Source organism: Netta rufina (assembly GCF_964035555.1).
Source record: "Netta rufina genome assembly, chromosome: 3".
In the NCBI taxonomy this organism is placed as follows: domain Eukaryota; kingdom Metazoa; phylum Chordata; class Aves; order Anseriformes; family Anatidae; genus Netta; species Netta rufina.
In genome coordinates, this window is record NC_140125.1 from 48,746,115 (window position 1) to 49,009,529 (window position 263,415).

At 39.7% G+C, this 263,415-nt stretch overlaps 1 protein-coding gene across 4 annotated transcripts; it reads right to left on the bottom strand.

Moving 5' to 3' along the window:
* Window positions 1–86,385: 86,385 nt before the first annotated feature.
* Window positions 86,386–243,228, bottom strand: QKI (QKI, KH domain containing RNA binding). Of its 4 annotated transcripts, none has more exons than XM_084284191.1 (8): window positions 242,296–243,228; window positions 205,516–205,658; window positions 180,675–180,791; window positions 137,226–137,369; window positions 103,276–103,363; window positions 100,726–101,022; window positions 98,011–98,085; window positions 86,386–93,380 (listed from the first exon to the last, which is right to left on the bottom strand). In XM_084284191.1, the coding sequence occupies exons 1-8, from the start codon at window positions 242,435–242,437 to the stop codon at window positions 93,364–93,366; spliced, it is 1,023 nt and encodes a 340-aa protein (XP_084140317.1). In that variant the 5' UTR covers window positions 242,438–243,228; the 3' UTR covers window positions 86,386–93,363. The 4 variants fall into 4 exon arrangements, with proteins under 4 accessions (XP_084140317.1, XP_084140314.1, XP_084140316.1 ...); XM_084284188.1 differs by having other exon boundaries at window positions 100,726–100,998; window positions 242,296–243,199; XM_084284190.1 differs by lacking the exon at window positions 98,011–98,085 and having other exon boundaries at window positions 242,296–243,199.
* Window positions 243,229–263,415: the final 20,187 nt, after the last annotated feature.

The following is a 263,415-nucleotide window of genomic DNA, read 5'->3' on the forward strand; positions in this document are numbered from 1 at the left end:
TGTGCGGTGTCAAGAGTTGGACTTGATGATCCTTAAGGGTCCCTTCCAACTCAGGATATTCTATGATTCTATGATTCTATGAACTAAGTTAAAACTGTCAGATAATGCCTGATTTACAGGGTGCTGGGGTGGAAGCATCTGCACAGAATGGTTGCAAAGAGTCTCTTGGAACCAGGGAAAATTTACTGCACTTTTTACATGAAACTTAATCACCCTGATAGACATTTTTGTAGAAGAAGCACATTTACGTCCAATCAATATGGAAAAGTCTTGAGGAATAAATAAGACATCTCACTAGCTCAAACCACTAATAACATTGAGACTTTTAGGTGTTGATAGACAAGACCTTCCTCTAGAAGTTTACTGTATAGTCACTACCCAATCTTTTACTCTCCTGAAAGTTTTCACACTGACATTAGAGGCAAGAGGATAAAACACATGCCCATACCTAAAATGCATCAAAGCACACTTCTTGCCTAAAGTAATTTAAGTCAATGGTTTAAATCAAAACTCTTGTCTACAAACAGCAGGGTTATCATTTCCATTCCAATGAGCTAAATACTACTGCAGTTACAGGCACCGTTCTTGGCAGCCTCAAAAACACTGGCCTTGCCTGCCTGGTCTCCCTTTGAACTTACCCTTTTAAAATCCTTCCTCACAGAAAACATGGTCTGGGGCAAGGAAGCTTGTGCTGCTCTTCACCTGCCCTGAGAGTCAGCTTCAGTTCAGTCAGAGCATGGGTAGCTGCCACTGAGGTGGTTTTAGCTTGGCCAGGTTGAAAAAAGCTGAAGTTTGTACACTGCAACTCCGATGCTGTTGACAGTGACCCACTGTGATGAAAGCCAGCTCAGGTAGACTGCTCGGATCGCAGTCATCCTCATGACTGCCATCACGCAGGCATCTGCAAAGGCTCCTGAGGCCTTCCACATGCATTAAATTTCCTTTATACTCATTTTGGCAGGAAAATACCTTGTGTCTAGAGGGTTGCAGTTGAGAAATGTGCCCACTATCAAGATAACTCAGGTGTCTTCCAAAGGCCCATGCAGTAATTTCATTTTCTGTCTTCCTGCAGTAAGAGCATCCCTGCAATGCTGGAAAACAGAATTAGGAGAACTAGAGAATTTTTCCCACAAAAATCACGAGCACAGCATTATATTGGATCCTTTGTGTGAGACTTTTCCCTGGATGGCTATGTCCTACTTTCTCCACAAGACAGCAGTGAGCACACCACGTAAATATACGACACTGAAAGAATAAAGTCATGTTTGGTTCATCAGCCACCCGTCCGCACTGCACTAGCCCTTTCTAGTCCTTTTGTATCACTTCCTGATCTGCAATATTTATCTTATTCCTTTTTCCTCCTTCAATAAAATTGTTTTATTTGCACTTTTCATCATCTATAAGCAATTCAAGAACTATTCAGTGTTTCTGGCACCCAGAATAACAGAAAAGTCAGTAGCCTTGGCATATAAGAGTAGATATATAGTGTCTGAAGGGAATAAAACACAGATCCACATACAAAACCAGGAAATAAATTTCCTATCAGGGAGAATTTATTCCCACTTTTAATCGGGGTATACTAAATTATACAAGCTCACAGTGCCCAGCAAGTGATAAAGTGATTAGTCCATCCTCTGCTACACCTCCGCATTTAGTCCCTGTGGAACATAATTAATGGGCAGTTTACACTTCTCTCACAAAACATTAATAAACACCATAAACAAAATCTAACATAACGCTGCCCAGCACCACCTCACTTGGGCACCTCCCAGGATTCAATATTTTGCTGCAAACCACCTCAATTTATTCATACTCTCTCCATGCATAAGACAACGCTTATACCCAAGCTACTAGGAAATAATTGTTCAGAATTAGAGGCATTGTATCAAATTCTTTAATAACAGACTGTACTTCAGTCATGCCATCGTTACCGTTGGCTACAAATATGGTAATTTAAAAAATAATTTTAAAAAATCAATCCAGTATGTCAGAGATTATTTGATATATATTTATAAAGTTGTTATTGTTCATCAGCTGCCAGGTAACTGCAGATATTTTTCCCTTAACGTTTGCTTCATTACTTTATTAATGAAAACTGGGCTTAACAAGTGCAGTTCATATTACAGCTCCCCAGGCTTTCTTATTTTTACTTTTCATAATTTTCAAAAATTACAAAACATCACATCTACTTTCCAGTCTCTGCCTCAGATTTCTAGAATCACAGCAGTTATTTTCAGCTATTTGAAAGTAGTTTACAAATTCATTGGCTAATTTAAAGTACATTGCAGAAAATCTATTAGGGCATCTTACCATGTAGTGCAGTTTCAAACAGTAATGATTCAGCATTGAACTTTAATAGCCAAAACCCTAAGAATCAAGTGGAGGAAGCATTACATATAATATAGCATATACTTAGATTAAATGTGAAACCTAATTTGTATTAAAGGAAGTATTAGTTACAAAAAAAATTAACAATATAACTAACATTATGGAAAAAAATAATGATGTTTTAAAATATAGTACTGAAACAGTAAACATAAGGTTATTCTTCCAGGTTTAGCCTTCCATTTAATTACTTTCTCACGTCGATTTCTTGGTCCCAGATTTGTATTACAAATTAAAAGTCAGGTATGCAGGCAGTCTCTTTGGGTTTACTTTGTGGGTTTTTTTTTTTGTTTGTTTGTTTGTTTTGTTTTTGTTGTTGTTGTTGTGTTTTTTTTTTGAAAATAAGGTGTTTTTTTTCATTTTGTTTTTTTTTTCTTTTTAATATGACATTAGGGATAACTATGGAGTAAAGTTAACTTTTCTTTCAGCACAGAAAAATATGAATGCTGGAATTATTTGGGTTTGTATCTACCCATGAGAATCTTGTTTACCCAAGAAAATATATATCTTCAAATATAATTGGCAACTTTTGTATATATACAAAAAATGCTTATTTATTATTCTATCTACTTGGCTACTATACTCTTTGAATCTTTTTGGATCTTCCATATTTGTCAGAATTCAGGTGACTCACATTCCTATTAACCTTTAATAATCGCCATTTTTTCCTCATAGAGTAAATCATTTTCTGACTAGGTATGATTGTTAAATATCTTTCATCTCTCAGTGAGCTTTTCCTTCCTGTTTAGCAATCTGCTTACATCATGCCTTCTGTCTTGAAAAGTACTTACAAAACGGTACTGTGAGGTCCCAGGTTTACAGTCTTTTAATCTCAAATGCTCTGTGTTCACAAGGAAAAATCTTCTAATTCATGGTCCTACCTGGCCTCTGACAATGAAACTATGTCCTTTCCATTTCAATTATTGTGAGAAACAAACTGCATCCTATCAAATAAATGAAGCTTTTGTCTATGCCTGTCCACAAGTCCTGTTTTCATTGGGCTAGCATATGTGCAATTGATTTGAAATTACCAACCCCTCTTTGTAAGGAGTATTCAATACCTTACTGAAGTCTCAGCTGCTGAGGCTGTAATGCTCAACAGTGAAAAATCTAGCTTGTTAGCTCTTAGCTATACCCGATGCTTAGCTATGTAGCCTCTTCAGGGCTAACAAGAGTAAAAAGCAGTCAAGACTTATTTCTGCCATAAAGTCGAAGATCTGACTGAATGTAGACAAGTAGCAGTCACGCTGAGGAAGAAGTTACCATTATTACAAAGCCACTCTTCTGCGTAAAGCTACGCTATAAAATACGTCTATCCATCTGTCAGCCTTTAAGAGTTTGTTGAAATGGATGAGCTTGGGTTTGGCTTACATTTTGTTAAGGAAACGAACAGCAAATGTTTAAATAATACCTTTGCATGTGAAACAGAAAAGAATTACCAAAAATAACTTAAAACCAACACTCATTACGGTTCTCCCAAACACAAAACCACGTGATTTGTTATGAAATTCAGCCTATGTATTAAGCAGCTTGAAACAGGACTGTTTTTTTTTGTCTACTTTAAGTATTGTGCTGCAACTATTCATAGCAACTGAAAAGGCCACTTAGAGGAACCAGATCTAAAAATAAACAGCGATCACTTTTTAATCAGAGCCATACTTGATCTGCCATGATTCTGCAAACGGCTTCGTGACCCGTTGCTCACGGCAAGGAGGAGGCAGCTCCTCCGGCAGAGCGCGCGTTTCCCTTGCAGAGGCTGGCGGGCACACAGGAACTGCCTCTCATTGTTCTGCACTGATGCCTCTTCCAGTCTTGCCTTCCGCAGAGGAAAAGCCACGGAGGGAAGTCCGTACGAGACAATTTTCAATATGAACTGGTTGAAAGCTCCAGCAGTTTAGCACAGTAAATATTTTTTTCTCCCGCTTTCCTTAGTGGCAGAAATCAATACAGTTGACTAATAGCAAGTCTCTCCTTCTCCCAAATGTTCCGCCATAGGAATTTCAGGGAACTAAAGCAACCGTCAGATCGCCGCTTCTTTGCATTTCTTCTATTTTATTTATCTTTACAAGAACTGAAGGCAGTTCATGTCACTGTTCTTGTTTTTATAAGGGATTGGCAACCTCCCTTCTTCAGCCTGCATGCCTTGGAAAAAAATGTAATCTGAAGTCATTGTAAGACCATTAGCAAATGTTTGTGTATTAGAAGAGCAACTCTCAAAAGAAATGCAGATGTGCACGTACAAAAGTAAGAGCCTTGAAAGGCCACAAGCTCCCACAAAGCTGTTCAAAGTAACTGAAAAAGGGCAAGTCTCAAAACTTACAGGTATTGACTTCTGAATCCTTCTCCTCATAAAAGTTGTAAACTAAATATAAAGTTCTGTTTTTCTTAGAAAAGAGCTTTATATATATATATTTTTTTTCTAAACAGGCAGAGAGCCCGGCTTTAGCTGCTTGCTTTCTGAAATCCCTGTCGGAGTATGAAATGTAGGTGGTATACATTATCCTTTTTGCTAAAATGAAAATAAAAACTTCCCTGATTGGTGGCTGAAGCTAATGGGAATTGATAAATTACTTTCCATCCCAGTGGACATGAAATCTCCAAAGTTTTAGATTTCAATTGAATGAGAAATTACTTCTGCAACTCAGTCAGCAGGATCGAATATAACTGTGTTTTTTTAATCTTATCAGAGTGTGACAAAAATCAGAAAATTCATAGCTTTGCGACTGCAATATGTGAAGGCACAAGTTAGAGGCACCCTGTTTAGAGAAGCGTAATTTATGAATGCCACCTCCGCATTCTCAACGCTCGCTTAAAATTTAGGGATTCTTGGGATGCTGAGAGGCAGCTCCTCCACTCCCATTGACGGCACTGCCTCGAGGGCTGGGAGGGAACATGCAGAAAGGGTTACTCCTGGCAAGTAAGACCTGCTTTCACACCTCCCCAGCACGCCTTCCTCTCAAGGGCAATGTGAGCACTCAGACTCAGCAGTTGGTTAAAATACCCTTCCGAGCACGAAGCCGTTGGCTGGAGCTGGGACTTCTCTCCTTCCTTTTTCTGTGTCTTTATTTGGCAACTTCAGCAATAAACACTTCCAAATAGCATTTTAGAGAAATGTGTTGCTGATGTACTCACTTTACGCCAGGAGGCGGGGGGAGCATGGCTAGAGCTGGTGCACCAGCGTGCTCCCGCTTGGGCCCCAGCTTTAGCAGACAAATGAGGTCTTTCTATCAAAGGGAGAGTCCAGATCTGCACCCAGCAGAGCTGAGACAAACTGCCCTCTCCACATAGGCATGTGCCCTTCAAACAGCTCGAGCTGGCTGCTCGCAGGCTCTGCGTGGTTACACTCCATCTCCCCCAGCTATAAATAGCAGCGCCAGCCAGACGTGCCTTCGGCCAGCCAAGAGCTTGCACCCATTCCTCCCGAGCTGCAACCATCTGCACTTTTGTCACCTCTAGGCCACACGCCACAACCCTTTGCTTGGGGAAGACACCACAATACTTGCGGGCAACGTGACAGACGGCAAATCCCAGCCAGTATGGTCAGCAGCAGGCTTCAGATCCGTGCTGTGCGCTGCCTCCTCTCACCTTTGCCCTCTCCCAGCTGTGAGGTGGCGATGCTCAGCCAGGGACCTCACCATGGACCCTGTGCCCGCAGACCCCGAGGAAGCCTTTGTCCCCAGTGGCATGGCCTGGCGAGGTTTCTCCTGGAGCAAGGCTTGTGCCGGGAATGAGCTAATTTAGGACCGTGGCAGAGAGTTCAGATGCTTATCCAGAGTTTAAAGAGCAGATGAACTTTTTATCCTGCAAAATTTGGCTATGTTTCACAGTCCTTATTCAGGCAAAACTACAGCTGGCTTTAATGGAAGCTTTGGCGGAGGGGAAAAACTTAACTGAAAGCTGCAAGATTTAGCTTCTCCCTGGAATTCTCATGAGATATCTGCTTGGTTTTGTTCAGACTACAGGAGCAATTTCAACACACATTCACCCTTCAGCTTCCAGTCACAACCTGGAGCCTCAAACGTTGAGCTAAGTGTCAGTGAAAAATAACTGAGAGAAACCTGAAGTGATAAAGAAAACAGAAAAAGATCTCCCGCACTGGACAAACATGACAAAAACTGATTTTATTCCTGGACTTGCAGTGGAAAACTAAAGCATGCTGTCTTATTCTTCACTAAGATAGCGTCCATATTTAAAATGTGTATGTAAGCATGACATGCGCACCACCATACGCATAGAAAGTTCTCTTCGGTTGTGGCCTATAAATGCATTTGGCCTGAAATATGTATGACCAGCAATGGCTCCTGGTGCTGTACATCCACCCAGACATGACAGAGAGGGAGTGCTGCCGCAGTGCACATGTACTTTGTTATTTGTGAAGGCTCCGTATGAGAAAGCCGGTCATTTCCTCTCCTACAATAACAAGCTCGATAGCTATCTAATCGTGTATGGTAGGAGTGTAACTGCCTACTTCCCACTATAGCCACAAGATACCATTTTATTTCTGGCTCATCTAGCTGTTCGGTCTGTTGTGTCCCTGAGGATAATTAGTCCTGAACTCAGGGAAACTATTTATCTTACACCGGGGATATTCTATCAAATACCTCTTCACACAAAAACTCATTTAAAAGGATAAAAACCATTCCCTGAGGAACTGAATGCATTTGTAGGCTTCTAGTCATTTCCAGCAGGTGACATATCTGAAATCACAGAGCCTCCCTTTCGGTGACTAGGTGGGAGCCAATTAGCATCATTTTGAACTGTGAAAGCTGCATCACCACAGCCTCCAAGGAGCAAATCCTATTTGTTGTAAACAAATCTGATTTGCTCAGTTTCGCCTCCCCACAAACATTGCACAACAGTCACAGAGAAAGTTGTTTTACAGGGCAAGCCCCCATTGTCACTGAAAACAGGCAGTGTTTTTTTTCTCCCCAGGAGAAGAAAAATAGATGTGACAGTTCACAGCTACCACAGGTAATGGCTGCAAACTAGACTCTCTCACCAGAATTTCTCCCCAAGGCTCCTTTAAATATTCCATGACTAGCTATGTCCAAATGTATTTCCCAAAGGATCAAAGTACATTTTTCTTCCACTTGACAGAAGTCACCGAGTTGTTGCTATCAGTTTGCCCTTGCAGTCCTTTTGCATCACCCGCTTGCAGAAATAAACATTCCTCGAGATTTTTCCTGATGCAGTAACTGTCCATGCCACCAGGGCTTTATTTTGGCCAGAGATGCCTGCGGTGTTTTTGACGGAGCACAAGCATCTTGTTTAGATCCCATGAAAAGAGAGAGCTTGGCTCTTACAGAAGCTTGGTAAGTCTCTGACTGCAGCTAGAGGTCCAGTAGAAAGAAAAATTATTAGGACTTGGTATATGAAGCAGATGAACCAATCTAGAGGTAAGTCCTGGTATGTCCTAAGGCTTAAATAGCAATGCACACATGCCCTGATTTCCCCATTCAGAGAACCAAAGTACCTCTAAAATGTTTTTAAAGTAAAGGAGTTAAAGAACCAGCACAACTACATCTGCCTGGGCCCTCTCCTGCATGCAGACGCAGCCCTCGTGTACTGATGCATGTGAAATTTGAGCAAAGCCCCTTAGGGGTCCTAGCTGAAGACTACCCCCCTGAAGCGTGCACAGGAGGCACGTGCTCTTTATGAGCAACAAAAGGTGAGTCTGAAAACCTTGCAGTGTCACAGTTCAGTCTTTACTAAGGAAAAATTCCCTGTTTAAGGACTGAATAATGGTGTGGAGCAAGGCCATGTTTTCACCAATCCATCAGGCTAACTGGCCATGATACACTGTCTGGATAATAAATGCCATTCAGTCCTCATTGCCGAGTCTTTTATTAAAAGCTATATGGGGAAGGCAGAAATAAAAATTACAAGAAACTGTGCATCAAGCTAACTCCACACACTGACACCATGGTGTACAGGGTGTGACATGCTTGCTCCTTGGGAGATTGCCTTTGCTTTGCTGGGGCAATAAGGATTTCCAAACTTATGCAGCAAGTCAAGCGCAGGACCCCACATCACAGCCTGCTGAGCTGCTAAGCAGAAAGTTGTAACCAGCTAGAGAACAAAATGATTTTAGTATTCGTGTTGACCTAATATGGACAGATCTGCATTCATGCTGCCTAGGTTGAGAGCCTTCTGTTTTCTTCTATCCTGAACTCCCATTAATCTCCACTGAAATTATTCTGAAATATGATTTCTTCACTGGCAAAACTGGTTAATAAGGTTCTTGCCCTCTCTTTGATCTCAGGCAATAATTCCTATTCCTCTCTGTCGCCTGTTTCTGAAGTCATGGTTTAAGGAGGTCACGCAAGAAATACAGATTTAAAAAAATAAATAAATCAAAGAAATTTGGAAAGGGATGCTTGTTTTGTTTAACCCTTACCAAACATTTATTCACCTTAGGGCAAAAGGTTGTCTCCTCCTCTAAACGCACAGCAAGGAGCACATGCTTTGTTTGAAAGGACTATCACCCTGTCACTGTGCACAAAGTCCTGCTTTTGCTTCCATCTTTAACAAGAAAAAAAAAAGTCCCATTTGTATCAAGTCTTTAAGATGGGGCTAGGACATATTCTCAGCAACACATTGCTTCTGACCTACTTTCAAGAAGGCCCCACAAACAACACAATTTATGTGACTGAGGGAAGGGACAAACTGCAGGCAGAGCTGTGGAAAGGGACAAACTTTTTCAAATGGGTTTGCCCCTGGGGAAATCATAACGCAAAACCGGGCTGCTAGGTACTTGAGCACCTGAGAAGATCTAGGCTTACTATTTCTGTACCTCAATTTCACCCTTTTCCAGTGTTGTAATGGGCCCTGCCTGCCTAAAAACAAATTCACAGAACTTCATTAACTGAGGCCCATGAAATGCTTTATGGATGACAAATATCACATAAAGTTGCCAAGTATACTTACACATGTGCAAAGCTATAAGCGACCAAGATACAAAGACTGAAAGATATGGCAGAAGTGTGCTGAACTTATGTTGTTGTAGGCCAAAGCGATGTAGACACCACACTCTGCAAGCCATGTCTCCATAGCAGCAAGAATAGGATTGCATTAAACGTCATATTTATCTAGACTTCATTGTGAACTTAATCACAGTGAAGGAGAAAGAGATCCACAAAGAAACAACAAAGTCTTGAACAATTATGATATATTAAATCCCTCAGCAATATTGAAACCTCTCATACTAAAATTTTTCTACATTTTATTTAATTCTCTTTATCCTCCTGGGGATCTGAGTTCAGGAAAACAAAAGGTAAAAGCATCTACCTTCTGCAGCATGCATGTGAATATAAGGAAAAATATTGTCAGATGCACTTGACAGCTGTAAAAATAACAGATTATCTTTAATCATTTCCCAGATAAGAAAAAGGTGTCAGCTATCCCTGGGTCACAGGCAAGGAAGAAAGGATGTTTTCAGAAATTCCTCTGAAATGAATTTTGGCAGATACCGCTTTCATAAGTGAGGTGAATTTTTCTGTTTTCCACTGGAAATTGAGGACACGACAACGCAAAAAAATAGACCTTCTTAAAACAAAACATGTATACATAGGTATTAGCAACCTGCTGGTGAAACATGCTGAAGGAAGAATAGGACTGGAGGAGCCTGGGATTGATTCTGCAGAAATGGCATATGTGTTTGGAGATTGTCAGAAGTAGGAGACACAGTCTCAGGAGTTTATTAGTGGAGACTGCCATATTTTATTTATTTTGTTTAAAAATACTCCAGAATAGTTGTCCGGGGTCCCACATCAACTAAAGCTATCCCTTTCTGGGAGACAAGTCATATATAGTTACATATGACTAGATATATATATATACACACACACACATATATAAACACATTTTTATATAAAGCACTTAAGTACCTTATAGTACTTTAAGTACCTTAAAGACTTGTTTTCAAACGTGTCTAGTCTAGCCATAGCACTACTAAAATTTTTATACCAGTCTGTCCTAACCCAAGTACATGCTTTTTTGAAGTGCATGCAACTCTCATAAGATCACAGTAATTTAAAGTATCTTATCACATTTTCTTCTGGCTCCTTATCATTACCAGCAATGAGAACTTAGCAAAGATGAACAAGGTGAAAGCTCTGCTGATTACACACAGATAAAGATTTTGTAGCATATTTAATAATAGTTTTAAAAGAGCAAATAAATGCACTGCTATATCTTTGAGTGTGTGTGCCTAAAGCAAAGTACATTCAAGGAAAAGCTGTTGAATAGGAAAATGATGCTTTTCATATTTTGTTCTGACTTAATTAAAGCTTAAATTTCCCCTTCAATTTTCATGAGGAGAATATATTTTTAATTACTGTATGTGACCTTTTTATATTTCAGCTTGAGTATGAAACATCCAGATCAATGAAAAGTAATTTAAAGCAACCTGAACAAATACATGCTTGTCTGAAAGAGGAGGAATGTGAAACTTGCACTCAAATTTCAGCAGCTCTTGATCCTAGCATCTCACGTGGATGGTTCAGCGAGCTTAGGAGGCCTCAGGGGAGGATCTGAACTTGCACAACGAACAGGGTTGTACCCTGCTCTAACCAATAGCACCGCATGTCATATACACGCTTTCTTCTGAAGGTTTTTTCCCCTGCTGTACTTCCCCTTCCCCTTTCTTAAATTAAATTAATGCTTTTCACGGGGAGCTGAAGCCTGAGGCACGTGGGAAATGAGAGATTTGTGTACCACAGGACCCTATACAGGAATTTCCACCAACTTTCACGAGAATTTTCTTTCTTCCTGTCCCAATCTGTACCCACTACAATTTAAAAAAAAAAAAAAAAAAAAATCCTATTTTTCCCCTAGTAATCAATGGTGTGGACCCAGAAGTGTTGCTGAGATAAACAGGATCACATTTACAAATAATACTAAATTAGAAGGATCTGTTGACTTCATAGAGGATAGAGAGGTCTTGCACAGAGTTCCCGATAGATTACAGTGCTGGGCAGTCACCAGTTGTGTGAAGTTCAACAAGGCCAAGTGCCAAATTCCATACCTGAGACTGGACAACCCTGGATATACATACAGACTAGGGGAAGAGAGGCTGGAGCCCCATGGGAAGGGATCTGGGGCTTGGGTTGACAGTGAATTGAATGTGAGCCAGCAGCACGCCCTAGCAGCCAGAATGGCCGACCATACCCTGGGGTGCACCAGGCACGGCACTGCTAGCCAGTCCAGGGAAGGGACTGGCTCCGCTGTAGTGCAGCCTCACTTCGCATACTGTGAGCAGTTTGGGCAGCACAGTATAAGGACATAAAACTATTAGTGAATGTCCAAAGAAGGGCTACCAAGACAGTGAAGGGTCTAGAGGAGAAGTCATCTGAGCAGTGGCTGAGGTCCCTTGGTTTCTTCAGCAGGGGAGGCTGAGGGGAGGCTGAGGGGAGGCTGAGGGGAGGCCTCATGGCGGCCTGCAGCTCCCTCAGGAGGGGAGCGGAGGGGCAGGCGCTGAGCTCTGTTCTCTGGGGACAGCGACAGGACCCAAGGGAACGGCATGGAGCTGGGGCAGGCTGGGTGTTAGGAAAAGGTTCTTCACCCGGAGTGTGGTTGGGCACTGGGACAGGCTTCCCAGGGCAGTGGTCACAGCACTGAGCCTGCTGCAGTGCAAGAAGTGTTTGGACAATGCTCTTACAGGGTCTGTTTTTGGGGTGGTCCTGTGTGGAGACGGGAGTTGGAATCAATGATCCTTGTGGGTCCCTCCCTACTCAGGATATTCTATGATTGTCAAGCATCTGTTCTCTTGCTTCTGTTAATCTCCAAAAGTCAATTAATAGAATCAAGAAAATACAAGAAGGTAAAACAGCTTATCAGAAGCGTATCTCACCCTCCAGTCACAGCACAAACTCTTCCCTCCTTTCATTCTGCACTGAAGGAGGAATGTAACCACCTGGTTACGATTACATGACCTTAGGTAATAAAAGTCTATCATCATAAAAGTGAAAAGCACATCTTAGATTAGTATCGTTGAAACAGATTAATTTACTGGAGAATTGTTTATTAAAAATAACAGTAAACCAGAAGTAGGTAAACGTTTTCCACCAAGAGTAGAAAATAAATTTTAGAATAGCAACTGCAGAAACAGCATAGAAATGTTCAAGGTAATACACAGTCAAAGCCTTGTGTTTTAAAGAATGAGCCCCTAAAAATTTCATTGAGTATCATCATCAAGAATAATGTAGTTCTCATAGCATGATGGAGCACAGGGTGGGGAAGAACATGATTACACCATGCTATACAACCTCTATTTTTCAGGCATCACAGAATTTTTCAGGGTTGACTCATTAGACAAATTAACTCTTTGTAATCAATATTACATTGTAAATTTACACCTTCTCTGGAGATTTAAAATTTAGTTAGAATTTCATTTTTTTTAATTGCTTCTGTCTGGCATTTTCATCTCATTAGTCTTATCTAGGACTTTAATTGTGACTTTGTAATCTATAAATGATAAAGCCTGAGTCATGGAAGCCATATGGAAGCATAAAGGTTACTTAAAATAGAAAAAGAAAAGAAAAAAACACTATTTCCCAAATCTTGCTGAAGGAATCTCATTAAATAGAGGGAAAAATAGGTAATCCTATATTAGAAAGTATTTCATTAGATGTTAACATGTCCGCAGATTTCTGTTGAATGATGAAATTTTGTTGAAGGAAGACATACTGCTTTTATATATGTGTCTATATATATACACATATGCACTTATATGTGCATATACATGTGACAGTATTAAGATACTTTTAATAGGTATATAAAGGAAAACAAATGTTGACATACTGTGTTAGTTTAGACGGCTCAGGTGCCCAGCCAGTCTCTCAGCGTGCACTGCCTACCAGTGACTAATGCTGCCCATAGTCTTCAGCATCTGTATCACTTAACTATTGAAATAAAACAGGAGACAACTTCTCTAATACATGTTTTCACAAAGACACAGAATAAGGAATCTTTAATTGCTCTTTGAGTATGGAAGACCTTTCTTCAGTGACTGTTCCTCTCTGCCCCCCATCATGCTTCTTCCTGGTCCTTACAAGGCACTGACAGAACTGAACTTGGTCAGGAATGCAAAGAATAACAAGAAGGGGTTCTGGAGGTACATTGGCCACAAAAGAAAGACTAAGGAGAACAAACTGCTTCTGACAAATGAAGATGGAGAGTTCATACAACAGACATAGAGAAGGCAGTGTTACTTAACTTCTTTGTCTCAGTCTTCACTGGTGAATAGGCTCATCACATTGCCAAACCTCTAGGCAGGGCCTGGGGAGGCAGAGTCCTTCCCACTGTGAGTAAAGAGCAAGTTCGGGACCTCCTGATACAACTTAACTACAAGTCTATGGGGCCTGATGACATGCGTCCCAGGGTCCTGAGTGAATTGGCTGATGGAGTCACCAGGCCACTCTCCATCCCATTTGAAAAATCATGGCAGTCAGGTCAAGTCCCAAGTGACTGGAAAAAGGGAAGAGTCACTCCCATTTTTGAAAAGGGTAGAAAGGAGACCCAGGGAATTACAGACCGCTGAGCCTCACCTCTGTGCCTGGCAAAACCATGGAACAGATCCAGACAAGGGTGCTGCACCTGGGTCGGGGCAATCCTGGACAAGAGTACAGACTGGGAGAAGAACTCATTGAGAACAGCCCTGTGGAAAGAGACTTGAGTGTTGTTCTAGTGAATAAAAGGCATGACATGAGCCAGCAGTGTGCTCTTACAGCCCAGAAAGCCAATTGCATCCTGGGCTGCATCACAAGAAGCATGGCCAGAAGGTGGAGGGAGGTGATTGACTTCCCCCCCTCTACTCTGCCCTCATGAGGCCCCACCTGGAGTGCTGCATCCAGGTTTGGGGCTCCCAGCACAAGAAAGATATGGACCTGTTAGAGCAAGTCCAGAGGAGGGCCGCAAAGGTAATCAGAGGGATGGAGCACCTCTCCTATGAAGAAAGGCCGAGAGAGGTGTGACATTCAGCCTGGAGAAGAGAAGGCTCCAGATCTCATTGCAGCACTTCAGTACTTAAAGGGGTCTTATAAAAAAGGGTGGAGGGGAACCTTTTACTCAGGTAGATAAAGACAGGACAACAGAAAATGTTCTTAAACTAAAATAGATGTCTAATTAGATTAGACATTAGGAAGAAGCGTATCTTCACTGTAAGGGTAGTGAGTGACTGGAACAGGTTGCCCAGAGAAGCTGTGGATGCCCCATTTGTGGAGGTGTTCGAGGCCAGGCTGGATAGGGCCTTGGCCAGCTTCATCTGGCTTCATTGCTGCCTATGGCAGGGGGGTTGGAACTAAATGATCTTTAACGTCCCTTCCAACCCAAGCCATTCTTTGATTCCTCTCCCACAAAACCTAGCTCAGTGTTGCTTGCACTGGTGGTTTTGTCAGGCCAGTTGCCAATCCAACATAAATAGCCAGATTAACAGCAACAAACAAGCAAGGTGATCTTTAGCTGGAGTAGTCCCTTGGTTTCCCTGGCTGGTATCCACAAAAAAAAGTGGGGAAATTAGAAGTGCTTAACTTCGTACTGTTCTTAAAAAAAAATGTTCGTGAAATTATGTCATGACACACAGCAGAAGGGGTGTCATAACCCATGGCCGCACATAAAAGTGTGAGCAACTTTGATATCATGGCAAGTAGATGCATGAGGTCAGTGTTCACTGAAACTTTCCACTATTATCGGTTTAAAAACTTAGAATCACTAGGTTGCTATCACACATTCCCAAACCACTTGTAGTACGCAAACACCTTAACTATCTATAACAAGATCTACTGGACTGACATGAATCTAGCATGTAAAACCCATCTCACAGAGAATCTGAACCTAGTCGGATAGCATATTACCTAAAATATCCTTAATCCCCAAATAATATACCCACAGGTAAAGGCTTCACTTGCATCCTGCACCAAGGACGGAAAGATCTTTTGACTCCAAAGGAAAGATCCATGGCTGATAGGATACCACTTGTATTTTCCACACCTAGGGACAAGCTGCAATTCAGCTGAATTAAAGCCTTCTTGACAAATAACTCATGGTCCAGGCATGTGGAAATATGGTAATTGAGGTGTGCTGGAGGAGAGGAATAAATAGGGTGAAATATTTAGAATGATATGTCAATAATCCAAATTAGAATGAACCTGAAAATCCAATGTGATGGATTTAGAGAAGCTAGGATGTTTTTTATTATTATTATTTTTAGCGTATAAATCTTGGTATTGGGATTCAGGTGATTGATCCTAATCCCATCACTGCTTCAGAATGAGAACATGGGCAAGTCACTTTACTAATTTTATTTTGCATTAGAGATGATAAATACTGCTCCCTTCAGCAGAAGGCTTAATGATGTTGAGAGGAAAGATACTAATATTTTTATTTACCTGTCTTATTCATTCACATAGACTGTGTTGCAATGGAAGACCAAAGGGATTTACTAAAGTTGACCTTTTGGGTCAGAGATAGCCTAGTGTGAAGGGGACAAATTATTTTAGAGGAAGTCTATTCTAGATAGTCTCACAAGGGTGTTAGTCACACCGATGACTCAGAAAAGGTAACTCTGATTAAAGCTGTTGGCAACAAAACAATGTATGAGTAAGGCCAGTTTCTGAGCACTTTAGAACATAGCATTGCTAATAGCTTTTATTTTAAATTAAAAGCTACTACTCAGTGAAATTGGAGGCACTTGAAACAGTATCAGAAAGTCTTTTTAGCAATCACCAACCTAACAGTAATATTGTGTTGCACGCATAATATCTAACATGGATTTAGCTACCTCTCCTAATAGCTGAGATAACTCTCCCAATATCAAGCTAATACAAATGACATGGTGTAACTTGACAGGCCTGAACAATTGACAGGCCTACAGATTATAACTGTCAATGAGATATTTTTAGTTCAAGGTAATACAGCTGCTGTCTCAGCCTCTTCAGTCACAAGCTGCAGAAAATCATGAAACATGTTACCTGTATTCTCCAGGCAGCCTTGTCTAAGACCAAGTATTTCCTCCACTCTCTATTTTGGCCTGTTACCCACATGCTAGAGCACCACTGCTCCTGACTTTAAACCAAAAGTAAAGGGCAGCACACCTGTTATTGGTGTGTCTCATTAATACTCATATCAAGAAAGACAGGTTTATCTGCTTAGCTGAAGAAAGTGTTATCAGGTGCCTTGCAAAAACCCATTTCAATCACTTTGTCCTATCTTCCTCATCTATGTCTTGCTCTCTTTAGAGAAGGAATGGGATGGGGCTGAGGAAAGAGGGCTGGAATGAACAACAAGATGGAGATCGCAAGGCAGTACTAGTACAGACTTTTTCCAGAATTACCTTTAATCCTTGACATTAGGTTGCAGGCTTTGTTCTTGTGTAGAAATGAGATCATGTCAGCTTGGTGATGTCCTGGCAATGGGAGAGTAATAACAAGGCTACACATATTCTCTCAAATTTGTCAGAAATGCCAAATGTCATTCTACTAGAAAGGTCTGCTGACATCCAGGGGCTGTGGCAGAGCAGAGAAGCACTACCAAAGTGGCTTACTGACTTTCTGGAGAGATGCAAACTGGAGCACAACAAGGAGTACTGAGCATGGCGTACCCTCCACTGTGTGAGAGCAGTATGGAGCTGTTAGTATCGAGGCAGTGGCCAGACAGAGGTAAAAAACACTGACTGCCAGAACCAGCTCATCTCTTTTTCCTGATTTTTTTTTTTGAAAATGGAAACCAATGGCAAAGTTGTCTCATTCCTTGCAAGATTTAACTTTTGTTGCTTGCTCATTTAAAGGTGTAGTCTTTTGGGATAAATCCTTTTGATGCCTTAGTTTTATAAGCTGCAAAGTGTCAGACATCAATGGGCAGGGCAGATCCAACCAGTGCAGAAAAGAAGGAAATACAGGTTCATGGTATTGCCAACAGCATCATTAAGATCATTTAAATGCTGTTTCAATGCATTTTTAAAGCCACTGTGCATGAAGTGAAAAATTGACAAGCATATTGAAGTTATGTTGAAGATTTAAATATGTCAGTACCCACCAATGAACTCCATTTCACAAGATATATTGGACACATGTCCAGGATGCGTGAGAACTGTGATTTTAGTGCACTTCAGACAGGCAGGCCCAGAAAAAGTGCTTGAGAACTGACTGGAGGATAATCCCTAAAAGATGTCAGCACGGCAGTCTAGAGGCATCAAACATGGTGGTCTTAACCACTGGATGAGTCTGAAAGTGGTGGAACTATTTAACTTCCTGACGTAATGAGGGGTAGAACAAGCCTGGCTCAAATGTAAGCTATAAGCTCACAGGTGAGCACATGACAAAAGAAACAAGCAATTGTAAGAAAAGCAAGTCACTGGGCATTACTTGGAAGCATGGCTTGTGGAAGAGAAGAAAGAAATCTTAGCCCAGAACACTGCCCAGCTGCAATAAAAATAAGATAGGGAGAGGTCAGGGCCTCCAATATCATTCAAGTGTTTTTAGTAATGAAGTGAATGCAGTCAGACAGATCTCTGCTATGCCTGTGTTGTCCCCAAGCAGTCAAGCTAAAGCCCAAAGGTCTCTGAGTCCAGGTGTAAGCATTGTACCTGGGTTTTAGCCCCTATCCACGCAAAGGCATAATTAATTTGTTGGTGTCGGTGTGAAATACTGCCCTTAGGTAGGAGTCGGTGGCTGGGGGTGGCTGGCTGGGCCGCTTCGCTGCATGAAGGGCCAGGCACAGAGGTGAAATAGCTCTGGTGTGTGGCTTGGGCCCACAGTGCAGTGCTGCTATGGATAAAAGCCAAATGTTGTGGGATGAACGGGCAGGCCGTGCCAGTAAGAAGTGAGAAACGGTCTGTCTCCTCCCTGCAGTTGTCCTCTCCAAAGAAACCCCGGGTCCACTTCTAGGCACTGAGCCTCAATAAGGCTGTGTACTTAGTAAAGAAAGCTGTGAGGAGGATAGGGTGTACTGTCAGACATCTAGACATGATGGCACATGAGAAGAAAGAGTGGCTGTTTAGTCCAGGGAACAGACAACCAAGGGAGGACACGATAACACTTTTCTAAAAGGTAAGTGCAAAGAACAAGCAACTAAACGTTCTTCATCTCCACTGAGGGCAGGATAAGAAGTAATGAGCTCAGGCTGCAGCAAGAGAGACGTAGTTTAGACATTAGAAAAACTTTCTAGTGATAAAGGGAGCTAAGCACTGGAACAGGTTATCTAGACAGGCTGCATGCTCTGTCATGGGAGGATTTTTAAGGCCGGTTTCGACAAACAAATGACACTGGAATCCTGTCTCAGAAAGGGGGGTGAGACAGCTGATATTAACAGGCCTTTTCCAGACCTGCTTTTTGCTGATTCTCTATCTTAAACATAAAACCCAGCTGTGACTCTTTGGAGCAGCTCACGTGAAGTACAGAATGGTTTAGATGTTTCCTAAATGAGTTTTCTAAAAACAAAACAAACCAAAATCTTTGTGCTGCAAGCTCTTACAGCTTTTTCTTCAGTCTCACCGTCCTTGACCCATTTCTTAAAACTCTGGCTCCTGGAGTCAAGCAGACTCATGAAAGCTAAGCTTAAATAAGCAAAAAATGGTCTAAATTTATGGAGCAGGATAAAATGAAATAAAACAGATTACAAGCATGACAGAGAAGTACTTCCAGCAGTTATAAATCCACAAAAGAAGCAAAATATGTTATTTAACTTCAAAATCAAAAAGCAGTTGATTAAAAAAAAAAAAAAAAAAAGTCTTATGATTGGGACTGGCTCCATTTTTCAGGGTTCATATTTAGTGTTTAATGTTTTTAATGGTCATCTTCTACGTTAAGTTTAGGCCTGAAGTCAGCAAGAAAAGGGAATTGTGTTGCTAAATGACCGATTCAGAAACCAAAGGTCCTTCACAGTGAGAGGCATAGAGGTAGGGAGCTCGGTGTCCCCTTTCCAGCCCAAGAGAGGGGACACCCAATGAAACCAGCAGGGAATTAAAAAGAAAAAAAAAAAGTGGAGTGGGTGGGGTAGGAAGAGCAAATGTGTTCCATTGTAAAAAACACAGCTAAGAAAGTGCAACTCTTGGCCTAGGATGCTTTGGCTCCTACATGTGTTCCTGGGGGTGCTCTCAGCATGCCTACATATGTTGGCCTCCAGATCAAGAACTGAGCTCAAATGGTTGATGTCTGGGAGAATATCTGGGGAAGCACTGTCCTGTGTTTCCTCATCTTTCATGGTCTACTCTCAGGCAGCTGTTATAGGTCACTGTTGGAGACGGGATACCATGGAAACCTTTCAGTCTGACCTCAGAAAGCTGCTCTCACGTTCTCCTTCTCATGTTGTGGTCCTGAAGAGTTTGAGGCACACAGGCAGGGCCTCATGAGGAAATTTTGTATCTATTCTCTGAATATCAGGCTTTTATTTCCAAGGCTGTCAATCACACCTTACCAATAAATTTGCTAAATAAAAACTTCTAAAATAAATAAAACCTACAAATAAAACTGATAGTGCAGAATTAGTTGAGTGCATGAATATAATGATACTTATCATAAAAATCTGTGCAGTGTGAGTTTTCATCTGACCCCATCATCACTCTGCAATCTTTTTCATTATCATAAATCAAAAAGCATTGTTTGCTTTAAATCGCTTGCTGCTAAAAGATGAATCACCTTTGATTTCCTGAGTTTTGCTTACGGCAAAAAGAAAAAAAAATAATAAAAGCTTTCAAAACTGCAACAGTAAAAATTCCTGGTCTTACTTTGCATATAAAAAAAAATAAATCAGAGAGCTCTAAAATTTAATCTAGCAAGCAATATAAAAATGGAACAGAACTGTGATTTAGGAAAAAAAATATTTCTCCATCTGTGGAGCTATTAATCTACGGTTTGGTCCAGAGAGTGCATATACAGCACTCTGTGAAGAGGGACCCCAAGCTCTAATGGCTTGAAGAAATAGGTCCTCAAATGTTTAATCTAACTACAGGTGCATATCTAAGCTTCTCTGTAACATCTGTCCCTGTGGATAAGAAACCACTAAGCATCCTACACCGGATTGTGCAGCTACCAGCTATGTCGCTTAAAGCGTATCCTGTGTGCTGATGACTGATGTGCAAATCACCCAAGGCTCCTCAAGAGGCTTGTCCACCCAGCTCTTCCTATCTGGAGAAGCAGAGCCCTCCCATCCCACAGACCTGACGTTGCACCCCGTGCCCACAAGTGCAATTAGATTCTTGCCACTTTTTCTGAAGTCAGAAAAAATCGGCCCATTTAAGAAGTCAGTTGAACAAACTGATGAGCCCAACGGGCTGGAACAGCAAAACAGATCACAACTTGGCGTAAGTCATCCCCAGGGGGGAAACACAGAAGAAATATGTTGCATGCAGTTGTATCTAGGTTTGTTCTGTGACAAAAACGCTCACAAGGAAAGAAACAAGCAAAAATAAAACAGGCTTCATTCTTTATGTCTCCCATTAGCTAGAACCCTCATGGCAATTCCCATCAATTTAACTTTTGGATGTCTGGATACTAGCCAGGGAGCACTCAGCTTCCATATGCTCGGCAAAGAGAGCAACAGCAACGATGCAATGCTGTTGTCAGGCGAGGCAGGTAAATCACTGCATATTTCTCCACAAGCCCAATTTTTCTGAAACTTGCCACCCAACTTTAGGAATTAGCAGGGTTTGGTAAGGAGCCTTGGATGTCCCACGAGCGACTCTAAATCTCTTAACCCGCCTGATGAAGCTGGTTGTGTTTGTTCATTTAGCCGTATTTGTTGACCCTCTTTTATGCCTATGAAGGGAAATGGCTTCCTGCATGGAGACTAATTGTTCTTTGTCCCTGGGAGGCAGTATAATTTGAGGGGGGCTGGAGCTGGGTGCATGTATGTTGTAATCTCAGTTCTGTTGATAACTGTCCGCAGGGAACTCAGTTCATCTCAGCCTCACCTTCCCTTCTCCCTGGAAAACAGAGACCTTACGCACAACTGTGGGGAAAGTGTGCAATTTATTAAATGTATGAAGCAGTAAAAGAGCAATTCATCTTGCTAACTTTAGCTGTCTGTAAGTTAGTATCTGGTCTAACTAGGCTCCCTCTACAGCCCAGGGACAGAGAGAGGTTGGATAAATCACCTCCTTTTCCTCCACCGATTGTAGAAGAAAGCCAGACATCTGGCTTTTAAATGTCTGTGTTTAGGCAAAATTAATTCCATCTTAAATGTCCAGAGTCATAGTAAAGCCCAGGAATCTTCTGCTCTTGGCATGTCCCAGCCTCCTCTATTAGAAAGCTGAAGGATGCGCTCATGGTGAGCAGGCTCCTGCATTTTTCTTTCCAGAAACTGCACACATTCAGCAGCATTCTTTTCCTTTACTTAGTCCTTGATTATTTATTTGAGATATTAGGAGAACATCATTCCCTGGCTTTGATCTACCACTGCTGCTAGGCTGCCAGCTTGCTCCCTTCTGGCAGCACACCAACACCTATGAAGTACACAGGTAGGCTTTTGTATGTGAGCATCTCATATCAGACACGAAATAAGATTATAGTGGTAACATGCCCACACATGCACACTATTAACAAATATTCCTGTCACTGTACAGGCAACCAATACAGACCCCACTCCTCACCATTTTTAACCAAAAGTTACATTTGCCTTTTGGAAGAACAGTGAGGGAGAGGGAAACAGCATGCTGGGCTGTAGAAGCCCACTGAGTCTCTACAGGACAGAAGACCCCCAAATCCTGCACATCTACAGCTATATTGCAGAACTCCCTCAAATCTTATATATGCTGAGCAGACATCAAAGAAGAAGGGCTTGTGGTCACTACTGCCTGATATTGAATTCACATGCAAGTCACAAGGGGCTTGTACTAGGTTTTGAAGTCTGACCCATGCAGTCACAGGATTGTATGCTTTGCTTCTCTCTTGGGTGATATCTTTCCCTTACAGCTGAAAGTCCTCTGTCTGTGCATCTCTTCATTGTATGGATTAACAGCCGGTACTTCAAAAACAGCTGCTGGTGAATCTGGGGTGCCTTTTGCCCTCCAAATCCCTTGGCTGAGCTAAAATTTTCTAATGTAATATGTTACTTCCATTAATGGTAATAAGCGAGCATTTCTAAAGCAATTTCCATAATCAAAGTTCTCCACTCAAGAGCTCCTCTGGAACTATCAGCTGACTTTGCAGAGAGGAAACCAAGGCAAAAGAATTATGCAAAATGCTCAAAGCCACAAAGTGAGTCAGACTCCAAGGCACAAAAAAAAAAAAAAAAAACCTCACCCTTTAGTTCTCCTATCTGTGCTTACGCCCAAAGGCAATCCCTGTCTTTCACAGCCAGGGACTAATTCGGATACCAGTTACACAAAGACAGTTCCACTGACACTTTCAGAGTTAGCCCTGATTTACTGCACCATCTGTAAGATCAGCATGCGGCACAAGATACTCTTATGACTGGGAAATACTTTAGTGACAAGGAAAATATATATACATATGCCTTCCTGCTCTCTATTGCTAATCTTTAATGGCCACCTTTCTACGAACACTTTCAATCAAATTCTGACTGAATCAGGAATTTTTCAAATTTAAATAGCCTGGATAATTGGGTTGGGTATGTTGCATCATCCTGGACAGGCAGCTCTTCAGCATGCAGCTTGATCTTGTCAAAGAACTTGTCCTTGTCTTCTGCACTTGATTGTATTCCCTGCTTTTTGGTAATACAACCATCATCCAGATTTTGCCACTCGCATTATATTTCCCCTCTTCTCAGCAGTAATAGCTACCTATCTATTGAAAAAAAGACAAAAACAACCTGCAAACAAAACCCTGTATCCTCTGCCTACTCGTTGATTACAGGAAAGTCCCAAATTTTACCTGGAGAATTTTAATGAAGCACTGATGCCTCACTGAACCGTTGAGGCTCCTATGTTTATGCAGACATAAGGCTGAATGCTTTGAGCCTGAAATAAAATGTTTACTAACACAAATAAACAGAATCGGTCTGCAACTATCACATATTTCAAATTCTTCTCCATCTTCATCCTGTCTTTTTTAAGGCATACGTGCAAAGTCATTAAGAGAAGGGCTACCTGATCCATGTTAAAAAATGTGAAACAAAACACTAAGGTGAAATTACTACAAGGGCTTGGTGAAAGATTCAGTTGCACAGGGAAGTCTGCTTACTAAGTTTCAGTTTAGACAAATTCCCTGTATCTCTGGCTGTCAAAATTTCAGAGCTATTTCTGTTTCTTCCCTACTCTGGGTGGGTACCTGACTGGGAAGATGTCCCCATCTCTGATCTTTACCATGTTACAGATTCTAATGTACATGGACAAAAAGTCCAAAGGAGAAAAAAAAAAAAACAAACAAAAAACTACCACCTGCTTTGTTGTAACAGGCTGTGTCCTTCCTCCCTCCTCCTCCCCCCCTGCTTTTCAGAGAACAAAGGTAGTAAAATATGAGTGATTTCACTCGTGCTTTCCCTTGAGTTTCTGAGGTAGCTTTGCAATGGAGAACAGTCTCTGTGTCCCGTTCAGGTTGCTGCCTGGGCCCCCAGCACAGGAAGACCAGATTTGTTTGCTCCTCTGAGGGCTGAGCAATGACAGCTGTTGTGTTGGGGCTGCCAGTGCTGCCAATGGAGGCGGCACAGGTGCTGTCACCACAACTGAAACATCTGGGTCTGAGACCCAAAGCATCTGTGTTGTCTTCCTGGCTACCAACATCAGTATCTGAAATGTAAATTAAAAATACATACCTATGGGTATTTGTAGGTGTAACACGTGTCATTTGTTCTCATGAGCATGTATCATGTGGAACACATGAAAAAATACTAATTCTCATTTTAGATCTTATCACTAAAAGGATGGTGCTCAAGAATATTAATTTGGATAATAATTCCAGGGCAGTTGCTCAGACTTCTCTGCTGAGAACTGGTAGTGAAAACTGGTTTCTAAAGAGTGCGATGCATTATGCTATACTAAGGATGTCTTTTTCCAGAGAAATTTCAGTTATGTTTTGCTCTGCATCTCCTGTCTCAAACATGGCTTCAGTGGAACCAGGTTGGTAAACAATGTTCTTCTCTCAGTTTATTTGGGCAGTTGATCAATTCTTGATGGCACCTGGATTTTTTTTTTATTATTATTTTTTACTGAGTATGGAATTATCAGCTGATGTATAACAAAAGATTATACAGTGTAGGGCTCCTTACCTTGAAAAAGGAGGTACATGATTGAAGAAAATCATGAAGGATGTCAAGAATGATTATCAAAAGTGCTTTTTAAAAACTCAGCAGGGAGTATCACTCACTATTCTTTGCAATGCAAAAGGTGGGGGTTGTCATAGAAATCATCAGGCTACAGGGTAAAAACAAACAAAAAAAAAACGTGAAAGTAAAGAAAAGTAAAAGAAAATATACTTAGGTACATTTTTTACAGAACACAAAGTTAAACCATGGAACTCATTGCCAATGGATCTTGTAAAGCACAAGGAGATTCAGGTGCTAATCATAAAAAAAATCATGGGAAAGAGTCAGAAATTGAGGCTAAACATGAAGGTGTGGTCTAACCTTATGTTCAAGAAATTTGTAAGTTTTCAGGTTGCTGGGAGTATATCCAGGGAGAAGGACAGGCATGGCCACCGAGCAGACATCCACTTACATCTGCTAACGATGCCTATGTCCTTGTAGAATTATCAAAACATTCAGTTTGGAAAAGACTTACAAGATAATCTAGTCCAACTTTCTCATGGCATATGGCTGGTGTGAACTGGTCAGGGCCAGAGATAGGCAGCAAAAGAGAAGAGCCTTGACTGGGTCTCATTTTAGCTCTGGGTGCATTTAATGCTCATTCAGGTAAGCAACTAGAAACCTGAACAAATGATTAATTGGCAAAAATTCCCAATTCTAAATCTACAGTCTGCTTTGGCAGCCTTGGCTAATCTCCCCACTGGGAAAACAAGAACTAGAAAACTTTCATCTCAGACGTGTTTTGAGGACTAACCACATCAGGCCCCGGAAGTGTTTCTAATTCTAGCAGCGGTATCACCAACCCACTTAACACTACTCTGCCACCTCTGGCCTCCGTCTTTGGAGCTTCAACTAATAACAGTAGCTTCATAAACCACACGTGGCCACTCTTGGCCAGGATCACCATACACCCTTCTGCTTTATCACCTCACAGATATAAGAGGTGGCAAAAGAGCTATTTCCATCAGCAATGTCCCATTTTGCATGAATGGAGAAAGTCAAATGTTGTCTTGGAATTAGGAAGGGGGGGGCAGGAGGGAGACAGATGACAACCACAAATGAAATGCCCACCACACATATGAGACGTTACTGTAGGTAGAAGAAGTATAAACTCTCTGGGGCTAATTATAAAGGAAATCTGAACCCATACCAAAGCATTATCTCTAATTGCTGCCATTAGTTGAATCAAGCTCTGTCTTTGTGGGGGAGAACACTAGAAAGAATGCTAGAAAGTTCATCTCCTGCTTCCACCTCCTCTCTCTGCTGCCCACCACCCTGTCCTGGTCACATACGCAGACCGCAGGAAGTAACTGAGCTCATCTCCCAGCTTACGCAGCCCTGACAACCTACTGCATCACAGCTGCATACCTAGCAGTATCCTGTGTATATCTATGTGCTCCTCTGCGTAGACATAGTCCCTAGGCTGGTATCACAGTTTCTGCAGAGGTCTGCAGCAGAAAGCTCATTCAGTGTTTAGGGAGAGGCCAGAAACACCCAAGTGCAAACATTTTTCCAGGAATACCAACCCCCATACACGATCCCTACTCACCAGGTCTGGTGTGAGCATCCCAGTCTTGGTTCCCCCCTTTGTTGGAGCACAGGAGAGGAAGGCAGCACCAGCTCCTTCAGGCAAATCCCTTGCAGCTGGGACACTCATTTAACAGCTACTCCACACCCACAAACACTAACTCCCATTGCCCATTCCACTCTGCCAGCCCCACCACGGGGAAAGAAAGGGAAGCCCCACGGTCCAAGAGCTTTGAAATCCCTCGTGCAGCCCTGGCACCTCTCTGGTGTGGGTACTGGGCAGAAAGGGGGGCACCAATGCATCCATCCACCAGCAGTACACACAGCACGTCCTTTTCCCTGCTGTTTTGCTTTGCGTTTTGAGATAAGACTAATTCTTACTAGAGGCCTACATATAATGCTTAGTGACAGGACATAACTGTTGTACCTGAAGGTTACTCTATATCAGTGGCTGTAAAACCAGGTCTTCTGTGTGCAACTCCACAAAAGAGAACATACAGCTGTGCAAGGCATAATAGTAAAATTTAGATTGAGACTGTTTTATGGACGATGTCTTTTTTATGCTAGATGCTGTATGAAAGGAGGTGAATGTCACCTGGACAAGGACAGTCACATCAGTTAAAAAGGGAATTTTTTGATCCAAGTTTACTACATCTCCATCAGGCTTACTGCTGTCCAGGTCAATATTGTTTCTCCACTTATGAACAAGTTTCCCCTTTTACAGACATGTAATTAAAAGACTGCATTGACCTAACCAGGGCAGATAAATCAAGAAGTACGTTGTTACAATGCTCTGCCTGTCTCAAAACACTCTGGCATATCACACATGAGCTGACATTCACTTTCAACTTTAAAGTTGCTGGGACTTGATGGTAGTCACAAATATTTTTTAGCAGGATCCAGCATTCTTCAATATGCCCACCCAGAGACCTGATCTGTTAGGAAGTGAGATCTGAGCACCCTTATGCTTTTCATTCAGCACAAGACAAAGGTCTTGTCTTGTCCCTTAGGACAGTCTCAATGTGTAAAGCCAGCAAAGAGGCAAGTACATCTGACTGCATTTTCCAATTTTCATTCTTCCCTTGTCATCCCATCAGGTTTACATCAGAGCTGGCACACAGCTGAGCTCCCCACTGTCCCAGACTGTGTCATTATGCCCTTCAATGCACAAAAGTTTGGTGCATTTTCCACTCTTCAGTAAGAGGTGCAAGGGCTGGAAAAACTGGCAGCAGAACATATATGTTCCCCCTACCCCAGCAATTCCCTGTGTGACTGCATTTACTGTCTCACACGGACGCAGGATGTTAACTAAACTGACAAGGACTAGACAGCAGAGAGAGGAAGGAAGGAAAACATCTGCCTTTCCAATCCAGTGACTGCAAATAAAGTTCGTCTACTTTTAGGAGTCTCTCAAGCACAGCATACAGAGGGCTTGGAGAAGCTGGGGACTCCTGATGAAAGTGCTGTGCTGTTATTTTCAGTGCCACAGCCAGGCTGGGATTGTGTTTGGTCTTCTGAGAACAGGGAGCTGGTTACCATGTCTACTTGTGCTCTTCCTTAAGACTCTCAGAGCAACTTTACCGTAGAGAATCACTGAGCATTCACAAAGAGGGCTTTACAAAGGAGGACTGCTGCTGCCTAAAACAGTTTCTATCGCCTCCTGCACAATTCATCCAGACATAAAATCCCAAGCAGCACACATCCTATCCTTTCCAGTGCCAACCAACAGATAAAGATATTTTATTTAAACTGTAAAACCAGGTTCTTTGTTTAAAACTGTGAAAAGAAGCATGTAGCAGGGGCCTGCTGTTAGCATGACATACAGTAATGAATCAGTTAGCAAGGAGTCTGGTGGAAGGGCTGATTCACGACATGAAAAACAAGAACTGGTTCCTTTGCTGTACCTCCCTGATGTACCAGCACACCTGCCCTCTCCCAGCACCTTTTGAAGCCGTTCCCGCAGAACTATTCATCCACCTCAGGCTTCAGCAGCAGGTTGAGCACATCCTCCCTTTGCAGATTGCAGGGGAGCTGCACACACAAGTGACTTCAGTTGCTGGTCGGAAGTCCCCTGAAATTGAAGGACTTGTGCTCAGGAAGAATTTGTTCCATATTTCTTCCTTCTCGCTGAAGGCTGGATGTGCAAATTCATCATGTCTCCACTTGACTCCACGCTGCAGAGACACACGCTGTGACACAGGGGTATTTTGGCAGTAGAAAAGAAAAAGCTTCAAAAACACTTCACTGAGCCCTGAAACATGCCAAAACACACCAGGCGCCAAGCACAAGAACCTGCCGAGGAGAAGTGTTTCTCCGTCAGAGGAGGCTGATCTCCCTGGAGAGGGCAAGGCAGGCTGCGCTCCGAGCACTCACTCCCACCCCGCTCAGCAGAGTAGGCCACAAGCATGCAGCAGAGGTCAGCCGGGGAAGAACAGCAGGATCTGCCATCCCCTGGTCCCACCACCCAGCTCTCCTCCTGCCTGGTGGCCCAGTACCAGCGCCAGGGCAGCATGCAGCCCTCGAGGCTGAGGCCCTGCAGAGCGCTGCTGGTGCCATGCGGAGCTGAGGGGCAGCCAGCAGACTCTGTGTAGGGTGGAAGAGAGAAGATCTTTGCTCCTTCTGTGTTAATGTATAGTTGTGGCAGGTTTGCTATCACACTACCTGATCTTTATGAATGGTTTTCATTATTCCTCTGTGTCGTGTCCCATACCTGCCCTCTTCTATTCACCTAGAGGAAACACTAAAGATTTTCACTGCATGCTTTGCCTTGTCTATATGACTGGTCAGACAGCCTCCCAGACCTTGTCTTCATTTCCTTCATTGCCCTTTGCTCATTCCCCATGTCCTGGACACAGCTTTCTTTTTTCCCAGTCTGTACACTAATGCTGGGGGTATTTTTTGCACTATTACAAGCCTTTATGTCCTGGCTTCCCAAAAACACCAATCTGGTATTAAGACCATCTTCTGCTCTTTCAAATGCAAACTCATCCTTTAGAAAAAGTGACAGACACTCTACAACATGCCAAAGCTGGGCAGTGCTTTGGGGCTTGTGGATGGGCATGGAGCATATTGGAGCTGGGCACAGCTGTGCATTGCCTGGTGCAATCCCTCCTCCCCCGAGGCTGTGGTGCAAATGGCCCCTCAGCACATTTTGTAACCAAGCTCCAGTGAGGGCATGAAGCCACCGGGTTGGACTTCGGAGGAGGTGGCAGGAAGGAGGACAGCAGCTATAGCTCCTATGGGGAAGGCCGGGGAATAATGGAGGCCCTGATCTGGATGTGGCCCTGGGCAACCTGCTGTAGGTGGGCCTGCCTGAGCAGAGGGGTTGGACCAGGGTCCCTTCAACCTGAACCAGTCTGTGGTTCTGTGACCTGGATCGATGGGTCCAGGAGTAGCCCCCCATGCCCAGAGCCACCACCCCGCACACATGGCCTCAGGTAACTTCTGTAGGCCTGGGCACTTAAAGCAACTCTTTTACTGATGGTACTTCAAGCACTGCACCTCAAATAGTCTTTGGGCTAGAAGGGCAATTAAGATTAAGTAGGAAAGCCTTTATAGGTTAATTAAATACCAATTGCTAAAGCATAGCCTACCAGTCATTATCTGTGTTTTGATATGGACTTATTACATAATTGTTAAACTTGGTATTTAGCAGATAACTTCCTTATTAGAAAGATTAAACATCTACTTGTGAGACTTCATTTTTTAAATGTCACCATTTCAGTTTACTAGACTTCTTGCTGTGCTTAACACAAACACTGGGTATTTAAAGTAATAACAAATAAGCTGTCAGCTGGGAGCACTCAGCAGCAGGCAGGACCTGCCCCGTGACAGCCATTGCAGCTGCTGCTGGGGGGGATGTCCCAGGGAGGGTCATGGCCCCCCCAGGTCTCCCCCACCTCACTGCAAATCTGGGGGCTGATGGGGAGAAATGTCAGCATGCCTTTAAAGAAGCCGCTTCCCAGCTCCAGCAGCATCAGCTTAATTCTTCGCAACCATCTTTTTCTGCTCCCTGGCAGCATTTTGTGGAGGGTGCAATGGAGCAGGATCCACCAAATAGTGGGGCTGTATCCTTGCCACCAGCCCCATGGCTCCTGCGTGCCATGAACATCAGCTGCCGTGGGATGAAATATGCACATGCACAAGAACAGAAACCATGCCCAACTGCTTTTCAACCAAGCATCTGCAAAAATTATCCAGGCAGAGGTGGTTTTTTTTCTGCCCAATTTCTGCTTTTGTAATTCTCTTGTTAACAGATCAGAAACAATTAAATGACAACCTGTGCAATGAGTGGTTTGGGTGAGGAGTGAGGAAGGGGAAAACCATGGGCAGCAGCCCACCCTGGGGTCAGAGGAGAGGATCTTGGTGGGAACATGCAATGGGATGCTTGCCAGTGCACAGGATGGGAAGCACCTGTGGTGTAGCTGACCCACCTGCAGCAGGGACAGTAAAGCAACGACACGATGGAGGACAGCTGCAGGGGTGATGCAGCAGCTGGCTTTGAGACACAAATCCACTTTTCCTCTAGGTCTTGGCTCCAATGCTAGTATCTCTGGAAAGCAACATTTCAGATCCACGCTTGGTCTCGTGCTGGTACACACACAGGGTGCAGTGCTGGTATCAGGGTACCACAGCCATGGAGACTTATGGCCAAACTACATCCCCCTTCGTTCAAATTTTGGTAGAACTGCTGTTATCACTTTCAGAAAAAGGGATCTCCAGTTCCTCCAGCAAGCCCTCAGGAGGAGCAGCAGGGTCCATGCTGGCCATCACATTGGCACGTGTTGGCTTGCGCCTTCAGCCAGAACCGGCAGTGAAGAGGTTAAGCACCAGTGAGCCTAAAAGGCTGCATTTTGAGGGGTGGGTTTGGGGTAACCTGAGCTAAGGAAGCGATGTTAACAATATAAGAAGAGGAAGTGCTGGCCGTTCGTTTGTTTGTTTATTGTTTCAGCAGTTTGTACTGTGTGTCTCGTGTGCTATCTTCATCCCTCAGTCTCCCAGCCGGTTCATTATACACGGGAAGCGGCGCTTCCTGCCAGCGACCTCCTGGGTCCCCTCCCATTGTTAGCAGAGCTGACACAGAGCGCTGGAGGCAGCAGAAAGGGCTGCTCGCTTGTGCGCCTGTGAGAAACTCTCCAGAGACCTCCGTTAGTTAATAAAACAGATGGTTTTATTGGCATAGGCAAATTTCAGCACTAGTGATGCGTTTAATAGGGTTCATCCAAAGAAAATCCCAATAAAAATAAAGCGAGGAGTTTAGATCATTGGGGCCAGGGGGATAAATATAGGAGAGACAAGAGAATGATCCGTACCTCTGGCATCACCAGCAGCTCTTCTGTGTCTCCATAGCCTTTAGCAAGGAGGGTTACTCAACCTCTCCTTCTCTACTAAGACTGGTTAGTCAGAAGGAGAGAAGGTCCTTGTCTCCAACAGCCAGGCTCAGCTGGCCTAAATCTCACCACAATCCCTGTGCCAAGCAAGATCTTTAAGTTCCCTGACTTAGGGCACCTGGATGGTCTTCAAAGCCTTGGTATTCTCCCTTCACCTGGTACAGGGACTTATGTGGAAATGAGTCTGACTCTGAGAACCCTAAAACCATCAAAACCTTATTTTCTGAAGCCCCAGTGCCCTCTGCACCCCCAAATTTTTCCATTTTGTGCTTCTGCAGTGATCACTCTCTAACACCTTGCAAAAGGAGTGTGCTTCCCTCAGATGCTGTAAGAACACTTCAGTATTTATTTATTTTTTAAAGAACACTTTGTACAATCCCTAAGCGAGGCCTGAAGCAACGCAAACAATAACAAACAACAATGGCTCAAGCTGCAGAGCTGGGATCCAGATGTGCGCCTGAACTTCCCTAAAGTTTGAGGGTGTTTTGAGCCTGGTGTGGGTCAATCACTGTGGAAAACTGAAGATGAAGTGGGAGAAAAGGGGGGGGGGGGAAGTAGAACATAGTTAACAAAACATATGGGGGGTACGTCGGCATCTGTGTGCTTGGTAACTCCAGTCTCTTGAAGGTGTGTCCCCAGCCTCTGAAGAGCCAGGAGCTGTCATTAGCTGGGAACAAAAGGATTTTTGTTCACTGGCATCAGTAAAGGTAAAGCAATCTGTTTTGAAGCACAGCTTTAAAGCATGTATTGCCACTTTGTTTATAAAGATCCTAGGGGAAAGTGAGCTTTGCTTTAAGTCACATACTTTTTTTCACTTTGTCACTATATTTTTACTTCCACGTGTCCTATGTAACTCCACTGAAAACACCTTAAAAATCTCCTTGGAAGTTGTGTACCATTCATGCCACTACCATGGCATCTAGAGGCCAAAATTCACTCATCTGGGGTTTTAGAGAAAAATTAAATTGCAGTTCCTGGGCTTTCTCTTCAGAGAGAGACGCCATTTCCAGGGTAGGGCTGATGCCTTGCCTGTGGGACAGGAAGCGGCCAGAGGAGTGCTGTCATCGCTGAAAGTTTTCTTTCATGAGGAAATATTATTTACACATGCCACGTCCAAATGACAACAGCGGCAAGGAGGACTGGCAATCGATCCTGCTTTAAATAACTGTTTTCTAAGGCAGGGAGGAGCATTTTTGCGGCCATTTCCGTAACAAAATGTTCCACTCACTTCTGGCCTAGCTATGCAGCATCTTGCTTGTGCATTCCTAACAGCAGCCTTCCCTTCCCTTCCCTGCCCGCCTTTTGTCAACAAATCTGTAAGAAAAGAATTTCACCATGTCAGGAATTTTATGCTTTTGAAATAGAGCTCACACACTTGACACGACCCAGCCCCAGGACAGCGCTGAGCTGTTGCCCAGATGGGAGGTCAGTCATGATTTTTTACAGATGTTTTGGAACAAATCGTAGTGCTTAAAAGAAAATATATATTTATATCTCCAGACAGTTCAGAGCCATGATAAATAATTTAGAGAGTGATTAGACAAATCATGCGAAAGAGCTTTAAGACTGGATCTTTTGGCTCCCTGATGAGGATACATTTAAATTAAACAGCCAGTAAATAACAAGCCAAAGACTATCATGCCACTGGATAGCAAAAGTAGTTAAGGAGCTGGATTGAAATGATGAGTGGATATTGAGTGCCTGCTGTCATTTCCCTTTCCGTCTTTTGGTGGTGAGGAAGAAAAAACAGTAAAGAATGAGCAGGCTCCCAGCGTTGTTCATCTCCTCTTTCCTTGCAAAGAAGCTATCAGAGATGAAGAAAAAGAAGGAAAGCAGAAATTATTCACTTCCCTCTCCTCCTTCCCCAGGAGAAAGAGGGAGTAAGACACACAGATAGGATGCAAGTCTTTGCTTTGGGGAATACAGAGCTGGTCCTGGACTGTTGGAGTAAAAACCTGCAAGAGCAGAGAAACAGCAGAGGGATACCCCCCTATAAATGATGTCTTTTGCCTTGTTTCTGTTAGCTTTCATTTTAAAATATTTTAAATAATTACAAAAAGCTGTGATACCAACTCTTCCAAATGTATTGTGGCAAGTGAATTACTTAATGAGCTGATTCTTCTCCAGAGTTCCTTTGGAAATTAATTGGAAATTAATTTCTGCCGCAATTTTCAAATACTCCCCTTCCAAGTCAAGCCCGGAGGGAGAAGAGGCCACCCATCTGCCAAAAGACTAAGGGAAGTCGTGCACTAGTTTAGGTAGAGCAAACTAAAAGCTCAAAGTAACCTGGACCTAATGGATGGGAAGGCTAACCAGCAAACAGTCTGGATTCAATATCAGCTGGCAGAATTCCTACATTTCTACTCTGCACCATGAAGCAAGCCCACTGCTTAAATCAGTGCATCATTAAGGATGTTGGATTAGGCTCAACATATTAGAAGTTTCCAGCTGCCACTGCAAAGGTGAACACACAACTGAGGCAATGCTCAATATCCTGGAAAAACTCTCTGCAACTATATAAAAGCTACCAAGTGACGTCTGACTTACAAGGGCTTATGCTTAGGACACCAGCTGCGTCCTGGTGACTACAGCTAATTTCAGGCAATGGGACAGGGGAGCAGAGTGTCTATGGAATTTGAGGCAGGATATAGATTGTAAACATTGTTTCCCCGAGATCTTGCTGTGCATTGCTCAAAATTGTTTTCAAAGGCAGCTCAAATTAACCCTCCACCCACCTCCTCCAAGGCTGGATCCAGCAATGTTTAACATAAAAATAACAAAGTCTTCTCTGACCGGAGACCAGAGCCCATGCTCCTTCTCTCCCTTTCTCTAAGATATTTCCTTAACAGTACAACTATGTTGGTGCCTTTCCCGAGCCAAAGTGTAATAACCATCCCTTTATAATGCCCATTGGCTGTGTACGCATGCCACACAGGACAGAGCCTGGTTAATTAAGAAATTCTCTCGGACTGCCTGCTATACCAGGTGAGCAGTCAGCCAATAAAGAAAAGCAATGTCCATTCAGCCCCTGCCAGCTTACATGCTCCCAACTTCGATTGCCTGTGATTGCTTTGGGGGCTAGGAAGGGAACATGTCAGATCTCTGCCAATAGCGAGCCTGAGTTATCTGTGGACAGAAAGCTGTAATTTCTCGCCTTTGGTAACAAGTGGTAACACCAGCAAGAACAGAAGCAGTCAAACTTTGTTTCCTACAACCAGTGTTTCTGGCTGAGCTCCCATGGGGGGTCTCCAGCAAAGAGCGATCTTGAAGCCTCCTTCTCACTGGAAGCAGGAGGAAGAGCTCACGCCAGAGACTCCCTCAGAGCTTGTAGGATTTGCTGTCCTCATGGGGACAGCTTGGAAGGGCCTGGCACACCTACCCACACACACAGCAATGGGATGAGCCTTGTTTCACGGGAAATCTGGTCCACATTCAGATGACCTTCTTCTTGCTGAGGTTAATTTCAAGACTGGGGGATTCAAACCATGGATTCTGGCAAGAACTACAGAGGCCAGGAAACCTCAGCACCTTTTCCTGTCTCATTAGCATATGTCCCCCCAGTGGCATTTCACTTCAGGAAATTACACCTGTTTTAGAGACAGGGAAACTGAGGCACAGCTTTTCCAAGAGACTCGTCAGAGGTCAGTCACGGCCCCAAATGAAACCACTGCAGCTGTGCTCCTGTCCCGGGACATCGGGGCAGGCTGGCTGGGTGAAGGTCTCCCTTTCAGCCATTGCAGGGACCCAATGCATGGGGCCAGCAGCAAGAAGCCTTCTGCTTGGGTGGGCTCCCTCCCCCTCCCCTGCCTCCCTCCCCTGCCCGTGTGAGCCACGCAGAACACATGATGCTGAAACAATTGCTTCTGTGGTGCTGGAGTTAGCTCTGTCTGAAAGGGTACTGCCGCGCGGAGCGAGGAGTGTCATTACGCTGCCGGCTGGGCACTGGAAGATGGATGTGTTGTTCATTTTTGTGCAGGCAGTTAACAGCACAGCTATTTGGTTACATGAATTTACAAGCTTAGCTGCTGAATAAGGGAGACCACAGGTTAACAGCAAGGGGTGAAGGTGCTTGTACAGGTGCAAGCTGAGCCCTGAACCAAGGCGATTACAGCTCACTGGGAGCTCCTGAAGCCCATTAGTGCCAGAGCAAGGAGCTGTCAAGATCCACAGATGAGCAGTTAAGTTTGCAAGCTCGGAGGTGACCGTGTGCAGGGAAGGGAATTTGCTTTGCTCTCACATAGTCTCTCCTTTTCTCTCTCCCTCACCAAACAGCCTCCTGCACATCAGCCCCAAGCCTCACCCGGCAGGGACAAGCCTCCCAGCCTGTCCTCCCCTCAAACACTGTGCTCCTACCTCCACCCCTGCAGCTCCCCAGCTCTGCAAGCAACATCCCCATAAGTGCCAGCACCACCAAGAAGCACTCTCACCAGAAAGTGATGCTGCCCCCCCAATCTGGACTGAGCCCCACAGCTGTGCAGAATCACTGCACGCTTTGGAAAGTCATAGAAAATAGTTTTCCCCAACAGGCATCTTATTTCCTCACTCTGTCCTCTCCCCCAAAATAAATAAAGGTACTTCAAGGTGTCAGACAAACAGTTGCACTTTAATTTCTCCCTTTGGCAAGCCCAGCCACTAATTCAGTCTTGTTATGGTTTTCCCACTAGGGACAAAATATATACTGAGCTTTGAAAACCTATTGTGTAGCAGCAATTGTTGCTGTAAGCCAGTGGCTGTTTTGCTTTGTTCAGCACTGTGTGCTTGTGTCTCCTGTGAGATATTGTTTTGTTAAGACCTGTTATTGATTAACAGGGAGAGGAATTGAATTCCAGATGGGAGCAGCTGAAACACTCTAAAATGCTGCATAAAAAATGCGAACATTTAAAATCATCTTAAAGACAGCTACCTCTCCTAAACCAGATCCGTATTTCCCTCGAGCTGTACCAACTGCAGCATCTCACCTAAGGGCAGTCTTGCAATTCAGCTTCAGGATAAGGGTCTTATCTTCACGCAGAGCTTTGGGGCTGATGACCTGTCATTGTGCAGTTCCAGCGGCTGATTCACCCCTGATGCATAAGTGCTGCAGCCAGGGGTGAACATTAAGCTCCAGGGAACTCCATATGGAACAGCTCTGGGCATTTCTCCTGTCTCCTACTGCTGCCTCAGGGCCACCACAGTCCTCAGTGTGGATGCAGTAATAGATGAATAGGCATAAAGTTGTCCTAGACCCCTATGGCTTCCACTTCTACCCCATACAAAGGGACTGATTTCCCTGGTTGAGCATAAAATCGTTTATCTTCATCTACAGCAGAGGATTTTTGTTGCTGTAACTGCAGAGCTCCATCAGAGTAGCAAAACAGGGGCTGCTCCATCTGAGCTGCCAGCACTGAGCTGGTGCCCAAGCCATGGGTAACCGCCCCAAAGTGTCCTGACCCCTCTTGGTGGCACCAGCTGAACTCTGAGCTGCAGCACTGGGCTTAGGGTGTTTTTGCAGTCTCCTGCTCCAGGCATTTGTCCTTGCGTTATTTAAGCCATGTTGTGTAAAAACCCACAGGAATGAGGAGATGCTGTGACACTGCTTTTCATCTGTCTGAACTAAACTTATTTCACCAACCTTTAAAGTAATTTGTGGAAGGGAACTGAGGAGAGATAGGGTTTCTAAATCCTCTTCAACCAGTTTTAGCATTTGCACTAGAATAATTGTAGGGTTGCAACATCCTTTGCCCAACCTGCTAGGGGCAGTGGATCTACCACCTGGGAAAGCTTGGTGTCATTTAATAAAAGGGTAATGCAAGACTGTGCTGTAGGAGTTAGCCAGAGAGATTTAGATAGGGAATGGTATAATTCCTCTTCTGACCATCCCATGGAAATTATAAAGATCAGAACCCATATCAGGTTCACTGTAGGATTTAATAGAAAACAGAGGCTATTATTACAGCTGACATGCAGTCTGCTGCTGACAGTCTTCAATCACAAGAAGCCCGCTTATGCCACTGTGCTGGAGGCTACTTATCAGAAGGCACAACTGCAGAGGCAGCTAGGAGGAACCAGCTCCTTCTTCCAGCCTGCTGCTGGAAGAATGGCCTCAACCAACTGCACCTGAGAAGCGCAAGTAACCACAGCTTGCGCCTCCACCACTGACTACGTTACCAATTAGCATTTGCCATCAAGCATTTCAGCTCATTTTGTACATTTCCATGTCAACATGAGCGACAGTAGTAGTACATGTGAAAGGACTCAGACTTCTTGATATTCACTAAGCCCAGCAATAAAACTCCTATAGAAGAATAAGGAGCTAAAGAATTGCCCCAAAGCAGGTGGTATAGAGGATGTGCTCCTACAGGTGAGATCCTGGCACTGCTCTTGCCATGAGCAGCACCTTCCCAAGCAAGCTGTGCTCAGCCATGGAGCTCTCCCAGAGCCACCACTCCTGAGAGACACAAGCTCTGTGCCCTGAGCAGCACTATTGCATGCACGGTCTTACATTCCTGTGTGAAATAGAAATGCACCTGGCAAAAATAGAACAGTGGTTACAAAATACAGGCCCACTAGTTTTAAATTGTAATTGGAGCTGTTTCTGGTAAAAGGAGCTATGTCTACAGGGGACGCTTCTGCGTTTCAGCTGGAGGAGCACCAGCAGTGATGCCCCCCGCAGTGATGCTCAGCAGTGTTTGTGGAAATGAGGGTACAGGGTGGATCAAGAGCTCCCACCGATGACAACAGCCTCCGCCCAGCATACATCCCTGGCCTGGGCCCAGGCTGCCACGTCACCATGCCCTGGACAGGGATCAAAGGGTTCAGCATGAGCACAGGAGGTCGCATGGGGAGGAGGGAGTGGCGATCTCCAGCCTCCAGCCTGCTCTTTGTTCAGTTCATCCTGAGTCTCTTGGTAATGTTTGAGCTCCCATCTCACTCCAGCCAGTGCAGCCACTGCCAGCGGTTTCAGGGAGAAGAGCATTCAACCTTGACTCACATTAACTTCATCTGAATTACATTCATGTTCTTTCCAGAAGAGCATTTGAAAGCTTTTTGTTCAAGAGAGGGTGTAGACAGGAGGAAAAAAAAAGCGAATAAGAGAGTGCATACATGGGGGAGGGAATTAGATTTAAAAGAGCCTTTTGGAGTTATTTCAATTAATCTGGGTACCAGGAACCTCTGGAGAAAGGCTCCTCTTAGAGCTACTGAAGTAGAACAGAGCATTTCAGGGTCTCACTTTCACATTAAAATAGCAGCAGCACAGCAAAAGCGCTTTTCCTCCCAGTCCATTTATCTTCACAAATGCACAGCGCTGCACTCGATGCCGTGCAGCTCTCCGCATGCAGCAGCTCGCCCCCGGACAGTTTAGCTGAGGTGCTGCCATGCCCTGGTGGAGGGGACGCCATTTTGAGCCCTCAGGCGTGGGAAGCAGCACGTGGGTGACAGGGTCAGCGTGTGCGGGCAGAGCTTTCCTAAGATGGTTTCTGGATGAAGGAAGCCCATTTACCATGCTGCAGAAGCAGGTCTTGCTGTATCAGTGGCAGGAATAAGCGAATCCAAAGTAGGCAGGCTCAGCTATAAATTTCCCAGGCTTTCATCCATCTTTTATAATGCCAAGAAGATCCCTAAAAGTCATCAGACCCAGAGAAACTCACTTAAGAAGACTCTTGTCATCTCTGTCTCAGGCAGTTCAATCATTTTTGCAGGAGAAACTGATTGTGTACATTAGCCTAAGTATGTGCAGCAATATTTATTCACAAGAGAAACATGAAGCAGAGCAGTAAGAGGAGCAAGACTGGAGGGGCTGCCCAGAATTTCACAGAAGAGGTCATAGAGGTAATTCTTCAAACGTGCCTGGGCCTATCTATTTTTTTGCAAGCTAACAGAACAGGTTTCTCAAGCAGAAGCCCCTAATTGACAAGAGTATGTCCTGGAGGCTGGAGACAGATTGATGGCTGACACTGAATAAAAGCCTATTTCCTTTTGGCTCACAGGGTTTTGGCACTGTTGCTGATACCACAAATGTCTGAGCCCAGTATCAGCGAGTATGTAGCAGAGTGAATATTTGCTGGAAACAGAGCCTAAATTATTCATGGAAGGCTTTACAATCTTGAATCTGTTAATTCCTTCATGTCTCTAGTACCAAAGAAAACATCAGTGTTCCCTACTTACAGATTTTGTAAAGCAAAATTGGCCAGAAAACAGGTGAAACAAAAAATAAAATTTAAGTATCAGTTACTGTATCTCCCCTGCTAAAATTAATAGAGCTGCTGCTTGAAACAAAAGCTGAGATAGAGCTCTCAAGAAAGCATTGGACATGTTTATTAGTAGGTAATTTATAATCCTCCATTCCAGCAATATTTGCAACTTCCTCCAAATACTCAGTGCTACTATAGACACAATTCAAGGCCAGATGGGCCACAGGTTGGATCTAGTTACTTGGCAGTTCCCATCAATGCATGTTTGTTTTCCAGCTGTTCCTTCCAGAAAAGGAAATCTGAGAAAAATACTTGTTGCCACTAGAAAAAAATAAAGGAAGATTTGACTCCAAATTAAAATTAAAATGCTTTACAATTACCAAATGAGCACAGATCCTGCAGCCCATGAGTTTTCAACGGGAGCTCTCAGAAATCATTAGCTGTTAGAATGAGCTTTCTCGTGGGCAGGATAAATCACCAATGGGCTCCTGGAGTTATCCTTTACCTTCTCAAAGGGTACTGTGGGAGCTTTCAGCTGGACAGTATTGGCAAATGTAGGAGAGAAATCTTAGTTAGGACAGAAATACCTTCCACCTGGAAACCCTTATCTCATCTTTCTTTAGAAGGCAACGGGCTATGGGAGGAAAATATGTCCTTTGTCAAGAGCAACATCCATGGCCGAATCTTACTGCTGATTTTTACATGTTATTTCTCATTCCTCTGTTTAGAAGAGCGTCTCTAAGACCCCAAGGGGGAACTGACTGCCTGGTACAGTTAGGCCATGAAAATGCACTATATGAGATGTTACCCAGTACACCAAGTAAAACAAGGGAAGATGGAAAAATTTCTCCACTGACAAGAAATCTTGTGTGTTACTTGTGACAATGGGGAACAAACAATACTCAGCAGAAAGGTGATTTTTTTTCAAGGTGACAGAACTGTTTTCAAGCTTGATGCCTGGTCGAAGCACATTGTGAGTGCTTGTGAGGCCTTTTTACGTGTAGCAGAACAGACCAGACCAGACAGTCTGGCAGTCTCACAAAGGTATAACGAGCAGGAATACTCTCTCTCTCTGTATACACACACACACTCTACAATCTTTCACAGCAACACGCCAAAGCAAACACCAAATTGCCTGCAATATTTCAGAGAGATGGCCAAAGCTCTCAGATACTTTCCATTCTGCCCCGTGGAACAATCCTGTGTTTTCATTAGCACAAAGGTGGAAATATGCATAGTGGAGAGAAAAGAGATTAGTTTCAGAAGGGAATATAAACAGAAACAGGTTCTGGTTTGGTCAGGATCCACTGATCCCAGCAGAATCAATGCCAAGGCTGAGCACTAGGGTGCAGGATCAGGCCCACTTCATGCAAGGCACGTTTTGTTTCCAGAAGTTAGGTGCCAGTTGCAACTCCTCAAAACCCCATACTCTTTGGTACAGACAGATTTTCTTCAAAGTGGCCAATACATTCCCACCTTTCTGCTCAGGTGCAATCTCTGGTTATAAAATAGCAGCAAGATTAAGACAATCAGACAGAGGACATCAGCTGGGCTAGTCTGTCTAAGTGCAGCTGATGTAAATCAGCAGCAGTACCTGAAGAACCACAAGGTCCCGTCCAGAATGGCTCATGAAACACCAATCATCTTGTAGGCTTAAAATGAATCTCTGTGCCCAGGAACATTGTGAGATGGGGCCATTTAACAAATGGTTAGACTGCAACCCCAAAAAGGTCAAAAGAGCACAAGTGAAGTAGAGTGCATCAGAGTTCAGTTCAGTTTTCTTGCTATTCGCATGGGGATCACGAAAACTGACTCCAAAGCTCCAGCCTGAGAAGCATGTCTTTGAAGCCTGGCACCAGCCGAAGCACTCCCTGCCATTTTTTCCAACTACTGCACTACACTGCAGTTGCACCACAAGAGGAATCAAATTAAGACACGTAAAAACAAACAAAAATAAGATTGTTAGGAGAACCAGTTCAGGTCGAAAGCAATTTGCTGTGTAGCCACACCAGGCTTTGCTGTCACCACTGAGGAAACAATGCAGGAGTGCAAGGCTATCACTGCTGCAAGAGAAACGCTCTTCAAATTGCATCCTAAGGGAAGCAAGGCTCTTGTCAGTGGGCTGCTGTGGTGCACTTTCCACATGGGATGGGAAAACATCAGTCAGCTCATTCTGTGGTTTCGTCCATCTAATCCATTCAGCTCACTGAAACTAGTGATATTCAAGCTAAGTCAAGGACTTGAGCATCTGGCTGCTGCTAGGCTCCCCCCCAGGCATGTCTTCTCCAAGATGAACAAGCCCAGGTCCCTAAGCCTCCCCTCACAGGCCAAGTGCTCCAGCTCCAACCATCTGTGAAGGACCTCAAGATATCCCAATTAAAGTTTTATTTACTGGTCTAAACTCTCACTTAAGAACCTGCATTCACAAGACTCTCATACCATTATAAAGTGAAAGTCAGGATAAGTTTCCCAGAAGACTTGTGACTCTCACATGAAACCACTACAAAGAAAATTTAATGGTTGTTGCAATAGGAATCTTATGCAACAAAGATAACTGCACCAGGCTCAGCCTCAAGCTCAGCCTCCTAAGGTCATGGATGGGGTTTCACATGAAGGTCATGAGAAGCTTCAAACATTTTAAAGTTTAAAAAGAGATGCTGAAATAGACAAACAAAAGAAGAGATATCTTGCATTTGCCTGCTAACGTAAAGGAATCTGACTTATATGTATGGGATTCATTCAGCAAAAGCAAAGCTTGCACAGCTTATCTTTGGAGGTCCCTCCACACAGCATGCACCACACTTTCACAGGGGTGAAAGCAAGGAAAACTGGGAAACAGAAGAGGGTTGGATAGCCTTCTACTCTTGCTTTCCCAAAGTTAGTTCAAGTAATTAATTCAATATCGTTTATCTCCACCAACAGCTGACAATCTGGGCTGACTAGCAAGCCCCAGTCAGCCAGAGAGATTCAGTGCAAGTCACTTTCTCCCAAAAGGAAATAAAATACAGGATAGTGATTTCAATTTAAAATTAATATAGGTAGAGAAGTGCATACTATACCCTGTTAGCATCACTCAACTTTATCTGTGCCTAATTTATTTATCACTGTGTAGTCTCCATTTACTTTTGGTATTTCTCCCTACGTGAATATTAAAGATCAGACGTGTCATTTAAGTTTCTCTTTTTACTTCCTGATTTTGAGAGATAAATCAAATATGGCACACAGAAATTTGTACTTCTCTATATTCAGTGGAGAAAGACTGCAGAAACTATTGAAAGTACTGACAACAGCCACCCATAGCAAAAGTAAAACTTTACAAATGCTATCTTCTCCAGGCTTAAGTGCTGTAACTTCTTTGTTGCATATATGGCAGGGAGAAGATTTCTTTGTTTAATAAATTTGTCTATTACTTTATTTTCATATTACTTTTTTTTTTTGAGGGGGATGAGAAGGAGTCATATTTAGTCTATAGACTTTCCATTTTTATATTTAAAATGAAATGTAAGATAAATTCTAGACCTAACATTCCTGCAGCTCCTTAGTTTTCAGAAATCCTTCTTATATCCATGTCTTCAGAATTACATGACACACATTGCTTATAAGCTATGTCATAAGTATAGATCACTGAACACCTGAAAAAAGGAAGAAATAATAGAATCAGAAAAGCCTACTGTATGGAATTCTGGTCACTCCAGAAAGCATGCAATAACACGAGAAAGGGAACAGATACCAAGGTGACAAGGCTGGCCAGAGGAATGGGTCAGCTTCAGGAAAGGACAAACTAAATAAGCCTTGGAAAAGGAGGAGACAGCAGAGCAGGATGAGGCAGAGATTTCTACATCTATGAAGCAGAAAAAGTGAACAGCTAACAATTATTCATTGCTTTTCTTAACACAAGAGCAAAAAAAAAAAAAAAAAAAAAAAAAAAGGTGCTAAAAGAAATCACCAGGCAGAAAGTTTAAAAAAAAGAACAAAAAAGTACTATTCTACAAGGCCACATGACAGTCTTGTACAACACACCACCACAGGATGCTTTGAAGCCCAAGCCTGCCCAAAGGTTCAAGAAGTGATCAAACAAAATAATGGAAGAAAGGTTCCTTCAGGGCTGTTAGGTATAGAAAATCACACACATACCCCACCTCTGAGAACATCCTGAAAGCAAAGATTGCAAGAAGCAGAGAGGGTTATAATTTGGGCAGCACTGTTGTACGTTTACCCTGTTTCCTGTTCTCCTTCACTAAGTGCTTGCTGAAGGCCACAGTTAGACACAGGAAAGAGAAGGTACGGGGGAGCTGAAAGGCCCTGCTCTTGTGTTCTCCCTTTAGGATTAGTCCGCTTGAGCTGGCACGCTCTGTCACTTAGCCAGGCTTCAGAGGTGACAGCATCAAGCAGGCTGAGAAGAAGCACCACAACATCACAAAATGTTTCCAAGAAAAATGATCCCTCTTTCTTTCTTATGCTTGTCATATAATAGCAATAATCATGATTGCTTTGTAATATGCTTAGAGCGGCTTTGGAGATTGATTAAATGCTTCAGCTTTCCTTTAGCCTTAATCAAACCCAGCAGCTGTTTATCACTCAGAATAGTTTAGATCAATAGAGCTTATGACTTACATATACCTTTAAAATCGCGTGCTCTATACCAGCTCCCTTGAAACTGCAAGCAGCAATTACAATAAGTGATCATCCTCTGTAGTGTTAAAAGCAAGTAGCTGTTATAAAAATGATAAAATCACCACAGCCAGTAGCATAAGGCACTTTTGAAAGGCAGCCTTCCTAGTTGCAAATTTGTCCCAAGTTCTTTGATAAAGAATGGACTGAAAAGGTTGTAGGCAAAATGTGCTCAGCCGTGTGCTCATCAACTTGAACATACAGACCACTAGACAAAGCAGGACACCTGCCCCACCATCAGTTGGCCTCTCCTCCAAGAGCCCAGCAGCAGAGGAAAATCCAAGGACAAGGTTGCAACAAATCCCAGACACAAATTAGAATACCTCAGCTTGGGTCAGTGTGGGTAATGACTTCAAATATCTATTTTATTCATTCTGTGAGATACACTTATGTCTTGTAGCTGAGTTCAGACAGCAGTTTCAGAGGTGTTACATCAATAAAGTTGAGACTGTATTTTGATTACATGAAAATAAGCAAAATCCCCCAGAAGACAGTATGAAAGCTTCTACTGACTTACATGAATCCAGGACTTCACTCACCGTGTTAATCATGGCGAGTTAAGTGAATGAAAGTTGAACTCCAGGCTTAAAATCATCAAGTGCAATCAAATGAAACATACTGGAACAGTCCATTTCATCATTCTGCCAGACAAGACAAGACAAACTCTTGGCTGGTGCCTTGAAAAGACAAATATTTGGATAGGAAAAGAAAGAGCGGGTAAAGTCATAGCTTCTAAAATGATATGTTATGGAAAATCATTGCATCACTTTACTAGCAGTTCACAGCTACTCATTAATTTTGCAAAATTGCAGCAGCTCCTACTCTCTGAGGTCTTCTGGAGCAGCAGTTTCTTGTCTGCTCACAAGGGACAAAAAGCTATGCCCAAGAGCACTGCCACATGAAAAATAGTGTTTATGTGGAAGGTGACAAGATTTGGTTCATTCTATACACAGCTGGGACATGAGTTTGAAAGATCTGACATTAAGACTGCTTTTTCCAGCTACATACCCACAAAAATGCAGGTCATCTTCCCCAGCAAGAAAGACCGTGAAGTAGTATTAACGTCATGTTGTGTCAACAAAGATAGAGCAGACAGCAGCCAACAGGATTTAGGAGCAATTTAGGTGGGCCAGCCTTCAAAACCTCACCTGATCCTGGCACTCAAAGGGAGAGTGAGGAAACTGGCAAATCGCTTAAAGAAGTACTGCAGAAATGCCACATACCACGTTTGCTCTGTTAGAGATTGAGGCACATTAAGGTAAAGATCATTAAAATCCAATTAAGAAGGGGGGAAGTGTGGGAGAACATTTTGGAGTGCTCAGAAGACCCCAACCTTTCAGTAGACCAGGAGGAGAAAATGGATAATATGAGATCAAAGCAGACTGCTGCTGTCATTGCCATCCAGAAGAGGAGGAACGCTGGATAACGTAGAGCTTTTCACTTTATTTTGTTTTGCTGCTTTTCTCAGACCTGTCTAGGACTTCAGCTGTTAAAAAAAAAGGAGGGAGGTGAGGGAAGACAGGCTCTTCAAGTTGTTTTATGAGCCCAGCTAACGCTTCGCACGTTTCAATTTCTGCCACTGTGTGTTCCTTTACACACTGCTAACCACTTCAAAGCATCTTGCAGGGGAAAAGCTACCAGACAAAATAGTTTTGGATGCTCCTTGTTTATTATATGCAGATCAAGCAGTTCTTATTAGCTCAGTTTCAGTTCTTCCTTCATAGGTAGCAGTGCTGTGATATTATTTGCAAGCAGCCAAGGTAATTACCATCCAGCAGGGTCCAATTGTTTTCAATTAAAAGCTTGACTGAAGTCTTTAGTTTTTAATACCATTGTGACCATCTGCTTTCACTGAAGTTCATCAGCAAAGGCACAGGCCTCGTTCTAATGCTGCTTAATTATATAGAGGAAGGTGTTTTCTTTTTTTTTTTTTTTTTTTTTTTTTTTCGGTCAGAGATTCATTTTTCCCTGCTAAAGAAATGGGCAGCAAAGGGGCCACGTGACTTCACTAATAGCCTGCAGCAAGACAGAGCATCCGGGAAGATCATTACCTTCCTGGGAGATCCAGCTGTTACCGCACTGACAAGAAGATCCAGGGGACCAACAGGAGAAAGCAGTTAACCTTCGCTGCCCTGCTCTCTATTCAGTCACTTGCCTCCTTTTTCTTCCAGAGAACCTGAAGAGACCAGAAGGAAGAGCTCATCCAAAGCCACTCAGTCCAACCCTCCCCTGCTGATCGCACTTTCGGACCGTGTCGCGGGCTGGGAATGCACACAGGCTGCTCTCCTGTGCGGGCATGCGTGCACTCCCTCCTCCTTGCGCGTGTGGCTAATGTTTTGCAGTCCTGTATCATCTCAGATCTGAGGATCTCCAAATCCCCTACAGGCATTCATTAAGCCCTGCACAATCCCCAGGAGAAGTAAGTAAATATAATTTTCCAGATGGGGAAATCAGGACGGCAAGAGGTTAAGTGACTAGCCTGAGGCCAAACAATAAATAAGTGGCAGAATCAGCATGAGGATCTGCCAAGTTCCGAGTTTAACACAAGTCTCCTGAGTGTTCATCTCCAGAAAAGGAAAAACAACACCCTCACCCTCAAACCCTCAAAACACTTAACTGCAGTCCTGTGTCATACATGCCAGTGCTAATAAGAGTGGCTCTTCACATCACAGACTGTGCTGTGTAGAGGAAGGCATTTTGTAGATTCAGCGCAGGAGCCGCTGTCTCCAGGCAGGGAGGGAAGCACGCAGGTCTTGCTCCACGCCATCAAACCAGGCAGGCACACAGCTTCCTGAGGGGAGCCTGCTGCCACTTATGCTACACACAGCTCTTTCCAGGGATCAGCCCCCTGAGATGCGGGTACTTTGCCAAGTGTCAGTTAGAGAGGAAGAATACGTGGCACTACACTGTAAGGCAGCAGTCAGGGCTGGGGAGATGAACAACGCTGCTTCAGTGGCAGTCTGAAGTGCTGAGAAAAGAAGCTCCTTCCCATCTTCTTGGCCAGCCATACAGGCACACCCTTCTCTCCGGTAAATCCCACAGCTGTTCATCCCAAACTTAAATCCCTGCTCCTCACTAATTCTTGGGAAGATGAATGTTGGGTTTTACCCTCACTACCTGGGGAGTCTGTCACCTTGGTACACGTCTTCATCTGTGTGTTTGACACACGTAATGGTCCCTCCCAAAGGCCAGCCATCCTGCTCTGAGCTGCTACATCAGGCAGGAGCACTAAATCTATGTCAAGGTTCTCCTACAGCCAAGCCACAGTCTGCTATGCTGTAAAGGCATTGAGACCTTTACAGCTCCTATACAGCAAAGGCATTGAAATAAGAATCTGAGGTTTGGGAGATAATTACTCCAGAAAATGGTCTAAATGACTTCAGTATTTTGAAAGGCTTCAGGTGCTGCTGTTCAACTACATTCAGGTATTGCAAATGTAATGCAATTTGTTTCCATACAGATTTCTTTTAAAGCTGCATGTAGTATGTGGCCTAAATACATAATTACACACTGGAGTATAATGGCTCATTCAGGTTTAGTTTGTAACCACTATGCATTTTAAAAGCAAGTTGTGAAGGAGTATGCAACAAACACACAGCACACATTCCAGAAGACAGTTTTCTCACGCTTCACTCTAAAGAAGCTCCCCAAGGTCTATTCCTGCCAGAGAAACAGACAAGAAGAAGTGGGAAGAAATAAACCCTTTCTTCAAGAATTACCTTGAAAGAAGCATAATGACCATGTTCAGAAACTAGTCCAGTAAACACATTTTTGGCATGAGCATCCTGTGAATTGGATGGCCTAGCAAATTGGTAGTAAGATTTTGCAGTTTTTCTTTCTGATTGAAACTGGTCTGTACTCATAGCACGTCAGTACAGCAATTCCAAATAGTTTTTTCATCACCTATGCAAAATCACTTGGCAGTGGCCATTTAGGCAACTCTTACTGAGTTGTGTGTGCACGGCAAGAATTACAGAAAAACTTGTGTTATTTTCAAAAATGCTCCCTATGATCCCCCAAGAAGCTGGTCTCTGGTGAAAAGTCCTACGATGACAGGAACAATAACACATCAGTGCATCCAGGTAAAAGATTTAAACAGCACTAGAACTGATGGGAGTCACCTCGGGTTGCTCTCAGAGTATTTCAGGCAGCCACTCTCACTTAAGCTATTAGTGAGGCGCTGCTTTATCCACTAGTCCTAGCCAAAACACTTTTTTTTTTTTTTTTTTTATTCTATGAGTTGCTCTGACACAAGGAGCTGCCTTTTGACAGGCATAAATAACCAGCAGCGCCTTTCCTCACTTCTCCCCAGCAAGCTCCTGACCCTGTGCAGAACACCAGGCTCATCCTTCTTAACTGGAAGCATTTAAAATTGAGGTGCTGAAATCAGGTAGCACCTGCATCAGGAAACAGGCACGTCCAAAGGGCACCAAAGACCTAAAACCTCCCCTCAGAAGTGCTTCTCTTTCCCCATCAACTACAGAGGCAATTTAGCACAAACAGGCTCCTGATTCTTACACCTCAGTTAATCGCTTAAAGGAAAATACAAATTAATCAGTTCTGCCTCTTTCAAACTGCCTATTTAGCTGTATTTAAGCAGAGGAGCTGTGGGTGTGAGAAGATCCCTGTTTTGAAGACGAAAGGGAGAGAAATGCCTTGCCTTCCTCCTTATGGCCATCATGTGTTTGATTAAGTGAGGCAAAGCAAGGTATCTGGGGAACTTCTGAGATTTTAGATTTTAAAGGCAGCTATATTTTTATAGCCTTAATCACAAGCCTGGACCCTGGTGAGCCACTGGTGTAGTCTGTGGGAATCCAATTAGGCAAGGAGGTAGGTCCAGGCAAGAAACGGGGTCTTTGTGTGAAGGACAAACTCTAGGTCTGCTTTAGTGTCTGCCAATGGCTCTATGGCATCCTCTACAGCAATAAATAAGTTATCCCACACTGCCATGCAGGGAGGTCTTGCTGTATTTGTAGGTGGACTGCAACAAGCATGCAGAAGGCTACCCAGATTTAGAAAAGGAAGGAGGAAAAGCCTGAAGTGCATTCTGGCCAAATAGGAGACTTCATTACCAAACTTCACTTGCCAAGTACGCAGCTCATCCCAGTCACTCTCTTTTTGTGGGACTGTAGCCCATGCACCTGTACTGTGCAGAAATGTCGTTTCATACCTGCATGGCAACCCCATGCACCACTGAGAAGACAAGGCCTGCATGTAAATGTCCATGACATTCAGCAATAGATTTCTCAGTGTGTTCCTGGAATCGCAAGTACATGTAAGTCAGAGGGCAGCTGACAAGGAAAGAGACAAGTCTTCGGATCAAAAGTAAAAATTTCTTCCATATCGAGTGAGATAATCCTGTTTCCACTACTATTTTTCAATCTAATGTAATTAAAGTCAAAACTCCAAATGCCAGTTTTCTGTCTCTTTGCTCTTTCAATAAGTTGAAGAAAAATACTAGAGCATTTCTATGTGAAAGTATATGAAAAATCACTCATGGCTATGGGATTTGTCCAGAAGGTCTACAGCACCTCCCTGCTGGAGCTCCAGAACAAGAAAAGATTTATTTATTTGCCTCTCTGCAAGTTTCACATCCACTGAATTCACATGGGATCTCACTGTGTATGCATTTGAGGTCAAAGAGCTGCAATGTGAGCGTCCGGATTTTACCACACATTTTCAGACCTGAGGAAAAGATTTCCAACCATAACTACATCACAATATCTCTGTTGTATCTTACAGTGTTGGTTTAATAACCTTGCAGTTAAAGTCAGAGGCAGCTGAGGCTGATGAGATGGATCAGTGCAAAAGGACCCTTCGGCCTCTCCTCCTCATAGGAGGCCAGAGGCGTGCCCCACCAGTCAGTGCTAAGGGGAAGGAAGATTGCTCTTTTAGGTCTTTCCAGATGATCTCCATGTGCTGGTTTGCTGACTTCTACCTCATCCCCCCAAGTCAGGCTCCCATAAACCCTTCTTTAGAAACGCATGTAGTGTTCAGACGCATGTATGCCTCAGACTCAGCTGAGGGCGGAGGGGAAGGCTGACACTTTGAATATTTTCTTCTTCATAAAAAAAAAAAAAAAAAAAAAAAAAACTCCTTCCTTTATCCCTTCTTAAAGCACCCAGAAGCTTAAAGGCATAGACATGGAGTCTGAGTATCAAGAATCTGAGAAAAACAATATTATCAGAGGATCACTCTGAAAAAGTGTTTCAGTGAGCTTTGTGCCATCTCCTGAATAACACCCTCAGATCTCATGTACTGTCTTATAATTACAAAAAATATAACTTGCTATAGCATGCACTATGTCAGCTTTGATTATGCCAGCCGAGAAAGACATGGGATACAGAGAGAGAATAAAGGAAGAATGATGGCTGTCTACTGGCTTATCAATTTACATCTCTCTACAGTAAATCTAAGTCCTTTGTGCTGTCAGTCACGCACTCCTATAGCAGTGATTGCTGGAATATGAAAATCACAGCTTTGAGATCCATTTGTACATTCACATATTTGTATAGCCTGTCTGGGTTTATTGCTTCAGTGGCTGCAGTGTCTCCCGTTGGCATGGGACCTGGCATTTGAAGCTCGGTGTTTTCCCCTACTACGCAGCTTGCGTGCAACAGTTCATACCAGCACTCTCTGAATCACCACCTTTCCAGTTCAAATTACTAAGGAAAACGGAAAAAACCCTCAGGAAACTGTAAAGGTAACAAATAGTCATGTGTTACATGGAATATTTCAGGTCTATAAATCCCAATAACATCTTCTGATTACAGCTAAAAATAACACACCTCCTCATCAAATATTTACTGTGACAGAAATAGCCATCTAACCAACTTCATGCTTTTGGACACCTTAACGGTAACTGCGCATTTGCAGCTGAAATGACACACTGGAAATTAATGAAGGCAAGAAGACACGAACAAAAACCAGTCTCACTGCTGCAGGCGCCTCTGTAGCAACTGTCAGCAGCAAAGAGCAGCTTCCTGGAAATTTCGGAGGCGTGCCGTTCAGAAAACAAAATCATACTTGTTACCAGCACAGCACGTGGCTATGCTCACGCACGCAGCAGCCAGACTTCCTATGAGCTGAGCAGTAATTTAGTGCTTCGCCATCCCCTTCCCAACCTGTCTCCCAGCAGAATCCACAGCTGGGAGGGGGGTCAGTGAGATTTTTGCTATTGTAAAATACAGTGATAAAATAGCTTTTTTTTTCTTCAAATTTTTGCACACTCATTGAGGACAAACACTCCACCATGAGAAATTTCCCACAGGTGACCAGCAAAGAGAAAAAGAAGAATTGAAAACCTTCTCTGCCCTACGACCTGCCCTCAACTCTTCCACTAACACAGCTAAGCACTGAAATCCACAGCACCGCACAACCCTCGTCCAGATACTTGAGCACAATTTGCCTCTGTCAAGTTAAGGATCGCAATGCAAGGAAAACAAAAGCCACCAGAAAATAAGGCAGGATAATAAATTGCTGCTAATTTCCCAAACTTACATAAGTTGATCAGAATCTCTTAGAAAACTCTTCAAGCAATGTTTCAGTCTTAAAATTCTCTGCATTAAAAACAAAAAACTGTCATTTTCATGCACTCAGCTTTTGAGCTGCATCCCGTAAAGCAAGTACAATTCTTCCAGATCAGCAAATCTGTACAATATGGCAGTGTTTGGTTCCCACACTGAATAAAACACAGTCTGTCCTATCCAATCCATTTATTAGACTCGGCATTATTTTCTCGCTATAAACATTCCTAATAGCTTTGGACCGTTTTCATCGTGAAGTAACGAGAAGAACACGGAATCGCTACTGTCTTTAAAATAAACACACATGTTATGCTTTGTTTTGTTTTTCCCTTACGTGTTGAGACTGAAGTTTCCTAATGCTTTGTACTCTAAGTGGCTTCTACTGCAGGAGGTTACATCCTTCTTGCTGTCTCTTAAAATCATAACAGTCCTGTACTTGGGACAAAAGGCTATTATAAGCAAAGAAATGACAATGGAGACAGCAGAAAGCTACCATTTTCATAATTTTCCCTTATTTATTGCTGGAAAAGATGTTTGAATCCTGCAGTTTGACTTGAACCAGGAAGGATCATTATCGGAGCATCAGAAAGTTACCAACAAACCCCACCATTTTATGGCATTTGTTATTAGTAATAAATAACCCCAAACAATATTTGTTATTGTTGTAGCTCCTTAGACAGCCCTGTTAGCTCTACTTGAAGCCAATCACCCATGTGGCAAGACCATCAGCTTCTGCATCATCTGGAGGAACAATGCTGGGGCTAATGTAAAGTCCATCAAAGCTGCTGCCTGTTCCTGACAGCAGCCAGCTGAGGATGCCCAGGAAGTAGTAAAAACAGCAAAGAAAGCCCACAGTGAGCCACAGGTACATTCCTGCATTTCCCTTCTATGTCCATTTGCTATTTGAACCTGCCTGAATTTTCATTTTAATCTGCTGCTTGCTAAAAGGGTCTTAGTGAGTCAAAAATGGAGCTCAGACCATAGGGCAGTGAATGCTGCCTTGTGCTTTAACCACCAGGTCCTAACAGCCTTGCCAAAAACCCGAAGATGTATCTATGCCCACAACACCAGAGAATCCATTAAAATGTTATTCAGCCTTTCACCTACTCCCTGTTCTTTCACCTTTGAGACACGTTTTTGCATGAGAAGTACTTGGATGACAGCCCTAACAGCAGCCTATCACACTAGAATAATAAAGGATTAATTACCTCCATCATCAGCACTCTATTATTATTTGTAGCATCAAGCTCTTGCTCTTTTCTTGCAAGCTACAAATGCCTGGGAACACAGAAAAGAAGACACTGTACATTAATTCAACAAGTCTTCCAGCCTGCACCTGTGTTTAATTAGTTACTCTCAAACCAGACCTGCAGAGCCAGAAGCTACAAGTGAGAGCACCGCTGACTGCTGGCCTGGCTGGGCTGCCGGCGTAATTAATTGCATTCTTACCGCAGCTCGGCTCTCTGCTCAAACAGAAGTTAATCATTTACTGGGAAAGCCTGAGCCATCCCAGCCAGGGCGCAGAGCATTTCAGTGATGGCACTCCCCTTCCCGCTTGCTTCTCGCCTCCCAAAAATGCCGTGCTGACCACCTCAGTGCTGCCAGAGGCAGGGGGTGCAGAGAGAACAAGGAGGAGAAAATCTCAACTAGAGAAGTGCTGAAAACAGCAAAGCGCCATGCAGCAGCTGTCCCAAAAACAAAAGCTTGCTCGGGCAGAGGTTTGGCAAGGTGTCAGCTAATAACCTAGCTGTGTTGGTATTTCTCTAGCCCTCAACATTGCAGTAAGCTTCAAGCGATTCATACATATTAATGACTGTAACCGTAAAGCACTTTTTTAGGGAGAGGAAAGTGTCATTATTGCTATGTAATACACGACAAACAGAGTGGCTAAGCCTGAAGTTTCCACAGAAATCAGCAGAAAAGCGAAGTCTGCTGCACCTTGGTGTGATGGCAGCATTTCAGACCAGCCCTCCTTGCTAGGAGCTCGGGGGACCACAGGCTACACCTCTGCGGGATGGCACAGAGGCAGTGCAGAAACAGGGCACAGAGCTGGTGTAACCACAGGGAGCCATGCCCATGGAGCCTGTGTGGTCAAGGGGATGAGCAGGAGCCTGCAAAGGGCTGGCTGGGTTACAGCTCACAGCCCCCAGCTTCTGCACCTTCCTGCAAGGAGGGTCAGCGCCGTGCCCGAGTGGTGTCAGTGAGGCTGGAGGGAGAGGGCTGGCTGGGCTCAGCGAGCCTGGGAATAAGGAGAAGTTTCCTTTCCCTGCGTGCTGGAATATCATCCCTCTGGGATGATGTGAACTTTCTTCCATATGGATGAACTGCAGAGGGACTGTTTGCTTGTGAAAGGGAGAGAGGGACTCCTCTGACAGCCTTCAAAGTTTCTGGAACAAGCCGTTTAGAAATTATGGACTTTTTTTTTTTAATCTTTTTATTTCAGTTTCTGAGAGCAGCCTGGTATATCTCTTTTTAAAATTAATGGCATATACTTGATCAAAAATGCTAAAACGCTGGTTCCAGCAAATTACACAGATAATTAAGCCTAATTTCAATAATGCTCTGCAACACTACTAATAAATCTTGGGGCTCTTGCATTCCTTTAACATACACAAGCTACTTCAAGAGCACCAAATTCCACCCTCGCAGCTCCTTCTCTATCGAGCTTTGGCAACCCCGAGCTAAATTCTGCTGTCAGCTATATCCCTGCAAGTCTGGAGCAATTCCTTGTCCTGGGTGGCATAACTCAAGATTACAGCTGTGTAAATGAGCACAGAATGCAGCTTGAAATGTTGTAAATCTGACCTTCAGCTCGCTTCCATGAAAGGGGAAAAGCCAGGAACTTGTTTTCACGTCCAGTAAGCCTCTTGAAAAACTACCCTGCATAAATATTATGATTTCAGTCAGGGATATATATCCGTATTAAAATGGAGTTAAAAATTCCCAGTATCTAGGTCTACCGGGAGGGTGTGAGATGCTGAGTGCTGTATTTATGGGCTACCACAAGCAACTCTTGTTTTTTAATCACAGACGTGCACTCCAGCCCCCCTGCCATGGCAGCGCATCCAGACCTTCAACTTTTTCTTAGTAGATCTCTGTCTGGCCTCAAGACACTGAGGCACTGCCCTGTCACCAGTGCTTGTGTCTTGGTCCGACCTCCACAGGCAGACCGTCTCTATTATTTCAGGAGGCTCAGAGGGTGTATGCCTTCCAGGCCACTGTTCGGAGAGCATGAGGTTTTTGATACAGTTCTTACATGGTTGCCATTTGCAGTTGTGAGGGAGTATCTTAGTTATAGACACTTCTGAAGCATTAACTAGATTCAGGATAGGAAAAAAAAAAAAAAAAAAAAAAAACACAACACCAAAATGCAGCACAAGAAGTGCTCCCATACATATTGATTCTGATCAGACTATCCAAATCTCTTTGCCCTGTCCTCATATGTTTATGCAACATTCAGAAATCCGTACGAGGCTGCTAAGAATTACAAATAGCTGGCCTATACATTCAGGACTTCTATCAGCCCAAATAATAAAAGGACTGCCCTGTACTACTGCACACAGCTGGACAAAGCCGGACAAAGATGTGCATATCTGTGGCAGCAATGATATTTATCAACAGAAGAAAAGCTTGCAGAGGATATGCCAGCATTTTATTTGCTTTTAGACTACATTATCAATCACTGGCATTACCCAAAATTAAAAGGCACTGCACTTATGCAAAATACTTTAAAACAAGCAGCATCTCTTGTCTTCATTTCTAACTTTTTATAGCATAATTTGATTCATTACCATAAATGAATGAAAGAACCATGAAATCTCATCAAAATGCAAAGGGAGACTGGATCCAAGTGCAAAGGCCTGCAATTCACCTGCCATTGTGGGGCTGCGTTTTTAAAAAATGGACCAAACTCCCTTTGTGCTGATTGCTATTTTAACCACTTTAAATATTTAAAAATAACGTTTCTATTTTTCTTCCTGTATTAAGAAGTGAATGCACTTTCCATTTTAATTCCCAAATTGAAGAAGCAATAGAACAGCATTCAAAGAAGCAGTTTCACATATCAGCACGTACATGTGCATGGAGATAAAAGGGGGGACCTTCACTACCACCACCACCAGAGCAACAGACCACTGGGATGGTCTGTCAGTGAAGGACCTACATCAATGATGAGAAATAGGAGGAATTTCTCTTTCCTGAACAGTGAAAACAGTTTCCATAGTAAAACCTTCCTAGTACCGGGTTTGTTCTGGAAATTCTGCGGAATCTGCAAATCCTTCTATCTGGATATTTCTACAGATGCAGAAGAAAATTACCCACAGCTATTTAAACTACAAGCCATTAATAAAATTAACTAGACTTAATTTATATTTACTTTTTTTTTCCTGCTTTCCACTAGCTTATCACTTCTTCAGAGTTTGTCTTCAGCTAAATGTCACTGCAAACTGATGTGCTGGGTGCAGAATAATAAATTTCATCCAAGACCTTTTGAGTTACGGGTCATTTAATATAGTAACTGTGGGCAAGCTGGGCCCCCATTGTGCTCCCACTAATGTCAATGAGTATTTCTTGCCAGCGAGTTCAGAAGTGGATACCATCCCTGGCTGTGACAGATTACTCCTAATCTAAATTTGTCACACACCGCCACTGGCCATACCTCATTTTCTGGGTGCCCATCTTCAGGCGTCCAAAGATTAATTTGCAGAGTAGCCAGGTGGTGCTGGGAAGATGATCTCTGCTTTGAGCACGGAGACTCCTGCCACTCGGATGCAGTCGCTGCCCTTCACGCACAACCTTTGGGAAGGACTCAGCCCAGCTTCCATCCTAAATGCAAGCACATAAATGCAGGTGTAAAGTGGAGAGCTTATCTGGTTATTGCTTTGTGTCTGCAGCAGAATGGCGATAGTAGGAAGGAAAAAAAAAAAAAAAAAAAACATACAAAGGTGAAACAAAAACAGGGAGTTTATACCCAGCAAAGAAAAAAAGGAAAAAAAACAGTGCTGGCAGAAATCTGGGTGCAAAGTCACTCGCTCTTTGATTCTGTCAAAGATTTTTATGTTTTTGTAAATAAGCCTATCCAGTATTAAAAAAAAAAAAAAAAAACAACTCCTTTCAGTAAAAACTAACCATGATCTCTTGTATCTGGCTATCTTACCAGGTGGAAAAGATTAACATCACGAAGCACCAAGCAATTTCAACAAAAACAAGGTCCTCAAGTTTCCTATAGGGACTTGCCCAGTTAGTTGACCCTCTTTTTGATTTTCCTCTCTACCAAGTTTTTCAGGAAAAAAAAAAAATAAGAGCACTTCAATGCACCCAGTCAGCTGTGAATATGCAGAGGATGAAGATGCTCTGCTGAGAATACCACAGGGAGAAAATGACTGATCCTCTGCAGAGAGTAGGAAGCCTGAAACCCCCTACTGAATAGTGAAAGTGAAAAATAAAGAGATAAAATGAACCCAAGCCAACCACGAAGGATATTTATTCCATCAGCGAACACCATCCATCCATAGCCCAATATTTCACTTCACAATCCTGATATGTTTTAATACAGTTTTTATGAGATATATAATATATCATTCATTAGATACATGCATATATATTAGTCCTAAAAAATATGAACATTTTCCCTTGCCAGCTTTTCCATATCAGATTTTCCCATGTTTATAATGCCTTTCTCTCTGCTGCTGAGAGACAGACCTATTCAAACACACACACACAAAAAAAGAAAATCAATTCCTGCTCGACTGTGTGGGGAAACACTGACCCTGAGTAACCATTACATGCAAGTGGTGTGGGCAGCCTGGATTTCACTCCTTTAACCTGTTCAGCTCCTGGAAGGTGAAAAACAGCTCAGTATTTTTGCAATAGGACTTTGATTTTTCAACAGACTGTCTCCTGAGGTCTTCACATCTCTATTGGAGGGCATGAGTTGCTGGCTGAACCCAAGGAGAGCCCTAGCACACAGCATGTCAGTGAAACAGGGACTCATGTGTGCATTTAAGCACATGAGGAGCAGGTGAAACCTTGGCCCAGATGACATCCATGGCAGTTTTGCTTTCAACATCAATGAGAACACGATTTTATCCAGTGTGATTAATTTATGAGATTAATGTAAAGGATCAGGGCCCAGATTGTTCTTTAACCACCAAAAATGAATAATATGAAGTTTGAAGTAATACCAGCTAACCAAATCATATATGCAAATAAAACACGTTATGAAGGGCTGCAGCAGTGCAAGTGAAAACTATTATTCACTTTCCAGGAGAAAAGAAATAGTTTTTAAATGAACCTTTAATTTAATCCATCCCTTTAGCATATTAGCTTAAGAGAAAAACTTATTACCCTTTAGGAAATATACCCATAATGGAGGCTTACCAGGTAGCTCTCACGCAAACACTCAAAATAGATGTGGACGTACACTCTATGTTTCCATAAATGTCAGCATTTATTTCTGGGAAACATTGTCCCTTGCTTTGTCTCTGTCAGTGGTATCCCCTCAGACCAATAAATCTCTGCTGGACTCCATGCCTTCTTATTACTCTCATTAGATTAGCAATGATTACAAGTGACCGCTACATAGATGCACTGGATGGAGTCCGACTGCTCCCCATGGGACACCAGCCCCCCAGGAGAGATTTCCCTCAAGAGGAGAGATTTCCCTGCTCTTAAGAGGTATGGTCTCTCCTGGGGAATCAGGGAAATGCATGCTATGCCCCTAGTCTCCAGTCAAAGTGACCACTGAGCATTTGTTAATGAGGAGCTGTCACGTAGCCAGGAGGACCACCTTAACATCTCACGTGGCTTTGCTACACGCACCCATCCAGTTTATGTGCACTGACCACACACAATAATCATAAAGATAGAAGGTCATGATAACTTAACGTGTTTTTCTTCAGCATGCCCCTAGGAGGCATGGAAGAATCATCATGCCCATTTCTCAGGTGAGAAACAGTCTGCGTGTAGCAATATGGGCCTAGAAGCAGGCCTTTAGCTACAAGTATGGCATACAGTGACCAAGAAGTGGGACCACGGGAAGAAAAGATTATGATAAAAAAAAAAAAAAGAAGGGACTCAATTCACCAGTGGACTGATGGTGATGATGGGAACATACAAACTGTCCGTTCTTTCCCCAGGAGTAAATTGTCCCTGGGTTGCACCAGGTATGAAGTCACCTTGGTTTAAGGCTCCTTTGAACCAAGGCCAAGGGCTGAAGGGAAGGCAAGAGGCAGAGATGAAAACAGGACCAATTCAGCAGGATTGCAGAGAACGGCCTTTAGCTAAAGGCAACAACAACAAAAAGGAAACGGAACCCACTGGTCATGAACTCCAGTGCCCCTGAACGAAAGCCCATCCCTACCCCAGGACCCTGCGAAATCCAGCTGTGAAAAAGAAGCCGTGGCAACATGCAGCAGTCAGAGTCACTGACCTTTTCTTTCACTGACCACAAGCACAAAACACTCAAGGGAACCCAAGGAAAATGTATCTTATGCTGCTGGTGAAAAACAAATAATTGTTCTATGGCAAAGAAGTAACCTGGAAACAAAGGAGAGACTTTTTAGCCACTGTGGTAACTGAGCCTAAACAGCAATTTCAGTGAAATGTCTGGGAACCCTGCCTCATTGCAAGTAACAATATGCTCAGTGCTCCTGAAGCTGTTCTCAAAACATGCTCTAACAACGACGCATTTGCACTCCTTCAAATTTGTGCTGAAGACAGTTAATTCATATAGATGGAGGAGGCTTGACCTTGGAACTTGGCCTGGAAGGTATTCTTAGCCTCAGCAAGAAAAGCACTGTTCATTTTGCATAGCAAAGCCTAAGAGGGCATGAGAAACCTAGGGATACACCAGTGACCTACTTGGGTTTTCTGTTCACTTAAGGCCACCTCAAACTTCAAATTGAGTCATTTCCCCACTTCCAAAAAAAAGCAATCCCAAAGCCCCATAAGGGCATGAAACCTAATGCATTTTCCAACAAGCTGCTGCACATACCAAGAAGTCAGCAATGAAGGAATGAGCTTCAGGTCAAACCTTCCCAGGACTGGTGGTGAGCAAGGCCAGGCCTTGCACAATGTGTAGCCTTCCATGGGGAAGTGGTCCCCCCACCCCAAGACCCTTTCACCTTCAGTAAAGCTCAAAGGCAGAAAGAAGAACCTGCCCCAAAAGCCAGCCAGACCGGCTCAGTCCTTCCCACAGGGTGGAGCATTTCCCACAACGTGGCTCCTGTGTCCGCAGACCACAGCTGGTTTGTCTTCTGAGCAGTGGGAGGTTGCAGTCCCCTAGGTTGCTGCTACTGGAGCTGCTGTCCTGTGAGCTGGTGTTGACATGGAAGATATCAATGAGCAGTGATCCCTCTAACCTTCCAACCTGTGTGCTGGCTTGCTCTGCTGAATAACCTGCTTCAGTCTGAACTCAAGCAACACCTGAGTCACCAAGTAGCTTCACTGCAGTTAGCTGCATCTACATGCCGCCTTAAAACCCTTCTTAAACCCACATAACTCCCCCCTCCCCCCCAAACATGACCTGTTTTGTTTTTTTTTTTTCCTTCCTTGTAAGCAGTACTTTAAATGCTGGAGTGTGGCCCCTGGGTTGGGGGCCCAGCTTGTATTACAGAGAGGCTTCAGGGTAAATCCCCATCTGGTTCCAGATGCCAGAAGGATGACCAAGCTCTTCAAAATGAAATGGGAAATAGCCACAAGGCACCCCGGGGTACTGCAGCACAGAAGTTGTCACGAGAAGCCCCAGCAGACTCCCGGGGAGTGCAGCACCGTGGTTCTGGTGTGGCAGCTCTCACAGGGGCTAGCCTCTGCTACCAAGGCCCACCCTGCCCAAGGGCAGCACAGTCCTGTCTGCTGGGGACCCACCTCCTCATGGGACTGCTCCTGCTGTCTGCCAAGGCATGAGCAGTGGGTCCTACGTCTGGGGTGACTCCCAGAGGACAGAGACTTGGTGCCTTAAGAGGAAAACCACCGGAGTGGGAGCTCAGCTGACCTCATGTTCATTCCAAGCAAGAGCCCTGTGGCCTGCTGAGTAGTGACACACTGGAAAATGTGGGAACCTTCTCGTCCACCTTCCCCCACCCCAGTCTAGCATGAATCATACCAGAAGGCAGAAGAAGTTGAAGCCAGTTAGCTTTTTCCCCCTCACTCACTCATCCATCCCTCTGCAGATGAGAAGCAGAGTCTCTGAAACACCCAGAGTGCTGACACTCAGGTTGTCCAGCCAGGTTGGAAGATGAAGGTCCTGATGCAGGTGGCATGAAATCTGCTCTTGTGAGAGCCTCATTTTGCAAGTGCAGAGAGCTCAAGACATGGTTTCAATTTGGCAGCTTAGAGGGGCTAAGCTGCCTACTGTTTCTTTGGCACAACAGTGAGCTGGGACATGTCCCAGCTGGGGTCAGGGATCAGTTCTCCTCAACATGAGGCTCCGGAAACAAAGTGACAGAGCCTGGAAGCTGCTTAAGGCCTCCTCCTGAAATCATTGAAAGTGTGTGGGGGAAAACAAAAGAAAACAAAAAAACAAACACCACAACTCACTGAAAATATAAGCCAGAGTATGCTTCTCAGAATTTCCATACTCAGTACAGTGCAATACACTTTCTGCAAATGCATTTTAACATCTCTGTTGATCCTGCCTTGTGCCCACTCTATCTTGTATTTAACTTTCCACAGCAGCCCATACTCAGCTCTTGGCACAATAAAACAAATAGCTTTCTTGCATTGCTTCCTTTTTATTTGTGCACATCGTTAAAATTAAACACATGATGTTGCAATGACAATGGAATTGATGGCTTAATGGGATGAATTTTAATTTAAGTAATATTTCCATTAATCTAAAAGCTCTCCCTTAAAAGTCTGCAGAATTTATTTATTGGAAAAATTCCAGCATAATTCTAGTGAAAATTCTCCTCTGAATGATATGTCAGACTTTTAAGGCTCTCTTTGGCAGGTTTTCTTTTTGCCTTTGAATGCTACTGACATAAGAATACATCTCTCACAAGTCTTCTGTGTAATGAAGGAAAAAAGAAGGAGGACTGCTGAAGAAACCACGGTAGGTACAAAATGCCACAGCCCCAGATCTGTCCCCTTGGCTGGAGAATCGCATCCCAGATTTGTTACTGGTTTATTTTAGGTTATGGAAAATGCAGAGGATTAAAGAGGCAGAAGGAAGCAGATGCCGTGCAGACAGAGGCAGATAAAAGCCGATCTCCATCTGAGAGCACAGAGGCACTGCACCCAGCACAAGAATGTGTTTTGAGGCGAAGCTGAGCTGTGGCAGCTGGGGCAGGGAGATGCAGCTGCCTCAGAGCAGGCGGCATTCCCACCCCCAGAAAACAGCAAAATCCACCATGCAAACCAAATAAAAGCTGGCCCATGTTTGTGCTCACCACCTGCAGAACAGACGGGTGGTCAGAAACCCACCACAGAAAGGGGACGGGGCAGAGCTGTCACCAAACCCAGCCCCAGAGAAGGGCTGCTTTGAGGTTTGCCCCTCTCCAGCTCCACACAAAAGGCATGGTTCTCATTTCGCCTCATCTAAGCGTGCATCCTCAAGGGGACATGCACCCATGCCTTCACATGTCTTTCTGTAAGAGACAAAACCCAGACTCTCCGTCCAGACTGCTCCTTCTGGGGAGAAGAGGAAGGATCAGTGGCATGTGGTGGCTGGCATCACACTGCTTCATGCCTGCTGGAAGACACACTCAGTTTCCAGTAGTGACCACAGCGGAAAGCACACAGCAGCACTCCAGGGAGCACAGCCCCCTGGTTTGGAAACCACGGCTCAGTCCAGCCATGCTTGTCCAGCCTGGAAATGGGGCAGCTGCATGGGCATGGACATGGGATTCTACAGGGGCATAAGGATGCTCCCCTCTCTCCTAAATGTCAGCAGGCTCCCTGCCAGATGTCCAGGGCAGGCATTGTGAACCCATGCAGGCAAAGACATCCTGCTCAGGCAGACCTGCTGGGTTCCCTCTTCCCATGCCATCTCCAAAATCAGCTGGCCAGGAGGCACAGATGGGGCTTTGCATGCAAGAAGAGAGACACAGCAGCCCAGCACCATGTGAGTGCAACCACATCCTCCACCCTGCTGCAGCTGCTCTGAGGAACATGGACACAAGCCAGGCACACAGAGGAGCCATCCCATCTGTACAGGTGGATGTCCCCAAGTCCTTGCCTCCCTGGGCTGTGATGCGGTAGATTCACAGAAGCTCTGAATGCCAGACAGGGCCCTGCAGACCCTGAAGGCATCCGAAGTAGGGCTGGCAGGCAGCACTGCTCTCCTTCCTCCCCACTGAAGGCCACAAGTCAGGTCTGGTCCAGGACACAGCACCTCACTCCCTTCCTTTCACCACCCACCACCAAAACACCCTTAGCTGTATCAAACGACCCTGCACTGAGCCTCAGCCCACTGCCTGCTTATCTTCATTTTGGATATTCTGTCAATAGGAGGTTAGAAATGAACCATATGAAGCCGCAACGCCCCAGCACAGCAGAAACCACTTACATTTTGGAAGCGCTTCCATCCCACAAGAGCTGGTCTCCACACATGGGTGGTACCTCAGAAATGGGCTTGCTTCTTGAGTATAGGAGATGGACCTGCTCCAGCAGCTGGTTTCTGGCAGCCAGACTTCTCACCTTTTTCTCTGTCCCTACATGACTACCTGGCTCAGCAGTAGGAATGCAGCATCCCCAGCAATTCATTATGGGGCCAAAGAAAATCTACTTGTCTTCCTTGCTAACAGATTTCTTCTGGAAGATGACACTGATTGCATAGTTTCATGGTGCTCACACATAGGTGTGAGAGGAAGAGAATATGTTCCCTTCTAAGGTTTGTCTTTCTCCACAATCACGGAGAGTCAACAAGTGCAGCCCTTGTGTGTGTGAGCCTGCTCAGCATCCCCCACTCCTCATCACTCAGCTGTGCCTCAAGTCCATACTGCCTCTAGCCATAGCTCCTTCTTTCTCTCTCCTCCTCCCCCACCCTGCTCCTCTTTGCATAGGCCAAAGTTGTGATACATCCAAAGGAAAAGAGTAATTATACATTAATATTAATTCCTGCCTCGACGATAAAAAATGCCCCCAGTTTGCTCACCCAAAGGAGCTAAGTAAATCCACCTGCTTTCTCCTACACCCAGCATCCTAACGCTGAATACCTCTCTACTGTTTTGAGCTAGGAGACACATCACTGAGATGCAGCCATGCCAAGTACCTGATAAGGAATGCATTAAAGGAAGCTTATTCATAGTCTTTCACTTAGTGGTCACAAGGCCTCCGGAGACAGATGAGGACTTCGCTTTCACGTGTCTCATTCTTCTCTTCCATGCAGCTTCCTCTTCTCTTGTCTGCTCATGCCCATTCTTAGATTCAGCCATGGCCTGGTGGATCGGGCTCTAGGCTGACGGGCAGCTGTTATAAGTGAGGAGCCAATTCACACTCCTGCATTTGGCCTGCTGGGAGGCTCAGCCCAGACCAATGAAGCACTCAGCAGCTTGTTTTGCCCACCTGTAACATGGAGAGTAGTTATGCTTATGTACTTTGGGAAAGACATTATTTTCACTTAACATACCTAAGAATTGCATAGTTATCATTAAACTGGAAATATAAGGTGAGACAGTATGCCCATGGAGTGCTTTGCACAACCTCCCACAGCTTCAGGAGAGCCATCTAAGATCTGCATCCTCTGGGGCTGAACTAAAAAAAGCAGCATCAAGATGGCATCTGGAGGAGCCCATTCATCTCCCTCCCAGCAGGGCATTAAGCAGATAGACTAACAGCACTTGACAGTGGGAGAGTTAATGGGTGTGTGCATTAACCTACATATGCATGTTTAAGGCAGGAGAGTTATGCAGAAATCAAATGGGTTAAATTTCCAGTCCTTCTGTTCCAGAGATCATAAAACCACCTCTAAGAGCTCAAGTTGTGTCTTAAGATAGCAATAAAGCAACTTCTTGATCACTTCTTTTCACTTCAGACCCACGAGTGCGAACCTGCATGTCTGTCTGCACAGGCATGTGTCTGTGTATACCACTTGAACCCTTTTTTTTTTAAATTTCTCCCTACTACCTACATAAACATAAATCTATTAAACATGTGATAATAGAGGGGGTTTGTTTTGTTTTGTTTTGTTTTGTTTTGTTTTGTTTTGTTTTGTTTTTACTTGAAAAATTTAAAACCTACAAGTACCCCTGCTGTGTTCACTGACCCAGGCAAGAGTCAGCAGGCTGTTCACTGTGGCTTGGCATGAGCCCAGCAACAGCCACCTAATAGATTTGTGCTGTAGCACCGAAGGGTTACGGTGGAATTTTATCTCCTCAGCACAAGCAATAGACATTCCTGTTGGGCTTAGCAGCAGATGCAGAGCCTCAAAGTAAATATTTCATGCTAAACAAGAAAGCTGTGTAAACACTGAGTACAGATATATAATTGATGATGGATGCACTTGGGACTGGATCAAGATCTCAAGCACTTGGCTTTAGACACAGCAACCAAAGGAGCTACTTCTTCCTCCAGGTCTGACCTCTGACATGTCCTCTAGGGCCTCCTTGTTCAGCTCAGATGTACCTAGGAGCACGATCTGCCCTAGAAAGCTTGAGCCACACAGGCTGGGAAGAGGGAGAGAAAACGGGAACAAAGCCAGGCTTGGTGAGTGGAAAATCTCTCCCATAAAAGCTTGCTAGACCTTTAAGGCTCATTGTAATGGCTTTTTGTTGTTGCAGTCACAGGGATCATTTTTTAAAACAAAGAGATAACATTGGTTCATTTCTTTCATTTTGGAAAAGGGCAGTTCCTAAGCCCTTATCATTAAGAAGTAAGAACAGTGTTACATGTTCAAACAATTTATGTCAGGATCCTGCCGTTTATTATGGGAACAGCAAGTACAACAGCAAGTCCATTATCATCCCTCCCTGCCTCTGCATGCACAGTGCAAGCAAGTGAGGAAGATTAGGGGTAAGAGCAATGGAGCCTGCAAAGTCAGTGACAAATATTCAGTACTTAAAACCCATTCTGAAGCTTCCTACACTGAAGGGAGACTTTGATTTAGTCAGTGGCCAGGCAAGGACCCACTGATCCTTCTTGGGTTTACTCAAAGTCCCAAAAATCAGCAGCCTCTTCTCATGCCCTGGCAGCTGAGGAGCAAGTGACCCAAGGCCACTGCAGCGCTCTCCGGGTGCCCCAGTGAGCGATGGTGGTGGGGAGTGGGTGGCAGAACGGACACGGATAAGTTACCCGCGTTGGAGGGAGTTTCTGGACACTTGCCCACATTAGAACCTGCCAGCTTTATCTGCCTTTTTACTTAAGAAATAAAACAAAATGAAATCGCAGAGCAGCAGCATTACATTCTGATCCTGCTTCCAAGCCCACGCTTCCTCCGACCTCCACTCCCCCTATCCTCACCTCCTGCCGGCGGCTCCTCTCTCCCCGCCTCCCCTCGCTCCTCTCCTCTTTCTGCAGACAACACATCCGTGCTGCCGCAAGCCCACTGCCGCCAACAGACCATTCCTTAACATCAAGCTCCCCTGGCTGCGCAGCATGCCATGACCTTCCCACCTCAGTGACCTGTCAGGGACTTTTTTGGGGGTGATTTCCAAGGGAAAGCACCCATAAGTGGGTTACCGTAGCTGTTTGGCCTAATTCAGCCCCAGCACCTACGAAGCCTTCCCCTGACTTTGAATGGGAAACAGATTCATGGCCTCTGCCGACATGATTCATTTCATCGGAAATTTGAGAGCGAGCTGCTTGTAAAAGTCCGTGTAAAACAACAAAAGAAAAATGGCAGAGGGACAGGGCCGCTAGATATTGACAGTTACAGATGTCTTTATCTGCCTAAAACAGAAGAGCTGCATGAGATACTCAAGCCACCTGCAGCAGCAACAGGGAAAGAAAAAAAAATTAAAAAGGCAGAGCTGAAGGATGAATGGACCCCTAGGCTTGCAGAAACCTGTCTGTGCCCACACCTGAGCTGAACCAAGGCCTGCAAGTCCATGCAGCCACCCCTAGGCAGAGCAAGCCTCTGGTGAGGGGCCAGCAAGGACACAGCTCTGAGCCTGCAGTGCTATGTGGACACCTTTGAAGAAATTAAGATGTGATAGAAAGTACCAAAGCTGTGGGAATGGCAACTTTGCTCCCTTCTGGCTCGTCTGTTGGAGCCTCAGATGTTTTGGACAGTGATCAATGGGGGGGAAAAAAACAGCATTTTCCATCTGTATGTTCTGAACTGACACACTGGTATGAGCAGCTGTTTCAGCCAGGGCATCCCACTGGCATTTTCTGCCCATGAATCCATGGCTGGAGCATGATGACTCCTGCTACAGAGGCTTGGAAAATGCACCACTTTACAGAATAAAAGGTTTTGTATCAGTGAGAGAAGAATCTAAGCAATGCTCCCAGGAAACAGTGCGATTAGTATCAAAACTCTGGTGTCAGAGCACCAAGTGAAGGCTGCCAAAGAGCACAGCCAAATACACTGAAGCAGTGAGACACCGAGGAGTTGGTGGCTGCACCTCCAGAACATTTCTGGCACCCCGACATGTAGCAGGATTCAAGGCCAGACTCCTGGAGGGTCCAAAAGCCTTGGCTCTTGGGGCTGAAAGATACAAATCTCAAACTGAAGCTTTCAAAGCTTTTTGTAACAAAAGAGACAATGCAGAGGAGGACAAAAAATCCCCTTATGGGAGCAAGCAGCAAATGAAGACTTTGAACCAGAGATAAAAATGTAGACATGAGCACCTTGGGAATGGAGGTACTGTGAGATAGGAGAGCTCGGAAGAAGACACATGGTTGAACCTCCTATCCCAGATGGTCCTGCAGAGCCACATCTCAGTAGCACGGACAGTACTGGCAACCCTGCAGATAAAGAAGAGCCTAACTTTAGGCAGTGCTGAGCTCCTAGCAGGTTCCCACTGAAAATTCAGTCTGTATTTCAGTCCTCAATAAGTGCCTAATATACTCATCTTAAACAGATACTCATCTTAGGCAGCTCTTCCAAGCACAGTGGGCCTGATAACCCCTTCTGAAGACTTTATATTGGAGGCTGTGGCTTTAATTGCATGACACAGCTTAGGAAGGGCCCCTGCTCTACCAGACAGCAGGCCCCACTGCCCCCACACAGCCCTCTTGGTCACCATCCAAGGCCCCTGTATTTCTACAGGTCCAAAGCAGAGCAGAAGAGAAAAACAGCAATGCTTTTTTTTCTGCAGACCCAGAAAATTGTGGAGGGCTGGGGGCATGAGGAGGAATTCACTGGTTCTGTGCTGTTAAAACACTTGCAGGCCTTTTGCTTTGCTCTCATAATGTAAATCTGTCTGTATAGAACAAGTTGTTCATGAGAGGTGACCCACTGCTGTCAGGAGCCATGTTAGCTCACTCCAACTATAAGCCAGGGCAGAGAGCGCTCCTGCCCCAACAGGTATGAGAAGATGGCACCAGCCTGCTGTCACCTCAAGTGCTCACAGCTGGAAGTTTCTGAACTGCCCCCTCAGGAGCTGCATCTCCAAGTCCATGTGCAGGCGTGTGCCCAGAGCCCATACTCATGCTCAACCTCTCCTAAACCTGTACTCATGGTCCCTGCACACAGCACCCTCTCCTGTCACATCTTTACTCCCCTTTACACCCTTTGCTGCCCTGACAGCACAGGAATCACTGGGACACTGCTGAGGGCAGTGGGCAGCTGTGCCCTTTCCTCCCAGGTGCTACTCAAACCAAGGATGGGGAATCCCTCACTGTTCTGGTTCTTGACCAACCCAGACTTCCACTCCCTTTCTAGTTTATGGTCCCCATGGATGGCAGATCTCTGACCACAGGGACACAAACAAATCAGCTAGTTGAGTGCCCTGACAGCACCGAGAAGAAAACACAGAAAACTTTGGCACTGTCCCTGTGGACAAGAATCCAGTTCTCCTTTGTCTCTTACCACATCCTGCCCCAAAATCCCTCATGCAGAACTTAATGTACATAATTCTAAATTCTGGAAAGGCAGATCAGCAAACTTCGGCAGAAATGTGTCAGAAGCATCACGAAAGCACCTCTCTAACAATTCCCTGTAATTCCCCACTTTCTGTAACTGACTCCTGTAACTGAATGGATGGAAACATCGGCAGAATTTTCTATCGCTTGTGGCTACAGAAAACAAAAGACTTAAAATTTAACCTGAGTGACTTCAGAGGGTTCAAAAACATAGAACCGGTAAAATGCATGCCAGAGGACACATTTGTGTTTTCATGAACATTATTTCAGCTAGTCACCCAATGTAAGGGATGGTGAGATCTGACTCATGATTTTGAAACATTTGGGAATGGCAGCAAAAGATATCCCATGTGTGTTTGTACCTTTCTGGCTCTTTAACAACACTCATCAAGAGGTGTGTCAGTGCTCTTGTGGATAAAGCACCTGGACAAGAGATGTACAATGGAGTTGTGGTGTGTACTATGTTTTGTAGAGTAGGATGCTGTTTCACTGACGGGCAGACCTGAACAGGCAGGTTGGTCTCCTTTTGTCCTTGTAATTTCCTGAGATTCTGTGATGTCAGACAAAGTTTATGGATAACATGAAGAAAATGTTACAATATCCAGCATATTCTTGCATCCACCACACAGCAGAGCTGTAAATATGTGAGATTTATTTCTGCAAGATTCACCTTCACCTCTCTGTTCTAGTCAGCAGCATCCTTTTGCACAGCTCAGGTCAATTTCCATACTGAGTGAGAGAGTTCACCAAATGAACAGATTATGATACAAGTTATTCTTTAAGTCACTAAAATCCCTACTTACTGTTTCTCTGTTTCCAAACAGTCATGGGACATGTAGATGGGCAAACCTGCAAAAGAAAAACAAGAAAAAACTCATGCACATGTATTATAACAGCAAGACTGTCTATAAAATGAAAGCTCCCTCCTTGCTTTTCCTAAAACAAAGCAACAAACATGTATTTGAAATCACGATCACATAAAGAAGGATTTGTATCTATTATCATAGCAAGCAGGATGCAGCACATACTACTGAAAGGTTCACAACTACTCAGCTCTACAGGGGTTTATGTCAGAAACACTGCAAAAACAAACAGGGAGCTTTACAAATCCGGGGTGGTTTGCCATGTCTCAGTCTTATTATCCAAGTTAATGATCCTGCCATGTGACAGCTGCACCCCCATGCCAGCCGGCTCTCCAGCAGTGCTGCTGAGCACCCGTGGAGCTGAGTCAGGCTCCATGGGGCTGCGGCAGGCAGCGGGGCAGGTGCCCCTGCTTGCCTGGGGAGCTCTGACTAGGGGAGAGAAGGTTTATGAAGAAGGATAAGTGTGAGGAGCACTGGGAAGGGCAGATCTTTCTTCTCAGTCCTTCCTGATAGAAGCATCCCACCCCAAGTCTCCCCTGTGTCCTTTGACAGCTCTACCTGGCTTGGCTTTTCAGGGCTATAGGATGGGCAAAGCAAATGATGAGGGCATCACCCATTTTCCCATCTCCTTCCTGGCTCCTGTGCCTGATGGCCGAGTGGGAGAGTCAAGACGAGCTCACGGCCAGAGCTCAGGACCTGGGTGCAGCAGATGAGCACAGGACAAGATGTGGCTTGCCACTGCTTTCAGTGTGTGCCCATGTTGCACAAGTTCAACAAAATCACGGAAGCATAAGGCTAGTGTCGTGCCACAATGAATCAGACCACTGACATCCAGATGAAAGTTTCAGAGCATCATGTACACATTTCTTCTGCTGTAAGGACTGCAGCTAAGAAAGGCTGTTCTGCATGAGATTCAGAGAGGCTCAGTCCTCTCATTCTCTAAAGAATACCCAAAAGCAAAAAGCGATACCAGGATTGCACTGGTATATTGGCTGATGGGTACAAAATCTTCTGACAAGTCGTTTGCTAGGCCCTGATTGGAAAATATCTTTAATTAAAACACCACATCAGAATCCTGAACCAATTTCATCCCAGCTCCACTAAGTGCTTTGTACAAAACATTAACTCTAAAATCTCATTACACATTAGCAATCCCTGTGACAAACATAAATGATAATTTAGCTCTAATGCATTCTGGAGCAAGCCATTTTTAAGAGAGGCGCATGATATCAGCTTGCTAGGAGAAGAGCTGAATTTATCTGTCTCTTTATTTTTTAAACAAATGGCTGTAGCTGGTTCAGCAATGGGCTATACAAATCATTGTAGTGCGTAGCTTTGACGGTGCACAGCAGCTGTTTAGCCAGAACCTGGCACCCCTGCCTGGGCTGGGTTTTGAAATCCCACCAGCAGTGCCGAGTTCCGAGGTCTTTAAGCAGTCAGGGAAGGGAAAAGGCAATGGGGAAGGTGGGCATGTTTGTTGATTTTACAGGACAGCAGGGAGGAAGAATTATCTGGAGATCCCTGGTAATCTGAGCTTGCTCGAAACCACAGGCAGAGTCAGGGAGGGGGGGAAAGGCAGGAGGCTGACTGCCTACAGTCATTTCAGCTGGCTTCACAGGCAGAGAGAGCAGAAAAAAAGGCAAGGTGTACAGTGGTGTGGGGATCCCTAGCACTGGAGGAAATTCTGCCCTCCTCACCACTGCAAAACCCAGCCAGGATGTCAGAGGACACTGCAGAGGATATTTATGTTAAGTGCAAGAAATGTCTTAACAGCACTTCTAGGCTGGCAGAACTAATATCATTTGCATTGTTTATTGTCAGAAAGAGGTTGGATATCCCTTCTTTGATTAACAGCAACACCCTCAATCTCTCCCCACTCTTGAAGTGACCTTTCTAAACTCCACAAGCTTTCTGAATCCCAACTGCACCTGGATCAATTTTTCTGTGTGTGCAAGAGGGCATACGGGCATTTAACTTTGTGAAATGGGAAAATTATGGCTATTTAATATGGGATTAGGAAGTACATACATGAAAAATATCACACGTGGATTTTAAAGCCAGGCAAACCCAAACAGCCTATCTTCCCACACATTTCCTCCAGTATCACCTGCTAGATTTGACCTTTGTCCTGAAATCCAGGGCTGGAACCAGGCTTTGTGCTGGCTGATGTGAAGTTTTCAGTGAAGGGAGGGTTTTTCCCTCCTCTGCTGTTTTCTGGCTGTACTAGATATTAGCCAGAATATTTCTGATCAAATTTTGTTTGGCGGAGGTGGGAGGAAAGACATTACCTGCGTTCATTTGACCTGAACACTGAAGCAGAAACACAGCCCTGTGGCTTTATGCACGTGGCAACATTTCCAGGGGAGAGAGGTCCAAGACAGAGCCTTGCATCTGGACAGAAAAAGACACAAATCAAATCAAAACAAAACAAAACAAAACAAAACAAAACAAACAAACAAACAAAAACACTTGACTTTGCCAATACCCTTCTCTTTCCCATAGAAATATTTGAAAACATGTATGTTCATTCCAGGAAGGAACAAGCCCCCTAAACTCAGCAGAACATGGGTGCAATCTTCACCAGCTCTGCTTTCAGCAGCAGCTGTGCTTTAACCCTACCGCACAGAACTCATGAGGTATTTACCACCGGCTGCACTGGGGATCAAGGTAGGTTAGTTCCAACTGCTTTTAAACTCCTTTCTTTGTACTCCTTTCTTTGTATGTCACAAGAAGGAAAATTACTACGTTAGACTAAAAGAACGGCTTCATTTTTCCTTCCAAATGAAGTGCCCCAGAGCTCCGCAGCAGGTGGGAAGCCTGGAAGTCTCCATGTAGAGATCCACTAAGTACACATAGCTTTACTTACATCTCCATTCCAAAACATCTAAAAACTATCACACAGACCAGACAATAAATCTCTTCTTGCGATTCAGGAAATAATGAGAAACACCATGAGAGACTTTTGTGAAAAGGCAATGAACCTTTCTGTAGGGAGGCCAACTGCATTCACATGGCAGGGGGGGATCTGGTTACCTCAAGCACAACAGTTCCTCAATTTTAACTGCTTGAGGGTGGCAGCTTGGATGGCAACTCTCCCTCTCTCTTAGTCTGCAGTGAAGACCAATGTCCTCAGATCATTTAGCTTCATTCATCACTCTCCAGGGAGACCTTTCCTTCCAGGATTCTGCTTTTCTGCCCTGGTCACTCAATGGATCCACCGGTTTTCTCAAAAGCTTCTCTGACTCGTATTTTCTGGTTATCTACTCTTACCTCTTCAACTGTTAGGTCTTGCAAAGAGGGGAGGTGACCGACATTTTACCTTCTGTAGTTATTTTTCCTTTCTCTTAGCTTTACTTAGCTTTACTTTACTTTACTTGGATTCCTCTTTTCTGAAACAGATAGAAGATGGGCTTAAACAGGGTATTGAATTTTGCCACTTTATTATGTTGGTTTTTTCCTCCTTGCCTTGCTGCTTAGTGCTGCAAATGCATCCTCTGCTTTACATTCAGACCAGACCACTTGGAGCCTTTCTGGTGAATGTACGGATCTTCATTTCTTCACTTACAATAAAGCTTTTCTGAATTACTTGATTTCTTCTGGAGGATTTGTCTTCCAAGTCACCCTGTCACGCTTCTGGATCTCAGCATAATTTCCCTTCCTCTCTCCTCACCACGCTTGCCTCAGATACTGAATACTTAGATTGCATTCTTTAAAAAAAATCTTATTTAGTACAATTTTCAGTAACAAGCAGTATGACATGAAGGTAACTCTGCTGCTGTCCCTGCACCAATATTAGGCGGCTGCACTGTTTCTGTCTTTAAGACCAGTGCATCACATTTCAAACCCCGTTAAGGCAAAAACCACTGCATGTTGCCTGTGCAAGGGGTGGGAGTAATTTGGGCTAATACTGTGTGTTCCTCATCTGCAAATGGAGTTGTGTTTACATTCGTTTTCAGCAGGGAAGACCAGCAGTACAGAGTCATGTCTCATTAGCAGTGTGAAGAACTGGACAATGCTGTTTAATGCTGTTTCATAATTTTACATCCTTCTGCCTCACTGCTGCTAATTTGTACCCTGACCTGGGTCCATGTAACTCCACTCATAACGTGATCCTTCTGTGGTATGTCCAACAAAGAGTCATTAAGGCCTTTGAGCACACTTGACGTGCTTCGCATCTCTGCCCACATCACCACACCTGCCCGGCCCTAACCACCCTTGTGCAAAGGTGGCAACTCAGCCAAGTTAGCTTAACAAAAAATGGGGTTCAACTTGCCCTGCTGCATAGTTCAGCTCAACCCTGCACAAAGTCAGTCAGTACACTTCATGCCAATCACATGTTCAGAAACTACTCTCTATCCACATCAAGAGGAATTCCCTTCTCAACACCACTCCAGCAGAAAGGAGTGAGCTTTGCTCTCTGTGGAACATGCTGCATCACTCCAAACACAGGCTGATGCTTCTTCAGCTTGTTTGAGGAAAATACAGCTACCCACTGAAAAGAAAATCTATATATCCAGGCAGTAAGCATGCCAGAGCAAGGCTGAAGGCACACTAGCTCCTAGGAGGCAACAGGGTGCAAAGCAGCATCAGGAGGGGCAGCTGAAAATAAAGCAGGATGGGAAGCCTGGGGAATGGGAGGCAACGGCTGTGGTGAAGGACGAGAGCGTACGCTCTCAGACACCATGGGTCAGATACGCCTGGATGTGAACCAGTCAGATGGGAGGGTCAAACACAAATAAGCCCACATTTGTAAGCGATGAGGTAAGTCTCCACTGACAGTGCTACTGCAAGGATTGCACAAGGACTATTTCAGGCCTGCAGCTCTCTGTGCTGCTGGCTGTGGCTCACCTGCAGCCTCCTTGCAGCAGAAGGAAGGCTCCCCAGGGCACTTGCTGCCCTCTCCCAGCAAGGTCCCCAATGCCGTGTGGGTTGGCTTCCATAGACTTCTCTGGCTGTGCCCACACCGGGGCCTGCTTCTCCACATCGCCCCTGTGGAAAACACCAGCCTTGGGATGTCTGCCCTTGGTTCTTTGGTCTTCCCTTGGTCGCTCAGATGCAGTTCCCTGCCAGCAACAATTCTGGAGGGATTTCGTGGTGGGACACCCACCAGTGCTGCTGGAAGTGGCTGGGAGGTGAGAAGCAGAAAGCAGTGGCACTGTATCTGCCCTTACACAGAGCAGTGCCCCGTTCAGGAGGGGCCTGCTGGGGCCATCTTCCAACCCTGCAGCCCCTGCGATTTCGGTAGCACCCCCTGCACAGCCTGCTGCTGGCTCTGCTGTGGAGAAGAAACTCCCCATCCCATCCCACCAGCTGTGCCCAGGCTGCTCCTATCCTAAGGAGCAGCTGCCCCAGCTCATGCAGGTGGTCAGGCTGCCCTCCTCCTTGGTGCCTGTAATCACAGTGACCCATAGCTGCATACAGAGCTGCCACCCGTGCCTGCTGGTGTCAGGGCTCCCCCAGGAAAGCCCCTTGCTGTGATGTGGACCTGGTCAGAGGTGCTGGGATAAAGGCACTGCAGGCTCTGCTGCAGGCGAGGCCTCTCAGAGCAGAAAGCAAGGCCCTACAGGAGAGGCTGGCCTGCAGGGGAGCAGCTGGGGTGGCCCAGAGGTCCTGTGGGCAAGTTCCACAGAGTCTTGCTTCAGTGTCGCCCTACACAGCACATTAAGGCAGAGCCACGACCACCCAAACAAATGCAGTGTGGCAGCATGAGCTGGGAGGATGACAAACACAAGGAGGAGGATCAGGGTGCGTAGCTGCTGCTGGTGGGATCAGAAGCAGTGCTTCTTTCGCATAGGTTTTGCGTAGCATAAAGGCTCCTCTGATGTTTCATGACCATCAAAGGCTTTGAAATTCACAGGAATTTCAAGGAAGGCAGAAGTTCATCTGAAATGAGAGAAAGATTATATTTTCCCTCCCACTGTATTTCCAGCTTCCTGAGAATTTTCCTTTGAAGGTTTCACTGCTCCCAGAAATGTCTTTATGATGTTTCTCAAGTTATTTCCCATACAGGAACATCACTGCACAGCACAAGCAAACAGTAGAGGTTCCGAAAGCAAAGTATGGGGTTAAGAAGTGAAGCTGTTGGAGAGCTTTGGCTTCTAAAAAAAACCACCAAAACATCCTGCGATGTGGTAGCACAGTTAGGAGGCAAGCATACCAGATTTTTGATTTTGGAGAGATGATTTCCAAGGGGTGAGTTTGACAGAGCAGCATCTAAATTTTTGCTGACTAGAGGAGTAATACAGGTATCTGTGCTAAGGGAGAAGTTCCAATTTTTCAAACATTTTTCTCAAGTCTCTGTGTGGGCAACTCCACCTGGGAAAGCAAGCACCAGCAGAGCTCCTGTAGCGGGGAGGAAGGGAGAGAGGTATCATGGTGAGGCATTTTGCTTTGCAGCCTGTGGAAAGGGGACTCCACGAACTGCTCTGCACTGATGTGTGGCCACCAGGGAGTAGATAAGCATGGGGCAGCCTGCAGAAACTGTGAGATGAAACTGCGAGATGAAACTGCTCTTTTCCCTTTGATAAGAGGGAGCTGGTGTTGAACCTATTACTCAGATTATGGTGGATCTGAATTCGTTTCCCCTTGAGCAGCAGCTACAGAGACAGATTGGTTGGATTAAGTTTCATTTTCCTATGTAAAATGACTTAACTGGGTAGATAAAACTTAATATATTTGTGAAGCCTCATGTGTTTCCCTGAGACTTGATCACAATAATGTCTTATGAATGCCTTGCTGATTGTTTAACGAGTTATTTTTCTCCCTCTCAGACTGTTAATAATAAATTATAAGGAATGTACTGACTGCTTGAAATGATTCCACTAATACGAGTTCAGCTGCACAACTTGCTCTGTTTTGCCTCCTGCTACCTCTGAGCACATGCTTTTTCATGAGGATTTTGGGGCAGGGCAGTTCCCCCTGTTCTCGTGAGATAGGAAACCCACAGGCCCTGAAAGGCAGTGAGTATCAGGGGTGGTCAGCCTTACAAACACATAAGGTTTCAGTGGAAACCAGCTAACTTTGCTGTTTATCAGTTCACACAGTTGTTTATCTTCCAGACTTCTGCTCATTAAAGCAGAGTCAGGAGGGGCAGAGGAGTTTCTGAGACAGCTGAGGAGGGATGCTCTTGTTTCAAGGCTATGGGACAGATCTAGGACCTCGTTGTGTACCATGCCTGACACGGCTTTGCGCAAGGTCCAGTGTGAGTCGCCTTCATCTCACATAGACTTCGCTGGCTCAAGGCCTTGTGTCCAGTCTAACTACACAGGGAGCTTGGGCAGGTAACAAAGAAGGGAGAATGGTTCTTCCCATTTGTTTTAGATTATTTACCTGACCTAGGATGAGCTGCCGTAAGAGCTGCCCATGTGTTGCAGCTGACAAGGGAGGAAAGTTAGCCAACAAGCCCAGACCAAGTACTAGGGTCAGGCTCTCCACCCATTATGGGTCTCTTTTGAAAGCTTTTAACTATAAGAGAGTTTCTGTGTGTATTTTTAATAGCTGTGAGCTGTAAGAGCCCAAAGTTCCTAACACCTGAAACTATTTTCAATACAGCCCATAGTGGATGAAAGCACAGCTGGCTGTGGATGCCTCATGGATCATTTCACTTGCAGGGTTAGAAGAGCAGCCTGTGCTATAACTGTAGGCATGTAAATGGATCAAACTCTGCTTTCCCAGCTACTCAGCAGCATTATGCTTACAGGGGGAAACAGCAGAGAATTAAAAGAGAAAGAAGGCGAGCAAGGAGAGTAAATGAACGATGGCAAGAAAGACACGAGGTGCTAGATGTCACTGGCATTTATAAACTTCCATTATTAGCCTTCACTTTCATCCTCTTCACGTCCAAATCAAAGTGCTTTCTCTTTGGGTAGAGTGCCGCGCATGCAGAGGAAGCAGCTGGCAGCACACAGCAGTGCAGCTTTCCACAAGCAGCCAGCCCAGCTCATGTCCTGCATTCAGACCAGAGGCAAACCACATTCGTAACCCTGACATGCAGGTACCACAGGTGGAGCATAAAGCCAGGCCAGGATGTGCAGGACATCGCACTGAAGGGAGTGGGAGGGTGGCACACGGCCTGTGAGGTGGTGGGATGAGCGCTGTCCCACCTTGCAGCCTGGGCACAGGGAGGGCTGCCCTGCCTCATGCCACCCAGAGGAATGCAAGGCCATGGGTTTCCCTGCAGGATGTCCATGCCCTCTGCCTGGTTGCCACATAGCAGCCCAGCCAGGCCTGTGTGCACAGGAGGAAGAGAGAGAGGGACCTGCAGCTGAAGTCCTGGTGGTGAGGGGTAGGTAGGGCAAGAGAGGGTTATGCAAATAAAAAACAATTCTGCAGCTTTGGAGGAAAACACCAAGTATGCAAAAGAGAAATGGGGAACTTCCTAAGTACTTGCACTGCGTGTTTGTGGGTTCATACATACTGCAAAAGTGTTTCTTCCATTAGCAAGACTTGCTTTAAAAGTACTGTCCCAGCGTCTCCTCTGCCTACACTGTGGCACTGAGGCACACCAAGGCCGCAGGTTGACTTGGAGTCTCAAGTGAAGAAAGCAGGAGACGGGGAGGTCAATGCTTTTGGTGTTGCTCTTTAGGCTGACTCACAGCTGGGTTACAAAACCAGGTAGATGAGGATTACTCACTGTTTTTTTTTTCAGCAGATCAGAGCTCAGCTTTTTCCAACACCAGAGTTGGCAATTGTCATCTTTGCAAGCTAAGGAAGGGCTGCACCTGCAGGTGGACTCATTACCACTGTTAGGACACGTACAAGTCATCCTACGTGGTGAGACACCACAATGTGAGACTCTGTGAGATACCACAGGCTGCAGGAGGGCCAGGAGAGATGTACTGGCTTTTCCGCTCTCTTTGTAGGTACCTTTGTACCTTTAAAATTCGGGGTGTGCATTCCTCACATGTTGACACCCAGCTCTCAGAAATGGTACGTGCTGAATGACAACTGGGTGGCAGAGGCTGAGAAATGTTCTGCTCTGCTCCAAATATTACAAAGAGGGCACTTGGATTTCTCTAGTGCCTCTTTCTCTGCTTTAATAATACGTGCTTTAACCTTCTCTCGTCTCCTCCACCTCTCAAGTCTATATGGAACTGTCACTTTAAAAGGCACTGGTTTGGGCACTGCAGTGCTGACTTCTGCACTTGGGCAAAATTGCTCCAGAAATCAGAACCCACTGGCAGATCAATATTCAATAAACTCGTATTAAACTGTACGGTCGCTATTGTCCTTGTGCCTCTCTATGTTCTTGGCAGTCACTACAAACTCTCTTAAAAATACCTACTCATGACTATACTTTCACCACACTGACTTACTAAAATAGCTCCCATATGGCAAACACTTTCATGATTGCTTCCCTCTCTCCAGCCGCATTGCTCGTACAGCAGCTGCTCCTTTGGTTGTCAGACCATCACGGCACCACACCACCAAACTCTCCTATGTCAGGCAGGGAGCTAGGAAGCATTTGCATGTTTCCACACAATGGAAACATCATTATCTTTAGTATTTTGGATGTTAGAGAATAGGTAGAGAAAGGAAAGGACATTTCTGCCAAAAATACACGCTACAGTTCTTAAAAGAACTTCATGTTTCAAGCATTAATTCAGCCTCTAATTATTAGGGAGAAGGGCAAGATAACCCTAGAAGTCATGGGCATTGCAGCTGCCAGTTGGAAGACCTTTGGGCCTGCCTGCAACAAACCACGACAAAACCTCTGGTGGTTGGAAGTGTATCTTGTTTAAAAGAATGGCTTAAGCAAAACTAGTAGGAGAGGCAGAGAAGAGGAGAAAACGTCTGATCAGAAATTGTACTTAATCTATGGAGGAGCAGTTGATGACTTAAGAGATCCAAGAATGCTGTTTTTCAAGTCATAAGAATAACACCAAACACAGCAGATCTGCATTCGGGCCACCAAAAGAGAAACCTTGTGAAGCAAGCAGGTGGGATTGATTTCAATGCAAGGATGACGTGTTTCTCTTAAGTTACCCACTTTCTTTTCAAAAAGACTCTTGCAGCAGGCAGGGATCAAGTAATTACTCTGCCCCTGTTCACAAGATATCTCAGAATAGTAACAGACCACACACCCAGGAGATGATTAAAGGAAGTCAGAGGTCAGGAACACAGAAAAGCTTGTGATACAGAAGAGAAGATTTGCATGGCCATTAATATTTCATGACTTAGCAGCCATGTCGCTCAGAACAAGTATCTGCACAATAAAGGAGGATTGTCTGCCGTCAGGTTGCATATTTCAAGACATACCTGAGTCATAAAGGCATTATTTATGTGCCTTTACCCATGGGCGGAATGCAAAAGCCTCCTGGTTCTTGTACCTCTCTGAGGGCAACCTGGGAGCCCTGGCTGAGGGCTCAGCAGGGGCTGATGTGGGGCTCTGCCCCATCCCACACTTCACTGGGTGAGCTTCAGCCTAAAGCCAAAGCATATGAGGTATTTTTTTGACTGCAGGCATATTAGTCCTGATACAAAGGAGGAGGTGCTGCGCTACTGGTACATCTCTTCAGCCATTATCCCAACCCATGAAACAAAAGTGCTATTTATATGCAAGTGTATAGGTAGCAGTACAGGCAGAAGACTTTGTATTTGCTGCCCATTATAGGCACATCAAAGCTGGTAATTAAACCTGGAAAAGAAAGAAGAAAAAAAAAATAAGAAAGAAAGAAAGAAACCATAAATTACTACTTTTCCCTCAGTGAAAAGAGCAAGATGTGTCATGGATTAAAAACAGAAGCATTTCATCCCAGTGTTTCAGCAATTATCCTTCATGAGATTTTATTCTGAGCAAACCGAGCCTGCAGTAGCAGCAAAGCAGGTCCTCTCCTCTCACAAAATCAAACAAAGCTAGGAATTTTCCCTGCCCTGCCTGCACATGCTTGTATGTGGCTGGAATAAGCACAGGGAGCATGTGGTAGGGCTGACTCACCGGCACAACCAGACTCTCCTGTTGCCGCCAGCCCCTGATGTAACTTTTTCCCTGCCTTTGCGAGTGGGTTCTCCCTTCCCAAACCTGCCAGCAGCAAGGCAGCTTTGTGCAGAAGGAACTTGGGGAGCCAAAGACATGTTGCCAAGAGGTCCAAGAGGGGTCCCTCAGGAGGACAAGGCACATTTGCATTGCTCGTCAGAGCTGCTGCTGCTCTAATTCTTGTAGTGTGTGTGTGTTGGGGGGAGGTGAAAAAAGAGGTGACAGAAAAGGAGGAAAGGCTAAAAAATAAAAATAATAAAAAAAAAATCACAGCACCAGAATTGCACTCCAGTGTTTTACTGACAAGATGTGTAAGTCCTTTCCCAGATAATTTAAAGCTGAAATGAGACTTAATTGTGCCAGTCCTGATGGCCCAGTCTGCGTGCATTGCAAATTACTCACATGAGCAGCCCCACTGACTCCACCTGAAGTATTCTCAGACATGCACAGTCTGGCTCACAGTGACTAGTGACAGCAAGCTGTAAGGGGAGAAGGGATGACAAGGGTGAAATTGCTCTGAGGCAACGTTATTTACTACTTCCCTCTCTCCTGAAATATCAGAAGTTTAACTATTTCATTCACTGTTTTCACTTCTGTTTTAAACCAGACATTTGCAAGAGTGGCAACCATTTCTTTCAAAGTTTCCTGACACAGGGAAATCAAGATGACAAATCTAGAGTAGGATAAAGTCCTACTTCATTGCTATGATTTATTATCACTGTGATGTACATGACAACTAACATAACACAGGTGTTTACTTCAACAAGATAAAATCTTGAAAGACAACTGAGGAACTAAATCCCCGCTTCTCACCTTCCACTGTACTGGGGCTGGCCAACAGAAAGCATTTGGTTGCCAGCTGACTTGTGGTTGAGCATGACCAAGGATAAATCAGCTAATATTGGGCTTTGTTGGGACTAGTGGCATGACTGCTTAGATGATTTTGATTTTACTTTATACCGATCATCTGCTAATGAGAGCTCTTGCTTGAGAAATCCAAAGTCTTGTCTCTCACAAACAGCATTTACCTTTTTACTTTAAAGGCAAAATTTCTTTCACTGCAAAATTGGCATCCCAAATCTAGCTGTTCACAGCTACAAGCCTGAGGCTACAAGCATTGTTGTTCTTACAATTTAAGGCACTTCAGTTTCAAAAATCATACAGTAGTCTGAGAACTGAACAGCCAGAACCTCAGGTGATTGCATAAGAAGCCTGGTGTTTTTATGCTGACTTTTTTTTCCAAACACAACCAAGGATGAGCGATCCTAACAAAGTAAAATGCAGCATCCAGGACACAGACAAGGATTTTTTAAGAGTTACCTGATATTTAACATCTCATTTCAAATGGAGATGTTGTATTTCACAAGTACCTTCTCCTACATCCAGTAACACATGCGCACCTTCGTTGAACAGGAATGCAGAACGCTGCCAGACTGCATCCTTTCCAGCCCCTTGAGTTTAGCGTGTATTTTAATAGATCTGTATTTGTAAAGGGCATCATGTATTAAACCATCACTGTGCTGTAACTGTATTGGGATACCTCTAGTTGGTCAAAAGCTCAAAACAGTGCAACCTGAGCGCACAAACATCACTGAGAGTACCCACATGCTAGAGTCTTCAGCACACTCTGTGAACACCTACAAAAACTCGGGGCAGCCACGCATTTTCCTGAAAAGCAGCAGAGAATTTAAGCAATCTTGGTATTTTGCCATCAGATGATACCAACCCAACAGGTAAAATGTGATGCATTAGATACTCTTGTACTATTATCACATCTGTCTCATCTCCCACATCATACCAGCAAATTTCAACTCCCACCAATGCAATCCAGCTTTGCCTACTCGGCAGGCCCTCACAAGCACAGCGGCTATCCCCACTTTTACATTCCACTGGCTAAGAGACAAAGAAATGCTGCTGGTGCCTGTAGCTGCACCTGTGTCCTTTTGGCTCTCCTCAACCACACCGGCAGTGGGAACCTGTAGCGCAGCTCAGTCCATCCACAGAGCCTGCAGCACGGAGAAAGCAATGAACACAAATCAAGCCAAAGCAAGCGACGGCCATCTCTGGTGCTGCTGATACCCACCAAGCTGATTTGGTCTGAGAGCACGACTTGGCTGGTTGAGAAGATTGTGCGAAGTTTTTATTCTGTGGGCCTGACTAAGTAAGAAGTCAAAGTTATTTTGTTTTGCTTACATCCTTTATTTTTAAGTACATTCAAGATCGTAAGACACTCAGATACCGTGTAAGAGCGCTCGGCTCTGTTCTGCCTGAGCATTTCAGTCTTGAATGCAGTTACCCACATCTGCTGGTGCTAGGGTGTTCCTACCAACCTCATTTCACAGACAGGGAGCTGAGGTACACAGGTTCAGAACAGGAGTCACAAAGGCACATGGGTGAAACAGCGCTGAGCTTCTGCATGGAGAGCTGGGAGGGGAGTTCAAGAGTGAAGCTGAGCAAGGCCCACAGGTGCTCTACCTGTGTAGCGTGACCAGGGACATACCCAAGCAGCTCAGCCATTGAAGGGGTGACTGTGGGTGTGCTGAGTGACTGGGACTTATTGACTAGCATGTCCTGCTCTGCTCTCGAACAAACACGTTGTCTGCATGTACCACCAATTTTCTTTCCACTGCTGTTAACTTGGACAAAATAAGGTAAGGTGATTGTGCTTTCTCTTATGGAATAACATAACATGACTTTGCTATTGAAAACCTAGGTAATCACACTTGCCCTACTTCAATATCTGGACAATGCTTAATTCCTGTTCCAGGCGACTATGTTTTACTGGATGTGGCTGCGAGGCTCCTGCCCAAAGTTGCACAAATCACAAGTGATGGAAGAAACATCTAAAACCCAGGTGTTCCAAGTGTTCGATTTGTGTCCTTGTCACTGAGACATTCCTCTTCCTTCTGCTTGGACTGAGTCATGCATATTGAAAAAGGCTTTCTAAAAAGTGTCACATTTTGCAAATTCTGATTTAGACCTGAAGTCTTGGTTGCAGTCTTTCTATAAGTGAACCATACCACTTGGCCATCCTAATGAAGGTAAACTTTGCCTATGAAGTGTAAGACAGCACAGGGGAGGCAGGGCAGAACCTCAGAAGAAAATAATGTGAAATTCAAATTAGGCTGAAGAAGGGAAATATTTCCAATAGAGAAAGAGATAACAGGGAGATATGGCAAATCAACTCTTCAAGGGCTGAGATAATTTCAATTTTCTTCACTTAAAATTTGAATCTATAGTCTCTGATGAACTTCTTGTCAACATAGGCTGGGCTTCTTGACAGCGCTGCTTTTCTTTACATTTGTCTTCTCCTCCTGGCTCATACGAAGTCCAAATTAACTTTATTAAATCTGTTCAGGACAGCATTCAAAGCTCTGACATGATTGTATTCTTTATCTTCTTTCAATCCACATAGGTATACATTTCCTATTTTCTCTCAGAAACAAAGCTGAATTCCACAGAAGATCTGCTTCATTCATTGCCTTTCAGGGAAAGAATCAAAATGGTCTCATCACTAAGGTTATATGGGAAACATCATCCAAGAGCATGCAAGTAATGGCCCTGTGGCCTCCTTTGCCTTGTAGTACTGGATCCACTCTATCAAATGATCCAGAGATGTACTAGAGTATTATGCATGTGAAAGTCTTCAGACTGCAATCATGTTAAAAATAAGACATGGATTTTGCCATGCTAATTAACATATAATAATATCTCAGAATTGGTAAAATGTTTATACTTTTGGAGATTAACAGGTAGGCTAACAAAGAAACTATGTTCCCTGTGCCCCAATTTTACCATGTATTACTACTCAATGTCTGAGGCCAAGGCCTTAAAACATTCCTTTAAAAAAGTCTGTGCTCGAGGAAGAGGCATATTTATAACTGATTTGCAGTATCTTCTCATTTCACAATCGGAACTGTACAAGGTAGTCTCAGTCACACGAAAACTACCTTGTCCATTGCTACAAATTATCCAGCAAGAGATCCTGGAAATCATAGCTCAAAAAGTGCACATAACTAGTAAGATAAATATTACACTAGTATTAAATTGTGCATTTCTACTGCATGCAATTACTTTGAGACTCCAAAATAGCTACACTAGTACCTTTATTACACAGCAACACATTTCCCATAATAGTTTTGCTTACTCGACCTGCCTTTTTACTGTATTAGCTTCAATTTAAAAAATACTCCTTTAAAACACTGCCCTACAAAGCAGAGACTGATTGATCTTCAAAAGACTATGAAAGCAAACCACAAGTATCACCAAGTCAAATCAATTGCTTCATTGACTGACCTATGGCAAGAGGACCTGGGACCTTCTTAGTTTCAGGTAGTAGAGGTACCACCTGTTTAAGAAAGACCACACTCATTGTACTGAAAGTCAACAGAATTCACTCAGAAAAGGTCCCAATAACAAAAGACCCTTCTCTGCTTAGCCTTTTGTCTTCATAAGTGATTGACAAATATATAAAATTTATTTTTATTAATTTAATTGGCATTTCGTTTAGAAAAATTTAATTTAATTTACTGATGAGCTGCTGAAATGATGCAACATTGAGAGATATGCCATTGGTATCTTTTCTTGAACCTCGCCTCTGAGTTTATTCAGTTTACTATTCAAAGGAGTCAACCTTGCTGGATAGAAACACTAAAAATGGAGTGGCAGAAACACAAAAAAGCTAGTGTACTACCATACTATTTTATAACAAAGACTTTAAAAGGTATCATTTGGGGAATTACCATTTTATCATGGTTAATTTTTAGGAGAGAGAAACTCAACATGAACTAGCTGTCAGTTGCCTAGTTTTCGACTGCAAACTTGTTAGAGATACTAGGAAAACAATTAGTTGATATTACTACTTTTACTGGTAGACCTGAATGGCAAAATGAAAGGCATCATTTCAGACACTGCGTGTTATACTCTTCAGCAATAAAACACACTCGGTATTTTGACACTGCCAGTCATTAAGTTTGTATTTTCTCAATGAAACTACAGTAGCTATAGTAAAAACATTCAGGGAAAATATAGCAGAGTTAGGCCATCAGCCACAAACATACCAAAACACCTATGCAGACAACACTGGTAGATGAATGGTAAAGTCTGGTGGTAGAAGTACTCCAGCCATTAAATTCCACATCTGACGTGAATTCATAGACCAATAAATGCAATTGCTAGCACAAATATGGTCATAGATAGGTACTACTGACTAAATTCTCACGGTGCAAGAGACAAGGAATATCACCGTAATTCTGTTTTCTATGGATCTGGATGGAGTACGGATGGGTTTGCACAGTGTGTGTGCTAGATAGCCAAAGGCAGCACAGAAAGTGAAGGCATGCCCACACTTCAGTAAACCAGGACTGCAGAGTACAGGCAAACTTGGGTGTGTATCCAGAGTAACAGCAAGGACATTGAGGGATGCTTTACCTCCTCGAGCAGCACACACCTCATGCTCTTACTGCAGTGAACTACCGGGATTAAAGCTAGTTCAGATCCAATTGTATGCCACCAGTATGTTGAGACTCATGATGGAAGAAATCTTTGAATGCTAATTTTGACAAATTTTTCATCCCTCCTGGAACAGTGTGGGACAGGACTTGTACCCAAATGTTAGTATTTAGCCTCCCCTGCCCTAATTCTACCAGACTCCTACAGATGTCACATTTAGCTTTACCTATTGTATGCATACTTCTAGAACACACAAAATAAACAGAGTAAGGTAGGAGGATTATTATTTTTTTAAGCAAATAGCTTTGGTAAATAAATAACATCTGGTTGTATTTTGAGGTAATCACATACATATTAATGAAAATATTAAAACACAATTTCTGCTCCAGAGTTATGTTTCTCACTAGATCCATACTATCTGGGATGACAAATTATTATTGTCATTTTCTATAGTAACCAGAATAAACTAAAAAGCTTTAGTACAAACTACTTCTTCTCTTCCTTATTAGCTCTAACACTTGCTACAGAGATGCTTACAGAACTATAACATCATCATCATCACTTGGTCATCTCCAAGAAATGAATAAAATTGATGCATCCATAAATCTATCATGCAAATGTGTATTGTGTGTTTATAGTAAGTAATGCATACTTCCTTCATTTAGTTACAGACAACACAGCATATCCATTAAGCAAATGTAAAGCAAAACAAAACAACAACAAAAATATCCTGTTAATCAGATGATCATGAAAATTTGTCTCTTCAACAAATAACACCTCTCATAACAGTGCTAAAAGCATTAATGAAAATTGAAGTGTGAAAAATGTACATTCTTTATTCTGTTGTTTAGATACAGAATAAAATTTAACTTTTTCAGAAAATAATACTATAGCTACAGCTTTGAGAGCTGTCAATTTGCTTTTGAGGATAAAGTACATGCACTTTTTTCCAGTTATTTTATTGCACATAATGTACAGTCATAATTGGTGTTTTATTTACATGTGTTTTGGCAATGTCCATGTTTTTTTCCCCTCAGAATACATTATTTTGCACAAACAAAACCTTAAATGTTTCACACAAACTGCCATAATACAAGTAGAAGCATATATGTATATATGTATTTCTTTTTAAATTAATTCTTTGAAGAGTTTCAGATCTCAGCTAATCTTTGCCTCGGGAGTCGAGATTCCTCCCAGTTAGCCTGTTGTCAGAGACGGACATCCGGACTGCTGGCATCGAGAAATGGACACTGCAAGGACCCCCCCCGCTGCACCTCCCTCCCGCTCCTATGCAGAACCATACCACCTGCAATTAGTGCGCAGGCACATAGAAGGAAGAGCACCGTACTTTTGTTAACCAGTTTGATTCAACATTGATCACCATGTGTTAATGTTATGGCTTGTGTTATTAGAACAGTATTCCATTAATAGGGTTTTAGAAAAATATATCAAGTATATTAAAAACAATTTCCAGTAACAATTCTGTACTTTCCCTAGGAATGTGTTATTCAGATTTCATTCTGTACAACATGCTATTTATGATGACTGCGATTGTTACCCAGATACAAAGAATTAAATTTCATATACTCGTGAGTATGTTTCTCCCAAGTTACAGTGATATCCTAATGGGCAGCAACACGCTTCAATGCTTCCCTGCATTATCAGGGCAGAAAACTTTTTAGTGGTCCCCCTCGGAGAGTCCATCTTGGAATAAACTGTTATGTGCAGATTTATTTTTTTACATGCTTTTTAAAGATCTGTTCAAATAAAATACCAAAATCATCAGTATACACTGAGCATATGTTCATTAAAAATCTTTGAAAGATATCCCTGAAGACTCTTTATGAAGTATTTTCTAGATTGGTAGCACAGGAAAAAAATATTGGATAAGTAAAATTTGTTGTAATTTAGTTCAACAGTTCACTTAAGAAATCAATAGCATTGCTGAGATTTCATTTTAAAAGGTTCTGTGGTGTTTTTGTTTACATTCTGAGCTACTTAAAAAAAAAAAAAAAAAAAAAAAAAGGTTTATCCTAAGATTAATCCACTTTATTTGATGGACCAGCAACTCTCTACTTAACTTGAATGTATGATCTTTCAAATGTAAAGACAGTTTAACCCCAGAATAGAAACAAAGGAAAAAAACAACCTAACTCCAGTGCTGTAGCAATATTGAAACCATCTTCAAATTCGGTTATAAAAATAGCCTGCGTCTTTCCTCTAAGCAGGCAAAGTATAAAATAGTTAAATTTTCAGACAGGCACTTAGGTAAACTGAGAAATGCATTTGGTGGTCAACAGCAATTAGCATAAAATTTTGATTTTTTTCCCTTTCCTTCAACTTTAAAGTACTTCAAAATTTAAGGCAATTTTCTCTACAGAATGAGATGAAAATGCACTGTGAACAATGTATGACAGTAGTTCATATCTAATAAAAATAGAAAATGCTAAAAACATTGCAGAAAAGTAGTAGTTTTAGGAGTAGAACTATTTTTCAATATAAAACGTTATTAGTTTGCCATATTTGAATAGTTTCACTTACACCAGAGAATACTTCAGAGTTTAAATGTGTGCCTCTGATGAAATATTTTAATAATATAAACTACCGGATCTGAAATGACACCTGTGCCATTACCTAATCAAAAGGTCTTGATATTACCTTTTTTTTTTTTTTCCCCACCATCTAACTGTGACTGACTTTTAGGATAACACTATATTCACGATCTGTTTATATTTCTGTACAAGTGAAACTATTCTAAATGCATTGATATTCTAGCTGTACCTAAACACTTTTGTAAAACAAGCTAAAAAGTACACACTATTCTAACACAAATGTCTTCATCATAGCTAACCTATTTTTCCTCCATAAAATAGATACATTCTATTTTAATTATTACATAGAAGAACTTTTTAAGTTTTCTATCACATAGGTTTCAAGACGTGTAGTTGAAACATCATAAATTAAAGGTTCTGAACAAATGCAAAGCCTCATTGCCTCATTGTCTGATTTTTTTTACTATCTACATAAAAAAAAAAAAAGGGGGGTTCACAAAAACTGCTGGTATCTGAAGAGTGATCTACATCAATGATCTCCCTTGACATTAGCTGTAACTGTCCCCTTAAGATTACAAATCCAGGCGGACTACCCAGGCTACGTAAAGGAGCCTCAGACAACAGAAGTTTTAAGAGAGAGAAATGTTTCTGTAAAAATAATCTGCATAGAGGTACAATCAAAACAGCATCTTCGTCATTTCAATTCCCTGCATTCGTGTTGCTACAGTCATCCACAGGGACAAAGATTACATAAAGGCAGCCCTGGAATTTGAAATGGCTCTTGCTTGGTAATTTAGTGAAAGGTGTGTTTTTGTACTTTCTGCAGTCATTACGAAATGATCCAGTCTGACCTTTGGCTTACAGAAATTGTACTCCCCTGAGCTATGCAATACTGATAGACTATTGCAGAAGTACAAAAAAATTACATAAAAAATAGCATGGCATGAAGAAAATAAGGCACTTTTGGCAAGGAAAAAAAAGAATATTTTGTATTTCAATGCATGGTAATTACATCTAGATGTATTTTGTGCTTGGAAATATCCCACAATGCAACAGGTGCCAAAACCAACACATCCCAAATTGCTGTGAGATTAACTGCAACCTCTGAATGGTTCAACAAAGAATCAAACTGGTTTCTGTACACCACCATGATTTACCAATACATTGGCATCTTTGCTCTTTTGCTGTGAGCTGAGAGTAATTATTTTAGAGAAAGAAAAAGAAAGTGTGGAATTAGTAATGCAGATGCTGAAAGGCAAGTGGCAAGACTCTACAAGAAGAATGCCTCAAAAAAAAAAAAAATGCTACTTTGTTCCCATATCTACTGGCACCTATTCCCCAAGGTAAAAGGCCAGGATGACCAAAGCCAACTTAATAGTAGTGTGCAGAATGTCAGCCGACAAACAACATAAAAACAAGTCACGTTGTGTTATCTGTGGTCACGTTCTTCAGGGTTAGTCCAGTAACTCAAGACTTTACATTCTTCCGTCTTTATTTGTTTACTTTAATTAAACATGTAATGGTTAATAAACAGACATAGTCCAGAGTTAGTAGGTTGGTATTATAACATTTATTAAAATAATGCTATGGGTTAATAGAAACAGCAAAGAACCAAAGAATTAAAATGCAAGCTATGTAAAAACCCAACTAAAACCCAAATATGTCTAATGTATTCATCCAGTAGCTAACTAAAAGCCCAAGAAAGACAACACTCCCAATATAATAAAGTACTGCAAAACAATTGGCAATTTTTCAGTTATCAAAATTGTGGGTTTTGCATTTTGTATCCTTTTTTTTTTTTTTCTCAATCAGGAAAAAAATTCTTTTGAATGTTATATAACATACATATAAAACAAGATAGAAAAATACATTATAAACTTGTAACAATGGCTGTAAATACATTATCTTACATGTTTCTCATAGGCAATAGGTTGGTTATGGTACATACATAGCATGAAACTACTAAGATAATAAAGAATAGACAAATACATGTCATCTGTACGGTTACATACAAGCGACACTCCCATCTACCCACTCTAAAAAAAATTACATAATACTGTCAGAAAGAAGTCTTAAAACTACTTATTTTAATAAAGAAAAAGTCATTAAAGAATGATAATACTGAGAACCAAGGCATTCAGAGATTTCAAAAGTCATGCTTTTTTTTTTTTTTTAAGTTGATCCAAAATGTTGTCAACTAAGTTTTCAGAAGTTTGTTCAGAGCAAACATTACTTTCACATGTCACACATCTGTTTCATACACTTCCCCCCCATCCCCAATAAAAGAACTTTGATAAACATCTAAAAATGTCCAGGTTTTATCATAGTTGAGATGAAACTGGATCAAATACTGGTATTGTTTTAGCAAATCTCTCTTCAAATGTTCGAGTGTCGCAAGTTTATTTAACCAACCAACCAAAAAAAAATCAAAATGGCACAGCATATACTGTAAGTAAAATCAACACAACTGTATGTGTAACAGGAAGACAAAGCCAGTGGCACAATAAACAAAAAGCTAGCTGAATACGAAAGGATGAATGTCTATTGCATAGTAAATAAACTGATAATTATTTCCAGGTGAGACAAGATGTTAGATGAGGTCACCATGCAGGTGCTTAAAATGTAAGCCCTCTTAGCTTACTGTTGACCTTTCATTTGGAAGCTGTGAAGATTTGCAGGAGGAGAATAAGTTGACAAGAAGGGGAGTAAAGTTATCACCTGATATTTGCCAAGTTCAGTTCTGAGCCCCACACAAAGTAATACTTAATGTTTTTAGACTTAAATAATGTGCGTTCAACAGCTTCAACTCCTGTGATTGCCCAGCTACAGAAATCTCATGTGGAAGCGAGGGTTAAAAATACAGTATAGCTGGGCTTCAAACAACTAAGTGATGTCCTTCTCCTGCTTATCTTACAAAGGAAAGCCGGTAGGCAGATCTAACATTAATCAAAGAGAAGCTTAAAAATAAGTAACTTGCATACTGTTTGACACTGCAGGAGCTGCTTACCAAAACTGGGGACATGCTCAGACCGTAACTGAGGACTAGCTAAGCACTTTCATTATCTGCAGAACACCAGTTTTTCTGGATGACTCTGAAGTCTGCTATGTCTGATGCATATTTATTCCAACCAAAAAAATCAGGAAAACTCATCTCCATCCCTGAACAAAAATGAAATACTTCCAGCTCTACAAACATTTCTCAGCTAATAGTCTAATTTAGAATGAGACTGTCTGTAACACAGAACCCTTTGGTTTACATTGCACAAGTACTGTATTAGCTCTGGTTTGAGAAGTAGAGTTGTGGAAATAAAAATGATGGGCTGGATTGACAAAACCTTAGCAAATAGTTTCCATAACACGTTTTTGGCAAAGTCACATCACACTAATATGGCAAAAATCAGGTAATTAATATGGTCAACTCATCATTTGTCTTTCCTCACAGCTTCTTTTCACATACTGGGCGACTGAGTGGCATGCAGTAACTTGTCTGAGGGAGAAGCTGATTATACAAGACATTTGACTAAATGACCATGAAGAAAATAAGGCACTTCCTTTTCTTTAGACTTATTCCAATACTTAAAAAATAAAAAAGAAAGACTAAAAGGCTCTTTTGGTCTTTTGTTTCTTGACAACCACCAGAAAAAATCATTTAATGAAATAAAGGGTTTCTTTGTTCTTTTTTTCTTTTTTTATAACACTTGAAAGTATAAAATGCTACATTTCCAAAAATATATTTTTTTCTGCACCAGCACCCTTGTATAGTAAAAGTATCTACTTTTTTTGTTCATTTTGTTTCAATGCACTACACTTTATCTACAATTTCGTTACATGTATACAGCAAATAGGCAAGCATGGCTTTTACATCCTTAATGAATTTTTTTCTATACAGGGAGGTTTAAAAAAAATATTTGAACAGTTTGCCCAGTAATGTGACACATAATGCATGTACCTTGTTCTCATGTAATCTTCTGAGGAGATTAAAGTATGGTTAAAATAATTTAAACTCGGATTCGCTTTCATAGTGTTGCTGTTTTGTTCTCTGCATTAACATAGTTCTGAAAATTCATTGTGATCTGTATCTCATGGCACGCTTTCTTTTAAAACATCCAATTTGGCAGGCAATAGAAAAAAGGCTGCAACTTCGGCCCTTTGAGGGCACTGGTAGTGACTAAACAGCACGTCAAATTTTGAATACTTTTTGGAATCCCTTCACCAATGACATCCCTGACCAAAGGTTCATGCATGATGCATCATCACACAGTACATTCAGAGAGAGCTCGGACTTCTTTTTTGAGAAGAAAAATATTCCTAGAAGTCTCTCACAGTAACTGCCTCTGTCATCGGTAGTTAAGGGACATCTGTCTCCATCTCGCGCGAGGCCTCCTTACCGTTCGCTTGGGGCGGGACGCTAGAGGATGATCAGTGCGGAGGGATGAATTGGACCTTATTGCTTTACTACTATTCAGTGCAGGTTCTAGAACCACTTTCACCCAGACAGGAGAACACAAAAAAGCGGAGTTGGAGGACAACAATTTCTTTGTCTGTTTTGTTAGATGGTAAGACGAACGGACAAGTGCCCCAGCTCGCTGCACTGAAGACAGGCAAGCAAAGGCGATTACCAGTTAACTGATCAGCAGGCAGGCATGGTCAGGTCATCATTGGGTGAAGAGTTCAGAGGTCAGAAGGTCATAGGTTAGTTGCCGGTGGCGGCTGGGTGGTTAGGAACAAAAAAAAAAACAAAACAAAAAAAGAAAGAAAAGATAGAGAAGAGATTAGTTCCAGCTAGTGACGGCTTAATGACAACATGAAAACTAATCACAACTAATAAAAAACAAGCATGTTTAATTCTGACATACTGATCGACACCATCTACGGAATGCCATAAAATCATGACAGCCCTCCATCATGATTTGGACACGGGAAGGAGAAGCCCGCTCCCACAAAACCGGTTAACAGGAGAAATAGAGATAAAATACGACTAACGACTAATGGTTAGTAGCAGTCGATGAAGGAAATTGGAAAACAACGAACGATGAACAGTTCTGGAACTCGGTCGGAAGAATTTGGAAACAACAGTCAGTGCACGGCATCAGTATCTGACTGCTATTAAGCATTAGTACCTCCCCAGGTGCAAGCATTAAGCAACTATTAATGATGGATGTGATTATTAATAACTGGTTGTTAAGAGAAATGGATCTGAGGGGTTCTCAACTTACAGAAACAATTTGGTTCAACAAACTAGGGGCCAAACAAGGGTTTTTTGTTCAATAAATTTTTTATTGCCTTTCATTTATTCTATTTACAAACAACATGGAATTTCTTGGCCTCATGATACAAAGCAGTACTAAACTGTAGTCTAGCAACGTAGGCATCATCATGGGAACCAGGAAACGCTAAGCCTACTACTTTAGCCAGCATCTTCCCGTTCCAAATACTACTATTTTACACATATAGGACACTTATAAAATGCACTTGCATGTAAACACTGTAAAAGTCCTGCCATTTTAAATTCTATACTTAAAAAGCTCTAAGTACATCAAAAAATAGAGAAAATATCTAATCGATACTAATAAGGCATTTTAAAACTACAAACAGCTCTCTTTATTCATTTTCAAAGCTAATACTCTGCAAATACAATAAAATCTGACATTTCATATACATTCCTGCTTTATATTTTTATATTTTAAAAGAAGCCACCTGTAAATACTATTTTCTTTTGCAAAAAACAACAAAACAAAAACAAAAAAACAAAACCCAAAAACACAAACAAATTACAGTAAAACATAAAAAAGTTCTCAAGTGGAAAGTTATCATTCCCAATGTTCTTGAGCTGTTCCTTCTTTAATCATTCTCTCACATTCTCCTTCACCAAACTTGGTCCACTTAACAGTAGTATGTTTTTTTTTCATTTTTATTTTTTAAGACTCATTCAACAGCTTAATCATAGCTAATAAATTCTGAGGTTGATAAAGTTTTTGTACTGTTGCCATTTTGACTAAGGCAGAGGAGATGAAAGTGAGAAAGGTATTCAGTGCAAAGTCAGATTTGTGCCATTCATAAAATGAAGTCCAGTAGGTGTAATATTCACAGATAGCATCGATTTAGCAATCTTTCTCGTGGGTTGATTTACCTTCACATAACAAAAATGGCCTATCATTTACGATACAGTTCATAAACACTAAAAAAAATTACTACTGTAACATAAATGAGACCACATGCTCCCTGAATTTTTTCAGAATTAGGCTAGGTGGGATTTGTTTAAATTAAACGGCTGTTTCAAAAAATAAGCAAAAACAAAAATAAATATTCATGTGGCACAATCTCACCACTTTACAGGTATACTAGAAACAAAGACTCTTAAAGCATTTTGATACTGATTATAATTTTGATTAAATTGTATTAAAATTTATATATAAATTATGTGACAGTTGGTTTGGATAAAACATTCAAGAATATTCTCAGCATTATTATTTCTTGTGGAGTTTATAATCAAAGCAAGCTACCTTTTAAAAATACCAGTACACCTGTGATACATCCTCTGCCAAGTCTCTGGCCTTCTACAGTACACACAGGTTTGTCAACTGTGCAACACCATTTACAGTTTATTACAATTAAATCAGTCAGTCTCTCTGTTATATGCAAATTCAATTTTGTATTATTTATAAACTGGGGTTTTATTCTTAGTTAAAATGAGCTATATTTTTCAACCCTTCACCAATTCTAAATGCTTAGTTGTAAGAGAAAAACATTTACACGTTTGGGGATTCTTGCTTTAAATGCAGTGCTTATCTCTAAAAAAAGAACTACGCAAAGAATAAAAACCTACTTAAAAAGTGAATGCAGTAGTACTACAAAGTCATCTGAAAATCAATTTCGAATTGAAATAACCAACTTTAGACCCAATGAATGCAAATATAATTTTAGCAACATTTAACTATATAAAAGTTTCTGCATTGAAAAAAAAATATTTCGGTTTGCTGACATTGTTTTTTCACTTCTATAGCTATAGAAGTATATCAGTGACAGAACAACCCAATAAGTGAGATGGTAAATATTGATAGTAGATTAATTCTGCAACACGATTTTAACGCAATAAAGAATCTGTTTTACTGCTGAACAATTCTCTTCAAATCCTTTAGTAAAACTTAACCCTGTGCAGTGATAACCTAGGATTTCAGATTCAAAATAAAAAAAGTACAGTTGTAAAATTAACTTTGTGTAAGGTCCTCAGTACACACGGTTATTATTTAGATGTGACTAAAATAATATTCACCTGAAATAACAGCATGGTTCTCATGCAGAACGGTAGAGGTATGCATAACTTATTCCATGGGAGATATGCCATCTGTATTTATTTTTTTAAATACAATGGACTTTCAATATGGTTAGAGATGAACACTATATTATCAGAAAATGGCTATATTTTAAAAGAAGGTGAAATGAAACCAATACTTTTTTTCAGTGACTTGTAAGTGGCAACCCCAGACAAAATATCTAAGCCCTTCACAATATATTTAAAATATGGTGACTCAATACTACAATGATGAAAGCAAAATAAAAAATGGTCTATGTTTCCCCCAATCTGTTCTTTACCCAGGTGTCTACTAGGTGTCTCAGTCAAATATCTAACTAACCAATTAAGTAGTTTTTACACTGAAGCTACCGCTGAAGATCAAGAACGACCTTTAGCAAAAACTGATTTTGAAACATCAAATTAAACTATTAAAGAGAACTAAATCCTCAGCATCATTGCTCTTGTCAGAAGATGGGTTATAATCTCTCATATATATATATATTTTTTTTCTTTTTTGTCAACATGGGACCTTATTCTGATTATGCCCTGTTGCCCATTGAGGAGTTTTCAAGAAGTGAGAATGAGCCAATGGGCTGTAAATAGTGTGAGGTTCAAGAAGAAGCGATCTTCTGGAAAACTTTAGTAGTGTCTTGTTATCACAGCTTTACATTTTTTTGTAAAGCAATGATTCGTACATATGAAAGATAAAAGTGTTACATAAACATAACAAGTATCCAGGAGGGCCCTTTTCACTGTATTGACTGAAATCTGTGTCGTTCCTTGTAGTCAATTTACAGGAAGTTGCAAGAAGTGAAGTGTAGTCAGTGTTAGATGTCAGATCTGTCACCTGCATTTGGCTTTTGAGTATTACAACAGCATGTAAGCCTGCACAGCACTGATTTTGATGAGAGCAGAATAATAATACTTGGCATATAACGCTTTGTGTCCTCAAAGCCCTGTACAAACAAGAACCCCCACAACACCCCTGTGAGGTAGGGAAGTATTATTATCCTTATTTTACAGATGGGAAAATAACACAGAAATTAAATGACTTGCTGAAACCCAAACTGAGTCAGCATCAGGGATGGGATAAGAATTCAGGAGTGCCTGTGCTCAGCCCACACTGCTTCCTAGCCAATGTCAATAAACCGAAAATATCACTTTTCTCAATAAGCTTAAATACTTCATTCAGGGGTCCAAAGGCATTGTGTTTGAGGAACAGGAGAAAAATGAAGATTTACTTTCCATTCAACAGTTAAAGAGAGATGCCCAAATATTGGATGTCATCTCACCAACAGGACTTCAAAAGTTGTTTCTCCTTCAGGTTACACGTTTTAGCAGCAAAAGGCAAATACCAGGAAATAGATTTTGGTAAAAACAAAAACAAAAACAAAAACAAAACAAAACACCCTCCACTCCTCCACCTTTATTAATTCGAACTGAAACAACTTTTGAAGTATTATCTTCACAGCCCTTACCTTTCTGAATTCAGTCAGGTATCTGAGAACATGCATCCTCCTCATAATATACAGTACAGTGGCTCAAAAGTTTATTGGAAAATAGGAATCTAAATCTTCAGATTTCTCCAGACACAGACAGGAGGCATTTATTCCTTTACTTCTTTCTCATTAAGCAACCATCCATTCATTTTATTTTGCAACACCAATCTGATATTTCCACACCAATTAAAAGAACAAATGGGGTGGGGGGGGGCTGGCACAAAGTAATCATTGCAGCACTGAATTGATAGTGTTTCCTGATGCAGACGGATCTTTAAATAGTTTTAAAAAGGGAATCTGTTATAACATTTATATTAAATATATGACAAGGTTTACATATTTAATTGAGCTAGGAAAGCCAGGTTTACAACATTTTTTAAAAAACCACAAGCATTCCCAAAGCTCTAAAATATTAACTATTCAGTTTTTTGAGGAAAAAATAATGAATGGGTCAAAACATGGTATTTGGTTAACCAGCTGTGGTGTTGCAAATCTCATGTACACTCAAAGCACTTCTTACGAACGAGAACTGCAGAACTAAACTAACCTCGGTCTGCGGTCACAATCCTTTGGTAAGGATGGACACGCATATCGTGCCTTCGAACTTTAGTAGCCACCGCACCTAGTTAAATTGCAATTACCAAGACAAAGTTAGAAAACATTCAAAGAAAACATTAACAGCAGGTTTATCAAAATGGATTTAAATGATCATTAACTACAAAAGTTCATTTTAAGAAAAGCAACAAGTTAAGGCACAGTAGTTTCAAATCTTAACCTTAAGAAGTTTATCTGTGCAGATTAATATTGCATTTATTTTAAACATCCTGGCCTTAACCTGTTTAATCCATTCATTTACAATCCCAAAATTACAGTATTTCATGAAATCTATTAGACCCAAGCACATTTAAGCTTTACTAGTCACATATTCACTGAAGTGCCTTTCTTGCAGCAGGACTATTTTAAATAATGCCATCTTTTAATACTGACAATTATTTGCTAACCTTAAGATCACTTCCAGTTCTACCACAAAAAGAAAAGTTTTAAAGCAATTCTTCAAGCCTACAGATTGTGATTTTAAACTTTAAGTCAATAAGTATGAACTGCAATGAATTAGGTGATTAGTAAAGCAAACACTATATAGAACACTTAGCAGTCAGTATACTACTATACACTCATAAATTACAGCTACTCTGTAATAATAGGGGCTAATCCAAATTAATAGCACTATTTTATTTTAAATCTATGTGCAAAAAAAGTGCAAGTAAGTCACTGACTGCTAGGCCAAGCTTTTTTCAAGGCTGCTGAAACTAAGCATTTGTTAAAATTCAGATCTGATGAAGGATCAGTTTAAGACCGTTCTTGAATTCTTAGCCTTTCGTTGGGAAAGCCATACCTAAAGATAAAAGGAAGGGAATTAAAAGTTAGTCACCAACTAAAATTTGCTCCCAACATCAATATCCCCCAAAATACTAATAGGGACACATTTCTCTGTCATTTTTAACAGAACTATTTTAAGACATCTTAGAAGTCCACAAGAAAATGGACAAAATCTAGCGTATTATTCATGAGCGTGAGTGTACTCCGAGGTAGAACTCAACCAAAACCTCATTTAATTCAATGCAATTGCTCAGATTATAGAGCAGATGTATTTAGTCATTGATTCTGTGCTACATAAACAGGGGTGTGGTGATTTTTTCCCCCTCTTTTCCCTTTTTTTAGTTAAGTTTATTTAGAGAGATCTATTTTAGCTTCAGCTACCCTTTCAGGAGTAATTCTCCCCTCCTCCCTTTTTTATATAGAATGCTGTGAGAAATCAATGAAACTTCTCTGCATCATATTAATTTATTACAACGGAATGACATATTTCTTTATTTGATATTAACCAAATTCAAGAGAGGGGACTGCCACTAACTAACCAGCAACTGATAGCTACTGTGACGATGATGCCTGTAACTGCAACATTACTGCAGGAGATACTGCAAGTGCCAGTAAGGACTCACAGATTGGGGGTGGGGGAGCCGGGGAGAGCATGTACATGCTTGTGGGAAATAAAAGAACGATGACATTATCATATGGTCCCTGGATGTTGGCTATGGGATAATGGAAAACAACTAGAAGTTGCTCAAAGACAGACCTGCTACATACTTCAGCCCTACTAAAATTTTGTTAGTGGCTCACTAATTCTGACAGGTAGAAGTCTGAAGTACATTTTCTTTTTTACTGTATAATGCACACATACAGAAAACACAACTATTCATTGTTTAAGTGAAACACTGATTTTCTGCAATACTTTCAACAAAATATTGACTTTGAACCTTATTGTCCAGTGTTCATTAGAGATGTTTAGAATCTGCGTAAATCAATAACTGCCACTGAACGAACTAAGATCAAAGTACTATAAAATCAACATCATGCAGCACCAAGGTCATATGCAGTTCAGAACAAACTAAAGAGAAAAGATTATTTATATTCTGCAGAGCGTAGGGAAAGAAGAAACTATTGGAACTGCTTGTTCCATATTGACCAGTTAACTGAATTGTCACGGCTGCTTTATCATCCTCTCCTTCATACAGCAAGCCAATGGCCTGAAATGTTAGGAATGATGGACATTTCAATCCCACACATATAAAATAAGCCATCAGTAGTGTTGCTGATTGTACCATCCTTTGCTCAGAACTTAAAGTTTCCTTTATATATTTATTCTCTGATATTATTTTCTGCTTACAAAATCATTAACAGCTTTCCAACACTGAGGAGAGCTTGATCAGATGTGTTCTAAATGTAGAAGCAAAAACCTAAGCAAACTGAAAAAAAACACCCTTCAATTCTCTCCAGTTTGGCTACTAAAAAAATACAGCAAGATAGGAAGTTCTCTCTTCCAAAGATTACTGGAAATTAATTTATGCTGAAGACAACACAAGCAAGTCTGGTATTTTACTGGAGAACAAATTACATACAATAGATGTCAATGTCCGTTTTTTTTTCTTGGCTATGTATCCACCATCTAGTGTCACACAAACATTACGATTTTGTTTTCAATAATCTTACTAATACACTAAACACGTTTCACAATGCAAAACATGTTAAAATGTTTGAGTTACACCATTGGAATAATTTTCCTAGGCAATTTTGGTGTCTCTGAGGTAGGAATATAGCTTCTTTTTTTTTTTTTTTTTTCCTTTGAGACCCATGACCTCTATATGCAAATATCATGAAAGCATATGCAATGTATTCTCCAGTCATGTGCAGATAAGAGTCTTACCTAATACACCACTAGGTTCAATAGGATACTCAAGGATTGATGTAGCTGGTGCCAGCGTGTAGGGGTATTCGTACGGGGTGTAAATTAAACCAGCTTCGGGTCCTGGTGGCACTATTGCAGCGGTGGGATGAGGAGTTCCGTTTGGCATGACAGCGGTTTGTATTTGTCTGATCAAAGGCATTATGGTAGGGCCAGCTGGCGTAGGAGTACGCAGGGCAGCTGGTGGGAGAACAGGCGCAGGCCCAGTAATGATCCTTGGAGCCTGGGCTGTTGCTGCAAGAGAAAAGGCAAGGGCTGCTACAGTAAGCAAAGAAATTCAGAGGAAAGTATGGAGATAGCAGTACAAAACGTGGAAAGAATGGGAAAAAAGGGGAAAAGTAGGAAAGAAGAAAAATAAAAGGAAATCATTAGTACATGCGCTGATCACACAGTGCCAAAGCACACCATTCAAATGCAAACAGCTTTCCATTTTCCAGTGTGATTAAGTATGAACATGCAAAATAAAAAAGCCATTGTAAAACAGTGAGGTAGATTTCTCAAACAGGTTACACAGCACAAAAGCTCCATTTAGACCACATTTCTTCATTTTTGCTATAAAGACTGCATGAGACTGAGATGCATGCAGGAGATACAAGGAAAATACTGTCATAATCAAATACAGAGTACAAAATGTAGTGCAACTATAGAGTCCACAGATACTCAGTTATGCAGAGCTACTGTATGAGTTCTACAGTTTTGTATCTCTTAAATTGTATTTAAACATATATACAATTCCAGTTTCCAGGATCAGTGAAATTAAAGAGGATCTGGAAAAACAATGCATCTCCATTCCTACTGTAGCATGAATAACATACTCAAAATGTTTTCCACATCAATTTTCCCCAAATATAACATGTTCTTTGTTACAGAAGATTACTACAGTCTTGCTTTTTTGTTTTGTCTTGCACAGTGCTTGCATATTTAATTATTTGAAGCCTGTCGGCATACAATAGGAACAATTTCTTAAACACTTACACAGATCAGCTGGAAAGAGTCAACGTTAAACTGTTCTATTCTATTGGTTAGGACAAAGATTTATATGCACTACTGCTGATCTACACTGATTTAATTAACTTACAGGTGGTCTGGGAAGAGAAATGCATGTGAAAGATTTTCGTATTTGAGAGGGTGAGTTTTGTGGATTTATTTCAAAAGTGCTCAGGCAATGCAGAATTAAAAAAACACCAAAATTTTTGTTTCTGTTTTTACACTAAAATAAACCACTATGGATTCCACATCCTCTGTTTTCAGTAAAGTCAAAAACATAAACTATGAAAATGTCTTACTACCAAAATGTGAATATTAATGTGGAAATCTCTAGTCAGAGAATGAAAAAAATCCATCATCCCACTTATACTGTTAAAATAGACCAATGGGAATAGATCAGACAAAGAAATCGCTCAAATTAATATAAAGATTTCCATGCAACAGTTTGCATCAATTTATTCTGAAAGCTATTTCACTCATAAATTTGCAATAGATTGGGGCTTCAAATAGGTTTAAAACTGAGCTAGCTCTAGATATTATAACGTTCATTAGGGGTGAAGATTTACCACCACCATTGTGGTGGTAAAAGCCCTCGCTTACGTATCTTTTTGAATCAGAAAAATTACACTGGTGTAAGCACTCTCAAATTGGCCTAACCACATTCCAACCTTTAAACATATTCAATGCTGAAATGGAGCCTGTGTGGGGAAACAAATTTGCAAATATCAGTAGGCCCTTAGTGAAAAGACTGATTTATCCGTGCTTACATTTGACATCTGTATCATAGCTACAGCAAAAGTTTACTTTGGAACAGTATCAGAAACTACACTTGCAGAAGCAGAAATTAGATTTTAATATAGAAAAATAGTTTGTATCACACATAGCAGGTATATGCTGTCTTTAGTAGGTGTATATAATTAATTTTCAAGTGTAAATCTGCACATACTTGCGTTTGCAAAAGCATCTCACACAAATCTAATGGAAGAAATTGTAAAAATGGCTCATAACATCACTGATCCCTGTGAACTCAGCAGTGAAATCAGATGATGAATTCTTGGAAAAAACATAACACTAGGGGAACACATGCAAGGCAAGATGAAAGGAAGGAATATAATACAGAAAAATGTATTCACAGTATCCTGAACATCTGTAACACTTTCAAACTGAATCTTTAAAAGTATAATTGAAAAGGAGTACACTGCCCTTTATATTTATTAAGGAAAAAAATTAATTGTAAAATAGAAAAATCTGGCTTAAGAGTTGAATTTTGTTTGAACTATATATTTGTAAGTATTTCAGCCCAGACATGCTGTTCTTAAAGAAAAACAACAACAAAAACCAGCAACAACAGCAAAACACAAAACATAAAAAACTTGCAAAACTTATCTATAGAAGATCATCTGCAATGGCTACCTACTGTTTTCCTACACAGTTGTTATTGTCCATTTACCTGAAAGTAGCTTTAAGAATCAAAACCTGCAAATACTAATGTTGCACTGACCCTCAAGATTATAACATGCTTACGTGATTTGATGTTGGCGTCTCTGTAGGTGCCATTCAGAATTGCAAGCTCCATCAGCTGCATCTTTTTAAGGCTGTCTTCTCCTTCTGCCTGTAAATAAAAAGATGGAAAGAAAGTAATTATTATTAGTTGTCAGGATTATTAATTTACTAGTGCATAAGATCTAAGGGACGTAGAATAAGCTACAAGTTTTAACCAAGGAAGGTATCTGCTTACCCATTACTGACAAAACCATTATGTTTTGTTAACGTTTCTTTAAAATTAAGTACAAGTTGTTCGTTTCCTATCATTAACTGGTACTGATACATATCTTACAGGGTTTTAGAAAAGTCTCATACCATAAACTGAAAAAAAAAGTGAAATAAAATAAAAAACTGGGTTAATTTTAAGTCGATGCTTGACAGAAATTATTTAGGGAAAAAATTCTCAAGCTTTAGTAAAAAAAAAAAATTACATACTATTAAACTGGTATTAAAAAAAAATAATCCACTATTGGACCAGAAGAAGAATAGAAACCCAAAGTTTTATGTAAACTTTGATTTACAGTTCCACTGTTAGTGAAACTAACTATTCCTGGAAAAATAAAAATCTTTGAGCAGCTTTTCAAATACCAACCAAAGCTATATTACAGAATTAATGATTTTGGAACATGTAGATGTTGTCTGATGAGGATATAACTACTGTTTATACAGTATATATTTTCCTTAATTTTTTGTTTCAATATAGATGTCTTGGCTGAAGTTATCAATTCCTTTGGTGTCCTGCAATTTGCATAAATATGCAGTATTCAGTTAAAAAAAAAAAAAAAGGCAAAAAACCATCACTACCACAGGAAAAAAAAAAAACTTTTTCTGTTACTAACAAAAATATAATTATTACAGTTCTGAAAACCAGACATTTTCTGATCTGTTTTTCCAGAAATACTATCATTTGTTTAGTCTACCTCCTATCAATCAGAAAACAAGATAATGACATAGGAAATCGAGGAGAGGCAGTTATATACTTTAATGTTGAGTTACCACCTTGCTTCTCACATTGTCTACCATTGCTGAGAAGTCTCTTGGCAAAAAGGGTGCAGCTGAAGCGTGAGCTGCATTTCTTAAACTGGTTTCTTAATTTTTTAGTTTTTATTTTAACTGATCTTGTCTATTCACATATTTCCTGTATATTTGGAACAGGATTTTTACATGTAATGACAACCTGGATCATGAGATACTGAAAACCTAACAAAGATTTCAGAGATAGTTGTTCACCTGTCTTAAACAACAACTCCAGCAGATGGTTTGAATTAGGAATTTCAAAAGGACTAGTGATTATGAAAAATACAATTAAAAAGCCACAAAGAATAGTGATTGCCACCAACAACCAAAAGAAGCCTACTAAATAACTTTGTGTCCATTACAGCACTGCAATACTGAAACGTCTCCCAAATAAGTTACGAGTTGATAGGAATATCCACATGCAGTGGTTCCAAAGCGAACAGAAACATTTTCAAACTAGTTTGAAGCAAAATATTGTTATACATACTTCACTGCCAAAATATTGATGAAGTAACTTACTAAATTGCAAAACAAAAAAAAAAAAGAGTAAGTCTTAAAATTGCATTTAAGCAAATAAACTACTAGTCAACACAGTAAGATGGGTCAAGACTTCAAGACTAAATCACTTCCAGATGCCAGAAATGAAAGTCCTAACTGTAATACTGAGGATTTACCTAAACAGATTAAAAACTAACAATTGACATTGTTGTTAAACATACAGAATATACTCGAAGAGTTAGACATTATTTTCTTTATCTATTAAATACTGTATGACAGACCAAACTAACCCTAATAGTGAAAAAGTAAATGCACATTCAATTAGCATTTTAACTACAAATTAACTGTGCAGTTAAATACTGTTCTGTCCAGATACCTCAGATTCCACAATCATTAAAATTAGACTCTCTGGAATACAAAATGTACTGATTATAGCATGCTTAATATGACAGTCTCAGAACAGAGTTGGAATTTATATGCAGAGGATTTATTTATTCATTTTAAAGAATTTCTTATTCCACTGCATCATCACTGGTAAATTATCTGTACTGTGTTGTCAACTATGATGCAATAAAAGCAATTCCAAATCTATTTTTCTATCCAGAACTTAAAGACTTTTGTCATTCTGGATATAACTTCATTTCTCCTAATTTATTTTAGCAATAAAGATTTTTAATACATTGATTCCACTTTTCCCCTCCACCCCTAATGGTTACTAATGGTTATTCTTTGCTATTGGCTTTTTACTTGTGTTTATTTATTTAACAGAAAGCATGTAACCATAAAAAAAAAAAGCCCTCCTCTCAATGTCACCTGCATCTCCCATATAGTTCCATCAGTGTTACTAAAATTGCATACTTCCTCCAAATAAGAGTTCGGGTGATTGATCTGAGACACTATTAATGAGTCTCAGTAAATGCTGAATCTTACATTCCACTTGCTAGGATAATTTTAGTAACTCTGTTATCCCAGATTTTAGACCATGGTAAATGTTTTCCAAATGTAATTATTTATAGGAAAAACTTTAAGATAGAAAACATTTTTTTCCCTTCTGGCATCTCCGAAGGAAAGAGTTACAGCAATTTAAAAGCAATAAAAGACAAAGTAATCATTCTTATAATTCCTATTTTGGATGTTTAATTTTCCTATAGGTCACTATGCTTTCTATGAGAAAACATGTGGCAATTATTTAGATTTTACAAAGTATGTTTACAAAAACAATAGTGGTCCTGAGAGTACAAAAAAGACTGAGCCCTTAACTTTAATTTTGGCGATTTAATTCTCTGGAGTACTGCTCAGCAGTTGATAAAATTTTTATTCTTTTAAACGGACTCCAAAGCATAGCTTTAAACATTTCTTTTAAGACGGTATCAGTGATAGTTCAGAGAGTCAAGATGTGGACTTGCACTGCCAGACATTAGCGCTGCCTTTCAACTTCTGGCATTTGTTTTTTCCAAACGCCTATCGCAGCAAGCAAGCAAACCAACACAAACACACGAACACCCCCACCGCTCAAAAACTTGTTCCTCGCTGACCACAGGGCATCTTGCCGGCTCCTCCCAGAAGATGGCACTGTTTGTTGCTCGATGCCACCACCTCCAGCCATGGTGCTCAGCACCCTGCCGGCCCCGCTCCTCCTCCTGCAGCCCCTCGCACCCTGAGGCCGCCGCCTCCCCTCAGGGCGCTGGCCACAGAGGTGTTAGGAGCCCTTCAGATACCTCGGCATGGCCTTCGACATCTCGTTAGGAGCCCTTCAGATACCAGGGCATGGCCTTCGACCTCTCGCACCAAGCTCTCTACTTGAACGTCATCCACCCATAGTCAAAAACTCAAGTTTCCATGAGATGGGATAGCGAAACGGGCCCGCGTTTCCCTGTGGCCTATCCTCTCTTCACTGCTGGCAGATGATCAAATGAGGCCCGTCGATGCAATCCATCTTAGCTGCAGGCATTTCTGCAGGCTCTCGCTGTTACAGCAAAGAGAGGTTGCAGCTGGGATACAAAGGCAATCTCTAAAGGGACAGTACATTACCTGTACAATAGCTACAACAAAGCTCAGCCATTTGTACCAAAAGGAAGCTACTTTGAGCAAACATCAATAAGGTCACTTAAAGCCAGATTTGCATTACTAAGTTGAAGCTCAAGTGATTGACTCAATCCTCTCATCCTCTTAAATCTTCAGTGCTTTCCCTCGATTTCTCATGTGCAATATAACATGCTGATTAAGAAAAAAAAAAATGCTATCTTGAAACCTAATTCTTTAAATGCAAGCACTTGCAGCTGCTCTCTGAATACGCACACTGAAGAGATGCAGTAAATCCTAACAAAGCCAACTACGTGCAGACAAGGGTGGCGGCAGCCCTGTCAACACCGGGCCAGCTCAGCTCGCCGCTCCTCACAGCAGCTTGGCCCTACTTGCGCCAGCAGTAAAAAGACCAAATGCCTGTGAGCACCGTCATTTTGAGCACCTGGTTTCCTAATCTTTATCAGAGTAGGACTAATGGTCACAAGGTTTAAAATGCTAGTAACTACTAGTGTCACCTACACCAAGCCTCTCTGCTGTACTTGTAATATTTACCTGGTATTAAAACCAATGGAGATATTTTTTTTTATTGACACTGTTTACAATTACCCTGTTGCTTTTTTCATTCTTACAAAAATTCACAATGAAATATTAAAAACCATCATGACTTTGCTCCGTTCTAGAAACACAAAGGGGTAGTGTCACCTTGCTGAGGTGAAAAAGGGACAGGTATACAGACATCTACATCTGAAAGGGGGTTTGAGGCCCATGCTGGAGATCCCACAAGAATGTGTGGAACACTTCCCAAAACATAAGAATCCCAAACAAAATATGCAACGCTCATTATATTGATGCCCACCTACAGCAACAATTCTCCTACATTGGGTAACGCTGGCTGTTTAGAAGAAAATTGAGGAGCATCATTATGTAATAAAACGCTGTCACTGAGAGCTTGTTTCACATCATGAAACAGAGTCGGGAGAGAACACTATTGCCTTCTTACTTTTTTAATGACTTCATTTTATTTTCTATGTCCAAGCTTTAGTTCAACCCTATTGAACCTCTGGTATCTCAAGATCCTCAGAGAAATTATTTTGTTTAACTAATACTTCTGAAATCATTATATTTTAGGCACTTAAATCCCTCAGATTCTCATATGCATACAGTGTGTGCTTCAGAGTACCGTACATTTTAACTTTTTATTCATACACCAAACACACAGATATTGATAGGGAGGCCCAGGATCAGGCTGGAAGACAGACGAGCATGCAGTGCATTCCCTTCACTGTATTTCAGCAGTATATTCCAATACACTGCTGAGCAGAGATCCACAAGGGGCACGCTGCAGAGTACCCACACTGAGCCACATGAAGCTCCTTCGGTGCCTGCCGCTGAATTAATTCACCAACCAAACAATCCTCTCAGTGATAGCAGAGATTCCTCATCCTGATAGAGCTGCTTGAGCCTCACGGTTCTTACCAGCTAAGTCTCAAAACGTATCCTGATTCTCATTACTAATGCTGGCAGGGAAAGCTCTGAGTCTTTCTGTATAAAGGACACGTGCACTTTCCCCTTAAAATGTGCATTCTTCTCTTAAAGTAACTATGTTGGAAAATACAACAAATATTTTTTCCTACATTCATAGAAATATGCTTATTTAGGTGATGTTAGTGACTTTTGTGGACAGTCTGGCTTCCAAATGTCACACATTTTGGAAGATGCTTCTGCATGCTGCAGAAGTGTATGCCTGCACTTCAGCTGGATTCTCAACTGACCTGAGCTCAGCCCTAGTAAAGGTGCAGCCAGTGCTGGCTTTGCTTAAGGCTGCAGGCCTTAATCAGTTGTTTCAGGGCCATCCCTTCAGGATCAGACAAGGAGCAGCAGGTAGAAAGTGATGGTGAAACAAAGTGATGCGTAAATCAACTGCAGATGCAAAGACAAGAAATCAGTCAATCTTCCCCAGCCAACTGTGGTGGGTGCCTGTCCCGCCAGGCTGATGGAAAGAATAACCAAGCAGCCCCAGCAAGGCAAGAGCACCAAAGAGCAGCATTCACCTTTCAAGTACCTCAGCAACTTCTCGCACAGACTATACCTTCCCTGTCTGCCCCATACCACCTCTGGTTAAGCAGAAATACTCAGTGGTGGTTCGGCACCTTTCTTGCCACCCACAAAGAGGGAGCAGCTATGTCTTCCAGCTGATACCTTTTGTCCAAGTCCCCGTGCTTCTCTCCACATCACTTCATGTTAAGAGGTTTGCCAACAGCACAGTATATTTTTATGTACACAGTTAAGGAGTTAAATAATTTTATACACTCTAATTATAATGGCAGAGAACTTGGCAGCTTTGAAAAGACACTATAATAACGAACAAGAATACATATATAAAACCCTTCCTCAAATAGAAAAGTCACTTGGAGTTGGCACATACAGTAAACATCTTTTCTCCCACCATACCTCTGGAAAGACACATACATTAAATATGAAGACTTGTATTAACCTGTGTATCTGTATCAGACAAACGACCTGCAACTCATTAATTTAATATAAATTTTGGTAGCACCACAAGTAGTTTTCTGTCACTGATCGTGCCTCTCACAGCACGGGAGCCCCGCAGGGGTCTGTCACCCTGCCTTCCCACATCCCCAGCTGCTGGGGCAGGGTAGCAGCTGCAGCTTCCTCCCCAGCGCTCCGACACTCACTTTGACTCAACGCGCTGTGGAATGCTTTTATCTAGCTGACAAAGAAAAATGTTCCACTGCAATTCACTTGTAGATCAGTAAGTATTCCAAACATACCATGCGCCAGTCAAACAGCCTTTACACATGAATGTCTCCATTCAGGGACAAAAACCTTCCATTCATAATTGATAAACAAAAAAACTCACAAACAATATACTACAAATTCCTAGACATACACGTATTAGAACAAAAAACAGATATCAGGCATCAATATATTACAAAATATGTTATAAAAGACCACAGGGAAATGCATCGGAAACCCTGAAGGTAAACACACTGAATTTACTGTTTGGAAGGGTTTTGTGGTTTTTTTTTTTGTTTTTTTTTTTCCCCAGTATCTATGGTGTCAAAAGACCAATGTACCTACTGTGATGAAATCCTAGTCAAGATGAAAAGTAACCACATATAAAACACAAAATAAAAGGGCTTTTTAAAAGAATATGAATTTGAGTGCCTAAACTGCCCATCAATTACTTCTGTAAAACACCAGATTTCCCTTTTGTAAAGGCTAACTTTTACTTCTGGCAAGCTACTCTGTTACTCAGAGTTAAGGAATAAACATCCTGTAATCCCTTCCCCTCAAGAAACTTGACAAAGGCTTTTAAGTTTCCCATGTCTAGAACATAAATATGGATAGTTAGAAGCTGTTGGTAAAAATTTGCCATTTAGACTTTCTCATCCCTGTTTGTATACTTCTGATGGTGACGGAGCAGAGGCCTACAACATCACTTTGTTGGTACTAAGGAGAATTTGCCAGAGCATTATTCTGGCATCATGCAGCAGCTACTGTTTTATCAGAGGAGGCTACTCCACATACTTTGAGACAAAGTAAAATAAATCACTACTTCAAGACCACCCATATTTCTTAGAACCCTGTATGCCATTAATGATGCTGTGGCATTGAATAGGTGGCACGCTGTAGCTCAGTTATTTCTCTATTTCCTTTTCAACACTGATACACGCTGCTGTGTCTATAAGGACAGGCAAAGATAAATTAGCATCATTATTTCTTCTGGGCAACACAGCCTGCTTATCTTCTTCAAAGCAAGCTCTCAGTTCAAATGATATGCAAAGAAGACTGTGCTGTTTCACTTGACAAATTCATTGGTCATAATGTTAAAGACACACTAGGGGGAAAAGGCAGCGTATCTTTTTACACTTCCCATCACCTTATCTGACATATCCATGTTTAATCATGATACTTGGCTTACCAGTTATATTTTCAAGAGTCCTTATGCCCCCCTCCCCCACTTTCCATTTCTGCAACAAGAAAATACAGATAAGGTGCTGAAAAATCAGCATGAAGCACATTTTATAAGCCAGACTGAAATACAGTATCACTGAAACCTAGGGGCTTTTTTCACCAAGTATCTCCCAGGTACTACTTGTTAGTGTATTGAAAAAATTTACCTGAAGCATTCTGCTTGACCTTAACGAATTTTTATGCCTGTCTCAACATTTCTCAAAGACAGACATAGCAGGATGATATTTATATCAGAGTCTGGGGGTTTCAAGGACATAACCTCCCTTGGATTAATTATACTGAATGCCCAACAGTAATTTAAGTCTAAAATTTGCTTTTTGTTTGGCTCTTTTTTATGAATTGTCTTTTCCTCAAACCCCAGCCTTTTAAGCATTAATAAAAATCAGCGACAAGAACCTACATACACCACACAGAACAGCAATTCACAAAGCTCCAGGACAGAAACACCTTTCATGATATATATACACCAACCCGCCCCAAATCCTAGAAGAAAATAACATTTATACAGTACTCTCTACAATGTTTCCAAAAAGACAGAATTGTACTGAAATACATTAAGATTTATTTATTAATATATGTATTAAGATTCAAATGAAAGAGCAATCAATAATGTGAACTACAGCATTAGATCTATTTTTAGCAATGTGAAAGCCCATTTAAAAAACTTACAGAGCTAAACACTATTTTTGGTATTTCTAATTTTGGACACCCAAAAGGTCCTCCTCAATGGTTAGTTTAATTCTGAAAAGAAGGAGCTAAACTATATGCACACTGAATGAAATGCTACCAGGCAAGCCTCTGGTATAAATTTTCCACACAGGACTCTACCAGCAACATCTTAAGTAGCTCAAACATCGCAGGAATCAGAACAGAGCAGGAATCAAACACAACCTGTATCATGCAGGTCTTTATTCCAGCTATAGCTTTTGAAACAGACTGAACCGTGCCAAAACACTTGGGATGTTGTGTTGATGCATTCCACTGACACTGGGACAAATGTTTCAACCCACCCTGTATATTAAGTATATGATAAAAATAATTTCACCAACTTATGCTTCGCAACTACCTACAATCAAGGTGGCTGTTCTAATAGGTATAGATGAGAGGCAGTTGCTAGAAAAATAAAATGGGAATAATTAAAATATGCTTATTTAAATCTAGCCTGATCTGTCACATTTATTTTTCCTTTGTTATCGCAGGAGTTTTCTATTCAAGGTTTGAGATTGTAAACTGAACAGCTCTAAGTTTCCCATAAGTACAGCAAAGACACTGAATTCGAATATCATCTCCTCCACCCTCAAAAAGAGCCCATTATTTCAAAACTAGTATTTTGTTGCAAACTGTAGACTCAAATGCCAGCTAATTCTTTCCAGCTATGCTAATGTTTTAGTACATAAACAAAGCCTTCCATTCTCAAAACGGTACTGAAATATGACCCCATGTTTTCATATGTTAAACATGTCCATTATGTTTTTAATCTGTTCCCACACAGAAATGAAAAAAGAAAGCAAGAAAAATGACATTTCTATTTCAGATCAGATTTACTAATCTAGGAATAAAGTGACAAGTTCTCTCCCTTTACAGCAACAAAAGAAAAGTAACTGCTGGTGACAACAGTGAAAAGATTGCTGCTGTGAGTTAGGGTACATCTTTCGAGTGTACCTTCTCTTACGTGTTTCATTAAGCACAGTATTCAGGGTTGCATGCTATCACATGGAAATTCAAGCTGTGGTAGTAACTTTTAAGACATTTTTATCTTCAGCTTGAGGTGTCCTAAAAAGGTAATACTGATCAATTAAAATAAACTCATCTTTTAGGATACAGAGTAAAAGCATGAATGTTTAGGCTTATCCAGTTTTAAGACACAGGGAGTAGTAGCCATCCCCAGTAGCTTCTTAGACTACCACACTGCTATAGTCACATTTTCAACAAGAATCATGATGACTAAGTGTGATGAGGAAACCAACTTAAATTTCTTCTGCATTTCACCTCCCCTCCCTTTTGTAATAGGTCTACATTTTTTGGTTTCCAAAGGAACAGGATGTGCGATGGCACGGTTCTGTTGACACTTGTTTTCTCTCTCTCGGGTGGAGTAGTCTAATGACAAATGACTATAATGAAGAACCCTGTATAAAGCTACCATTTATATATACGTATATCTAAGACGCACAAAAATACAACTGACTTAAGTCTTAAATTTCAAGATCCCCTGAGGAAACAAAGTTGAAGGGACCTATGCACTCAGTATATATTCTTAAAGTAATTCCCAACAGCTGCTAAAATGTGAATGAGTACTAAAAGTTCACAATTGCTTCCAGCTGCTTAGCAGCATAGGTGCAACCACAGATCTGTTGACTCTGAGGCATGCATGTCTTACATGGATTTTACTGCTATTCTAGTATAAATGTTACTCTAAAAATCTAAGTTAATTTTTCCATAAGCACCACAGACGCCTGTCCTACTTTCCTCACACTCCGAGAGCTGATGAGGCCCATGACCAGGCGACAGGAGTGTTCCAGCTGGCTGGGCTTCCCTCGCTTATGGCTGGCTAAAACCTGCTTTCACACAGCTTAAAAATATAGAGAAGTGAAAAAAAGACTGGTGTGCGCTCTCTTTAGGGGACAAATATGTCAATCACATGACCTTCCGTTTGAAGGCTCAAGCTGCTCGAGGCGGTGTGTTGCTAGGGAGAAGGCTTTCTTTGCTATTTATTGAGCTTTCTTTCCAGCTTTGAGACTAGCCAATGATGACTTTCCAGAGACAGCAGTGAGAGCTCAGCGCTGCCTGGCCGAGGCCGTCAACAAAGGGCCTTTGAGGAGCGCTTCCTCCTGAGCGCGTGATGTGACATGACATGACATGACCGCACGCCCGTGCAACTGAGGGACCTCCTTCCTGTTCCCCTACAGCACAGCAACCCAGTGATCCCGGGATCGCTGACTGACCGCCCCTTTGTGCCCAGGTCCTCTGGCACTGCGGCACCTCAGTGCACCAGCCAGCAAAGCGCCCGTCAGCGAGCAGCCGGGGAGGGCAGCGGGGAACCCAGGTAACCCCCAGCGCCTGCTCACGCTGTGGCCAGAGCCAAGGCGAGGCCTGAAAGTTTCTATCAGTTTGTACAGTTGTTTTAATGTTATTGCTACCTACGTTTAGCATTTTAAAAGCCTTTTAAGGCAAAGTCCCATACTTCTGAAGCATTCATCTTACAGAAAAATATGTACGGATTTTAGTTCTTCATTAATTCCATTAATCTTGGGCATCAGCACTTAATAGCTTCACTTACAAAAGATTAGTGTATTCATAGTAAATCATGAAAAATCATGTCATATATTTCAGTTTCCTGTAACTATTCCACAGAAGTGATTATCATTTTACTTCTATTAAGAAAAGCACGTTTCCAGTGTACTTCGTTTAGATTAATTAAAACATATGCAAGTCTTGTTTTAATTGTTATTTAATTACTCTTGGAGCTGGAGTAGGATGCATTGATTGTGTTAACGGAAGTAAAACCAGCCTCTTGCTTCAAGACATTCACCTTTTGGCTTTCTGTGTTTATTGCTTTAAAAGGGCCGTATTTTGTGTCCGGATTTGGACAGATAAGAACTACCTATTTTTCACGATGAAACAGCTCAAATGCTCAACTTCACAGACAAAACTTTATTCTAAAATTTATAAATCCTTTCAATTAAAATTTGGAGACATTAACAATTTTCATTATAAAGTATTACTAGAACTTTAAAATATATATATATATATATATTAAAAACAGCCTAATCAATTACAGGTAAAACACCTTTCCATTATTTTCCAATTTACACACACACAAAAAAAAATGTATCTTGGCTATTTATGTATAGGATAGTTAGAAAAGCTTTCCTAAAACGGGTTTTCTTATTAAACAGCAGTTTCCACAAAAAGTGCTTTCCGGAGACTGAGGTAACAGCCCTCCTGTCCCCAGCTTCCAAATGCCTTGTACAAATATCAGGCTCTACCACTTGTGTGCATGGGACATGTCAGAACAGTATCTGCTGCAAGCAGAGAGACACACATTTCACATACAGAAAAGAGACTACAGTATAACAAATAGAGTTTTCTATCCAGAAGAGACTTGGGATCATGAGCTGAGTATCAATGACTCACCAAAACACATGACTCCTTAAATGATTGGAAAGTCCCCAGACAAATTACTGAACAGAACATTTTCACCTTTTTCCAAATACGCTATGTTACCAGAATACAGCAGAGCAGGTGCAGAGATGGGTGGAGACCTCAGTCTGCTTACCTCTCAGAAAAGATCAGACAAAGCTCACCCTGCCACTAGCAAACCTGCAGGGCAATCAGGAATATCAGGCCAGCACAGGCCTCAAGAAACCATCCAAACGTTTCTTATGCGGCAAGAAGCTCCCACAGTACATCTGACAATCCTGGGAAGGTTCTCAAGACCGAGATGACTAAACAACAGGCTTACGGAGATTCCCTGGAGGCTAGCTGAAGGGTGAGAAATGGGATGCTTGTGGAGAAAAGGGGAAAGAATACAGATGTGATTGTTCTAGTCTTATTAAAACACAGGAAAAAAAAGTGGAGAATACTAATGTAATAAAGTAGACAGGAGTATCTGAAGTACCAGAATCATCACAGTGATATACAAAAAGCAAGCAAGAGAAAAACATGTAAGAATACAGCCTGAAATAAACGAACAGAACGAAACCAAAACAAAGTTAAGCACCAGCCACTAGATAACTTGGCTGGCCACAGGAACCTTGCTGGACTGGATGCTGACACCTGAAGAGGCAACTGCACTTCCCCTCTGCACTCCCAGCTGCTGCAGCACCCTGCTGGCTCCCTGGGCTGCTCAGCTCACCCAGCTGGCAGCAAGTGGTCCCCTGGCCCTCCTCCTGCACACAAAGGGGTAACTCTGGATGCAGTGCTTGGGAGAGCAGGATCAGCTTTGGCATTGTGAGCAGGATCAGCCCTGGCACTGAGAGAAGGGAAAAACGGAAGAACAGGTACAACTACTTTATCCTTCTCTGACTTTTAAATTCAACGTCATTGCATTTTTATCCAGTGAGTAGATGCTACCTGCGTATCCTGCCTTTGTCTCTTAGCCAAGCACTTTGCAGGCTATGCTAGTTTCTCAGTATCATCCTCTATAAAGTAATTCCAGAGGAGTCTGTGCACCAAGGTCTTCTCCGGAGAATGCCCCCTTCCCCACGGCATTATCTCCTCTATGGGCTGAAATTAATTGCTGTAAATATCACTTCTCTTCTTCCTGAAGTTGAATTTGAAGAAAGGTTTTCTGTAATGTAGGCACTAAGTATCAAGAAGCACAACATATATAAAAATAACTGCTCAGGGAGTCTCACCTTCCAAAAATGTAAAATACTGAAATACATTAAAATAAGGAATCAACTAACTAGTATCTGTTTTCTCAAACACAATTTAATGAACCTACATGATAAAACAATTAAGTTCTTTAAGTCCAATTTTCTGTCTTAGAATGAGAGAAGTATCTATCAGACCTATCTTACATAATTAATTTCCCCATCCTTCTCCACTACTCTACACACTAATTTAAAAACCTGCCTCCTCAGCAGAAACACAGACACAACATTTAAGTAACCATTTAGCCGGACTCACACTAAAAATTTGATCAAATTTCAGTGCAAGTTAAAGTTTATACTGGAACAGAAATAATCAAGTCTTTATTACATCAAAATTTCATTTAACAGTTTTCCTTTTCTGATTTTAAAACAGCTGAGTACCTGAACTGTGGCTGAAACACTCCGCAGTCACCAAGTCACCCTGGATCAGTGCTGTCACCCCATGCTCAGGGAATTGTTTGTGATAAATTACCCTACGATATTTTTAAGGGGGAGCTCCTCTGTAGCTTTCCAACTAACCTTAAATGCCAAATGCATCTTGTACCAACTTTGTGGAGAACAGGCAAAATTCTACCATTAAAATATGAAATCCAACCTAATAACGCCAAGCTGTTCAAAGGTAACTTTTCTTCCCACACACTCCGTTCCAGTGCCTGCACATCACCTCCTCCAAACTGAATTTTCAGTTTCTTCTCAGAGAGATCCCTAGATCTTCATCATATAAGTCAAAACTCCACCATTTTCCCACTTCTAGAGATCATCCTTGATTGTTTTTCACTTTTCTCCAAAAATCTGTTTTAATATTGTTCAGACTCCAGTTCTCTAAACACTTCTTGTTCTAATACAATCATTATGAGAATGCAACTCCTTCATATCCGAAATAAATCGTACAATGAAACTGTCTTTCAGAGACTGCAGAATTAACATTTCATATTCCAGTAGACAAGGTGAACACCCAGAAGTAAAAGCAGCTTAAAATGCATTCTCTACAACAGGATAAATCACCTGAGCCCTTCTTAATCTCCTGAACTGTGGAATCTCATGAATATTGCAAAATAATACCCAAATTCACATATTCTCTAACTTTATGGATTATATACTTATACACAGTACTTTGCATTAAAATCCTCCTTCCATGTGTGTAAAAGTGATTTACAGAAATAGAAAATTATATGAAAAATGGAAGATGAGCAATTAAAGCTTTCAGTTACAAGATGCAAACAAAAATCAGCTATCAACCTAAAAAGAAGTGCATGTTTTTGGACACTACGAATAAATGAAGAATATTCATTTTCTCATCACCAATGGGAAGAGAGTAAAGTACTATTCCTTAAGTCAAAGAAAACACGGATAGCAAAGGGCCAAAATAACTGAAAAGCTAGGGCAATTCTGAAATGATTCAAATAAAAATGAATTGATTTTTGTTTCTGAAATGCATAAAATTAAGCTGCACGGTTGAATTCAGTAAGCTGAGAACGGAATGGGTATTGATCATATGGAAAACTTATGGAGAATTATTTAATTTGAAACAAGTTCAGACAAGTTTACCTAAAATACAACATGTGATGCTAGAACACAAAAAAATAAAAAACTATCTTAAGACTTTCCTAGGCTATAAACTTCTGTGTGATTTGGCTGAGGCTTTATATTGCTGTCAAAGGAGTCAACTGGTTCAAAAGAGGCAAAAAACCAAAAACCCTCTCAACTGGCACTTCTGGTGTACGTTCAGCCAAAACAACTTGTGGTGGTCACAACCCTACTCTTTTCTCTCTTTTGCCCTCCTGTATCCAACACTTTATCCCTGCCTGAGCCATGTCAACTGGCTAATCTGGAAAGACTTTTTTTGGGAGATGAGGTGAGGTGGGGGGTATGAATAGTTTTCTGTCAGATTACCATGCTGAAAGAGCTCCTTGCAGGTGCAACTGAGCATCAGCATCAGGAAGGAGAAAGTGGGGGGTGCTGAGGCTTCCCCCGCGTGGACCCGTCCACTGACTCAGCTCCATGCAGAATTAGCCTTAGTCTTGGACTGGGGACCCTACAAGAGTCAATTAATTTATTGATATTGTTTTCATCTTTCTGTATTATATTCTTCTCTGGTATTCATCTTGAGATCTTGAGGTGTTGATTTCCATCAGCCCAGAATTGCATGTATTACAATACATTCAGTTTCCAGGCTTTTGCACACAATGTTAATTTTTGCACAACACCACGTAAATGCTACTCTGCTCTGGAGTTCAGATGTCAGCAGCACGCACACATAGCTTCAACTCCCGAAAGTTTACAAGATAGTGAGTAAGTAAAAAAGAACTGCACAAAGAAACAAGCTGCGGGAATCTAAAGATTTGAGGTCAATGTGGCAATGCCAAAATTAAATGAAAAATGGATAAAAATACTTTAAAAATTGCATCAGAAAAGGGGGGAGCATGCCTTGAGAAGAAACAGCTGCTACCCTACCAAATGTAGCAGAATGCACATTTCTTTGATTCCTTGGATTCCTGGACCAGCAGGAGCCAAGAACCCCATGAATGTAAGAAACTAAACACAGGGAATGAGTGCTTTTCACAGTTTTCCACTTTTTCCCACCTTTGGTATCTAGTTCCTGGATAGCCCTGTCTGCTCTGGTGCACAAAATATCGTGGGTTACTTCTCTACTGTTTAGCAAATAAAATCAGGTCATAGAAAAGCCGGACAAGTGTTATTTTGTTACATCCATCCACAAAATAAGTAACTGAAGTCTGCAGTTGGGTTCAGCAGCGAAGCAGAAAGAGGATTTTGCTTCTATATTTTGAACAGGATGACCGCATTCATGAAAACAGTCCACAGTTGGAATCACAAATTCAGACCTCAGCAGGTCCAAAGTCAGTTTTGCCTAAGACAACATACTAATTTGAGTCCTATACAGTGTTGGTTTTTTTTTTTGGTTGTTTTTTGTTTGTTTGTTTGTTTTTTTAAATGCTGTTCTTTTAGATGATAAAACCAAGGGGTTTCTCTCTGCACTGCTAAAAATTTGTCTTCTATTAGGTAACCTGACCATTGCATATCCTCATCCAGAATGAATGAAGACATTTCTGAGGTAAGTGATCGGTACTTTTCATGTTATCAAAACCCTTCTTTAAATAAAAATAATAATAATAAAAAAAAAGATTTTATGCAACATTTCTACTTTTTCCTCATTTTCTACTCAGGAAATATTATAGGAGCTCTTAGCAAAACTAAGGTAGCACTATGAAGCCCAGATTTGAGCTACAAATAATCATCAAATGTCCCTATCCCAACATCTAAATTGGGAAGAAGGAGGCAAAAAAAAAAAAAAAAAGGGAAGCCAGTTTAAGCTGCTGCTGTGATCCCACTGTCAGTTAGGTCCACCTTAGCTGTGCAAGTCTACCAGTACCAGAGGGCATGAGAGGAAGAAGGCACAAGACTCAAACAGCTATGGACCAAGAAGGCCCACCAAGCCTATGGAAACGAAATTGAGAAACACAAGAAAAATCACAGAGTATGAACTTTGAAAACTCTAGTACAGAGAAACACCAATGAGCCCTATGAACTTTTCTGACTGATTTCTTTAACAGCACCAGTTTGCAGAGCTGCTGTACAGTATTTGTACTATGTACTTAAGTGATGCTGTGAGTTCAACCCATCATCCTGTGAACTGTTCTCTGTAGCACCACATTTCCTTCACTAACTTCAAAAATATGCTGACGTCCTCTCATAGGTTAGTATCTCTCTCATGATACAGAGTGTAACTATTCATAGTTTTAGTTTCAAAAGGCACTTCACAAACACTTTGGTAGTATCATTAGATTTTGCTGCTCCTCATCTAAGAATGGTGAGGTGAAGTCTGAGAAACCAGTCTGCTGGAAGTTGAAAGGATGTACAGTTTAGAAGATAAAATTAATATAAGAAAGCTATACTTTTAAAAGTGACTTTAAACGAACAGCTAAAATTCTGAGTATCAGTAATAGTAAATGCTACTCTTGTCTTCATCTAATTTCTTTGGAGATAGTTCTGAAGTTTCACAGAAACAGTTCCCTGAGGCTACCAAGCAGCATTTCAGCTGCATCATTAGTAAAAGTTTAGGAATTTGTTAGAACTTAGCAGCTGTTCAGCTACTGAATCATCAGCACAAATTTACTATTTTCCTTTGCTAATTTACAGGATTCCTACTAGTGATGTAAGATCCTATCAAGGAGTTCTAAGCATATTTTTACTGCTTTAAACAAAAGCCTAAATTACTGCCATTACAGCACTACTGCTGTCTTTTTAATTAGTTCATCCACAATATCTTAACACTGATGAGTTAAGATTTGAGATACATACTAAAAAGGATCATAAGGAAACATTTAAGCCTAATTCTATATGCCCAACGTAAAAGCTATTTTTGAGAAAAACATTGCACGCTATCCCAAGGATGTCATATCCTAGAATATACATTTTCAAGTCTAATATCCAAGAATTCACGACTGTATAAGGTTCCCTATTTCATTCTGTGAGTTAGCAAATCTACACGGCCAGGAGAACATTAATACGTGCTTTGAAACAAATAGCGGAAAACCCTGGTCATCAGTTCTTACTACTACAGCTGACTTCTTGAGCACAACTGAAGGTTAAGCAAGCATAAGTGATGCTCATCAGTTGAGGCATTTGTGAAAGCAGCAAGTCCATCTTCTCACATTTCAATAGCATTGGTGCTGACAAAGAAGTCAGCAGGTCAAAGCCCAACTCCCTTCAGAGAGAATGCAAGCCTGAGCTGGGAAAACATTTACATGTGACCTGAAAAAAAACAGTCTGAAGGGCCACAGCACCATATTTGTTTTCAAAAGAAACCTTCACTGCCCTCCTCCCCTTCCAGAAGCAGATTTGACAAGTGTTGTAATAAATATTACATGCACAGAGGAAAGTTGAAATCAATAGCAGGTTAATGTTTATTGAAACAATACAGAGAACCATTTTTAATAGCATTACTTGAAAATAGATCTAATCTAGCAAAGGAAATTCAATTTATGTTTCGAGCAATCAGATTTTATTTTTTTACTCCAGGGATTTGTTGCAAACTCTGTCTCTGAAAATGTGCTTACTGTACTGTATTTAGCAGAAACAGTTTAGCCTTAATAAGCTGATAGTCTGCACAGGAGCATGGATCAACTTATTCTCATTAAGAATGTAAGCAGCTTTCTAACAGCCTTCTTTGCTGTTCAGCCTATGCCACAGAAAGCAGGGATCTCTCCTCTAAAACCCGTAATTTATGAGTTTATTCAAACCCGCCAAATTGCTTTAAGTAAACGCCTCTTATATTTGAAAATTCCCATGGCAACTCATTTGGTTTGGCAGGAAGGCAGACCCAAATTCAATCCTTTTATCCTCCAGCTAAACCATTACAATGGTAATTCTGCTCTGACACTCTGAAGAGACTGCTAATTACTGTACTCTGGTCCCCAGACAGATTTCCCATTCAGATTAAAATGGCTGTGCAGCGCGGAGAAGAGGAGCAACACCTTTGTGTACAGGAAGGGATGGATGTACTCTCGCACTACGGCTTTCTACAAGAGAGGTTCTGCCACTGCAAGGACAAAGCATTTTCTACTCAACCAAGTCTTGCAGAACAAAAAATAAGGAAGGCAAAACCAAAGAGCAGAACAGCAGAGATGACAGTCCAACCACCAATGTCGGCATTTTCACTACTGAAGATACGTAGCCACCTCTCAAATGAAATCAAGTTATATTCTCTTGCTGCTATTACATGCTACATACAATCGTCTAAGCTACAGATCAAGGAACTATGTAAAGTGCTACTGAATACCGTACGTTGTATCATTATACGGACTGTGCAAGTACCCACTAACTCAATGTCACTGCAATGTCTCAATTTTTAAAAAGCCACCCCTGTCCTTTTACAGCGTTAGTTTTTGAGAGTTCTTTTTTGTGTGTGTGATAACGCTCTTTTTCCCCCCACTGTCACTTTTAATCAAGAAAGTGAGAAGGAAACTAATGACTGCTCCCTTGCTCTTCTGCCCCAGCTGTTCCCACTTCCATGGAAATGCAAACACAAGTTCAATGCTGAACAGAATAAACATTTACTGTCTCTGGGCCAGTACTGGAAAAGCCTAAACCCTGGCCTGATTTCTGTCTTTTAAAAAGAACAAGGATGGTGGTCCCTCTGTCCTCCCGTAAAGTTTATTTGCTAAGTACTATGAAGAAGTAGAAGGTAACTTTTTGGCGTTTGAAAAGGAATGGGGAAGCACGGCTTCTACAAGTGTCTATGGTGACTGGAAAAATCAGCCAAGAGGAACAAATCCAGGAGATGAATCAAAAGACCAGCACCCTCCCTAAAGAGGCTACCGGCAACTTGCAACTCATTTGAAGAAATGCTCTTGGAAAAAAACCTTCTATTATGTTAGCATCTTTTCAAGTGATCGTAAAAACAAGCACTAAATCTTCAGGCAAAAATTGTGCATGCTTTCCCATATGTGACTTCCCTTCCTAAACGTGGCAAACTACCACAGCAGCTTAGCACAAATGCTGGGAACAAGAAGTTACCCAAAAGAAAGGTAGGAGGTGAGCGTGAATGCAATACATTGGTGGTTACCAACCCAAGAACCCTCAAATATTTTTTTTTCCAGTGCAGGCAATGACCCCTTCACCATGAGTTCTAGAACATGAAAATGGATGGGTGTATTTTATTCTACTTTCAAGTCTTCCACGGGTCCTTTATAGGTAACCTATCATTCCCACTGTTATGTGATTAGTTCCTAAAACACTGTTTGAACTATCTACCCTAGTTAGCTAGGGATAGACTCCATTAATGACTCTTTACTTGGTTTTGATCAGCCTGCATTTCAGGTTCCAATAATATTTTTTTCAGCTCCAGTGAAACAGCCAGGTAGCATAAGGTGAGATACTTCAATACTGCTAGACCATTTTGGCATTGAATTTGAGGATTTCTCTGAAGACAACATCCATGCCAGTGAACTTCATTTCAGAACATGTGTGGCTGGTTTGTACAAGGTTGTTCATCAACAAAAGAAGTCACGGGAATGACTATGATTAACCAAGTGCTCATTTTAAAGAATCATACACTAAATCATATATAGCCGTGGCTGCAAAATTACCAGATAACCCTTTTAAGGAAGGTAAATACTGTCCTGAAAATGGGTTTTCTGCAAATGGTGGTTTTAAGAAAGCCCCTAGACTTTCATATGAGAACCAGGCTGAGACATTTTTAGGCTATAGATACTAAATACTGACAGTGCTTCAGCAGGTTCTCAGTTCCATGTAACAGCTAGGGCTGGGAATGCATTGGCTACAAACCCAACCTCCTTCCTCCTCAATACTAGATTTAATGACTGAACTACCTTGAATTAATTTTCTTCACTTCCTTTCAGTTGTGTAACCTTAAGATTAGAGAAATTCTATTTCTAAACCTATATATAGATTCTACTTCCTCTCATGTTTGTAACCTACAGAAGAAACCCATTTATTGATAAGCCTTTGTTAAACTTCTGTAAAGCTACATATGGAAGTGACTACTTCACTTTTACCAAAAAAGAGGCTGAAGCTATTGTCATAATTTTGCTATATTGCCATAATTTAGCTAAATTGCTGTAATTTTGCTAGAAAATTTCTACAAGGTTCAGAGACACAAAAACCAATGCTCCAACCACATACTCTGCAGATCTACAGATTAAGTAAGGATAGAAACTCATTCATCATAACACATGTAAGCTGCAGATTTAAGCTGCTCTTACAATGCAGCTGAAACGCACACACAGCATAAGAAACATTTGGATGTTTATTTGGATTTTTACTTATATTTGAATGAAGACAAGTAACTTAGGAAGAGAGTATAGACTGCTTCCAAAGCATAAAAATACTATTTTATTTTAAGTCCAAAATTGCTTCCACAGAATATAAGCAAAATAGTAGTGTAAAATAAACCATTTTAAAATTATTGTTCTCTAAAGCTTCAAATTATAACAGATAAAGAACATCGTACTGGCTAGGAAGATGACAAGATGCACTGGTACAACACTGACCTAAAGCCTCTGAAGTAAACAATCATGCATCGCTCCATCACTTTATTTAAAACACAGCAGAAATATTCATAATGAGGCACACTGCTGTGCCTTTCACATGGTATAGCAAACCCAGCCCAATCCATTATCAGGGTATTACAATCAGTTGGTTCATTTAGAAATCAAACTGGTACAGTTAGGTGACCACTCTATTAGGAGATTTTTATCCCTTTTCCTGAACACTAATTATCTACTACACTTAAGTGATTTATTTCAACGTTGTGTCATTTTTTTCAATGTACACTTGACTTTCTCATTGGCTTCACTTACATGCTTATGAAGCTAAGCATTTAATTGACATTTCTAAAAAACAGGTGTTGAAAACCACCGTTGGTAAGTTTTAAAACTTAAAAAGTTGATCTTGACCTGAATAGCTTTTGTTTCCAGCCGTAGTCCATACACTTTATTTTTCTCCTTATAAATTCAATTAAAATTATGTATGAATGTGTATACATGAACAACATTTCAAATTGTGAGGAGTAAAGCACCATCTTAACTTCTTATGGCTTCTGCAGGCTTCTCACTGAGGTGGCCAATCTATCATGCAAGACACCAGCATTTGCTCTCAAGTATGACTGCCTCTTGCAATGCTCCTCACTAGAAATAGGTTTCAGACTTGTAATATGCATATAAAACTCCTACTAAGCTTTGTCTATTCAATGCTGACTATTTTTGTATTTATCTCATTCCATTCAACTATTGCAGTTGAAAAAAATGTTTTGTCAGCTTCCATTCAGAGACCTCCATTTCTTGCTATGAGCAAAGAACATTGTTTCTGTTTTTTTCTCTTTTTTTTTTTTTTTTTAAATCAAAGTGTTTTGACATTTTCACATCAGAAAGTATTGTTGTAGTGAAATGAAATATTTTCATACCACAACTACTGTATTAACTTTTAAATTCTCAGGATGCATGCATATATTTTTATTTAAAAAAAAAAGTGTTGCAATTTTGGAATGATGAGCTGAAATGAACTTTACATGCTGTTATAGAAGTATTCAATTTAGCTCTGAATGTGTAATTTCAATAGATAGCCTAATATGGCCAACATATTCTGGGCTGTATTACAGTAAAATGTATTGTTATGATCAGGTCTTTTACAAAAGGAACATTTTTGTGAGAAGCTTAAGAAAATGCAGAAGCTCTAGATCAGAACTATGTGAAAAGAGCAGCCGACCTGCCCCAATTAGAGAAGTCTACAACTTCTACAAACAGTAAAGCAAATAATAAGCCTTGTACTGTTCCATCTGACCTGCAGATGCATAATTTGCTTTAGTTTTCATGATGAGAGTAGATTATTCATTCGCTAAAAAAGTTCAAGTCAATTTTATTATCATTTGCACCTTCAGTTTTAACCCTCCTGAAAGCTTTTATTTCAACAATTTAAGACTTACATGGATAACCTAGAGAAAAGTGTAAGTCCAAAAACAACTTACAGTGTATGAAATATAATTAAGCATTGTAAGTAAGAAAGATCTTCAAATGGGGTGTTCAAGACAGTTTGTCTTTTTTAGTTTGAACCTATTTACACTCACGTGCATGTAAGGTTTCTTGCAGCTTCTTCACTACCTACTTACAAATACTGATTTCCTAGGACAGAAACGCCTGTTACAAAGAAAGCCTTTTTGAAAGCAATTTTGTGATTCACAGGACAGTGCACTGACCTAGATCTCCATTGTATTACAAAATATTAAATCGTGTACAAAATTTTACTATATGACAGTAGCAATTATAGAAAGACCCCTTGGTCTATTCCCTACCACAATCTTCTTTTTGCATACTTTACAGTACAACACATTTGATCTCAAACTCTTGCCATATATACAAAGATTTCATATGGATTGGTAAGAATTTTTATGAAATCAAGAGCTTTGTTACATAGATGTAACAGTACTGGTACATCTCATGGTAAAGGTCAAGCAGTCATTTCTGGGAAAAGTTCTCCATGGAACCATCACTGTAAAAACAACATTTGGTAGAGACGTTGCTCAAGAATCTGAATCTACTGACATTAAATGTAAACTATTTTGGAAGGTTCTCCAACCCTAATACCACTGACCATCAATGGCTCTTTTTAGCTTCTAAACGTCTGTTGAGAAACTAACAGGATAGTCATAACAACAGGTTCAGACAGATTGTATGGATATTAAAAAGGATCTTCCACTATCTAATTACACCTGATGTGAAATGATCACTGCTGTGCTTCCCAGCATATATTGCTGCAGACACCTATGAATGCCCCCAGCTCCTGGACATACGGACTGTACTCATTTGCTATCTACAGACCTGTATCATTTGATCTTGAGTTAGTTTCACCTATCAAAGGCAAAAATTATCCTCTGACCAAATAGCATCCCTTTACAAGCATTGTCCAGGATTTGCAACAGATGTGAAAACCTGCAATGTTGTCTTCTCCTTCATCAATCACTCCAAATCTGGCATCTGAGATCATCTAAGCACATAAGTGCCAAGAGACCTGGGTCTCTGAGTCACAACAGCTGCTAGTATTACTGAAAGATTCCATTTATGTTCAGTGTTAATCTGACCAGAGAAAGAAGTAGCATAGCCACCAGCGATTAGATCTGTGAATTCTGTGTGTTATTTTTCTAATTTTTGTTCTGAAATTTAGTGGAGATATCATCCCTAAACCAAGATCAACCATTTATTATCCTTACTAATACAACATATTTGAAAATAAACTGAAGCTTTGGAAATACTTCTGTAAATACGTAAGAAAGAAAAAAAAAAAGAGCAGAAAACATACCATTTCCAACAATACACAAGAAAAAATAATTTGATAAAGCCATAAATACTTCTCGTTAACCACTGTGTTCCAAGCAACGTGACCTTCCAGGAACAGTTCATCTAAGCTTTCACTTTCCGGGACAGTTTACCAGTCCCAAGTTTAAGTTAAAGTAAGCTACTAATGACTCAGTCCAACATGACTTAAGCTATTTAAGATAGCTCCAATCTCGTATATCATGGCCAACTATGTTTCTTCTGACACAGGCTCCAGAACATTCTCATATTAAAACCTTAGCCTATAAGCAACGCATTAAAGCAAATCTCATTAGTGCTCTACTGCATGCTCAAGCATTTCAGTACTGTTTAAAAAGAGACACTCAAGCTTCCTATTGAACCAGAAGTGGAAAACCCTGGCCATTTTTCCAAAGCTTAGAGTTTTCTGTGTTCTGACGTCAAAATAGCATAATGAAGAGAAGCTTGATGACTATAAATCATCAGTCAGCATTAAACCACAGATGTCTGTATGACAAGCTTTATTTTTGTATAATTAGAGATTTCAAAACTAACACTAGCAATACAGCATGCTTTAAATAGCCTGAAAATGGAAGTGCTTACTGGTTACTTTACTGTTACTTCACACAAAAATCTTTCCTCCAGAAATCACTGCCAAGAAGACTTGCGCATACAGTTATCTGACCTCTTTAATACATTCTGGTTAATATTTAGTATAAAATATGTTAGAAGAACAGGGTGACAAATTTTTTGCTCTTTATACTATGTCTCCTCAAGAACAATCCTGTAACTAGTATTTCTTCCACTTAGGTACAAGGCTGCAATTTCAAAACAGAAAACCAACTGAAAAAAAAAAATAGAACCTTTGGTACCCAAAATCAATACAATTCGACTGCAGTTAAGGTATACATACAAAGTTGGGGGAAAAAAAAAAAAAAAAAACAACAACCAACCCTCACAGAAAGTTTTCTGACAAGGAAAAAGTACAGTTATTTTGAACAGGTTTCAAGGTCAACCATATGAAGTAAAAGAGGAATCTAAAAGACCAACTAACTAGAAAAGAAGGTAAGGAAAATAATGCATGGTTAGTTCGTTGCAATTTTCTTGTCACCTTTCCCAATGCAGGCAGACAGAACAGAATCACGGCTTCAGAAGACACTCCTTGAACATGGGGATAAATACTTCATCAAGATTTTAGATAAAGAATAGCATAGTTCAGATGGAAGGGACCTGCAGAGATCATCTAATCCAACTGCCCAACCACTTTGGGGCTAACCAAAAGTTAAAGCTCATGATTAAGGGCACTGTCCAAACATGTCTTGAACACTGATGGGCACGGGGCATCAACCACCTCACCAGGAAGCCTGTTGCAGTGCTTGAACACCCTCACGGGAAATAAATTTTTCCTTATAACTAGTCTGTATCTCTGGCACAGCTCTGTATTGTTCCCACATGTCCTGTCATAAGTGACCAGGGAGAAAAGATGGGTGCCTTCCTCTGCCCATACCCTCCTCAGGAAGTTGCAGAGAGCAACAAGGTCGCCTCTCAGCCATCTCTTCTTCAGACTGGACAATCCAGGCGTCCTCAGCCCCTCCTCATATGATGTGCCCTCCAGCTTTGTTGTCCTCTGGACACTTTCAAGGACAATGACAACCTCTTTATATCACGAAGCCCAGAACTGCATGCAATATTCAAGGTGAGGCTGCACCAACAATGAAAAAATGTAGTGGGAAAATAACCTCTCTTGACTGTCTGGCTCTGCTGTGTTTAATGCATCCCCAAAATGCATTTTGCCCTTTTGGCTGCAGGGCACACTGCTGGCTCATGTTGAGCCTGCTGCCAAGCAGCACCCCTGGATCTCCCAAGCTTTAACAAGTTTTTATATGAAGATCCCAGCTTACAAATTCTATTCCAGGGTCATCAAAATGAAAAAAAAAAAAAGAACAAAGAAATGAAAGGGGAAAAAAAAAAAAAAAAAGACAGAGGAAGCACAGGAAGAATACTCATAAATAAAGTCAACAAGGAGAAAAAAAATGGGATGAAGAATAAAAAAAAGTTACAGATACCACAAAATAAATTACCGGTATACATCAATGTCATCTTTCTGTCCACAATGTCTACCAAAACCAAATAGATTAAGCACATTTTATGGAATATCAGAATAACCATGCAGAAGCTAATTAGCATCCCCAATCTATGCATAATTCTGCTTTGGCAGAGCATGTGTCTACTTATTTTTATACAACAACTTTTTCACTTCTCTTTGGGAAGGCAATTTAATAAATTTACCAGAGCCTTTTTCAGAAACACCACTCTATTGTTTCTTTACAGTTACACACTGCAACAACTTTAAAAAAGATGAATACAGAGGAGGGTGGCACACATCTCCAATGAATATTTTGAAAGAAAAGGAGAAGATGAAAAAGATAGGGTATTCAACATAAGATGTAGGTAGGCACAATTATTTTCCTGGGTTCTATAAACTATTAAAGATACCTGGGAAAAGTTTTAAAGTAACAACTGCATTAAGATGCTTAGAAATAATTGTTGGAGAAGCTTCTTTCTACTATTACTATAAGAAAAGCCTAGGGAAGACAAGAATCAGTCTGTATTGCTACCCATGAGCTAATTAAACTAGATATATTTGTGTGTGTGTGTATATATATACACATTTATGTTGGGGACTACATGTCCAAATCTGTAAAAAAATATACAATAAAATGTGCCTGCACGGGTCATCATAAATAAACTTGCGCTTACCTTTAATTATTTTCCATCTTCTTAAAAATGGAGTGCAAACTTGTAATTGTAATATAAAAAACAGGTTTTATATCCCCTTTCAGAAATTATTCTAATGAATAACATTAGTTTCTTCTTAGTACTGTGAAGATCACTTGAGAGGAGTGGAGGAATTTAAGAGGAATTTAACAGTTTAAACAAGATTTAATGTAATTAAGTTGCAAATGACCTAAATTTCTTGCAGTAAATATGGTCTCAAATAATTATTTCCATCAACAGACATTCTTCTGTTGATAATAAACTACTGGTCTAGAGAGTTTTAACCACTGTATATAATGACGGAGACAGCTACTTCACGCTTGCATCTGGCCGGAACAACTTCTTTAATAGTCAATACTAGCCAAAGCTCAAAAACTTCATACTGCAGTAACACATCAAGTAGAATACATGAACACTTCATACGTGAAATATTTTAAGAGGTTCTTGTCCTCACTTAAAAAACTCAGACTTGTACAACAGTAAAAACTTTCAGTGGAGTAAGAATGTTAAAGTGCATTCCAGAATTTATGTAAGGTCTGCTCAATTAAATCTCTTATTAACGATGTTAAGCTATTGAAATTACCAGTATGGGACTTTCCTCTTCTGTAGGATTTCTTGTTTTGTTTTCCTCTGTTCTATTCTGTTACACCACATTTCTGATTATCTTATCTGCAGGTGGACACACTTGGTCACAGTTCTGCAGAAGTTCAGATATATTTAAAGGTGGTCTACTGCAAGCCCTTTTTCCCTGGCTGTGTGTTCCCATTCTATCACTTCTGTCAGTGCTAAAACAGAACTGACCCCACAGCAAGTCAGCTAATCCAAGGTTAAGCTGTCCAGCAAATGGAGGCACTAGGCGGTCAGATGAAGGGCAGCGCTTTCTGATGTAAAACAGGAAGCAGGAACAGCAAATCATTAAGGAATGGCAGGACTGCAGCAGCCCTTGGTTCAAACTGTCATGGAAAAACTAGGTCTGCTTCATACTACTAAAAATAATACGCTATCACCTCTCCTCCACATCAGAAAGCCTACCACATGTTATTTAGCCATCACTCTCAAGAAGTTCAGCTGCTTCATTACCTTACGCACAGAGCTGCTTATTTACATGATGTGCACTGTAAGAGACTCGCTACTGAACTGACATAACAGATGTAATGCAGGAATTTCCCAAATACTTTTAAAGACAGCAGTGTCCTTTCTATGCCACTATATCACTTACTCATCTCATAACTTTAATTGAAAAAGAAACAAACAACGTATTGCACAGCGTGACCGATGTTTCAACAGGGAGACTACAGAAGGCAGCACTACATCCTCACTTGTGAAAGCGAAAATATAAAACCAGCATACCACGCAGGAGTGAGTTAGAAAGAGCTATTCAGCGAAGTCAAACTTGCATGCAGAATTCATTGTGTTTTTTCAGATGACTAAGACAAATGAAATCTTCCTAATATCATTCAAAATTTAAGCTTTTGCTCATTTTAGCTACAGGACAATAATGTAAAGCATTACTACAATATATTCCTCCCCTCCTGTCCTTTTTCCCCCCCCTCCATTTTACTAAAGCATGATCAGAATTCTTTCTGTTGTATCTGGTTTTCACTACAACATTAGCTTTTGCTGTGCAGAGTTCAGCACACAAGGACATCAGGTTAAAAATGAAGACATCCTACAGTTTATTGTAGGAAGTTGAAAATAAACCACAACTAGAATTGACAACAATATTTATAAGGGAGGTATCAGAAATCTGCTTTTTTTCCCCGCCTTTATTAGTTATTAAAGATCCCCACTTTATCATACTTGAAGACAGTCTTTGGGAAGGAAATGCTTTTAACTTAGCCATCTGAAAGCAACAACACATTCTGCCAGTACTGTTGTCCCTTGTTTTTTTCCTCTCCTGTTATATAAATAAAATGAGTTTTATATATTTAGGAGTGACTAAAAATAGAAACATCAAAGGAACATCTCTAGTAATAAGGAGTAAACAAGGAGGACCGCCAGTACTTACATACCAAGCATGACTACAAAGGATGTTCCGATTTGGTAAAAAAAAAAAAAAAAAGTGCAGTATACAACACATTAAACCAGATGAAACACTGTAATGTCACTTTCTGCTGCTGCTTTGATAACAAGTACAGCTAACATTTGGAAGAAGTAAGTCTATACGTAAAATCCTTTTATGCCGGAGCCAGACTACTGAGGAGAAGACTCACTTCAGCAAAAACAAGCCATTCAGTGTAACCATGAAAGGCTTGTCCTGTGTTTCTCTTATGTTTCTTCACAAGGTAAAGCAATAGCCATCGAAAAAGAGACTATTCCATTTAACACAGATATTTTTGTTTAGCCACTGAGTCACCAATGTTTACTTTAGCTTTGTCTGCATTAAAACTTCATACAGCGCTTTGCTGGTATTTTTGCTGGCATACTACGTTTCAAGACACTGAACGTAAGGAAGACTAGCATGCTCCCAAAGTCCATGATGCTTACTGGGAATAGTTCTTTACTTGATTTTTTTATTCAATTACTTTTTTATCAAAGCAGAGAGATGGCTAAAACTATCTTCGAGGTGAAGATCAAACCCGTCTTCCCCAGACTTCCTTCCTCTATTTCCTTTACTCTTAATTCTTTTGCCTTCTATTATACAGAAAATAACACTGTTCACAGAACAAGGGATTACTACCTGTTTTAATCTTTTCACTTAAGATTTATTTTTAAGGTTTTTCCCCGTCCTGTCCTTCACCGCAGCTTATACTGAGGACAGGCATCATCAGCATGAGCTTCTCCTGTTCTCCACGATACAGAATTCAGTTGTAACTTTGTGAGGCCATTTTTATTGCAGCAAAATTAAAATGAAGCATAAGTTCTTACACTGTTAAGTTGCTTATTTTCCTCTGAAAGCAGCTGGTATTTCATATAGTACTGCCCTGGTTAACATGTCTTCTAAGAACTCTGTTTGCTGCTCCTACTCTCACTGTTCTGGCAGTACCTCGTACTTAACCTTACCAGCCCCTCAGGCCAAAATAAATTCACCCAATAGTAAAACCTTAACTCCAGAAGATTCAATCAATCACTCTCAGCAACTGCTTCGGCCTCCTGGGCAATTTTCAGGTACTTCCACAGCTGCTCTCATTCTGATTTTTTACTACTCTATTATTTGTTAAGCATAGCTATTTTTTCTCTGTCATCTATGAAAATGTTTAGAGGACAGAGTGTATGCTTTAATTCCCTTATTTCCCAGTTTCACTAATTCATATTTATTTACCTTTCAGAACAGCTTGCTGGAAATAAACTACGGTCATGTCAGCAAATATGACATGGTTAAAGGGCAGTAACAATAATTAAATCCAATCCTCTTCAGTCCAGTTTGGTGCTTCTGCTTCCACATTTGAGGCTTTGCAGCTCTGCAAACTTTTTCTTGAAATTTGACCTGAAGACTAACAAAATTAATTTCTAACTTCAGCTCCTCTGTATGGTAAGAATTATTCAAGCTTCCCTCAATTAATTAATTTGGAATTCTTCATGAATTTACACAGTCAACATTTGTGTGGCAATAGTGTTCTGGTAACTGCTTTATTTTGCATCATTTCCCTACTCCATTTTTAATTTCCTCAGCTACAGCACAAACACTTAGTACTGCATAGGATGAAATGCTGAATATAAATAATGATACCTCTCCCCATACCATACAGCTAAATATAAAAGATATTCAAGACTGAAAAAATCTGAAATCACTATTACAGGCAAGAACGATATGCACTAACAAAAGAATAGAGTCTTCTACTGAAACATTCCTTCCCATTACAATCTTAAAATACTGTTACTGGAGTGGCAAATGATATATTCAGGCTGACAGGGAGCATTCACAAACTATTTTGCAGTTGGCTTCAGACAAGTTGGAGACAGCAACTAAGTAAAACAACAGCTGCCCCTATCAGGGAAGAGCAATACAAAGGCTTTGAAACATACTGATCCCAGATCAAATTAGAATAGATGAGTAGAAGCTGGGTGTATGATCTCCCCCTCAAAAACGAAGAATGTGGAGTCAATGGTAAAAGGGGTAAAAACCACTTGCATGAAATTTTATGCCTGCTATAGATGCATCTACAGAAGAAACAGCACAAAAGGTATATTACTAATGAGACCTGGACATCTGCATAATAAAAGGCTTATCCGGGAAACACATTCAGCTATAAGAGTTTTTTCAACACTTCTTACAACATGTATTTCTAAAGTATAGGACCTTAGCCCTACCACCCAGTATCCAAAATAGTAATTCCAAACCTTTAATAATTACCCAAGTTACTCTGATAAACTATAACATATATTAAGTCCCCTTCCATACACACTGCACTTTCTTTTATTTTCTGCAACGTACAAACCAGAATATCTTTTGTCTTTCCTTTGAAAGAGCTGCCCATCTTTACTGAACTCTTGCAAATAACAAATAAACTCTCAAAGCGGAGAGGAGAGATCAATAACCTGTAGGAATCACGTCAGAGAGAGCATAAGGACAGTACAGTTCAATGTGATCCCAGAAGCCTACTGAATGCTTTATTCTTCCTGTTTTTCTTTGGAGAAAAACATGAAAGAAGCAGCACCATAAGATCTTGCAGGTGTAGATAATGACCAATATTTCACTGAACTATGGGAAGAGGAAAAGAATTAGCTTTATAGAATTTGAAGTACAGCCAAAACAAGTTTTCTTTTCAAAGAACTGCAAAATTATTAAATATTAAAAACAAACAAAAAACAAAACAAGCACCATTTTGGACTTTCTCCTCAGGGAGAAAAATGGCTTGTTTAGCTTGTCTGCTTCAAGCCAAGTGAAAAGGGAAATTAATAAATTCACAATCACAAGGAAAAATACCACTAGGGATCCAGATTTGTAAGACAAGAAGAAACCGTCCTTACTAGTGAAATAGCCCCTGTTCTCTCAAGTACCTTCACGCATCTATTTTTAGAAATATACCTATTTGTGCACAGTTGGTATAAAATATCATTAAGTTTTTTAGTAACCTCAGTATGAAAAGAACCAATTGTGCCAAGAAATTCCTCTCATTCCCATCTTTACCACATACTTGCTTTTTTGAAGTATATTTTGGAAAATGAAATCATTGTCACTGCATGGCAAGAATAAGATAGAATTTAATCTCCTACATAATCTCAAATTTTAGTTAAGTTGGATGGAAATAAACAGATACACACCGATCGTTTTATCAATTTAAATCCTCTCACTTTTTTTTGGAAAACAGAATAGTTGCAGATATTCTATTATGTGAAAATAACTTTCCAATTTTCCATTTATACTTCTTAGAGTAACTTTGGAATCTTCCAACAGACAGAACTTCCCCCACCTTACAATTAACTAGAATTCCCTTTTTTTAAATTAAAATGCCTGTGTTTGCCCTGATTACTTAAAGGTTTCTCGTTTCTTTCATGGAAAGATTAAAAGATGAGAACTTTAAACTAAAACAGAAGTTTTCAACCCTCAAACTGTCTGAGCCTGGAATTTGATCATACAGCTATGACACTTACTGAATAGGCACAACAGGTAGTGGCAAAAAACAAGTTTGCCTATGTATCACTCCATTTGTACATACTACATATTCCTGTTTCAATTAAACATACTTTTCAGAACTGAATCAGACCTTCAACCTCTGTAGTTGGGATAAGAACCACTCAAATATCTTATGCCCAAACAAAATATATAAAGAAATTAATGAACACATTCCTGTCAAAGCATTTTCCAACAGATACTACGTTTGGACAATAGTTAGCACCAATTTGTTTTTTTCCTAAAGGGAAAAAAAAACATTTCTCTTTAGAAAGATAATTTTAAAAATTCTGCAAGAAGTACTACAGAATTCCCCCAACTGACTAAGACACTAAATAGGGGAGAGCATTTTCAAGACGAAGAGCTGGTTGACTCTACCACAACATATACCAGTTCCAGAAACCAAGTGCAACACAAACACTCAGAGTTTACACATTAGTACTTCATACACACTTTTTTTTTTTTGTGATCTACCGGATCATTTTTAACATAACCCTTCAGTCATATATTTGGCAATAAAAGGTACCCAGTAGAAGACTCAAATTTTGACAAAATTAATTCTGTATCAAAGGGAAGATTTTTTTAAAAACTTTACACACTACATACTAGTTAAAGAATGATCTTAGGAGTTTTAGTTTTGCCAATATAAAGTCTTTTTCCTGTTACTCTTTCTAACCTGATTATGAAGTCAGTCCTAACACGCTCTAGATCTCTTACGTAAATGGATAAATTCTTAATGTCTTTCTCTAGTTGTCTTTTGCTTTCAGAAATTGAAATCATGCAAAGATGTACATTGTATCTTTTTCATACTTCCTATTTAACATCCTACTATATTTTGTTAAATCAAAAAATTAAGACTTTCCCCTGATCTTTGGTAACTTCTACATGTATTCTGAATATTTTTTCTTACACAGTTTGTGTCACCACAAGCTTCCTCACAGCCAGCCTTTATTAATTTATTAACAAAACACCCAAAGTCACTAGGTTGTTTGAACACCAACTACTACTTTCCTTCACAAGATAAACTCATTTTTTTCTCATAAGGACAAGATTTCGTCCAGTGAAAAAGATGCAATTTATTTTTATGATGCTAAAATGACACAAAAATGGTGGAAAAAACAGTACAAGATGGAATTTACTTTCATGGAACATACTACACTGCCATGCTGAGTCACTTCGCTTTGAGTGAGAATACAGAGCAGATCTAAGAGAAGGGCTCGCGCAGGGTAATTCCGGTCCCTGCAAAAGTTAAAACCTTTTAAGGCTTTGAACTTTTTAAAAAAAAAAAAAAAGAAAAAAGTTCAAGTCATCTAGCTGGGCACAAGGCAGTTTGTATTATCAGGGAATAAGGAATACAACACATTTTCTAGTTCTACTATATTTATTTCTCCCCAATATAAGTGATGGCAAAGTTTTTTGATACTGCATTTCTGAAGGGTTTTGGTCTTTTTGGAAGATGCTTAATACAATGACCTGAGAAAACATGCCTTCTTCTCTGAAAGTACCAAAATCTTAAATGAACATAAAACCATGTCCAATTTCCCAAGCTTTAAAGCAGAACATCCTTGTATACTGAAAGAAGGTAAAAAAAGCTAATGTTTGTAGCAGTTCAGCACTGCTTTTTAAAGGCAGTGAGAACTTCCTGTATATATATCTGAAACAGGAATAAAATAAACCAAAAAGAATTACTCTAATCTGAGGAATAATTCAATCAGGGATGAAACATTTAAAAATCATTACATTATTAACAACTAATTCCTGAACTTCCCTTTAGGATGCTACTCTGCAGTAGTATTAATTATTTTTCATAAGCAACTCCTGAAAATGTACATCAAAGACTTGCATACAAATACTTACTGCGGGTATCAGTAACTTTTTTACTTCTTCAACAGCCCTCTTCAGTTTTATTTCTGCTCTGTTTTGAGCATCCTCCACAGTGATAAGTACATGTAAATCTTCGTTCAGGTGTTCCCAGTTGGGCTTGCCTCGGTTTTGTTCTTCCTAAAAAAATAAAACACACAGAGTATGAGCACTGCTACATCCTGTATAAAACAATCACATAAACAGTAGATAAACTCAGTTCTGTGAATAGTATCAACTGTATTTTCAGCAAAAGATGGGAAAAAAGTCTTCTGGATACTGTGGAGACAGTTTTATTTCACATCATTATTTAACAAGAGCTCAAGTTTAAAAGTATCTTTTAGAAAATGTTTGGGGGGAATTTTGTTTCTTTTCTTTAAGGATAACTACAAAACAAGTAGGCTTTCTTAGACTACCTTTCCCAACCAAAGAAGTAAGAACACAAAGTACTACAGAAATATGGTTGCTACCAATATTCTTTGGAACATTCTGCGGGTTAAACAGATAGAACACACTTGTGGTTAGGCAACCTAATGTTTTCAAAAAGTTAAACAGATGTGATACACAGAAAGCCCAGCTGAATCTCTCCAAAGGATGTGAAGAGTATGATTCTTCAGTGGCAAGAACTGCTTTTCAATACTCATGCAGAAAAGGTTCAAAAACATTGAACAGAACATCGAAAAGGAAATACACACACTGGATGAAGGGCAGAGACAAGGAGGAGATGGAAAGGCTGCTTTAATACTGTCCACAGAAGACCGCAAAACAAGACAGTCACTATTACACAGGTCCTCTGTAACATCAACGGCATTAACAATCCCAAAGATAAATCTTAGCAGCAATTTTAGAGGAAGAGAGAGCATGCTAAACAATTTTTTTTTTAATAAATACTTTGAACTGCAGATATCAATATAATTTACATATACAACTATCCATTCTTTCAGAAAGAATTAATGCAACCCAGTAGAAACTTTCCAACTCCATTTTTATTAAACAGGTAATAGAGATAGCTAAATTTAAATACAACAATATTTAAAATGTAATAAAATGTGTAAAGACTTTGGGGGGAAAAAAAACAACCAATACTATAGTAAAAAGATCAAGGTTTATTACGGCAACATCTGAATCCAAATAAATGCCCCCCTAAATAAACGGATTTATTTAAAACCACTGAATTAAAGTTAAAATACCATGAATTAAAACAAAAAAAAGTCTTCTGCTTGTAATACAAATAAATATTTGTGGCTTAACCACAATTCACATCTAAAAAAAATTAAAACCAGTGACGTTAATTGTAAACATGTCCTTTCATTAAAATTCCTCCAGGAAATCAGAAAGATTTAATACCAGAAAATACATGAAGTACTTTATATTCATAAATACCTGAAGGAGCACTGTTCTTTAGAATGTTCTATCTTTAATGCATCTGCTTTAAGTCTGAAATGTTTTGTGGAATAGACAAGAATAAAAATGGAAAATCATGAGAGGAGTATAGAAAATTTATGTAAAAAATCAGTACTTTGGAGGAAATTTCTTTTCATTATTCTCCCTGTAACACGTGTACATATACACAAGTTCCCTTTATCAGCCACTGTGATTTTTTTATTTTAAGAACTCTCTTTTTGATTATCTTAGAAATGTTATCCCAAGTAACTTTATAAACAATGGTAGCTATAAAATCTCTGAATTTCAGAAGCTGAAAAATGAGTAAGAGAAAAGTAACCCTCATTTATAAAACAGATCCTGACACAAAGTGCAGGTGAGTTATAAGTTCCTTGCTGTAATTTAATTTCTGAAGGAACTATCTACCGCTAGGCATTCAAAGCTTATTTCACTCAGTCATGAACAAAACTCCACTATTACTATTTAAACTATTCATTTAAAAAATAAAAAATCTGAAGCAGAAGTGAGTTATTTTATTTTAAAATTGTGACAAGCTATATTCATATGAGGTAGTGAAAAGTATTTTGTTAAATTAAGATTAATTAGATAAGGTTCCTAAACCAGCAGAAGGCACAGCAAAGAACATAGCACAGCAAAGAACATTCTGCTCTCTTCTTGCACGAACAGCTAGTGAGCTGACACAAAGAATGGAAAAGGTACAGGTGTACTAACATAACAAATTCATGATAACCTGCACAACCGTAACAACTCCCAATAATATTAGAGCAAGACGGACAAGTGACAAGGAGAATTATCCCCACATAAAACAGCCAGTTTTTTTCCTAAAAAAAGAGAGGATATCTAAATGCAGTTTTAGCTACCTATGGCGTGACCAATGCAATACTTGTAGACAATGGGCCAAGAAAGGGGCCTGCTGCGCTCCAATGATTTCTTTTACAATGAAAATAACACAATGCAAAGTCTCACTACCTTTCAACAAAGAAAAATAAAGCATTGTTCCAGTGCATGTATGCCTGACTTATAACTTTTAGAATAAACAAAAAATACTTCAATATATAATAGGAAGTAGACTGCCTCTCTGTGATTCGGTATTGGAGAATTTCAGACTAACAATGGCTCAAGTATTGATGCTGTACTTCAAATTATTCCATTGCAGCATAAGTAGTTTTCTGTCATCGTAGTGTTGGGTTTGTTTAGTTTTTAAGAAGTTATGTAAGATAATACACAGATTATACTGTAGGTCATGTATTCGCAAGACTTGCACACCCCATGATTTATTCTTAGGTGTAACACACTGTTTTAGGTCAATAATCACGTGCACTGTCAAGGTCAGACCTCACAACACAGTCACACAACTACCAGCAGGATGACAACTGAACACGTGCATGACTGTTACTGCTCCTTCAAAAGTGTTCTAATACACTAATGGGCGCCTTGCTGCTGGGGAGAGTACCGTTTCTGAAGTTAACTGGTGAGACGGAAGGAAAGTTTAAGGAGAATGGAAGTCTGTAGGATGTATTTTGAAAAAACAATTAGTCAAAAAAAAAAAAAAAAAAAAAAAAGGAACAGTCAGGAACAGGCTTCTAATTTCTTCTGTCTCAATACACTTGGGCTCAGAGTCCTTCTACTGCTCCAACTGTGTTCCACAAGTTGCTTCCTAGTGGGTTAATTGTTCTGCAAATGTCTGTCATTTGCTTTGTTAGGAGCCTAGTGGAAAGTTGCACAAATGGTTTGGGGGTTTCCTTGTATGTTTCCTTTAAAAACAAACAAACACCACCACTGGAAATTCAGATATACACTAAGTCATTAATTCCAACAGGAAATGAGATCCAAAATGCATTGCAAGGCTAGGCTCGTAGGAGGAGAGAGAACTTGCAGTTAAGAGGTGCAACTTTTTATGCGACCTTATTCTTCTTTTAAACCCTGAAGAGATGTTGGGAAAATATATTTTCCCTCAAGTAAAACAATTACTTAAATTAAACTAGTTGCCTTTATGCAATTAGTCTTAAAAACATCTTTTCCCAGTCCTGTAAAAAGCTGAACTCAGGTCAACTGAGTATTGTCTGGAATTCTGCTTGGAAAGTGTTCATCTTAAGACTCAAAATATGGTCTGAGACTTTAAGGGTTATTTTGAGTTTGGTTCTGAAATTGTTTTTTGGGAAAAAGTGATGCAACAGCAATCAGGAGGAAATGACTAGGAGTTGCTCACTGTGAAACTTTGTAGAAAGTGTCATGATTTTGGTTAAGATGTTTGATTTTCTTCACAGAGGAACAAAACAAAGCTGTGTGCTGTGTTTTTGAAGAAAATGGCGGTGATAACCCCCCGATGTTTCAGCTGTTGCAGAGCCGTGCTCACACAGAGCCCAGGACCCTTCTACTCCTGGCATGGCCCTGCCAGTGAGAGGCTGGGGGTGCACCAGGAGCTGGGGGGGACACAGCCAGGACAGCCTGGGCAGAGGAATGTCCCAAGTTATGAAGCACCGTGCTCAGCTGGAGCAAAGGAGGAGGAAGGGAGAACATTGGGAGTGATGGCGTCTGTCCCCCGAGGAGCCGCTCGGCGTGCTGAGCCCTGCTGGCCTGGGAGCAGCCAAACCCCTGCCTGCCGATGGGAAGCAGCGAGGGGATCCCTTGCTTGGAGTTGCTTGTGTACCCCAGATACTGCTTCACCTGGTGAACTGCCCTCCTCTCAACCCATGAGTTATTGCTCTTTTACCTTTCCAATTCTCTCCCCTATCTCTTCTGGGGACAATGACCATGGGCTGGGCAGTGCTGAGCTGCCTGACGAGGCTAAACCACAACAGAAAGAAATTGGAAATGGTGGCTACCTTGAATTGAATTGCAGCTGAGACAAACCCAATAACTTGAAGCATCAGAATGGCTGAGGTCAGAAGGGATGCCTGGCAATCACCCCGTCCAACACCCTGCTCAGGGCAGGGTCAACTAGAGCATGTTGCTAAGGGCCACATTTTGAGTGTCTCCAAGGTTGGAGACTCCACAGCCACTCCAGACAACCTGTTCCAATGTCTGACTTCTAGTCATGGTTTAAAAAAAAAAAAAAAAGCCTTTTTTTTTTTTTCTCATGTTTAAATAGAACTTCTCTGTATTTCAGTCTGTGCCCATTGCCTCTCATCCTTCAGCAGCACTACAAAGTGATTCAGCCACATTGCCAGCTCTGTCCAGAGTTAAAAACCATAAGGAGTAATAGGAATTGCCTTGAGAGTTACTTTGGGCCAAAACACATTCGTTAGCACAGCAGGACGGGAACATACATTGAAGAAAGAAATAGCACCAAGAAAACCAGAAAAACTGAATAAAAGACTGAGGGAAAATAAATTCAATTACATATATTCAAAACTGCATAACGTACACAAGAAGTAATTTACAGCATGAAGTTCTGCTGCATCCCTGAAATTGTTTATGTAAGAATTATACAGGAAAAATGGAGATAGAAAAGATGCAGGAAATTAGAGAATAAAATGATTTATGCCACAAGCTTGGGGAACAACAGTATTAGAAGAGCTTAATTACAACCAAACTATCTTGTCTGCTAAATTAAAGAACATTAAGAGTAATATAACTGGCAGATGAAATTTCACTGTGTTCCTTGTCTGGCAGAAATTTCAGTATCCTTAAATATGGCCTAATTCTGTAAACAGATTTTGTTTTCCTTCTGTTGCCTGTGAGTATACACTCATTATCCTCAGGGTACCTGTACACAATAATGGACTTAAAGAAACTGTTCAATATTTAACTTAATAGTAAGGTCACTGGGTCAAGTAGTTAAAAAGATTTTCTTTCTACGACTTGTTGAAATTTCATTCCACAAAAATCATAAAAGAGAAAAGGTTAGAGGTTTTGTTCTGGGGGAGCGGAGGAGGATTTTGTTGTTGTTATGCTTTGATTTTTTTTGTTGTTGTTGTTAAGGAGATAAAAAGCAAGCAGAGGATGCACCTGATTTGCATCTAAACAGCCAAGTTTTAATATTAAAAACGAAGTCCTTCTCCCTGTTGATTTCCATCCTGTTTTCCATAAACCTCACCTTTACAATAGTAATTCCAAGTGCCTTATTCCTCCTGGATCCCAATACTTCAAGGCCATTTATACTTGTATCTTCATATCTCATCCCAAAGCTTCCTTCTTAGTACCTCTGCTATTGATTTGACCAAAAAAAGAAGCGACCACAGATAACTAGCCAACTGTAAACTAAGCAAAACAGATGACTGAAAACTTGTCATATCCCATCCCTCAACCAGGGTTATTATCTCCTCTACCTACGCAACAGTTTTCACAGAACTTGAAACCCAAAAGAAAGAAGTGTCTGTCAAGCCTGGCTGAAATTGTTCAAGAGATTCAAAATGGTGAAAGGGCAAAATATGAGAAAGAAGGCCCCAAATCACAGAATATTTTCATTAAGCACATTTTAAAAGCTCAAACTGTTTCTCACAACAAATGCCTAAAGTATGGCCCATCAACTAAAAAGAAGTTGACTAATTAAAAAAAAAAACCCTAATGAAATAGAATCCTGTCATTTCCAGCTGTTAAAATGACATTAAAGAAAACTGAAAAACTGAAAACAAATACTTTTCCAGTATCTGTGGATCTATAAACAGGCAGGGATATATTAAACAACAACGAAAGAATGCAATGTGATCAAAACAAACAAGCAAAAAGTTTTCCACAAGGATTACTTTTCTTTCATTTTAGAAAGCTATGGCCCATAGCATTAAAAAGTACTACTCCCATCCTGTGCAGTTTTTCCAAGATAATTCACACAAATTCCAGCACTGTTGGTCATTAGAAAATCCAAACACAGCTCAGTAGCAGAGGCTTTTTAAATAAATAAAGCCACTAGCACAGGGGAATGTTGAGAATGTACCTCAGTATCCTCACTTCTCCTGAAGCAACAGATTATTGGATGGTAAAAACACAATTTAATTACAACAAGCTGCTCTCCTTACTGACTTACAAAAAAGAATATGGAAAAACTAAAGCACAACTGAAGAATGTTTGCATGCAATGTCAAATTGAACGCTAAAATTAAAAGGCATCAGAATAGCGTTATTCCTTTAAACCATGCAAGGTTTAATTCAGTGACATTCTCAGAAGTTTAATTACAATTATTCTAAGATGTAAGAGTCAGTCCAATCACTCAACCGCTTCTCACAGTTGAATAGAGGTAGTAAGATGTAGAGAGAAGTTTAGCTATCTAGTACAATTAATTACCACACCATATTTTGCCTAATAAATTATGCGATGGGCACATTACAACTGACAGTAGTTCTAGAGGAAGGTTTTTGTTCCATAATGAAAACTTTCACAAATACATGTTTTAAAAATAACTGGAAAAACAGAAAAAGAAACTGTGTGAACGTACAAAAATGTTCACATGTTGATTGAAAGCAATTTTAAAACAGAAGTTAAATTAACATAAAAGGGACAAATCAGTAAGCTCATTCATTGTGAGAGAATTCTAGTCTTGCTCCAGTTTTCGTATTTTTAAGAGTTAATATGCATTATAGCCATGCAACGTTAGGTTTAAATTAATGAGTCATTCAGCAGAGTAACACTGCTCAACCACTCTGTACCGATTACGCGTTATTTAATGAGCTTTTGTCAACACAGTCAAACTGGTAAAACCAAGCCAGAGCAATCTAAGAAGAATTTTTTCCCTAACCTACTCATTAGTCCCAACCCTTCGGGGCCACAAGACTTGTTGTTCTTATGTTGTCCAACACTGTAATATTTTTTTCTGCCAACCTCATATACAGCACTTCATTTTTGGAGCTTTTTTGAAAGAGATCATTGAAAATGAACATTCAGAAGACAGATGGTTTTTATAACATTATGCAAGAAATAAATACGTAGAAGTAAATAAGAATAAATACTTAGAAGCATCATATATGAAAGTCACTCCATGTCAGCTGATAAGTATTCATGAGAGCTCTAGCCCATGCAAAACAAAAATCATTTATATCATCTACTGTTGCCTTACGTCCTTCTGTGACCAACCTAACATCTTCAAAAGGTTCACTCCCCTTACCAGGGGGTTTCTCTTGCTCCCTCCACTGGGGCTGGCCCCAGCACCATGCCAAAGAGCCAAGCCAACATGCTCCCACTCCCCCCCCCCATTTTCTGATGGACAAGTACGTTGAGTAAGATCATTAGGAACTAGGCTACTGAGTGTCAACAGCAGGTCAGTGCTATAATTCAGGGAGGTGGAGAATGAGGGAGCATATTTTGAACAGTTAAAGTGTGACTTAAAGACGAGCTCACCATTCTGATGAATCTATTCCATGTGAAAACTCATTACTTGTAAGCCCATGTAATACTCTTACCTTTATTATCTGACATGAAGCAACTTGTTCATATACATAAAAGCAAGGTATTATATGCTAGCATGTAATAATAATTATATTTACAAACATGGAGGTCCACCTAATAGCCTTTCTCTTTCTCCTCTGATTTTGTCAGTAAATCTGAGTAAATCTTCATAGGACTGGTGAATAAAAAATACCCTGAAAAAAAAAAAAAAACAACAAAAAACAACACCCCACTCCAAACCTGTATAAAGATGTGTACTTGTACGATATACTCCTGACATTAATATTTCAGTCAAGTTGTTACTTTAGAAGATGCCTGCATCTGAAATCAGCACTTAGGTTTTCATCAGATGAAACTCCAAGCCAGCCCTGCAGAAAACCAGTTGAAAATGATGCACTAATTACAGTATCTGTTTGAACAACAGAAGTAATTTTTATAACATGAAGCATCGGAACACACTGATTGTCCTAACCCCTGCTGATAAACTGCTTTAATTGTGCAGTTACAGTCTGGCAAATTAACATAGACTTTTGCTCCTACTGAGTTTCTAATGATGGCAGTTCAAAAGCAGAAAGCTGCTGAAAAACATAATGTAACAAAAGAAATACTGAAGGAGGAACACCTGGCCAAGGAGAACAGTAACTTACTTCATGTCTAAAAATTCTGATGGAAGCTCTCTCAGAAAGAAGCAAAAGATTATTTGCTTAAATGAATGCAGTCACATACTCACTGTTAACTTGAATGGCAGACAAGTTAGTATTATTATGTCTTTTTAATTATCCATCATTCTTCTACAGTAGGCCCCCTTCAAGACAATTCTGGATTAAAAAGCGGGTATCTTCCATCTCATTAAACTAGCCAGTATCTGTCAAACACTGTTAAAGGCCATTACCTAAAAATATTCTAAGTACTTTAAAAATATCACAATGTCATGAAACAACCTAATATTTAAATGCATAGACTAGGATTCTGTCCTAGGTCTCTCTGAGCCTTGACACAGACGTGGTGTTCAACAAAATTCAAACCAAGTGCATTCCCCAAGTTCAGATCTGCTCTGCAATCAAACTGGTTCCTACATGCACAAAATACCACACTCGATCTTTTTAAAGCTGTGGCTTCATGACACAACTGAGCTGCTCCAGTAATGACTGTCTGCCGACCAGAGAGGAAGCCTTGATGACCAAGCCAGCACTCTCCAACCACTGCTGCTCTGCATCTTTCTAGCTGTACAAGAACTGCATGAGCTAGCAGAAAACTTCGTGCTCCAAAGGGTAATCTGCTGTGAAACAGGCAACAAGTGCACTCTTCAGTATATTCTTCCTCCCTGTTTGTCTCAAAAGTTGTGGTGCTGTGAAAAACAACGGCAAGGATCTGTGGAATGAGCTGTACTGTCAAGTGCAACAGAAACTCTTGATAGAACTGGAGCCTGTTACGATTTTAGGATGATTAATTATTAACATTAACTTAGGATACAATTTTGCATGACAGCTTAGCCAATCTAAAATCAAGACACCAATGAAAAAAAAAGAAGCATGAGCCTTTTCCCTTTATTTCACAGATATGAAACTACCTCCTCCAACCATTCACTTATCTTAAGGTGCTGAAATGATGGTGAGTGTCAGGCCGTAATGATACAGCCATTATAATCCAGGAAAAAGGAACAGAGGGGTCCCCTTACAATTGACTTTATTTTCTTTTCCTTATGTTTGCCCAAGTTGTTTTTTTTTCCTAGCCACTGTGAGACTGGTCACTTCCTAGACCATCGAACCATGCAGCCTCATCAAAACGGGCACTTACCAACAATAGAGAGGGTAGGTGTATGAAACAAACCCACAGACATGTTACACACAGAATCAGTGTCAAAACAGCAAACTCCAAAAACAGTGTTACAACTGGCACTTTGCATAGAAGATCTGTCTATGCCTTTGTATCCTAACTTCGACACCTCCCACATCTCTTGCAAGCAGGGTAGCAAACTGGTGAAGTAGCATACCAGTTTTATAAGCTACAGCTATCTGAAGCTGAAACACTCTTGGTTCCTTACACAGATACTATCAAGAACATATAATTCATATAAAAGTTGGAGAAAATTGCAATGGATCTGAGGATTCTACATGGAAGCTGTAGCTAATTTTACACATTTAAGTAGCAGAGTTAGTGACTCACGCAGTCCTGTCATTACAGAGGAGTCACTTGGTTCTTCACAGCTTTACAGTCTTGTTTATAGGCCTCAAAGAACACACATTATCACCCCAACAGCAGTTTAAAATTCAAAGGAGTATAGTAAACATGCAAAGTTTTTCTAATCAGTTAGGGTTAATATAGAGTGATACTCTTGGGTTTCCTTTACATACACAAGTCGTATGTAAAGGACCATTTCCTCAGCAAACAACCCAACTGGATTCAACCCAACTGAATTATTGTAAGACAACACTGCAAACACCACCAAGCCCAACTTACCCAGAAGGGACTTATGACCATAATCTTCTAGAAATATGGAATCTCCATGCCTCTCCTTATTCTGATTTTTAAGACATTGCAGCTTTCAACCTAATGTGAAATAAAGCTGATGGACAGCAACAGGCTAGTAGCAATTTTTAATAGTGCTCATTGCACTTTTGTCTCCTCTGTACTGAAAAGATGAAAAAATATAGTTTCAGCTCCTTTACCCAAATTATTTATGACCTCTCACGTCAAGCTTTTCATCCAATTTCTCCCCCCAATGGCAGACCATTTTATGTATGAGGAAAACAAGGGCAAACCCTTTCCACTTCAAAAGTGAATTAAATAACCAAATATAAAATTTTTCTTTCAACAATAATTAATTTGGGTAAGTAACGTACGTTTGCAATGTTCAATATTCAGTGATTTGGTTTTCCTTCATAAGTCATTGTGATCTGAATTCCAAAACAAGGTATTTGCCTTCAGGACTTCAAGGCACCAGCAAGTATTCCATTTTCACAGAAACATTCTCTAGCTTTTAGAGCTCAAATTTTATTTTTCTCCATAAACTGAGCTCTGTTGCATTAATAGAATTTTTGGTTTTAGGTTTTGCCCTGATTTCAAACTACTATGTTTTCTTACTTTCATCAAAAACAATAAGAGCTATATATGGAAGCAGCGATTTTAAGAATGGGCACAATTAACATTATCTTGAAATTGTGCTGAATTATTTTACATTGATTTCTCTTTTTGGGGATGAAAGTAAGAAGTTTGGAATGTATGCATATCCTCGGGGATATGGGACAATTTAGTGAGAATTTAGCATGCAAAATGCATACAGCATAAACACAGTGTTTGCGTATGTGTGTTGAAGAGAGGAATGCAATTTTTAATACTGATATTTAAAATCACCATGAAGTAGCAAACTTAACCTAGTCAGGAGTGTTTTATTCTACCAATAATTGACAGGATGTTTAAAAAAAAAAAAAAAAGACAACATACCAAAAATATTCTAGTTATGAACCAGTTATTCCCCCCTACATCCCAAGAAGTTATTTTTTAAAGTATTATCAACATATAATAATAAATATGTTTTTAAAGTATATTAAGATTCTTACAAATCACAGTTTTTACTTAATCATTCCTCTAGTTGTATTACATTTTAATCGACAATTGTATTTCTGCTCAGGAAGAAGACTAGCACACCAAGGCACACCCTTGCTATGGTGGATTTTCTGATTGGGACTATTGTTCCGTTTCTATCTTCATTTTTAAACATATCGTTTGGAGTACTATCATCACTATGTTCCTGAAAAGGCTCATTAGAAGTCCTGTACAATATAAATAAGTAAACAGTAAACTTTGATTTAGGTAGATTCAAGCATCAAACTACCACCCTAACAAAAATTTCTGCTTAACTATAATTTACATCTCTATTCTACCAGAAAACTTACCAAGGTGCCTAGAACTAAAGTGCATACTAGAAAGCAAAATTGGACTGCCATTTACAGCTACTGAATCTTCAATGGTGCAATCAATGTAGCACTACTCACTAGCCCCAGTAAAAGCGAATATATATATATACACACACACATATATATACACACAAAACAAATGATATTTTTGTATTCAATGGAGAACACGATCAGCTCTTACATTGTCAGTGTAATTTTACATTTTCAACATACGCCTTCCTCTTCTGAAGTACTATCGCGTACTTTCATTAAAAATAACTACCGCAGATTATTGTGGCATCTGTCTTTACTGAACTTCAACCATTTTTTTCTCTCTAATCCTTGTTTTATTTCCTCTCTGTCTTGCTTAGCTTTGATTGCTGATTTGCATAGCAAATCTGGTCAATGCATGAGTACTCCCCTCCTCAATAATTTGAGCTCAGTGCTAAATTGATCAGTTTCTCCATTAAGCTCATCCTCACACAAACACCCTAGAGCTCCAGCTCTTTCGTGACAGCTCCACACAGAAACAATGTTGATCAAACCATGAAGGTCAAGAAATGACAGAACAGTACTTTGCTTTTCTTCAGGTGCTACTCCTGAATAGTCAAAGCAAGAATTCCACCAATTTTTCACTCGTTCATGTCAAAAGGCTAAGAAACAGATGAAGCAACATTATTTTATGTATTTTTTAAAAGAATTAGAAATGACTGATTTTCTTCTACTTCAAACTGAATTTACAGCACTGTAAAAGAAGGAGAAAGAAATATGAAAAGAAAAAAATGTATTAGCAAATTGACCTTTTGAAGCTATGACAATAAATAGAGCTGCTTACAACCAATGTTTTAATGCTAACATGCCTACATCTCTGCTTCCATAATCTCAATTTGTCTGTCACTTCCAGAGTCCAGTGACTCAGCCTCTGCTTGAAAATCCAACCCTAAATCTAACCCATTTGTCTCTTTGGCTTCCACTGGTTCCTCAAAGATAAGACATAAAAGACACTAATTGAAAAACACTGAAAAATCTCATTCATCTCCTAATACCTACTTGTATCGCTAATATCAGTAGGGATTCCTCTGCATAAACCTTGGTGAAGGGCTTAAGGGATTATACTGTGAAGACAATGTTATAAAATGACATGACAGTCATGTCAAACCCTCATTTACTTGAGTAACAAAATAATTATGCACTTCTAGAAAAGAGAACTACTCCTACCCACATTCTCATGCTGTTAACATTTTACAATAATACCTGATTGCTAAACCTCCTTAAAAACTTTCCAGGAACTTCTTAACTTTTAGCAAGAAAAGTAAAATTTTGCTCACTCCAGATCTTTGCACAAAGGTATACAAGGATGTTGCTACAGAACATTTTTAACAGAAATTCAGACTGGGCATGTTAATTTAACCTCAGTGTGCCATGAAAATTGAAAGTACCACCTCTTAACCCTCAATATAATAGGAAAGTTTGAGATATGGTTACAAAATTGCACTGAACTACTTTCAGAACAGCCAAAATTTTTTAAAAAAATCAGAAGGAAAACTTTTCTCTTGACCTCTGTTGAAGACCATAAGAAAGTTACCTTACCTTTAAAATCAGAAGACTTATAATGAACAACTTTATACCAACACGTTGCTTGCTTTACTAATTTTAGGAGCCAAAAGAAAAGAGCTAGATACTAGTTTCCAACAGCTTTCTGAGCCATAAAGAAACTGTTCATACTCTGAAGTTTTTTAAAAAAAAATATGCAAAAATATGAAACAAACATTCCTTAATGAAAAATGGGGTACCAGTTTTGATATGATTACATCTATCATTTTTCTTATTTCTACTCTTGGGATGAATCTGCCCTGAAGAATTCCTCAAAGATGTGTAATGGAGCAGGTGGCTGAATCACTCCTGCTTCCAGCAGGGATGGCAAGAAGATTCTCAAGCATCTAGGCAGCTGAATTGTATCCTGAATAATTAGATTCAAATCACCTCTTATGCCAACAAGGAAATATGGTGCTAACCATACGCCAAACACTTTCATAAGATGTTCCTTAAATAAATATTGCAAACTTCAGATGCAGTGTCTGTGCTTATGAACTTGAACACTGATATTTTGTAGTGAAGCTGAGAAAAACTTTTCTAAATCACAACTTGTAACTATTTTTTATTATTATTTTTGTTGTTTTCTTCTGTGGAAGGGTTTCTTCCCTCTTCTTTGTACTAGGCAAAAGCTCTAAGCCCTTCCAGGGCCAGTTCAACACAGCAGCAAACTACCGCTGTCAGATTAAGTTTCTGCCTGCTTAGCAAGTTGAACTGGCTCAGTGACACATCCCAGAAGCAGCAGACTGAGCACAAAGGAGGGCACAGGAATATCCCCTTGTGGGAAGCTGCCAGCTGTCAGTCACACCTTCAAGCAGAGGCACAGCCTGCCTGCAGCAGGAGGCAGCAAGCCACTCGCAACAGGGAGAAGGATGAGGGAGCCCCATGCTCTCCCAGGCATAATACTCTCTAGATGTGCTGGGTTCAAGTATTGCTCAATGTTAAAAGCTATTTTGCATATGTTTCTACTTACGTGCCAAGTAATCTGAAAACTCAGTTTCCATTCACCTCATCTTAATCATCCAAAGCAATCAAAATTTTCATTGACAAATACTGAATCTCAGTTGCTCACCTGAGAAATTAACATCCTATTTATTTAAAAACTAAAACCATTCATGGTATAGTGATGAACTTCAAAAAAAAAAAAAAAAGTTCATTTGTACAAAAAGATCATCATAAGCAATCTTAATTCTACCATCTTTTAATTTGTGTTTACAATCCCAACATTTCTTTTAAAACGTACACAGAGAACATCAGCTGGGTTTCACTATCCCCATTTCCATACCCATCATGCAGCAGCATTAATACCACCCTATTATGTAAGACTTTTTTTAAAAAAAACTTTTGTAATCACTTAGGAGTGCTTTGTACTAACAGAATGATAATAATTAACATGCCACTCAGTTATTCATGCTCTCATTTCTTCACACAGTGATTTCTTCTGCAGTACTAAGTTCTGGAATTTTCACATTTAAAGAAACATCACGAGAATGCCTTGCATTTTGGACTAGACAGGGGTGAGACCAGAAGTGATGCTCAGAGTTAATTCTGCACTCAGCTGTCCTCATGAAACGATTGCAGACAGGCTTTATCTTAATGACAAGATACTGCTGAGCAGATTACTGGCTGTGATTCTCATCCTACTGCTTAAATAGTGGTTTGCTTTGAGGAAAGCCTGACTTCTTCAGGAAAATGGGTCTTTTGGAGAAAAACAATCAAATTGGTTGACTGACGTTACAAACTCATTTTCCATAGAATACTGCTGTTAAACAGACACTATGTTACATCCTGAATATGTTCTGTTAACAAGTGTATTGTGCTGTCCAAACAGGGTAGGAGGTTCCTTACAGTTAAAGTCAACTAAAGAGCTAAATTTCAGAGTCACTTTAACCCATTTATATACTAATTGATTTGCTCTGCATCTAAAAACTCACCCAATAATTAAAATGTTCTCAACAAAATTACTTTCACATTTAAGCTGTTTTTCTGAGTTCCTTGTTGTTTTTTAAGGAATGGGCTATGTGAGCTTTGTCTGCTTTAGACTTGTATTACAGTAATGCTGTTAAGCAGTGGATAAATACTGCATAATGCTGTTGTCCATAATTTATTGTACTTTTCATCAAGAGGGACCCACAGTCAGTTCAGTTTTGCGGTGCTAAGTGGAACAAAGCACAAAGCATTTTATATAACATTTCTAAATGCTATATAAAAAGGTACTGTACAGAAAAAGTTTAACATACTTAATATTAACTCTAAACTTGCATTTTATCATTTTTTTGCAATTTTTTTAAATTAGGAAGTTTATTCTAGAAGTAAAATAATTTAATCTTAGTGATTATACAAGTCTGTATTTAAATAACTTTGGTTCTCAGTTTACTCTCTCCTCCTGAGATAGTTCCATTCTTTTCATTAACAAATAAACAAATTTATTTGTAAACAAATAACCAGGTCAAGAAGAAAGCAAAAAAAATAATAAAATACTAATGCAAAGTAAATAAATCACAGCTAATTGCTATTAGAACAATGAAATCTCAATGTGACAAAGAAAACAGAAGACTCCCCAAATTTGTCACCGAGTGCAGAATTAACAGTAAGTATTAACTTAATGAATTAAAGTTGATTCCTCAAAATAAAATATAACTACTAGATCAAATGATCTCAACACACAAACACAGGAACTGGAGGGAGACAAGAACCTTACAGAACACCATTACAGTACGAAGCCATAAAAATAAAGGCAAATCCTTGACGAGTTAACCAAGTGCAAAGGCACTTAAAGTGAATAATTTCAATAGATTCCAGAGCATCAACAGAAACAGGCACTAATTTATTACAAAAATAAAGTAATTGCTTCTACTCTTCTGAAGTTAAGTTTCAAAAGCATCTTCTATTTTGTAAGAATATCCATTATACATGCTTACCTGCCCCCAAAGAAAAATAAGCCCAAAAGTTTAATAATTTAAATTAATACACTACTGAATGACAAAAGCCTGTAGTAAGCCAAAGGCCAGGAAGAAAAGGACATTATGTACATGCTTTTTTGTGTTCTACAAAGGTTTCATCCATCTTAGAAAATAACACAGTATAGTGTATGAATTGAGCACAAACATAACCACACACTCTGTGGTTATGTACATCCTAGAGAGTTAGAAGAAAGGTGGCTTCCCTCATTCTAAACATTTCCTCAACATCAGGAAGGCACAAGCACAATCTCTTTGATCAAAATGCAATTCAGCAACAGACAACACAATCAGATTTTCTGCCAACCAACAGGTGCTGACCTCCTACTTACTAACCACACAGCCGCATCCTTTTCCCCTTCTCTCCTTCTTCAAACTGGCACAGGTATTAATTTGACCACACTTTTGGGTCAATACAGCTTATTAAGTAGCAAAAACTACTACTAATCATTATTAATCATTATTATTTCAGTCAATTTAGGAAGCTACAATAGCTAACCAAGGTGCTGGCTAAGCACTGAAGCAATGCAAGGAAGACTTGACTATCCACACTCAGTGGCAGCAAGCTGTCAAACCAGATTAGCTCTCCCACTGAACCACACTCCCAGATTAGCAGAACAGATCTAGCTTTTCCTGTCCTCACTGTAGCCCTGTAACATGCAACAGCACATTTCCCCCCCTCACTGCTAAAGATAAATTGAGCAAAACTGCCCCAGATAGACATAATCCCCTATTGTTACGAAACCGTGCAAATTTTGTATTTTTGTTGATGAGTAAAGAAGAGTAAAGTCCAAGAAATCACTAGATTCCTAAATTTAAAGGTTTTTTACAAAGCATTCAAAGAAGTGAGCTAAAAATGAACAGTGTCAGCATGCTCCTTGTCATTAATATCTTCCATGAGACAATTGTATGCTGCCGAGAAACTCAAAACATCCTTAAGTATTAGCTATTACACTTTGATCTTTGCACTGAATTATGACTGAAGAGTTCAGACACATCAAAAATGAACTACTTCTAAATAGGAAAAAGATGCTGAGAACATTGAAAAACTCCAGCCCTTCCTCCCCTAAAACAGCACTGATATTTCAGAGAACTAAAACCCAAATGTACAACTCCACAACTTTGCCTCCCAGCTCTCTGTAAGCATCCATCTAGTATGATTCATGGTCAGAAAGTCCTGTTGTGTTTCAAACGTCTGCATCTTAAGTAACAAAACTGAACCCAGCAAAACATTTATTAGTGGTGGACAGAACACACTTCAAGCCTGTATGTTCCATGTTTGGTGTGTCCAGAAACTGATTTGGGTACCCCAGAACATTGATTATCTAAAGATATTAAGAACAACAGCTACACAACATACCAAGATGCCAGTCACGCAACTCAACTAATTCAAAAGCAATCTGAATTTGAAGACTTCACCTAGAAATATGCAGTTTCTCAATAGTTTAAGCTATTTTAAGTCAGTGCTGCTGGTCTGACCTTGACACACCCAAGTGCTTGTGATCCAGTTCATGGCACTCAAAAACAACAGGAAAAGTTCCCAGCTTTAGTATTCTGCTGGTTTAGCACCAAAGCATCTCATTATAGTCATTTACATCACCAGTAACTGTCAGAAGGGAGAAAATATTCCTAACCAGGGCTGCATGAACAGCACTGGACAGAAAGTATTGACTTAAATAATTGTTGTAAGAGCAGTACTAGGACTGCAGCCTGACATACTTGAAGGAGTCAAATTTTCTGATGAGCACTAGCACTCAGAGGCTGAGTGTTTTCTAGTATGTCAGCAATACAGCTGCATAGTTCCTTCCCGAACCTCCAATACAACTTTCAGAAAACAACAGAATACCTGCTTTAAGAGCAAGAGCAATACCTTCAGGAGACACTCAAAATAAGGTCTCAGAAATGTCCCCAGCATGGAAATAATTACAGGTTTAGACCAAGTGCATAAGAGGTTGTTGAATTTCTTTAAGTGAGAATTCTGAAGAGCTGATTTGAACGCCAGCAGTTGGAGGTAGCAATATTAGTCACTGATTATTTTTTTTCCTTTAAAGAAGAAAATCACTATGAGGAAAATTAGTGAAGGGTTTTTTCTTTGGAACCTATTATCATAAAAAGACTTAGTAATACCAACTGGTGTGTTTTTACACCAGCTAGGTATTTCATAGTATGCAACTGAAGCGAAATCTGTCAATAAGCAATAAAAGGTTAAATCTATTTTTCCTCTCACCAAGAATACAAAGCAAATTCATCATCTGGTGAAGGGAGGGTTGAGGTTCTTTATCAACCAGGGTCTCCTCACGTTGTAGTTGACTTGCACATACTTAGTGGAATGTTTACAGTAAGTAAAACATTTACTTGCCTCTACCTCCATAACTGCTGGATCATGGTTGTCTCTGCTCTTAAAGGAGACCTGAAAAGCAAAAAAAAATTGGGCATGTGCCCTATTTTGCTTCTTTACGATGTTTAATAGAGGCATGAAGGGCTGGGATTAGCGTTTTTATTTTATCCTGTGATGGATACATTTTATTCCTTCTTGTTTACACTTGAGACTGACATCCCAAGAAACCACAATAAGCTGTAAGACAACCTAGTTAAGCGAAAACAATGCAACATTCAACAGAAGTTAAGTCTCAAAAAAAAACAAACTTCAGTCTTCCCCCTTCCCGCCCCTCCCAGTCCCTTGAAATCCTACTTCATCTGAGCAACCAGTAACTCTGAAAAGGGTCTGTGTTAAATACTCCTGCACAGACACCACTGGTGATTTGCACACCATTTTTATAAACTAACATCAGTTATGCTATTAAAAAATAAGTTACTCCCCCTACAAATTCAATTGAGATACAGCTTAAATTTATAAGATAAAAAGCAATCAGGGAAAAAAAAGTTCAAGTCATTTTCAGAGCCTCTTCATGTTGTGAACAGCAAAATAAGCAAAAACACAATTTTTAGAAGTGCTTTGCAGAGACATAAAAAAACAAAGAATGAAAAAAACAAATCATGAGCCAGCTAGCCACTAAAGGTAGCCCAACACGTCTACCTCATCCACTATTAGTATGTCTGTAAAATAGAGTCTGTACATATGCTACGATATAGCTACCATAAAAACTGCAACCATTTTTCTAAAAAAAAATAAAATAAAATAAATAGTGAATTTCACCTGATAGCAAGATACTAATTTGTAAAATAGTGATTGTTATTATTATTCATGCCAGATGCAAATAAGCAAGAAGGATAACATATTCTAATACCTGTTGCTGTTGAGACAGCCATCATAGCTAAAGGTGAGAATGCAGGGAGAAGGGATTGGAGCAAGTTGAGGGACAAGCCTTTTTTGCTGTGAGCTTTGTCTACATTAACATGTATGATGTGTTACCATATTGCAGAAACGTACAGGTGTCAATACTTTTTAAAACAGATGCATCCTAACTTTTCTTAAAAGCAGCTTTTCTTAGAAATGAATATTTACATGGTTGTAGGTACTTTTACATGTTTTATTCATTGAAAAAAGAGGATCACATAAGGAGAAACAACACCACTGATTCCATTCAAAAACCAGTTTTAGCCCCTTCCATTCACTCCTCAGCTACATAATTTCAATGTTTGAAAGGGGAAAAGGCATGAAATCCAATTTTTATTTTAAATAGTGAAGTTAATAACATTGTTTATGAAAAACATGTAATCATAAAGAAGGATGCCTAAATATATGAAACATAATACATCTAAGTACATTAAAATACATACTTAAAATCCAGCTATAAATTATGCTGTCTTTAACTTATTTCAGTTTGATAAACTACCCTCAACCAATGTTGGGTAGTAGTCAATGTCTGAAGCTAAATCAAATCCGTGAACTTGCTAAAGCTCCTCATCTTGATGTACATGGAATGTGATCTTGCTGAACTGCTTTAGAATTAGTCAGCCTCATCATCTTTCTCTGACAAAAGAGTATTTTATTTTGATATACTCAGATTAGAGCACCTGGTGACAGAAGCTACAGTTCTATAAACACTGCTTTCAGGAACAGCACTGATGCACAAGATTTGCTAAGATAGCATGCGTTCCAAACCAGAGCTGGCCAAAGACCTGGGTGTCTTTACCCTAGGTCTGTTCCCCAACTTAGCTCTGTGTAATAGAAACAAAAATTATAATTCTCCAGCTGCAACAAACTGCAAGTCCCAACTGAAACAGTACAAGCATTGAATGAAATCTCTGCAGCGGAGAATTCAATATTTGTTTGTTTCTGTTTTTATTTTAACAGAAAGATGAACTATAAGCGAGGATGGAATTAAAAAAAAAATCCACCTAAATCATAAATACTTTCTAATAATTTATTTTCTGTTAAGCTGAAAGTGAGAAAATCAAGTTTGCCTCATATGAGTAGCTTAGAGCTTTACAAAGTGTAAGATTCCAGAATACACAAGATTCTTTTCTCAAGACTCAGAAGAAAAATATCCACAAAATTATACAATATCCACAAAATTATATTGTTTCCACCTCTCCATTGAACAAGAATCCTCTTCATCTAAGTCCTAATTTATTGGGTGATTTAATGGGGAAATAAACTAGAAGTTGAAGTAAAATGTAGTCACTCATGTATCTCATGTCATGGAACCTGAGGCTGAAGTTTACCTCTTCGAGTAATCTCATTACTTCACAATTAGCTCTCAATGACAAGAGCAGTCCTAACTCTGCTACTTCCCCTGTGCTGAGCCACTGCTTAAACAACTGCTCAGGGAGGCAATTCAGAAACCAGTGAACTCAGTTGCCTCTCAAGAATGTACATGAAACAGCAGGAACAAGAATCTTAAGACTTTGAATGGGAACTGACCATCAAATCAATTCCAATGCCATACCACTCATGGAAGAACTTCAGTAATTTGTGATAGCAAGAATATTGTTTCCTTGAGGACTAATAATATGAATAGCTCAGGAATTACTCTGCTTAAGAGTGTGTAACCCTCTTCAGTGTATCATTCGACAAAATTTAAGTAAAGATCATTTGAATTCAATTCTGATTCAAGGACATATGTGAGTATTTCAACATCTACTATGCAACCAACTTTAAAAAATATATGTATTGTATTCTTTTTAAGATTACCAAACAAACCAGTGACGTCAAAATATCCAACCTTTTAAAGTAATGTTTTTAATACCCCTTTTACTGTGCAACAGCTCCTACCCATGCAGCTATTTATCGCAATAACCCCCTTAAGCAACTACTGCACACAACGCATTAAACACAGAGGACTGAAAAAAATGAAAAGCTACAGGAGCTATAAGGCTACTCCCGATCGATAAAACGTCCCCAGAGCCAACTGATCCAGATGGAAGTCTAAGATCAGTTTCAACGCTCTACCTATATAGTTTTTCTCCACAGTAATCTAAAAGAAATTTCTCTTCTGCTATAACTTAGAAACAATACCTATACCACATACTCAAACTCTTGCTACAAAACCATACAGTCTCATACAGAAAAGAGCCTTTACTAAGAACATTTGGAGAAATCAGGGAAAAAAGCAGACATTTTTCCCGTTAATAGAGTATGTTTTAACCATTTAATAAACTACAGTAGCAGTCCACGAGAGTCAAAACAAAGTTTTAAGTACAATTCATGTGTTCAGCCACACGCATGTATTTCCTCCCTGTCCCACCCCCAATCCCTACCCTGCATGTAGGGCTAAGGTATCTTACTTTTGTAAACAGATCATCATCCTTCTCTTCATGTGGATGAAGAAGTCTGAAATGGCAATAAAATTTTAGCCACTAAACTGAGCATAGACAATATACAACCACTTAATACACCAGCATTCAAGCTCCAGGAAGAAATGGATATAATGCAGATATAATGTATGCCACGTAACAAGCAGGCACAGCATGTTTTCTACAAAGAAGTTGAAAGTGATGTACAGGATAAGATACACAGATAAATCAACAGATGAACAAAGAACCCACAAAAAAAGCTGTCACCTTTGAGACATCTCAAAGTAAGATGAGAAATGTTTTATGAAATGGTCAAAGTGCAGTATCATGTCCCGTAAATATAAAATTGGATCATGTTTCTAATTTGGCAATGAAGTAAGAATCAAATCAGTTAAGCCACAGAACTATTGTCATGTTATTCGAACAGCTGAAAACCAACCCTGGATTACTGTCATGTATACACACAGAACCTTACTGTGTAAAGTAAGTGTGGATTTGCAAACTGGCTGGAAAGGCTAAGAATGCTTTCCTAACTCTTGCCAGCATGAACGAACCTTGGAGGTGAGCATGAACTTACAGGGTCAATCAATGCTGCTTGTTAAAGAATCACAACAGTCAGCCAGGCATGACTTAATTTTAACAAGCCTTGAAGAAAAAGACAGAGAAAAGACTGTGTGTGTAAAAATACTGTCTAGATCTCTGTATCTCTTCAACAGCCATCCTAATATCCAAATTGCAGTTATGAGAGCACAGGAAATCCACCGGCTAGAAGAGTTGTGGCATCAACTCAAAGTATTCAGATATGCAAATAATAATTCATTGAAACAGAAAAGTGCAGAACAGCAAATACACTAGTATATTTTGATCTTTTCAAGTTGTTACATTGTAAAGTATAATTTATTGGTAAATTTGTTAAGTGATTACTTGTTAAATCATTATTTTTCTCTGCCTTTTCCTGTGAAATGTGATTTCAGTTTTATAGTACTGAAGACTTCAGGCTGCATCTCTACTTGTGTCGACAGACGGTAAGAGAACACAAGTAGCTCATCTCACAGAGATTAATCATTAGCTGTGAAATTAAGTTTTTATCTGGGCACTTATATATATATATATATATAAAAAATATAAGCTGTTTTAACAACTTTCTCTAGCATAATACAACATGTAGAACAACTTACATATTAGAGTTCTAAAACACTTCCCATTTTATATGGGAGATGGTATCTTCAGAGTTAATAACTGGAACAACAAACTAACTCTTGAATCTGATAAATGATCAGTACTTAAAAATTTTACTACACACAGATTCAAAAACACAGGCATGAAAACAGTTTTTCCCAATATACATACGTATAAGACAAAGGAACACAATTTTAACACCTTTTCCTCAAACTAAGAAATGAAGTTTGCACTGTATATATTCCCTGGGAATCCTAAGAGCAGCTGAAATAACACTGAGTAAGCACATGTGAAAGTCCAGGCACAGAAATTAACTGATACACAACTCTGTGTAAGCTTATTTGTATGATTCAAGTACTTCCCTTAGGGAATAAGGGGATAAGCATTTCTGTGGTATGTAGACATAACCACACAGTCCCCTTCACTAAGACATCCCAAGATACTGTAAATTTTGGAAGCTCTGTATGTCCTAACGTTCATCCCCACCTCCAAGTAATTACATACTCTCACCACTAGAACTACTGTGTCTTCTGACATGAAGACAGAGTGAAGAAATTGGAATTCAAAGAATTGGTAAAATATCTATTTTGATATTTATGAAAATGACTTTTCTCACTTGTGGAAAGCAAGGAACTGTTTATTATTACACAAAATGTATTTGTAAAAATTGCATATAATCAGCATTTACGGTGGAAAATATGCCTTCTGCTACCACTGTCACTATTTTGTGGAAACAACACATCGTTCTCACCTGATCTCTCAGGTCAGATAAAACTTGCTGCAGAATTTCATTTCTGATGGCTATTAGACTAGGCTTCCTTTTTGTCTTTAAAATCCATGAAGATGAATTTGTTGCACAGCTGAGTATACCTTAATTTTTTTCTTAAAACAAGCAAAAAAACTCCAAAAAACGTGTTAAGCCTACCTAAATTAAGAAGTTTTTCTGAACTAAATTCTTAAGGCCAGTAACCAGATGTGTAACAAAAGCCTAGTACTCTAATTGTTAAGGTTTGTTTTTGAATGTTGTCCTTATATTCAGGCAATAGCTGCTATAGAGGGCCTCATCCAGAATGACCAAAGCAAGACAACTTCATATACTAATATTCTACTCAATTAAAATTTTGGGTTCTCTGAGAGTACATGGAGTCACACCATACTGGAGCTCCAAAATTTTAGGTTGATTCTCACCAATAAACTCTTTTAATTTTAGCGTATCTGAGTATATGCATAAAGGGTGGGAAACTCTACAAAGCAAAGTGTAGGAAAAAAAATGAACCTAACTGTAGAATTTTTATACATTTCAGAAGTATACGCTTCCTTCATGTATAGGAAGACTAAAAGTCTCGGTGATTTATAAAAAACAATTGATAAATTAATTATTTGTTCTTCAAATAATTCAAATTGTTCTATTTGACTACTGAAATTTTATTCAGTACCTATTACAGTTATCACGCTTTTATACCTAATCTGAACTACAACTACAATTTTTTCCAATTTCAAAGTCTTTGACTAGAAAGAATCATTAGGATGATCTAATCTGGCCTCCAATACATCATAGGCCATTACTTTTCAACAGAAAAAGAACCGCTCTGACAGTAATCACTGCAAATTGGTTTAGAGCATTGCCAAGGTCATCATAACTTGACTCAGTTAATACATGTAATTAAAGTTTGTTTCTAGATGGATTCTTCACATTTTCTTGAAGGTAATTCCAAATCACCCAAAAGCCTACCTTAAAAAATCCTTAGGCTTGAGGATGTGTAATCCTTACACTTTAATTGTAATTTTTTTTTTATTTTTATAAGTTTTGAATTTTTACCCCTAAAGAAAAACATTCTTGTCTTGAGTGTTGAAATGGTTAAGAAAAGAGAATGAGAACATTAATATCATCACTATGTTACAATGTTACATAGTTGTGCCCAGAAAATCCTCAGCACAGAGAATACCTCAAATACAAGATGCATACGGGTACATTGTTATGTACCTAAAAGGTTCATGTACAAATGTAAGAGACACTCCAACCGTAAATAAATAATTGTTCACATTTTCAGTGTTTTAGTCATTGATTTTACATAGGCAGAATCCAAGCCTGTAGGAAACTATGATTCATTGGTACATTTGCAATAAAAACAAGTTTTATGACATGTTTTCTGCAGCACTGTTTTCATCAAGAAAGAAAAGGTATGTTTAGTAGTTTTATTTTGCAAACAACAAGTACCATCAATTCATGTTACAGTGGCAGGAGGAGACAAGAGGTCTGAATTTTCCTCATGTTGCACATAAATTCTGTGACCAGGATGCTTAACAAACAGTATTACTCTAGAGGGCTACTCGAAGAGGAAGCCATTTCACAGCTTTTAGATTTTTCATGTCCTGAAACTTCTTCAGAAGAAATTTTAGTTTCTTCAAAGGTTACAGAGATTTTGCTACTCAAACACAAATTTTTATCCAAGTTAAAATGAAATTCCGGAATATTGGATCGGGTGGGTACAGAAAATTATTTGTTCAATTTAGATGGCATTTTTCAAATGGAAAAAGAGTTAGCAGACTTCAAAATGAGAATTTCAATTCAGTCGTAGAAGCCTAGTGTCTGTTTCAGTTAATTCTAAGTTTAAAATTCATTGACAGCCTTCTTTGTCCAATAATGGAAACATAATCCACTAAGTTTGCATAAACAAAATTATTAGGATCCCAAAGAGAAGCAGTGTGTATAATGGACTTAAAAGCTGACAGAGAAACAGCACTCTATGACAATTAGATATACAGAAATTCCTCTCAAAAAAGACTACAAATCCTAAAAAGAATGGGAAAGCACGCTCAGGCAAAAAGGGTCTAGGAATGGCAATCATTGAAGTAAAAAAAATTTCTTTACTTTCCCCCATTTTAAAACTACAAATAATTGCAACACAGTAATTTTCCTCTCTGCAAAAAGAGATGGATATAGAGATTATAAAATAATACAGTAGATTAATGCCTATTCAAAACTGAATATAGCAACATTACTTTGGAACTCTGTAGATCGACATAGGAAATTGCACTAAAACACATGAAATACTTCCCCCCCAAAAATAAAATTCGAATGTATAATCTTAACTGCAATATAAGGAAAATGCACAGAAAATGTTGGCAAATTATTTTCAAGTGACCGAAGACAATGAAATGTAATCTGAACAATTTAAACAGAAAGATCAGATAGGCCTATTATTTTCTTTACAGCAAAGAAAAACTACAGTGTCCATTTAAGATGATTCATTCCAGAAGAACATACTCCTCAACTTTATCTGAAGTTAGGACTTGATACTACACACAAGAAGTTTAAGGAACTTTAAAGAAACTAGCTGTGATATTAGAAAGACTATCTGTGACTGGACAGTGTGGGTTGCAACACTCACCTAAAAAGTGAAACTACCTTTCAACAAGCGTATCTGATCATAGGAAGGTATCTAATCACTGCAGAACCTAATCCTACATGGATGAGCTCACTCAGTCATATTGCTGCACTGCAACACTAAGAAATAATTCCACTAATCTAAATGCATCTCAAATTCACATTCTGCTTTTTTTTTTTTTTTTTTTTTTTTTTACAGTGCAAAAAGCGGAAATTGGAAAAACAGTTAATGAAATGGTCAGAGATCATTCCACTTCAAATGTCAAGATTATAAAACACCTTATCATATTTTTCTTTAAGGCTTATCACCCTTTACTTAGTATGAAAGTGGAGTTGGGTAGAGAAGGAAAGTCTACATTTATTGACCTTATGAATTACCTGAAGAAAGTTAAATTCCATAGTCGTGAAAAAATTTGCTGTTAATTAAATGCAATTAAATAATTCCATGGATTTCATGACTTAATATAGCTAGAAACAAGCATTTCCTTCAAAAGAAAAGCAGACTACTATAAAAACATGCTATTTCTGAGATATCATCTAAGCAAAGCCATCTACTGTTTTCTTTCTGTAAACCATGATAAAATCCCCCAATTAAAACCTCTTTTGTTACCCTCCCCCAACTGACTTCTCAGTGCAGTCTGGCCATCAGATTACTGAATTCCAGTAACAAATAGAAGTTAGCTTTCTCCCCTTCAACCAGTGATTCTGTTTGGATTTTCAAGGAAACGCGAAAAACTTTCAAGTTTCCCATACTTTAAACAGCTTTTTATAAGGTGGTGGTGTACCTGTAAATCATTTGTTGCCATTTAATTCTAAGGTTGTATCTGGGTCTACGTATCAGTACTGCTAACCATTAAGTATGTCTTCTCAACAAGCTTGGTTGCCTGCAATAATTGGGCACAACTAATGAATCTGATTTATTGCAAGTTACCTTGATTCACCTAACAGTTCAAGCTCTGAAGTTCCAGTTAAATTATCATGTATTTCCATAGTCATATTCACCGAGATCTTTAAAAAAAAAAATAGTGTACACACTTTGAAGCTGTTACAGTAATTACTCCTTTTTACTTACTGTTTCACATTTTTGGCCAATTAGTCTAGCATCAGACATTCAGCCACTGATAAATTTTCCTTCCAGAACAGATCGGTTCAAGTTTGTTTCCTTATTTATTTATTTTAAGAACATAGACATTTCCAAACTTCTTAAGTATGGCAACCAAGTTGCTCCTTAAATATTTATTTTATTCATCCAGAGTAATTAAGTGTTACTGTCAGAATTCTATAAATCAACAGCCATAAGAACAGGTATTTTGAACATTTTCAATTTTACTGTATTCTTCACAGAGCATTACTACCAGAAGAAAACAAAGACGCACAAAGATTACAAGTCTCTTCTAGCTTAACACCCTTGCCTTGTTCTTCTTTTTTTTTTATTATTTCTATTTCCATATGGAAAAAAAATACTGCTAATGAGAGAATTGTATCTAAGACTGAAGGGTTCCCATCCAAAATACTGCATTCGGTTTTGTCACATACTTAAGAAATCTAAGAGAAAAACACTAAGTTGCTACAAAACCATGCAAAAATCTGATCTGAGAATTATTATTTTATATATATATATATATATATATATATATATATATATATATATAATACACCAAATATTAACAGAAGCTGAGAAAACCAGTTATATCAGAAAACATGTTCTAAACACCTGGAATAGAAAAGCTCAGACAAACTTAAAAACTTAAAAAGCACTCTCTGCCTTTTTGTGAGCAATAATGTTTCAAAAAACATGAAGAACGTAGACATTTGTGAAATAAGGACCCATGACAACAGATCTTCACAAAGATGAATGACATGGAACATGATAGAGAAAGAATCTTCCAAAGGTATCTTCCAACTCAGGACATCAAAGTTGTTTGTTTTAAAACTTGAACTATAGCCAGGATTAATGAATTGGGACATTTAAGAGTCAGAAAGAATCAAGACACTTTGTTTTCCTTTATAGTTGCTAGATTCATGGCAGGGGAAAAAAACAACACGAAACAAAAACAAGAAATCGAAAAAAAAATCCACAAAACAAAGCAGCCTCCAAACAGCTGAAAAAAATCCTGTTAATTTTTTTCACCTCACGTCTTCCCCACCAGATAAACGAGGGCATTATCACTGTTTAATACAAGTTTTAATTGAGTACTGTCACTGGTGGGAAGAAAAGTGCGGAACCACTACTTTCCATATCAAACAAAGCAGGTAATTAACAGCTATTCTGGCACAATCTCTTATCACCAAAATACACAACACTGTTAAGTTCTCTCAATGCCAATGCTTTGCTGCAACAAAGGAAAGCTGATGTTTCAGGGTCACATTCACTCTTTTAATACACAGGCATAAATTTACTGCTCAGTCAGACACCTATAATTAAACACAAGAAGAATATAATTCTAATATTCAGACAGGCTTGCATATGAGTGGGATATTTCCCCCTGTAAAGATGATTGCCTTTCATTTTTTGGTTTCAAGTAGCTACAGTTCACTTAGTTTTGATTACATAGCAATTAGATATGCAAATACAAGAGATCTAAAAAAATGCTTTTTCAAATGTCAGATTGTAAGCAATCAAGCTTATTCTTTTCTCCTGTACACACAAGCTATTCATTAAATAGCTATTGTCTTAAAAACATTCCGACAGATTACATTTATCAGGGTTTTAGAGACAAACATGGGAGTGCACAATACCCAGAATACAGCCCATCAGGGAATGAAAAAGATATTACAATTAATTTAATATATACATGATAGTGGTTAACTAGTAACTAAATACAGCATTCTTTGCATATTTTCCCAGTATCGTTATGATCAATACCTAAGCACCCTGTATCTTGAAATTTTAAAAATCAGTTTGTATAATTAATTATACTGTAGGTAATATATTTCAGAGCCCAAAATACAGAATTGTTGAATATTTTTAACATTTTCTCAACGCATTGAAAATACCTTCATACTAAGACCTTCATACCTTTCATACCATGAAACCACCCAGGTAGCAATGTTTTGGTGAGATTTTGGCCTCTCTTATTTCTGGGTTCACGGATGCATTCTGTGTGGAGTGCAGACTCTTACAATTTCATACATCTGGATCACAAAAATTAACTTGCTTTTTGCAAAACCTTTCACAGAGCCTTTAGAAGTGGCAATCTATTGGTTAAAGGTTAAGATAGCGGAAAACAGAGTCTAGCAGCACCTCTTTAGAACAAAGACTAGCAGAACTACTGCAGCATTCTGAGAAATTGTTACCTACAACTATGGTTTGCCATCGACAGTTGGAAATGCTTGCTCTTGCAAAACTCTAAAGCAGCAAGAACAGAATGGGATGGGGAAGGGAAGGAGAGGTAGCTTGGTTAATTGTTTCTTAAAACAAGCAAAAATCATCTCCAAGCTTTTTTTTTTTTTTCCTCTCTAAACAAGCCTCTGTTTCCGGTGACTCAGCTGTGAGGAAATGCAGACTAACAAAGGAAGCTGAAACACTCATCTTCCTAACGGCTTAGTTTTAAGATAACCTAAGTAAATAAAATACCTTCCTAGTTGATTTGATTGGCAACTACCCTTCAAGAGGTGTCTCACAGGAGCACAGATCCATTTTCAAGGTCAGGAGATTAGCAAAAGTTACAAGAGATGCCTAACACAGAAGCCTCTTGAAAAACCTGGGAAAAAACATCATCACAAACTCCGCAGCCCAGCACAGATACAGTGCTGTAGGCCCTGAAGTGTTCCAGAAACTCAGAGTTGTCCATGCAACATTTACATCCCTTCTGTTGCTTCTTCCCTAAGGGTCACTGTAAACAACTGAGCAGCAAATGTGACCTGAATACTTGAACTCCTATTCACTACAGCCTGACAAAGAATTGCACCGCTGACAGGGGAACCCAAATATTCCCTCCCAGCAATGCCCCTGCAAACACTCCTACAACTCTTATGTGGTTCTCCATGCAAGATGCTGGAAAAACCCTGAGGTTCTTCCTCATATCCAACTTAAACCTCCCTTGGCACAACTTTAGCCCATTCCCCCTGGTCCTGTCACCAGGCACGTGGGAGAACAGACCAACCCCCACCTCGCTACAGCCTCCTTTAAGGTACCTGTAGAGTGTGATAAGGTCACCCCTGAGCCTCCTCTTCTCCAGACTGAACCCCAGCTCCCTCAGCCGCTCCTCATAAGACTTGTTCTCCAGACCACTCAATCATCATCTTAACTATTGGGACCTATGTATTTTGAATTCTTTTTGTTGGATTTTTTTTCTTCATTTTCAAATGCTCTTCTGCATTTTAAACATTTTTATCTGTTCATTAGTGTCATGAGAAGTCTGCCATGAATTTCTTATGCTTCATCCCATCTTTCTTGCTCAAATTGCTGAATTCCCTTATTTGCAACACAAGCTTAACTCCAGTGCTTATATCATGCTGTACCTTAATGCAATTATATGTTCCTAGAAACCAAAATTCAGTCTAGTGCACTTTCACAGTATATCCTATTTTCAAAGAATAAATGAAACACCATGGAAATTACCCCTCCTTTTATTATAATGATTAATAAAGCATAAGACCAGTCAGAAGGAGGTCAGCAGGGACCAAGGCTGAAAAAGACAACCACAGAATATCTCCATAGAGAACTAAAAACTTCAAGTAAAAGCAGGGAAAGTTAAAACTCAAAAAAAAAAAAAAAAGAGAAGTTCATGAAATAAGACAAAAAAAATTATTGATGTAGTTCAAAACAAAAGGAACAGAAGCAGTAAGAGACATCCTTTTGAACCTACAAAGACTCGAGAAGGAAAATCTCCTGCAGCTCTTGCTATTAAAATATAACTGCTCCATAAATTACTTAGATTTCCATCTACACTGCTGTGCATGTATGTTCATTCCCCAGGGATATCAGTTCTTCATACAAGAAAATATCACTTCCCATAAACTGGGTAGCAAATTTATTTTATTTTTGTACCAATTAGGCACCTCTTTCCCATACCGACTCCATCTACTCTCATCAAGTTTTCTATGTGACTCTGTAACACGTTCTAGTGAAACCAAGAAGTTGATATTCCCCGTTTTCTCATAGCTGGAGGCTTCCTGTTACTGGAGCTGCCAACTATACTGTTAGGCACATAAAACCTATTGACAACTGCCTGAATCAAGTCACTGTTTTGCAGATTCTACTTTCAACGATTGAAAATAGCCTGTTTTCTTAATTTTAGCTACTGAGGTTAGAGGACAAGATCTTGGTTGTCTTGCAGGCATACAGTACTGAATTGACTTATGACCCAAATTACATTCAAGAATTACTCATGGTAATGAATTCATCAAGCAAGCATGAATACTGTTCATTGTGTCTGTTCCATAACTAGTTTATGGCACTTAATAATTAAATCAGACAATTTACACTGAATGTCAGACTCAATTAATTAAGTTAAATGGTTTTCAAGCAAGTTCAGTACTAGCCATTCTTTAGTTTTGTTGTATTCTGCTTCTGCAAGAGTTACAAGTCTTCTTTAAAGAGGATAACAGATTCGTGTACTCGGCCTTAAACCAAGTTTAAGTGAGTAAGTTCTCATCCACGCAGGTAGCCAACACTGAGTCCTTATGATTTTTAATCACATTTGTATTTTTAAGATACATGCATGGTGTGCATGCAATTCAGTGGGTACTACACCCATCAAAACATTCCCCATTTGCCCACCAAAGCAAAGTGGAAAATGTGCAGAAATTAGCAGACAAAATTTGCTAACTACTCTCAGTAAAGTCTAATAAAAACATGCAACTGTCCATCAACAGAACTAAAACACTTTTCAGATAGAGGGGAAAGACCACCCATAAAATCATGCAGCTATAGATGGAGAAACTGTTCAGTAAGGACACACTCCCTTTACACAACAATTACCACCTGCCCAGGTACCTGAACTTCATTCATATCCTTCCTAAACTTCACTGTAGAGCATGTTTAGAAAAGGGGTAACCCGTGATTAATAACATCTGTTTTAACCCAAGTCTAGTCAAGACAAAGGCTAACACAGCATTAGCAGATGTGTGAAGTTTGTTTTTAGATGGTTACAACTTTCAATAGCAAATCAACCAGGCATTTTAGGAATTACAATTGGTAGTTGTTATCACAGTCAATGATTTTTGAAGTTGGAAAGGAATTCAATGCATCTTGTCCCACTGAAACTCTACAGATTGCCTCCCTCTCTCTACCTGGAACACAAAGTAGCAGAAAGTCAAATATCTCTATCTTCTAAATGTTCAATTAGTAATTCAAGTGTTTAGTTTCAGCAATAGCGGTATCTTATTTTGTGCTCGCTCTTTTGCTGTCTGTCTCAATAAAATTGCTATATCTCACCCTGAGGAGCCATATCCAGCACAGTAAACAACCACCTGTGTTCTAAGCCTGCCTGCAGCCCAGAAGAAAATACTGAGGACCAAGAGCTGTCAAGAACTAATACACACTCGGGAAATATACAGGCATGATTTTTAATTCCCAGAATCAACAGGTTCTGCCTGCATACCTCTTCTTGGAGGACTAGGGAATTCACCCAAGCCTTAAACTAGGTGCAGTTTCTCCCAGATAAAAAATCAAGCACAGTTTAATGATACTCAGGAAAAAAGAAAAAAAAGGAAAAAAAAAAACACTCAAAGCGTAAGTCTAAATACAAATCATTTCTGGTAAGCAAGATTATAATGTCACAACATAAATTCTTAAGCAAATTAAAAAAGCAAGCCAAACATACTAAATGCAGTATCACCCACTGAAGTACAGCCCAATAGGTTACAGTTATAACCTAACAAGTCAATCCAAGTAAGGAAAAAGTTCAGTGTGCTAAAATGCTGCAAAGCAACTTCTTCATGATGATCAGTGGATTTATCACAGAGCTAACTTCATTTTAGTTTATTTTTTTTTTTAGGTAACACTCAACACTGTTGTCCCTAGAAGAAAAAATTCATGTTTTATGAACTCGTGTGATTCTACACGTAAGAATGTTCGTGCTCTGTTAAAATGGTGTCATCTAGTTCTCTGATCTTTTTTGTCGTTGTTGAAAAAGTGTTTAGTCAGTAAATGCACTTTGTTCTGTGAAAGGAGAAACTACATGTCTCTCCTTGTACCAAAAAATACATAATGAATCAATTATCAGCCACATTGTACAGCGAACAAGAAAAGCAGCAATATTTTTTAATGCAATTGTGTAACTAAAACACCAAAACACATGGGAGTTATAAATACTTCTACTTCACATCTCAAATAAAGCTTACACCTTTGCAAATGTCTACTGATTTAGCATGTGTCCTTCCAAATCAAACATCTTTGCCTTGTGTTTTTTTTTTAATTATTTAATTATATTTTTTTTATTAAAAAAGTCAACGACTTGCTATATGTAATATAATCACACACTAAAAACACTCAGTGCTAACTTCTGTATGCTGACTGGGTTTATTTTTTTTAAGAAAATAGTGTTGCAACTAAAGCCCAACATACATATAAGATGGTCCAATATCATTTAACAAATCTGACTGAAACCTAGTCAGATTATGTAGCAAAACTAAAAGGTTGGGGGTCAGTGTTTTTTAAAAAAATACACGCATACATACGTATGTACACATACAAACACATAAATATGTGTAATATTTTATATATATATACACACACACACACACAACATATATACACATGCATATAAAAGGATCAACTTATCTTTTGGCCATGGTTAACTAACTAATGTTACTGACATTCATGCTATTGACCAACCTGCAAAACTTAAGAATAATTTGAAAAGAAGTTATGTCACCAATGAAAAAGAATACGGCTAACCCTGTCAAAATAGTTTTATCATACCGCAAGATTAATAGAAAACATCAGGTTACAGTAAATTTTCATTAAGCCATTCACCTATTTCAGTTAGAGTAAAAACATATATAGATGTTTGCAGATAATTTTCTTAATACCTCAAAACAACTCAGTATGAATTGTACTCCAAACCTTTCACAATTTCTACTCAAATGCATGATATCAACAGCTGTGGGCTATAGCCTAGTCAACTTGTTATAACACAATTAACACTCACAGTGCTTCCTACCTAACAAAAGCTTAGCAATAATTTTACAGACAGTTTCTACCATGGCACAGATGAAGATGAGTCAATTGCTGTTTGAAGATGCAGAATTCTGATCTATAAAATAGAGGATTCTTTATACACAGATGTTCAGGCAACAGTTCAAGGTTCCTCTGATAAATCTTGTTTCCCATTACACATCATTCTGCTTTTTTCCAGTTTCGAGATAAACTAAGATCTCTTGTCTCTTCATCATAATGTTTTTGTTCACAAGGAACAGAGAAAAACAAATGAGAGTGACACAAATGAGAGTGACGTATAATAGGAGCTGGTTTCTGCTGGAGTAGCTTTTATCATGCTTCTTCAACACTGTTAAGTCAGTTATTTCTGTATCTAATTATTTCAATAACCAGACAGTTAACTATTTACCAGTTTAACAGAACAAAATGACATATCAATTTCCACAAATTCCACAGGAAAACATGCATCTGAATAGCGTTAAAATAGGCTCAAAGCTACAATTTCACATTAAGCATACTGCAGAAATACATCCAGTATATACTGGATATATTAAGCAGCCAATAAAAAGCAAAAGTATGTATGACATAAACCTATCTGAAAGATGCATTGCATCGGATACCTATCAGTGATATTTCCTGAAAAACTAATATTGCTTTGCAATATTTCTTAGGGCCCTCAGGCGCCTGAATTTCTGTCCTTCAAAATAAAAATCATTCTGTTCTTGAAAGTAAGAGCATTTCTCAGACTGTTAAGTAAAAAGACTTATGCACCAAATTGCCTCAAATAAGAAGCATTTGTCGAGCCTTATAGAAAACTTAAAGAAAACATTCTATTCTTGTAAAACTCACCTTCCCATAAGTAAACTAATTGTGCCTACACTGTATTCTTCACTACTGTCAATGCAAACTGAACATTTTTACTGAAAGTAAAGAGGTATGCAAGCAAGACTGCCAATAAAGATGATGCACTGTAAAGAAAATCTGGAGTACATTTAAGTCTTACAGAGTTTTGGAGTCAGCCATCAGCTGGGGGCAATTCAAAAAGTAATGTCTGTTACCTTCAAACCAGGCTTTCCTTTTGAATTTTCTGAGGGGTGGTTTCTACTAGCCACCTTTCCGCATTCAATTATCTTATGTAATTAAGTTAGTCACTTGCTAAAAGGATTATTTTTTTTTCTTACAATGACTTTTTTTTAAACACTATCAGTTAGTAGTGTACACTCTTACCTCTACACAGATGGTCACCACTTCCAGACTACCATGGATATGATTCAAGACACATATGTTGTGTGGGTGGAAAAGGGAAAAAGGCCATGCTTCAGCAATTCTTAATAAAAATAATAATTAAAAAAATCCAGCTTTACAACACTTTCCTGCATTGAAAGTAAGTGGTTACAAATGCAATAAAGGTTCTAAAATTGGAATAGAAAAACCTATTTTCTGAAGCACTCACTATTGAAAAAAATACTAACTTACAAGCAACCAAAATTATTTTCATTACAACTTATGTTTCACAATGAATCTCTCAAAAGGCAAAGTGGTATCAACAACCGCACGCCTTCTTAAACAAGTTTGGTTTCTATGCTTGAGTATTCTTCTCCAGCACAGAGCTACACAAGTTTTCATAGAGCTTAATATAGTAGATTCTTCCCTGTATATTAAAATGGCAGTTCTCACAGAATCACAGCATTTCTAGGTTGGAAGAGACCTCAAGATCATCGAGTCCAACCTCTGACCTAACACTAACAGTCCCCACTAAACCATATCCCTAAGCTCTACATCTAAACGTCTTTTAAAGACTTCCAGGGATGGTGACCACCACTTCCCTGGGCAACCTGTTCCAATGCCTAACAACCCTTTCGGTTTTGATATGCTAAATAGCTAAGTTCAGCTATTCATATATATTTATATAGCTGAATATAACCTTTTTATATATATTTTTATATATATAATGTATACACACATGTATTTTTAAAGTTAGTTTAAGAATAAAAGGTCAATTTTCACACAGGTCAAAAATGAAATATGAAGAGAGCCTCCCAAAGTTGGATAAATTAGGATAACTATGCAGACATGCATACTGATGAGAAAGTGGGTTTCTTCAGAGGAAATTTTACTGTAGGTGATACTAGATGCTGAAGTTATCAGTTAATTGTTTCTAAGGTGATACCTTCAAAACTGCATTCTGGATGCCATGTCTTTTTCTATTAACAAGAAGCAAATCAGGTTTCCTACTTATACACAGTAGATTCATGAACATGTTGTGTGAGCAAAATCTCCAACGTAACTGAGCAGTCTGCTTGTACAATAAATTTTAGTGTAGAGCCACAAAAGTTGACAGTGATGACAACTGAATGTAGCCATCAGTTTGGTACTCTGCTATTGACAAGCTGCAGCTTTCATGTGCAACAAAAGTTAACAAAGCATGATCTACAAAATTCAATATGCTAGACTGCCAGTTGACACTGCCTTAGTCGGAGAGTTTCTTGTAACCAGACATCAGTTAATTTTAGCAAAGAATACCCTCAACAACAAGTACTTAGGAGGGAGGATTCAGTTCAAAATGCAAGCATGACCTTCAGAAATCCCACTGAAATGGCCAGAAAATATTTATTTAAATACGAGGACACTAATTTTAGTCTCATATATGGGCTTGTTTTTCACTTTTATCACATGCTAATATGACCAACCCTGTGAAGCACTTAATTCCATTTTATTTCTTTTTATTCCTAGTGAATTTTATTTTTATTACTTAGTATAGGTTAGTACCCAAAAAGCATCTTTTCAGCTAGTTAGAGTGTTTGGGGTTTTGTTTGTATTTTTTAAGTGCTGCTTCAAACTATGACTGTGATTTCTTAACACGGATATATGAAATCATCAAACAGCAGCAGCATGCTTGTGTGTGGATTTCAGAGGCAAGAGGACTGAATCACTCAATTTATTCCCAGAAGACAAGAATAATGATTGCTGGTCAGCCTTTCATCCCGAAACACTGAACAACTACAGTTTGCCACAATATGTTAACTACATTTCATTTCAACAAAAATGCCAGCACCATCGCTTTATTTGTACACATAAGGCTTTTCCCAGAAGTTGAGCATCCTGTAACTAGGGTAGCACTAACAGACTTTATTTAAGATGTCATACTCTAAGTATTTATTATTTAACGTTAGTAACTTCATTTTATAACCTAAACTGATCTTAAGACATTTGATTGGAAATCAAAGTATAGTTGATGGTATTTCAGAGACTGACAAGCATGAAATACTTCAATTCTATAGGGCATGTAAACGTAGTAAAATGTCCTCATTACAGGAAAGGTAATTTTTTCAGCTTTAATCTTTTCCTTGCACTTTTGTATGGACACTAAAGGTAATTTCTAATTTATATTTAGCCTTACCGTAATAATAATAAAAAAAGCTTGTGAGTCCCAAGAAATTGACATATTATTGTGACAACACTTGCACCTGTCAAAGGTGACCTGCCAAAGGTCAAGATTGGTAATAACCAAGAGCTTGTCTTTCCTGAAACCTTACATAATTTCTGCTTGCAAGGTGAACAGAGATATGGGAACAAATACAATGTAGGTCAAGAACAACAAATCGGTTCATGAAACAATCTTACTACAGAAGAAAGAACAAGGGATTTAAAGCTGTTGCAATGGATGAAAAGCAATGTGCTCTTCAAAACTGGAACTGCATATCTGTCTGCTGCCTTCTGAGGGCAGACCTCATCACGGTCTACAACTTCCTTTTGAGGGGGAGGAGAGAGGTAGGAGCTTCTCTCTTCCCCCTGGTGACCAGCAATAGGACCTGAGGGAACAGCTTGAAGCTGTAACAGGGGAGGGTCAGGCTGGATGTTAAGAAAAGGTTCTTCACCCAGAGGGTGGTTGGGCACTGAACAGGCTCCCCAGGGAAGTAGTCAAAGCACTGAGCCTGAAGGAGTTCAAGAAGCATTTGGACAATGCTCTCAGACACAGGGTCTGATTTCAAGTGGTCCTGTGTGGAGCCAGGAGCTGGAGTGTGTGATCCTTCTGGGTCCCTTCTAACCCAAATATTCTATGATTCTTTGAAACAACCAACTGTAAATAAATAATTCTTGTATCATAACAAGATGTTTCTTGCTAAAGAAAAAACAAATATGCCCTCATACTATGTTCTGGAGGAGATATTTGACTAAACCTTTCAAGAAACAGCGAAAACAACGTAGTCAACCAAGACCGTCACACCCCGAAGCCTGTGACTGTAAGGCTTCGTATCCCCATCTATGTGAGGTAATGGCAGCCAGAGTGATAATAGAGCACAGAGCGATAAGAGAGCACAGAGCTGACTCCCAACGTGTGTGTCAGTGTCTGTTTTATGGAATGAGGGTATGATCAGTGAGAGCATTAAAATCAGTGTTTTGCTTATCCATCAACAAAAATACTTCCCATGTATTAAGCAGTATTCTTTGGTGTTAAAATTACTATTTTTCTCCACTACTAGTGTTAAAATCGGTGTTTTTCCTCACTAGTGAGAGGTGTATTTGGACTAAGCAAGCAAAATTCCTTGGTCTTAATAAAGTTACACATTCATTAGCTTTTGACGAATGTACACAACCCCTCTCCCCTCCCCAATAATCTCCTTCATGTGCCTCCAGGCTTTAATCATAATATTCTCAGTAATTAAAGTTTTGATTTTATATTTGTCTAAAGCTGCCTAGAGTGATGTTCTGATTATCAGCTGAGCCTTGGATACAAATGATTTGAGGATTTCCCTTGCTTTCTGAGGGAAATCTGTCAGCAAGTTTCAAGATCTGATGAAGTGATTTAGCCATGTGATGAAGATTTCTAATTCATTACTTCTGCTCACAAGCTCATACAGTAGAATAAAATTTTCTACAGAGCAAATCAGGATGGCTTTTTTCCAGCACTGGTTACCACTGTCTTTTCCTATTTTTCTCTTGGTTTCTGCAGCCACCAGCAAGATATGAATAGAGAATCAGATGTATAGTAATGAATTCCTTGCAATATCCAATAAGGCCTTTACTATAACTAGCACTGGGAAATCAGATTTGTAGATATGAAATACATATAGGAAATATAAATACAAATTAACCTTTATCTTTAGTTTCCTACAAATCCCAAAACAACTCAGTCAAAAACTGGAAAAATCCTGATCAGTTTTTTGTTTTTTTAAACACTGAGCCTAGATAAGCCCCTTGAGAAAATAAGGAAAGTGCAGTTAGCAATCAAAGGTATTAACTACCAAAGAATTTGGTCATCTCATGCTGCAAGTCTAAGGAGTTCACCTGTACACATAATTCATGAGGAAGAGAGGCAAGAACCAATAGCAAGAGGAGTACTTACTTGCCAGACCAGTAAGTATCACTGTTTCTTTCTTTATCCTGTTTGTGATCATGTCTTGAATTCCAGTTTTTTATTTTTAGAAGAATAACCTTATTCGCAAACAAGATGCTTCACAAACTGCATCATCAATGATTAAGAAACAATTCCTATTGCAGCAACAACAGTAGGTCACACGACATAGCAACAAAGTCCACTGTCTGAAAATGACGAACTACTAATACCAGTCACCTCAGGACAGCAACACAGTCATAAAGATCTGAAATGGGTGACATGAAAATTGATTTTGACGAACAAACTTTTTGGTACTTACTATTGTTTGGTATTCAACCAATATTATACTATCTGGTATTCAAATACTTTGCATTATTTAATATTCAACACTAACTGCAATATTATCTCATGTAATTATCAATGGTATCAAAGTATGCTGTGCTCCAAAAATATCAGACAAGGGACAAGTTACTGAAGGTAATGGGTTCCTGTTTTTTCCTGTCCAATTTGTAAATAATTACCATAAGACACTGCCCCTTACATCTCATGAATGATTCATCAATCTGAAGTGGCTTAGCACATACCATACTATGTAATGGCTTATGGACATTAAAACACTGACTTCATCAGTTCATGTTTTTTCATGTGTATGAACTTCTAGCTGACCTGCCGAGTTCTACATAACTAGTCCTTGTTGAAGACTAGAACAGCTTTCGTTTTCTTATCAATCTTAAAAACAAACAAACAAACAAACAAACATGTAAGAAGTAACTCATACTCAGAAGGTCCCGATTCCTCTAAAGCTTTTTCTCAAAAAAAAAAAAAAAAAAAAAAAAATCTAAGCAGCTCACACAACCTGTTCTATTCGGCACAGAAATTAAACACTATACATATATATCTATATACACACACACACACACACATATATATATGTGGAAAGGGTAGGGGAAATCAGTGCAAAAATACCACTTCCTCAAACAGTAAAACTGCCCAAGCTATCTAGGGAAATGACTCCCTGCAGAAAAGGATAGGTTGGATAGGTTCGAAGCCCAGAGGTAGGAGTGAGATCATGGACACTGAACATAACTTCAGGAGATGGCCCTGGGCAACCAGTTCTAGGCAACACTGCTTGAGGAGGGACGTTGGACAAGATCTCAATAGCCTAGGACACAAACAAATGGTCTCAAGTTGCACCAGGGAAGGCTTAGATTGGATATTATGGAGAACTTCTTCAAGGAAAGGGTCAAGCATTGGAACGGACTGGGCTGCACAGGGAAGCGGTTGGTTCCCATCCCTTGTGGTATTTAAGAGATTAACAGGCATTGCACTAGGTGTCATGGTTTATGATTGGACTCAGTATGCCAGATGGATGATCTTTAAGATCTTCTCTAACCGAGATGATTCTACAGTTCTTTATCAGAATATCATTGTTTAATATCCATCTTAAATATACATATGCTTACTAGTAACAGCGAGGCATTAGACCATTAAAGTTTGGAGCCTCAATTTATCATTGCAAGCTTTCTGAAGAACAGATGCCTAAATGTTTTAGCTTGCAACATTTATAAGCATAAATGAACCTGAAACAGCTCTTTTTATTAAGAAATACATAAATTCCTGATAAACTGGGGTAGTTTATAGACTTAAAATTTTCACTCCTACCACAAAGAAGGGGTATCAGTAACACATTCATTTATGGGCAGAAGTTAAGAACTGTACTATTGATAAATACATGATGCCTTTTAAAAAATACATATAAATAGGAAAAAAAAGAATGAATTATTAAGTACACGCTTTTTTGGATTACGTATCAGCATTTCTCTTTTAAGGTTGACAGCTTAGTGATTCACCCAGTCATAACTGTATTTTATTATCTTCCATATTTTGAAGATCTACTTCTTACATTCAGAAGTCTTAACTTCTAATTAATCTCCAAGCTAAAATGCAGCAACATTTAATACTCTTTTTCAAATAGTCTTCTCTTATGAAAACTAAGTGCAGTTTGCAAACTGTAAAGAGTAATGTTTTTACTGAATCTCTTGCCCCAGGATACATGTACAGATAGATACATTTACAGTGTAACTGAATATGTAAAGAATTGGCTACTATTAATAGTCACAAACAAAGTTATGGAAATAAGATTGTTCATATATAGGCAACCATATGCTTTGCTTCAAAATACAGTATCTACACCCATGCAATTTGGTATGTAAGCTGAAGCATGCTGAAATTTTAATACCGTAGAAATTTTAATGTCTCATACCGCCCTCCACTTCTAGGAAATCATAGTTCAAAATCCTTTACAAAAATAGAAATCCTGCTTATCCATTTACAGTTTTAAACCCCATAATAATAGGTCCAATTTTGTACATTAAATCTTCCCCCCAACCAAGAAGTAGAAGGAATTAAAGATGAGAACCAGAATGTTTAAATAAACAAACCCTCTTTGACTACTTCATAAATCTACCGTCACTTAAGATATCATCACCCTCTTACTTCTACAGAACCTGAACAACTAAAGATCAGAACAGATCTTTGCTCAAAAGCTGTCAATCTAAGTACTCAAAATAGCTATAGGTGGAATAACAGAAAGGAAGATAAGAGTATTACAACAGCTTATGAAAACAAGAGGCAACAAATTAAGTTTGAAAACAACACGATCATACGCTTTGGGAAGTCTAAGATTTTTAACTCAGTATTTTAATTGGTTCTATTTTAATTGGTATGTGCTACACATGTATCAGTAGAATGTATTACGTGACTAACCAGATAAGGAAAAAAAAGATTTTCTAAAGAAAGGATCAAAATAAATAATACTTATTGGAACAAAGAGCATTACAAAGTGTACATTACAAAACTGAAGTGGTAATGCTAATGCAGCTTCAGCAGTAATAACCAGAGAGGGGAAAAAAGCTAGAAAATAAGACTGCAGAAGGATATAACTTCCAGGAATTAACATCACAACAACTTAACATTCAGGATGACCCTATCCTGAAAAGTATATGCTTCCTACTCACATGGGCAGAACATACATATTACAGGTCAGGGCAAGAAACAGCCCTAATTATATCCCAACTCCACTTGAGTAAAAAACAAAATTCAGAAGCACAGTGCTTCTTGGTTCACTTCAACAATATTCACTGCCAGAAATACATTTAATGTATTTTCTGATCTCTACTACTTGCACTAATCACTCCTTTGGTATTTCAGTAAAGAAATGTTCTTAACGACACCTGTAATATTAGCGGCCCTTCCTTGGAAAAATACATTTAACCTGAATTTTTACCTTTATGTTGCGAAACACCTGACACAATTAGAAGTTCGTTATTACTGAAGAATATTTTATAATTGCTAGTTAGGCTCCCAATTGCACCATTATGGAGCACGCATATTTAACTTCTTTAAGGTAGGTTGTGTTAATCACTAAGTCTGTAAAAAGAAATAACTAGATGAAGCATACAGTAAAAACACAACAAAGGAGAATAAAAAAGACACGACCTTATCCCACGTTGGGAAAGAAAACAACACAGCTGAAACTACACTACCTTTCAAGAGCTTACCTTCTTTTTGTCCCTCATTGAGCCCTTCCCTCGGACCATTATCTTGCATCCTGTTTCTGCCTCAAGCTGTTTAGCTGTTAGTCCTCTGGGCCCAAGGATTCTTCCAACAAAGTTAAACTGGAAAAAAAAACACGACAGTATTTTTCTATAAAACATATAAAAACAAAATTGACAAAACTAATTTAAAGGTTTATTCTGCCTCTAAATCTTCATCGTCTTTAAAATCAATTTAGAACACCGCAATTTCTGGTTGCATGACCAGACACACGTACAACTTTCATGTGGTAGGACTGATGTTGTGCCAGGTGTAGGTGCAGTCTCATAATGGCACCACAGTGCCTTCAAGAAGGGCCTCTAGCCTCTACGTCTACTCTTCATTTGCTCCCTGCCTACAGCTAAGGACCATCCAGAAAGCTTTTTTTTTTTTTTTTTTTTTCCTTTCCCTATTTTTCTAGTGGGGTCTACCTGGCCAGCATGCTGCCAGTTGGCCACTCATCACCTACAGAAACACTTTGTAAAACAAACAAAAGAACCAAACATTTCATAACAGTGCCTTCAGCAAAACAAGCAATCAAAAAAAACAAAAACAAAAACAAACAAACAAACAAAAAAAAACACTGAAAAACAACATACTTAAGTTGTTTTGTTTGAATATATAACTTCAGGTTTTGTGTAGAACATTGAGAAATACATCAAATTCAGTATTTCCAACAAGGTTAATACATACATATGTGTATATACACTGTGTCAGAAGTCCACGCAGTAAGCTGTATACTTTACTCAGTTGTGCATACATATGAAGTTTTCCACATTTAGAAGGCTAACATCCATATAATGAGACAAACCCCTGCCTATACTTAGCATAGTAATACTGGCATTTAGCCATTACTAATGTGTAACACTATTTCACAGTTATTTTCCAGGTTCTTTTCCTTTCATCATTTTCTATCACAGACTCTGGAAATAATGAAATTTGAAATAAAATAAAAAAAGCACTAAGCAAAAGCAGCATTAAGAATACACGTCAAGACTCTGTGACAACTGCAGTGAGAAGATGTAGCACCAGGCTCAAGAGATACACAAACACAGACATTTCAGACTGAAGATTTAATTCAAGCACAGATATTAAAATAACAGAAACTAAACAGTAAGGACAGGAGTCTGATTATTTTAGAATCTTGCAAACAAAGCTGTTCAAAGGAATTATGAAAAAGATAGCTTTCATTTCCTCAGCTAATTAAAGTGGTTTTTAGTACTATAACTCAACATATTTGAAATCCTTATAAAACTACAAAGATCAAAAATAATTTTGGAGTGAACAGAAGTTATGAACACAAGCAAATTAAAGTTCTCCAACAAAAATATTCCTGTTTCACTGTGGCTAAACTGTTCAGAGAGAAGATATACTCCCAAAATAATTTAGTATTCCAAGCTCAAAACACAAAGAAATATCATGAAGTCTGTATCAACTGCAGAAAAAAGAGCTAAAGATTAAAAGTACTTGTGAACGCATACACAAACCGTGAACCATGGGAAATGAAGGTACATTCACTACAACTGGACAAGCAATGAGGCAGCTACAAGTGACGAAGTTGAGCCCTGAATTTTTACATTTCATGCTTCATGTATAAACAGCACCTAGCTTACTTTCTCCACACTAGATAGATATGTATCCTATTCCATAGAAAAAGCAAAAATATCATCGCAAACCTGCCCTTAAAGCACTTTTTTTTTTTTTTTTTTTTTTACTCTCCATCTCCCAAGAGAGTCAGCAGCCTCTAACATTTTATTAACTTCCAACTGTTATATTGATTGGATCATGATTAAAAGAATAATCAAATTATAAATCAGATAATTTTAATAAAAAAGAATGATCATAAGTAAAAAAACAGATTTTTTTAATTTTTATTTTTATTTTATTATTCTCAAGCTTGCAACTTTGTTTGTATCATGAGGACACCCTTTAGAATCGTGGATTCTAGCTGAGGAGTTGCTGACTTAAACCACAAAGCTTTCTGTTCAGCGTTAAGCCAGTTTCTTCTCCGGCTACTCCCAGAACATTCTCTTCTTACAAGGAGCCTTTGTAAATTGTTCCAAGTAGCTCAACCCTGTCGTTTCTTTCCAGACTATGTATTAGCACCTTGAACCTTTTTGGATAGGTAAGGTTTCTGAAACTGTTCTCATTACCTCTCTTGGACACTGATTTTTCCACTTCTTAAAGCAGGATGCCTGGACAAGGCAATACTTCAAGTGAGCCCTCAACAAAGTTATTCAAACTTCAAAGCTGAGACCTACTCAAAGTTACTCAACAAACCACATCCCTATTAACACATCCCCAGCTTCTCAATCCCTTCCCCACACCCAAATTTCAGTTCTTATACTTAGTTCAATGTTTGTTGATGCCAGATACCATTCTTCATTACCTTCACCTTGCCAACTTTCCCCAGTTTTGTATTCATATGCAACGTACGTGCTCCCCTCCAACACCACATCATTCTACGTTTGCCCAATGAACACAACATCGTTAACATTAGGCATGCTAATTATGAGGCAGTTTTTAAATTTAATTTTATCTTCAAAAGTATCTGGTATGATTTTCTTGTTTTCTAAGTGTACTTTCTATTCCACCACCAAATTATTCCCAAATATATCAGAGATCCGAGCTGAGGGAAACCACACCAGGACTCCACTCGAGGTGGCATCTTGGTTGATTCTGTCGTCACAAGTAATCATAGTTCAAGCAAGTTGTTATTTTACCAAGTAATTCCCAAGCTTTCTGTCCCAATGGATCCTGTCAGCATTCAGTTTCCCAGACTGCCATCTCAAAGCTCTAGCTGAGAACTCCGCAGGGGAATACAAAGAACAAAAACAAAAAAACACATGACTCTCTTCTGAAGGGACTGGGTAAGGGGGTAAGAGAGTCCAGCAGACCACAGTTCAGGAAACAGCGCAGACTAAGCCTTTTTGTTGGACTACGTCTGAAGTTTTACCAGACTCCAGCTGTCTGAGCACCCATTGCTTCTCTTACCCGCCTGTTGTGGTTTAACCCAGCAGGCAGCTCAGTGCCACACAGCTGCTTGCTCACTGTGCCCACCCACCATCCCCCCAGGAGCTGAATGGGGGAAGAGAACTGGAGGGAAAAAAAGAAAAAAAGGCAAAACTAATGGGATTGAGATAAAAACAGTTTAACACGACAGAAAAGAAAATGAATATAGTAATGATAAAAGAATGTATAAAGGAAGTGATGCACAAAGCAATTGCTCACAACCCACTGACGGATGCCCAGCACATCCCCAGGGACAACCCCACCCTACCCTGTATTTACCAGCCAACCCTCTCAGAACAGTGCCCCATGGTGTGGGACATCCCTCTGGCCAGGCCAGGCTGTCCTGGCCGTGTCCCCTCCAGCCCCTGGTGCACCCCCAGCCTCCTCGCTGGCCGGGCAGTGCCAGGATCAGAGTCCTGGGCTCTGTGTGAGCACGGCTCCTCAACAGTTGTAACACTGGGATGTTATTGTCACTTTTTTCATCAAGAACCCAAAACACAGCATCGTAACACTTACTAGGAAGAAAATGAACTCTACTCCACCCCAGCTAAAACCAGGACACTGCCAAGTCTAATGGTTCATCAAACTGGATTACTGGAAACAGATACGTCTGACAAATTTAAAGACCCTTATAAAATCACATTTGAAGTCAAGATTTCTCTTTTTTCCTTTGTCCCATGATCTCACCCAACTGCACTCTTTTTCATCACATTTCCATATAAACACCACAGCTGTGTTTAAGAACCCTTTTTTCTATCACTGTATGTCATTAAAGTTAGAAATACTTCTCCATGGTATCTCCTGCTTTACTTTGAATGTATACAGCTCATGCATGTATGAATGAGAGATTATGTTAAAAAGTGAAGCAGAAATGACCCACGCTAAGATTAACTGCTTCTTCATCAACAGTACACAATCAAATGTGCTGTTCTCCTTCATGAACTTATTCTGTTTTCAACAAACAATGGATTTCTATCCTGAACTTATTTTATGATTTATCGCTTTTACTCACAATATTTTATAATCATTTGTGTTTTTTTTTTTTGTTTTCAAAAGAAGAGCTGAACTAGATTTTATTTTTTTATCATGTTCTCAAATCTTCCTATAGAAACTACAGCAGTAGAACTCAAACAAGAAACTCCAGGAGAAACTTGTTTTGTGGCATGCATAAACACAAAAGCATCCTGTGTGTTACCTACAGGCATATTTAAGCAGAACCAACCATGCTACAAGAAGAGTCACTGTGCTGCTCTAAATCCTAAGGTTTGCACCTAACTCTGAGACCTTAACAGCAACTGTGCAGCAGCTGACACTCCTAAGAGCTGACCAAACTCCTATCTGGTGCCCTGCCTAACCAGTCGACTGCATCAGAAAACCTCTCATAAAAATGCGTTGTATTCCCTATGCATAGAGTAATTATTGCCCAAGCAGACCAAGTGCTTTTACAGTCCTCATATGCCTCACATGCCCCTACACCCTGAACAAAAGGGAAACAAGAACAAACTATGCTAAGACTCGAAGCTGCTGATTAACAAAAGGTTGCACAGAAGCATGTCCAATTTTTACAGTGTAGGAGAAATACAATGTTTAAGAAACTTTCCATGAAAGTTAAAACCAGAAGAACTTGAGGGAATCCAGCAGCACTGTATTTCGGAGTGTTACTGTGCCCTGTGTATTCTGTGCTTTCCCTTGACACCTGAGAGTAAGGTTTGGGAAGATATAATTCATCTGATGAAAAAAAAAAAAAAAAAACACAGAAACAAAAACATTGCCTTTACTGCTGGAGAAGAATTTGAAAAAAAACGTTTTGATTAAAATATCCAAATCTAGAAAGAGAGAGCGCATAAGCACATGCATTTGGTTAAACAATTATTTCGCTCAATTAAAAACTAATTTATTCTACAATCTTATTAGCAAGTGTTCCAATGATTTACTATACATTGCAATTGCAGAGCTAGTTACTTATAACTGGAAAAAAGCCAAAATAAGCTACTCTTGAAGTCTATTTCAATTTTAACCAAATTGAGAAATGCCTTAGAAAGCTTATTTGTTCCACAGATGTAATGCATATTTGAGTGTGAACATTTTATACACACCCTAAGCATATTTTAAGTAAAATCTCAGTAGTTCTTCATGATAACAAAGATGCTATATGTTGACTTTAACATAGAATACTTGAAGTTATAGCTTAGTTCTTCTTGAGTAGTTATTTTCATGTATGGTTTTACTGAAGAAAAGCAGATTACGCATTTAATTGAAACATATTTATATGCAAATTTGTCTCTATTGAAGTATTTCCACTTTAAAAAGTAGCTCTGTGCTGACAAAACCTGTCATAAGTGGGAGAGAAAGTCTTTTCATCAGTCAGAAGATGATGCTCTAAATCCACTGACAGCTTGCACTGACCTACCAAAATCAGCATGTTTGGATTGTATTTTTTCCAATTGTTTTCTTTTTCAAGAAATGCTCTTTCATGACACTGATGACATAGCTATTTCTGCATTAATCGAAGACAGCTTAAACTGCTTTAATTTGATTTTCAGATAGTCTTAAAAAAATTACTTGTATGTTTTAAAAAAAAAAAACTAATCAGCCACAGAATTTGAAAGGAGAAAAAAATGGTTTGAAGTACTAGAAAAGTATACTATGTTAAATCTGAAATAATTAAATTTTAAACTTTGAGTTATTTATTAAACACCAAAACTATATGAAACAAAACATCTAGCCTAACTTGTAACTTTGAAATTTCTCAGAAAATTGTAAAACATTTTATAGGACAGTAGAAATAACTTACATGTGCAATTTATCTCACACAACGTGCTTTCTAGTTATAACATTTTTCCAGTGTTTTTTCAGTTAACAAATCAGTTTAGTTTCATTTAAAATAAAAACTGTGGTGATGTATATTTTGAATATTTATACACAGTTTGAAGAGAATATATACACCTATAAAATTACATCTTTATTTAAAATGACAATGAATAAATTCAGACAGACTGTCAGTTCACATATATGTCTCTCCCCCTTCTTTTTTTCTTTCACTCGAAATATTCTACTGAAATACTTAAATACTTCAAGCTATGGACACTGTCTCATCCCATACAGGTCATACCACTACATTTTTGATACGTGGTGATCAAGGAAATTGAAAGTTTTTTCTCATGCACAGAAAGCCTCAGACACATTTCATGTCTTACTAAGTATTTCTAGTGATTTAACACCACGCTTATCACTAAAGAAAACAGCTACGCAACTCTGTGTTCCAAAGAAAGCAGTAACAAGAACTAGTACCATATTAAAAACAAGTGCATCATGTACACAGCTTACTCACTGACCACTCTGTTGATTAACTGAAAACAAAGACTGAAGAGTTTACATATACAGCCATGCCACTGGCTCACATTTGAGAAAGCAAGTAGAAGTATGTTTGAAGAATATTTTTGAAATTACAAAATCTTTCATTAATTGCATTAGCATGTATTTTGAGGATTAAATATGCTCCAGTGGAATTTCGCAAGTGTTCTGCATAGTTAAAAGAACCAGACTGTCTGATGAGATTTTACAGGGAGAGGAGGCTGACAAAGCAGATGGTATTAACATTGACAATACAGTGAACATAAGTAATAGCAGTAACATATAGAATTTAATTTTTACATACAAACTAACTTCAGGTAGTTGTTAGAATGCTGGTGAAAACAGTGAAGTTTCCTGAAATCTCTTCCGGAAACACCTACCGGTAATAGAAGATGGCCTCTGCAAACAATGAAACATTACCTTCATCCCTTTATAAAGCAATTTTTCTAAGCAATAACGAAGTAAATGGCAGAGTACATATGTAGTGAATACCAGTATGACATGTTTAATCTGCTTATGTCAGATATATCCACTTGTATCTGCTTGGTGTATCTGACATAAGCCATTCCAGTACTATCATCAAAGCTAAATGTGAACTCATCTTGTTATAGGCAAGACAAAATAAATAAATATTGCGAGAGTAAGCCAAGCTTAGTCAAGTTCAAAAGTTTCTGTAAATTACACATTTGTTAATGCAAAATTAAGCATATGAAGGTAACTGTGATATATCACTAAAATACAATAATTTTGAAGAAGGAGAACGTTAACATTCTGCGATTTGAGGTCTGTTTTATATTACAAGAAGTATCAGTAACCAGAGCCTTTTCTCTCTTGGACATCAGTAGCACAGGCTTTCATGTTTTAAGGATGTATTATTATAATGAACATTTTGTTTTGGTTGATCTTAAAAAAAGACTCATTTATTACTGCTTCTCACTAGTGAAGTTCTGATGAAAACTGTAACAGGTGTCAGAATAATTAAGACCTTTTAGAGATTTTAAATGCTGAGAAAAATCAGGGTTTTCTTTTTAATATGTAGATTTTCTTTTTTACTCAAAAGAAGTAATTATACTAGTAAAAAAAAAAAAATCACAAGGACAACATTCACCAAAGGGTAACCCCAAGCCTCTCAGGGCTAACGCAACTATGAAGTTCTCTAAGCTTGTATCTCTATGCCTGAAACACAGTATAATTTAACAAACTAAAAACTGATTGAAATTATATTCTGGAATCTAGATCAAAGTAAGACAAAATGAATAGCATACAATGCAACTTTAGATAGAAAACTGAGGTTGTTTTAATTGGGTGACAAACGTCAACAAGTATATTACTTGCTATGATAAAAACAAAATTCTTTTTTACAAAGTAGTGTAACACAATTAAAACCTCAAGACAGCACAACAACATTAAGGAGTGTAACCATCTTAAAATAAAAATATCAGTGTATTCCGTTTGAAGATGCCACAACTCAATAAGGTTAGTTTTATTGCTAGAATTGACCTGTCAATTACCAGATTATTTACATTAATTTCTAACCCAGCATATTAATAGCCGCTGTTGACCATTCAAAAAAGGCTCAGAACCTTTTTCTGATCACTGCAGCTGTAATCTAGACAAACCAGATTATCCCTGTGATTTCAACAAAATACAGTTTTTACTCAGCAGAAGGCATCTTAAATGCTTTAAATGCTTCACCAAAAAAAAAAAAAAAAAAAAAAGCAAAAAAAATGCCTTTAAAAGTATAGCTGGGATTTAGAATGAATTACTAAATCCTACAAATCCACATTGTTCACCTCTAGTAACCTCTGTGCTGAAGGCTTCAAGAGCTTATTTAACTGACAAACAGCTTTACAACCCCCCATGTAAATACAATGGATCGTTCGTTTAAAAAAAAAAAAAAAAAAAAAAATCAGGTCAGTGTTTAATAATGGCAATAGACATTCCTCTATTAGAGGAATAAATAAATAAATGTTTTTAAAAATAATCACACAACACTGAAGGATGCAACTTTTTTCTCCACATTCTTAACTTTCGTTTGTAGGGAACCTCTGAATAAGTTATCAAGTATCTAGATTAGACACTTCCATTCATTCTTTGTTCAAAGGTTATTATACTAGTCAGAAATACACCAAAACACCACTTAATTTTTAACACACAAATTCTAATGCACGTGACAGGGGAACCAAACCAGTAGCTAATCCTAGTTAACTGCCTGTGTTATAACTAGGTTGGATGGCCAACACAGTTTCCTTTGTTACCTGTTTGGAGCTTGGTATCTGTCAGGACATGTTATTGAAATGCTTCCATAAGAATTCAGAACACAAGTACGTAAGTCAAAATCTTCAAATCGGTACAACATTTATTTTGGTATCTAATGTAATTTTCATTCCCACTTTAAATCACAAAATAGAAAACATTTTTAAGTTCATCTGGCCAGCAGATATCCTCCTGGTTTTGTAAAGCAACATGTACAAGATCCCGAAGTGCGTGCATGTGTGTGTATGTTTATAAATATATAAACACACATATATAAAAGATGTTAACAGAAAGAAATTAAACTCAATTGCACTTTTTTGCTAGATTAGGAGCTAATATCATTTGTTCAAGAATTAGAATGACTTTCATATTAGCAAAATATCTAACCACATAAAAAATAAATTCCTAACTTAGTAAATTTAAAAGAATTACCCCCATCTAACTGATATTTAATTCAGTTTTCTAAGAACTCATTCATGCTAAGAAACTTATTAAGTGATTGCTATGGTTTTATTCTGTCCTAGGTTTACATGCATATTTATTTATTTTTTTTTTTTGGTAGCAAAATTATATCTGCATCATACATTGTTGGCACTAGGTAGCACACCATACAGCAGAAAGCTAGGAGACGAACCATTTTTGTTAGCCAAAAACGAAGAACTCTATTTTTGTGGAAAGGAATGTTATACTGCTGCCATGAAGACCTTCCATTATTTTGTCAACAATTCAAAAGTTCTAAAACACTGCAGAAGTTATACTGCTTAAGCTGCTTTAAACAGAAGCAGCAGAGGTCAGATAAATGGACTGGGAAGTTTGGGAGAATTAATTAAAGAATAATTCTTAAATTGCAGACCTGTAACTCAAACAACAAGAAGTACATGCTTCTCGTTTTGCTGTGCAAAATGAAATGATCACAAAGAAAAAAGCTACTGCTATAAACAACCAATGCTTGGATTAGATAAATAGAAGGAATAAAGGTAATTTCATTAAATTACTGAAAATTTTGCTTTTTACACAAAAATATCAGCACAGATATATGTCAAATATGTCAAAACTTTCAATGCAAAACTGAGATCCAGAAGGGCCGCTGCGCTAATTCAGAAGGCAATCAGCACTTCAAGAATGGTATCACATACTAATGCAAGAGAAGATTTTCAGATGACTACATAGCTCCATATCCACAAATCTCCCTGCATAGGGATATAGAAAAAAGTAAATCTGACTAAACACAGTACATCAAATTCCCTGAGCAAAGAAGCTCAAATCTCTCTAATCTCTTTTACGCAAAGCCTGAAAACCCTATCTGGTACACCATCAAGCTATGGATAGTCAAGCTGAACTTTCACATAGCTATTTTAGTACTCCCTGAAGAAAATGCAAGAAAAGACCACCTCAAATTGGTAGAAAACCACTCTGGTGGTACTATCATAACAACAAGAAGATGCTCCTACCATAAGGAAAAATAGCTCAACATTAAGACAAATGACAGTCATCTGTCACAGCTGCAGCTGTCTGAAAGCTGCCACGACGCCTGTAGTGGCTACAACACCATCTCCAACAAGCTGTAAGGGGATGCACCAGCTCCTAAGGGGATGAGATTTGCAATTTCCTGACCACTTCCTGTCCTGACGGACTGCACGGCTGGACAAGGAGCCTGTCCATACTGAAGAATAAAACAAAAAGATGGCTAGTAAAGCCCACCCCACAGAAGCAGAGCAGTGCTTCACTCTGTTCAGCCTGCGTCTTCATAGAATGGCCGAGGTTGGCAGGGACCTCTGAAGATCACCTAGTCCAACCCCCCCTGCAGGGCAGGATCACCTAGAGCATACTGCACAGGATGGCATCCAGGTGGGTTTCAATTATCTCCAGAGAAGAAGACTCCACAACCTCTTTGGGCAGCCTGTACCAGTGCTCTGTCACCCTCACAGTGAAGAAGTGCCCCCTCATATTTAGCTGGAACCTCCTGGGCTTCAGTTTGTGCCCATTGCCTCTTGTCCTCTTGCAGGGCACAACTGAAAATAGACTGGCTCCGTCCTCTCAACACCCTCTCCTGATGTATGTTAATGAGGTCTTCCCTTAGTCTCCTCTTTTCAGACCAAACAGGCCCAGTTCTCTCATCCTGTCCTCTAATCATCTTTGGGCAGAGGCCTGGCCTGCTCCCTGTCAGTGGTCCCACCCAGCAGAGGGCTGCCTCCAGGCTGCCCACCAACACTAGGACACGTCTGATCAGAAAGGGGACGCAGAGGCCTGCACATTAGTGCTTGAGCTGCTGAAGAGCCAAAAATGAGGTTTTGCTCGTCACTTCTTTGGGCCAGCTGTGCTGATAGCTGTAAGCCAGGAGAAATGACCTAGTTTGGGTTCAAGAACTGAACAAGTCCTCAACAAAAAAAACAGTGGAAAAGTGAGCAAAAACCAGCAGAAACAGATACCTCGCGGGATTAATCTTCTAATTCTAACTTCAGTGTCAGCCATCTCCAGCTTACATTCTGACTTTTACTATATGTAGAAGTAGTAGATGTACTTAGAGTTTCATATCTTTTATGCAATTAAGTGTTGAAATTTTCCAAATGTTAGCTTTCATTTCGAAAATACGTCATACAAAGAAACACATTATGATACCTTTCTACATCACTAATAAGGGGAGGGGACGGAAATTAAGATACAAGAAGGCTACACCATTGGAGAGCACTCATCTTTATATCATTTACAAAAAGAAACAGTTTTTCCAATTCAGATATTAATCTGCAAGATATCAAGTATCTAAATGTTTCCACAGAGACCCATTAAGGAGCAAGGAAGCATCAGACGAATGTTACTGTACCATCTCCTAACAAACTGCCTAAATCCAAGTATTAATTTCTTTTTGCACTCGATGAACCATGGAACGCTGAAAAGTTTTTAGATTCATTCCATAACATTATTTATATTAAAATAATAATTTATATTTTATGTAACTAATAAAAGCACTCTCAAAGTTTGTCCTTCCAAACTCTTTAACCTTCTCTGTCACTAGGGCTGACTGATAAGCCACCAGCTGTTTTTTTCTTCCTAGTGCTACAATGCATTCTCTTCCTTTTTAAGTCTAGTATACCCAAGCAGCAAACAGCAGGACTTAAGCCAGCTGCTAGAATGTCACAAACCTATATATTTAGCTCCCATCTCATTCATTGCCATCCCTCAGTGTCAACCACTTAATGTTCCTTTTGCTCCAGTCCACTGACATTCCTCACTGAGCTGACAACACTGCTGGCTGGATCAGCAGCTAGGAGTACAAGAACATACAACAACAAAGCAGAGACCTTATCAGTTATCAGAGACAAAAGCCATGCCACGTCAAACACACTCAAGGTGAAAAGAATTTTATTTTTAACTCCTAATCTCAATTCAACTGTTTATAAATTGTGCAATTGTTTATATAAATACAGTATTTATAGAAACAGCAATTTATTATTTTAACATGTGCAATTATTATTAGTCTATCATCACCTAATAGGACAGAAACCCTTCCATGCTTGTATATTAGTTTGCACTATATGCTGCATTTCTGCTTTCTCAATGCTTCCATACATACTAATACAAACTGTGCATTAACATCACATTTGCTTTCCATTTAACATTGTCTTAAATGTTAACCCTTTTCTTCATGCCACAAGCTTTTTAAAAGGAGAACACCTTAACAGTGTAGTTTCAATTTCATTTCAAGCAAGTATAAAATAATATTCCTCAAAATGAATTTTATGCTACATGTTCTGTTCATGTAAAAACACTAATCTAATTATTGTCATATTTTGGAAATAATTGGATTTTAAATTGCTTAGAATTATCAACATAAGTGAGAAAGCTGTAAAGATAGACAAATTAACAATTTCATGGTTTTAAAATAGAAATCTCTGTTATCATTAGAAGCCCATTTGCAGTGATTTAAAGGCCCACAGTACAGTTTGGTAGTTCCCTCCTTTAAGTGGTCATAAAAACCTTTAAGCAGTAATTGAAAGATTGTTAACAGAAACTCTTTCAGGAAACCAGATCCCGTGAACAATCTAATAGTAGGCATACTTAAGCAAGATAGTGAATAATCTGTTTCATCCTATTCACTAAAATGAGGTTTTGAGAACAGAGAGAAGACACCACTTTCAATAACACCAGAAGATGAGTAAAAATTGTTCAATTCCATGCTCTGCTTGGGAATTGTGACACATTTATCCAGAGAATTAACAAGTTGTGCTGTGTATAAATCAGTCTCCAAAACCTAATTGTATGTTCCAGCAGTGCCCTCTTAGCCTCACAGTTTACATCATTAAACTCATATTCCAGTAACAAAGGATCCTCAGGATATACAGTCCAACAGCTAATTTCCATAATAATACCTTTTAATTAGATGTGACTACATGTGACATTACCCAAGGCACTTAAGTTGGCAGTTTTGGTGTACACTGCTTCCTATTCTCAGTAATTATAAGTGAGAAAGATGTTTAAATTGGAGCACCAATGCAGACATAATACAGTTGTTACAAATACTTTGCAGAAATAGAAATTCTTATACTTAAGGGTCACCACTTTTCCCTCCCCCCCTTTTTTTTAAATTATGAAAGAAATAAAATCACTTTTTATTCCCCAGAAAGGAAGAGCTGACCAAGCAGAAACAGGTTGTGAAGTTATACTTAAGTCATTGCTAAGGACAGGTGCTCAGTAACCACTTCATGTTATCTTATTAGTTACTTGCATTTTAGATGTAAAGCTTTAAATCAACTTCAGGCAACACATAACATGTTAAATTATTCAATGTTTTAAAATTCTAATTTTCAAAAATAATTTTATTAGTCACCTTGAAAGGTGAAAGGAATCACAAAAATTACATGCTTCCTAATCAGAAGACCTTAACACTTTATTATATAAATAGTAACTACTATATTTTTCTTAAAGATAGCCCTCTTTCTAGCAATCAAATTTTTTAAAAAGAGATTGAACACCACACCAAGCAGAAGAGCAACCAAGCCCATGATTAAGATTTAAAGTATTGTTTTGCTGAGAAACTTAGGCATTACTAATGACAGCTGACTTGAGTTTCCATATTCAACCTAGATATCTGAAAAAAATGCATTTTATAACATGGAATTGTTTGCATTAGAAGGGACCTTAAAGATCATCTAATTCCAACCCCCCTGCCAGCCACTTCCTGAAGTGAGTGACAAATTAAAGTATTTAACCTTCCTGAACATAAACATGATTTCCATTCATGTGACTAATTATAATTACCTAATTTAGCTGACTAAATTGTAATTTATAATCACAGCCAATATGAGATAATTTTTGCTTTACTCTTTTACTTTTATACACCTTACAGTACTGGTAACACATCTGCAATCTGGTTTGTAGAAGTAAAGCTCTAATTTATATGAACTCACAGTAGGGAAAGAAAAAAAAAAAAATCAGTGTTCTTACATAGCTTGTGACAGATTAACTACTGAAGTACCTATTTATATCTTTAATTATATTGAAAAGGCTCCAGGTATTTCAACAATCGTAACTACAAAAACTCCCAATGTAAATAGAGAATGGTAATGCTTAGCTACACAAGCTTGGTACATCAGCACTATTACATTCCAAGTACATAGTTTGCACTGCATTAGATCTATTGGAGGTTGCTATACCAAACTAGGTCTAAAATTTCGTGCCATGAAAATACAACACAAGGTAATTTCAAATTATCTAATCAAGATAACTATAAAAGCAAGCCCGCTCTCAGAAATTAAAACCAAAGAATAGTAAAGCTGTATAGTTAGTAGCCTTTGGGATACTGCTACGGACTTAAACTTACTTACTTCAACTTTAACCAATGGTAAAAGGAAAAAGTCTCATAGCTTTTGATATGTTTGCTCTTTTCCAATTTGTACTCAAAAAACTCTCCCAGGACCCGTAACCGTTTTCAAAACCCAGGCCAAGAGCTGCAGAAGGTCAGGAAAGCAGAACATCTCTCAAATTATAGGCATCTGACTATTTCTTTCAGCTCACCTTCTTTCCTCAAAATGGCATCTGCTAAAAGCTGTTGTATTACTAAACATCAACTCTTTGCTTCATGTGTAAGAAGGGAATACATAGACAAAGGAGCGGAAAAGGGCCCGTAACACATTAAAAAGGCCAATCAATCAGGAGCATTTAAAGGTGCAAGTCTCACCACATCTACACCACAGAATTGCCTACTTCAGCCAGCATCAAGCAGTACAGAGCAGCAGGTAAGGCTGGCATTAGTTACAACAGCACCTCTGCATATTGTAGTATTGCAACCATTATCCCAGACATTTGCTGCTACTGAAATAGCAGTACATCAGCAACTGTTACATTTGGGATTCATTTTTAACTAGCTTTTGCCTTTTACCCAGGAGCTTTTAAAAGTAGAGAGACAAAGGGATATTCTGTGACGATGCCCATCAGTCAAAGGAGACTGATGCTGCACATGTTCATGGCAAGAGGAACTACCTCATTTACCACAGGAGAAAAAGGGATAAGCAAGACTTACCATAAAGCTCTGAGATGCATTTCAGGTTCACACACTAATTTAACTGCCTGCAATAGTGTGCATCTCTGTACTGTAAGTTGCCTTGCACACCTATTTATGCTACAAAGCCAGATTTACAGGTCTCCCTTATTCGACCTGTGCATCCACCATTTTCCTGAAAAAAATTGAAATCCTCCAGAAAGACTCACAAGCCACTGATTACAACCTTCCAGGTTTCAAGTACAACCACTTACAGTCATGGAAGTAAGGAAAAAAAAAAATTTTTAATCTTATTTTGGCCTATCTTCAAAAATCTCAGATCAAAGCCCAAGAAACACTACTAGAGTATTTGTGTTGGGTGACAGTTTTTTGCTTTCCTTTTAATACAAGTGATGTAATCAAATCCTGTCAAATGATTTCCAACTACAAAATTCAAACCAAATATGTTAAACTACATGACCCAGAAGTTTAATATGCTGATTTGAGTAAGATATTCATTATCGTCAGTATTCATTAAATGAAGACTGATTTGTTGTTTCTACTAATCATGATACTAAATTTGCTACACTAAGAGCCATTTCACGCGGCATTCACTTTCGCAGGTCATCTGCAATTTGGGGATGGGGGGGGGAGAGATAACACGACTGAGAAACTGCTACATATTTAAGACTATTTTCAGTCAACTCTACTGATCGTCTTTCCGGAGGAAGCGGTCCCTCTACCACTAACAACAAGGTAACACAAGGTAAAAAGGGTCCTTTGATACTACAGGTCATAATGCTCACACTCAGGACAAACTTGAATTTTCAGGTCAGTAAGTTTTGACTGTTTAAAAACCAAATACCTAAAATATACTGATTAAGTACGTGTCAGCACCCTACAGAAATAAAAGCCACTGGATAAAAAACAAAATATACAAAAAAGGCTGTCAACCAACCTCATCAACTTTAACCCAAATGCTGAGTGATGACCAAAGACAACTGGATGGACATCCAGCCTTCCTGGCTGGACAGGGGGTGTAATACTTTGTAAGTAAGAGACAATTAAAATGAATGTAAGCACAGTGTAAAAAGGAATTTGGTGCCATCAAACAGCATTATTTTTCTTAAATACTGCATATGGAAGAAAAACAACAGACACTTTTAAAGTAAGTTCAGGAAGTTTCAGAAGGAAATTGGAGCTTTCACAGAATTAGACTGTTATACTGTTTGGGGGGGGGGGGCGGAATGACTTGACAAAACATAAAAGGTTAGTGTACACCAATGTTATGTCAAAGTAATTGAAACAAAGTCCAACTACTGGCTTTAAAAACAGAAGAAACTAAATGAATTGAGTAGATACATACACCAAGAGATGAATACCTACTAGCCAAACAAACTGTCTCCCATGCAGGAATATCTACTGAGGTAGCATTTGATTTTTATTGTAAAGCCAAATGTTCAAAACTAACCCAGGTAAACAACAGCTCCTAGGATCCTAGGATAAAAAACAAAACAGGGAAGAAGAAAGCAAAGATCTAAATAGAAAGCTTACTCCTCAAGCTGGAATTCGTGTACAATCTTCCACCCAGTAAGAACCATGGAGAGAGGCCAACTGACCAACACTGATGAGATGCAAATACAGAAAAACACAATTATGACAAATTATGTATTGAATTCGAGTAAGAATGAATGCTCTAAATGTAACTTTACACTAAGAATTTTCCTTGACTAGTAAAATACACTTTTAAAAGTACTACCTCAATAAAAAAAAGAAAGAAAATAGTTCATGACCTTATTTAAATGACTTCTAAATTAATATGCACCCAAAAGGCTTGTGGATTTATTCTAGGAATAAGCAACAGAATTGAGTGCATCTACTAGAGATTCTGCTGCCTAAAGAGTAAATCCACGTATGTACTTTAAACACAGCTCTACCTTGTTCTTTAAAATTTGGTTTTAGCTCCTCTGAGTGTATTTCCATGTTTACTGCATTCCCCAATCCTAGTTAAAGCACACAAGATGTCAATTCACAAAATAACTACCAACAAGCTCTGCAGGTGTACACAAGCGTACCTGGCATTCACAAGAGCAAGCAAAAACATCATTCTGAAGCACTTCCTCCTCTCTGTATAAAACCTCTCTCTACTCTGATAACATCTGAAAGAACAGATGGAACAAAACCCAATGAAAAACAGTATCAATATTGCACAAATCTCCATGGCACCATAATCCACCTTTCATTATGGTCTGAACTGTCTGAAGTATTTGCACACAATTCGTGTTTTTAGTCTTGTGAGTGATACTAAATAAAAAATGTAGAAGTACTGAGGGAAAACAGTTCAGAAATAGGAACCGTATACAAACTAACAAAAGTTAAAAGCTGAAACAGATGACCAAATGAAGCAAAGCACCCAAATATTTTTGCAGTCCATGAAATAAAAATATTTATGCACATGAAGCACAGAACTCTAGAACATTCAAACAAAAGAGGGTATTAAGATGACAGCTCTGATCAAATAAATTGCCCATTGAAAGCCTAACTCCACAGAGACAATTACAATTGAGAGACCAGCCATAATGAAAGGCACTGCGCAAGCTAAAACAAGCACGATAGAAGTTGACGGCAAGGTCTTAAGTTGTTCTTCAAAAAGTTCAGTTCAAAACATCCCTTGCAACCATCATAGTTAACCGATTTGAATGAGATGGATTTATTTTTAACTAAATAACTATTTTGACTCAAGTCTAATTTTAGGCACTTAATCCACTGATAAAACAGTTGGTATGTAGGTACTGCCTGGAGTCACCTTCTAGCCTACCATCCTTTAGTATGTCATTGCCCCTCCTTCCATCCACAGTATACAGAAGGTACCCAATTTCTACTGCTAGTTGTGTCAGATTAGAGGACTCCTACCTTTGTCAGCTGGACCTGGGTAATGACTAAACGAGAAAAACAATCCACTACTTCCTAGCATAGGTGGCATATACATGCTGGACACAACTACAAGTTCAATCCTATGATGTTAATATGAAGAAGTTGCTAATACAAGCATCACTGTGACAAGAATGTACCAAACCTAAATATATTCAGTTTTATTACCGGTATCGGATGCAACTTGTTTCTTCTCCCAGGTTTCTAAATTTACTTTAAAAAATGTTAATTAGAACACTGTCCCTAACCAAAGCAGGTGCTGTTAAGTTTTCATTTGTCTTAAAGTCCCCTCCGCATCTTCCATTTCTTTTATGTAGCAGAACATCTGCAAATAGTTAATAAAATCTGAAATACTAAAATAGTAATAAGCATATTAACAGATAAATCACTGTGTAATAATTTGTCAATCGTTCACTTAATGTTCTCATAGTTGAAAGGGAAAGAAAACTCTCAGAAGGATGACATATGGACTAAGTTCATTGGTAGTGGTGAGTTGATGCTGAGCCTGGAGTATTACCATCAGAAACTACAGAAGAAAGGTGTTTTTTTTTTCCCCTTTATTTTTAAATCTTGTCTATATTCTTGAGCACCTCCAGTTGTGCAAGGGGAGGTTCAGGTTGGAAATGAGGAGACATTTCTTCTAAGAAAGAGCAGTCAAGCACTGGGACAGGTTGCCCAGGGAGGTGGTGGAGTCACCGTCCCTGGGGGTGTTCAAGGAAGGTTGGACCTGGTGCTTCAGGACATGGTTTAATGGGTGACATTGGTAGTAGGGAGATGGTTGGACCCGATGATCTTGGAGGTCTTTTCCAACCTTAATGCTTCTATGAGTCTATGATTCTATCAAGTATGTACAAAGACTTAGAAGAAAATTACCTTTCAATGGGGGAGATCAAATTGTCAGTAATGGAAACATATCCAATAAAATGTTAGGTATAGAGGGCGAAAAACCTTCATACAAATAAATACTAAGGCAGATCTCATTTTTACTGTTATCTAAACAAAGGGGACCTTCTCTCACTGAATCTATTACGTATCGCTTGCAGCTAGAGACCACAAAACCTCATAAACATGAGAAGTTCCAACTCAAAAATAACTTTTAACCCCCTTGCTATTTGTAAAGGAATATTGTTCCAAATATCTCATTCGGACTGGAAATCAGCAATCAAATTATTTTAGTTTCTTCAAATACATATGGTAGTTTTATCAGTAGTTGACCTTTTACTAAATCTTCCTCAAGCCCTGCTGGTTACTCTATAGATTAAATTTATTTAGAAAGAACAGTTATATTCCCTCTTTCTTTCCTATTGCAAGGATAACCGAGGCCAGCTTTTTTTAGCCTCCTTCCCTATTTATCATTAGGGAATGAAGAGCTTAAGTAAAAGAATCAGAACAATAAATAAAGAGGATGTTATCATTTTCCTAATCCATTATTAGGGATGCTATTAAACTCTGATATTACCAAATTGAAAAAGGATTTAAATGTTTTGTCAGTAAGTTCCCCATAGTAAAATGAATCCCTGTGTTCATGATTCTGTTGTACTAATTAAACAGTTTTAACTAAAATGGTCAGAAAGTACGCACAAGCTGTTTATCACTGCTGGCCTTTGAGCTTCAGTATACTCAAAGGACATGCTACTTCAGATGCGATAATTACTGAGTTCTTACATTTATACTGAAGAGGCACAGAAGAGTTCCAACAGAGAATTTCACATTAATCAGAGCTAACAGGGCACTTATTAATAATAAAGCCATGATTGTAATAGAAAAAAACATTTATTCAGTCCAGTATTTGTGGGTACTAATTCCAAAAACTGTTTAAATTGATATCAGGCAAAGTTTAGTCTCAGCTCTTTAGGGAAATTCAAGAAAAGGAATCATTTATCTGAAGCATAAGAAATGCTAAAGACAGTATTAACTATTTACCCACAAACAAAATGGAAGCACAACAGTGATTATGCTAAGAGCTTGATAATTTCCTTAACATTTTTCTTCTTTAAAGTTCTGACGGAATATATTTTCCCATGAATTAGAAATGCCTTCAAACTATAACAAAGAGTTAAATTAAGATACAAACTTTTAATTGTAGCTAGAACACATTTCTAACTGAAGGACAAATTATGGACAACTAACAGAATCTAATCTTCCAGGTGCATTGTACACAATTCCTCATACATTTCTGGAGCATGCAAATGGTTCAGAAAAGCTATGTAGCTCAAATCTCAAGTTTTAAAACTAAAAATTCCGTAAAGATCAAACACTTGCCAAGGATGCAAGAAAAAACAATATATACAAAATAATATATTCAGCTTCATTATTGTGGCATGCACTGAAAATAACAAGCCTCACATCAGATCACCCCAGTTACGCAACTTACCAGGCTGTTATTATATCACAGAAAACTCCTCCTCATTAACATGACATACAAAAGAAAATTAGCTATTTTTAGTAAGGTTTTTGCATGCCCTTCAAGCATTAGTACAGAAGTAAAAATGCAGAGGCATTTTAAAAATGCTGGTTGTTTCAGACTACCAAGTTTGGAAGGTTTAATTTTGCGTCAACTATGGTCTTAGACTGAAAGCTAGTTAAAAATACTCAAAAATTCGTTTTTTTGAGTGTGTATTAAGAGACTATAGAGGATCATATACCTATTTTAGCTACATAACTCAAGTTTATGTAATGCTTCCTCTGCGTACGTACTGAAACAGCTGAACAGCATCAAAGTGATAGAGGCTATGAAAATTCGCTGTTCCATCTTTTACACATACATAGTTGTAGTGGGTTTACGTGGCAAGGTTTTGGTAGCAGGGAGCCATAGGGGTGGTTTCTGTGAGAAAGATCTAGAAGCTGCCCCATGTTTGGGAAGGGCCCCATTGTTTTCCAGATCCGAGCCAATAAGCGATGTTGTTTTTCGCCTCTGTGAGAGCATATTTAAGACAGGGAAAAAACGCTGCGCCACACAGCAGCCGGGAGAGTGAGAGGAGTGAGGAACAGCCTTGCGCCAAGGTCAGTGTAGAAGGAGGGGGAGAGGTGCTCCAGGCGCCGGAGCAGAAGTCCCCTGTGGCCTGTGGTGAGGACCATGGTGAAGCAGGATGTCCCCCTGCAGCCCATGGAGTACCACGGTGGAGCAGGGTTCCACGCTGCAGCCCGTGGAGGAGACCACGGTGGAGCAGGTGGCCCTGCACCGACGGAGGCTGCCGCCTGTGGAAGACCCCTGCCGGAGCAGATTCCGGGCCGGACCTGTAGCCCGTGGAGAGGAGCCCACGCAGGAGCAGGTGACCCGGCAGGAGCTGCTGCCCGTAGGGGAGCCAGGTTGGAGCAGTTTTCTCCTGAGGGATGGACCCCGTGGTACGGACCCATATCTGGAGCAGTTCTGGAAGAGCTGCTGCCTGTGGGAAGCCCACGCCGGATCAGTTCATCAAGGACTGCATCCCGTGGGTGGGACCCCACAGCACAGGGGACGAGAGTGACCAAGAAGGAGCGGCAGAGAAGAAGTGCTGTAGACTGACCATAACCCCCATTCCCCGTTCCCCTGCGCCGCTCGGGGGGAGGAGGTGGAAGAGGGTGGATGGGGGGGGAAGGTGCTTTTGTTTTTTTTTTCCTTGTTTTCTCACTTCTCTCGCTTGTTAGTTGTAGGCAATAAATCTTACTATCTCCTTATGCCGAGTCTGTTTTGCCCGTTACAATAATTATTGCGTGATTTTCTCGTCCTTGTCTCAATCCTTGAGCCCTTTTCACATATTTTCTCCCCATTCCTCTTTGAGGAGGGGGAGTGAGAGAGCGGCTGTGGTGGAGCTCGGCTGCCCACTCGAGCGGAACCACGACAATAGTTGAATGTTTATACATACAAAATGCATACAAGATATGCACGTTTGTTTAAACTGATGACAGACCATTACTTTCATGCAACATGGTTAATTTAGGATTGTGTGTACAAAATTACACTACAGCACTTATTCAGTATCCAACTACAGACAACTAAACTAGATGCTTAAAACAAGTTAAAAATATTTACCAGAATAGAGTTTTATTAGAGCACCACAAGAGTTTACTGATGTCTATTTTTGCCTCTGTTTAAAAAAAAAAATTAAATCACTCAATTACATCAGAAACCAGTTTCTCTTTACCCTTCTAATAACCTTTAGGGTTATCCATCTTTATGTCTTGATAAGGTATAAAAGATCATCACTTCCAAGAGAATGATGGCAACAGAAAAAAATTAACTGGATTTAATCGGACAAACTCACTGATAGTCTGCACAGCATGTCTTTCCTGTATCCAATCACAACTAAAGCATTTGCTAGATATGAGTAAAGTGTAAAGTGACACTGTGCTATTACAATTGTCATCAGTGAAATTATCTTTACAAGTGAATTTCACATTCTTTAAGACAAGTTGCAATGATCATACTCCAGACCTTCTGGTCATTACTGACCTGAATGCAAAGAAGGATATTTCATTTCTAACTTGCACAAAGGATGTTAGAAAGGGGTTAACAACTGTTCTTGTACATATGGGCATATCCTAGTTGACTAACTAATTTTTGAGGCTGCTTAGATCTCATTTTGAGTAGCCAGGAACAAATATGGACAACAGGTAGATAGTCAGGAAAAAATGCTGGGCCTGACTCCCCACTCAAGTCTAAATTGCTGCGTACCACGATACTCAAAACCTACAAAAAAAAAAAAAAAAAAAAAAGCACATTCTACTCCTAAAAAGTGGAAGTGATAGGTTAATAATCCCTAATGACACCTAGCATGGCTGGGGAGAGTTTTACTCATTGATGCCACCATGTGTGAAATAAGCAGTGCTTCAACGAACAAAGAATTTCTTTCTTCAAGCACAGGATTGTCCAAAGGGTCAAATTAACCTTGACAGGTCTGTCTTCATAACCCAAAACTTACTATTCTTTTCCTGGTTTAAAGACAGAAACAAGCTCAAAAACATCAGAATATTTAAGCTAGTTTGAATATTTTTAGAGTAACAAGCCAAAAGTAGCAACAAAAGTTGCACATTTTCTACTAAACATTTCACACTATCTCACAAGAACCAACCATCTTTTTACTGCATGCCACATGTATATAGAGCACTCTCTGACTTCTTAATTTGCAAGAATTTAATGAAATACTGACAACTTCAAGGACTTTCTTCACAAAAGAATTCTTGCACACAGAATCAAGAAATCCTACACCCAAAGTTAGACAAGTGTTTTGACAGTAACTACTAACTCACTTTTCCCTGCTTATTTACTTTATATTTGGTAATTAACTGTCAGCCAAGCGTTGAGCTACTGCACCCTTGATTTCTGGAATAAATGCTTAATTATAGTTACAGAAAATAAAACCCCATTCTCTTCCTTCTACCCCATGATCCCAGTACAGAAGGCATCAAGTTCTGTAAAAACTGCAACTGATAACTAAGGTAGTTATTCACAAAGGATGAATTGTGAAGTTATTTAACAAAAAGATTTCAACAACTAACCTATGTTTTAAAAAGCCAAAAAGTAATACAACACATTACAAAAGTAATACAAGACATATACAGTTATTTAAGTAAAAAGCTGGTCAGAATATTTTACAGAACAATCACATTACACAGTTCCTCTCAAGAATTCCAAGTAGTTCCAAAAGAAATGGTGTCTTTAGCATGGGTGGGGATATGCACGTACACATACGTATATATTTAATATTGAGGAATAAAAAAAAGGGAAGGGAAGAGTGACTTTGCACTGACAATGCAAATTCTTTGAACATTTTTCCTAGTATGTGTATTTGATCTCAAAGGCAACAGAACAACTTGGAGAAGACTGAAAAGGGAAAGGAGGCATTTATCTAAACGTTAGTTCTGAGTAGTGACCTGCATTTAATTTTCTCAGTGAACTATGGCATGAGGTTTTACTTAAAGACTTGTAACATTCTAAGCAGCATTAAAATAATAACGGCCAATTTGGAGAGTTGAATCCAATAATCATACAAAGAAAGCCAAGAAATATGCAAGTGTTACCTGCATTCTTTGCTGTTCTGCTCTTTTCTTGGCTTTATTCAATTTCAATGTGCAAATGATTCATTTGAACCCTGCATTCCTCTATGATGGAGGAGTAACATAATTTCTTATCTTGTCAGTGATCAGTGGAAACGGTTGGGGTACGTTTTGATGGGACTATTTTTCCAAACTCTTTTAAGAAATCATTCAGACAGGAGAATTCCAAATACTTCTTTCTAGAACAAAACCATTCTCCCTCAAAACCATACAGGTACAAAAGAGCACTTGGACCCACTGGAGACTGTAACAGCCGAATGTAGGCAAGCTGTTTCACTTGGGGGGAGGGGGAGGGAGCACTGGGGGAAAACAAATAAACTTCTATATGCAATAGAGCTGGCTACACAGGTATGGAACAAATGGTAAGCACCATCTCTAGAAGACTTCTTATGGGTCTCTAGGCACTGCTACTACTGACTTTTAGAGATATACCAGGAGCAACGTACACTGTCCCAAAAGCTACTTTCCTCATAAAACTCACTACAGTGTGTCTCACAACTGACTGTACTGAACAAACAAGATAATTCAGACCTTAAATATATTGAATTATAACCCAGATAATCTTCAACCACTCACCTTTTTCTTTACTATGTACCAAGCCACCAAGCATTACATATACAGCTTCTCTAAGAGGTACCTTGTCAAAAGCAATACAGGGTGATCCAAGGGTGGCATCACAGGAAATTTACACAGAGACCACAAGGATCAAAATATAAATTTAGGGACTAAAAAGATATACTTACATCTGGATATTCTTTTACAGGCACATATAGTTTCTCTTGTAACTGTACAATAGGTCCCACAGCATCTGGTAATTCTGCACTTCTCTTCTCCGTACTACCATTTAATGTGTCGTTATACATGTCTTTCCGTACTCTGCTAATTTCTGTGGGGGGAAAAACGTATATTATGTATTAAATACAGTAACAGTTTATAATCTAGCATGACAATCTTAAGATATGGGAAAAATTAAAAAGACAGTTTATTCTTTTTTAATGAGCATGACTGTAACAAAAACTTTTTTTTTTTGCAGCCGCCATCTTAAGTGTTTTATCCATGTCTGTAAATTTGCTGCCTACTCATCCCTGTTTATGAAATTCAGCTATTCAAGTAAAAGTCAACTGCAGCTCCTGAAAACTCACAGAATTGTTCACGATTTTAAAAGTGTATAAAAATAGTAATTTGTATATTTGTTATTTTAAGGCCTCTGGTAAGAAAAAAGGGGGCGTGTTAGGTTGGGAGGAGAAGGAGGGCAGGAATGGTCAGAGAAAAAATGGGGCGGAGGGCAGAGAAAAAATCCTCACCCAACACTAAAAAAAAAAAAATAATAAATGCAAAAATGCAGCTATACAGTAATACTTGCTAGCTCATCCATAGCAGTTGGAAACGCAACAGCGCACATGAGCAACGAGGCATCCGCCAGCTCAAGGAAGCAGTCACTGAGCACACAACTTGACAACAAACTAGCAAGTAGTCCTACTGGCTGTCCTCGGTATGATGATGAAGAAGTGGAGAAGTATGGTATCAGAGAGCTGGGCCCATATAAGCAAACAGATAAGGACATAAAAAAAAAAAATCCTCTTTCTTCATTACAAAATAATTAAAAACTCCTCAGTGTCACTAGGGAATGTCAGAAGCAGATTTCTAAGTACTGTCTCTACCAATTGCACCTGCATTACATACGCCTACAGATATTGTGAAATACAGTAGAGCAAATATAAACAAGATTGTTAAAATAGATAATTTAGCTCAAACACTGGTTAATTTCACTGAATTTTAATTTCAGAATAGACAAAGTCTTCCCTTATTTAACCAAGTATATTTTACAACTTCGTATTTCATTTCTAGAGCTGTTAAAACTAGATTTTAAATCACCACTATAAAAGTAAAACAAAATAGTTCGTAACTAAACTACAACTAGTATAAAAATCCTCAATTGGTTTACTCCAGTATTACTGAAGGACTACTTTGCAGTGATGCACCACCCAAGTTCCAAACCAAAAGCTAACATCTAAACAGGCATTGCTCCAAAAGCAGTAAAATTAAGACATGAAAGCGGGGGCTGTAAAGTAAAACCAGACATCAATAATTCCATTCTTTTAGTCAGAATTATTACAACTGCTCACAAAATGTTCGGAATTAAAATAAAACTGAGAAAGAAAGAGAGAAATTTTGTTTTAATCTGATCACAGGAAGCCACAGAAACGAGAAGTCACTTTAAACTCTAGCAGCAAACAAAAGATTAAAGGAATTTCTGTTTCATAATCAAGTTTTTCTGCCAAGTGATTTATAGCTGAGATTCTACCACTTCAGGAGCCAGGAGAGGGGGGAGGGGGGCCTGAGAAATGACAAATGGATTTCTCATATGCCGCAGACCTAGTTCTCAACCAAATTATTCTGAATTAATTTTAACACACGTACTCGGCATATTCAAGAACAAGTTGTTTCTCCACTGGAAACTGACATACTCAATCATGTACACTGTATAATGATTTGGTGGTTAACACCTGTTTAGAATGGAGAACACAAATTTCATCATCACATAATCATAGCTCAAGGAAAAATCCACAGCTTCTTCTGCATTGGCAATTTTGGCAACAGGCGCAAAATCTTCAGAACTCCAAGCAGTATTTATACTGGCTGCAGTATATAAAGAAGTTCTTTAGCACATCTCTTTGAACAAATATTACTATCTTTTGGCAGACTTGGTTTCCTTTCCATTCTCTTCAGATTTTCCATTAACTTACACTACACTGGAACAGGCTAGGCTGTCTGCCTAAGTTTTGAAGCGTAAGAAGCAACACGGTTGTTTTTATTTATATTTGGCAGCTATGTAGTAGTTGCACTGAATATTGGTTGATGAGAAGTTTAACGTGAGCCAGCAATGTGTGCCTGCAGCCCAAAAAGCCAACCATACCCTGGGCTACATCAAAAGACGAGTGGCCAGCAGGGTGAGGGAGGTGATTGTCCCCATCTGCTTAGCTCTCTTGAAATCCCACCTGGAGCCTTGTATTCAGCTCTGGGGCCACCAGCACAAGAAAGACGTGGATATATTAGAACAAGTCCAGAAGAGGGCCACGAAGATGACCAAGGCTGGAATACCTCCCCGATGAAGAGGGGCTAAGGGTGTTGGGGTTGTTCAGCCTGGAGAAGAGAAGCCCCCAGAGAGATCTTACTGTAGCCTTCCAGTACCTAAAGGGGGCCTAGAGGAAAGCTGGGGAGGGACTCTTTGTCATGGAGTGTAGGGATAGGACAAGGGAGAATGGCTTTAATCTGTAAGAAGGCAGGTTTAGATTAGGTATTAAGAGGAAATTCTTCACTCAGAGGGTGGTGAGGCACTAGCACAGGCTGCCCAGAGAAGCTGTGGATGCCCCATCCCTGGAGGTGCTCAAGGCCAGGCTGGTGTGGTGGGAGGTGTCCCTGCCCATGGCAGGGGGTGGAACTGGGTGGCCTTCAAGGTCCCTTCCAACCCAAACCATTCTGTGATTTCACTTTAAATTAAGAACTAACATTGGATATTCTTGTCTGCACAGGAAGAACATGTATTTCAATCTTTCCCTTGCAAATTACAGCTGTGGCAGATGAGATCCAGCCATTCAGAACACACCCACGCAGTCTGCCAAACTCTGGCTTTTGTGAAAGAAACCCAACCCATCTATCATGCTTCGTGTTACATATAGCTAATATGCCTATCAACGCAGGGTCTTCAACTCCACTACAGGACCAGGCACCTGAAGTTTTCTTGTCTTTGCATAGCTAGGGTTGTCTTCTCCCCCAGCATTCAAGCCATTGCAAATACTAACAAACATCAGGACAGGGATAGCTGCAGTCAGCTGCATCAGTTCAGCATTGTCACCATAGGCTGTGGTTTCCTCTCCTTGACATTTTATCTTCACTCTTGCCTCAGATACTTTTATTAAGATTTCAGAAAGATATTCAGGAGCAATAGGTAAAATAACAAATGTTTTCCACTTTTTCTTCAACTGCTGATCAGGTCTCTGAACTGCCCTTTTGTGAAGCTGTTGTCTCGTAGCTTCCTTTCACTTATCTGCTATTTGAAAGAACTGAAGGGCTACTGCTTAAATTATAAGCTCATACTCACCCCTTCTCTCATTCTGCTGATTTCCTTCGCATCATTGGTTTTTAACTATTAACAAAATGCAATCTATTTTCCATCTAACGTGTTAGTCCAGCCTATCACAAGCACTCTCACAAATACTGAACTCTGGAGGTTATTTAGCTGCTCCACATTGCACGTGGGTTCGTCTAAACTCACACATCTTCAAGACTTCCCCCCCTTTATGACTAACAGCAGATCTATCATCTACCTGCTTCTACGTTATCGAACCTCTTATCCTAACAGCCTTCATGCCCATATTCAAAGTACAGAATTTTGATTATACGATCTTTCTTTTTCTTCATTAAACCAAATGCAAGCTTTACATAGACTTTTGACTCTCTTGCAACTTTGCCAGTCACTGTAAGCAGTTCTACTGCCAGCTTTGCTTTACTCCTGTATTTTCAGCACCTCCAACGAGAGCCTGTTGTAAGCACAGGAAGGTTCCAGAACACTTATCGGCGGCATGTCAGAAGCGCTACAAGCTCCCCTTTTGCCTCTAGTTAGTATCAGTTTCACTCTGTTCTGAAATACTTAAAAATCTGAGAACAGGAAGACTGCACAAGTAGGAAGGTCACTTCCACACAGCACTACTTCTCTTTTTTTTTTTTTTTTTTTTTTAAATCAGTTCAACAACAAATCAAAGAAAAAACTCAAGTAAAGGAACTCAAGTAAACAGCTTTTTATTTAGATTTATTTCACGTCACTTCTTACACACTACCAAACAGGTGTCTCAGCTTCTCAAAAGTTTCTTTGGCACGTGTCTCGTGGCATCACACTTTACACATTTACATGCAAGGCTTTGGCTTCTCCACGTTTACAATTCTTTACAAATTCTTGCACCAGAGTACCTCACAGGGAGCCAACTGATTCAAAAATAAGGCAGGCTTTATTTTCAAAGTCAACATCTAAGCACAATTCTAACTACTTTATCTCTATCTTAACACCGTAGTGGTAATTATGTTCTATAACACTCTAGGGATTTAAGTGAGTTAGTAAGGAGAGATACTTAATTATAACAGCAGATACGGCTAAAAAAAGCATACAGCAGCTTCACCATACCTCCAAAAACCATAAGCTCTACAAATGCACAACTACACCTCCCTTTGAAAAGATTTAAGTACCCATCTCTTCTGCAAGCAAGACCTCTGATGAAGAATTGCAAAATCCATGTTACTAACCTTTAACAAGTCTTTTTTGTACTTTTAAAGTGACTTAAGTTCAGCAGTAAATGACAGATTTGCCTTGCTCACAGCAGGACAGTAGAGGAATAGGCTCAGAAAAAGACAAACTGGTTTCACTATAATTACCTTGCTCCACTTTAATGTGGCATGACATAGTCACCTATGGTGGCAACGACACGTTTTGACCCAGAAAAAACATTTTTTCCCTATGTCCCTTAAAACTACAAGTAATCTTTTCTTTCCCTCATTTAGTGATAGCATTTTTCACTCTCTAATACCTAAGACGTGACCCAAGGCAGGACCCACTGTTTAAACCAACTCTATTTGTCTGCAGATGCATACTTGTTGGACTTCATGATACTTAATGACAAACGTTTCTTCCTGCTCTTGAGTACAGGAAGGACTGTGTACAGTTGAACGTTTGTCACCACATTAAGAGCCACCGAAAAGTTACTGCTTCTCAGCTGTCAATGAACATACCCTTTGAGTAAAAGAGACTACACGGGTGCTTAAGACTGTTGTACTGCAAAGGAAAATTGATTAATTTCAACCACTTAGCAAGCAGATTCCCAGAGAAAAATACTGAAAAGGTTCAACTTCTTCTCACATCCTTTTCTGAGTTGCAAACCACCCTTACCTGCAGTGCCTACAGCCATGGAATTTTCCATTATGAGGACTTCTGAATTATAAAGCTTTATCTTTTGGGAAAAAAATCAGACCTACGCACTGTTTTTAAACAAATTCCTCACTGCAGTTTAAACTAGAATTTGAAGAACTGAAACAAATATTCTGAGGTTAATTTGCTCAGTTTAACTACTGACATTTAGACAACTGAATCAACGCAGCTCTCAGGCTATGATCCTTTTCGAAGTCAAACACAACACAAGCCTTCATTGCACACAGAATTTAACATTTCTGTCACAGAAGAGCCACTTCTGTCATTCTCAATTTTTACAATGCACAGCAAATGGGAGTGGAACAGTCAACAGAAAATCCAGAAGTAATCAAATATTCGTCATCTTATGACTGAAATCACCATGCTTTCTTGAGGAAGCAGAGTTCCACAAACTTGAAGATTCTCAATCATCAGCTGGTTTCACAAAAAAAAAAAAAAAAGATATGAGCAAATTTAAAGAAGTTAAATGTTTAAAAAGAAGAGTGAGGAAAAAAAGCTATGTTTGTATGGCTAAAAACATGTACGGTTCTGGGTCTTAGTGATGCGTAGATCCAAGTTTCAGGTTTGTATCTGCTCACAGAAATCAAGTTATGCCTGACATATCAATGCCACCAAACTTTGAAGCATGGCATAATTTTATGTCGTTAGACAGGAAAAGATCGTTCTTACAGACCATGACACTAAGAACAAGTGCAAACAATGCTTTCAGTATTTCCACAATAATTTTTGTGAAAGATTAAAAATTCTGAAAGCTGCTAGAGAGTACTTCAACAGTTCCCCTCAAATTCATGTGCTGATCTGCATTCATTGAGCTGGGAGAGCAGGCTGGGAAAACAACTGATTCACATTCCTTCTCATTCTTTCCTACTAAAACTTACTTTATTTTTTGATGTGAAATACAGGTGTGTGCAAAAAAAAAATTATTTTTGTGAAGTCTTTTTACTGCATAACTCCTGCTAGATCATCAACTCAGGTATTTAAAACAGTATATTTGTTTAAAATTTGTTTATAAATTTTTGCTTGTTTAAAAAATGTGCGTTTTTTGTTGTTGTTGTTGTTTTAATACATGCTGGTATCTAAATAATACATTTTTTTCAATTCTTTTTCAATCAGATAGATCAACAAAAGCGTTACAAACATTCAGACTTACAGATTAGCTTTTAGAAATATCTTAATTCAGTGAATTTGGATCCAGGGTTTATCATGACAGACAACCCATTCCATAATGTTCCATTAAAGCTCTACCCATAAAGTAGATGCAACTAGATGCCTTTATTTTTGAAACCTATCAACTTCCAACTAGCCTTCTGTAATAAATTGCTTACTTAAAGCAGTATCCAATAATATTGCTAACAAAGCACCTGAAATAACTTAGCTAAAACAGAGGAAAAAAAAGCAAAAAGTACCTATCATATTCTGCTCTCATTGACAATTTTCTAAAGACAGATGGACTTGAAAGTGTTCTGATGGTGCAAACTACAAAATAACACACGTGGTAACGTTCTCCACTCCCTTGTTGACACAGCACATAGCAAATTTTAGTACAACTTACTATGCAAAATAAGAACTAGAGCCAAAAAAAAAAGTGACACTCGCATTTGCGCACTAAGTTCACCAGCACCTCATCTCAGAAGAAATGAAGAACAACCTGTAAATTCTGGCATCGCCACTGAGAACATGGCATAGGACATTCAAGCAGCAGGCTCACACACACACACTTACATTTCAGATTTCAACTCATCCTTTAATGCCTTGTCAAAACTTTAATTTCTTCTCTTTTGTTCCTCTGAGCTCAATCTAGCAGTACTTTTCTGATGATTAAACTGTCACTCCAACAGTAAGTGGTCAGCACTTTCAACAATTTGTCAGTAGCTCAGCATCAAAATTCACTCATTTCTTTTGCTAGAAGATCCTGCAAAACTCTCTGTTTTGGGCAGCTGTAAGTTTCATCAAACTGATTTCAAAAGCAAATAGAGCATGCTCATCTTTTCTCTTTGTATAAATGTCAAAAGAAAGCTTTTAAGTGCTTTATTATTGGTGTAAAACAACTCGTGTTTTCTAATCTAGCAGTTTTAATACGCTTACTTGGCAAAGAAATAGTTGTTTTTATTCATCACAATTTTAACAGTCTTCACTGTTAGCGCTACTGCTGTTTGCTGCTACTGCTGATGCAGCAGGAATAGCAGCGCTAGCAAAGAACCAAGTAATTTTTAATGTTGTGCCACAGGGACCTGCACCCAACATGCATCATCAGTACAGAGACTAAAATGTTGGCACAGGCATTTACTCTATTCACCCATTTATCAGAGAAATGCCTGAGCATTAGGCAAACAAGATTCTTGCCTTTCCTTCAGAAACTAATACAGAGGAAAACCCAAGATTTAGAGAAACATGATCAAGAAGCACTGAAGCGGAGAAAACAGATGCTTTGCAGAAAACAGTCCACTTCTGACGAACATTCATACATCAGCATTTTTGTTTCGGAGCATGTTTGAACACTAACATAAACTAGAAAATTTAGAACAGTCTTATGCACCTGTTGCCGCTTCCTAAAATTTGCATTTATGTTATTTGATACAATACAAACTTTAGAAAATTAAAAAGACCAAATTTAGTCTCCTCCTTCTCTTGGTAAACTCTAAAAGCTATATATGTGAGGTGAAGTCCTTTGTCTCCTCACGTATCACTACTGTGCTCCAAAAAGTATCTTTAACAACATCAAAATCAAAGTCCCTAACTGGAGAGTCAAATGAGCCTTTTGGCCGTCTGCTTGCCATCTTCAGCTAACATCATCTATCAGCTGATGCATACTACCCACCCACCCAACGAGTACCTTTGCAGAACTGAAAGATTCTCAAAGTGAATCGTTAGCTGGCAGAGAGAAAACAGCACCTCTACAATAAACTTCTGAGTCAGAGAAATTCAGTGTTTCAAAAGTCAGCATTAAAAATCAGGAAAACGAATCCAGAATACTCATCTTTTTAAGCGTCAGCACTATTAGACCAAGCTTGCACAGTACCTCAGAGTACGTGAGCATAGACCATCCTGCCTGTTAGGAAGTTTCCTAACATGGGTCAGATTAGCAGTGTCACCTTCCAAAATTTTTCCACAGGTGAAGTCCATCAGCACAGCACAACCTTTGAAGTGGATCTAGATAATCACATTAATATGAGGCTTAATTATTACAGAACTGGTTCCTTTTACAGCAAGTTGCCCAAATAGTTAATTACAAGTAGCGTGGTTATGCATACACCACACTGCCACATTTATTCTGGTTTCCCCCTACCCCTCCCAGCCATTAGCTGGAATCAAACGTTCACTAACCACAATTATTAACAACTCAGATGCCTTTGATGCAGGAGAATCAGCAGTAACACAATCTACTGATCATGAACAGAAGAAAGGAGCCACCCATTCCATGAGATTTAAATAAAAGTGTTATTTGTTGCCATTTGAAAGAAAAAAATCAGCTAAGAATATCAGCTCAAATGGACACTTCCATGTTTTTAGTTCACCAGATAGGTATTTTCTAGACAACAAAAAATCTTTACCCTGGCTTAATGTTTTTGAAATCGCTCTGTGAACAATGCAGACTGAAAGGTCTACAACAGAGCTGCTCTTCCCAGAGACTGTCTAACAGAGGATACAGTGCCCATGAAAGACTGTTCCACATCACCTACATTCAAACCCTCCCATTCATGAAGTCAACTGCTGACCAATTTCTACAGGTATCTTCAGCAAATGAAATAAATTGTATTTATCTTGAGCGACTACGGAATGGAATGGGATGCTCTCCAGATAAAGTAAGACCTGCACTCACTCAGAAAGCATACTGAGCACTTCAGAAAACAAAAGCTTAATCCTCATCGTAACCCGCGCTATCTGTCAGCACAGAAATCCCACACACCAACCTAATCCCATGAGTATGTGCAAGGAGTACCCAAAAGGCAAGATGCTATTTCACAACCTTTAAAGCTAAACAAACTAATTTAAATGAATTCCTGCTTTAGACCCTTAAAAATAATCAGTTTTGAATTCCGTGGAGAAGAACTAGGATCCTGATCTCTGATTTCTGAGTTACTTAAATGCCAGTTTTGTTTGTGCTTGAACTGAGAGGAAGTCAGGCAATGAAAGCTACTAACAACAGCTATTGGAAAGCACCATTACACTCCTTCCTGCTTTCCAAAGTGCATCCTGACGCTGACCGTTTTTTCAGAGAAAAACAGAAAGGCCATGTAGGTTATTCTGTCAATCTTTGGCAACCAACCACAACCACTTTCCACAACAACTACACAAAAATACTCCAATTGCTAATGCATTCTTTGTCTTTTGTATGAATGGGGTGAGTGTTTTTTTCTTTTTTTTTTTTTTTCTCATCACCCAAAACCAATCAACTCTTCTAACACTGTAAAGTCACAGGAATCTTCTTGTTTCACCAACTGTTTTATTAAAGCCAAAACTTCCTACATCCTCCACATACAAAAAGCAATCTGAGCGAACATAAAACACTGTCATTAATATAAAGAATCCAAGAGTTGCTGGAAAATGAAGATGTAAAACCTATGTTAATTTTTCACAGAACTTTGTCTTCTCCTTGTCATAAAAAGCAACGTTCTACAATATATGCACACAGCGACCACCTCATACATCAAGAGTTACCTACCCGGTCCATAATTCTTTATCAATAGAGTAAAAAAGGATAGTCAGTATTAGCTAATTAGTCGTGAAGAATTAATTACAATTATGCATTCTTTATAAAAGTTACACTATACTGCCATTAAGATGCTGATGGAGAGCTTTTATCACCATGGATTTTGCAACTAAGTTTTTGTACCTGTGATAACTAGAAACTGAGACCCATAGTTACTAAATGAGGAACCGACTTAATACTGCAATATATGAAACACCAAGAAGTGAGAAAGCAAATGTTTAATGAGCAAATGACTCAGTTATAAAGTGAACATCTCCAATTCTAACCTGCTACCGCATCAAAACAAAGCTTTCCCAGTATTTACAAAAGCAACGTCTCTGCATATGCAAAGCGTTATTTCCTAAGAGGCTGCTGACCTGACGGCTTCCATCACTTCCACTGGAATCTACCCCATTTGCACAGGCCAGACCAGTTCCTCATTCCTTTTTTTTTTTTTTTTTTTTAAGCTGGTCATGTACAGCAGTAACACAATCTCAGTTTTTAAACACGCTGCTCCCTATCACATGGTTTTGCCTTGCACTGCCCTATGCTTACATGAAAACGTGGCTCTTAATCACAAGATAAAAAGAAAGGTAAAAATTCTGGTTGACAAGTGCTAACACTGACATCAACAAGTTAGTCATCTACCACATTAAATACATTAACTATTGCACTGCTGATATTAGAGACATTATCAAGATACATGATGTAACTTCAAACAAACTTTTGAGAATTGGAAGACTTCCCAGAGTTAGGCAGTACATAAACAAAAATCTCCACTTAATCACAGGGAACACTTTATTAACTCAATACATAAGCAACAATGCAACTTAAGTAATTTGATGCCTCAACTGACCAACCTAAAGCTCTAAATCAAGTATTCCCCATTTGTGGTAGAAGATCATATACGCCCAACATATCTTGTACTATTTATTAAGTTACAAAGCTTAATTTGCAGACATCAACTCTGAGTATAGCAGCAGCCAAGTATTCTTTTGTGACAAACTGAATGGTTCTCGAAAAACTTGATGGGTAAGTCTAAGTTGTTATAAATTTGGCTTTAGTAGGTAGAAAAGACTTCAAAGCAGACTGCCATCAAATCAAGTTATAAACCTTGAACAAACAGAAGATCCACGAATTTTGTTTAAACTTAGATTTCAAAACAGGTGACGTGGATGAGGTAACAAAACTTGTTAGCAAAATCTGAATGGAAGAGGTCAAAGATAAATGTTGGAAAGAGAGCAAAAACTGAAAACCAAATTGGAATTACAACAAGCAAACGTTCATGCAGGAAAAGGCTCCAAAGTTTAGTTCAAGAATATTCCAGTCAGAAACATTAGTCTCTGCCAAATTTCAGATACTGTTGAAAAATTTGAAGTATCAGAGCAAAAGTCTAAAGCATAATAGAAATTTACCAAAGTTAGTTTGTTAGTCTAGCACTGTCTGTACGAGAGAGTACTAAAGAAAACAGAGCAGTGCTAATTTGAGTTTCATATGCAACACTGCATGGAATTTAACTAAATTGCTGGAAAGGCTCTTCAAGGCACAACCTAAAATAAAGTGACAACAGCTGTGCTAAAAGTAGAACTACATAAAAGGAGGTTGACCAAAGCTGAAAGAAAAATGTCATAAAGGATGAACTAAAAATGAATTAGTGAAAGTGGAATCTCACTCTGAGTAACAATACCATTGTGCAAAAAAACAAAAGGTCCTCCCCCCCAGTAAAGAACATTGTTTGAAACTGACAGGAGGAAAATATCAATCAATCACAAACCAGCCAGGAGACAGCAGCAGAACAGAAAGCACCACTGATGTAGCTCCGTGTGGTGTTTTCAAGTAGAATTGAAGAATTACATGAACAACTCTATTAAAATGCTCTATACAGTTCTGGTACAAAACAATACGGAAGATACGGAAGGGTATTTGTGTAAAAATACAAGGAAAAAATAAGGAGGCTGGCTTGAAGAAAAATGAACAGGGGAGGATTGCTCATTGCCATACACTGATAAACTGTCGCCAGTGTGAGTTTAAAGAGCAACATCTGCTATAAAATTACACAGATTTGAACTGTCCACGGGTTAAGTTTATCAATGAAAAAATACTCTGAATGTGATTCTGGAACAACCCACTGTTATGAGTAACAGCACGGGGGAAAAATACACTGAAAATGGTCACATTCTGGTTTAGCAGTGTATGATGAACAGCTTGGGAAAGGAATTCCTTGCACGGTCTTTAGATTACACCAAAACAGACAGGTTGCACACCAAGAAGAAAATAATTCTGCATCAAACTGTTTTGACCTACTCTTATCATATGTAAGCTTACGTTACCGAACACCTTTTTATTTTAAACACCAGTGTTAAAATGCATTCATTAAAAGCACTATATATGCTAATAGGTAAAGTTTTACCTTACTGCAAATTATAGTTAATTATACAAGCAGAACAGAAGTATATGAGAAGTATAACAAGTGAAAAGTGTTAGTATTGTTATGGCAGGACTAAATACTAACCAAGATACTGAAAGAATGAAAAAATGCTTGTATTTATGCTAGGTAGTATATAAAGAAACTAGTACTACTAAGAAAAGTCTCTGAGTTCCCCTATTACAACTGTTGAACAACTTCAATTTCACATTGAAGTGATTAAGATAACCAGTCAGCTTTGAAATGCTGCTCATTTTTCATCAAACTAAGGTGGGGGGGAGGGGGGGGGAGAAGTGTGCTTGTGTTCACTGCAAATGCATACACCTGAATAATCTCCTACAAGACAAATATACCTATGTAAACATGGCTCTCCAGGGAACTGAAACCTGGCAACAAGCTAACTAAATCTTACATGAACCGAGGCCTAACTTCAAGGTTAAAAAAACAAATAAAAATAGGCCAATGTTTGCAATTGTCATTTTTACTAAACCTGAGTACTTTTCCAGACTCAAACATGAGTTAAAACGAAGAGACATATGAGTATACTAATCTTACTGTTATCCATCCTTTTGTCCTGTGTATTAGTTCAGCCATCTGACTCGACACAATACCAGCAGGCAGGAAATCAGCAAGGCAACTAACTTTTTCTAACCGTGCACAGCCAGCAAACCTTTGATGAAGAGAATCAACTACCACTAACGCATCAACCTACAACAAAGTGGAAAACACAAAAATTGCTACTGAAGTTTCTCTTACTGCACTGAAACTTACTAGTTTACTAGTATTCGCTCTATAAAAATATTATAAAAATATTTTTATTCCACATAGCAAATGGAATGTTCAACACAAACCACAGTTGGGTATATCAAAACATAACCCATCTTTTAAAATTTGATTCAAAAAAAAGTGAAACTCGACTACAAGGGAAACCTCCATTAAGAGCAGCATTTTCTAATACTATGACAAGTTCCCATACCATAGGTACAGAGAGATTCACAATCTTTCTGCTCCTTTTTTGTGATCAACAGATGCTCCTCGCTTTTGAAAAACTCCATTACCTGCTCTATTATTATTAGCTGGATTCTCTGTTCAATACACTGAACCACGCTCACTGCCTTCAATCATAAAAGAGCTTTCATTAATAATGAGGCTACACATGGCTTGACTACTCTGTGAACAGTAATAAGCATTTGGTTAGTGATATTACTTTTAATTCCATATTACTATTCAGAATAAAGTAGACTAGACTGCACCTACTGAGAATCCTTTTTTTCTGCCTTATGTACAGTACCTGATTGGCATGCAACACCAGGCCCGCATTAGGCAGATGAGCAAACTGAAATCCAGCCTTAGTAGATAAGACAGCCCCAATCCAAGCCCCCCTCTGTACTTTGGCCAGTACAGGTCAGAACTACCCTGATGATATTTCCATGAAGTGCACCACGTCACAGCTGCATCGTGTCCTTTGCCACAAGATTCTAGGTGGTGCAGTCATGTGCAGCTACGTAGGCTGTCACAACAGCAATCAGCTAAAACAGAGCTGAACAAAACCCACAATCTTTCCTCGAAGGCATTAATTGCATTCTCTCCGGAAAAAGTGAAGAATATTTCTTGACAATTGACCATTGACCTTTTAGAGTAATTTATCTATCCTGAAACCTATGACAATATTCTCATATAATCCTGATTCAAAAAAAAAAAAATAGAAAAAATGCCATCAGTTTATTGAAATCATTCTTCAGAATTCAAAACCACAATTGTTACTGTTAACCAGGGAAAATTATTTTAATTACCAGATATTTAAGCCCTGCCTTAAGACATACATCAGTAAGATACAGTCTTCAAGAATAAGCACAATTCTTCTTTCCATATCAATAAACATACACTAACTTGGTCTATAGTTTGCCTCTTAAGTTAATATTCCCTTGTATCCCCAAGAGGTATTTTATGAAGAATATGAAAGGATCACTTTTCTGGGAAGCAGACCTTTATCAACAATCTCATGAAGCACCATAAAAAAATTAAGAAGAATGCTTGCAAATTATTATTATTTTTTCCATTAATATACTCAAGACAAATAATACACATCCCAAGCTTGACAATTTGTTAAAAAGTTCAGCGTACGTTTACTTCTGAAGTTGAAAACTGCAAATGCTTACAGCATGCTTTGGTATGCTTTACCTAAAAAAGCCATATATGACAACAAAGTAATTAAGGGTACGAGAGCATGTTCAACATGCATTCAGACCCTTTATGAAATAAAACTTTTCTACATGAAGAATTTTGTTGTTTTGGCTGGTTTTCATTTTTACAGAAAGTTTACTTTGAGACAGCAAGCTCTTGCACAATATGCACACACAGCATAACAAACACTTGGTTAAGCAATGCATTTTGGATAACTGACAAGTTTTCAGGTAATTGTGACTATTATTCATGAAGCAAAAACATGATCATTCTTCTTTTTCCTTACTCACTTGATTTCCTTAATAACCCCTTAATAATCTCATCATTGTTCTACAAGTCACTTGTAAGAGTCGCACAAATCCAATAGCATGGTGGTAGGATACCACTTCTTTCACAAAAAGAGGTCTCGTCCTTACTCTCAACTACTTTTGTTTGTTTTTCTCCAGATAACCACTCTCTGATCCCAGTATCAGAAACATTACTCCTCACATGAGGTAAAAAAAGAGCATGCCTGGAAGACCTCATGTGTGCATCTTAGAGATCAGTTTTACTACTGCAAAACAACTGTGCTCCTATCTGGCAACTCGCTAAATTCAACCAGTCAGCTAGCTAGCATCTTTAGATTCAAAGGCTTCTGCCACATGGAATAAGGTATTAACTGACAGGAGCAGAAGATACTGTCCAGCAGCAGAAAAGGAATGAGACAATTTGCCTCTGGGTTTCACAGATATTTCCTGACAGCAAAGACATTGCAAGACTCCAAAACTTTGGGTTTACTCCAGGATCTGGAATGCAGTTTCCTCTCAGACATATACTTTTGCCTGTTTATCTCCTCTCTAACCCCCTCCTACCCTCTAAACATCTTATTTTTCCACATTCAAGTCTCTTCTTTCCTCATTCCTTCACTTTTCCAGGAAGTTCTAGTTCCCACCCAACTTTCCCTTACACCTCCACCAGGCTCTTTGTAGAACAGCATCTTCCTGACTTTTTCTGTAAAACAAAAATCAGAAGATGGCCTTAAAGCAGGCATTTCAGAAGAAAATAAAGCAACTGCACCTAACAAGTGAGACTGCTCTCTTGAGTCCGTTCCCCAGATGCAGAGGAATTGACAGCCTTCTCAAGTGAGTCAAGCACGTGCAACCATGACGCGACAGCTCACTGCTAGAAACTGGATGGAGGTGCTGCATGCATTCAACAGGACAGACTTCTTGGGCGTTTCAGTGCCCAGACACACTTACATGAACCAATCTGTTTCATTCAACTCCAGGCAGATTTCTAAAACAAAATTATTAAAGCACTTATATTAACCTATTAGACCAAATTAAAAAAAAAAGTTACTTGCATTTTTTGTTTTAAAATACTGAGACTTTTCCCTTTTTCATCCTTTAATTTTTTGTTACTGTTTTAATTGAAGCTTTCTTCTGTATAGTTCAGCTTAAGCCACACACTTGGCATGAGAAGTTTTTAGGGAACTCCGCAAAGTTGGATACAACACACAAGGTCATTTCATGAGATATATTATGCAATCTTAATCACAAGTCGCATCAAGAGCTACTTAAAAGCATGTATAGTAAGACTTCTGCCATGCTGCTTAGCTTACTGTACAGTACATTCCCAGCCCCCACAACATTTAGTTTAGAAAAAGCAACCTAAACAGGTAGATGAGGGAAAAAGGCTATGACAGTGTGGCATATTTCAGAGGTCACACTGCAGCTTTGACTGAAGTTACCCAATTCACGTGCTCATAAGAAACATACCAGCGTTTTTTCCAGATTACTGAAATAAGATTTCAATTTGCACATTAAAAATAGTACAGTCACTGGTATCATACAGAAGTACTTTTCTTTTTCAGTGTGACAGTATTCAGTACCAAATACTACACTGAAAGATAGTATCACATTTGCTAGCTTTCTCATAAAAGTCGTCACAACCTGAACTTTGTTTCATGGTTTGTCTCATGCAATTCAGAGAAATAAACTAAGAAGAAAGCTGCCACCATCACGCTAGGATGCAGCCAACTCTTAGTATGGGCATCAAAATGGAACCAAGATGAGGCCTCAAATATGCACCAACTTACACTACCAATTCTAGCTTTAATTGTCCAAAACAGTGCTCTGCCTGCACAGACGAACCACTGCACATTAAACCACGGTCATGTACAACTACTAATAGCATATAGCCGAGACTACATTACCAGAAGTGAAATAAAATTTTAACACCTACTATGTTGAATGGAAATAGGCAAGTTTAATTTTCTTACCCCATTTAATATTCAAGACTTGTTTTTATAAGCTTTGAGTACAAAAGCAGTCAAGATCTGAAATAGCCTTTCAGGTTTATATTCTCTGCTAGTCTCCCTCTCTTCCCCTTTAACTCTTCTTTTTCATCACCTGTTCCCACGTACTGGCTGCAGGGGGAAACAATTCTCTTTTGAAATCATCTTTGAAGGACAAAGAAAAAAGCATAGGCAAATAGTCAATCCCATCCTGCCACTAGACCTGGAGAGCATCTGATAAGAGCTTGACTGCTTTCAATTACACCAGGGGGGAAGGAGAAGAAAAAAATACACAGAAAAACTCCAGAGAACTGATGAGTAGAAGAAGAGAGGGTTTGGGGTCCTCTCTCCATTACTGATATTCTAAAAACTCATTAACTCATTAACCAGACCAGCACACCATAAGATGTTCTTGGAAGTACCAACAAGCACTCTAGGTCAAGCTTACAGAGCTCCATACTGCGCAGCAAGGAACGAGAAATACAACCAGTAACACAAGTTATAATTACCATTCAAAAAAGCCTGGATGCATGATGAATACATTTGAGCCTGCCAGGAAATGCTTACGTAAATTCTCTTAAGCTTTCCTCATTAATGTCATGAGTACTGAATGAAAAGAACTAAGCTGGCATATTTTTTTGAGCTTTGAAAGTCAACCTTTGCCAGGGCTCCTCTAAAAAAATTTTAAAAATCCAAATAAAACCACAGTGAACTGAAAAGTTCTTCAATTGTAGCTGTGTACCCTGAATAGGAACACCAGACTGGAAGGTCTGCACCCCATCTATGTAAGTGGCTGGGATGACCTCCAACTCCTCAAGGAGAAAATTCAAGAAAGCATTTTTGGGAACCACCTCTGTTCCCCACGATGTATCCCTTTTAAGTCAGTCATGAAATGATAGAGAAGCATGGAGATATTGCTCATTACATGATAAAAGAGGAAAAAACTCTTCAGTTATCTGGACACCTCTTGAGAATTTCCAATACCAGGAAGAGATCCTAAATACATGTTCAGTTGCTGCCAGTATAGGAGCACATTCTGCGGCAAGATCAACAGAGCCCAATGTGATCAAGCAATAGATTTCTAATATTTACTAAGACTTTAGAAAATTATTTCATGATTGTGAATCATATAGATTGCGTTTGAGAAACTTGATAACATTTCTTTTTTTTGTTTTCCTGGATGTTAATAAACTGAGTTTCACCTACTTACAGTAGCAGCAATCAGTATAAGTTGGAAGTAAACCGTTTCCCATCTCCTTCCCTCAATCTTCCATTCTTGCAAGAAAAATAACCAAAAGGCAGATCTAATTCCACAGATTCACACACAGCCACTTCAATGTTTTAGTTTGTTCCCTGACTTAAGTAAACAATACTAAATAAACAAGCTCTTCTTTCTGAAAGAATTTACTGCTAACACAGCTTTCATGTTTGGTTAAGAACATAAAAGAAGTTTAAGACTTTTTAATGTTCTGTTGAGCTGTTTAAAAAAATGCATTTTTTTTTCTTACTTTAAGTTCTTCATTTCTCAGAATAGAATGCTTCTTAAAAACTAACATTTTGGGACAGAAACTGATTCTCAGATCAATTCCTAAACTAGAGAACGATTAGAGGCCCTATTTCAAAGTATATGTATTTACTGCAGACAAACTGAAAACGGAGCTTTACAAATTCAGTCAACAGAGCAGAACAGAAGCTGAACTATGAATGAAAGGTTAAGGTTGCAGTGAACAATGCTTTGGAAAGTTATGAAATGTTAGAATAGATTGTGACTCTTTGGGAGCACTGGAACCCAGAATGTAGCAGACTAAATTCAATGCTACATGCAAAGTAAATTGCATGAAACAAATGATGAGCTCTCATACATTATATTAAGGTTGAACAGTACCAACTCAGAAAAAAACAGTGCACATCATTCTGAGCAGCATAGCAGGCATTAAGAAATCGGTGAATTTTTAAGAAGAGTCCAGAAGAAATCAGAAGCTGGGACTACCAAAAGAGCATTACTCCAAAAAGTCAGCATTGCCATACCCATTCTCCTTTCTTTGAAGGAGCACGCTGCTGCTGAAAAAATGCAGGCATCACCATCATTCTCCCTACTCACAGCTACGTAGCTGCATAACATCGCACCAGTTCTGCGTTAGGGAGCCAATTCAGCTCACTAATCAAGCAGAGGACTATTCCTGTGTTTTCTCTGTTTACTTGATTCACTTTCTTTCGCATTAATGAGCTGAAACAGGCCATGGAAGAATCCACTGAATGCCAGAATTAGCAGGAAGGAAATAATGGGGACAACTTCCCCAACAAGAGCCTCCTTTTGGCATCACCAGGCTACTACACCAAAACTGTAACTTCTCATCAAGGCTTTCCAGTCATTTTTACCCAGCAAACAAGTCCTATGGTTATTTTTTAGTAAACAGATTGTTCAATCTCTCTTTCTGGTAACATACACATTCTGGTTTCAACTCTAAAATCATATTCAGTTTTCCCCAATGGAATGGGCACCTTTGAATGCTTGCAAGTCGGAAGACAAGAAAAAGCATAGGACCCCAAATAAAATCTACCAGCTAACTCTGAATATCTGTAAACATCAGAAGTTATTTACCAGGAGGGAAATAAGAATTCTGAGGAAATCTTGGTACCACTTCCGATAATTCCTCAAAATCGAGTGAATGCATTCATTAGAATCTCCTGCTGTCTCGGAAGATTAGCTCGACTTCATATAAATTCTGTAGAGGAGTTACGGGTTATAAATCCTATTGCCTATTTCTCAAGCAGTTTAGGCCATGATTTTCCTGGGACATCAGATTTCAAAATAAAAATAATCCAAAATGGTGAAACACATTTAAGGACTTGTCAACCATTCATTTTATCTTGCCTTAAGTCTCTACTTGAAGCAGAGGAATATGGACAAACCAGTCATTAACTTCAGAAATGGTGAAGGGCAGACATCTGACAACCATCAGTAATTAGGCTGAACTGCCTTCCCCACGCAATTGTTCAATAATCCTAATGCCTACTAGTAATAAAGGGTACTACCTCTTAGAAAGCTTTCAATTTAAAAACAAACAAAACAAACAAACAAACAAACAAAAAAATACTATGTCTACCAGGATTGCTGTTTTTTGATTTTGTTGATTTTCTAGAGGGCAGAACAAAGTTAGATTGGGGACGAGAAAGGAGAAGACCCTGTATAACAGAACTCAGGCAACATTTTACTTTTAGGAATATGGGAAAACTTTGTGGGGGTTGGTGAAGGCTTTCTGGACTACTTATTCACAACTGAGGATTACCACTTTGTCAGCATATTTAGGGAACATATAACCAAGAGAATCATTCAGACCATGCTTTTGATCTTTCTGATTTCAATTAAGAGGAGAAACTGAATTAATGAAATCTTTGAAAATACATTTACCAGATTCTTCCAAATTCCACACCTGAGGTTTTAATGTTAAATGTTCCTATTCTCTTCACCATAAAGACTGAAAAACTCCAAAGCTATTAATTCTTAATTCTGCTTGAAAGATGGTCACTTCTCAAAGCACTCAAAAGAGCTGTTCAAAAGCACTGCAGTGAAAAGGCTCAGGTGCTCAAAGTACCTATTTCTAAATGAATCTATTTGCAGTTCCTTCTCTGTACCGATGATATCTACATCATCTTTCATTAAGTTCCCCAATCAAAAAAGTCAAAACATTCCTTAATATAGTACTTTCCATAAATAGGAATTTTATTTGTAAATTCAGTTCCAAATTACCATATACGAAGAACATCAACACTGAGTACTACTAAAAACTAAAGAGCAATTAGGAGTTGCTGAATTGTGTCAGTATCAACAACTTCAAAAAATGCTGTCCCTCTACCACAAATTATGCTTCATCATATTACAGGAAGCATCCTACTTCCACAGCTACTACTGGGACGACTTCAAGACCAGTTAAATCACTCATGACATTGCTTCTCACATCAGTGTAATGCTGCAAACAGCCTTCAAATACATGCATATGCTTTTTTTTTTTTTTTTTTTAAATCTCAAATGACACTAGAGCTAAATCTGATATACATGTATATGGCGAAGTTGATAAGTTCCGTTCATTATTCATATTAGGTCCTACTTTATAACAGGAGCAAGTTTCAAGAAAATAAGGGAATCGGTTTTTCCAGAAGCCTTAACATGTAAAGCTTAAGCAACAAGGTCATTCTTTTAACAAACTGTATCTAGTTCTTAAATAAAGGAAGACTGAAGCATCATCCATCTGAACTAAACAGGCCAAGCAAAATACCCTGCAATTCCTATGTTCTCCTCAATGTCGAAATGGGTGGATAAATTTAAAGCCTGCTCTCTCAGGAGTTGCTTTATAGGCAATTTTCTCCCAGTATCAAGGTCTGCAATTTCCATTTGGCTGCCAGTTTGCGATTAAATTCATCACCTTTATTATAAAAATGTGCTGCACTCCACGGCCTGCTGCACAAGAATCGTAAGGAAGACATTTTTCACTGCTAACAGCAGCATCGTTCTGAGGCAGCCATCACATCCATTCAGACATTAGCGTCTCCAACGCAATGCAAGGACCTATCACTCACATGAAAAAGCTCTAACCACGGGTATACCTCAAAGAAAGTTCTTCACAGGTGGTACCTTTAGTTCAACTTTTTCACTAAAACCACCATTACATCCTATTATAAGTGTTTTTAGAAGTCAGTAGTTTACAAACAAATATCTTGGCATTAAACTTGTCTACTTCCATCAATCAAAATATTTCTGAAAGCAAAATCAGTCCCTCATACTGACTACACCGTCACAGACATCTTGCATTCCTTTTTTAAAAAATAAGACGACACCAGAAATTTTGAGACAACTTCATGAATTTTATTGAACACGCTACACAACTCTTCTAACGTACATTTTCTTTTCATATTAAGGGGCTCTTTCCCTATGACTCTTTTTTTGATTTAAAATTTCTACTGATGCAAAATTCATCAGTAATGCAAATTCATATACTTTTTCTTCACAGTTTTTGGGCAGGCCTAGAAAGCAGTCAAAGGAAATACTGAATCTTGCTCTCTCTTCTGACTGGAGCAATAGGAGCTAATGCAATTCAAACCAACTACACAATGTGTTTTAATGTCCTTTTTCCCCAAAGAATTAAAACAAACGCCCTGTCTTCATTTTGCTTCTTTTCATACAATGCTGCTACCTGAAGTAAATAGCACAAATTATACAAGTTGTACTTAAAAGCAAAAATCTACTACCGGAAACACAGACTGGGAACTCTGTTATTTCGAAGCAGCAAAATGATAGCTATCAACATGAATATGAGCTAAAAGCCACATGCCAAATCTTTATGAAGCGTGGCAGTTAAATTCTTATTGCTTTGTGCTTCATGGGATGCAAAACTTTAAATTACACTAAAGCGATGAAGACAATATGAAGTCAGAAGAAAAATTTAATCTCTTAGTATTCTTGTAAAAAAAGGACAAGAACGTAATTATAGCATGTCAAATAATTAACTGTACCAGGCAAACTGAGAGGTAATCAACTTGTATTAAGAGGTGAGCAGACTATAAGCACTACGCACAGTATGACTTAATTTCCCATGTTAGCTTATTTAACTACTACCCAGCTGTACAACCAATGCTGCATCTCAAAAGACGCGTTTCTCTCACACTGCTTTTCAAAAATTTTTTGCTATCAGAAGAGCAACTTGTACCTAGTAAAAACTACTGCATCTCAGCAGCCAGCCTCTCCTGTGATGTCATCTCAACTCACTTCACTCAGCGACCGCGTAAGCGAAGGTATCAATACTGGAAATACTGATGCTGCTCTGGTCAATTCTAACACGCCTTTTTGAGACATAACTGCTACACCATAAATCTCTGGTCTTAAGAACTTAAAAAAAAATGAAGGCACATATCAGAAATTATTAAATCTTGCATGATCAAGATGTTGTACACCAAATCAATGGCACTCCCATTTCATTTCATGTGACACATTTAGACTTCAATGACTAACAATACTGACGTATTACATGGCATTAGCATCAGTGCAGATTAGAGAAATAACCTGAGAAACTATTCCATAAACGTGAATTCCAAAAACCAAAGTTAACCAAAGGCTCTTTAGCCTATAAGAGTATAAAATTAAATTTAAATTTCAAGGAGAACTGCTAAACATTTGTTAATATTGTAGAATAATATTGGAAAGTTTCTCTTGGTAGAAAAAAAGGCATCTTGTCACGCTAATTAATTGCTTTCTACTGCAATGCAGCACAAAAAGCTGATTTCAACTTAACTTTATTGAATACAATAGCTTGGTATTTGCTAGCTGAAGTCCTGATTACTTCACAGCCCAGCGCATTTAACAATTGGCACACCAACTTCCGGGACCTCTGGATGAAATTATCAGCTAGATAAGATAATGCAACATCAGTGTTTACCTCTTGCCACTACAGCAAAAGCTGAGATTGAAGCTTTTCTAACGGTAACTATGAGGAGTGAACAATTACTGCTTTGTCAGTATATACAGAATTAACCAAAATACGGTGTATTACAAGAGAAATTTAAATTTAAAAGGTGGCATTTCTAAGCTGCATGAAATTATTCTTCATTCAATACCAGAACATTTCAGCAGAAGTACAGCCCACCAACACCAGAGTAAGAACAGCGAATATTGCTGCATTAAAACCTGCTGGATACGTGGGGTCTGCAGAGGACTCCCCCTCCCCTTCCCCCCGGAAGCTTTACAGCTATACCAATCCCGTGTATACTTTTTAATTATACCAGAAATAAAACGACCCCTAATCCTACTAGATCTCGTCCCCACAGACAACGTTCACAGCAGAGTAACCTCCCCGGTGCTGATGGAGGGATGCCGCCTCCCTACTGCAGGAGGAGGGGGAGGACAGCGCGAGTACATGCGCAGCCTAGGAACAGGCAGAGAGCATTAACACAAAACTAATATTTATTTTACCCGTCTGGTAGCCAAGATCTCTACCACCTACAGAATTAAAATGCTGACGGTACTCTTAAAGAGAAAACTACCACATAAAAACTTAAGTGACAAATTCCGTTTAGGTTAAGAACAGCCTCTTTTAGGAACAAACAAACAAGTGGGAAGAGTGCAAACCACCATACAAGTTAAGCATTCAGTAATTAAACCAAATGCTAGCTGTAAATCACATGTAGTTTTCCAAACACAATTTTATAACCTTCAAATGCAACGCAGATTTGAATTACAGTAGTTCCAATTATTTCCTAGATCCACCGGAAAGAACCTTATGAATTAAGACTACACACTCAGTGTCGATTTAAAGAATGGATTGATTATGTAGGCAAGATCCATACATGGACCAACACATATTAAACATAATGCAAGAGGTATTTGACAACTCCTTTATGTTTTGTTCCAGCTGATTAATCACTAGAGCCAAACAGCAAGTCTTGTCAGCTTGCAGAACTCTCCCAACAGGGGAGAAGAAGTTTGGAAGAAAAGTCTCCTGAAATATTTACAGCTACAAGTACCTGAACATCTGGAATTTCCTTTAATATCCCTGTTTACGAATGACATCAGTGTGACTATTTTAATGGAATTATAATTGAAAGCTACAGATGCCCTTAAATACAGCCTCGTACTGGAAGTACTCTATAATACCAGAACAAACAGAATTTGGTACTCTACGTCTCCTATACCCACTCCTGGCAAGTAACACCTGCAAAAACATGCATTTTCAAGTTCCAGTACCACAAACCGGACTCTATCTCACTACAGGTTTGAAAATATAACTAGATTCTCCACATATCATCCACAGCAACCTACTTCCATTCTGTAAATACGTAATAGCAGTAAGTCCTAAGAAAGAATAAATGCAGATAGGCAAAAAAAGCTCCACTGTACATAATGGTGAATGCCAGTTGCTTTCATGACCTCCTTAGAGTTTCTTGTTTCATAATTTTACTTCTGCCCACAAACAAGGACAATTGCTATAATGAAAATTCCTTTAAGTCAGTGGTCTTCAACCTTTTCCATTTACAGACCAACAAAAAGTTCCGAGATGAGGTGAAGGCTCAGTGCAGCCAATTTAAATCTCCTAACAACAGACTTCCTTCTTCTTTGTTATCTTCCACAACTCTTTCTATGCAGTGGGTCTGCAAGCCATAGATTGAAAAAACACCATCCTGGTAACTCACGTTGCTTTTCACATAGCTCCATTCACTTCGCAAAAGAAAAAGATGCTGTCTACTTCGGAGGAAACGTGATCCTGGAGGTCTCATATCAAACAGTATTTTCATGCAACAGCAGGATATAAACCTTTGAGAGTTAGGTCTAGAGAAAAAAAACTTTTGATGTTACCTTTCGTGTAGGAGACTGCAGAGTTTCGCAGATGATACTATAATATGAAATATATCTGCTTTGTAATTCTTTGCTATGTCAGAAAAGGTTAGGTACAGGAGTGAGAAGAGTAGCTTGGCATAAAAAAACAAGAGGAAAAATACCACAGATTATGTTGGAAAAACCATCAGTACTCATAAAGGAACCTTGAATAGATTGTAAAAACATTAACTTCACTCAAAAATACCTCCATTTTTACTATCCTATGCAAGGGCTCTGCCAGACAGATGACCTGCAACAAGCTGCTGCCTCACACTGCTGCTGGAGAATCTCAGGAAAACTAACTGGAAACTGACTGACTGGTCTAGCTCCATTCCTGACAGTAAACAAACTAGAAGTAAACTATGGAGAGAGCTCACTAAATTGACTTAATAAAGTTAATGAAGTCATTAATGTTCAACCTGCAGTATTTTAAACTACTTAATGTCAAAACACTGCCAGGAGACACAGCACTTCAATGGCTTATGCATAAGAAACACATCTTATGTTTTGGGGTTTTGTTTTCTAAAGAAAAAAAAAGATAAAAGCTACAAGACAAGACATTTTAAAAGATCAGTTCCCCCACCCCTATACAAGATCTCCAAATACCTAAACTATTGAAGAACCACATGACAAGCGACTTCAGATGCTTGTCACTACGACAGCCACTGACACCTTTATATCTCAGAGCTCTTACTTTCCTAAATCTTGACAGCAAAACAGAACATAATCTCGTAATATTTGAAGGCTAACTTAAACTGTTACTCTCTTCTTGCAAACTGGGAACGTTTTCTGAGCAAGACGACATTTCAGTTCAAAACACCAGTACAAGAAGGTATTTTGATGTCTGTTTCTTTCACATAATGACTTCACAGTTTCAACATCAATGTATAATACATTTTTTGTAGCTACTTACACGGTGACATGCTTAAAAATTGTACTATGTCATTAATGCTATTTTTCTGTGATACCAGTGCTGATAGGTGCATAGTATTTGTATCCTTATTTATGGCACCATGTTGCACCAATTTGCTTAACAGCCTGGAAATTATCCTTGTTTCATTGCTAGCTATATTCACTCCTTCACCTTCCAAATAATAAAAAGAAAAACAAACAAAAAAAACTGTTAGTAACAGTTCACGTTGCCTTTCAGCTACATGCATTGTGTACCATGAGGAAATACTAATCCCTCTAAATATGCTAGGAAAAAAGTCTTTACATGTTAGCAATTTATCAGCATTTTGCCTCAGTATATAGAATTTAATAACAGCATGCAATAAATGTTTGAAGAAATACAGAAGTTAACACAGCATCTTCCTGTTTATTCTGGAGCACAGTTATGAACAAACACTTGAAGATTTCAGCAGCAACACTGCTTTACCCAGAAGAGAAAAATGTACCACAGATCTAGTTTGATCTGTACAGCAATTTATACTCCAACACTATCATTATACCATACCATTATGGCTACTGTACATACTGACTGAAATGCTTGTCTTCACTGATTTCTGTACTGAATTCTGCTGAAGACTGAGAAACCCTGTACATAGAAAACAACCTACAGTAACTACTCAGAAGAAAATCCATATGAACAGCCCCTCACAAACTAAAGAACTTAGGCATTATTACTTGAAACAGTTCTCTACATATCAAGTGTTCAACAACTTGATACAAGTCATAAAAAACAATTCTAGCACAAACCACACTGAATAGAATTAGAGACTGTGCACATGAGGAAAACTACTTAGTTTTGCTACCGCATTGATACGAACAAAAAAAGTTAATTGTGTTTCTCACTTAACCTCCTCAGATTCACAACTATTCCCTTTATCCTGCAAAAAAGTAATGACATTTTAAAATGAAAGTAACCGGAGTTGTAAGAAAGCTGAGTGCAAAACTTCAAGCAAAATTAAGTTCAAAATAAACCAAGTTTACTTCAAATTTAATTATTGATTTTTTTTTTGGTTGCCAAATAACATTGCTGTGATTGCAAACATCAAGGGAAGTTCAGAAGTCTGTCTTGAAAACAATTCATTTATCAGTCCCAAAGATTGATGTAAATGTTTTTCATCAAGTATAATCCAGTTGTCCATCTGCCATTTTAAGGCATCAAATTTAGCAACCGTCTTGAGCTGTACAAGGGACGGTTTCTTTTCCACTCAGCCAAGCAAGGGAGCGCCGCTCCTCCTCGCTCAATTATCCAGCACACACCTAAATACCAACTGCCACCCCTCAAAACGCCAGCAGTAGCTGCGGTGGCTATCTACCGCGGCATCCATTTCTCCCCAATTCATCATCGTCAGCTTTCTTGCTGACACTCTTCTGAGCTGCCTCGCTGATGAATTGCTCTGCTATTCATCCCATGTTAATCTGAGGCTGACGCAAGAGTAGCTTTTTGAAGACACTTAACAGTATTAAAACTCGGCACTACCAAGCGCCCTCGGTGTGCATTAAACCTCCCATTTGGAACCAACAAGTTTCCTCATGAATAGCTAAGAATAAAACAGAGTCACTAAATCAACAGGCACTAGGTTTATGTACCCCGTTACCTATAGACAGGGCTTCCTTGGAAGCTACCCGCAATTTTTTAAAAACTGAAAGTTCTTTGATCTGTATGGATTTTAACCGCAGTAAAGCCTCTATTAAGTTGATATATGGAGGATTTTTTCCCTCCAGCTCTTCAAATGATCATCAAGTGTTTCCTAAATGTCACAGGTCTCTAAAAAAAAAAGTTCTTTGCATTCCATAAGCTTAATAGGCCTATTTCAAGAAAGCCAGTTGTCCATTTCTCAGTTTCTTCCACGGCAGGTTTGAATTTTAGATGTTTTTTTTTTCCAGATATTTTTCCCCCCAAGAGGATTATGTTAGCCTTGTCATAAAAAGAAAAAATCATTCACAGAGAACGAACATGAGAACACCGTGAATTCCAAAACCCAAGATTCAAGTCTGCGTAAACACATTATCACAACAGCTAAATACACTTCTCTCTAAAAGCAGCAGCAGTCGCTAATTTTATAGCTATGAGACACTGAAATATCATTCTTGCTCTCTGGATGTTTTACTATATATAGAATCGGTCGGTCTTCTTGATGCAACCTTGGTCAGAATTCATTTCTAAGACCTACAATATCATCTGTGCCCTGATTTTGCTTGACTAATGAATAGGCTTGAACAGAAAGTTGTCAGAGCTATGTGAAAAGTGGGAACAAAAAGAATCCACATAAAGAGTCTCATTCACTCCAGGCTGATTCAGAGGCAGTATCAGATTTCCATAAAAGCTTGAAGTAATTTAAAGAAATAGCAATTGCCTTGTAAACTCACTGGATATGAGCCTCTGTGACTATATTTATCTTTATGATATGATACTTAAGCAATTAAATAACTGCCAGCAACTTGCCTCCACCATCACCTCGCACGCGCCGTTCCCTCCCTGCAGACAGCCTTCAGAGCAGGAACACCGTCCTTTGAACAGGACAGCTGGGCCTATGGCAGCATTTGGGCTTAAACTCACAAACCAACTACCACAGACTCTCGTCACATCGCATTTATGCAGTTAGTTTGGAAGCTGGTTGCAGGGAGAGGAAGAGAAGGCGACGGTTTGAGAGTTTCCTAAAAGAAGGTTGATGTTCGTTTTTGATGTATGGGTGCAGCTCATCCTTCAAAATGAGACTAACTGAAGGTAACTAAAAGCAGTACACGTAGATGAGCACCACTGCTGAAAAGCAAACAGCACAGGGTCACAGAAGTTTTCTTTGTGTCCTCCTCCTTCCCTCCTTTCCTGCAACAAAACCAGAGGTATTCCACAGCAAACAGAAGTGGATTTGGCTTGTTTGACACCTAAACATTGAAAATTACTCATTAACTTCTGACATAATTATACACAGGTTATTAGATTATACTGCATTAAGAATATTAATTGATCTGCTACCGCTTCGAAGTCTGATAAATAAATGGAAGCATTCAGTGACATCAGCTGAATGGTTTAGTGGAGTTGCCAATTAAACATATAAACCAGAACATTAAGTTTTTAGTAACACCTGTGCTGGATGAATCTGACACTTTTTAAGATTTTAGGCATATCCTGTCTCCTAGGCACTAATGCAGAAAATACACCCTAATCAGGAAAGGACATTTCCACCAAGCAGAAGTTAGCGATTTCTAAAGCAGTTCTTTAATCTGAATTAAGCAATCAAAACAATAACGTTTGTTATTTCAATCGTCGAAGGATTTAAACAATTCAGCAAAGTCTGGCTTCCATCTAGTGTCAGCTAGCCTGAAAATAGTCATCTCCTTAAAACTCTGAATGGACCAGATACACAATCGGTTGACGTCCAATTAGGACTTTCTGACTTTAAAGTAAATGTTTAAACAAACGTACTTCTCTCCCCAAGCCTCTGCTCTCTATCTTCAGCCCTGAGCCACCCCAGCCATTGTGCCAACGCAACTATTCTGAGATCCCATATGGTGAGCTCAATCATAGCTCCAATCCCTCGGAAAAGCTAGCCAGCAACGTAGGAAAACAAACTCAAAAAGCCCTGACCAGTCCAGGGTAACAACTGACCTTTTAAGCCAGGCACCAATCCACCAGATAAGGGTGCACAATGCTGCGTTATCTTCCCCTGCCTCCCCTCCCACGTCAGCCGCCCTCCTGAAGCGTTACCCCTCAAAACCATCTCAGCGCAACTTCCCAGAGAAGCAACAAGGCTTTAATGTTCGTCAGGTTCGATTTTCTCCTTTTTGAATCCAGCCTTAAATAAAGTGTTAACATTTCCAAAGCTATATACCATTACAAGCATTAACTGTTCCCCTGTTAATACCCCCCAATGTCTGTCAGGCGTTACACAAATCGCTTCACGGCTTATTCCCTTTCCAAACTGCTATCTTGAGGATGCTTCCAGCCCATGCACTTCCTGCAGCACCGCAATGAAGTTACAAAGTATTGAAGCACTTCTGGGTACACCCTTGTGCTGGAAACACATAACCTCTTATCTAATCCCCTGCTGCAGGGAGTAAAAATAGGTGCAGCTGCAAAGCAGTCAGGAGTATTTGGGAAGGTGAATCATCACAAAAATCAGTTCTCGAATGAAAAGTATTTGAAGTACTTATCAATTGTTGCTCGGTGTTTTAAAATTTGAGAATTAAAAAACCCACTCCCACACCTGCTTGCATAACCACACTGATTCCCAGCACGAAGAGGTGCCCGTGAAACCGGCAGCATGCCTGTCAGTGCTCGGCCATGCAACTGCCTGGACAGAAGAGCTGTAACGTGCACCAGCTCCTTGCTCTCCTTGCACAAGTTTCTACTGGAAACACGAGTAATACAGTCAAGGGGCAAGCTCTGCTAACGAAGCTGGGTATTATTTCTCAAGGCCGTCCTGGTGGCTTTGCCCGTTCAAGTATCGATTGTTTCAAAAATCTAAGTTCTGCTACTGAAAAACTAACTCTGCTTGTATTAATATTTTCCAAGAAAACCAGCCAAAAAAATCCATGCAATCCCTAAAATTATTTTAACTGCCCTGCACATGGTGTCTCTGGGTATTTTCTCAAGTCAAAAGCAGAGAAAATAACATTGCTTCACTTTCAGCCACACCACTCTGCCTCGTCAGAGCAAAGGGATCTGATTCAGCTTACAGACATTACAGCTGTCTGTTTCGAAACCCAAGGAGCAGCTCCAGTGTGCCTCGCAGACCGAGATCCTGCTACAAAACCGCAGACATGTCTTGTACGGCGCTTCTACTGCCTGACCTAACCCATCCCATTAGGCACATCGAGGCTAAAAACACCGGCACCTTTACTGCTGTGACCAGCACCGTGTCACTGAAGTTGCAAGAAAATGTCAAAACCAGAAGAAAGTTTTCTTAATGTGCATTTTGATTAAAATCAACACAGAAAAATCCAGGCAACCTGCACGAGAAGTTGCAACTGGGGTTTTAATATTGCTGAGGGCCAGCAGGCGAGGGCATTTCGTTACCTCACCATGTCCCACACCCACAAGTCACCAGGCTGCAGCCCTGCTGTGGGGCCGGGGTGTCCCAGCAGCAGGGGCTGGGCACCCCAACAGCACCCATGGGTGCACGGCTGGGAGCTGCCACACACCTCCCTAAAGGACAGCGCGCTTGAAGGTTACAGGCGCTGGTTACAGACAACGCCAGGGACTCACTTTCTAGCAAATTCTACAGAGCTCGGAGAGTTTCAGGCAGCATCCCATTCCTGATGTGTCATTATTTAGTGTACTCGGGGGAGGAAAGTTTCAATTTAAGGAGGACTCAAAGAGCCAAGCTGGTAAAAAGGAGTTACTGAGCTACGGAAGGAGCTCTTCCTTTCATACCTGGCCTCCCCTCCACGCACACAGCATTCACCGAACGCCAGCTACATTTTTCTGGCTTGTGCGTTTCTCTTCTGATGCACATGAACCTAATTTTCATAATTAAGACATTCCAAGTGCTTTTTTAAAGTGCTTTTCAGTTGTTTTCTTGCACTTTGCTGTAACATTAACCAACACATTTTCACTTTTTCTTTATGAGGTACGAAACAGACGTGTACCAGTCCCTAACCTAACCTGCACTCATCAGTTGTTTCTAACTGTGACAAGAGGAAGGCTTTTAATTACAGAAGTTACTCTGGAAAATATCACCTACTATTTCAGATGAGGAAAGTACCAACTCAATTCCAACGTTAAGGAATGAGTAACAACAAACAAAAATGATGAAAAGAATTCATACAGGTTTCTCCTGTTTTAAAGGCAAAATAATCAGCAGCTCCTGAGCAGTACTCTAAGTCTACTGAGGTTTCTCTTTAAAAATAGCAATAATGAATCTTTAATAATCTAGTAAGCAATGGTGAACAAACTGCTTGCAAAACACAAGCTTTAAAACAATTGCTTTTTTAAACTTCAAATTTTTATCAGTCAAAACAACGTCCATCTTTTTAAGAAAAGTTGCACACCAGGTGACTACAATTGTGTAAATGCTACAGATGCATCTCCAAAAATAACTTCAAAAAACTGTACTGAGGGGGACTGGGGGGGACAATAAGGGGGAATAAAAGCTCTTAACATTTTTTCCAAGGAAAATTTATTTTTTTAGCTAAGTGTAATGCAAGCTTTGGTTTTGACATTGTAAGAGGCTGTCACAGAATGACAACAAAAAGCAAAAAAAAAAAAAAAAAAAGAACAAAAAAACAACACGCCTTAGAACAACTCTTCTGAAGCTTTGGAAAAACAAGTTCTGGAAGTTTTATAAGCATGTTATGAGACGATCATAAATTTGAAAGTAAGATTTAAAGATGACTAAAGAACCAGATTCAAAAACCAATGTTGATAAGCAGCACAAAAAACAATACTTATCTCGTCTCATTCTTTTTTAGTACAACATTAACATTACGATTAAAAGTTTAGAAATCAGCCTGAGACTCTGGGCAAAAGCCTATTGTAAGGTTTTTATACCAACAATGCTCATCTCTTAACTTTGTGTTAAAGGCATGGTTTGTATGGAAGTAGTGTTTCTTTCCTTTTTTATTGAACAATTTGATACAGAGGAAAAAAAGTCATGCTAATGTACCCAGTGCCCCTTCTTCAAACCTGAAGCGTCAGCAAAACCCTAGCTAAACACAGGCTGCATTTACATAATCACAAACAATACGGTCATGCACAAAAGTAACTAGATAACTTCCAGGGGAGAACTTATTTCCAACAGTCAAAGCCAGTTCTTCAGTCCTTACTCACGCAGACATTTTAGGTAAGACAACGAGGCTGACACGAAATCGCTGGGCTGTGAGAGCCCACATGTATTTTTCTCAGCAAGCAGAGCACCGAGAACTGAGAGCAGCATCCAAGAAAAAGTTACCCTTCTTAACCCCTACCTGGATGTTTTGTTGGAACTGGTATTTGAGAACAGGCTGCCTATCTGCCATTAAATCAGGTCCACCCCCAAGAGCTAGATGCACGGCTTAACTCGCGTTCAAAGGAAGGCAACTTTTGAGTCGCCTTCAGTGCGGGTCTGACAGGAGCGCAGAAGTTTTTGAGGTGCCATTTAAAGAGCCTTTATCAGGAATTCATTCTTTCTATGTCAAAGCCTTTTGAATCTGTGGCCCTAGCTTTTTTTTTTTTTAAACGATCTGCGTCCGTCCCAACCAAGTACAACTTTCTGACCACCCATAGGTTCAAGAAAACCAGGCACTTAAACATGAGAACTACACTACTTAGGTGTCATATCGTAATTTAGGCATATTTGTTCAAAGTCTGCTGAAAGAATAAAGCCAAAGTAACACACTAATTACAATAGGTCAGAATGCAATTAGAGTTCAAAACATCTAATTTATTTTTAAAAAATCAGTGTAAGAAAAAATGATACGATGGATTCGTTTTCCACAGTGGGGACCACTAATCTATATCAGTAGGCAAAAAAAATTGTAAGGTAGAATCATTAAAGGTAGTGTCTAAGAAGCTGAAGCACAAAAAAATCATGTCACACTTGATGGTGCAAACAATTACAGGAAATACAGCCTATTCCACATGCAGGAAAAGCCCTCTCTTCCCACAGGTTTGCACTAGCCTGATAAAAACAATCCAGCTTCCTAGTTATTATGATGTGCACTTTAAACATCCTTGTTAATCCACAAAAGCCTTATTTACACATAAGAAGTTGAAAGCACACATATGCAAAAATATCTGTAACCTAAACAGATCTGTGACTTTCATATTTTATTCTCAAGTAGTTCATTAAAAGTTTCCTCCGTGTACCTCTCACATTTAAGCCGATCTTCAAAACAAATGCTGTAAGGCAGAGACCATCTACTAAATTAAGCACGACGATTTTCAAAGATCAAACATTAGGATAGAGTTCAGAAAGGAAAACGTGTTTTGGGTAACACAGAGAGCACGGGAACCGGACAAGAATGAGATACACTTTCTGAGGTCTAACCAGATTAGATGGAAAGTTCTTCTTTAAATTGCCGGGTCAGTTTCTATTCCTTGTTGCGTACAATTACAAGAAGTAATCAATGCAGAAGCCCATTTGATTTTTGTTTTTAATGAGGGCATGTAAGATAAGTAAATGAATAAATTCTAAAACTTCTCATTCCTGTAGAGAAACTACATTTGCCTGAATGCCTGGGGTTGTGACATTATTTCTTCAGTTAGACCAGTAGAAAATGGGATGCCAAGGCTCGCAGTCTGACAGTTATCTAGAAGTGTTACACTTCTCAAGCACAAGCTGAATCTCCAGGAAGATGGCTATACAGTGAGTGAAAAATAAAGGAAGACACCCAAAGGCACAAGACGTTGAACAAGAAGCAGTAAAAACCAGACCGGGGGCGAGGGGAACGCGAGCACTAACTTTCTACACACATGCAACCAACGCACACAGACACCTGCCCCTAATTCTGTGTGTTCGCATGAGCTCCATGATGAAAATATTAAATGTCACACTTCCACGTCAGTGCTCTGAGCCACGCTGGGGAACTCTCCTGGAGAATGTCAAGGCGGCATCGAGCTGAGGCTCCCCAGCGCGGTGCCCCCCGGCAGCCAGGGTAGGTGTCTCGCAGAACAACAGCTGCTCGGACCCCTCGGTTGTTCATCCCTATCGACTATCCCACCTACATAACACGACCTGCATGCATCTGAGCGATACAAGCCCGTGCCAACAGAGAAATCCGCGCAAACCCACGGATATTTGTCGTTCCCTGCTGCCAGGCGAGTTCATTGCTCTGCTCCAGCTCGCGGCAGAGCGCGGGGGCCTCGTGTCTCAGAAAAAAATACCTGCCGCCCCCTAGCGCCCAAACCTCGCAGGCCTGGAGCAATTCAACAGATTTGCATGAAACATTTTTTTTTTTTTTTCTCAGCATTCCAAAAAGTTTTCTGCCTCCACAATGCTTCCACCCCACTGCCAACGTAAACACGAAAAGCAAAGAAGCTTAAAGGGATAGCTGAATTCTTCCTGAGACTATTTAGGAAAACAGTTTTTTGGTTTCTTTTTCGAGAAGAGTGTGAAGAGCAGCTTCAACACAACCCTTAAACAACTTTTTCAGGAGTCTCCACAGCCCTCATTTTGGGATTCTAACACTTCACGGAACAGGCTTCCAGAGCTTTCGGTATTAAAAAGAGAATAATCTCAACAGATGCAAGGATTACAGACATTCCTTTTTCAGTGTCCTTTTTGTATGGGAAATGTTTTTCTCTCTTTTGTTCTGTGACAGAAAAAAAAAAAAAAGTTTCGGGCCTCCTCTGGTCAAATATACAAAGCTGAAGAGATTGAGGAAATCAAAAATCCAACGTCAAGTCCCTGAAATATTCGTTTGGGGGGGAAAAAAAAAAAAAAAGGTCTTCCCAGTCAACTTTCATCTTGATATTTACTATAATCCTAATTACTCTGCAGAGGTCATTTTCTATGGAGCCCAAGAACACAATTCCTAAGTTGTTTTACTTTTCACATCCATATTTGCTCAGCTATAGATTCACACCTACCAAAATTCTCAAAAAAAAAAAAAGATTCTCACAAAAGGAAAAACAATCTCCCATTGTATCACTTCCCGGAGTCCGTTTTTCATAATTCTTCACCGCTTGGTCGCTTGGTTTGTTTTTTGTACTCCTCTATCACTTATTTCAGAAGGCAGCATTTTCTCGATATGCTATTTTTTTTTTGTTGTACTACAGCCACTATCTCTCTTTTACAGTCTTGGGAGAGGGCGGGGAGTCGCTCTACCAAATATAACCAGCTCTTCCATCTTCCGAGGTCAACAACTTCCCAAACTTCTTTTTACCGAGGAGAAGGAGGAGGAATATGTCTGCGGACGGGAGCCCTGACTCGAGATCTCGGATTCAGCCTGAGGACCTGGAGGAGTTGGGGCCGCACAAACACTTTCTGGCTTTGGTGTATGTTTTGCAAGGCTACCAGAGGTGGTTAAACACGTCTAACTCTCCAGAAAGCCTCACGTTTACGGTGGGCAGAAAGGGGAAGGCTTCTAACAAAAAAAAGAAAGAGGCAAACTTGGGCTAAGTGCGCCCAAAGGCAGAGCCGTATTTCGCCACGGCAGGTCTGCCGGGAGGCCCTGCGGGACACGGGGCGAGCCCGCACGGCCCCCACCCCCCGGCCCCACAGCGCAGGGGCCTGGCCGGGGCGGGGGGGGGGGGGGGGGGGGCCGAGAGGCAGCGGCCGTCCCACGGAGCAGCCGGCCGGGGGAAGCTCCCGTACCCGGGGGGGGATCCGATCCGCCGCCGGCCAGAGCCCAACTACAACTACTGCTCGGTGGGGTGGCGCTGGGGACGGGCCGGGGGGGAAGGGAAGGGAAGGGGGCCTGGGAGCCTTCCTCCTCCTCCTCCTCCTCCTCCCCCCCCCCCCGTGCATTCCTCAGCGCCTCTCCTCGCTCCCTCCCTCCCCTCCACGCGGCGGGCAGCCTTCCCCGGGCGGGAGGCCGGAGAGAAAAAAATATATATAAAAAAAATAGAAATTAAAAAAAAAAAATCATCATAATAATAATAAATAAAAGGTGTTTTCGTCAAGGCACAGCCGCGGGGAGCGCCGCGGGCGGGCAGCGCCGCACTTCCCCTTTGTGCCGGGCTGGCAGCGAGCGGGGCGGCGGCGGGGGGCGCGGGGCGGCGGGGCCGGGCTTTACCTTCGTCCAGCAGCCGCTCGAGGTGGTTGAAGATCCCGCAGAAGTTGGGCAGGCTGCTCATCAGCTTCTTGTCGTTCATCAGCTGCATCAGGTAATCGGGGCTCGGCTTGGGCTTCTCCTTGGTTTCCATTTCCCCAACCATATTCCACGGCGCAGGGCGGGCGCCCGCAGCAGCTCCGCCGAGCGAGGCGGCGGCAGCGGCGGCGGCACCGGCACGGGGCGCCCGGCGGGGAGCGGGCGGGCCGGCAGCGAGCGCGGGGGAGGGGAGGGAGGGAGGGAGGGAGGGGAGGGGAGGGGAGGGGAGGGGGCGGGCAGGGGAGCTCCCGCGAGGAAGGAGGAGGAGGAGGAGGAGGAGGACGGCTCGGCGCCGGGGGCCGAGGCTCAGCCGCCGCCGCGAGGGGAGAGCCGAGAGAAAAAGAGGAAACTCGCAGGAGGGCAGCCCGCCGCCGGCTAAGCGCTGCTCCCCGGCCGCGGGGCCCCGCCGCCGCCCGCCGCCGCCTCCTCCCGCTGCTGCCGCCGCTCCGTGCGCCCTCGGCCGGCGCGGCCCGGGCTGCGTCCCCCCTCCGCCTCCTCCTCCTCCTCCTCCTCCTCCTGCTCCTGCTGCTGCCGCTGCTGCCGCTCCGCCCGGCTCCGCTCCTCGGCGCTGCCCCCCGGCTCCGCGGCGGGGGAGGGCGGGCGGAGGGAGGGAGGGGACGAGCGGGGCGGGCTGCCGCGGCCGCCGCTTCCCAGGAGCAGCCGCCGGGGTCTCTCCGCTGCCGCCGCCGCTGCTGCCGCCGCCGCCGCCGGGCGAGTCCTCTTGGTCGTCCTCCTCCTCCTCCCCGCCCTCCCGCCGCCGCCGCCGCCTGTGGCTGGTGCGCGTCAGCCCCGCCGCCGCCTCCTCACTTCTCCCCAGTTCGCTCCCGAGTTCGCCTCAGTTCAGGCTGCGCTGGCAGCGGCGGCAGCGGGCGGGGAGCGGAGCGGAGCGGAGCGGAGGGGGGCGGGGCCACCGGGGGGTGGGCGTGGCCACCGCGGGGAGCGGGGGGGGGGTGGGCGTGGCCGCGGCGGCCGTTAGGCGGCGGCAGCGCCGCTTGGCGGAGCCAACCGTTGGGCTGCCGGGGCGGGAGCTGGGCTCCCCCTCGCGGCCACGCCCCCTTTCGGGGCCGCGCGCCCGCGCGCGCCCCTCTCCTAAACAAAGTCTCCGCGCGGCGGGGCGCGCTCCGCGGGGTCACGTGCGCGGCGCCCGGAGGGGAGGGCGGGGGTGGGGAGAGCCCCCGGCAGGCGCGCGTGCGCTCGGCGCTGTGTGTGGGGGGGGGGGGAGGAGGGAAAAAAAAAAGCAGTGGGTGCGCCGCGCATGCGCCGCCGCCCTGTAACCCTTAAAGCGGCCGCGCGGCGCCAGCGGGAGCGGCGCGGGGCTCAGGTACCGTGGGGTGGGTGGGGGGGGAGGCGGCCGTTTAACGGACACTGCGCGCGGGCGGTGCGGCCGTTGGGCCGCTGCTCGGGCGCTGCTCGGGCTGTGGGGGTGAGGCCGCCCTCGGGGCGCTGGGATGGGATGGGATGGGATGGGATGGGATGGGATGGGGAGGCGGTGCCCGGAGGCGTTGGGGGCTCTCGGGCAGGCAGGGTGCGAGGCTGTGCCGGGTGCCGTCGAGCTCCGCTGGTCAGCGCGGAGCGTGGGGCACGAAGCGGCTGCAGTGCCTCGGATGGTTGCGTTCCTCCCGCTGCCGGCTGGATCCCTTTCGTAAACTCTTTGTTTGGACGAGATAACGTGTTTAATTTCAGGGTTTGGTTTACGTAAGTAAAATTTAATGGCTTATGTGAGATAAGTCGTGTTTGCTGCATCCATCGCCTTTTTTTAAAACTACTCGGAAAAAGAATCAAAAAGCATACCAATGTTACAAACATGTTTATTTTTACTTTTTTTTTTTTTTACCATAGATTGTTATTCCCTCAATAGCATGCCCAAAGCACGCTGCAGCATGGCTACGGATGATGAAGCAATGCCATTCCTATTTAATAACGATATTATATTTCCTCAATTCCTTTTCTTGTTTTAAAATGGTGATACACAAAAGCACACCTTCCATGCCTACCAAAACCATCATCTTTTTTTGTCATCAATCAGTCTGGAAGTTGTTGCATTTTTTGTAGCCTTTTATCAGCTTATTTTTGACCAGTGACTGAAAGCTCTTCTTAAACACGGAGAAAACATGTTACTGAGTCCTTCAGTTTGATTAAGGACATCAGTCAGACAGCAGGCTTTCGTCTTAAAATTAGATGAACTTAGATAATGTCAGAATAATTGTTCTGGACTGCCAATTCTCACAGTAAAAATAGCATATGGAGACTTTTTTCAGCAGATTTGGTGCAGCTGTTCCCATACTGCTTCATTATAGCCTCCTGCACATAAAGTGCTTCCACTGCTTGGATACGAGCAGATAAAGCAAGCACACGATATAAGGTAAGAAAATACCAGCACAAGTCACTGTGCAGTAACTACCAATTGACCTACCAGCTAATGAGAACAGTGTAGCTTATGGTAAGCTATTTTGCATTTATGTACTGGAGAATAGGATGTTGGACACCAGCAGCACTGGCAATATTGCATTCATGCGTTGCAGTGCAGGATTCAAGCTCTGTTTTGCCATGTGTTAATCTGAATTGTTTACCTAGCCTGGAGATTACAAAAATTGAGGTAAAACGACGTGTTGAGGCTGCCTGTGTAATTAAGCATAAGCTACCTAGGAAAAAATCTCATCCTTCATTTTTCCACGGATACTTCAAGTCTGAACTTAAAGCACTGGAAAGACGCCACTGGAAAAGCTGAATGCTGTGACAACATGTAGATAAATCACTGTTAGCTTTAAATAAATAAAAAAAAATCACAAAGACTTCTTTCTTCATTAAGTACATCGTAAAATCAACAAAAAAACTACCTAAAAAAAACCATCTGCATGCCTGGTGTTCTTCTCTCTTCCTTCACCTTCTCACACTTCCATGTCCCAGGAAAGGGGGCCTTAAGAGCGCATGGGGGATGAAAGCTGAATTGTTTCTGGCTAAGGAGCTGTGAGAAGGTGTATCTCCCATCAAGACTGGCAACAGGAAGTAGAAATTCCCTTGCACTGCATTGAACTTTGGAGTTTTCCCATGGAGGAAAAAACAGGGGAGGGGATTTTGTTGTTGTTTTGGTTTGTTTATTTCAAGGTAAACGGGTCCTGTGGCCATAGATGGTTCTTGAGGTAACTACCTAACACCTTAACTTTGGTCTGAACACCAGCAGAAGTCCTTATCTCTAACTCCTGTGTCTGTATCTAGGTAGCCCTTCTTGTATCTCATAACGTAGTATTCTCCAACAGTTGTTTTTTTTTTTTTTTAAGGTGAAGTTTTATTGCATTAATCTAATCTTGAAATAAGATAAAACATGATAATGCCAGCAGCAGGCTCTGTATATGGCAGTTAAGGCCTTGCGCTGATCATAAAAAGCAAATTCAATTACTGCTATAATGTTCATATCTGATAGCAGCTGGGGAAAGAGGAGACCTGAAGGCTGATGGCTACTGAGAAACATTCTTTTAGTTAAAGCATTCACAATTGCTTCCAGCATTTCTGTTGACTTACTCATAGGCACATGCACCTGGATGTCACCAGCCTTCTGAAACCGCCTACAACAGAAGAGTAACAGTGTGCCATACCACCCTTCTTTAGGGAAAGAAGAGACTATTCACTTACCCATTTACAGTCACCTGAGGGAAAATACTGCTTCAGGACTGTTTGTGATTCACGTGTGGTGGACAAGACTGTAGTTGCTGTAACGGTGATGCAGCAGACGTGGCCACTAGATAAACACCTGAAATTAATTCATCTCTAGAAGGTGTTAACACATGAACATGGCATGGTCTAGATTCAGACCAAAAACTTCCAAGAGCATCAACAGTATTTGAATTCTGTAATGCCTGATAACTCCTTAAAACCTGTTTCCTTTGACATTAAGCCAAACTGACAGTTAACTTTCCAACAGAAATCATAGTAGAGCTTCAAAGCAATAAGTAGAAGGCATAGTATTCATAGTCAAATAAAAAAAAAAAAAAGGAAAGTATTTAAAGAAAAAAGGTTTTTCCAATGACCACCTCAGGTTCTTTAAATACTAATGCTAAGTCTTACCTGTATACTCTGTATGCCAGGTGTATCCTGTCAGTATAATCGGATGCTTCATTCCAGCTTGAATGTTTTCCTGACACAGCAGTGAGTTGAAAAGATGTCTTGTCTTTAAATCCTAGGATAGACTTCAGCCATTAAACATCATCAGATCAGAACACAGGCACTTCTGTTTCTGATTGCTGTGCACAACCTCAGAAGAGATAATGCCTAATTTTTGTTCACTATTGACATTGACTGATTGCTGAAGAAATAGAAGATGGGGGTTTTAAGCATACCGTAGTCTGGAAGGAATTTGTTTTGTTTTCTAGGTGTAAGGCAGCACAACAGCAGCACAACAGCTCTGTGAGAAGGGTGAGTCAACTCTTCACCCATCTCTCCTCTTGGAACTGGCCAACAAAAAGGTATTTTCCACCTTTGAGCTAAATCTGGTCAGTTTTTTTGGTAAGGTATATTCCATGTGCCTTGAGTTACTGTTCTTCATGCAGGTAGGCTGGATGGGCCTCAATCCTGTTTCATAAAGTATTCAGGATTTTGTTTAACTCTTAGTGAAGGCATGGGTATCTCTGTCTTGGGCTTCACCCTAAGTATCAAATAGTCATGGTTATGTGTGGAAAAGATATAAATCATCATATTGTAGGATGTTTTTATTGCATCAGTGTTCCATAGATCATCTATTATATTTTTCTTTAAGTAGATAACTTCCATTGATCTGTAATGCCTGTACATGCTGTTTCTTTATGTACCGCTATGTGGACTTTTCTTCTGAAAAGGCAGCATTCTAGTGATGAGCAAAGGTATCTGTTGTACTCAGGGCAGGTGGTAGCTCTGCTAGGCACCCAGGAAATCTCCCTGCATTGAAACCAGGGTTTAGAGGGGTTTCATTTCGCACTCTTCAGTATGAGATGAAAATGGTGTCTCATAGGCCACTGTTAGTGTAACGTAGCTGAAAAAGGCAGAAAGCAGTGAGAAAACAGGAAAGAAGGAAAAGCAATCTCAGAAAACATAGAAAGGAAAAAAATGGCCAGCAATTAGATAGATAAAACTAAATTGAGATATTATAAATAAAATTTACCTACTTTGTCGTAGTGCTTTGTCTCTTGCTCATACTGTTACTTAAATTCAAAAGCCAGCAAGGAAAAAGACATTTTTTTCACAGAATATATTTGAATCATGCACAGTCAAAAGATAAGTTTTACCTCTAAGCTCATAAACTTCCCTACATCTTGTAATTTACAACTGCTTGTACTGTTGTGCATTTTGCTCTTGGATCATGGGTAATCACTACTCTTACTAGTTCACTAAAAAGAGTCAAAACCTCTTGAGTGCAGCGTACACACTTCTAATGGTTCCAAGTCCCATGGTCCTATTGGTTCAGATAGCGTGTTTTCCATTTGTACAGTCACAAAATTACTACCCTAGCTAAACAGCCCCAGGTTTGTATAGCTGAGAACTGCAGCTGGCCTCTGGCCTGTCCCCACCGGAGAACTTGGGTACAGACACACTGGGGCCGTCAGCCACTGCCACAGAGGTGGGAGTGGCACTGAGCACATGCTGCCTGAGCCTGTGGAGGCACTGAATTGACCACTGCTAAATGTGCGTCATCCGAGTCAACGTGTGCTGTGAAAGAGACTACGATATGAGGATATCCAGAAATTAAGAATATTAAGAGATATTAGCCATTGTTTACTTCAGATGTACCTGTTTGTCTTCTACCATCTGATTTACACTCTCTATCTTCAACCTATCCAGGATAGCATTCTGCATTTTAATTAAGTGATGCAGTCAACTACTACAGTTAGTGCCATCAGCAGCTTTTTTTATTTGCTACGTGTAACTAAAAATACAATGCTGAAAGACATATTTCTGCACAAGATATATATAGTCAAGCATATTTTTATTTTCCACTGTAATGAGAAATATTTCCACATTCACTATAGAATTAAAAAAAATTGTGCAGATGTATTTTGACAACAACAGTAGCGAGGAGCTGTCAACTAAAGAAAGTGAGAAGTCTTTCTCAGGTGCACCATGTTTTGGTAAAATACCATAGTATATCGGGTTTTGTTGAATATAAATGAAATGCTTTCAGCCTTAACTTTGTAAATAGATTTAAATTATCCATTCATCTCAATTACTACTAAAAGCAAGTAGAGCTTAAAATGCAATTGATACATTAAGTTAATTTTTCCTTTTAACATGTCTGAAATATGAATGTATATGTGTATTGACTTACACTGAAGGATTGCCGGCAATATGTTGCTTATACTTAATGTTCAGTACATGAAGAGCAGCAGTGCTTACCCAAGGAGCTTATACTTAACTGGACAGAACACATCCACATGAAGTATAATAAAATGTTGCATTTTCAAACCTTCTGGTAACAAACAAGAATCATTTGTAGTGGCTGAGCCATCTAATAACATATAATCAATTAATCTGACAGATCCGGAATCTTACATATGACTAAATCTTTTTTCAACTCCATCCTTTATATATTCTAAATCTTTATTTTTCTTAAGTTCTTTGTTATATCTAATGGTGGCAAAAATAAGAGAAGCATCTGGAGTTATAAAGCAGTGCAGAAGGAAGGGGACTGAGCATTATGAACCTGAGAAGCGTCTGGAGATGAGAGACTTGTTCAGCAGCGTTCCTCCAAAGCAAAGGACAGGGCGCAGTGGTCATCAATCTCCCGCACAAAGACCACTTTGCTTCCATGCTACGGTATATTCAGCAGTGTGTTGTCTGCTTTATCTGCTCATGGGTATTAGTGCCTTTTCTCTAGAAGGAAACAGCAGAGATGGTGTTCAGTCTCACAACATTTTGTATGGTCTTTTTACACTGTTGGAAGTCTAAACTGTGTTTTGTTTGCAGATGGCATTCTCTCCCATTTGTTCCTCGTAGCCATTGTCTTTCTCCTGAGCATGGGAGGTCTCTCCTGGAATACAGTAGCTAGCAGTAGTTACGGCATACCCCATTTCACTGTTTTCTACTCTTCGAAGCTGCGAAACACACTACAGTAAAGTACTTTGAGATGCAAGGATGAATGCCTGCTATAGCAGTGCCACTGTGACGTGGGGAGGATTTGGCATCTCCTCACAGAAACAGGAGGCATCCTAAGGCTTGTGCTATCTTTGTTGGCAGCTGTAGATTGGTGTGTTGTAAATCCTTATTTGACTGTCACTGGAGCCCATTTGGAACTACAGTCACTTACATGCAATTGTATGATCTTACTTAGCTAATACTAAGCTAATACTAATAATCTCATCGTTATTAGAGTTTATTGCTGAATTATAGTAATTCTTTGTTAGGAGAGTATAAACACTATCAAGGGTAGGATTCACTTGCCTTCTGGTATCCTGTTTTGTACCTGCTCAAATCTCCATGTCACTTTTCTCTCAGAGTTCCTGCATCACATCAGCCCACTCTGTCTGGATGTCTCTGACACCTTCAAGGGCATCTGGAACAGCTGCTGCAAGCTCTTGTATAGACATCTGAATCTCACTGTAAGCAGGCAGAAATGTTTTTCTATTAACAACTTTTCCTCTTCAAATAGTCTGAGCAGAAGCTTGAGTTCAGGATTTTGACAAGAACTAAATTACTCCTAAATACAGTCGTTCCCTACCTCTGGCTTTCAGAAGTGTATTAGTATTTCACATTCAGAAAATTCATTGTGTAGGACAGACCACAGAGTAAGGGGGTGAGGAAGTAAGCTGAAAAATTAATGGTGTAGGGGCAAAGTAGATGCTACACAAAGTTGAGTAATTGTCCAAATTACTTGTCCATAGTGGTCTGATTAAAGAAACAACAGTAATTGAAGATAAATTCAATATGTTTGGAAATTACATTTTACCATTCTAACCATCTCTCAGATTCTTATATTTTTATTATTTTTAGTTTGAAAGGTTTTGTGTTTGCTCTCTGATTATAACTGAAGTACAAGGAAATATAACACATTTCCTGTGTATATTCAGATGACTTGAGCAGATCTAGTTCACATGTAGATATTCGTGTTCAACTAGAACATGAGAAATTTCCATGTACATACATTACAACTTTTCTTGTAACTTAGAAAAGTTAAGGCCACTTTCTCTAATACGCAGTTGCAAGTTACAGAATTCATTGCATAATTTGTAAATAAGGTGATCACCGAAGTGTTAACATTATCTTTTATGCTATTGTATTGGTTAAAATATATTTGAAAGTTTCACAGGCAGCTTTCTTCACCTTTGGGGTGTTTAGGTAATCTGTTAGACTAGGAAATAAAGGGTATTACAGTTATTGTGGTGACTACAGGATTTTGTTTTCACAGAACAGATAATTCTCTCAGTTTTTTAGCCCTCCCTTCTGCATCCTGATCATGCAAAGGTAGGTATCCCAGAGAACATACTCCACTATCCAGTTTGTGTAACAATACTGTTTTATGTATTAACAAATATTTGGTCTTGCTTAACAATATGCTTAAAAGTCAGGGACTATAAAGAAAACAATGCTCAAGGCAAGGCAGGAAAAAGTTCTCTTGAGTTTTCATAATTTTCTTTTGATTAAAGAAAGTCAGCATGAAACCAGGTGTTAGGTGATTTAAAATAGGCAGCCTTTCTTGTACCCACCCTAGCAAGGTCTGGAAAGTCCCTGTTACTTGGGAAGCTTGCAGACCACTTGCTTCTCTTTTAGAGAAGAAGAGGAGGCACTACTGGACTTAAAGGATTTCCCCATCTCCAGAAATTTTCTACTTGCTTTATGTGGCCAAATTTCATGCCAGAAAAAAGGTTTTAGCAAGCCAATTCAAATGCATACATCTCCACTTCAGTTTTCCTCCCATGGAGTCTATTTATAGTCATCCATCTGATTTTAATTAGAGGTGTAGCTGATCTTTTGTCCCCTTTTGAAGTTTATACACACCTGTCTTACAGGTTAGTGAAGTCACTCATCCCTGTGGCTACAGACAGACCTTGGTACCACTGGAGATGCTTGTCAGAGTAAGTAGAGCTCTGTGTCAGATTGACCACAGGTGATTAGTAAGGGAGTCATGGTAGTATTCGCTCAGGCTTGTACCTGAGATGTTACATCAATATGCTTACAATTTTGTTTTAGTATTAGAGTTCTGGGGAGGTCTGTTAAAACCCTCTCAAAAAAAAAAAAAAAAAAAGTAAACTGGGAACTTTATTTAATTAGGAGACTGAAATACAAAGATTAATTTGATAACTAGTTATTGCACATACAAAATAGTAGATAGTAATGTTGTAAGGTAAGTGAACTGTACCAATATTATGACTAAAATAACCAGTTTTGCATATAGTATTGATGTCTCGTTTTATGTTCAGACACTAGATGTAAAAGCTGATGAAAGAGTTACTTACATTATTTCATACTTTTTCCTCACAAGAGCCAAGAAACTGCTGTCATTTGGCTGTTCATGATCAAGAATTTTGTTACGCGTGAAATCGTTATTCATGTCTTCTTACAGACTTTAGTTATCCTTGCTTCATTTTAGCTGAAAATGACATCTATGCACAACAGTTGCAGGTCATCAATGATCATATGTAGTAAGTGGTAATCTTTCAAAATCAATTTGATCTCAGTTCATGAAATAATTTTTAAATGCATTACATATTCCCTCATTTTTGAAACTTAAAATTCTAAAATAATTACTGAATTCCCTGTGTGGCGTTGGACTAAGGGATTTGAAGAGGTGCCTTCCAACCTAGACACTTGGGTCACTGTACAATTACAAAAAGTTTTTTTTTTTTTTTTTAAACATCTGTAATTTTGAACTTTCTGGTGGTGTTTGTTAGTGCAATTTCATATATAAATGTACACAACATTAAGTCCAAATTGTACAGTTGTGTAGCTCTATATGAAAATATAATATGCCTTAAACTAGAATGTGATCTCATTGCTTGTCATTAATTGTCAGCTTACCTAAAATTGCTTTCCATATGACCTACCTGTCCCTTTACTTAAAAAGGGGAAGTTCCTATGTCAGTGTGGACCACAAACAAGTAGAGAAGCGTTTGGAGAGATTTCTCCAGCTTCTTCTGAAACATGAAGTATTTTGCTTCTCCTCTGAAAAAATTACACGATAGAACAAAATTAGGAAGAAGGCTCTCACATCCTCTGCAACATTGCCTCAGCAAAGCCAGCCTGTTGGGCCATGCGCAGAAAACAGCCAAGCAGTAAGACTGAGATTGTATTGACAAGAACAAGATGAATGGCCCCCTGGAGACTACAGGGTTTGTATGCTAGTTTCCACCACCTTTTCATCCTTTTGTACCCCCTTTCAGTTCATATGCAGATTAACTCAAACCCAGTCCTCACTAAATACTCTTTCTCACTTTAGTTTTGGAAAGTAGATGGAGGATCTAAATATTTATGAGGCTTTTTTCCTCTGGTTTATGATGCACTCTTGTTGAATGTTGAGGAATTACGTTAATGAATGCATGCCTGCAAACACAGACACAGAAACCAGGCAAAAGGAAAAAAACACACAAAGCGTTGTCAGCCCTAATGTCGGCACTTACTAAACAGTTCCCATGAAAAAAAAAAAAAAAAAAAGCAAAGAGATTTAAAATCTGTTGCCAGGAGAAAAATAAATTGTACAGCTGAGCACAAAAGAAAAGAACAAAGTTTCATCTTTGCTTTCCTCAGCTGCAAATGTAACTCATTTCAACTGAGAATAAATTTGAAATAAAACATTTTAATTGAAAAATGAACGCTTGTCAAAAAAAAATCTTAACTGGATTTGTGTTTCCAGTAATGAAAAAGCAAAGCTTCAGTGCTGTACAGAGTTTCCTTTAATGTCTGTCATGAGCAATAAACATGCATTTTGTTTGTATGATACAAGATGCAGATAAGTAATCAGGGTTACAAGTCAAATGACTAAATGAAGCTTTCTGCAATGACTTTGATGATTTTAGTTGATTTATTTAGGAGGAGGTTTAGATATTGTGAGACTTGGGGGTGGGCTGGAAACTACACTAGATATTTTTAAATTAAATATAGGGTATACTGAGGCTATAGCAAGATACACTAGAATATGATTTTATTTTTAACATAGCTGAAAATTGTAAATTAAACTTTTTTTTGTATAGATGAAAGAATATATTGCATTAAAATGCGAGAACTGAAATAGACATAATTCTTTTAATGCCACACTGTCAAGAATCTTATTTTCAACCCTTAATCATCTCTACCCTTCTGTTAGCCCCTTCTTCCCCCTCTGATGCATGCTTAGCTGTGGTAAACAAGGCCCTGCTGTAGAAGTGAGACAGCAATTCTACAATTTCCTTTCACAATCACGAACCAGAACATGAGGATTTTTAAATGTGCTTTTGTGCCATCATTTAAAAACTTACTGAAGCGACTGCAGAATGTTAACTCTTAGCTCTAAGTGCAACAGTAGTTCACTGTCTAGTCTGGTTTTGATTTTTATAATAAGCCTATCTAAATTTGATAAAACATTGCCCTAATAAATATATTCATGTTTTTATTGTACTTTGGTTTTGGGTTGTTCAATTTCATATGTAATTAAATCCAATAAAGCATCTACATTTCATTTATTCTGAAGTTATTATTTATGTGAACTTCAAATATTAACTTCACTATTTCCATTGCCTTTGCCTGTGATATCCAAGCATTGAGTGAAACAAAAATTTTGCACAGGAAAATGAAGAATTTGCAAAGGTAACTTAAGCCCAAACTAGACATTGTACACACTCATCCATCAGCTGAATGCCAGTCCAGCACCTTGATGTTAAAGACAAGCCTCTCAGGAGATTATTTAGAAAGAGATGCCTGAGGAGCCATAGAGTCTTGTCTAGACCAACAGGACTTGAGGCCTACATATTAGCTAGTTCACATTCTTTATGTGGAAGACAGGACAGAAACTAGGTACCTGTTTTCTTCCTCTGAAATTCATTTGCGTCCACAGATTTCTGACTAAGAGTAACCTTTGCTTTCAGAAGATGAAAGTGCACAAAAGCAATCACACAAATAGCACAGTAACGCTTTCAGTGAATTCTTAAGGGCAAGACCTTCTGTCTTGTGACATTTTCCTTCAAGGATAAACAAGGACGGAGTGCATTCCTCACTTCTCTGAATCAGAAGAATCCTACAATGGATTCAGAATTTAGGTCCCAACACAAAATCCTATTTCTTAAGAAAAAAAGTAGGTCATTGAGTTGGTTGTTTCTAAGGACCAAACACAGTGCTGTCAGGATTGCCAGACTGGTTAAGATTTAGAGCAGTAGAAATTCCCCCTGAATTGTTTGCTAGGTGAAGAATTAACTTCACACTTCTGCGTGTTTTTCATTGTCCAAGGAATTTCAATCAAATTCTGAAATCACAATATTCTTAAGAATGAACAAAAGTGCGGGAAATTGCAGGTAAGCTCTCTCAACATTCATCCTGCACGACAAACACTAAAAATGAGCAATCTTCCTTTTTTCTTAAGGCTGACTCTGAAGTGTTGCCACATTTTATCTGAAGGCAGCGGGGTGCAGCCATGTGTTTTCAAGAAAGTACTTTCTGGAGTCTGCTGAATCTTTAGGCTGGGATTTTTCCAAATGGATTCCTGCATAAATTTACCTTTTTTCTTTCCCAAAAGATATTTCCTACAGCTGAATCACAGCACTTAAAAGGGAATCTGGCACTCCACCTAAACTGTGAGAAGTCTAGCTGTTTCCATACCAATGTAACAGAATCATCCCACGGATTGGAAGGTATTACCTCCATGGATGGCACGCAACTGAACAGGAGTTTTCTTTTTTGATTTTGATATACATCCTTAGAGTATTCATCCTTGGTGCCTAAACAAAGGATTTAGGTATATAAGGTGAGATTTGGGAGATCTTTTTTTGTACTCAGATGCTTAAATTTCTGCTGATGATGGATGGACCTGAAGCTCCTTGCAGACATAATGCCTACAAAGTGCTGAAGCCACGACTGGCAAAGTGTTTAGAAACTTAGCATAAGATGTACTAAGACATGTTTCACTAAAGACATTTTCTCCGAACGTTAAAAAGAGATGGGTGGATTTGTTCATCATCTATGATATTATCAGCATAGCAGGTCTGCAAGTTTTCTCAAGTTACCATAGATGTGTGCTTCCCCCCCCTCATCTTCAAGTAGTACATAATCAGTGTTTCCAGATTCATAGCTCATGCTCACAGGCATGGTTGTTAGCACACGCTGCAAATCTAATTTCTAGGAATGTTATTCGGACACCTAACCTTCACGAGTTAATTGATGAAGGAATCTGAGCCCACCTGCAGCCATGAAGATGCATTAGTTTTGGTACAGAGCTCCTCTAATGAGTGAGTGTTGTAACATCAAGGCTGCAGGATGCTGGTGGAATAACACAGATCAATCCTCCCTTTTACACAAATCAACTCCAGATTTCTTCACAAGTCCTCAAGAGCCGTTTCTCTTCTGGTCAAGCAGCTTCCAATATCAACAGTGCCTGCTTAGCAAAGCTACTGTGAATTTGGGAGAGTTTTCCTCTCCAAGCACAACATTTTTCTTACCTCATTTTCTCCTATTTCTCCATGTAAAGGGGGCAGGGCAGAAGACCAGACTTCTGTTTGATTACTATTTTCTTTACCTGTTATTTTTGTCTTGCAGAATCTGCAAGCTTTATGAATACAAAATGATTATTTGAAAGGTGAAAGAAAGTGCAGGCAAAACATGGAGGTTTATGTGAAGAAAAATGCAAAACCAACTAGTATGGGGACTGTACTGTTATTTCAATAATATGTATTCCCTATATCAAAACATAATAATTTACCACCATTCTATTTCTGCTATTTTTATGCAATTACCATGGATATTTTGTTGGTCAGGGATATTCTATGGTAATTTTTGAGAATTCTTGTTTTAAAAACTATTGAATATCAGGAATTAGACTTATGAAGGAAGCTTACATAAACCTCAAGCATCATTCCTTCCTAAAGATCATGTAGTGTTTCTAAACCATGTGAACTGAATTTGTTTGCATAAATGTATTTCCACCAAATGTCAATGCTCATAAGTTGAGTACTAATTACATGATCTAATTTGAGAGCTTTTAACAAGTATTTCTGATTCAGTTATCTTTTGCTTTCTGTAATTTGTCTTCTTTGGCTTTTACAAAATATTAAAACCATCCTCAAAGCTGAAAACAGAAGAAAGAGCTTAATATTTTGTGATGTTTACGTGAAGAAAATAAAGAGGGTTGTTTGTTTTGTGCTGTTTTGTTTTTTAAACATTTAGTTGTTTTACCAGGGTGATTTTAAGAATGTCATAAAAGAGGGAAATGATCCAGGAAAGGCACTGCAATGAGACAAAAGGTATCTGTACTCAATGGCAACTTCTGATACAGACTTTCTGGCTGCATCTATTCTAAGAAATGAAACAAACAGGAGCAGGATCCAAGTGCAAAAGCAAGGCCAGCCACCCTGGGCTGGCCATGTTCACTCTGTTGAGCTTTCATCCAACATGCTGTGGGCATACAGTGCCTAGCAAGCCTTTGGGGAAGCATTGGTTGGCCTGGGAGGAAACCTGTCCGAAGGGCTGCTCCAGCACTTGAGCAGCACCGACACCTGGACGCACTCCCTGGCACTGCTTAATTTCTTAGCACAAATGTAATCCTGCGCCAATTTCAGCAAGTGTGGAATTGTTCTATCCCGAAGTCCCCCATTAGCGAGGAATAACTGTTTTTCCTTTCCTCCTCTTCTTATCTGCCATGTCTACTTGGATTATATGATGTCACTGGTAAAAATCATCCTTTTTGTGAACTATTGCAGTGTCAGGATTCTACATTAAGATTATTACACAGTGTACTAATTAGAAAGTAGCAAAAAGACTGCCAAAATTTAGAAAAGCCTAATGAAAGAGAAGAAACTCTTCAGCCCCCCACACAGTGACACAAATATATAGCATATTTACACATTCACATTAATATACAGTAGTGTACTAAAATATACTGTGCAAAAGAGTTCTGCAATACTGTGTTATCTTAATGCTGTCAGCAGAATGACAAGCTATTACACAGCTATTTGACAGAAATGTTATAGTTCATTAGAAAAACTTGTTCTTGCATCATAAATTACTGTTCTAAAAATCCGGACGTGCTTCCACATAGGCATATAGGGCACGTCACTCAAAACTGACACTGTTTTGTAATGAAAATACTAGTAGCTAGTCTCCTTCTGTCACTCTTAAGTTATCTTTTAAGACCGGGTTGCATACTGTATCATTTAAATTATAGCATGGAAAAAATGTTTATGAAGGACAAAGCTAGTCACCAAGCTGAGGAACAGCACAAGAAAAGCAGAACCCAAGCACAGGACAGGTACTTTAACGACTGCATACTTGAGATTGAATTTCCTGCTAACAGCAGTAACTGTACAAAGTAAGAAAGACAGTAACAAAAATGGTAAAGGACAACAAGAAAGACTCTCACAGAGAGAGAGCCTGCACACTGATAACATCAAAAAGCAAGGTTGTAAATTAGAAGCTTTAAACCAGGAATTCAGAAACCTATAAATCCTTTTTCTTTCCTTCTAGTAATTATTGTTCCACATAAAATTGGGTGAGAGACCCAAGAAATAGCCGAAGTAACTGCCTATCGCACTTCAGAACTGAAGTCTACAAATACCCCAGACTTCCTATGGGTTTACCACTGCCTCCATCCTAAGCATCCATTTAGTACCAGCTGACAACATTTTCAGGAACAAATGAATTGAATAAAAAACAGTTTGTGTCAGAATTCCTTCAAGCGATGGCAAATTATGCAACTCTGCAAACTGAAAGTGTATATCTTCCCTTGGTCCAGTGAAAATTAAAAAAAAAAAAAAAAAAAAAAAAAGCCAAATACTTATTAAGGCCCTTCAGACCTGATTAAAGTCAAATTGCAGGAAACGTTTACTTTAATATAAAATACGCACAGTAACACAACCTTAATTAGACACACACATCTCTCAAGATATCAATAAATGTTTCCTTTTTGATACGTCTGATTTAATAGACTGTAATAACAGGGGAATGCTTCTGAAACATAATTTAGGGAAGTGGGAGAAATAAACAAGCTCAAATGTTTAAACCTCAACAACAATTAGCAGACCATTCTTTTCAAAGAAATAACTGAATTTCAAGTTTGTTTAGCTTCAGCCAAACAGAATAAAGGCTTAGTTTTTAGAATAATTGGTTTTGAAACTTGAGAAGCAGCTTCTGGGTGTTGGTACGTTAGTTTACAGAAGGCTACACAAGCAGCAAAATGTGTTAGATGCTTTAGGTCTCACCAGTGAGTTAGAAAATAGATTTGAAGATGGGCCTCAACATCTGAAGGGTTGTTTTTTTGTTGTTGTTTTTGATCTACCTTTGCATGAAGCAGAAACCGAGAGGTCAAAAATGGGATCCTTTATCTCACAGAGCTCTCTGTAATAGCATGGTGCTCTGCTTAACTGTGAGCGCTCTCGGCTGGGTTGCCACCTTATGAAACCATGAAACAAACAATACACAGCGTACGTTCTTAGAAATCTCAAGTAAGGCTCCTGCACTTGTTCACAGAAGTACTTGCACTCCCTTTTTGGCCATTGACACCACCAAAAAACAACCCACCACTTCCGCAGTTTGCTTGAAACTGACAAAAACAAATTTCCAGTGTCTCTTCCCAGACAGGTCTCTATTCTAATTTAGACACAGAGCTTTTGATTTGTGTGCTGAACAATGGCTTGCTGATTATATTTTGGAAGCAATGACAAGGAAAAACTATCACAAACAAAGAGCTGGTAGATGAGAGGACTCAATATGTCCTCAGACACAGGAAGGCCTAGCAGGGAGGGTTTGTGTCTAGAGCCAGCAATGGGTGTGAAATAAAGCAGCAACCTGATCCTTAAAGCTCAACTCCTGTGATAATTGCTCAGTGAACAAGCCCCAGGATGTCGAACAAGATCTCTTTCCCCCGAGATCACGTTCTTGCCAACCAGGAACAGGAGAACGTGTAATCCTGCAAGCTCAACCTGTGCCAGCGCTTACCTGGATCTGTACCCTTCCTGTTCCACTTTGTCCATTTTCCCGAGCATTGGTGGGCTCTGATTTTTCCTGTGTGGAAGTGAAAAGCCTCAGTTATTCTCCTATCACAGGATGTGAAGCAAATCACTACAGTTGTCCAGATTCTTGTAAGTCAGAAGCAAGAACATGAGTGTGAAGCCAGCAGTGGGTTTACACCACATTTGGTTCATAAAACCAGGTAACACTATTTTCTGTACTAGAGGGAAGAGTCAAGCCCACCTGACATCAGCGGGCATTTTGATTAACTGATGCAAGGATTTTCTCCCTCATTTTCCAGAAGAACAATTAAGATACATTTTAGGTTTCTTTACAATACATAACTTTTAATTCCAATGTCAGTATTTGAAAGGCTTCAAAATTGTCTCATATAAATGGTGGCTGACAGGCATTTTATTTGTAGTAATTTTTCTGTTGCATCATATATTTAAACATGGTGAGATAAGAGTCCACGATAAACAGCAATAGGCATCACAGAACTGGAAACACAAGAAAACCTCACAATGTCATTAGCTGCAAATAAACAGTCTCAAGCTCAGCATTTTGTATTTCTTCATGACATGGCTAGCTGTTTAAAGAAACAAAATCAAAAGCACAAAATCACTTCAAAAAGCACATACACGTGCATATACAAACTGGGACACTCAATCTTACTATGAAAGAAGAAAATTGAGATGTTTGTATATTGCTGCATTACTGACTAAGCTGCACAGAAACCAACACACAGCAAAACTTCTGCTACAGCGCAAGCAGTGGCACTCCCCAGGCTGTCTCTGTACATGTAGTAGGGGAGGTTGAATGCCACATTACATCCTACTGGGAAACACCTCTGAAATAACTTGGATGCGGTGCTGGACTGCATGCACATTTCGCTTCAGTCTACTAGGACACAGGAGTGGTCAATGCACAGTGGTCAATGCCTTTGGTGACAGTAGGCAGACAAAAAGAGGAGCTGCAGCTTAGGTACTGCTCACTGCTGGTCTCTCCTTCAAAAATATTGGAGGAAGAAAAAGGCACCACTGGTTGGCGCTTTTATTTCTCAAAGCTAAATGAAAAATAACATGAACAGAGAACATAACCCAGGATCAGAATGCAGAGGTTTCTCCTCCTTCCCACCAGACTAGTGAGCTCTTCCAAAATTTGAAAAACACTGAGGTTTTACCACCTTTCAGAGAAAGTCTCAGTCTCAGCAGATGGGAAGTAGGCCTTTTTTTCCTGCTGCCAGAAAACACAACTATTCATCAGAAGCTGTGACGCATCTAAGAAAAAGGAGAGTGAATTGCAAAGAACAGACAGAAAGAAAGCAGCAAGCTGCTCCAGGGGCTCCAAAGCACCTGCAGGAGAAAGCTCTCCCTGAAACAAGGAGGCAGATGAGCATCTGCGCATATCAGGGCAGGAGCTCAAGGGAGGAGGAAGGCATTTAGTATACAGCTCTAAGGGAGCCCCAGACTCAGAAGCAGCAAAAATGTAGTATGGGAGTAGAGAAATTTAAAGAACTCAAACAAGTAACAAACTGAACCCAAGAGGAATTCGGGGGGTGGTGGCGAAGGATGCTAAGCGTGAATGGGACAGAGTGGCTACAGCAAGCATGCGATAAACAGAATGCCAGGGGCATGACAGCATGTACTGGGGAAAAGAAAGTTTGTAACTTCAGATATTTTAAGAATGCATTCATTCACTGAAAACAGCGCAAAGCTCACGATGTCCAGGGCTTCAGGGAACCATTTGTCCCTGAAAAAGTTAACTCACTTTTTCCCTAAAAGTTACTTTTTTTTTTTTTTTTGGTGTTAGGCCATACGCTGGTACACACCCCAAGTCTTTTCTCTGTGTTGCCCCCACTGTGCTGACTGTACCAGGCCAGCAGCTTTCCAGCTGAACACTTCTTTTGTACTGCCACTTACTAGCAAGCTCTTAAATAAACTCTATTGAATGCCGTATATAGGTCAGGATATAGTATTCAAAGAAGCAGCAGCCCTCTATTCCCTGCTACTCCTCTGTATCTTATGTTGGGCAGACAATCTGGTGTATCTCACCTTCCCTGCTCTCTCACCAACAAGGAACACTTTCCCTCTCTCCTCTAATGCTATGTTCCTCCCCCTGTCCTACAGCACACATCTCAATCTTCAAGTTCTCTTTTTTCCATGCCTTCATCCTCCCCTCACCCACCACCTTCCCACAGCCAGGCTCATCTCCAGAGCAGGTACACCTCACCCTCAGCTTTCCACCCTCCTTCTTCACAGCTCACCTCCTCAACCCCCTCTTGCCCCTGGCCTCCAGGTGATCCCTATAAAGCCTCTCAGACTGTGATGTCCTCCTTATTCCTTTCACCTGTTACTCAGCTGCACACGTCATTCAAGCAATCAAATCTACTCATTTTGTTGGTCTGCTCTGTCTCCTTTAATTTATCTCAGAGCTCCTGGCTTTCCAAGCTTCCTGCGTATTTTCTTTCTTCCCAAATTACCCAGACATCTCCTTTTGAGCCGCACCCCCTAAGCTGTGCTGCTCTAACCAGCCTCTTTTATCCACATCTCCTTGTCTCACAGTAATACCCACCTTTTTCTCCTGGCTGATGCTCTTGTAATGCGTATTTTGACCTGAGCAACGTCACAGTATTTCCATTGCTGTGGCTCTCCATTTTGCAGTGTTGTGCAGAGACATGAATACAGAGGTTTCAATTAGCGTGTAAGCTTGCCAGGGCAAGAATCATTCTTGCCTGAACTATAAAGGACCTTTTAAGCACATCGCAATAAATGCAGAGATTTCGACACCGTCTTATTTCCAGAGGCCTTGTTTTGTGGAAAGTAGAGCTCAGTGCTTCCTCTCCTCCCCTCTTTTTTTCCCGTTCCTCGGATCCGTTCAGACGTTGTGGCACATGTATGACTTCACCAGAGCCCTTCTGCAAGTCTGCAAAATTGCATCAGGCCCAAAGAAATGTAGAGGTTTCTAGGGTGCATCACAGACCAGAAGACCAAATAACATAAGACTTGTCAATCACCTACGAAACAGCTCCTTACACCGTGCATCTCATCCCACTGTTAGTAAGGTCTGTATCTTTGCTCTGCTGAGTACGGAGAGAAAAACATTTCAGTGAAACATCTGCAGAGGTGTAGTTTGTATAATCAAATTACACAGTGTTGTAAAATGGAAGCATAATTTTAAAAGCTTTATTTTTTTTTTCCAAGGTTTTTCCTTTTACATGTAAAGGATCAATTTCTTCTGATAATACATTTGCAGAAAGTTGATTGCTCTCCAGTTACTGCAGCCCCCTCTGTGCATCAAATGGGATTCTGATACCATATTCAGTTCTTCTGTTTTTCCAATTGCATTGCTCACATATCCCTTTAAGTTTTGCTCCCAATTACGTACATACTGCCCCATAAGAACAGATGGAGTTTATGCACAACTGGCTTTTTTTTTCCCCTCAATAGCCAATCAAACCGAGCATCCAGACAAGAGAGAAAATTGCTGAAATTCTCAATTATTTCGGTAGGTTTAAATATTTTATGTTACCATTCGTTGATCATGCAACACCCATGGTCACAAGCAGCTGTTGGCTGCATATGGGAGTCAGACAAACTCCTTTCTTACACTACTGCACAAAAGCAGGCATAAGCACAGAACAAAGTCAGCCCAAGGAGCACCAGGGCAGCCTTGTGTGCAGGATGAGCTCCCTGCCCCCTCCAAGCAGGGCAGAAGGAGTCTGTAGTAGAGGACGTCCTGTACCATGCACCCCCAGTGCTCAGGGACAGATAGGACAAAACCAAGATTTCCCAGCTAGGCATAAACAAAGGGGAGCTGTGGCCAAAATTCAGCTCTGGCAACTTACAGGAAGATTGCGAGCGGTTCCTAATAAGCAGAAGTCTCCCTGGCAGTTGTGTCATACGTGTATGCAGATAATCCAGCCATTTGGAAAAACTGCAGAACAGGTACATTTAAGGCTCC

Bases quoted from the DNA above. Each gene is read 5' to 3' on its own strand.
- QKI (XM_084284191.1), bottom strand. From the start codon at position 242,437: ATGGTTGGGGAAATGGAAACCAAGGAGAAGCCCAAGCCGAGCCCCGAT. The intron at 180,792-205,515 runs GTAAGTATATCT...TTTTTTTTCCAG, and splicing joins CTGTAAAAGAATATCCAGAT to TTTAACTTTGTTGGAAGAAT. The intron at 103,364-137,225 runs GTAAGTATTTGT...TTTTATTTACAG, and splicing joins AAAAGTTACTGATACCCGCA to GCAGAAGGAGAAGACAGCCT.